The sequence below is a fragment of the Caretta caretta genome, chromosome 3, assembly GCF_965140235.1.
Source record: "Caretta caretta isolate rCarCar2 chromosome 3, rCarCar1.hap1, whole genome shotgun sequence".
NCBI lineage: Eukaryota > Metazoa > Chordata > Testudines > Cheloniidae > Caretta > Caretta caretta.
In genome coordinates this window covers 168,342,000-168,630,357 of record NC_134208.1, presented here as the reverse complement: position 1 = coordinate 168,630,357, position 288,358 = coordinate 168,342,000, and the positions used below count along the sequence as shown (strand labels likewise).

The 288,358-nt window shown below is 43.8% G+C and overlaps 2 protein-coding genes across 8 annotated transcripts; both read right to left on the bottom strand.

Annotated features, from left to right (window-relative positions):
- Positions 1 to 31,065: 31,065 nt before the first annotated feature.
- NEK2 (NIMA related kinase 2) lies at positions 31,066 to 44,282 on the bottom strand. Of its 2 annotated transcripts, none has more exons than XM_048843106.2 (9): positions 44,094 to 44,282; positions 43,461 to 43,570; positions 40,671 to 40,911; positions 38,993 to 39,075; positions 38,587 to 38,713; positions 38,189 to 38,408; positions 37,045 to 37,099; positions 36,894 to 36,964; positions 31,066 to 32,008 (listed from the first exon to the last, which is right to left on the bottom strand). In XM_048843106.2, the coding sequence occupies exons 1-9, from the start codon at positions 44,187 to 44,189 to the stop codon at positions 31,791 to 31,793; spliced, it is 1,221 nt and encodes a 406-aa protein (XP_048699063.1). In that variant the 5' UTR covers positions 44,190 to 44,282; the 3' UTR covers positions 31,066 to 31,790. The 2 variants fall into 2 exon arrangements, with proteins under 2 accessions (XP_048699063.1, XP_048699062.1); XM_048843105.2 differs by having other exon boundaries at positions 43,353 to 43,570; positions 44,094 to 44,280.
- A 65,901-nt stretch (positions 44,283 to 110,183) lies between these two features.
- LPGAT1 (lysophosphatidylglycerol acyltransferase 1) lies at positions 110,184 to 282,515 on the bottom strand. Of its 6 annotated transcripts, XM_048843116.2 has the most exons (11): positions 278,209 to 282,515; positions 277,283 to 277,596; positions 274,277 to 274,419; positions 270,130 to 270,255; positions 253,802 to 254,069; positions 191,990 to 192,108; positions 178,972 to 179,067; positions 171,299 to 171,572; positions 150,132 to 150,258; positions 126,248 to 126,354; positions 117,481 to 121,793 (listed from the first exon to the last, which is right to left on the bottom strand). In XM_048843116.2, the coding sequence occupies exons 4-11, from the start codon at positions 270,166 to 270,168 to the stop codon at positions 121,642 to 121,644; spliced, it is 1,182 nt and encodes a 393-aa protein (XP_048699073.2). In that variant the 5' UTR covers positions 270,169 to 270,255; positions 274,277 to 274,419; positions 277,283 to 277,596; positions 278,209 to 282,515; the 3' UTR covers positions 117,481 to 121,641. The 6 variants fall into 6 exon arrangements, 5 of the variants coding, with proteins under 5 accessions (XP_048699077.2, XP_048699073.2, XP_048699072.2 ...); XM_048843115.2 differs by lacking the exons at positions 270,130 to 270,255; positions 274,277 to 274,419; positions 277,283 to 277,596; positions 278,209 to 282,515 and adding exons at positions 255,497 to 255,673; positions 256,342 to 256,568; XR_007355673.2 differs by lacking the exons at positions 117,481 to 121,793; positions 270,130 to 270,255; positions 274,277 to 274,419; positions 277,283 to 277,596; positions 278,209 to 282,515 and adding exons at positions 143,269 to 143,446; positions 255,497 to 255,673; positions 256,342 to 256,571 and having other exon boundaries at positions 126,286 to 126,354.
- Between the last annotated feature and the right edge of the window lie 5,843 nt (positions 282,516 to 288,358).

Genomic DNA, 288,358 nt, shown 5'->3' with positions numbered 1-288,358 from the left:
TCTCCATGACCCTTGGGCGTATTCAGTGACAGCTCCACTATTAATGGCTACAACCCCCCATGAGTAATAATAATTTTATTGGGTGTTAAGCCAGAAATCCCACCCATTTGCATATTAATGCCGAGACTCATCAAGCCCTCGGATCGCTACCCCTTCCTGCTTCTCCACGTGGGCACCAATGATACTGCCAAGAATGACCTTGAGCGGATCACTGCGGACTACGTGGCTCTGGGAAGAAGGATAAAGGAGTTGGAGGCGCAAGTGGTGTTCTCGTCCATCCTCCCCGTGGAAGGAAAAGGCCTGGGTAGGGACCGTCGAATCGTGGAAGTCAACGAATGGCTACGCAGGTGGTGTCGGAGAGAAGGCTTTGGATTCTTTGACCATGGGATGGTGTTCCATGAAGGAGGAGTGCTGGGCAGAGACGGGCTCCATCTTACGAAGAGAGGGAAGAGCATCTTTGCCAGCAGGCTGGCTAACCTAGTGAGGAGGGCTTTAAACTAGGTTCACCGGGGGAAGGAGACCAAAGCCCTGAGGTAAGTGGGAAAGCGGGATACCGGGAGGAAGCACAGGCAGGAATGTCTGTGAGGGGAGGGCTCCTGCCTCATACTGGGAATGAGGGGCGATCAACAGGTTATCTCAAGTGCTTATGTACAAATTCACAAAGCCTTGGTAACAAGCAGGGAGAACTGGAGGTCCTGGTGATGTCAAAGAACTATGACGTGATTGGAATAACAGAGACTTGGTGGGATAACTCACATGACTGGAGTACTGTCATGGATGGTTATAAACTGTTCAGGAAGGACAGGCAGGGCAGAAAAGGTGGGGGAGTAGCACTGTATGTAAGGGAGCAGTATGACTGCTCAGAGCTCCGGTACGAAACTGTAGAAAAACCTGAGTGTCTCTGGATTAAGTTTAGAAGTGTGTGCAACAAGAGTGATGTAGTGGTGGGAGTCTGCTATAGACCACCGGACCAGGGGGATGAGGTAGATGAGGCTTTCTTCCGGCAGCTCACGGAAGCTACTAGATCGCATGCCCTGATTCTCATGGGTGACTTTAATTTTCCTGATATCTGCTGGGAGAGCAATACAGCGGTGCATAGACAATCCAGGAAGTTTTTGGAAAGCGTAGGGGACAATTTCCTGGCGCAAGTGCTAGAGGAGCCAACTAGGGGGGGCGCTTTTCTTGATCTGCTGCTCACAAACCGGGTAGAATTAGTGGGGGAAGCAAAAGTGGATGGGAATCTGGGAGGCAGTGACCATGAGTTGGTTGAGTTCAGGATCCTGACGCAGGGAAGAAAGGTAAGCAGCAGGATACGGACCCTGGACTTCAGGAAAGCAGACTTCGACTCCCTCAGGGAACGGATGGCCAGGATCCCCTGGGGGACTAACTTGAAGGGGAAAGGAGTCCAGGAGAGCTGGCTGTATTTCAAGGAATCCCTGTTGAGGTTACAGGGACAAACCATCCCAATGAGTCGATAGAATAGTAAATATGGCAGGCGACCAGCTTGGCTTAATGGTGAAATCCTAGCAGATCTTAAACATAAAAAAGAAGCTTACAAGAAGTGGAAGATTGGACAAATGACCAGGGAAGAGTATAAAAATATTGCTCGGACATGTAGGAATGATATCAGGAGGGCCAAATCGCACCTGGAGCTGCAGCTAGCAAGAGATGTCAAGAGTAACAAGAAGGGTTTCTTCAGGTATGTTGGCAACAAGAAGAAAGCCAAGGAAAGTGTGGGCCCCTTACTGAATGAGGGAGGCAACCTAGTGACAGAGAATGTGGAAAAAGCTAATGTACTCAATGCTTTTTTTGCCTCTGTCTTCACGAACAAGGTCAGCTCCCAGACTGCTGCGCTGGGCATCACAAAATGGGGAAGAGATGGCCAGCCCTCTGTGGAGATAGAGGTGGTTAGGGACTATTTAGAAAAGCTGGACGTGCACAAGTCCATGGGGCCGGACGAGTTGCATCCGAGAGTGCTGAAGGAATTGGCAGCTGTGATTGCAGAGCCATTGGCCATTATCTTTGAAAACTCGTGGCGAACGGGGGAAGTCCCGGATGACTGGAAAAAGGCTAATGTAGTGCCAATCTTTAAAAAAGGGAAGAAGGAGGATCCAGGGAACTACAGGCCAGTCAGCCTCACCTCACTCCCTGGAAAAATCATGGAGCAGGTCCTCAAAGAATCAATCCTGAAGCACTTGCATGAGAGGAAAGTGATCAGGAACAGCCAGCATGGATTCACCAAGGGAAGGTCATGCCTGACTAATCTAATTGCCTTTTATGATGAGATTACTGGTTCTGTGGATGAAGGGAAAGCAGTGGATGTATTGTTTCTTGACTTTAGCAAAGCTTTTGACACGGTCTCCCACAGTATTCTTGTCAGCAAGTTAAGGAAGTATGGGCTGGATCAATGCACTATAAGGTGGGTAGAAAGCTGGCTAGATTGTCGGGCTCAATGGGTAGTGATCAATGGCTCCATGTCTAGTTAGCAGCCGGTATCAAGTGGAGTGCCCCAAGGGTCGGTCCTGGGGCCGGTTTTGTTCAATATCTTCATAAATGATCTGGAGGATGGTGTGGATTGCACTCTCAGCAAATTTGCGGATGATACTAAACTGGGAGGAGTGGTAGATACGCTGGAGGGGAGGGATAGGATACAGAAGGACCTAGACAAATTGGAGGATTGGGCCAAAAGAAATCTGATGAGGTTCAATAAGGATAAGTGCAGAGTCCTGCACTTAGGATGGAAGAATCCAATGCACCGCTACAGACTAGGGACCGAATGGCTAGGCAGCAGTTCTGCGGAAAAGGACCTAGGGGTGACAGTGGACAAGAAGCTGGATATGAGTCAGCAGTGTGCCCTTGTTGCCAAGAAGGCCAATGGCATTTTGGGATGTATAAGTAGGGGCATAGCGAGCAGATCGAGGGACGTGATCGTCCCCCTCTATTCGACATTGGTGAGGCCTCATCTGGAGTACTGTGTCCAGTTTTGGGCCCCACACTACAAGAAGGATGTGGATAAATTGGAGAGAGTCCAGCGAAGGGCAACAAAAATGATTAGGGGTCTAGAACACATGACTTATGAGGAAAGGCTGAGGGAGCTGGGATTGTTTAGCCTGCAGAAGAGAAGAATGAGGGGGGATTTGATAGCTGCTTTCAACTACCTGAAAGGGGGTTCCAAAGAGGATGGCTCTAGACTGTTCTCAATGGTAGCAGATGACAGAACGAGGAGTAATGGTCTCAAGTTGCAGTGGGGGAGGTTTAGATTGGATATTAGGAAAAACTTTTTCACTAAGAGGGTGGTGAAACACTGGAATGCGTTACCTAGGGAGGTGGTAGAATCTCCTTCCTTAGAGGTTTTTAAGGTCAGGCTTGACAAAGCCCTGGCTGGGATGATTTAACTGGGAATTGGTCCTGCTTCGAGCAGGGGGTTGGACTAGATGACCTTCAGGGGTCCCTTCCAACCCTGATATTCTATGATTCTATGATTCTATGATTCTAATAACCAAACATATGGAGGTAGCAGAATACCTGGCTCCAGCTCCAGCTCTAGATTCCACTGTTATCTCTGTTTCTCCCGCCAGTTCCAGCGCAGCTACCCCCTCCCAGACAGCTCCTCCAACTGTGGACTAGGACGTGCTGTAGTAGCTCTGGGACATCACCTCCTCAGTGACCAGTATGAGAGCCAGGGCCACTTCCTCACTTTCATCCATGCGGGGTCTCCTCTGGTGATGCCTGTGTCTCAGGGTTATAAAGGTGCCATCCCTGCTCAGCAGATTTTCATGCATCACTGTGGGCTCAGTGCTCACTGAAGCCCCCAGCACCTGGTCAAATTGTTCATAGAAGTGGCAGGTAGACAGGGAGTTCTGAGAGGTGTCATTACTCTCCCTGACCTTCGGGTAGTTGGTCTTCAGGCACTTGACTCAATCTTTGCACTGATTGATAGGTGATCTGATGGCACCCAAACACTGCAAGTTTCTTCTCCATTTCTTTGTAGACATGATCATTCCTTGCACTCTTACCAAAGCTGAGTTACTTGCTTGCCTCACAGCAGAGATTAACCAGAATTGAGCTGTGTTCCTCTAGCCAGCTAAGCAGCACTCTGTGGGTAGGGCTTCTTCCCACTGGTGGCCATAGCTGTCATTGGAGACTGTCAAATGTCTTTCCAGGTGAGCAGTCAGCATGGAAAGGAAGAGTTAAATGCTGAGCAGCTGTACTCAGACAAGTGGGGTTGTTTCTAGTTCCTGGGAATTGAATGGGAGCTCTGGGGATTCCAGGGTCAAGAAACACAGACCCAGGGGATTGTTGGATAGTGTTGGCAAACTCTCCAGACATGGGGACCCAGGCTTGAACTGTATCCACACTGCAGAATGATGGGATTTGGACCTGGGCTCAAACACATATACCCCTGGAGTGTTCCTAGGACCCAGATCCTGAGATCTTGCTGACCTGAGCCAGAAAGATTTGTGTGTGGACAGCTTGGTCTCAAACCTGGGTCTAATCCCAGGCTTACAATACAGTTTACCCTCCAAGGCCTTACTCCTGTAATTGATAGATACAACTGGGCTGTTGTGCAGGTGTGAGTGTCCACCTATAGATATCAGTTGCAAAAATGGGCCCCAAACACCAAATTAAGACAGACATGGGTTACACAAAATACCTAGATATGGCTTCCAAGTAAGATTATATAATGTTATACAATAGGGAATGAGAGCTTTGACTCATTACTAAGGGAAATTCGGTAACACTGTACACATTCTTGGTTACAGAACAGGGATTCTGGTCATGATTCTAATCCACTTACAGGAGTAACACCACTGAAGGTAATTGAATTAAAATTGGTGTAAGACTATCAAGCACAATTAGAATCAGGCACTGCTACCTGTCTCAGAGCATGGCTGATATGCTCAGAGCCTCAAACAGCATTAGCTTTGCCTTTCTAACCACACCTGTCTCTAATGATAGTGACAACATATTTTTAACCTTTCAGTTCCTATAAGGAAAAACATTTTTCTCTTCTTTGGGGGAAGCTATGTAATAACCCTCCTAAATATAGATTGATGTTTAATTAAAGTGCACCCTGCCTTGATAATGCCATTTTCCTTCAGAGACACCCCAACATGTCCTCCTTCCACTTCTAGTTTTAACAACAAAGTACTTATGTCTGAGGTCTAGCTAATTACCGAGGTCACTGCCATATGATGTCTTCGTTTCACCCCTCAGGAAATCATTATCTGTAATGATCTACCATCTTTATGGACTTGTTTATATTACTGTTTGAGCCTCAGAAGCCTATATCCTCTTTCCCTAATGGTATCGAAATATTGAGTAAGACTGTTCAGACAAGATTTTTAATAGCAATTAGCACACAAGTAGGCCAGTGACTCTGACACGTGTGTCTGTGTCAGGATTTGCCAGACTTCACAGATGAACTGAGATCCCAAACCACAAAAGTATTTAGGTATTTAGTTTAGGCACCTAAGTCCCTGTTTTAGGCTCCACTGCAATCCACAAAACTCCCACCATACCCTTATGCACCTAAACTCAGTGCCTACATTTTCAGGGTAAAAAAATTCCTAGTCATCTATGTCTGCCTCATGTTTCCCAAACCTCAGCCATCCCTTTTAGGTGACAAAGCTGAGGAACTGTCCCAGACTGATGTGTCATTAGAGGAGGTTTTGGAACAAATTGATAAACTAAACAGTAATAAGTCACCAGGACTAGATGGTATTCAGCCAAGAGTTCTGAAGGAACTCAAATGTGGAATTGCAGAACTACTAACTGTAGTTTGTAACCTATCATTTAAATCAGCTTCTGTACCAAGTGACTGCAGGATAGCTAATGTGATGACAATTTTAAAAAAGGGCTTCAGAATTGAGCCCGGTAATTACAGATCAATATGCCTGACTTCAGTACTGGGCAAACTGGTTAACACTATAGTAAAGAACAACACTGTCAGACACATAGATGAACGTAATTTGAGGAAGAGTCAACATGGTTTTTGTAAAGGGAAAATCATGCCTCACCAATCTACTAGAATTTTTTGAGAGGGTCAACAAGTATGTGGATATGGGAGATCCAGTGGATACAGTGTACTTAGATTTTCAGAAAGCCTTTGACAAGGTCCCTCACCAAAGGCTCTTAAGCAAAGTAAGTTGTCATGGGATAAGAGGGAAGATCCTCTTGTGGACTGATAACTGGTTAAAAGATAGGAAACAAAGGGTGGGAATAAATGGTCAGTTTTCAAAACGGCGAGACGTAAATAGTGGTGTGTGTCCCCCGCAGGAGTCTGCACTGAGACCAGTGCTGTTCAACATATTCATAAATGATTTGGGAAAAGGGTAAACAGTGAGGTGGCAAAATTTGCAGATGATACAAAAATACTCAAGATAGTTCAGTCCCAAGCAGACTGTGAAGAGCTACAAAAGGATCTCACCAAACTGGGTGACTGGGCAACAAAATGGCAGATGAAATTCAATGTTGATAAATGGAAAGTAATGCACACTAGAAAACATAATCCCAACTATACATCTAAAATGATGGGGTCTAAATTAGCTGTTACCACTCAAAAAAGAGATCTTGGAGTCATTGTGGATAGTTCTCTGAAAATATCCACTCAATGTGCAGCGGCAGTCAAAAAAGCAAACAGAATGTAGGGAATCATTAAGAAAGGGATAAATAATAAGACAGAAAATATCATATTGCCTCTATATAAGCCCACATCTTGAATACTGCGTGCAGATGTAGTTGCCCTATCTCAAAAAAGAGATATTGGAATTGGAAAAGATTCAGCAAAGGGCAACAAGAATGATTAGGGGTATGGAACAGTTTCCATATGAGGAGAGATTAAGAAGACTGGGACTTTTCATCTTGGAAATTGTAGGACTAAGTGGGGATATGACTGAGGTCTATAAAATCATGACTGGTGTAGAGAAAATAAATAAGGAACTGTTATTTACTCCTCCTCATAACACAAGAACTAGGGGTCATCAAATGAAATGAATAGGCAGCAGGTTTAAAACAAACAAAAGGAAGTATTTTTTCACACAATGCAGTCAACCTGTGGAACTCCTTGCCAGAGGATGTTGTGAAGACCAAGACTATTCAACAAAGAACTAGGTAAGTTCACAGAGGATAGGTCCATCAATGGCTGTTAGCCAGGATGGGTAATGGTGCTGTCCCTTGCCTCTGTTTTTTAGAAGCTGGGAATGAGCGACTGTGGATGGATCACCTGATGATTATGTGTTCTGTTCATTCCCTCTGGGGCACCAGGCATTGGCCACTGTCGGAAGACAGGATACTGGGCTAGATGGACCTTTGGTCTGACCCAGTACGGCCGTTCTTATGGGCATGTGCATTGCTGCCTCACTTATTCCCTGCCTAGGCCCCAGAGTGACCCACAATCCAGGGGAAAATAGGCGTTTGCCTGCCTATCTTGCATGCTTAGAGACAGCCAACCAGAAGATGGGTCACATTCAAAATCAGGAGTGGTGGTGCCCACCTTCTAACTTTTATCCCAGTGGTTAGAGCACTCACTTGGAAGACCCACATTCCATTACCCCCTCTCTGCCAGAGTTGGAGAAAGGATTTGAAGGGGGATCTCCCACCTCTCAGGAGGCTGCTCTATCCACTCAGCTATGGGATATTCTGACATGGGGGTCCCTCAGTCTCCCCTGTTGAAGCTAATCTATTCAGGATCAATGAAGAGTCATTGGAGAAGGAGGACTGGACCCTGTTTCTCCCATATGGGTGCTGTAAACACTGGACTGTTCACTTGCCCTTTCTCTCTACACCAGTGACTCATTAATTATTTATACATAAGGCTACAATTTAGTCATGGGTAGTTTCAGTAAAAGTCGTGGACAGGTCACGAGTAATAAACAAAAACTCACGGCCTTGACCTGTCCATGTCTTTCACTATAAATACCCCTGACTAAATCTTAGGTTCTCCAGGGACCCCGGGCACTGTTGCTGCTGCTGGGGGTGAGGACCCCGGAGGTAGGCAGTCTGGGGGGGAGAGGGAGACCTGGAGCCCCACTGCTGCTCTGGAGGGGGAGGGTGGCCTGTGGCCCCGCTGCTGCTCCTGGGAGGCCCTGGGGTCAACCGCATTGGCCGCTGCAGAAGTCCAGGAGATCCCGGAAAGTCCCGGAATCCATAACTTCTGTGACCTCCATGACAGACTTGCAGCCTTATTTATGAACAGTGGAACAGTTTCCACATGAGAGCAATTCCATTGCCTTTACAGTACCCAGACCGTAGTTACCTGCTGGAAGAACAGGTGAAATAATAAAAAAAAACTGATTAGCAGATATTTTTGCAAGTAAAAATATTGAGTTCAGGTCACTGCAAATCATGGAATCATATTATTAGTTGTTCCTAATTATTCAGACAGCTGTTGAATATTTATGAAATGCGCAAAAGTACCAAAAATTTCATGTGTTTTAGGACAAATACATGTGTGACAATTCATGCTGGAAACTGCATTATTCACTATTCATCATCTCCCCTTCAAAGTTTTCCACTCAGGAACAGAAACAATAGCATGTGACTTAAATAACCAGCCAATATTAATAGTGAATAGTTTATTTTATTCATTTATTTAGATTTTAATTACTTTAAAATAAAAGAAGAATATGCTAATAAACAAACAGATCTGTCAATTACCTAAGCTCAAACCAAATAAACCAGCATCACTCAACTTCCCTACACAATCCTCACAAGTGCTCCAGAGTTGCAGTGAACAGTTGGAGAACTGCCGACAGGCTGAAAATTAATTATCCAAACTATTCAGTGAATATTTACAAGTGACAAACACCTCTGAAGAAAATCAGGATCCATTTACGAATGATTCTTTAACCAAGAAAGAGATTGAATTCAGAACTAGTGCTATTCACCCCCAATGGCTCTGTTAACTCCTCTAGGAATTTCTGTGGTGTTTCTCTTATGGTTCTATCATGGAACTATATGACCCTGTACATTCCATATCAGAGAGGAGAGCGAGTCACTCACTTTCATTCTGAAAATATATAAATTGCTCATTATGTATCTGCTCAGTGTCCCCTTATCTTCACAACAGGACAAACCAAAATTTTAGATCTGAATTATCGAACCTTTGAGGTGTTTGAAATCTAGATCCAAATTTAGTGGCATGAGCTCATTTCTAAAGACTGCAGCGTTTTCTTCGAAAAAATATTACCTTCCTGTGATGCACTAATTCCCATGTGTGCACTTCGCTTTCAGTGTGATATAATCTTAGATAAAGGCATCTTTATGTCTGGTTTAGTAACTTTTTAGCATTGCTGATCAGACTAAAAAGAAGATTAATTGAAAAAGCAGTGTAACAATACATATTAGTAAGATTCCAAAGCCTGGCAGGCTGATTAGTTGTAAAGATTAATCTTGGCCTAGGTTTTTAAGATGGCCCAAACGACCTTTTAAAGTACATAAATAACTATTTCCAACCCCAAATGAGGGTTATAGTGTATGTAAACTTAGCCAGCGCATATGTAAGGCCAAATTATTCCTCCCTGCAGAAATGCCTGCCAACTAGGTCCCATATGGAGTTCGATTTTTCACTCCATTACAGCAGTTTTCTGGTGCTAGACCTCCATTGGCTTCAGAGGACTTACATGGGGTAACAGCAGCATACCCAGAGTGGAGAATCAGGCCCACACTGTAAAAAACAACATCATTAAGTCCCTTATTATTCTGGCTGAACAGGCCCTGCCTCCCACTAATTTATGAGTTCTAGGAGAATAACCTGCATGGGCAGGGTCATAGTTCCTACCCACTGGTGCATTAGGAAACAGACAATCGTGCAGGCTGTGCTTGGGCCCTGAATTCCAATGCTCCTTCTGCAATGGGCTTTATGGAAGGAACAGCCTCCATTCATGGTTTACGGCAGCCAAAATGGTGGCAGGAAGCATCTGCTCTGCTTTGCCCTGCCTTTTGTACCTGCAGGGTATTTTTCTGGTGGGCTCCCATGTACAGCATCTGCCAGAATTTGGCACCTCTTGAAAATTATTTCCTCGCTTACTCGCCAAGATGTAGGCAGGGCTGTGTATTTCACCATGGTAGAGAATTAGATGATTAGCTACCCTCTAAGGATTTTACTCCAGTACTGGCTACAATCAGGGATGGGATTCAGATGAAGTGGCCCGTAGGTCTTTTCTAGTCTGGCAGGCTTTATGTTTAGAAAGGGAATTAATGGCCCTGCATTTTTAGCTCAGTATTTTGTAGCCTTTTGTTTTATTTAAAGTGAATTTAGTAATTTAGTAATTCGTGGGTTTGGCTCTGGCAGCTACAGTTTCAAGCTTAATAGAGTGAAAGTCACCTCTGCTACGTGCTTCAGAGTTAGCGTCGCTGCAACACATAAAGACCAACACATACAGATATTCACAAGTACAAGGTCTAGACTGTTTTACAAGTTTTATTAAAGTTACAATTAAAGTTATGATTACCCAAGCATATAGAAATTCTATACAGACCTATGCGCAAATTACAAATATAGTTATACTCCCATCCTTAACAACAGTGTTAGGGTCTGATGGGTCTCCCATGGCTTGATCATCAGTGGAGGGATGGTTTCTGCTGGAGTCTCCCACAGGGAGTTCAATTTTCCTGTTCTGGGCATCCCCTTTTCATAATGTGATTCTGTGTGTACCTACATTCTGCGCATGTCTGTAAAAGTATCAACCCTCTTTTCTCTTATTGATCTGTGTCCCCAGGAAACTTAAGGGACCCCAATTTTACCTAGGTTGTATAAGTTCCCTTTATTCTCATTAGCATTGATGCATAACCTGTATCCTGTGGTTAAGACACGTCGGAGACAAATGTGCCTTTACAGTATTTTTATGATCTAATATTAATCTCCTGGGTAATTTTGCACAATATTACCACTTGTTACCTCTTTTCCCATAATCTTAGTGCATCGGGTTATTTTCCAATCACTTATGTCATCATTTTTTGTCTCCAAGGCCTAAAATACCTAAGCTAAAGTCTTGCAGGCCTCAACCCACAGATTCTTGCATTTCAGCTTGTCTTACTCATGTCTAATACTTGGTTCCTCTAAATACTGATCAGTCTTATACTTTTATAATCCTACAAATTAACTCTAATGACCATACAATTAATATATGTAATATAACATATTGATTAATCATAATATCACACAATAAATGGATAATAAACTAAAACCATTGGCTACAATTTAGATTCCTTTACAGGTCAAATTCCTCCAGATACAAAATGCCTGCATAAGGCCTGTGAAGAGACTGACAATATCCTGTAATATCCTGGATAAATCTTATGGAATTAAAATAAACTTTACTGAATTATTTAAACCTTATTCAATTAGGTTTAATACATTTGGGGTATGTTGTATTAAAAATGCAGTTGTGTGTGTCTTATTGTATTGTATGTGCCTCATATCGTGGAAGGGCGATGCTAATGTAATTCGTCCATTATCAGCCCTTTGAAGCCTCCCTACTAGAGAAGTCCCCATATACGACTTCAGAACTCGATTCTCCAGGTTCCAATAGACAAAGAAAGGATTTTAGGGTAAGTAGCCTACTTAAAAACTCTCAGGGCTTTCTTCCTGATCTGGCAAATGAACAGGCCCCCTGGTCCACAGCAGGCCCCAATCCTTAGGGAAAGATTGGAAGGACTTGGCTACTGAGGTCCATGAGATTGGGTGCAAGCTCTGAGCTGAGGCTGTTTTGAACTTGTGACCATAGAAGAGAACGCCCTTTGTGGAGTTTTGAAGGGCTGCTTCTGCCAGAGTCCATGTTAGAGCTGGGGTGACGTCTGATAAGCTTATTAGCAAGTGTGTAGGTTCTCTGATTGTTTTAATGTTTTCTCTGTGGTGCTTTAACCTTAACAATCAAATAAGCTAGCAGAAAAAGAACTGTGTGCTATCTATAGATGTGGGCATTCACACTGTTAACCATCTCTGAAGGGGAAATAAGCAGCTGCACTTGGGCAGTCTGTCTGTGCTGGGAATAACACAGGGAAGGTAGGGAACTGTTCAGCCTGGAAATACCCCTGTCAGAAGGGAGGGAGGAAGCCTGAGAGTGGGTGCCTTTGCTGGCCTGCTGAGGGGAAATACAGGTGCAGCTTTCCTGAACTGTGACAAGGTCTTCCATGCCATATAAACCCTGTGGTCAGATGGAATGGCCTCTCCAACATGGCTGCAGAGGGGTTGTCCATACTGCTCACAAGTAGGCCTTAAATAGCCCTACAGCCCACCCATAGGCTGGGAGTGAATTCCATAGCCACCTGGTCTCTGCACAGTCCTCCACCCAAAGCCCAAGTAGCCTCACTAAGGTCCCCATTACTACTGTATCTGAGCACCTCACAGTTTTTAATGTATGTATCTTCCCAACACCTCATGAGGTAAGAAAGTACTATGGTCCCTGTTTTACAAATAGCAACAGAGACATCAAGAAGATAAGTGTCCAAGGTCTGTGATGACGCAGGGACATGAACCAATTAATTTGCAAAGTAACCTAAACACTGGACCATCCTTCCTCTCAGCTAATCAGGCTTTGTGCAAAGAGGGTGACCTTCACCCCTGTATAAATAAGGGCAGCAGAGGGATCTTACTGCCAACAAAACAAAAAAACATTAAGATCTTCTGTCTTCAAGCCAAATTCTGCTATAAGTATGTGCAAGTTCCATGATGTCCAGTGGGAGATTATATAGATAGACAGATATATAGATATAGATAATTAAAGTGCGTGGTACCCAGGACTCTTAAGCCATTTTATAAACATTAGTGAATTTATCCTCACTACTAGTTATAAGGTACATCACTATTATTATCCCCATTTTACAGATGCAGAAAACGAAGTGATCGGAGAATAAGTGACTTAGCTCAGGGTTACACAGCAAATAAATGACAAAACTAGAATCTTGTCGACTGACTCACAGGCTAATTAGTTTAGCCTCAAAAACAACCTTCCCTTCTGTGGGCTGACCACTAACTTTTATAAATGCAGTATGTGGGGAAAGCACTCCGTTACCACTTCCTTGGGCAGGAGAGTGTATGTATACACTCTCCCATACACACATCAGTACCCACGTATGATGATGTTATGCTACAAGCACCTTGTAAGCAGTTACTATTGTCTATGAACACTCAGTCTCATTTGCCAAAAATATTTGAAAGCGAGGACCTGAATGTTATCCTCAGTGCTGTGTGTGAGATCTAAAAAAATCACTTATGTTTAGCCTTTGTAGGAAAATGCAAAGTTCAGCAGAATTCCAAAGCCAAAGACCTGCAGGATAATGTAGCTCAGCTCCCTACCCTTGATTATTCATTGCTGTGCAGTTAGCATTCTAAAAATATCCTCAAGACCATTCTGGTTAGTGTATTAAAATAGCAGTGCCTCAAGTGGGCACCTTGGGTAATGCAACTGAAACAGCTGGACTCAACCTTTGTCTAGGCCAGTGGTTTTCAATCAGGGGTCTGGAGACCTCTGGGGGTCTGCAGACTATGTCTAAGGGGTCTGCAGATGGTTGTCATTACCATAGAAGAGTAGCTTCCAACCTGTGGTCCGTGGATCCTGGGGGTCCACAGACTATGTCTGAGATTTCCAAAGGGGTCTGCAACTCCATTCGAAAAATCGTAGGGATCTGCACATGAAAAAAGGTTGAAAACCACTGGTCTGCACCACAGACACTATAGCAGCAGAGCTACGTCACTGAAGCTATGCTACTGTACCACCAAGGGTAGCAGTACTGTCAATCCACATCTTCCCGTCTGAATGCAATTGTTAATTAGGGTTTCAAGTTGACTTTCATTGTAACTAGGGTTGCCAACTTTCCGAATGCAGAAAATGGAACACCCTTGCCCTGACCGGACCTGGCAGGATCCCTTTTCGACCAGGCGTTCCAGTCGAAAACTGGACGCCTCGCAACACAAATCACAGGCCCCAAACCAGAAACTAGTGTTTGTGCCCATTGAAATCAATTGCGAAACTCACATTGATTTCTATGGGATCTGTATCCTAGAAAAAATAAAACTAGCAAGTTGCAACACTATGTGTTTATACTTTTCTAAAGGGACACATGAGAAAGAAAAGATACAGTTTAACCAACTCTTGAACTCTGTATTTATTAGCAAATATCAAGACAGAGAGCATTAACAACACTCAAAGAACAGCAGCACCATCTTGAGGCCAGCAGAGAATTAAAGAAATGGGTAAAAATTTGGTTTGGCCTACAAACCAATGACGTTTTATCTTTGACAGCAAAGAGAGATTTGTTTTATCCCTGTATTTCAAGAGAAAACTGATTGTCCATTTGTGTTCTTATTTTGCCTTTGGTTAAAACACACATTTATAAACAGCTATCACTTTTCAGTACAGTTCTTGGTGGGTTCTTCTGATTTCTAATTTCATTTTTTTTATTATTTGTAATTTCCTGATTTCTTCCTTTGATTAATTAGTGCTCAGAGTCTGCATTGGTGATATCTGGAGACATCTAGCAAAATTCTCCCCGTTCATTCACATCTGGTGAGTCTTTTCAGAACTGTGGAATGTTATTGCATATTCTATACTTGAGGTTACGTTTATGTCTCAGAGGTCATGGAAGTCACGAAATCCATGAGTTCCAGTGACCTTCATGACTTCAGTCTGCAGTGGTCGGGAGCTGCAGGGTCCCTCGCCACCTGCAAGGGCAGGGAGCTGTGGGGTACCCCTGCTGTTTCTGGCAGCCCCCGGAGCTCCAAGCTGCCACAGGTAGCAGGGTACCCTGCCGCTCCCCGCTGCTGTGGGCAATGGGGGCCCCCAGAGCTGCTGGTGGTGGGGGAGCCCCCAAGCTCCCAGCTGCTGCTGGACCCCAGAGCTGCGGGTGGCAGGGGTACCCTGCAGCTCCCAGCCCCCGTGGGTGGTAGGGGCACCCCACAAAGTTCCCAGGCACTGGGGCCATGGGGGAACACCCAAGCTCGCCACAGTTGCAGTCCCCTGGAGCTGTGGGTGACAGGAGTACCTCGCAGCTCTTGGTTGACACAGGAGGTGGGGGCACCCCACAGCTCCCAGCCCCCATGGACAGCAGGGGACCCCCAGAGCTGCAGGCAGCAGGGGTATCCCGCAGCCCCCAGCTGCTGCAGGAAGCTCCTACCCCCTGCGGGGATGCCCCATTTCAGGCCATGTGGGGACCTGCAGATCAATATTTTGTCACGGATATTTTTAGTAAAAGTCACGGACAGGTCACGGCTTCCATGAATTTTTCTTTTTTGCCCATGACCTGTCCGTGACTTTTACTAAAAATATCCATGACAAAATCCTATCCTTATCTCTGCTTGTGTTGTATTTTTGCTATATGCAGTGAAGATCCGGGTAAAGGGTAATAGATCTGCACTGCAGATCAGAGAGGAGAATTTTTGCCCTAGTTAGGAGCAGAGGCTGTGTAACTGAAAAATGTGAACACAAAAATATAGGGAGCAAAGGGAAGATTTCATGTTCAGGGTAAATATGGAAACCTTAAATAATCATTTTAAAAGGTCCTAGATTTACAGCTCTGGAGCCCCATATATTGTATTTATTCTCAGCACAAATATTGACATTGCAAACTCCCCCTTTCTACCCTGCATCCAGGCCTGCTGACAGCAATTCTGGGCCACAGGGTCAGGGCCGTCCCTGGGGAGGGGCAGGGGGGAAGCCCAAGGCAGAAGTGATGAATCCGTCACTTTCGGGACCGCCCATCACTTCCGGGGCTGACCGCGCTGACCAATTGTGCTGGCCCACAAGGCCCCCCAAAGCGTGGGGTCCAGAGCAGTTGTGCATGCCTAGGAGCCCTGCGGCCTGCCCGGGTGATTTTAAAGGGCTGCAGGGCTCCTAGGCATGCAAAACTGGGCCCCTGGGCAATTGCCGCCTTTGCCCCCCCATCGGCAGGCCTGTCTGCATCCCCTGCCAATGTTTCAACCCTGACCTTGACTAGGATGACCAGATGTCCCAACATTATGAGGACCATCCTGATATTCGGGGTTTTGTCTTATATATGCATCTATACCCCTCTTCCCATCCTGCCCCCCCAAAAAACAAGTGTCCTGATTTTTCACACTTTCTATCTGATCACTCTAATCTTGACACAACTCTTGTTCATTTTCTATTGTCCATTCAAGCCAGGGTCCAACTCAGTGATTCTCAACCGAATATACCCCTGTGGGCCGCATATGCAGCTCTCTGTGTGTTATGTGGACCACATCCATACAATATATACACTACCTGCATGGCCCTGAGAATGTCACATGGGCTGCAGCAGTGTGCTGATTGGGCTGCAAGCAGCCGTGGGCTGAGAACCACTGGTCTAGCTTCTGGATGAAAATAAGTCTCCATTTCAATGTCAATATTTGTGACAGGATTTATTGACCACTGGGAACTGAGCTAACACCAAATTGTGTTTCGACTGATGCTCTCCCTTCAAGACTTAGCATTCTAGCAGATAATATTAAACAAAAGGCAATTGCAAAGGAATTATTTTGAAGACCAGCTGCTTTTCATTGGTATGTGAAGTGATCACCGGTGATGGTATTTTGAATTCCAGCCGTTAGCTAGGGAACCTTTACGGGTAACATCACAGCATCACTTAGAAATACCAGTTCCAAAGGCCTTTTTAACTAACTTAAGTGACTGAGTTAATTTGGGAGCTTGACATCACACCAAGCGTTCCATCTCTGGGCTGGTCTTCACTATAGGGAGATTGACTCTGCTGCGATTGATGCAGCAGAAATCAATTTAGCAGGTCTAGTGAAGACCTGCTAAATCGATGGCAGAGAGCTCTCCAATTGACCCCAGTACTCCAGCTCTCCGAAAAGGGTAAGGGAAGTTGACCAGGAAAGGAACTGGAGAGTATAACCCTGCTCCACTGTGCTGAGGAAGTATTAGCCATCCATACAGGGAGGAAAGGGGAAAGGCAGTTGGAGAACACTGGGAAAGATGGATCGGGGGAATAGTCTAGTCGGTCACCATCTGGCACACCCTCTGAGGGACTGTTTGGCCCCTTGTTTGGTACAGATTGAGCCCAGGGCAGAGGATGGAGGCAGGTAGCTCGGGCAGTGCTTGTAGCCCTTGGTTTGTTTGTGGGGCTGGTCATGCCAAGGCTGGCTCCCCAGGCCCTGAGGCTGCTGTGGCCCAGCCATCGAAGCACAAGTCCTGCATTGACTGCTGGGCCTCAGTGGACAAGCCAGAGAGGAGCAGCCAGGAGGCTTGCTGCATGGAGATAGCGGAAGCCATGGTGCAGGCAGCAGCAGCAGCAACATCTGATGCCACGTGGAGGGCTGCCCTGGCTGCGTTCGTGCCCTCATTGAGGATTGCTCTGAATTCCTTCTTGGAAGCCTTGGGAAGTGACCCTTCGAACTTGGCCATGGCTTGCCACATATTGAAGTCATACTGGCCAAGAAGGGCTTGGTGGTTGGCCACTCTCAGCTGAAGGCTGGAAGACAAATAAATCTTACGTCCAAAGAGATCCAGCCTCCTCAAGTCTTTATTTTTGGGGGTGGCCCTGGGTTGTCCCTGCCTCTCCTTGTGGTTAACCACCTCTACTACAAGGGAATTGGGGGCTGGGTGGGAGTATAAGTACTCATGCCCCTTGGTTGGCATGAAGTACTTGCATTCAGCCCTCTTAGAGATAGGGGCCAGGGAAGAAGGGGTCTGCCACAGGGCATTAGTGATTTTGGAAACCCCTTCATGAACGAGTAGGGCCACCCTGGCAGGAGCCGAGGCACAGAGGATGTCAAACAGAGAGTCCGAGGGCTCTTCCAATTCCTCTGCCTGAAGCCCCAGGTTGAAAGCAACCCTCTTCAAAAGTTCCTGGTGTGCTTTGGTGTCATCCATTTGGTGTTTTTGGTGAGGGGGCCCCGTGATAGCCTCATCTGGCGACAACAAGGATAATACTGGTGCCGCGGGAACCCCCACATCCATTGGTGGCCCAGCAGCTTGCTTCCCTTGATCCTCAAGCACCGGAGCAGGATGGGACACTGATACCACTGGCCTCTCTGAGGCTCCCAATACCAACTGAGCAGCCTGGGAAGGTTGCCATGGCACCGGCCACTGCACCTGGGGCCATGGGACAGGCGTCGGTGCTGATGATGTAGGTGGCACCATAGGTACCAGGGCTTGTCCTGCAGTCAGGGAGCCTCGTTCCATGCAGGAGCTATAAGCGGAGCAGTCGGTACCAGGCAACCAGTCTCGGGTGGAGCGACGGCTCTTGTCTGACTGGTGCCAGTCACTGCGTCCTGAAGCCAACTTGTCCAAGTGAGGCTGGCGTCTTAGTCAGGGTCTTGGGGACTGATGGCATTCAGCAGATCTGCGTCGGACACCCAGCGAGCCACGCCTCAAGCTATTCGACCACTACTGGGATGTCGAACTGGAAGCTACTATGGGCCAGTTGCCAGAAAGACCTTCCTGAGTAGGGCAACCTACTTCTTGGAGATGGGCGACGACGGCCTGGTGATCAGTGGTCTCTGATCCCTGATCAGTCCCGTGAACAGCACTGGGCCTTTAGAGATGGTCAGGGCCAGTCCCAGTGTTCTTGCCAGGTGGCACATGCCTCAGAGGGTCTGCGCCAGTCCACCGGCGAGGTATACCTCAGGTCCCTCGATTGGTGCCCCTGCTGCAGAGACTGAAGTGGGCTCCACTGAGCATGCCTGTCCAGTCCTGAGGCTTGACAGCTTTGGACTGGCGAGCGATGAGAGGACGTCCCCCTCAATGGGGAACGGTGCCACTGAGGCGGGGACATATGCATGGGTCCCAATGCAGGTTTTCCCCAAGACCAGGGTACCGCTGGACCCGGTGCGGGTGCCACTGGGAATATCAGGATCTCCTGAGCTGCTTGAAAGGCTTCCCGCATTGACGGCACCTGAAGCTGGCTGGGGCCAGCACCGCTATCTAGAGTTGCAGGCAAAGTATGGGATGGGCTGCATTGCTCGACCTGAGCTGGGGCCCTACTTCCCAAAGAGGGCGTTGAGCTTTCTGGTACGGATCTTGGCTTTCTCCCAGCCCTCTCCTTCTGGGAGGCAGATCTTCCCCTCACAGTCTTTTTTGGCTTCTTGACTGGAGCTGTGGAGGGGGACTGGTGCCAGCTCGTGGATGGTGCCACCAGAGCACTGCGCACGGAGGCCACAGTGCTCAGTGCGGAGTTGGACCGCTGCTCCGGTGCTGGAGTGCCGATTCCATTAGGAGCACTTTTAGAGGGATATCGCACTCCTTCTTCATCCTAGGTTTGAAGGACTTGAAGATAGGACACTTGTCGCTTATTTGCCCCTCGCCTAAGCACCTTAGGCAGCTGGTATGTAGATCGCTGACAGGCATAGGCCATTTGCAGTGGTCGCAGGGTTTAAAGCGTGGGGATTAGGGCACACCCCATCCCCCAGCTGAGTCCCACTTGGGACTATGAGAACTTCAAAGCTACTACTGAGGGTAACTAACTTGTAACAACAACTATCTACAACTATACTACAAGTTCTACAGAGTTCGTACGAACAAAGAACAAGACAACGCTAGCCGAAGCAGCACATGTTCCAGCACCATCACTAGCGGCAAGAAGGAACTGAGGGTGGGGAGAGCTGGCAGTGCCCCTTATACCACACCATGTGGACACCACTCCAGAGGATACTGCTGAGGGAAAAACTTCTGGCACTGGTGTATGTGGTGAGCACACCCACCCAATATGGAATGGACATGAGCAAGCACTAGAAGAAGAACCAGTGCTTGTAGCTTTACTGCTCTTGAAAAAAAATGGTTACTTACTTTCTCATAACTGTTGTTCTTTGAGATGTGTTGTTTACATCCATTCCACATTAGGTGTGTGCGCGCCGCATGCACGAGCGTGGGAAACTTTTTCCCTTAGTGGCTCCCAGCGGGCCGGCGGGCCCCCCGAGTGGCGCCACTGCACCCTGCATATATACCCCCGCCGGCCTGACCCCCTCCAGTTCCTTCTTGCCGGCGACTCCAACAGAGGGTTGGGGGGGGGTGGAATGGACGTGAACAACACATCTCAAAGAACAACAGTTATGAGAAAGTAAGTAACCGTTTTTTTCTTCGAGTGCTTGTTCACGTCCATTCCACATTAGGTGAATTACAAGCTTACCTCTGGAGGAGGGTAGGAGTCACGGAACAACTGCTCAGAGGACCGCTCTGCCAACTGCCGCATCCTCTCTGGCCTGCTGGTTGACCGCATAGTGGGTCGTGAAGGTGTGCACCAAGGACCAGGTGGCTGCTCTGCAGATCTCCTGGATCAGGACCTGTGCCAGGAACGCCGTGGAAGTCGCCTGCGCCCTGGTCTAGTGGGCCGTGACCACCGGGGCTGGAACACCTGTGAGCTCATAGCACACCCAGATGCAGCTTGTAATCCAAGACAAAATCCGCTGCACCGACACTGGGAGGCCTTTTAACCTCTCAGCCACAACCACAAACAGCTGCGCGGATTTGCGAAAGGGCTTGGTGCGCTCCAAATAGAATGCCAGCGCTCGACGCACATCCAGGGTGCGCAAGCTGCGGTGACTCGGGTCGTATGGGGTTTTGGGAAGAACACCGGAAGACAAGTGTCCTGTCCCAGATGGAATTGGGACACCACCTTAGGGAGGAACTTGGGGTGCGGCTGGAGCTGCACCTTGTCCTTGTGAAACACTATTTGGTGGCTCAGAGGTGAGAGCCTTCAGCTCAGACATCCTTCTGGCCGAGGTAATGACAACCAGAAACGCCACCTTCCAGGAAAGGTGGAGGAGACAACGGGTAGTGAGGGGCTCGAAAGGGAGTCCCATGAGTTTAGAAAGGACCAGGTTAAGGTTCCATGGAGGGACTGGGGAGCAGGAGTTTGGGAACACCCTCTCCAACCCTTTAAGGAACCGCCTCACCATTGGGTGGGAAAACACCGAGCCTCCTGAGAACCCCGGATGGAAGGCGGAGATGGCCGCCAGGTGCGCTCTGAGTGCGGACGGGGCTAGCCCTTGCTGCTTGAGGTGCAGGAGGTACTCCAGAATGGCCTGCACCAGGGCCTGGCCCAGCCGCACCTGTCGGGGTTCACACAAACACGAGAACCTTTTTCACTTGGCCATATAGGCCACCCTGGTAGAGGGCTTTCCACTGCCAAGCAGAATCTGCTGCACAGGAAGGGAGCACTGGCTCTCCAGGGCATTTAGCCACACAGCCTCCAAGCCATCAGGTGCAGTGACTGCAGGACGGGGTGGAGAAGCCACCTGCCATCCTCTGTAATGAGGTCCCTGTGTAGGGGCAGGACTACTGGGGCCTCCACCGACAGCTCTAGGAGTGATGTGTACCAGTGTTGGCTGGCCCAGGCTGGGACGATGAGGATCACTGCCGCCCTGTCCCTGTGCACCTTGAGCAGGACCTTGTGCAGCAAGGGGAGCGGGGGGAAGGCATACATCAAGCCCCCTCTCCATGGGATCGCAAACGCATCCCCGATGGGCCCGGGCTGCAGCCCTGGAATGAGCAGAACCGCGGGCACTGGGCATTGGCCCTGGTGGCAAACAGATCTACCCAGGGAAACACCCACCTGCAGAAGAGCGAAAGTACGACGTCCACCCTGAGCATCCACTCATGCATGTGGTACAACCTGCTGAGGGAGTCCCCCAGCTCTTTCCGCACCCCCGGGAGATAGAACACCTCGAGGTGAATCACATGGGCTATGTAAAGGTCCCAGAGGAGGAGAGCCTCGCGACAGAGTGGCAAGGAATGAGCCCCGCCCTGCTTGTTTATATAAAACATGGCAGTAGTGTTCTCTGTCAGAACTGTCACGCTGTGACCACTCAGAGTGGCGTGAAAGGTCTGGCAGGCGAGATGAACTGCCCTGAGCTCCTTCACGTTGATATGGAGTGACCGCTCTGCTCTGGACCACAACCCCTGTGTCATGAGGTCCCCCAGGTGAGCCCCCCCATCCGTGGTCTGACACGTCCGTCACCAGCGTCAGGTCTGGAAGTGGGGCAGCAAAAGGGATGCCTTCGCAAACCACAGGCTGGGACTGCCACCACAGCAGGGAGTCCAGCACAGCCCTTGGGGCTGTCACTACCAAGTCCAGGAGGTCCCTGCCTAGGCAGTACACCTGAGCGAGCCACGTCTGCAGAATCCTGAGTCTCAGTCTGGCATGCCTGACCACATGCATGCATGCTACCATGTGGCCCAGCAGCCGCAGGCAGCACCTGGCCGTTGTTGTTGAAAACTGGCGCAGGGAGGCCACTGCTTGTTGGATAGCCCGGAATTGGGATACCAGAAGGCTTGCCCTGGCCTGCACCGCGTCCAGGACCGCCCCTATGAATTCCACTCTCTGCGTGGGTATGAGTGTGGACTTGGGGACGTTGACCAGGAGCCCCAGCTCGCAGAACAATCTCAGGGCCACCTCCAAATGGACCTGCACCTCCGCCTCGGATTGGCCCGCCAGGAGCCAGTTGTCAAGGTACGGGTACACTTGGATTCTCTGCCTCCATAAGAAGGCCACCAGCACCACCATGCACTTCATGAACTTCCTTGGGGCCATGGCTAGACCGAACAGGAGAACCGCAAACTGATAATGTTCTCACCCCAGGGTGAAGCGTAGGAACCACCGATGTGCTGGGAAAATGGCGATATGAAAGTATGCGTCCTTCATGTCAAGGGCAGCGTACCAGTCCCCCAGATCCAGGGAAGGGATGATGGTGCCCAGAGAGACCATGCGGAACTGGGTCTTGACCAGGAATTTGTTGAGCCTGGACAGGTCTAGGATTGGGCGAAGGCCCCCTTTGGCCTTGGGGATGAGGAAGTACCAGAAGTAGAACCCTTTTCCCCTTAGGCCGTGAGGCAGCGCCTTTACTGCCCCCGCCTGTAGCAGCAAGCCGACTTCCTCCTCTAGGAGATGCTCGTGAGAGGGGTCCCTGAAGAGGGACGGGGAAGAGGGAGTAAGATGGGGGGAGACGAACTGCAGCGAGTACCCATTCCGCACCGTGCGTAAAACCCAAAGGTCCGACGTAATGGTCGACCACGCACAGGAGAAACGGGACGGGAGGTTCAGGAAACAAAGGGACAGATCTGGTGGCTGGTCTGGTATGCTGTCCTCGAGCGCACCTTCAAAAGCCTGGCTTAGTGCATGGCTGGGGTTTGTGCTGGCCTTGGTTCTGGCCCAGTGCATTATTGTTATTATTGTTGTTGCACCGTCACCTGTTATCCCTGCCTCGCCTACAGTAAGGCTCATGCCTATGGCGAGGCTGGTACTGGCGTTGAGGGGGAGGCTGCGGCTTAGAGGGCTTCTTCTGGGTCACCAGGATGTGCTTACCCAGCAACTTGAGCGTAGCCCGTGAATCCTTGAGGCTATGCAGCCTCGCTTCTGTATGGTCCGAGAAGAGCCCGGACCCTTCGAAGGGTCTGGAGCGTATTCTGTACCTCGGGGGGCAGGCCTGACTCCTGGAGCCAGGCCGAGAGCCTCATGACCACCCCAACATGATTGTTCTAGCTGCAGCGTCTGCCGAATCCAGGGAGGCCTGGAGAGAGGTCTTGGCTACTGCCTTGCCCTCGTCCACCAAGGCCGTGAACTCCTGTTGGGAACCTTGTGGGAGGTTGTCCTTAAACTTCCCCACCGCTGCCCAGGAGTTGAAATTGTTCCTGTTGAAGATGACCTGCTGGTTTGCAATCCTCAGCTGAAGACCCCTGGATGAGTACACCTTTCTACCAAAAAGGTTCAGGTGTTTCGCCTCCTTGGCCTTAGGGGCCAGGGCCTGCTGTCCATGGCACACCCTTTCGTTCAGCGCCGAAACCACTAGGGAGCATGGACTCGGGTGGAAGAATAGGAACTCATAGCCCTTAGATGGGGCAAAGTATTTACACTCCACTCCTTTAGCCATTGGAGCGCTGGAGGCTGGGGTCTGCCATATAGTCTTATAGTTAGACTGAATGGTCTTAATGAGCGGGAGCACTATTCTGGATGGACCTTTGGGGCTCAAAATGTTCACCATGGGGTCCTCCTACTCAACTGTCTCTTCGGCCTGCAACCCCAAATTTTGGGCAACTCTACGCAGCAGTTCCTGGTGGGCTCTATGGTCTATTGGTGGAGGGCCGGATACCTCTGTACCCGCCATCGCCTCATCGGGGGAAGACTAGGAGGTTAGCTGCTGCTTGACCCCCTCTGGTTGGTCCTCCTGCTCCCCATCTCCCCTAGTTGGGGCCCCCGGCTCAGGCCGGGGCGGGAGTCCATGGGACAGCACCGGGCTCGGTGCCGGACTCTCCGGTCTATGCTGGGGGGATGCTGGAAGCCTGGATACTGTTGCCTCCGGCACCGTCTGGTGTGGGTGCGGGGACCAGGACCGCTGCACTGAGTAACTTGCCCTAGACGGGGCCCCTTCGCGCTCCTGATAGGCCTAAGGGTTCCAGAAGGGCCAATGACCTGGTGGCCCCCACGGAGGTTGCCAGTTCCCCTGAGGGTCCCTGCTGTCCGGGCCCTGGTGCGGGTAGCTATAGCCGGCGCGGACTGCGGCGACGCCGATTGCAAAGGCCATGGCAGTGCCAATGATCTGCACCGGTTGGAGAACAAGCAGCTCCTGGCTGAGCGGGACCGGGATCTTGACCGGGACTGAGACCAGGAGCTGTGCCAGCATTCCCTGGACTGGGACCGTCTGCGGGAGACCTCTGGCGAGGGCTGTCTCAAGTCCTCCCGGTGCCGGTCTCTGGGCGGTGCTGGAGAGCGGTGTGCCCTTTCTGGCGCTTCTTCGCGTCAACCCGCTGCCGGTGCCGCAAACTCCTTGGGCCGCTGGCAAGTGTGAGTCTGCGGAGTCGGAGCTCAACCGGGACCAACTCCGGGAGAGGTGCCGGGACAGTGTCTTCGAGCGGCACACCATTGCCAGCTTACCCCTCGATGGCGCCTGAGGCATGGGTGCCGGAGGGTTCTCCCCATACAGGAGGGGCTCGCCACTGACAGCTCGATGAGGTCCTTTGCAGCCTCAAAGGTGCCAGGCGTAGAGGGATGATCCGTTATGCTCTCGAGCCCATCGTCCGCACTGAGCTCATTTAGGTCTGGGCTCGGTGGGGCTTGTGCCGCTGGGCCCGCCTGTGTCAGCGCCGTGGCCTTTTTGCTCTTGTCGGTGCTCGGTGCCTTGGGAGGCGCCAGCCTCCTTTGTGGGGAATGACCATGCCTTCCTTTAGGCTGCGCCGGGGGCAGCACTGGGGAGGACGATCGGTGCCGGGGCCTAGCCTGACGCTCTGGGGCTGACAGTTTACGGTGCTTCGCCGGTGCCGGGTCTCCTGACGGCTCCGGGGCACTACGCACAGAGGAAGCCTGAGCCGGCATCGGGTGCTCTGGTCCCGGCAGCTGCAATTCAATGCAGCCTCCATCAACAGTTGCTTTAGGCGAAAGTCTCTTTCTTTCCTTGTCCTTGGGTTGAACACCTTGCAAATCCTACACCTTTCAGTTTGATGTCCGTCCCCCAGGCAACATAGATCATGAGTCGTGGGGGTCACTAACTGGCATAGGTTTGCGGCATGTGGCGCAAGCCTTGAAGCCGTGGACCTGCAGCATGCCCTGCAGCCCGGGGCCGGTGCTGGAGGCCTCCAAGCACCTAATCACTTAAGTGTTCATAATCTATATGTAAACAACTCATAACAGCTACTGTAAAGGCTAAGGGACTGCTCTTCTACAAGAGAGAGAGATTGTTCCAACATCACCACGGACGGTAAGAAGGAACTGGAGGGTGTTGGGCCGGCAGGGGTATATATGCGGGGTGCAGTGGCGCCACCTGGGGGGCCCACCAGCCCAATGGGAGCCGCTAAGGGAAAAAGTTTCCGACGCTCATGCATGTGGCGCGTGCACACCTAATGTGGAATGGACATGAACAAGCACTCGAAGAAGAACATTTATACTGGATCACCACTTTTTCTTACCTCAGCAGTTCATAGATATGACCTTATTGAGACAGATATTCCAGTTGTGCACAGTATCTTTGGGGACTATATTTTATTGTCTCTGTATCATTCTGGGCTAAGGATTGTATGCAACTCCAGGGGGTGGGAAAGGGTTACTATAGCTCCTCCAGGAACTAAAAACAATGGGGTAAGGGGCGGATCAAGGCAAATCACTCAGGCTGTAAACACCTTCAGAGATGATTGCATATGCTGGTTCAAAATGGGTTTCATGAGACCAACAAAGAAAAGACTCTTGATATAACCAGCTAAGTTTACACACTCTTGTGGTCTTCCTTTTGATTTAACAAGCTTACAGGATCTTCTGTCCAAGGGGGATCCCGAACCATTGTGGAAGGATTGGAAAGACTTCGGTTTACTAGAGCACCATAAGACTGATGGATGACCTCTAGTAAGGTTTTTGCATGCATATAGGAATGTTTTTTGTTTTTTATGCTTTCTCTGAAATGCATTTGCCCTAAGAATAAATATGTTTTGCTTTGTGAAGGTTGGTTGGCAACTAGTGTATACTGTTGTAGTCCCTGGAGAAACTTAACCACGCGTGCTGAACCTTAGTGAGACCTGCTTGGGAAATCAGTGAGGCGTGGAAGGACTATTAGCCTAAAACCCCAGTCTGGAGGGAAAGAGGTATAGGTATCCAGTGAAGAGAGGCGATGGCTAGGAGCTAGAAACCTTAAATGAATGCTCTCAAGGGACCACTCAGAGAATACTGGAACAGCTAGCCCTGAAACTCTGACACTTGCAGTATATCATTATTACGCTCTTGCATCCACTCTCCTTTCAATTCCAAGTTCAGTTTAATGGTTGGAATTTCATATACCACTAAGGAGTGATAAATGTACTATTCAATCCAGATTTCCAGACCTAATGGCTCTCAAGATTACAGACTGCTAAAATCCTCTCAAGTGAGACAGGGAAAATGTGAATCCTAGCCTCAATCTCATCTGATTGACATGAATAGTAGTATTAACTACAGTAAAATCACTTACATATAAACAGATGTGAGCTTAAAGACAATGGATCCAAGCCTGATTTCACTTACAACAACAGTAGCTCCATTCAAGTCAATGAAGTTACATCTGTGTGAGATCAGCCTTGGGCCCATATAGAGGCAGAACAAACTGAGAACACGGAGAATTTGTATTCTTTATGCTAGGCTTGTCATTTCAAAATTGAGAGGAGAGGAAGCACATTTCCAACTCCACACAAAAGGTTCTTGAAACTTCTCTCTTATTCCCACATGGGAAGAAAGCAGCAGAGCTCAACACTATTAAAATCACCACCTCTGGCCAAATAGCAAATTACCATCACATATAGCTGTTTTAAATCTATAAGAGGCAGGGTGGATTTGATTTAAATCAAATTGATTTAAATAATTATTTAAATCACTAGTCAGGAAGACTATTTAATCATAGATTTCTACATAAAAGTGCATTCTTGTTGGTTGTTATAACCTTAATACATATTCTTCAAAACTCAGAGATAGATGTAGGTTTCATTTTTAGAAGGTACCCACTATACATTTTTAAAGTGATTTATTTTGAAAACTTTTCAGATTAGTTTTACAGCTATATCAGAAAATGAATGATGATTTGATTATTTCATTTACCAAAGGTAATTGAAGCAGATATGTATGAAGTCATTGGGAGGTGAACTATCTCCAATGCAACAGGTTAATCGTTAATATTTGGAGGGTTTTCTTGCCATGCTGTATTAGGAGGAGAACATCACCAAACAGACATTTAAATTATTTTATTTAACTAAAACAACAACATTATGTATTCTGAATTTTTTTCTTCAACAGCAAACATAATATTTTAACAAAACAAGCATATGAACTTTTGATTTTAAACATTCAAGTTTTTTAAAATCAGTTTGTTTTTGTTAACATTGTGTTAACTAAAATAGTTAAATGAAATTTAAAAAACAAAACAAAAATTAAATAGACTATGTCAGCCAGGTCAACATGAGAAACTTAAAATATTGGCTTCTGCAGCTAACTCAGTCATCTTCACCTTCAGTTTCTGTTTGTTCATAATCTGGAAAAGAAAAACAAGCTTTTCTGCTTTTTCAGGTCCCAAACGATTTCTCAATTTGGAATGAATTAGTCCAAAGGAAGAAAATATTCTTTCTACACCATCAGAAGTGAGATTATCACTTCAACAGTCTCTGAATCCAAGTGCTTAAGTGACTTCCACCAGTGAACTGGTGGGACTTTCTTTAAATCATCATCAGTAAACATATATTTCTTGAATGGTTCACCCTTAGCTCTGAAGTTTCTTATAGTTGGCATTATGGAGGGATGATTGCTGGATGTCCATGTCATAGCCAACTCTTCTTCTTCAGCAGTTAAGGTTTGACCCTGGTACCGAGTATTGAGAATATTTGCAAGAAAATGAGCTGGAGATGGTACTCGTCCCATTTGCTTTTTTAATGCTTGTAATTTATCTCTGTCATTGCACATTTCTCTTTTTAAGATCTCTCAGTTCCTTCCAAATTTCAACAGCGTCAGCAATAAAACAGCTATTTCCCTGCATTTTGTTCAAGGCTACAGAAATAGGCTTCAGGGTACTCAGCATGTGTTCAACATTTCTCTTAAGCCCAATGTTGAGAACTTTGGTTGGGACAGTGCCATCTATTTTTTCACAATTTTGTTCACAAACTGTCATCAGATTAGGCCAGTTCTCGATATAGTGCTCAAAACAGTCCACTACTGAGTTCCATCGCATGTCTTGTGGGAGAGTTAGCTTGGTTCCTCCCACTTTTTTCAGAGCAGCTGCTGCAAAGTGGTTGTTACGGAAGTATTTTGCAATTTCAACAACATTAGCCTTTATTTCTGGAACACTGAAGTCTTTGGCTAGGAGGTGCATCATATGAGCACTGCAACCATATGTTATTAGCTTGGGATGCTCTTCACTCCCTTCTAAATTTCTTCTCATCAGGGATACATTTGCAGCATTGTCTGTGACCAAGCTGCGTACAAGACATTTGAATTCCCCCCCACCCTGTTGTTATAGCTTTTACTGCTAGTTCTTGTAAATATTCTGCTGTGTGTGCATTTCCTGATGTATCAATTGTTTCTGTAAGGAAGACATTCCCTTCTTCTGTTGTCACACAAGCACATACAACAGGATCATTTTGGACATTGCTCCACCCATCAAGACTCAGGTTAACAATTTCACCCTCTAGACCTTTTGCACACTGCTCAATTTCTCTTTCATACACTTTATCCAGAAATTTGCCTGCGATATCTGCTCTGTTGAGTGGACTGTATCCTGGTCTTAATGACTGAACCATGTTAATAAAGTGTGGGCTCTCAATCATTCGGAAAGGAGAGTTTGTTGCATAAACAAACCAGGCAATTTTTTCATCAATTACCTCTTTTTGTAATCTGCTGGTTCTTATCACAAATCTCTCTCTGGTTGTTTCTGGATGGAGATTTTTTTTTCCTTTTTGCTACAGGTAATAATATACTGTGGCTATGTGACACACATGTGACTGAAACACTAATTGGCAGATAACTCTGAAACTATAGAAACTGATGGTGATCTTGAAGGTGGATAGTCTTCAGAATCTTGTCTGTTGAGGATGGATTCTCCTAAACAAAATAAGTCAATGCAGTTATTTAATTATTATTACCATATTGCTCATTTAATATTACTCATTGCATTCACTGACACTCAGTACCACTTTTAAAGATGAAATTGTAAAAAGGAAAATCTGCCTATTTTAGCTATTTTTTTATCACAACTGCATCTAAAATGATAGTACCACAGAATAACTATATTTTTTTCTGCAAACATGACAATTCAAGAATAGTCCAGAAGGAATACAGGCAGTCCTTAAGAAAGAAATATGAAATTAAAAAGTTTACCAACCTGAAGATCCTGCATATTCAGACATGTTCCTTTCATCATCTTCAATGCAGCTTCCTCCCGAGAAGGAACACTTCTCACTATGTTGTTTCATTTGGGCAACCAGGCCTTGCATTTCTTTGTTGCACTGTTTGCATTTTGCACACATGTGTTCTGACCCACACGTAGAGGAACTTCATTAAAATATTCCCAAACTGGGTCTCTTTTACAGCCTGCTGCCATTATAGGTTTTCCCTTCTAGTAAGAGAATGGTATGGTAGATTTCAAATCAATGAAGGCTACACTCAGAAAGGCCTCAAGACTTCTGGAATATGCTGCTCAAACAGTTTCACTTTTGTTTCTACTGCCTGTCCCTCCCTTCTCACATTTATCTCCAGACTTCTGCTTGTCCAGGTCTATGCTGCCCCTAACAATCTTCTATTCATTGAACTTTCTGAAACTTTGCACTTTCAGAGAGAGGTAAGGGATTGATTCTGTATACACAGATTTGCAGAGGGACAATAGGGTTGAAGTCTGTTATTTCTCACCTCTGTTTATTTAAAAACATTTTTGCTGTTAACAAGCATGTTATCGCTGGAGAGAGAAATTCACAGTTTGAAAACTTCAAAACTAGGCATCTCTGATGGTATCTTCTAGACTGAGCACCGAGTCCCATTGGGTAGATAGAAAGATTAATCTAAATCTATACAGAAGCCCCTGGAACTGCATAAAATTGGGTCCCTAATCCATGAACTATTGGAACTCATTTACAAAACTTTTCTTAAACATTACATGAATATATTCTCATACTACAGAATTAATAATCCCTATTCCATGATGAGATCTCTTTAAGCTATAATGTATCTTTAGATAGATTTTTTTGTGAGGAAAAAGCATTTGATCAAAAAAATCCAATTTCATTGATTTTTATCCACCCTGATAAGACGTACTTCCTTAGTTATAAACAACGCTAAGGGAGGTCAGATTATGAGCCTAACCTACTTCAGGCTGAGAATCTACACCCCCCCCCCCCGCCCAAAAAAATCCTATAGTATTAATTAAAAAACACTTAGGTGGGATTTAATTATGATATTTCACTCTAAAATTATTAGGCCTTTCCTTACACATCACCACTGTCAAGCTATAAATAGCTGTTACACCTGCACAGCTTCAAATCTAGGTTAGAATTGTGAGTCTTTGGTAAATATATGGATATCTACCTACTCTCCCTTCTTGCCCCCCGCCTACCCCCAGATTTGGGATGAATCAGCCACACAAGAGAAAACACACAGCTCCATTATTAGGAACCTGCAAATGGATGCTGGAAAATAGATTTTTATTTTAGTACATTATGTCTACCTTCAGTTATGGGTAGATCAGTTAATTGGTGAAAGGGGGTAGAATAGCAACCTTTTCACATCTTTGCTCTTGCTGTCATATGAAACAAGAATAGCTACAAGCAGTTGTATGTTTACAATATTACAGAAAATACTTTTAAAATTAAAAAGTATAAGGTGGCAACAAAAGGATACAAGATTTCTTTGATCTAAAAAAGGAAATGGTGTAAAATAATTGTACAACAGGTAAATTTACACACTAATTTTTTTAAAGGTTTTCATAGAACTTTTCAACTGAAAGAAAAATACATCTATCACATCAAGACACTTTTTTAAATTAAAAAAGCTACCTACATCACTTATGTAGTTTCAGAATTAATTCTTAATTTATAGACATCCTTCATTCTCTCAACTTAGCCACTTTCTCTCTCTACGTCAAACAAGTATTTTCATGTTTGACTATTTATCAAAGCTATCCTTCTGTTCCACTGAAGTGTCCTTTCAAGCATGGACAGTCTATGATGGAAAATTCATAGAAAAGGGAAACACATACATAACTTCTTTTATGTAAAAAAGTTAAAATGGTAGCATCTCTGCTAAAACAAAACAGGATTGAGATGGTAAAAAAATAAAATCAAGACAAAAGGAGCGCAATAGTTGTACCTATACATTAAGTGACATTAAAATGTTAAATACTGTACACAGTTTCAGCGCATGCCCAGAATTTGCCTGCTTTTTAGTTGATAATTTTTTTCCAGTTCGCACAATGCTTGAGCCCGCAGGTTAGCGGCATAAAGGCGTTTCTTCAGCTCAGAGCATTTTTCTTTTGGGAGAGGATAATTCTCCAAATCACTGGATATAGCATTCTCTTTGCTTGCACCAAAGTGAACCTTCTTTCTTGCTGAAGAGGGAAGTAGCACTTCATCTTAAAGACAGAAACAGTGAAGAAAAGGGCTTTTGACTTTCATTGAATGAGTGTTCCTCAATATTAGTTTACTCATTCATATCAGTGCCAGTCACTTTGCAGAGGGGAACCTAAACTGGATCTAAGTTAACACATGTATTAAGTAGAGTAACTGCCAAACAGCTTTATTTGAATCAATAGAGTCAAATGCTGTTCATATGTAATTCACACTTTTGAGTTTCCAACTAATGCCATCCTTTGCCTCCCCACCCACCCAGCTTATTTAGGGGACAGTTATATAGGATACAAAAGCTCTGTTTAACATGACAGTGCTATAGGTTACTGGAGGTTGTAATTTTACTTAAGACCTAAGATAGAAAGGGCTGTAGAGACTTACTTGTTTGGTTTAGTCATCTCTTTACAACGAGCACACAAGAGGAGAGTACCTTTATTTTGCAGAAGAGCAAGGATACAGATAGCAGTGATACAATGAGTCAAAATAAAGGTGGAGGGTGCTGGATAGTGAAAGATGTTTAGTTTCCAAGTTCAGCACTCGATTATAGAAACTCTTGATGGCTTGAGTGTTGCAGTGAAGTATAGGATAAAACACCTACATAACCCAGAGGCCTGACCTATGTACTGACACTAGTTGAATCAGGCCTAGTCAATATTAACGTACTGAGAACACTTTACCTACCCCTCTATGCCACAACAAATGACATGCTATTTCAGAAAAAAAAGTCACCGAGGAGTACTCAGTATCTTCTGAAAATGTAAGGGATGTTTTTCCCTGGTGTAGGTAAGCCATGTGTACCTGTACACATTTGTCTTTAAATGATAGCATAGCTTACAGACTTCCCGAGAACGAGGGCAGAGTTCACATTTGACCATTTTACACTAGCAGCAGTTTAGTTTTAATGCAGTGTTTCAAGAACTCAATTTTGCTCAGCCATGCTTCCATAATAAAGTCCCAGCTCTGTACAGTTTTTCAGAAAACTTGTTTGATTCTCAAACCACAGGGAGCGAGAAGGTCTTAGTAAGCAACCTGCCTAAACATGATGGATTCTGCAGGGAGCCTCTGCCAGTGCAGAAGCCTAGTGGTAATCGCAACAATTGAATTTAGTTCTGAAAGAAAATACTAGTGGACTTAATAGGGGAAAAACCTCCTAGTTAGCATTTTTCTTAAAGTTAAAACCCATGCAAGTTAGTAGAGCTATAAGAGAACAGTGATTGATTTATCTGGTAGTGTGAGGTAACTGGAACAGAGTTTCAGTGTTACTCTGATTTTTCTGTGATTGATGTAAAACTAGGCCCTTTGTAAGAGTAATAAAGCTGAGCTTAGTGAGATAGGGAAGGTAGAGACCTGGGTGCTGCCTTCTAGCTAGGTCTGTTCTACAGCAAGCAAACTCTTTATAAGAGAAAGTTAAAAACCATGAAAGATGCAGAGGATATTAAATTAGGAATTGTCACATTATAGCATAACTAAGTAAACCTGAATGATTACAAAGAGGAGGATGGGGGCGGCAAGGGGCCAAAAGAGAAGCAGGACACCTCTTGCAGACTTCTTCCACAGTTATATCAGGAAAGGGAGAGCGTCAGAAAGTAGTAATATTGCAAGAGGCAAGGGATTAATAGGCAGACAATTAGACATTAAAACAATGCTATTTTTAGTGATTAAGCTGAAGCAGCATATGACAGCTAGAACCAGGATTGTAGAAGACTACTTCATGTGGAATGATGATGAGGTGGGCATTGGATCAATGTCTCCTATATCCCAAGTGAATATTCTAAAGAACTTGGCTAGGAGTTTGAGGGAGGTAATCCTCCTCCTGCCCCTTCCACGCCCCCAGCTATTTTCTGTAAGCTTGCTTATGGGGACCCAATCTGGAGAGCAAACAGACCACAGTTAGGTTTCAGAGTAACAGCAGTGTTAGTCTGTATTTGCAAAAAGGAGTACTTGTGGCACCTTAGAGACTAACCAATTTGAGCATAAGCTTTCGTGAGCTACAGATCACTTCATGGGATGCATACTGTGGAAAGTGTAGAAGATCTTTTTATATACACACAAAGCATGAAAATATACCTCCTCCCACCCCACTCTCCTGCTGGTAATAGCTTATCTAAAGTGATCACTCTCCTTACAATGTGTATGATAATCAAGGTGGGCCATTTCCAGCACAAATCCAGGGTTTAACAAGAACGTCGGGGGGAGTAGGAAAAAACAGGGGGAAATAGGCTTGAATAGAGACTGGGAGTGGCTAAGTCATTATGCAAGGTAACCTAAGTTAATTGTATCCAAGTTGCAAATGAATTCCAATTCAACAGTTTCTTGCTGGAGTCTGGATTTGAAGTTTTTTTGTTGTAATATAGCAACTTTCATGTCTGTAATCGCATGACCAGAGAGATTGAAGTGTTCTCCGACGGGTTTATGAATGTTCTAATTCTTGACATCTGATTTGTGTCCATTTATTCTTTTACGTAGAGACTGTCCAGTTTGACCAATGTACATGGCAGAGGGGCATTGCTGGCACATGATGGCATATATCACATTGGTGGATGTGCAGGTGAACGAGCCTCTGATAGCGTGGCTGATGTTATTAGGCCCTGTGATGGTGTCCCCTGAATAGATGTGGGCACAGTTGGCAATGGGCTTTGTTGCAAGGATAGGTTCCTGGGTTGGTGGTTCTGTTGTATGGTATGTGGTTGCTGGTGAGTATTTGCTTCAGGTTGGGGGGGCTGTCTGTAGCCAAGGACTGGCCTGTCTCCCAAGATTTGTGAGAGTGTTGGGTCATCCTTCAGGATAGGTTGTAGATCCTTAATAATGCGTTGGAGGCTGAAGGTGACGGCTAGTGGCGTTCTGTTATTTTCTTTGTTAGGCCTGTCCTGTAGTAGGTGACTTCTGGGAACTCTTCTGGCTCTATCAATCTGTTTCTTCACTTCCACAGGTGGGTATTGTAGTTGTAAGAATGCTTGAGAGGAGATCTTGTAGGTGTTTGTCTCTGTCTGAGGGGTTGGAGCAAATGCAGTTGTATCGCAGAGCTTGGCTGTAGCCGATGGATCGTGTGGTGTGGTCAGGGTGAAAGCTGGAGGCATGTAGGTAGGAATAGCGGTCAGTAGGTTTCCGGCATAGGGTGGTGTTTATGTGACCATTGTTTATTTGCACTGTAGTGTCCAGGAAGTGGATCTCTTGTGTGGACTGGACCAGGCTGAGGTTGATGGTGGGATGGAAATTGTTGAAATCATGGTGGAATTCCTCAAGGGCTTCTTTTCCATGAGTCCAGATGATGAAGATGTCATCAATATAGCACAAGTAGAGTAGGAGGGTTAGGGGACAAGAGCTGAGGAAGCGTTGTTCTAAGTCAGCCATAAAAATGTTGGCATACTGTGGGGCCATGCAGGTACCCATAGCAGTGCCACTGATCACTATGGATGTAGAAGCCCTCTACACCAACATTCCACACAAAGATGGACTACAAGCCGTCAAGAACACTATCCCCGATAATGTCACGGCTAACCTGGTGGCTGAACTTTGTGACTTTGTCCTTACCCATAACTATTTTACATTTGGGGACAATGTATACCTTCAGATCAGTGGTACTGCTATGGGTACCCGCATGGCCCCACAGTATGCCAACATTTTTATGGCTGACTTAGAACAGAGAGACTGAAGAGAGACTGGGAGTGGCTAAGTCATTATGCAAGGTAATTTATTTCCCCTTGTTTTTTCCTCCCCCACGACGTTCTTGTTAAACCCTGGATTTGTGCTGGAAATGGCCCACCTTGATTATCATACACATTGTAAGGAGAGTGATCACTTTAGATAAGCTATTACCAGCAGGAGAGTGGGGTGGGAGGAGGTATTTTTTCATGGTGTGTCTGTGTATAAAAAGATCTTCTACACTTTCCACAGTATGCATCTAATTAAGTGATCTGTAGCTCACGAAAGCTTATGCTCAAATAAATTGGTTAGTCTCTAAGGTGCCACAAGTACTCCTTTTCTTTAGGCCATAGTTAGAGGATCAGGCCCTGCATAAGTGACTTAGGTGGAAGAATACCTATCTTTTCCTGGTTTGTGCACCACACACTGGGGCTTAGGCATCCAGGTACTTGGTATGCTGCTGCAAAGCACATGCCCAGAGACAGAACATAGGCACCTAGGGAACTTATGGCAAAAAATTTAGGTGCCTACAGAATGAAGGGGGAGCTTACAGGTCTCTGAACCACAACAGTGCCTGATTCAGAAAATTGATTTAGGTGCCTAAATTCCACAATCTAGCTTTAAGTTGTTATGCAAGGTATTGTACCATGTCTGTTTTTTAGATTGGATTTGGAAAATTACTGCTTTTTGTTCTAAATCAGCTGAGGTTTCTACCAAGTATAATTTGACTCATTTGGTTGCAAGTTCAGTGTATGTTAGACTATGTGAACTATGAGCCACCCTTAAGATCAGTGGAAAAAAGGTAGTGTAAATCTGCCTTTTCTTTTAAAGCCATCCATGAAGTGAAGGCTGAGTGGTCATAAGACATGCCTTATGTTTTATTGAAGACTAAAATTTTAAAGCTAGATCATAATTACATGGATCTGATTTCACAAGTTACTAATGTTCTGAAACCTAGAACTAGCTAGAGAAAGTAAATTCATACTAACACCCTTCCCTTATTTCTGATGTTCAGGTTCAATAAATATTGACAGCAGCAGATGTGATCTCCTTGTACAGCAGTTTTTCTTCATTCCATATGACACTTTAAAAAAAGTGGTCAAGTTTCTGTTCAAAACCATTACAGAAGTTTATGTAGTTTGTTTGGTAAGATGGGACTTTTCATGGCATGCAGAATGTCAAGGGCATCCTCATGGCTGTGCCAATCTGTGTTTACTAGTTCAAGTGGCTGTCTGTTTATTCTCATACCTGGGCTTTTTGCACCTGCCAATATCCTCTGTTCCTTGAATAGGTTGTAGTTTTTCATCAAGTTCTCAGCCCTGTTTTGAAATGAGATAAGTTAATAAACCATTTCTACAGCAAACAATCTTAAAGTTTAACCTAGGTTACACTGTAATACCTAGCAAGTTTATCTTCTGCCAGTCTCTCACGAACACATAGCTCCCGCTCCCTCTCTGGAAGTAAGCATATGAAGAAAGTTAACACAGATTTCTGGTGTTTTCCAAACAGGAGAGGCCTGGTCCCAAGACAGATTTTCATGTAGAAAAGCAGGTAATCACTGAAGTGTCAAGTCCCTAAATTTCTGCTTTGTTGCTCTAGGTAGCAAAGTAGTACATTGCTGCGTAGAGAGACAGGTTCTCTCAGCCCATGCTCTTCATGGGATATGGCAATGACTGGACACGAAGGAGTTTAAGTGATGCATAATGTTCTTCCATCATGGAATCCTCATACTGCTTTAAAATATCAATCATGCTCTGAGAGAGTCTTGTTTTCTAGTCTAATCATGCATGGCTGGCTGAAGCTATACTAGTGTTCAGTCCTGCCATTTTGCACAGACACTTTATTTTAGCTGTGCCATATGCAGAGCTTGATTTTCAAAATAGATGTTCCCATTGTGGCACAATATAAGTTAACTGCATGCAGCTAAAGATGGCAAGTACAACTCAAGTGTTATCCATTACATAAATCCAATTAGTTAAAGAACTGACCATATAGCTTCACTGCTATGAGCTCTATTGACAATTGCTGTTTTGTAACAGTTTTGGATATTCCTCCAATGGACAGTCTCCAAAGACACACACACCCCTTTTTAAGTTGTGCCACATCACAACCTCCAATAATTTTCATAGATTGTAGCTAACACTAATTGTGCATTTATACAGAGTAAGGATCCAAATCTGTTGGGCAACTGCATATTCACAGTATAGAGCCAGTACAGAGTAAAATGCTACCATTTTGATTTGGTAGCATTCCATGCATTTTACCCTGTATGGCTACACATTGTTCAGGACAGCAGATTCAGGCCCCACGTTCTGTAGGTTTTGGTAACCTTTGCTTGCTATGAACAGCCTTCTCCATCCCCCACAATCCCAACCTAGGTTTCTGCTCCTGGATTAGACCACCAGGTAAGGTTTAATTAAATTCAAAAGAGAAAATGGTAGTTTTAAAAATCTGACAGGCTGCATCTACAATCTGGACTACCCCCTCATAGGCTTTCAGACCAGTCTGATTAACCTCCCCACTCCCAGAATGGAATTTCATACGTTCCAGTTGTTGCTCTCTCTCTTTTATGGCTCGTTCTCTCTCCTGCAACTGTTGTTCCTTCAGTTTTAGCTCATTTACTGCAGTGCCTGAATGCTGCAGCCTTTCTGGCTCTGTTGACCTTCGTCCTCTCCTCTCAGAGAGGTTTCTCTGCTCTTCTACCACCAAGTCAGCTATCAAGGGATTCTGTAGAATTTCTTCAACAGAGGGTCGACAGTAGTCCTTAAAAGAAACAAGCCAAGGAAAGAGTGTGACAGTGTCAGTTTAAGAAGTTTAGGACACCAATTCCCTTCTTAATGGAGGAAAAGCTGTACAAGTTCCATCCTACAGCAAAATTAAAGCTCTGAAATGCTTTAAGTATCAGATTGAAGTATTAGTGAAAACAGCAGTCAATTCCTACCTTTAAATTCAGCATCTTTTTAAGAAGTTCATTCAACTGATCTGAATAACGATAGGGTATTCGTCTGAACTTCCCTTCTTTTATCTTCTCTGCCAACTCCTTTTGGTTATAAGCTGTAAATGGAGGCCTGAAGAAGAGATGTATTTTCTTAAAGGCTCTTTTCACTGTTTAACTGGAAAGGTGTTAAAGGGTTTTCATTGTGTTTGAGGAAAATCTCCATTTACCACTTCAATCAAGGTTCTTCTAGTGTCTAGAAGAGAGCTGGTTTTTGATTTTTAAAATATTTTGAAAACACAGTTTGTCGGATTAAGATTTTAGACAAACTTTGGTCTTCACCTGTTTATAGTTTAGTCACATACTATAACTGAAGTGTAAGTAGTCTCACATCATTTATCTTTATACTTACGAGAGTGCACATAGCTCGTATAGCAAGCATCCTAGAGACCAGATGTCTGATTTTTCGTTATATGACATGCGGTTCATTTGTTCCTAAGAAAGAGAAGCCTTTATTTAAAATGTGTTATCAGGAAGGTGTACAGCAATTCATTTACAATAATGCAGCAGAACCAAGTTCTCCATGAAGGATCAGCTAATAGTTGTGCAACCTACTAAATTATCACTGGTGAGTTTGCAGTTTAATTCACAATAGCTACTTCAAGCTAGTACAATTCAGAATATAGAAGATATTACAGCAATAACTGAGCTGGAGCAAAGCTTTATTCAAACTGCATCAGTTTTTTGATCAGTACAAATGCAAGACATTATACAGGGAAAACAAACTTCCATTAGAGTCTGCACATAGAGCACAGAAGCAAAAGAGAAGTAGTGAGCTTTGACATGACCTTGCAGGATTTTCACTCCCAAGTCTATGCGCCACAGAGGACGAGAACCCTTGTAGATCAATCATTTGAAGAAGGTAGAGTACCCTACTCCATCACTGCAGCACTACTATGCAGATGTGAGAAGACAAGAATCAAGTAAAAGTCAGTGCCAAGATACCAAGGCAGATACTTCAGAAATGTGACTTGCAGGGGGTAGACCTAACAAGACAAGGATGGTACTAACAAACAATACCTCGTAAGAGGTCTGTTCTCCCAGGGAGAAGAGCTGGAGCAGTAGCCATGATGGAGGTTCTTAAGAGCTTCACATCAACTGTAGTCAAGAACTAAGAATGCTGTCTTTGAAAGGATCTACTTAGGATGGTGAGCGATGACTAGTGCACAGGTCTAATTTGTGCTGGACTCAGGAACAGCAGCCTTCAAAAGTAAAATATCAGGAGGCAAGGGAGCTATTCCAGCCTCATTCTGAGAAAGAAATAGGAACAAGAATTCTACAGATGTTCTCTTTGAACACATGGATTTGAGAGAAAGGTGTTGTGGATTTATTAAGTATGCACAATAGTCTGATGGCAGTGGTCCTCAACTTGTTCTATACCACAAAAAGAACAGGAGTACTTGTGGCACCTTAGACTAACAAATTTATTAGAGCATAAGCTTTTGTGGGCTATAGTCCACTTCATCAGATGCACAGACTGGAACATATCACAAGATTACACACACACGGTGGAAGTTGCCATACAAACTGTAAGAGGTTAATTAATTATACCATGACTCCATGTAACTTCAAACAGTTTTGGAACTCCCTATCATTACCCTCCCTACACAGAGGGGAGACAGAGAGAACGAACACAGATCCTGAGCATATTTTCAACCCAGTTCAGATGGCGGGTAAGTCCACAACCCCCAGGTTGAGAACCCATCCTATAGCTAACACACCAGAAACAGTACAACACTTAATTTATGAAATTTTACAGTCCAAAAAACTTGATGCTTAAGTCATATCAAACCCGAAAGTCAGTCATATACAAGACCATTCTGATATATGATGCAGAATTGTTGCAGGCAAGTTCCCCCCTCCCTCCCCCAAACACAAGTTTTAAAGGTCTGTCCCTAGTTAAAAAGGAGTTGGCTACAGGAATTAAGATTTAGTTATAGGTTTCATTAACTAAAAACTTTTAAAGATGTTGAGGAATTCTGTTAAAAAGCCAGGTGTTGCAGAAGAAACCAGGATCTTGGAACACTTACTGGAGACATGTAATATGGAGTGCCAACAAATGTTTTAGCAAAACTGGTATCATGGTGCAATATCCTAGCCAATCCAAAGTCTCCAAGTTTCACATTGTGCTTGCTATCTAGAAAAATATTTGCTGGTTTTAGGTCACGGTGCAACACAGTGTGGCCACCATCACTCCGTCTATGACATTCTTTCAAGGCCAGGGTCAACTGAGTCAACATGCGGAGAACAAAGTCTTCCTCTAAGTAGTGTCTAGGAAAGGAGAAGAAGTTAATTTAGAGTAATATAGATCTTGTAAGGTTTCAGAGTAGCAGCTGCGTAAGGCTGTATCCACAAAAAGAAAAGGAGTACTAGTGGCACCTTCGAGACTAACAAATTTATTTGAGCATAAGCTTTCATGAGCTACAGCTCACTTCATCGGATGCATGCAGTGGAAAATACAGTGGGGAGATTTTATATACACAGAACATGAAACAATGGGTATTACCATACACACTGTAACCAGAGTGATGGTGAAAGCTTAGGCTCAAATAAATTTGTTAGTCTCTAATGTACCACAAGTACTCCTTTTCTTTTTATAGGACTTGTAAATACAGTAAATAGAGAAAGTATACAAGTCACCCTCTAATTAACTATTTGTTCCCATCTTAGGGTTTTGTACTACCACCCATGGCAATAGTATCCTAACATCTACCATGCAAAGCAAATAGCAGTAACACAGAGGGCTAGATCCACAAAGTAATGCGAGTATTGCAACAGTGCTAACTTTTATGTACATTCCCATCCAGTGGAATCCACAACCTCAAGTTAGGCACCTAGGCTCCCACTGCATGGAGAGAGTTAGATACCCAAGAATAGGATTTACAAAAAAAAGCCAGCACACTGGGCAGAGATAGCATTACCTGTTGGAACTGCTTAAGCTGAGGAGAGGGGTGAGTCTTAATCCACACTCCTCAAAGGGATTTAGGTGTCTAACTCTATCCAAGAGGGAAATGTCCATCTCTGCTTGGGATTCTCAGCAGTGAGCTCTCTTCTGGAGTTTTTTTTTTTTTTTTTAAAAAACACACACCCAAGAAATGCCAGGGAAAGGGGAGTGAACTTCCCTTATAGTATTTAGCCCACTCGTTAGAGCATTCACCTGGGATGTGGGAGACCTTGCATTATGTGAAGAGGAAGTTTGAACTCCCACCTCTCAGGTGAGTGTCCAAACCACTGGGCTATGCTGGTGTGAGTTGCTCTCTCTCCTATTGAAGCAGTCCACCGTATATAAACAATTAAATATTCATTGGGCCAGAGAGAATGACTAGTCCAGTGGTTAGGGCACTCCCCTGAGAGGTGGGAAACCCAAGTTCAAATCCCTTCTCCACATCAGGCAGAGGGGGAATTGAACCCAAATCTCATCCCTGGGTTAATGGAGGCCACCTCTCAACTATGGTGTGGGAGTTTAAGCAACCTCAGAGCACACCTATGAATTAGGTGCTGCCGACAAGATATGCAGGGCAATGCTTCAGGGCTTGGCACTTAAACACTGGTCTTATACCTTAGAACAATACAACTGTGAGCATGCTGACTGGCAGAAAAACTTAGATGTCTTGGGGCTTTAAGCAGCAGCTGAATAGGGGTTTTGAAGACCTCAGTAGCACCAAAATATTGGCCTTGGGGATTAAACTCAGAGCAACTAGTGGACTTCATGATATTTGGGCACCTTTTGGGAATTAAAAATGCCACACAGTGTACAGGGATTTTGTTTTAAGGCATTAATTTCCTTTTTTTTTTTAGTGGTATATACTGGACACAAGAGAATCAGTGTTGATAGCCATTCTTATGATGGAAAGGCCTTTTCAAAGATGACAGTTGGGCAGCATTTCCCATAGAGGGTCAGACTCTGGGGTCACCTAATCCCATATGGAAGTGGGCCCCACAGCCACCCCATTTTTGGATCAGAAAATCCATTCTTTTCTCCCCCCTTTGTAAGTATCACACAGCAAAACCTAGAAGATAATTGGCCCAGAGCATTGTTATGTAGAACAATTCAAGTGATTTATCTCAAAGGCTCAATTTGTGATTTTAGTTTTGCATCCTGGGACATTTAACAGACAGCATGGAGGAGCTGTCAAGGTCATCCACTCTAAAGTGCTCTGGGACTTGTATGGTTAGAGCCAAGTCAGACAAAATTATATTAGAATGCTGTTTGAGCTGAAGCAGTAAGTTCTGTTAGGATAGTTTCACCACTTCTCTTATAGATAGTTCTCACATCTAGGGGCAAGTGGACTCAAGAGAAAAAAATTAAAGCACATTCTAAAACCCACAAGACAGGAAAGGGGCTTTGAGGCAGGTTTAATATATTTGAACTTGCTTTTAAGACAGTTTACCAAATTTCTTCTTAGTTTTACTTTAAATCCCTGCAATAGTGACTATTCCAGTGTGCGTGTGGTACCTCAGTTTTTCTGTATTTTATCAACAGAAGTCAGTTTAACACAACTTCTACTAAATTATACCTTTTAAAAAAGTATACCTTCTTATACTTTAAGGAGAGACTTGAGAGTATTTGTAAGTCTGAGGTGATTAAATGTATCAAACCCAAGTTTCTAATGGATTACAAAGAGACGCATTTTGATTTAGCTTAATTCTGGTAAATGCTCCGGTTATTTAGATGGGAGAGCATGAGATCCCCATAAACAGATTTCACATGCCTTTCCTTTGTACATCTTGCAATTAGACTAGCCAGGTCACCTCCTTCACAATACTCCATCACGATGTACAGGGTTGTGTTAGTTCTGTCAATGATGCGATCATAATACCGGACAATGTTTGGGTGTTTCAGCTCCCGGAGTAAATTCACTTCCGAAACAAGCATTTGTTTCTCGGCTTCGGTCATAGAGCCATAGTCAAGCTCTTTCCAAACTAAGACCTGAAAGACAGTGCACACCGCGACTAGCGGACAAAACACGAATGCTCCCACTAGGGCAGCTGGTCAAGCCGAGACACAAGCTAACTGTCCAGCTAGCAGCGCTTGACGAGCCGGCGGAGACGAACACGGGGCGGCCCCTGTCCCAGGCCGGCCGAGCGACGGGCAGCTTCACATTGCAGAGCAGCCGCCCCGACTCACCTCCCACGAGCCGACCCGTGGGGTGCTAAGTGTCCCCGCTCCAGCGGATCCGCCTCACCCCAAACCCACGGGGGGCCAGCAGCGAGCCCCCGAACCCGCAGGGGCCGAGCTCGGGGAGCGCAGCCCCAGCCAGCCCTCCAGAGCCCGCCCGTGGGGGAAGCGCCGCTGCCGGGCGCCGCCAGAGGCAGCAGGGGGCTGGCCCGCCGTCAGACAGCGACCAGCCGGAGCCGCCGACGAGGCGAGATAACCGCCCCGGGCAGCAGAAAGGTGCGGGGCCATCGGAGCCCGCAGCGCCGGGGCCCGCGCGCGGCCCCAGACCGCTCACCTTGCCGTCCGCCCGGCGCCGCACCTTCTGGCACTTGCCGTAGGAGCCGGCGCCGATGGTGAGCAGCACCTCGTAGTCCTCGGGCCGGCTCGGCATGGCGCCGCGACACGTTGAAGCACAGCCAACAGAACAGCGACTACGCAGCTACCTGTCGCCGTCGTTTAAACGCGCCGCCCCCGCCGCCCATTGGCCCGGCGCCGCAGCCCCACCTGCCCTCCCATTGGCTACTCTCCTGTAAACAATGCACGCCGCGTAACGGCCGTTACCACTGCTAGGCAACCAGGGCGGCGCGAGGCGTGGCGCGACGCCAGGAGGGATCCGAAGACTTAGCTCCACCCCCTTTTCGCGTCTCTCCGCGGGCATCGCCCCCTCCTCTTCGGGGCAGGCGGACAAGGCCCATCCACGGAGTGTAGGGCAGGAACCTGCGCCCTGGAGCAATGTGCTGCCTGTAGCAGTTACTGATGCGTTACCGATTGTAGAAAACTGCTGCCTGATGAAGCAAATTCCTACAGATAGCAGTTTGTCCCCTGCACTCTTGTAGTGTCCCCGGCACTCATGGCAGAACTAAGTATTATCTAAATAATCCCTGACAGGTGTTTGTCTAACCTGCTCTTAAAAATCGCCAATGATGGAGATTCCACAACCTCCCTAGGCAATTTACTCTGGTGATTCGCAGGGGTATTGCATAGAATCATAGAATATCAGGGTTGGTAGGGACCTCAGAAGGTCATCTAGTCCAACCCCCTGCTCAAAGCAGGACCAATCCCCAACTAAATCGTCCCAGCCAGGGCTTTGTCAAGCCTGACTTTAAAAACTTCTAAAGAAGGAGATTCCACCACCTCCCTAAGTAACGCATGCCAGTGTTTCACCACCCTCCTAGTGAAAAAGTTTTTTCTAATATCCAACCTAAACCTCCCCCACTGCAACTTGAGACCATTACTCCTTGTTCTGTCATCTACTACCACTGAGAACAGTCTAGATCCATCCTCTTTGGAACCCCTTTTCAGGTAGTTGAAAGCAGCTATCAAATCCCCTCTCATTCTTCTCTTCCGCAGACTAAACAATCCCAGTTCCCTCAGCCTCTCCTCATAAGTCATGTGTTCCAGGCCCCTAATCATTTTTGTGGCCCTCCGCTGGACTCTTTCCAATTTTTCCACATCCTTCTTCTAGTCTGGGGCTCAAAACTGGACACAGTACTCCAGATGCGGCCTCACCAATGTCAAATAGAGGGGAACGATCATGTCCCTCGATCTGCTGGCAATGCCCCTACGTATACATCCCAAAATGCCATTGGCCTTCTTGGCAACAACAGCGCATTGTTGACTCATATCCAGCTTCTCGTCCACTGTAATCCCTAGGTCCTTTTCTGCAGAACTGCTGCCGAGCCATTCTGTCCCTAGTCTGTAGCGGTGCATGGGGTTCTTCCATCCTAAGTGCAGGACTCTGCACTTGTCCTTGTTGAACCTCATCAGATTTCTTTTGGCCCAATCCTCTAATTTGTCTAGGTCCCTCTGTATCCTATCCCTACCTTCCAGCGTATCTACCTCTCCTCCCAGTTTAGTGTCATCTGCAAACTTGCTGAGAGTGCAATCCACACCATCCTCCAGATCATTTATGAAGATATTGAACAAAACCGGCCCAAGGACCAACCCTTGGGGCACTCCACTTGATACCGGCTGCCAACTAGACATGGAGCCATTGATCACTACCCGTTGAGCCCGACAATCTGGCCAACTTTCTATCCACGGTATCGTCCATTCGTCCAGCCCATACTTCTTTAACTTGCTGGCAAGAATACTGTGGGAAACCGTGTCAAAAGCTTTGCTAAAGTCAAGGAACAACACGTCCACCGCTTTCCCCTCATCCACAGAGCCAGTTATCTCGTCATAGAAGGCAATTAGATTAGTCAGGCATGACTTGCCCTTGGTGAATCCATGCTGACTGTTCCTGATCACTTTCCTCTCCTCTAAGTGCTTCAGTATTGATTCCTTGAGGACCTGCTCCATGATTTTTCCAGGGACTGAGGTGAGGCTGACTGGCCTGTAGTTCCCAGGATCCTCCTTCTTCCCTTTTTTAAAGATGGGCACTACATTAGCCTTTTTCCAGTCGTCCGGGACTTCCCCGGATCGCCATGAGTTTTCAAAGATAATGGCCAATGGCTCTGCAATCACATCCGCCAACTCCTTTAGCACTCTCGGATGCAGCGCATCCAGCCCCATGGACTTGTGCTCGTCCAGCTTTTCTAAATAGTCCCGAACCACTTCTTTCTCCACAGAGGGCTGGTCACCTCCTCCCCATGCTGTGCATGCAAACACATCGGGATGGTTTGTCCCTGTAACCTCAATAAAGATTCTTTAAAATACAGCCAGCTCTCCTGGACTCCTTTCCCCCTCATGTTATTCTCCCGGGGGATCCTGCCCATTAGTTCCCTGAGGGAGTCAAAGTCTGCTTTTCTGAAGTCTCGGGTCTGTATTCTGCTGCTCTCCTTTCTTCCCTGTGTCAGGATCCTGAACTCAACCATCTCATGGTCACTGCCTCCCAGGTTCCCATCCACTTTAGCTTCCCCTACTAATTCTTCCCGGTTTGTGAGCAGCAGGTCAAGAAGAGCTCTGCCCCTAGTTGGTTCCTCCAGCACTTGTACCAGGAAATTGTCTCCTACCCTTTCCAAAAACTTCTTGGATTGTCTGTGCACCGCTGTATTGCTCTCCCAGCAGATATCAGGAAAATTAAAGTCACCCATGAGAATCAGGGTCTGCGATCTAGTAACTTCCGTGAGTTGCCGGAAGAAAGCCTCGTCCACTTCATCCCCCTGGTCCGGTGGTCTATAGCAGACTCCCACCACGACATCACCCTTGTTGCTCACACTTCTAAACTTAATCCAGAGACACTCAGGTTTTCCTGCAGTTTCATACTTGAGCTCTGAGCAGTCATACTGCTCTCTTACATACAATGCAACTCTCCCACCTTTTCTGCCCTGCCTGTCCTTCCTGAACAGTTTATATCCATCCATGACAGTACTCCAGTGATGTGAGTTATCCCACCAAGTCTCTGTTATTCCAATCACATCATAATTCCTTGACTGTGCCAGGACTTCCAGTTCTCCCTGCTTGTTTCCCAGGCTTCTTGCATTTGTGTATAGCCACTTGAGATAACTCGCTGATCGTCCCTCCTAATGTCCAACCTAAAGCTCCCTTGCTGCTATTTAAGCCCATTGCTTCTTGTCCTATCCTCAGACGTTAAGAACAATTTTTCTTCCTACTCCTTCTAACAACCTTTTATGTACTTGAAAACTGTTACCGTGTTTAACCTTCCCTCACAGGTCATGATTTCTAGACCTTTAATCATTTTTGTTGCTCGTCTCCAGACCTTCTTTAATTTGTCCACATCTTTCCTGAAATGTGGCCCCCAGAACTGGACACAATACTCCAGTTGAGGCCTAATCAGCATGGAGTAGAGCAGAAGACTTACTTCTTGTGTCTTGCTTACAACACTCCTGCTAATACATTCCAGAATGATGTTTGCTTTTTTTGCAGCAGAGTTATACTGTTGACTCATACTTGGCTTGTGATCCACTATAACCCCCAGATTCCTTTCTGCAGTACTCCTTTCTAGGAAGTCATTTCCTATTTTGTATGTGTGCAACTGATTGTTCCTTCCTAAGTGGAATACTTTGCATTTGTCTTTATTGAATTTCATCCTACTTACTTCAGATAATTTCTCCAGTTTGTCCAGATCATTTTGAATTTTAATCCTATCCTCCAAACCACTTGCAACCCCTCCCAGCTTGGTATCGTCCGCAAACTTTATAAGTGTACTGTCTATGCCATTATCTAAATCATTGATGAAGATATTGAACAGAACCGGACCCAGAACAGATCCCTGTGGGACCCCTCTTGTTATGCCCTTCCAGCATGACTGTGGAGTGATAACTACTCTCTGGGGATGGTTTTCCAATCACTTTTGCACCCACTTTATTGTAGCTCCATCTAGGTTGCATTTCCCTAGTTTGTTTATGAGAAGGTCATGCGAGACAGTATCAAAAACTTTACTAAAGTCAAGATATACCACATCTACCACTTTCCCCACATCCACAAGGCTTGTTACCCTGTCAAAGAAAGCTATCAGGTTGGTTTGACACTATTTGTTCTTGAAAAATCCATGCTGACTGTTATTCATCACCTTATTTTCTTCTAGATGTTTACAATCTGATTGCTTAATTATTTGCTCCATTATCTTTCTGGGTACAAAAGTTAAGCTGACTGGTCTGTAATTTCCCGGGTTGTCCTTATTTCCATTTTTGTAGATTGGCACTATAATTGCCCTTTTCCAGTCTTCTGGAATCTCTCCCATCTTCCATGACTTTTTAAAGATAATTGCTAATGGCCCAGATATCTCCTCAGTCAGCTCCTTAAGTATCCTAGGATGCATTTCGTCAGACCCTGGTGACGTGAAGACATCTAATTTGTCTAAATAATTTTTAACTTGTTCTTTTCCTATTTTTGCCTCTAATCCTACCTCATTTTTACTGGCATGCACTACATTAGACATCCAATCACCACCAACTGAAATGAAGAAGTCATTAAGCACCCCTGCCATTTCCACATTTTCTGTTATTGTTTTCCCCCCGACCCCCTCATTGCGTAAGAGGCCTACCCTGTCCTTGGTCTTCCTCTTGCTTCTAATGTATTTGTAGAATGTTTTCTTGTTACCCTTTATGTCTCTAGCTAGTTTGATCTCGTTTTGTGCCTTGGCCTTTCTAATTTTGTCCCTACATACCTGTGTTATTTGTTTATAGTCATCCTTGTAACTTGACCTAGTTTCCACTTTTTGTAGGACTCTTCTTTGATATTCAGATCACTGAAGATCTCATGGTTAAGTCAGGGTGGGCTCTTGCCATACTTCCTATCTTTCATATGCAGTGGGATAGTTTGCTCTTGCACCCTTAACAATGTCTCTTTGAAAAACTACCAACTGTCTTCAATTGTTTTTCCCCTTAGACTTGCTTCCCCTGAGACCTTACCTACCAACTCCCTAAGTTTGCTGAAGTCTGCCTTCTTGAAATCCATTATCTTTATTTTGCTGTTCTCCCTCCTACCATTCCTCAGAATCACAAACTCTATCATTTTATGATCACTTCCAGCAAAGCTGCTTTACACTTTCAAATTCTCAACCAGTTCCTCCCTATTTGTCAAAATGAAATCTAGAACAGCCTCTCCCTTAATAGCTTTCTCCACCTTCTGCAATAAAAAATGGTCTCCAATACATTCCAAGAACTTGTTGGATAATCTGTGCCCTGCTGTGTTATTTTCCCAACAGATGGCTGAGTAGCTGAAGTCCCCCATCACCACCAAGAACATAAGGTTGTTCTTATCTGCTGACTTGTCCTAATTTGCTAAAAACTGCTATCTGATGTAGCTGGGGAACGTTTGTACCTTTTCTCGGCCCTGGAGCTGCTCTTGGATGTTCTAGAGAGCAGCCTCCTCTGTGGCCACATCCACCCATTCCTCCTCCTCCTCCTCCTCCTCCTCCTCCTCTGAGTCCCTGGGGGTCCCTGCACCAGGGAGAGAAGGGGACAGGATTACGCCTGCTGCCACTCGGGGAAAGGACGGAGGCATGGTGGGGCAATGTGTCCCCTTCCCAACTCTAGGACCCAGGCAGATGAGGCGCCACACTCCCCCCTCTCTCTCAGTGATGCCTTCAACCCCCAACTCCTTCAGGAGCCCATAGGAAGGCGACCCCCCGACACTGTCCTGGACTCCCTGGGAGGTGCCTGCCCCCCTACCCCACAACTGGAGCACCAAGGACCAAAGTGCCAGCATCTAGTGTCAGTGGGGTTCACGTGGCTCAGGCCAGACACCTGGGCTGGGGACCCACCCCCATAGCACTGGTCGAGGGCCTGGACCCAGGGTGTTCACAGCCCCCTCCTCACCCCTCCCTGAGCCCAGCCTGGCTCCTCACCTGGAACAAAGCAGCGGCACCCATCGGCCTCGCTGCTGCCCGAGTCATAGGTCCTGCTGCTGTCCCATGGGGAGCAGACCGAGCTGCTGGTGCTGGGACAGGGACCCTCCACCTCCTGCCCTGGGGAGGCTGGAAGGTCCTCAGTGACCGGGCAGGGCGATGCCTCCTGCTGGGAATCAGGGCTGGGTTCCTGGGGCCAGTGCTTCCCACACAACAAGTCCCAGAGCCACCCTGCCCGGTTCCCCTCCTGGGCTGGGTCCTGCCTGCCCAGTCGCATCCTGGGCCAGCTCCATTTCGGCCTGGCCGGTGGCTCTCCCACCTTGGCGCCTGCGCCGGGAGTGGGTTTCCTCTGCCAAAAGGCTGGGCACCTCCACTTCCTGGCCCGGCCAGGGGCTCCTTCCACACCAGCAGGGAGGGAGGGGCCGCTCTGCTCCTGGGGAAGATGGCAGCTGCTTCCCTCAGGCTCTGGGGCCACCTTCTTCCTGAACATCCTCAGGATCCTGGCCATCCTGGAACCGAGCGGGGAGCAGGCGTGAGTCTGGGGTCAAGGCAGCCTCTCACTAACCAGCCCTTTTGGTCCCTGCTCATCCCTGCCCCAGCCAGAGCAGCTCCTCCTCCCCCCACAGGGGTGCAGGGAGTGTAATCTCCACACGCTGGCAGGAGCTCATTGCATGATCTGCTCCCAACGTTCCCCCTCGTCATCCCTGGTGCTGCAACACCCGGGGAGTCTCCTCCTTTTCGAGCACTGGGGTCAGTCACAAAGACCATCGGTCACTTTGGACAAGCAGCTCACTCCTGCCATCCCAGGGCACATTCCCCCCCAGGCTAGAGAAGGAACAGAACCCAGGAGTGTGGACTTCTCCTGGGAAACCATTCCCCACGTCAAAGTCCCTAGGCATAGCAAGCCCAGGGCCCCCTCGTTTCCCATTGATTTCCATGCTCAGCCGCTCACAGGGTCTGGCCCAGCCTGACTCTCAGCCTGGGGAACAGTCTCCCACAAAGGAAGGGCTGTGAGCCCCATTGCTGGGACCTTTCCAAACACACTGGAGACAGCTCTGGAGAAGCCCCTCCCCGGTCTGAGAGCAAGGGGCTCCTGGGGGCGGTTTGCAAATCCAATCTCCTTTGGGAGAGATTCTCTCCTCCTCTTTCTGCCTCTCCCCAAACAGACAGGAGACGCCACAGAGGAACCCTAATGCCACTCACTTGCTCTAGGTGATGGAGCGATGGATGGCGGATGTTCAGGGTCACCTGCTGTCGCTCGCCCTCCTCCTCGCTCTCCAAGCCCAAGGCAGGCTGGAGAGGGTGGTGACCTGAGGAGTTACCCTGCCCAGCCAGCAGGCAGGGTGAAAACACTGGGCAATCGACTGGCTGTGAAAAGAAGAGTCTGTCTTATTGCCAAGGGACGGAGAAACTCAGCCAGCGGCAGGGGTGCAGAACACTGCCCTCATGCGGGGTGACAGCGCCTCCCAGCTCCTGACATCCCGGCACTTTACACACCTTCCTGGAGCCTCCCAACTCCCCTGGGCTGCAGGGACTGTGACCCCCAACCCTACTGATGAGAAACAGGCCTGGCGAGGGGAAGCTACTGGCTCAGGGTCACACCAAGTGTCAGAGCCATGGATGGGACCCAGCAGTCCTTATTTCCAGGCCCCTTCACTAACCACTGCTGCACACTCCCTCCCACAGCTGGCAATTACAACCAGGCCCTCATGTCCAGTCCCCCTGCCTTTGAGGGGGAGTGTGCTCTGTTGTAGAGACTGGACCAGGGGGTTGGGAGTCAGGACTCCTGGGTTCCATTGCTGGTTTTCCTATTGACCTGTGGGACTTTGGGCAAGTTGCTCCCCACTCTATGACTCTGTCCCCAGCAGTCAAATGGGGATTTCCTACTTTCCCACTATGGGAAAGTGCTGGGAGAAAAAAGCTGCTCTGACAGTGCTAAGCAGCATCTGACCAATAAAGGTCAGTGTGCACTGCCCAGGAGGAGGAGTGTTTGGCTCTGGGGTTTCACTTCGGCCCAGTCTCTAGCCAGGGGCCCAGCCATGGAGTTTGGCTCAAGTAGACCAATTCTCCAATTTGTTAAGGGCGTTTGGAATTCCAACCCTGTGCTCCCAAGTGCTTGGTGTCATCTGCAAATTTTAGAAGCATACTCTCCACTCCATTTTCCAAATCATTAATGAAAATATTGAATAGTTCCGGACCCCAGACTGATCCCTGCTGGACCCACTAGGTACACCCTCTCAGCTGGACAGCCAAACATGGAGAAGGACTCTTGGAGTATGGGCTTTCAACCAGCTGTGCACCCACATTATACTAATTGCATCGAGACCACATTTCCCTAGTTTGCTTGTGAGACTGTCCGATGGGACTGTGTCAAAAGCCTTCTTAACACCAAGACAGATCACAACTCCTGTTTACCCACCTCCACTAGGCCCATAACCCTGTCAAAGAAGGAAATAGGATTGGTTTGGAATGATTTGTTCTTGACAAATCCATGTTCACTAGTCCTAAGACCCAAATTATCCTGTAGGTGCTGACAAACTGATTATTTAATAATGTGTTTCAGTATCTTTCCAGGGATGGAAGTGAGGCTGGCTAGTCTGTAAGTCCCAGGGTTCTCTTTGTTCCCCTTTTAAAGATAGGTACTGGCTTGTTAATGGATGGGAAGATGTTCTTTTTCAGGGATCTCAGAAGAGAACTGGGACACAGCACCTGGTTTGTTAAGACCACAAAAATGGAGACAGGAACCTCTTCTCTCCTCCTAGCAAAGAACCCCAGGTACCTAAAAGAGTGGGACTCACATCCCTGAATGGGCTTTAAAAAAGACAATGGTTAACATTTGGCCCCAACCATTTCTTGTTTCCACAGATGAGTCATTTTAGCAAAGTTTAGAATTCCTTGGTGCTCAACACCGTAAAACTCCCCTTTCTCCTTCACAAAGGGCTTTAACGGCCCTTATCTCACCCAGGATGATGGCTGCCCAGAGTTCGAGAATTTTCCCTCTTCCCATTGGACAGATGGGGAGCCTGAGGTTCAGAGAAGGGAAGTGACCTACCCAAGGGCCTACACAGCAAGGTGGTGGCAGAGCCAGAAAGAGAAGCCACCAGTCCTGACTCCTGTTCTAACAGACAACAAACCCCCCAGAGGCAGGGATAGAGCCCAGCAATCGAGATGGCCGGGAAATTACATTGAAACCGTTTCTGTCAGAAAATTCCTTTCAGACTAAACCAGTTTGTTTCTTGAAATCATAACAAGTGGGATGAAAATGCTTTGCAAAAATATTTTGTTGCAAAACAAAAGCATCTCCTGTTTGTCACACTGTGTTAAATTGTCTCATCGCACACAAAGAGGAGACACTTCGATCTCGAAAATTAGATAAAACGCTTCAATCTGAGCTAAGTAGTTGCTGCTCTTAACAATTTCAAAATAATAACATACAAATAAAATAGAATACTTCAGCTATTCTATGATGTCATAATCTGATCTGAGGAAACGTGATAGGACCTCATATTCTGCACTCCTCCTAGTGCACTCTCCAATGGGTCCCCATCCTCCACCCACCGTGAGGTAGGTAGGAGCGGATTGTTATCCCTACTTGAAAAAGGGAGACGCTAAGGCTGAGAAAGGAGAATTGACTTGTTTTAGGTCTCTCAGCCAGTCAGTGGCAGAGTTGGGAAATGGACCCAAGAGCCCTGACTTTCAAACTAACCATCGGATCTTGAATTTCATACTTTGAATGATGTGATTAAAGTGCTCTCAAATGAGCTCCAGACCATCAACAGTTCATAGCAATTATTCAGCAAGTGTTTTAGGAGAACTGGAATGTTAGAGAGAATCATGAACTGCTCAGAGACAATTAATGCAGAGAAGCAGCAAAATTCGTCAAACATATGACCGGTTATGACTTATTTACTTGGTCTTAAAAGAGAGCAACAAGGACCTGAGTCTCCTCCCTGTCAATAACCCCCCTGCTCAGCCAGCCAGGGTAGAGACTGAGGGGCAGGAAGGTGTGGGTTCTCACCAGAGAGCCCAAAAGATGGTCCAGGTCACAGGTGGAGATCACTGTCCAAGCACTATTTCAGCCCCACATTTTTGGGTGGACCTCCCACAATGGGAGCTGCAGAGAACCCCCCATGACACACACATACGCACACACACGCCTCCTGGTGGTGGGAGGGGAACAGGGGAAAGGACAAAAGAAGTAAGAGATGAAGCGAAAGGAGGGAGAGATGGAGGAAAAGGTAAAACAAAAAGGACAAACCCCAATGTCCCCAGTGATGCTAAGGGACAAAATCAAAGCTGGGGTATAAAATTCTGCCACCTTAAGCTTTTATTTTCCATTCCTAGAATTCAGCTGGCACCAGATGGATCAGACTGAACAGGTTCCAAACCTCTTGGGGGCTCTTACTTTGTAAACAGGGACATCGGTTTTCTAGTAAAATCAGGAAAAGGAAAGGAGAAAACTCGGAAGAGGTTCCTCCTCGCGCTCACGTACGTGAACCCTAATACTCTCTCAGTCCTCAAAGAGAAACCTCGAGAAAGAGACTTGCTGAAGCAAAGCCACAGGGGTCTCTGAGGTTTCCCTGGCCCTGCGCCCCTGTCCTGCCTGGCTGATGTCCGCATCTCTCTGTGAGGTCACCGCCTCCCCACCACCTTTGAACAATAGGCTGAGGTCCTGCAAAAGGCCTTTGTGATGCCACTGCCACACCACCCCTCACCTGCAGTGCTAATGTCCTTCCACTGGCCAGACCCATTGGAGGTTTGAGCTACCACTGTGGATCATTCCACTCAATGAGTGTTCATTCTAGGAAGCAAGCCGGCTAGACAGTAAAACATCAGAGGCTGCTCCCAATGCTACACTCAGTTTTTCAGAAATTAGTAGACTTTATGGCCAGAAGAGACCATTAGAGCATCTAAGCTGACCTCCTGCATATCACAGGCCTCCTGTATACCACAATAGCTACTTTTTGGGCAAACACATTCCAGAAAGGCATCTAGTCTTCATTAAATGACATCAAGAGATGGAGAATCCACCATTTTCCTTGATAGCTTGTTCCTGTGATGAATCATCCTCGCTGTTGAATATTTGTGCCTTATTTCTAATAAGAATTTGTCTCTTTTCACCTTCCTGCCATTGGGTCTTGTTATGACTTTCTGATAGATTAAAGAGCCGTTAATACCCAAGATTTTCTCTCCATTAAGCCACTTCAACACTTCAATGAAGTTGCCTTTCAATCTTCTTTTGAAAAGCTAAACAGGTTGACCTCTTTCAATAGCTCACTAGAAGGCATTTTTCTTCAGCCCTCAGAACATCTTGTCTTTGCTGCCCCACCTCCAATTTCTCAACATCTTTTTCAAATGAGGACACCAAAACTGGAGGCCATATTCCAATATCAGTCTCGCTGATGCTGTGTCATCTCCCTATCCTACTCATGGCTCTGCTCCTACGTCTAAGGATGGCTTTAGCTCTGTTCACCACAGCATCACACAGGGAGCTCATGTTGAGTGGCTTCTCCACTATGGCCCCTAAATCCTTTTCATAATCACTGTTTTTGTTGGATCATATTAAAGAAGTTCTGTTTTAAAATCACAAATGAGTTTGATTCCCAATAGTTTAAATTCCAGGGTATTACTAATTAAGAGGTCTCTTGGTTTTTTGTACTGTTTCTCTCCCTCTATGTGTGAAATTTGCAAGCTGCTAATTGTGTTAGTACATTCTAAGACATAGTCTGTTCTCAAAGCAATTCTTTGTAACAACAACGACTCACAGAGAGAGAGACTCAAAGCAATACTCTGTAACAACAGACTCAGCAGCCAGAGACTCCCCGCCCTTTTGTTGTATTCATCTCGCTTTGTTAACAATTGTGATTAAAATAGAGATAGAGGATGTATATGGATGGATGCTTGGTGTGGATAATAACTGAATGATCAGGGAGGTGCCAGTCTAAGAATCCCGTGTCCATCGGCTGAAGAAGGCATCAAGTGGAAATAACCAGAGGACCCCCAGAGGGCGGACTGGAATTCACCCAACAGCCTCAAGGATGGGAGAACCAAAGAACAAGATAACATCTGGCAGCATGGAGCCATCAGGAATGTGCTATTTGCTGACTGATTCGGCAGCAGCATGATGAAGCAATTCCCATAGACTGGCATAGGAAGAAATTCCTATAAAAATGGAGTTTAGAAAGTGAGAACTTTGGGGTCTGATTCTGCAAACCAACTTCCAGGAGCATCAGATGAGCATCTGACAAGGCCCTGCTCCCTCCTCATGTCCAGGCCACCTGGCCAGTGGCTTGGTATGAGCAACTCTAAGGCTGGTAACTATGATAACAACCTTGCAGAACCTGTGTGTGTGTGTGTATGAATGAATGTGTGAATAAATATGAAATTGAATGGAATGTTATAGCTATAACTAACTGCTTACTATGATTCTTTCTGTATTCACAATAAATGTGGCATTTTGCCTTTTCCCCTTTAATAAGATCCTGCTGGTTTTTATTTTATTGGTATAACATTTTCCTGGATACACTTCCCCAATCTGAGGTGTGGATGGCATGCTTGTTGCTAGGTATAGGACCTTGCATTTGGCTCTGGTCAAACTTGTTTTCTTTGAATGGGTCCAGCTTGCCGAATAAGCCAGCTCACTCTGTATCACTGCCCTCTCCTCATCAGTAATTACCACGTTGCCACTATTTTGTCACTCACCAATCTTATCAGCAGTGATTGTATGTTTGCTCCCAATTCATTGATAAAAAATTATTTAAAAAAATTAGTCCTTGAGAGCTTCGTCAGACCTTTAGTACCCAGGATCTGCCCCCCACAGAACAGTGAGAAAAGGCCATCCAGCCCTGCTGGTACATAGGGGTAAGCACAGAACAAACACACCTTGAGGAGCTGTGTTGTCCATAGGCTCTGAACAACATGTGGGGGTCAGAAGCTTACAAATGCACTACAGACCTGTAGTGTAGACAAGTCCCAACTGTGTCTCAGTTTCCCACCCTGTTAAATGGGGAGAACAAACAAACCCTTGATTAGCTCTATTTGATAGTTGGGGAAACTGAGGCACGCAGCAGTGAAGAGACTTGCTCATGGTCCCAAAGCCAGGAATAGAAAACAGCAGGTCTTCTGATAGCCCATGGCAGCGGTGGCTCTCCACAGGGGCAGGGCCCAACTCCCTGCTCCAAGCATTGCGACCTGTCACACGGGGTGAAAACACTGCTCAGGTTTGGCCTGGTCAGGCCAAATTTGACTGAGTGGTGTTGCAACCTGGTGCAACACCTGGAGCTGGGAGTTGGGCCCAGCTGCACAGGATAGGAACCACTACAGCCGGGTGACTGTGGGGCAGGCCTAGCTCTCCAACACACCATGACCCCTACCACTGTTCCCTCTAAGCTGTGCGTGTGCACACAGATCTTAAACCCCGCACACACGGCGAAATCCCGCAAGCACTCCGGCTTCGGCAACGGCTTTTTTTTCCGCGTCGGCAGCGGCACTCTGGCTTTTTTGTTTGTTTGTTTGCTTCGGTGGTGGCACAGAAGAAATTTTTTGCACACACGGACTGTTAAAAATTAGAGGGAACATTGACCCCCACCTCAGGGTCTCCCATGTAGGCTGAATGAGGTGTATGTTTACTTGTTTGTGCACCCTTGGTTTTATGATTTTTGTGGGTGCAGATGAACCCAGGCATCCATGCTAAAGCTGCCCCAGGACCAGACCAACCACTAACACCCACACACACACATACATACACACACAGCTTTGTCCCCAGGATCACACCCATCTCTGTCCCAATGGTCACAGCCCACCACTGACCTTTCCCCCCTACCACCTTTCTTACACCAGTATAACTCCAGTGATTGCAGTGGAGTACTTCCTGACTTACACCCATGTCAATGAGAGGAGATTCAGATCCAATATACAGTAAACAGAACAACCCAAGAGCTTGACCAATCACCTTTTGCCCCCTTGTTCTGCCAACTCTGCTGTCACACTGTCTCCAGGAATTGATGGCACTCTCATGCACACCTATGGCACTATAGAAATAACAACAGAAAGTTCAGTTGTTGGCTAATTACAATTTGTTTACCTTATTCTTGATGAGTTTGGAGCAGTTAGGTGATACATGTTAATATGTATGTGCTATTTTCATTACAAGGCCAGATGGCTATAGGAAAGTAGTAAGGAACAGACTAAACAAATCCCTGTTACCATGGTAACCAAATGGCATTTGCTCCAGGTTAATCAAGTCACCTGGGGCCAATTAAGATCCTTTTTTTTTTTTAAACAGAAAGCAGTGGAGATAGCTAGGTTGATTGGGACAACTGAAGCCAATCAAGGGCTGGCTGGAACTGGTTAAAAGCCTCCCAGGTAGTCAGTGAGATGCATGTATAAGGAGCTGTAGAAGGAAGCTCTGTTGCTGGAGAAACTGGACAATACCAACCCTATTAGGCACAAGGAAGGAGGCCTTGAGGTAAGGGTGAAGTAGGTATTAAGTAAGTGGGGGCTGCTGGGGAGAAGTGGCCCAGGGAATTGTACTTGTCCTGTTTCAAAAGGTCAGCTACCAATAGCTGTTAAGGGTCTCTGGGCTGGAGCCTGGAGTAGAGGGTGGGCTTGGGTTCCCCCCACCCTCCTCCACTCTCCATGATTAATCAGACTGTGAGACAACAGAGACTGTGTGAGAGAGGGTTGCTTCTTCCTACCTCCCTTGCTGGTTTATGATGAAAATGGCTGTGGCCCTTCTCTCTAGAGAGAAGGGCTATGTGGATGGTCCTAGTGAGCCTCTGAGGCTAGGGTAATCTGCCTGGAAGTGTGGGACCCACTGAGACAAGGTTAGAGCTTTGTCACAAAAGTCATTCAGCCCTGCAAGCCTATTACACAAAGGGTCTGATACTGCAAACTTCTGACCACCTGCAACTTCTACAGACTCAAAGAGGAATTTCAGGTACTCAGTATATCCAACAATTAGGCCTTAAGCTGTAACAAAATACCTAGACTTAGTGCAGAATGATAAGCCACAACAAGCACTTTTATTTTATACCCAGATAGGTCTTTGAAAGTCAGAATATTCTTTAAATATTTCTAAGTTGTCAGCTGCTTAGTGTCTAAGCTTCTATCTTACTTTGGTCCCCACTATAAATATTATTTAAATTTAGAATATAAAGTTTAATAAAATCTAATTACTGAAACAATATCTATAACATAGATCCCATATAGACACTAAGGTCAGAAGGGACCATTATGATCATCTAGTCTGACCTCCTGCACAACGCAGGCCACAGAATCTCATCCACCCACTCCTGCGAAAAACCTCATCTATGTCTGAGCTAATGAAGTTCTCGAATCATGGTTTAAAGACTTCAAGGAGCAGAGAATCCTCCAGCAAGTGACCTGTGCCCCATGCTACAGAGGAAGGCGAAAAACCTCCAGGGCCTCTTCCAATCTGCCCTGGAGGAAAATTCCTTCCCGACCCCAAATATGGCGATCAGCTAAACCCTGAGCATATGGGCAAGATTCACCAGCCAGATACTACAGAAAATTCTTTTCTGGGTAACTCAGATCCCACCCCATCTAACATCCCATCAAAGGCCATTAGGCCTATTTACCATGAATATTTAAAGATCAATTAATTACCAAAATCATGTTATCCCATCATACCATCTTTCCATAAACTTATCGAGTTTAATCTTAAAGCCAGATAGATCTTTTGCCCCCACTGCTTCCCTTGGAAGGCTATTCCATATACATCTATATCTACCATATAGATGTATAGCACATGACAAAGCACTGCTCAGTGCTCAAAATGCTCCATGGAGCAGAACTCCCACACTTTGCCTCCACAGGAGCTGTCTCAGATCTTCTGAATTTATATTCAGGAAGAAAAGTTCCTTTTTCACTTGAAGCAGAAATTAAACAAAGGAAAAAGCAAAACCACATTTGAAAGAAAGGAGGAATAGAACAATTATTTGATGGCTTCAGTGGATCTGTTCTGCTCCGGTTGATCATCTCCTAATGCGCTCTGCACTGCCCCATCATTGCAGTTCCACCTTCCTCTTTTCTACATTGGGCACCAAAAATAAAGAATGCCCAAAGTTATAGGCGATTGCAAGTGGCTTTAAAGGGACACTGCTAGATCAACTATTACTGAGAGCAGAACTTGGCCAAATATTTTTCATAGAAGTATATGTATGTTAAAAATAATGCCTTTGATTATTAAAAGTGAAAGATTTCTTTCAGTCTGATTTGTTTAACATGGGGATAATGATATTGACCTCCTTTGTAAAGCTCTCTGAGATCTATTGATGAAAAGACTATGAGAGCCAGGTATTATAATTGTTAAAAACTGGCTTCATTGTATTTTTTAAAAATTAATGGAAACATTCATATTGATCTTAGGCTTCATAAATAGGAGGACAAATTTGGCCTGACAGTGTCTCTTTAAATTGTACAAATGCAACTGGGGGCAGAATTTGGAGACTTATCCAATGTCAGCTGAAGGCAATGGAATGACTCCAATTAACTTCGGTTGGTATTGTACTAGGCCATTGGTCATTAAAGTTAAATACCAAGATTTTAAAAAATGAGTGCCTAAAATCAGGTGCCTAAACCATGTTTAGTCACCTTAAGTGGCCCTGCTTTTAAAAGCATTGAGCACCCAGCAGTTGCCATGACTTCAAGGGTGCTCCATTCTTTTGAAAATCAGACCATTTAAGAGCCTAACTTAAGACATTTATTTCAGAACATCTTAGCCACAGGTGCTAAACACAATGGCTTGAAGCAGATTCTCAAAGCTTACCCAGGCAGTACAACGTTGTGTTGCAGCTATACCAAATTTCCACTGGATGGCACTTGACTATCACTCCTCAAGTTGAGTCAGATAGAAAGTATTCACCTTCTTTCAGTCAAAATGTTGACAAACCCTGCGATATACCACAGTAGTCAAATAGCAGGACATCAACCGTAGTTCTACTCTGGGTGTTGTCAAGCAGAAAGTCTAGATGCTCATCTTGGATATCACATTAGTGTTTTTGTCCAGTGCTCCCAACACTGTCTAGGGATTTTTAAGACATGCGATACCTGTGAGTTTCAGATTAAAATTAAATCATGTACATGTTAGAATTGATGTAAGGCAGAAATAATGTTAATATTTAGATGAGAGCTATAACAGACCCATATCCTCTGTGGATTGGACACACAAGGCGACACGTATCTCGGACTGACTGGATTGCATCAGCACTGTGGGGATTTTTATGCTGCAATCAAAGATGTGACTGCAGCACATGTAGACATACCAGAGCTAGCTTATTGGAGCTTGCTAGATCAAATGATAGCAGTGAAGCTGTGGCTATGTCAGGTTATAGCTACCTGTGTCGCAGTCACACATGTGATTGCAGTGTGGATAGACCCACCTATTCTGGCCTAGAGATTGTCTCTAGAGACAAGAGTAGTTTCTCAAATGTCATTATAATTTCTCCACTCAGCATTGTCCCATTAATCATTTTGTCAGGGATCTTCAAACAGGCTTGGGTGCCCGAATGTTACTGACTTTCAACGGCAGTTGGGTGCTTAACGCCCTTACTCTCCTTTGAAAAGCTTAGCCTTTAACTTCATTTTCACAGTGAGGAGAAAGCAAGGCACAAACCACTTATCTCTGCACCCATAAGAAAAAAATGAGCAAATGAATAATACCATGTAAAGAGGCAAGCTGCATGAGGTAATCTTTTATTGGACCAACTTCTGTTGGTGAGGGAGACAAGCTTACACAGAGCTCTTCAGGTCCTAATATCACAAGACAAACCTGGCTACAACACCACTAATACCATGTAAAAACATTGTGGTTTTGCTGTTACTAAATAACCAAGATGAATCATTGGTGATTCTGATTTTAATGACTTTAATACAATTAAGATCCTCTTGCTGTACAGTAAATTAGCATCATAAATAGGTAATGACATGAGGCAATAAAAATACCAAAGCTACAATATGAACTAGGAGGGCTCTAAACTAAACTTTTTAGGTTCAAAAATATCTGTTCCACACTTCTCATCTCAAACTAGCAGTAGGTCACAATCCTTTCTATTTATAATTCAATAGCAATTAGATCAGCCTTTTAGTATTGTGTAGGATCTGGGGACTGATTTTTGCAGCTTTCTTAAGTGGTGCAGGTTGAGACAAAGTACATATAAAATGTCATCCTCCAAAAGCTAGCTTTAGCTCTGATAACATTTAGAGATTTTTAGTAGCTCTGCAATTTGAGGGGAAAAATTCTAACAACGATCATTAAAGAATTGAATATCTACTCCATTTTTCTCTATCTGACCCTTATCAATATAGTGTCTGAGCACCCAAATCTTCCACTGATCAGAAGTTTGAAATGGCTCGCTCTAGGTATAGATTTTTTTCCTTTCTGATCACTAATCCACAGCCAATCCTTAGAAAATTTCCTAGTTGTGAGAAGACTTGTACTGACCTGCCTTAGTATTTCAAGTCCTGGAAAACTGCTAAGCAGTATTAAGAGCCTGTTTTATTAACAGTTTTCTGATATTATTGTGCGTCAGTGTTCGTCACATTTCCCAATAGTTTTGCAAAATTTAAAGAGAAGTTAATATTTGCACTTCCCCTGCTCTGTGCATTTCTCGCCCACCAAATCTGTAAGGTGATTTGACTCTCACGTGCCACTGATGTCCTAAGGTATTCCTGTTTCTATAGTCAAGGGCCTAGTGACAAAATTTCAGACTCAGGGGAAAAAATAAAGAGAGGAGTCCACTATATTCACCAGTTAATCAGGTTCTTTTGAACATGGAAACAGATAACATGACAGACCCAATAACATACAGCTCAAACAACCAATTGGATTAGACTTTGCTGAGAGAGTCCAGCCCAGCACACTTACTTAGTTAATATATAATAATACAGCAACAAATAGTTTAAAAATACTATTTAAGAAATTAATGTGTTGTGGGGTGACCACCTGATACAGAACTGAAAGAGGTAAAAGTGGCTGGGCAGGCCAATTCACTTCACATGCTGCACCTAGAGGAAGAGCAAGTGATCAGGGGACTAATTAGAAGCAGGTTCAGCTGTGCAGTAACAAGCAGGGCTACTGGAAAAGGCTGTAGGAAGTAGTCACTCCCTGGGAAGAGGGCTTTGGCGCTGGTACACCCTGAGAGAAGGGGAACAAGGTGTGGTAGGAAGCAGGCCAGGGAAAGAGCAGTAAGGGCTGAGAGAGGAAGGCCCAGAACTGCTGGGCTGAAGGTCCTTGGACTAGAACCTAGAGTAGAGGGTGGGTCTGGGTTCCCATACAAGCCACAGAGAGTAGCACCATGGGGCAGCCAGAGGGAAGACTGCCTAGAACTGTTAGGGAGAAGGGACTTTGCTATCCCAGAAGGGGGGAACACTGAGTGATCTAGCCAGGGGGCTGAGCCATGAAGAGGAAGCTGCAGTTCCTGGGACCAGTGAGGGGCTGTAGACCTGTTTGTGAGACAGCTGGCCACAGCTGTGGAAGTGGGTGTTGCCCTCAAGAGCTAATCCCCACAGTGACCAGGAGGAGTTCCCCAGATGAGCAGTGTGCCCTCCGAAGGTTCAGTGTTTGCCAGCAATTCAGAGAGAATGGTGTGGAGAGTCTGGGTCAGAAGGAGGCATTCAGGACCTTGTATTTATAAGGTAAAAGTGAAGCAGACTTCTTTTAAAAGCACATTTAAAGTAATTTTTCTATGTCCAGAAGGATTGGTAAAGGGCCCAGGCATTTTATTTTGCTTCCATTTCAACAGATAAATGACTTGTGTCTGTACTAAGGTGTATATAGATTTTATGCTGTGTATTTAGGTCCTCACTGTTTTTCCCCTGTATTGTTTGTGTACAGTATCTCACGTTTCCCTAAAAGTACCATAAACAGATGTCATGATTTCTGTACCTAATTTTCTGGTGGCTGGCTCTATCCTTCAAAATCCACATCTAAAGATTTTATTACATTCTGTTTCAGGGCTCAAATTACCCCATACTACCCACTAGCATGGTAAACTGTTTAAAGCGGCTCAGCAGATTGTTCTGAAGGTCTTTGGTTAAGCAAAGATGAATAAGGTCTGGCAGGATGAGAACTTGAAACTGTGCTGTACAAATCCTAGAATAAGTAAATCTGGTCAGTCTTGGAATACAGGGTCCAGAACATTCAACATAGCTGCTTTAGACACTGATTTCTGAGCAGAGAAACTTTCTCCAAAGATCTTGCACACCCTATACCTGGCTTCCAGGAATATCCAGTTTCAATTCTATTGCTGCAGCTTAGAATAATCCAAAGAGGGAAGCCTAAATTTTGCCTGACCAAGAGCCTTGCTGAGAATTTGACAGGAGATAGGGGACTGCACTGAGTTTGTGTAAACCACACAACCACCTGGGTGTGATGGTCTCTCCCATCTAGTGGCAGAGAGAGGCAGATAGCTAAGGCTGTAGAGTAGACTTATTATATAGCTAACAGCCAGTTGGCTTTTAGTTCATGCGGTAGAAGCTCATGCACTGAGCTCCCAGGTTTGACCCTGATGACCGGAATCTATCAGCATTGCATTTGCATATATTGGAGCATATTGCCGCCAACCTTGTTTTGTTTTACTTATGGAGGTGTAGACAATAGTCCTAGTACACAATAAGAATGGACATACTGGGTCAGACCAAAGATCCATCTAGCCCAGTCTCCTGTTCCACAGTGGCCAAAGCCAAGTGCCCCAGAGGGAATGAGTAGAACAGTTAATCATCAAGTGATCCATCCCCTATCGCCCATTCCCAGCTTTTGGAAAACAGGCTAGGGACACCATCCCTGCCCATCCTGGCTAATAGCCATTGATGGACCTATCCTCCATGAATTTATCTAGTTCTTTTTTGAACCCTGATATAGTCTTGGCCTTCACAACATCCTCTGGCAAAGAGTTCCACACGTTGACTGTGCATTGTGTGAAGAAATACTTCCTTTTGTTTGTTTTTTTAAACCTGCTGCCTATTTTCATTTGGTGTCCCCTAGCTCTTGTTACGAGAGAGTAAATGACACTTCCTTATTTACTTTCTCCACACCAGTCATGATTTTATAGACCATATCCCCCCTTATTCGTCTCTCTTTTTCCAAGCGGAAAAGTCCAATCTTATAATACAGAAGCTGTTCCATTGCCCTTTTCTGAACCTTTTCCAATTCCAATATCCCTTTTTTGAGATAGGGCGACCACAGCTGCATGCAGTATTCAAGATGTGGGCATACCATGGGTTTACATAAAGGCAATATGATATTTTCTGTCTTATCTATCCCATTCTTAATGATTCCCAACATTCTGTTTGTTTTGACAGCCAATACACATTGAGTGCATGTTTTCAGAGAACTATCCACAATGACTCAAGATCTCTGAGTGGTAATGGCTAATTTAGACCCCCCCCTCGTTTTATATGTAGAGTTGGGATTATGTTTTCCAATGTGCATTATTTTCCATTTATCAACATTGAATTTCATCTGCCATTTTGTTGTCTAGTCACCCTGGTTTGTGAGATCCCTTTCTAGGTCTTCGCAGTCTGCTTTGGACTTACAAAACTACTCAAGATAGCTATCCACTGCAAATTTTATCACCTTACTGTTTACCCCTTTTTCCAGATTATTTATGAATATGTTGAATAGGACTGGTCCCAGTACAGACCCCTGGAGGACACCATTATTTACCTCTCTCCCTTCTGAAAACTGACCATTTATTCCTACGAATTGTTTCCTGTCTTTTAACCAGTTACCAGTCCATGAGAGGACCTTCCCTCTTATCCCATGACGGTGTACTTTGTTTAAGAGCCTTTGGTGAGGGACCTTGTCAAAAGCTTTCTGAAAATCGAAGTACGCTATATCCACTGGAAAAAGAAAAGGAGTACTTGTGGCACCTTAGAGGCTAAAAAATTTATTAGAGCATAAGCTTTCGTGAGCTACAGCTCCCTCCACTGGATTCCCCTTGTCCACACGCTTGTTGACCCCCTCAAAGATTTCTAGTAGATTGGTGAGGTATGATTTCCCTTTACAAAAACCATGTTGACTCTTCCCCAAATTATGTTCATCTGTGTCTGACAATTTTGTTGTTTAGTATAGTTTCAACCAGTTTACCTGATACTGAAGTAAAACATACTGGCCTGTAATTGCAGGGATCACCTCTGGAGCCCTTTTTTAAAAATTGGCATCACATTAGCCATCCTCCAGTCATTTGGTACAGAAGCTGATTTAAATGATAGGTTACAAACCACAGTAGTTCAATTTCACACTTGAGTTCCTTCAGAACTCTTGGGTGAATACCATCTGGTCCTGGTGATTTATCAATTTGTTCCAAAACTTGTGAGGAATTCATTTAGTTTCTCTGCCATGGCCTTATCGTATTTGAGTGCTCTTTTAGCATCTCAATGGTCCACTGGTTGTTTAGCAGGCTTCCTGCTTCTGGTGTACTTAGCACAATTTTTTATTACTTTTTGAGTTTTTGGCTAGCTGTTCTTCAAATTCTTTTTTGGCCCTTCCTAATTATATTTTTACACTTCACTTGCCAGAGTTTATGCTCCTTTCTGTCTTCCTCACTAGGATTTAACTTCTACTTTTTAAAGGATGCCTTTTTGCCTTACTGCTGCTTTTCTTTGTTTCACCACAGTGGCACCTTTTTGGTTCTCTTACTATATTTTTTTAATTTGGGGTGTACATTTAAGTTGAGTCTATTATAGTGTCTTTAAAAAATTTCCATGCAGCTTTCAGGGATTTCACTTTTGGCAGTGTACCTTTTAATAACTGTTTAACTTCCTCATTTTTTCTGTAGTCCCCCTTTCTGAAATTAAATGCTACCGTGTTGGGCTGCGGTTCCACCTTTATGTGTAAATCTCCCAGTTTAACTCCAGATGGAGCATTGCATGCTGGGACTCTTGTAGGCCAAGGATTTCTAAAATGATTGATTTGGAGTGCCTATGTTTTTTGGTGCCCAACTTGAGATACTTTAATGGGCTGTGATTTTCAGGAAGTGCTGACTACTGGCTCTCCAAAAATCAGACACTTGAAGGTATTTCAATTTGGGCCCACAAAAATCAAGATAATCAATCATTAGTTGCTTTAGAAAATCTACCGTCTACATGGGCTGCACATTCATTTTAAAGATGTGGACAGCAGTTTAGAATTCTGTGGGCCACATTTGGCATGCAGGATACACTGACATGCTGTTAAATACGACTGAATGCTCAAGTACCAGAGATTCAAACTTCCTAGTTGGTTTTTTCTGAAACACTTTATTGAAAAAAATCAAGATCAGCTTCATTGAAGGGATTTTTGCACAAGGCAGGACAGAGAAGAACTAAATTTAGAAGTATTAATTATGGGGATTAAAACACCTACATTTCATTTTCTTCAACACAGTCAGTTTTTAACTGTAATATGCCAAGCCAATTTGGAAACCGACAAACATGTGCAGCAAACATGAGCCTTGAAAGGGGAACTAGTTGTGGCAGCCACACCTTTAGCTTCAAAATACCAACCATTAGGAGTGAGGAAATACAGGATCACATGTATGAAAGCAAAGCTAGTGGCAGGCTAAGTTTCCATATGAGATTCTGAAAGAAGGAAACACAACTAAGGATACAGGAACTACTGAGAAAGATGTGAAAAATACAAGACCAATTTCTCTCTACAGGTATGGCAGCATGCAATTCTGAAGCCAAATTTGATCTTTCTATACTTGTATTTAGCTAGATAAATAATGTGTTTTAAATGTCCAGCTATCCACTCTGGAGTGTGCATGATTATTTACCCAATGAATCCCAGTGACCCTGTCTCTACATGTCCATGGTACACATGCTAATTCTGAAAATGAATATTTACCATACAGACTGAGGGCACCTTGAATTAACCATTGAGGGTACTTTTTAAAATATGGGGTTTTGGTCCCAACTGTAGTGGCGGAGAGCCTGAATTGCTGAGAGCTCTGATGCCAGATATCCTCAACTCCCAAAGTCAATAGGAGCTGAGGGAATTAACACCTTGTAGGATCAGGGCTTTAAACAAGAGACACTACATAAGAACTCATGGGTTCTTTCTTGGCTCTGCCTCTGACTCACTCCAGTAGGCAAGTCACTCTTTGCCTCAGTTTCACCACTGGTAAGATGGGCATAATAATGAACTCTCATCAGGGGTGTCATGAGATGCAACTAACTTGTCTGAAAGCATCTCAAGATCCTTGGCAGAAAGGTGCTTTAATTCAGTACATCTTATTGTTTATATGACTGACCTATATGTGCCACTTCTTTAACAAAAATTCTTTTTCATAATGTGAAAGTTTGATTTTATTTTTCATTCATTAATCTGTACTTGCAGTCACTTCAAACAAGTTAATAGAAATGTTACCAAAGGACAATGTCACAGGATCAAAATGCACTGCTGTTGCAGACACTTTCTTCATCAGGCCATTCATTCATTTGCTAACATGTGGATGTTCATTCACTCACTTCCTGAAAACCAGTGGAGAGTTTCCCTCTCTTGCTTTCTGAATGCAAGAAAACCATATTGGAAAATGACTAATGTAGTAATCACAAATAATATCTATAATGTTTATACAAAGTCTTTTCCCAATCACTCCACGATCTATGCACCTAAGAACTGTCTGGCAGCTCAGTCTTACAATGAGTCCGTTCGTATCTGTGTACAAAGGGAGGAAGCAGAAATCTGCCAACTGTCTCCTGGTTTACAAGCAATCCCGTCTGAAAAGGCAGAACAGGATTTCAAATGGCAGGCCTGTTTTGTACATTTTGGGGTAGTCTCTGCTGCTTGCAGATCAGCAATAACATGCCAGCCTCGTGCCTCTGATAGCTACATGAGCATTCATAGGTCTGGAGGACAGCCATGCCCTCTCTACCCTCCCCACAGGCCATACCTTAGGTGGCTGACCATATTCAAATCCTAGCGCTCTTTGGAAATTGCATGCAGTGCTGTTTGTGCAGGATTTTGAGCCTGCCAACACCCTTCTGGCTCTACAAATGTAGAGGCAAGATTTAGCTCCCTGTGCTTTGCTTCTTCAGTGACAGAGAAGGATAAAAAGAACAGGAGTACTTGTGGCACCTTAGAGACTAATAAATTTATTGGTGCATAAGCTCACTTCATTGGATGCATAGAATGGAACATATAGTAAGAAGATATATAGAGAGAAGGTGGGAGTTGCCATACAAACTGGAAGAGGCTAATTAAGATGAGCTATTATCAGCAGAAGAAAAAAACTTTAGTAGTGATAATCAAGATGGCCCATTTAGACAGTTCACAAGAAGGTGTGAGGATACTTAACATAGGGAAATAGATTCAACATGTGTAATGACCCAGCCTCTCCCAGTCTCTATTCAAACCCAAGTTAATGGTATCTAACTTGCATATTAATCCAAGCTCAGCAGTTTCTCACTGGAGTCTGTTTTTGAAGCTTTTCTGTTGCAAAATTGCCACCTTTAAATCTTTTACCGAGTGGCCAGAGAGGTTGAAGTGTTCTCCTACCAGTTTTTGAATGTATTGATTCCTGATGTCAGATTTGTGTCCATTTATTCTTTTGCGTAGAGACTGTCCGGTTTGGCCAATGAACATGGCAGAGGGGCATTGCTGGCACATGATGGCATATATCACATTGGTAGATGTGCAGGTGAATGAGCCCCTGATGGTGTGGCTAATGTGATTAGGTCCTATGATGGTGTCACTTGAATAAATATGTGGACAGAGTTTGCATCAGGCTTTGTTGCAAGGATAGATTCCTGGGTTAATGGTTTTTGTTGTGTGGTTGCTGGAGAGTACGTACTTCAGGTTGGGGGGCTGCCTGTCTCCCAAGATCTGTGAGTGAGATTCTTTCTCAGGATAAAGAAAAGGAGTACTTGTGGCACCTTAGAGACTAACCAATTTATCATCTGATGAAGTGAGCTGTAGCTCACGAAAGCTTTTGCGCAAATAAATTGGTTAGTCTCTAAGGTGCCACAAGTACTCCTTTTCTTTTCGCAAATACAGACTAACATGGCTGTTACTCTGAAACCTGTCATTTTCAGGATAGGTTGTAAATCTTTGATGCGCTGGAGAGGTTTTAGTTGGGGGGCTGAAGGTGACGGCTAGTGGCATTCTGTTATTTTCTTTGTTGGGCCTGTCCTGTAGTAGGTGACTTCTGCGTACTCTTCTGGCTCTGTCTTTTTTTTTTCACTTCAGCAGGTGGGTATTGTAGTTTTAAGAATGCTTGATAGAGATCTTGTAGGTGTTTGTCTCTGTCTCAGGGGTTGGAGCAAATGCAGTTGTATCTTAGAGTTTGGCTGTAGACAATGGATCGTGTGGTGTCCTGGATGGAAGCTGGAGGCATGTAGGTAAGTATAGCGGTCAGTAGGTTTCCAGTATAGGATGGTGTTTGTGATCATTGCTTATTAGCACAGTAGTGTCCAGGAAATGGACCGCTTGTGTGGATCGGTCTAGGCTGAGGTTGGTGGGATGGAAATTGTTGAAATCATGGTGGAATTCCTCAAGGGCTTCTTTTCCATGGGTCCAGATGATGATGATGTCAATATAGCGCAAATAGAGTAGGGGCATTAGGGGACAAGAGTGAAGGAAGCATTCTAAGTCAGCCATAAAAATGTTTGCATACTGTGGGACCATGTGGGTACCCATAGCAGTGCCACTGACTTGAAGGTGTATATATTGTCCCCAAATGTGAAATAGTTGTGGGTGAGGACAGTCACAAGGGTCAGCCATCAGGTTTGCCATGACATTATTGGGGATACTGTTCCTGATGGCTTGTAGTCCATCTTTGTGTGGAATGTTGGTGTAGAGGGCTTCTACATTCATAGTGGCCAGGATGGTGTTTTCTGGAAGATGAGCAATGGATTGCAGCTTCCTCAGGAAGTCAGTGGTGTCTCAAAGATAGCTGAGAGTGCTGGTAGCATAGGGCCTGAGGAGAGAGTCTACATAGCCAGACAATCCTGCTGTTAGGGTGCCAATGTGTGAGATGATGGGTCATCCAGGATTTCCAGGTTTATGGGTCTTGGGTAGCAAATAGAATACCCCTGGACAGGGTTCTAGGCATGTATCTGCACAGATCTGTTCCTGTGCTTTTTCAGGGAGTTTTTTGAGCGGATGGTGTAGTTTCTTTTGGTAATCCTTAGTGGGATCAGAGGATAATGGTCTGTAGAATGTGGAGTTAGAGACCTGCCTAGCAGCCTCTTGTTCATATTCTAACTTATTCATGATGACAACAGCACCTCCTTTGTCAGCCTTTTTGATTATAATGTCAAAGTTGTTCCTGAGGCTGTTGATGGCATTGTGTTCAGCACAGCTGAGGTTATGGGGCAAGTGATGCTGCTTTTCCACAATTTCAGCCCATGCATGTCGACAGAACCAATCTATGTAGAAGTCCAGTCTGTTTTGATAAGTTTTCCTGCATTTAGCTATTTCCCTATACATAGAGTACCTATTCCCAAGACTTTTGCATGGAATGTTAGAGTTTGTGTAACCCCCACACCTTCTGGGTGCAGTGTTCAGTCCCACTAGTGACACAAAGACCACTTAAAAAGAAAAGGAGTACTTGTGGCACCTTAGACTTGGTTAGTCTAAGGTGCCACAAGTCCTCCTTTTCTTTTTGCGAATACAGACTAACACGGCTGCTACTCTAAAGACCACTTAGAGTTACTAAGGCTGTAAAGCAGACTCATTTAAGAGACAGTTGGCTTCTGGCTCATGTACTAAGTTCCAGAGGCCCCAGGGCAATGCCCTGATAGGCCCTCAGATACTATGATAACCCTAATTTAGGAAATCTATTGATCCTCTTTAAATTAGAGGATTTCCTGATAAACTGGGTCCTCTGTGGATAGTCGCCACCAGTTGGAAAGACAATTACTGCACCAGGCACTGCTCTGAATCTCAGGGCTTGGCTACATGGCACAGCAATGCATACTAGAGGGGTGTGATTTCTAAAGTGCATCAATATGTTTCACATTAAATGGCCCAAGTATACCCTTCTGGCACACACTAAAGTGCCATACTGTGCGTCAACATAGCGCTATTTCAATGGCACTATGTTAACACCCACTGAACTTTTAGTGTATGCCAGGAGGGTCTACACAGACCAGTTAGTGCACAGCACATTGGTGTGCTTGAGAAATCCTGTCTCTAGTGCATATTGCTGTACCATGTAGACAAACCCTCAGTCTCCAATCGGCTCTTATAGCAGTACATCCTATTTTCCAGCAGAGGCCTTACATGCCCTTGGAGTCTTAAAGGTGAATTCAAGGGCAGATTAAGACAGGGTTGTTGGGCTCCAAGCTTTACAATCTGAGGAGGCCTGGTCTGAGCAGGGACCAACAGGCCAACCTGCAGAGAGGAAAGATGCAGACTAGCTGCTGGAGTGGACATCCTCGCTCATCAGGAAGATCAAGGATTTAGGAGTGAGAGGACGAGAACAGTCCTGGGGGCTGGACAGGTGTGAGGGGTTGTCTTTGCATGAGTGGGGTGGTTAGGAGGAAAACAAGAGTTAGTCCTGGGAGAAACACCATCTGGGGAGAATCTAGGCTTTGTTTTGCCTTAATCGAAACTGAGCGAAGCCTGGTTTCTGTGCTTCACATTCCCATGGTCAGGCTGTGAAGAGCCTTTACAACAAAAATCTAGCTAACCCTTTCTGGCATTTGCTTTCCTCTCTGAAATTCCCCTGCTCTGCTGTATATGCTAAACTGCCTCAGAATGCATTATTCTGGGATATCCTAGTCTATAGCTGATGTTTTCATAACAAAAGTATGATCCTGAGAAATCTTAGCTAACTATTTCCTGCCTTTTTTTCCTACCATAACAAGTGACATCACAGCTACAATACCATAAGCAGAGGGAATGAAAACATGGGTTGAGCAGGGAATGGGCAGGTTTTTTCATTTATTTATGGCAGTTGGGGTTTCACTCATGCTGGCAGAGAAACAAGGGAGGCTGTAGCTCAAGTGACCCATGATCTTGGAGATTGTCTCAACACACAACACTAATCACTTTTTAAACCGTAATCAACCATTTTCTTGTTTTGGGATCCCATAGATGAGGACTAGTGGTTAGAGCACATGAATGGGATCCAGGTTTTATTCTCAGCTCTACCAGACTTGCTGGGTGACATTGGTCAAGTCACTTACCTTTCCAGATCTCATTTTACACACCTGAAAATAGCAAAAATAGCTCCTCACAAGGATGTGTGATCAGTGGACATCTGGAAAACACTCACGAGCTCCTTAGATAAAAGCTGCTAGTGTGCACAAAGTCCAAAGGTAGATTAATGACTTCTGGAAGAGCGTGGGGGGTGAGACATTTTGGGTTCTAGTCTTGACTCTACAACTCATTGGCTGTATAGCGAAGAAAAAGCCACTTCCTTCTGTGCATCAGTTACCTACCTGTATAATGAGGCTAATGTCACATACCAGTATCTAGCTTTGGAAAGTGCTTTGAGGTCTATGAATGCACAACAAGTGCAAAATTCTTATTACAAGAGTTCCTGGGGGATTTAAAATTAAAACTTTGCAGTTTACTTTGAACATCCACAGATTCAGTCATTGAACTCATTTGAGCAAACATAGTTGCATTTAGATCTTAAATCCTTTTGCAATAGAATCTAGGACTCCAAATACTGACATTTTGTACTATGTGTATTCACTTTCAGCTGCTTGCATTTTTCCCCTGGGTGTGTGGTTTGGTTTTGTTTTTAAGCTCCAGCAATACCAGCTTCCCAGGCCAGGGCTGTTTTCAAATGACATGTGCCTTTCCTCACCAAAACACTAAGCCTATCAGCAAATCCAAGGACTGTCCCCACGTATTGACATGACACCTTTAGAGTGAAGACTGCTGTTGGGAGCATTATTGTTGGCTTGCATTGACATTAATAGCAAAACACCCAATTGGAGCAGCATGGGGCCTACTCTCTAGAGTGAAGTTTCTTGCATCTGAAATGTGATCAAAATAGAAATCTTATTTGTTGCCCTTTTTGAAGGAGTTCAGCCCCGAGGGCAAATTATTGCAGTAATGGTGGAATAAGTTCTTTGGCCCAAATCTCTCTTGTATATGTACATCCAAAAAGCCATGACTGAGTGAAATTGGAAGGCAAAACTGGAAAGGGCTGGTCAAAGTTAAGGGTGGGCACTCTGTGGGTTGAGCCATTTAAGAGCATGTGTGGCATTCCTGGCACAGGCAACAGTATGTGATCTGTGCATTTTAACACATCCCCACTGTGCTTGTAGTCCCTATAGTCATCACTCCCCCTGACTCATATTACTCCTGACAGGAGCTGCAGTAATCTGCACACAGGTGATTTGTGATCCCTTCTGGACTGGGCAGAATATACAGGTAAAGCAGCCTTTAAATCTAAAGGGTGCCAGGATTTGGCCTGCACTTCACATTCATCACTGAGGCAGAGCAGATGGTGGTGTGTCAGTTGCAAATGAACCATGCCACTAATTACATTTTTGCATATATGGTACATTTGCAGTAACTGGGTCCTTTCCCCTCTCTTTGAATTAAGAGGGGAAAACCATGGCCACTTCCAGAAACTTGAAATGAGTAGAGGCTGAGAATAATAGTTGTCTGATGTAGCTGACTGATCAGGAAGGAAGGATGGTCATATGGATAAGGCACAGGCTCAGAACACCCAGCATCTAGACCAGATTCTGCCCCACACTTCCTGTGTGATCTTGACCAGAATTCCTGTGTCTTTTAGGCTGAAATATAACAGTGATCCCTGACGGTGGATGCCCAAAAACAGGGCCTTAATTTCAGAAGTGCTGAGCATCTGCAGCTCCCACTGATTCAGCTGGAGTTGCACATGCCGATTACCACATCATACGTCAGGTGTTTCAAGTGTGGCACCCAAAAGCTAAGCGCCCCCCCCCCCACTCCCCCAAATGCAAAGCCACTTTGTGGCTCAGTTTCACCATCTGTAAATGAGGATCATTCTACTTCCCTGCCTCACAGGTATGTTGGAAGGCTAAATCCATTGATACCTGTGAGGAAGGCATTATTGTTGTGCTCACAAAACAATTACAATCTCTCGGGGACAAGGGGGGTGTCTTATCTGTAAGATGCATAGTACCCTCAGCTCCCATTGAGGTGAATGGTAGTTAACCCTTTACAGGATCTGGCCTGAAAGAATGTAGACCCCTTGTGCAGAGTGAATGCTCAGATGTCATCTTTTTGCAGAATCAAGGCCTTAGCTTGCCCCATTCTTGGGGCAGGAACTTGTCCTTGTTATGCATGCTGCTTTACAGGTAGCTACCACAGGCATCATAGAAAGAATCAAACTCCTCCTAATGTAATTTTTTACAATTGACTTTTCACTTCGAAATCACCAGCGGAGTTAGTACATAGACACAAACCCCAAAAGTGCCAGCTGGCCACCCTACTTTCCTCTCTCTCTCCTTAAGTCTCATTAATGTAGGAGGCTTCCAGGAAGAGACATAATTAGATTAACATGACCTCCAGTCTAAGGAGCATGGAGTTTAATCATAACATTTCAGCAGAAATCATTAAGGGAAATGTTGGGCACAATGCAGTCAGGTTAATTAGTAGAATATGCCAATGACTGTTGATGGCAGCCATTGCAAGATTGAAACAGCCAATACAGGTGTGGAGTTCCGCCTCGGCCTTCAGATTTTGTTCAAAACATGAACATTTTGGGGGCATAACTTTTGAGCCTGATCCTGCATTCCTTGTGTCACGGAGTCCCTGGCCGATGCTCTGGAACTGCTCCCCATGAAGCCAGTCAGGACTCTGGGGCAGTCGCCTTTCTGTGAGCAGCCTGTCTTCAGGACACGCAGCTCACACAGCTTCCACCTTCCTGGGTCTGACCTCGGAGCATTCAGCATCCTCTGCCCCTCCGTGCGCTTCCCACAGCGAGTCCACTCAGGCGGGGCTCCTGGGGAAGCCAGAGGGTCCTGCCCCCCAACTTCGCAGTCAGACGTGACTCTCAGCCAGCCAGTAAAACAGAAGGTTTATTAGACGACAGGAACATGGTCTAAAACAGAGCTTGCAGGTGCAGAGAACGGGACCCCTCAGCTGGGTCCATTTTGGGGGGCAGTGAGCCAGACAACCACGTCTGCACTTCACTCCATGTCCCAGCCAGCCCCAAACTGAAAACCCCCTCCAGCCCCTCCTCCTCTGGGCTTTGTTCCTTTCCCGGGCCAGGTGGTCACCTGATTCCTTTGTTCTCCAACCCTTCAGCTCTCACCTTGCAGGGGGGAAAGGGCCCAGGCCATCAGTTGCCAGGAAACAGGGTGTCGGCCATTCTCTGTGTCCAGACTCCTGCACACACCTGCCCTCTAGGGCTCTGCAATGATCATACACCCTTACTCCACCCCCTAGATACTTAAGAACTGCCTAGGGGAAACTGAGGCACCCCCCCACTATTCAGAGGAAACATTAAGAACAGTCCCACTTCATCACACCTTGTACAACTAGAACATGGACTGCAGTCAATGGGAGGGTGAGAGGTAGGTCTGTTCCCTAGCTCTTAAATTCAGCTTGTGTGTATCTTCTGTTCCTGAGGTATTAACACAACCTAGAGATGGGGAAAGCCCCATTAGGTAATTTTGTCTGTACCCTGCTGATGCAGAATCATTCCAATAATTATAACCATAATTAAAACTTCCAGAGCCCTCTATATTTTAAGACATTTTCCAAATATCATCCAAGTGTAGTATAGTGAGTAGTTTATTCAGTGACTTCCTACTGCAGACCCAGGCTTAAGGAGACTGTGACAGCTGGGTAGCCAGGAAGAAATATACAGTAGGGTCTGTCTGTTTCCAGCAGCCTCAGTAACAACTCCCCTTTTATTCATTATTCCGTCCAGTCTCTCTGCTGCAAGACACTACACACTAACACATTATGATCTAGGTAACTCTAAGTGTACACAACAATTTACAGCAGGCAACCTGTGCAGGAATGTTAACATTTCCTGTCTGAAGAGCTTATGGCTATATTTTCTTAAATGCACTGTGCACTCTAGTTTGAAATTGCCCAAACAATGCAGTATCCATTGCTTCCTGTGGGAGATCATCCCAGTTTAATAGAGCTCAGTGTTTAGAAATAGTTTCAGATATTCAGCCAAAGATTTTTTCCTTTCCCAATATTATTCCATTCCACCCCACAAGATGATGCCCTTGAACCATGGTAAATTAGTCCTCTCTGCCCTTGGTACCTGCACCCTCCACTTACTCCCTGACACCACCATCCCAACCCCTGTGGTACTGGCACCATCTATGCCAGCCCCAGCGGTATCAGCACCAATGTCCTTGGTACTGACAGCCCCAACACCATCCGTTCCAGCTTCAACTTCAGCACCAGCGGCCTCGGCATCAACGTATACAGCTCCGGCACCGAGGGCCACAGCACCGTTCATGTCAGCTCCAGCCCAGGATCCCCAAGCGCTGCGGAACCCCTTGGGTGTGGAGGGAAGAGAGCAGCCACTCTTTGCAAGGCTCTCTTCCTCCTCCTCTTCCTCCTTCTCCTCCAGATGAAGCACTGGTGGGCACTACGATAGCCCCGGCCCTGGAGGACAACAGGGTCCTACAGCAATTGCTGAAGAGGGTTGCCCAGGGCATTCAGGCGGAGGAAGTAGTGGAGGACGCAGATCCAATGGTGGATATCCTCACCCCCTCTTGACCTACACATATCACTCTGCCTCTCATACAGGCCATTGCCGACACCACAGAAATCTTGTGGCAGACCTGGCTTTGTTGCCCCCTACGGCTAAGCGCAATGAAAGACGCTATTTTGTGCAGTCCCAGGGCTAAGAGCACTTGTATACCCGTCTTCCACCAGATTCCTTGGTTGTGGACGCTGCGAACCAAAGTGAGTGCCAGAGCTACCAAGGCCCTTTCCCAAAGAATCAGGAGGTGAAACAACTCAACCTTTTTTGGGAGAAAGGTTTACTCCACTGGCTGCTTGCAGCTCCACATTTCTCATCAGCAGGCCATTGTCAGCAGGTACCGCTACAATACATGCGGGACAATGGCAAAGTTCGCAGAGCTGCTGCCACAGGACTTCTGTGCTGAATTCTTGGCCCTGGTGGAAGAGCAAGCTCATTTCCTGAGCTTCATTACAGGCCACTCTGGATGGGGCTGTTACGGCCACTCGGGTGATGTCTACTGGGATTGCCATGAAAAGGGACTCCAGGTATCAGGTCTGCCATACGAGGTCCGGCAGACCATTCAGGATCTCCCCTTAGTTACCCCCTAAATTTTCCAAAAAGACTGATAAAAGACTACATAGTCTAAAAGACTCAAGCCACCCTCAAATCACTGGGCCTCCACACTCCCACCACACAGCAGAGGCATTTTAGGCCACAACCTCCTCCATGGTTCTACCAACCACAGGACAACTCACAGAGGAAAAAGAGGAGTGGCAGGAAGAGGCTGCATCTGTCCTCAAGCCAGGGCTCTGGCCCATCCAAACATTCATACGGCCAGAAGCAGGACAGTGCACCAGCACTTGGACTGAATCCAACCCACCTTACCTTCTCATCCCAAATATTCCCTTTCTACCCTGCATGGACCCGTATCACATCAGACCTCTGCATGATCTGCACGGTTGAAAGGGGATACTCCTTCCACCCCCCTTCCCCGTCCCTCTTCAGGGACCCTTCTCATGAACAACTCCTCATATATGAGGTGCAATCACGCCTCTCGCTGGGAGCAGTGGAAGAGGTTCCTCAGGAGCTGAAGGGCAAGGACTTCTATTCCCGGTATTTCCTAATACCGAAAGCCAAAGGTGGCCTCTGACCCATCCTAGACCTGCGAGAGCTCAACAGATTCATGAAGAAACTGAAGTTTCGCATGGTCTTCATCATCCCTTCCTTGGATCCAGAGGACTGGTATGCCGCCCTCGACTTGAAGGACGCATACTTTCATATAGCAATTACACCGTCCCACAGAAGGTACCTCAGGTTTGTGGTGAGCAACAAACACTACTAGTTCAGTCCCCCCCGTTCAGCTTGTCAGCAGTGCCTCGTGTGTTTACCAAGTGCATGGCAGTCGTGGCCACATTCCTACAGGTACCTCATTAAATATATAACCTTAGCATTTTATGATTATGATGCTACAGAGCATTTATATGGAGCATGCTAGCATTGGTGCTGGGTTGGGAGGTGAGCATGGGTCTCTCTCTAAGGGTCTGAACTATCCATCACCAGTTCCTAGCTCCATTCAAACAAGTTTAATAGCAAAGGTATTTTCCTGCCGAAGCTAGTGAAGAGAACAAGCAGCACCTAAAGCTACAGGTGGTATCAGAAAGCAATGGCACTGTTGAAAGGGTAATAATTATAAAGGTTATCCTCTCTTGGCTGCCACTCAGTGTCAGCATTTAATCATCTAGATAAGAGTGAAAGCATGGGGAGAGAAGGAGCACGTGTGGGCAGATGGTTTAATTCACCAGACGTTCACCTCAGGAAAACAAGACTGAGGGCACAAGTGAAAATGGGTTTAGAGGTCTCTCTCCAGGCCTTTGTGGATACAGGTCACCCTTGTATCTTTTCTGCGTTCATATCATTCTCTAGAATCTCTGCTAAGAGTCAAATTTCTTTACGTTGAGGCCTAACCTGTGCTCCTGAGAGTACTGCCAGGTGGTCTGATGGTGGTGGATTTCCCCCCCTTCCCAAACTGTATGAAAGGAACCTACAAATGCATTAATTTTCTTAATATTACTTTTCCAAGTAAACAGATGCTGAAGTTGTCATTGGACTATTATTCACTCTACTGAGATTAGGGTTGCCAACTTTCTAATTACACAAACCTGAACACCCTAGCCCCGCCCCTTCCCTAAAGCCCCTCTCCTGCTCACTACATTCCCACTGCCTCAGTGGCTCGCTCACCCCTACCTTCGGTCACTTTCACTGGGCTGGGGCAGACGGTTGTGGTGTGAGAGGGCGTGAGGGCTGTGGGGTGGGGCCAGAAAGGAGGAGTTCAGGGCATGGGAGGAGGCTCTGGGCTGGAGCAGGGAGTTGGGGTGCAGGCTCTGGCTGGGGCCAGGGATGAGGGATTTGGGGTACAGGATGGGGCTCCAGTCTGGGGAGTTGGACCAAGGGATTCAGAGTGCAGGCGAGGACTGTGGGTTGAGGCAGGGGACTGGGGTGCAGGAGGGGGTGAGAGCTCTGGGGTGGGGCCGGGGATGAGGGGTTCAGGGTGTGGGAGGGCCCTCTAGGCTGGGCTGCAGTGGGGTGAGCGCTCTGGGCTGGGGGTGTGGGCTCTAGGGTGGGGCCAGGGATGAGGGGTTGGGGTACAGGAGGGAGCTCCAGGGTTGGAGCTCAGGGTTGGGGCACAGGCTTACCTCAGGTGGCTCCCAGTCAGCAGTGCAGTGGGGATAAGGCAGGCTTCCTGCCTGTCCTAGCATCATGGTGTGCTCCAGAAGCAGTCAGCAGATCTGGGTCCTAGGTGGGACAGGATGAGGCTCTGCATGCTGCTCTCACCAGCTGGCACTGCCCCCCACCAGTGGTTCTCAGCCAATGGGAGTGCAGAGCTAGTGCTGAGGGCGGGGGCAGTGCACAGAGCCCTGTGGCCCCCCACCTAGGAGCCAGACCTGCTGCCTGCTTCCAGGGTGCAGCACGGTGCCAGGATAGGTAGGGACTAGCCTGACTTAGCCCCACAGTACTAAACCAACCAGACTTTTAATGGCCTAGTCAGCAGTGCTGACTGGAGCCACTAGGGTCCCTTTTCAACCAGGTGTTCCAGTTGAAAACCACACACTTGGTCACCCTAACAGATGGTGGTTCATAAGATATGCTCTCTGTTAAAATGTGAGCAAATACTTGGTAACTTCAGGTTCAAAGCATTAAGCTACTGTGGAAGTATAACATTGTATAAGGGGACATGCTGGATACATTGTATATGAGAGGGCATGCCAAAACATGTTACAGAGTATCTGAGGGAGCACATGTAGGGACAGTTAGCTTTTGAATGGAGAAGCAATTAAGATAGAGCCAGCACGTCTAAGAAGCAGGCATCAGAATGGAAGGTGTGAAGGGCAATTAGTTAAGTTAACTGGAAGCTGTTAAAGGAGATTGTTAGGGTGACACGTAATTGAAGATACGTGACTGGTCTCAGGGATCTTGAAGGGTGGTGACTAAAATCTTTTTCTTCTTTTGTCTGTAACTTCTCTGTAACTTGTTCTCCAAAAAACTGTATAAATTAAGACACAACCCTCAGGGGGGCTCACTTCTAAATGTATTAGCAGAGCAGCTTTGCTAATAAAACAGAGTGGTCTGATAAATTGTGAGTCTGACTCAAACTTTGACACTACCATATTACTTGGCATATTCTCAGACTCTCAGGAATGGTCAAGATAATACCTAGTCCTGCCATGACCTCTCAAGGTCCCTTCCAGTCCCATGATTCTAGGTTGGTACACTGAATTCTCCTCTCAACTTCAAAAATACCTGCACTTACTGTGTGTGCTGCACATTCTCCATTTTCAAGGCTAATGGAAACGTGAAGTGCGTCAAATAGTTTCTTCACTGGAAAGAAGCAATCTTCTTTATTGAGCTGGTATCTCCGCTTTCTGGGGCGATTACTCACTTACAGCAAGTTCTGGGAGATAGTTCATTGTAAACTGGTAGTAATAATCCATGAAACGTTTGCGCTTTCAGTGCATTAGTGAGGTTTATACAAATCCAGATTGCAGCCAGACGAGAGCAAGATGATTTCATACACTCCAGCAGCTCTGCCCTAACATGGTAGGCATGGAGTTTTTGGAAATGGATTTAATTAGTAACTTATTAGCTATACATATCATGTAAGGAGAGAATGGCTGTTCTGAAAGCTCCATTCTTGGAATTGTTTGGTGGTGGGGGGGAAGAGCCAGGGCCTGTGCTAAACAGGATTAAATGACCACAATGGTCCTTTCTGGCCTGGGAATCTCTGAAAATGGGAGTTGTCCTTTGAAAACACAGGGTGGGGGCAATTGGAGTCAGCCCTTCCAGGGGCCTGTGAGCTGCTATGTGAGGAGGCCACAGTGTACACATGGGTGTTGGGGAGGACTCTTCCTGCAGGAAGTGTGACATTCCCCTAGTGTTATCTGGAGCGGTGAGTTGCTAGGTCACTCCAATCCTTGACTCTGGGAGCCAGCCTTACCCTGCTCTGCTGTGAGAACCCTCACTCCTGAGCTGTTCACACACAACCTCTAGTATGTAAACTGCTCTTGGCCAGCCGCTGCTTGGATTGTGCAACTGAATGACACTAGCTGATATCTCCAGTCCCAGACACAACCCTAGGAACCTCTGTCTTTCAGTGTCTACTTATACCCACTGGACACTGCAAACTTATATGAGTTTGTCAATTTAACAAAGAAATTGATATGTACCAAGCTTGTTATTCCAAGCCCTGTTATCTGACATGCTTCAAACAAAATGCACTACTTAAGTAGAATAAACACACACATTTATTAGCTACAAAAGACAGATTTTAAGTGATAAGACAGATTTGGTGAAATGAAATAAAACCGAAACATTCTAAGCTGCTCTTAACACTTTCCATGCCCGTACAAACTTAGATGCTTCTCACCACAGGCTGGCTGGCTGCCCTTCAGCCAGGCTCTCCCCTTTGAGCAGTGCTTCAGTCACTTGGTGGTGATGTCTGTAGATGGAGGTGGAAGAGAGAGAGCATGGCAAACGTCTTTCCCGTTTATCATGTTCTTTCTTTCCTCTTAGCTTTGCCCTCCTCTTTCAGGGTCCGGTGAACATTACCTCATCATAGTCCCTGACTGACCCAGGGAAGGGGGGTGACTCACTCGAGAGTCCAACAGATCCTTTTTTGTTGCCTAGGCCAGTATCCTTTATTCCTGTGAGGCTGGGCTGGGATTGTCCCATACATGCCCTGATGAGGTGTGAACTGCCCCTTTGTTCCCAGAGAGTTTTGCCTGGACTTGTTCTAAGTGACAAGGACACATTTTCAGCCTCATAACTATATACATGAAATTACAACTTATAACATTACTAACAACAACCATGCTCAGTGCATCATGAGCCTTCTGAAGACACCCAACATGACAAACTTTGCATTGGATACCACACAATCATATTGTAAGGATGAACATGGGGGTGCAGGGAGTTCCCCTGAGATACAGAGTGTCCCAGGAAGGTCCCAAGAAAGGTGAGAATTCAATGAATAAATAGTTCTTCAAAAACTACATCTTGCCAGCGGAGGTGTACACAGACACCCCCGCATTGTGTGCCACCAGGGCAGCACAAGCAGGAGACTAGCAGTTTTTATTGACTATCCCATTCTTGCCCTTCCTCATGGGGCATTGCTTTTATATCTATTTTAGGCCCCAATTTAGCAAGGCACTTAAGCACATGCATATCTTTAAGCACAGGAATAGTCTCATTGACTTCAGGTCTGTTCCCTTTCTGATCTCCATACCTTTTCTTTCTTCCCTCTTCTTGCTACCTCTGAGGTCTTCATCTCTTCTCCCTCCAACTACCCACCAGGCCTTCCCCAATCTCTCAAAGCCTCTTCTCACTTCACTTTCTTTGCAGAGCCTTCTTGGCCTCTGGTATCTTGAAGCCTAGCCCTAGGCCATCTACTTATCCTACCCCTCTCCCACATGTTGAGGCTACAAGCGCTAATCTAAGATGGGCCATTTTGGGGCTTTTGCAGAAAATACGGAATTGATCCTTTCCCACAGAAAATATATGAATTCAAAACTTTTGAGCAGGGTTGCGTTGCCTGTGCAGAGCACTGCCTATGGAATGGAATGGAATGGAATGGAAATGCATGCTGGAATGCTCTCTCTTGCTGCCAGAAGGGTGGGTGAGAGTAAAAGAACAGGTGTGAGTAGGGAGTTCCCTGGAGCCAGATGGCTTGTTCTGGGGCTCCCACACTAAATCTGCAGACCCAGGCACAGAAACAGGGAGAAAACAGAGGAGCTTAGGAGAAAACAGGACAGATGCTGCTAAAGAAATAGGACTGTTTTCTCAAGGGAAGGGGAGCCCTAGATCTGCACAAGCTCTTTGCTTTCTTCTCCTTCTCCTGGGGCTGCTCTCTACTTCAGTCTACTGTTTCAGCTGCCCAAGTTGGGTAGAGAGGATGGAACCATTCAGAAGTAGGGAAGAGTTTTTTTTAATTAAGAATTTAAGCAGTAAGATTTCATAAAACTTCATCTCAGTCCCCAGAGCAAACATGCCCATTAGCAAGTCAAAGTGCTTTCTCAGGGATTCGGTGCGGGACCACCATTCTCCAACATACTTGACAATCTTGCCCTCCCCGACTTCTGCAGGATTCATTCACCTTCAAGAGCAGGCCAGCTCTAGCTGCCCTGCTTACCCAGCAGGATCTGCTGCTTTTACCAGTGTTTCTGATGGACTTTAAAGTGTGAGAACCTAGAGACAGAGTGGGAAAGGTTGGGACAAAAAAAAAAACAAAAACAAAAAACAGATTCTCAACATTATATTAAGGTAATTATTAATACGAAACAATATTAATCTTTAGAATATTGTTAAATCTGCCAAAGTTGTGTCTTTACACTATGAAAGAAGCAGTGTTCATGTTTCTGGTCATAAGTTTTATACTACTTGTATGTTCCAGCTGATCAGCAAAGAGCTATGTGCATCTATGATTTAGAAATCCCCTCACATATTAAAGCAATACAATTTGGTTCTGCTTTAGCCTTCTATGGAGATAACAAGTTACCATGAATGAAGTGCTTTGCATGCAAAACACTGCACTAAGAAGAGTAGCCCTCTTTAATCTACAGGCACTATTTACATCTGCCGATGTGCCACTCAGTGTTCTGGATGATACCACAGGGCTCCTGGCAAACAAACCTGACATCTAGGACTCACATTCCAGCTCAGTGTTTGCATAGGGAACAGCTCCCTAAAGGCTTTGATCCCTTAAGTAAAAACAAACTTAGCTGAAGCAGTTTCTGTGTCAGCTGTCTGATGAAACCACCAGTGGCAGAGAGCCCTTTGTCCTCACGTACTTGCCAAGCTACTTGAGGAGACTTTTTTTAAAAGAAACAAACCAAATGAAAGTGCATTGTAAAATTTCTGCTTTCCCCGTGGGAGAAATCCACTCTGCTTAGGGAATGTTCTATGGAACCTGAGAAGGATGGGAAAAACCAACAAAAAACCTTACCCAAGTAAAAAATCTCACATTGAAAATATTAAAACCCCCCCATTCTTAGTGATGGAGGTCCCTTCGTGGAGATCCACAGAACACAGCTCTGCATTGCAACAGCATCACCCCATGATGACCCAGTGCTAATCAAAGCATGGCAGCTCTGTGGAAAGTGAGCACAAGGCCCTGCCCCCACTCCTTTAGCACCCTCAACTCCCACTAAAGTCAGAGGGAGTCAAGGGCTCCTCAGCATCTGGCAGGATTAGGTCAATACCAAGGAGATAGAAACAGATCTCCAAACAGAGGATATGTGATGGGACAAACCCTAAATGAAGGACACGGGAGAAATAGTGCAGCAATCAGACAGTGTCTGAAGGCTTGTCTGTGCTTGAAAGTTGCATGAATTTAAAATCATTTTAAACTGAGTTTATTTCAGTTAATTTTAAATTGATTAGGAATTGGTTTAAACTAACCTAAAATAAACCACTCAAATTGAACTACGAGGGTCCATGCAGACACCCACACCAGTCTCATTAAATCCCAGTTAACTTAAACCCATGAAGCTGGTGTGCGTAGACAAGGCCTGAAATATAACTAACATTTCCTAGTGAACAACTTCAGGTGATGCGGTGACATTTTGGATGTAAGTAAAGGTGTTTAAAGGTGGGTTTAAAAGGAAGGACAGTTCATCTGTGTTTGACAAGCGAGAGGTGAATTTGCAGCAAAGGAAGAGTGTGTGTTGGAAGGAAACAGCTTGTGATTTAGGTGAGATGGGTGTGGCACAGGGACAATCATTAAATTTTTTTTTTAAAGCTCGGGACCCTAATTTCAAAAAGGAGTAAGGCAGCAGGAGGGTATAAGACCACAGTGTAGGGCGGAGAGAACAAAAGGAAACAGAGGTTTATCTATGGGGAGAAGAGAAAGTTCTTTGCTTCTCCTGAGAGTTTAAACCTAAGTCCCAGATTCAGCAAGGTATTTAAGCACATTAATTAATACCTAGTTCTTGCATGTTTCAGAGTAGCAGCCGTGTTAGTCTGTATCCGCAAAAAGAACAGGAGGACTTGTGGCACCTTAGAGACTAACAAATTTATTTGAGTATAAGCTTTCGTGGCGGTTTTTCATCCATAGATCTCAAAGCACTTTACAAGGGAGCTCAGTATCATTTTTATAGGAAAGGGAAACCGGCACAGAACAGCAAAATGACTTGCCCCGTCACCCAGAAGCAGCAACAGAACCCACGTCTCCTGAGTCCCAGTGTAGTGCTCTATCCACTAGGCCTCACATGTAACTGTAAGCATGTGAGTAGTCTCTGTGATTTCAAAGTCAAGATCAATAGTAGCCTGATGACCCGGATGAATTCTCATTATGTGTCACATTTTCAGTCTCTCTCAGCAGGGATATTTAATAAGTTTGAGGCTTCAGAAAAATGAAAGCACTTTAATTTTTAATTAGTAGACATCAGGGGACATGACCCTTTTAAAAAACACAGCAGGGAGGTTTGGGTAATTGAGGTCTGAATATTCAAAGTTGCAGTATATTGTATAAATATGGCTGTAGCTGTCCAATACTGACCTTAAGTTACAGATCATTGGGCTTGAAGCTTTGGTAGTTTCAGATGTCCTTTTTTTTCTTTTTTTTTTTTTCTTTTTAAAAACACACACAAGTTACAGGACTTAAAATAATAAAAAATAACCCGCTGTGGCATAACATTTCCTGGAGCAACAATGCCTCAGCTGTGCTCACGTTGACTATGATACTTAGGACAAAGCTGCTTCCTTCTTTAATACAGGATGTTATATCATGAGGGTCTAAGATTTCACTGGCCGTAACATAAGCACGATTAAATTACAATGCTTCATCAACAATAACCATTAGTGTGCAGTGGTCAGGGAAGGAGCAAGAGACATTTCAGGGATGGGCTTTCCTATTTATACACAGAAAAATGCAATATGCTGATGGCGTGAAAAAGGTCTCTCTGAGACAATGGGTGCAAGGTGGCTGGTTTTATTTAGAATCAGCTGACCTCCCTTTCTTGAGAAACAATTCAGATTGACTTCAGGTAAAAAGGGATCCTCCCTATCTCCTTGTGCTAAGCAAATTTCAAAGCACAATACAACTTGTCAGAGGAAGCATTCCTCTTTGTGTTGCTGCTGCACTACTAAGGAGGGCCGGGGAGGGGAAGTGGATGCTGGTCTACATGCAGAGTTGCACCAGTTGAACTGAAAGGTGTGATTTTAAACCACTGTAGTTAAACTGGTGCAAAGGGCTACATTTTAAACCAGGCTTATTTCAGTTTTGCTTCAGTCAGTAAGAAACAGTTTGTTAAACTCAAATGGGCCTCTCAAAGCAAATCCCCAGTGTCTACACCAGGGCTTTGCAGCAGTTTAGTTCAACTTGTGTGTAGACAACCCCTAAGCAGCAGCTTCCCAAACTCTAACATCTACAGGCTTGTCAACCTTTGAAATGCTACAGCAGCACTGCTGTGCGGGGCTATAGTGATTCAATGTAGACACTACCTGTGCTGACAGGAGGGGGTTCTCCCATCGGGGCAGGTAACCCACCTTCCTGAGAGTTGGTAGCTAACACTGTTTACAGAGGGGGTTAGGTTGGCTTAACTACATCGCTCATGGGTATGAATTTTTCACACCCTTGAGCAACATGGCTGAGTTGACCTAACTTTTTTGCCTAAACTAAGCCTGAGTAAATTACACCAGTGAAGACAGACGGGTTTTCTTGGAATCCCTGGCAAAGAGAACCCAGAAGTGAAGAGTGAGCGTTGAACGCAACAACAATAATAATGCTGAGGTAACACTCGCTACCAGTACTGCATGTCCCATGATAAAGAAGAGCATGCAAGAGGGTAGGGCAGAGGAATTGGCTGAATGCTTGATACCAGCACCGCCAAGTTTGGATCGCTGTTTAAATCATTCACCTCAGTTATCCATGGGCACTTGCCTATGCCTGGAATTCTAGGTCCTCCTCAAAGATACATGGTGTGTCCATACTATAGCATTTGCTCAAGCACATCAACCTTCAGTCACTTCCTCGCATGAGAGAATGCACCCATGCTGCACAAAAACACTTGAGTTGCATGGCGGTTGCTGTAACATGCTCAGTCATGTGACACACGATGGGGTGGGGTGCTAGAGGATTGTGGGAAGGTATAATAGGGTATGAGATCACAGTTCTTTTCTCACCTCTGGTGCCCCCTGCAAGCTGCCAACTGACCTTGGTGGATCTTCTCCAGTTAGATGTTTATTGTAAGAGCTTTCAGTCATCAGCAGCAAATGCAAAGGCCTTGTCTGCATCCCACACACTTGTACAAACTCTTGTCTTATAGGTTTCCATCTGGGCTGTTGGAAACGCAGATTACAGCAAGCACTAGCAGTGTTACACCAATAACACAGAAGATAAGGACTCCGTATCACATCCAGTTTGGCCCTCCGGCCAAATCACAGAATCCAAATGCACCGTTCAATGAGAACTCTTGTGCCATAACTCAGGTGAATTTACTAGTGAAGAGAAGCCATTAGAGAGCTTATCATGGCCTTGCATCCCTAACATTTCCCACTGATGCTAATGCTGACCCAACTCCATTTGTGGTAGCAATGAGAAGAGCACGGGTGCAGACAAGGCAGTGGGCGCTTTACTCACCTATTTGTCTAGATCTGCTCTGAGCTGGGTTGGATGGCAAGGTGTCAAACACAGATGTACAATGTGCCCACTAGTGGGCAACTTTGGTGGGGGTGGGGAAAGCTAGCACAATACAGTCTAAAGGAGCATTGTCACTTCAGGGACTGTTCTTTACATCAGCTGTGCCCAATTGGGAAGGGGTGTGTGTGCGCGTGCTGATTTCAAGCTGGTTTTTAATGCCTTAGTTGTAGAAACCCTGGCTGCCTGTAGATATGCTGCTCGAAGGCCAGCTGAGTTCATGCAGCATCTCTCCATGAGGGGTTCCACCGGAGGGAGGCAGCCAGTTATCCCACCAGCTTGTACTCTGCAATTCATTCCCTGGCCACCCTTCTCAGTCACTCCTACCCCACTTTTAACCATCATGTAACAACTTCTATTTTCAGAGAGCGTTTGGTTTTAAGTATGGCCACCCCTGCACTGATGATAGTCCCCCTCCTCTTTTTTTCTTGCTCTCTTTTATTGTCGCTAACCCCTTACATTTGTTTTAATATTTTATAACCTCAGGTGTTTTTGTTGTGTTTCTAGCCATGCCGCACATCGCTGGTGAGGAAAATCCTCCCCTCTCACCCTCCCTCTTCACTGTATGGTTCCCCTGTGATCTGGGCAACAACCAATGATAAAAACTAGCTGTAGCCAATGACTGCTGGTCTAGGACAACTGCACTCCCGAACTCCCACATGGCCTCAGGGTGTTCCTGCAAGTGTCCCCTGCTTCAATTTCCAAACAGTACATTCACTACCTTTCCAGTCCCAATATTCTGTCAACACACCAAGTCCAACTCCAGGGTCTCTCTTTAGATGCTCAGAAAGGGCTCCAGCATCTCTCATTCACACTTCCCCTCTAGCTGGAGGGCTTCTCTGCCCTGTTTCATTCTCAGGTATGGTTCTCGCTCTTGCCCAGAGACATTAGTGAGCTCACCCCTTCATCACTTCCCAGCTTCAGCTCTCTGGCTCAGAGAGCCAGCCGGTGTCTCCCTGCTGTTCTCAGCCTTCAGCCCTCTCTGGCCCGGAGAAGTTTACATGTGACCCCCAAATACCTTCTGCTTTCAGCAGCCTGGTCTCGCTCCATGGCTCATTAGGGAACTCTCACTGCTCCTCCTCTGGGACATCTCCTCCCTGAAGCTCTCAGCCCAGCTCTCCTCTTCCTCTTTACTTCCCTAGAAACCACCAGCTCTTCCCCTTCTCTGTTGCCCTGGACATCTGCACACCTTTGGGCTCTCTCTCATTTATAGCTCCTGGGGCCACCCTACTCTTCTCATTGCACCAAACTAGGGCACACCTGGTCTGGAACAGGCACCTTGGGTCCAATTTCATTTAAGGGGCAACTGTCCTGTTACAGCCACTACTGACTAAAATCCTGGTGAATAAGATTTTAGAAACAGCGTCCTCCCACAGCACTGGGAAAGTACAGACACAGGAGCGGAGCTGGGATAGTGAAAAAGCAGTTTTCCCTTGGCCACTTAGCAGGAAAGGTTAGATGTTTATTCAGTCATCATCAGCAAATACAAAGGCCTTGTCTATATCCCATACACTTGTACCAACCCTTGTCTTAGAGGTTTCCATCTGGGCTGTTAGAAACGCAGATGACAGCAAGCACTAGTGGTGCTAAGACAATAATACAGAAGATAAGGACTCCATATCACAGCCAGCTTTCAGAGTAACAGCCGTGTTAGTCTGTATTCGCAAAAAGAAAAGGAGTACTTGTGGCACCTTACAGACTAACCAATTTATCTGAGCATAAGCTTTCGTGAGCTACAGCTCACTTCAGCGGATGCATACTGTGGAAAGTATAGAAGATCTTTTTATACACACAAAGCATGAAAAAATGGGTGTTTACCACTACAAAAGGTTTTCTCTCCCCCCACCCACTCTCCTGCTGGTAATAGCTTATCTAAAGTGATCACTCTCCTTACAATGTGTATGATAATCGAGTTGGGCCATTTCCAGCACAAATCCAGGTTTTCTCCCCTTATACTTTCCACAGTATGCATCCGATGAAGTGAGCTGTAGCTCACGAAAGCTTATGCTCAAATAAATTGGTTAGTCTCTAAGGTGCCACAAGTACTCCTTTTCTTATATCACATCCAGTTGATAGCTTAGGAGTAGGTAAATTAGCTGTGATGCAGAGTCCACCGATTACCAGAGGAAAATCAATGGAAGCAATTTGGTATAACTCTAAAACCCTCCAGATTTTCAAACATCAAAACTAGTCAATCTGAAATCCCAGCATGGGTATTATAACCCCCCTCCTATCCCCGCCACACAGCGTGGCCCACTGCTGCAGTGGCCCAGTACTACAAGCTCCTAAGCATTCTCAACTTCAATGGAAGTGAAAGGTGCTCAGCCCCTTGCAGGGTTGAGGCAATAGATGCCCAGTCGCATTAGAGCAGCCCAAACGCTGGTTTTATGCACCGCGCTACATGATTCTGCAGTAGCTGAAGGACAAGGTGTTAAGTGATCTAGACACACGGTGTCAAGGTTCCTCCCCCACTCTGAACTCTAGGGTACAGATGTGGGGACCTGCATGAAAAACCTCCTAAGCTTATCTTTACCAGCTTAGGTCAAAACTTCCCCAAGGTACAAAATATTACACCCGTTATCCTTGGAATGGCCGCTACCACCACCAAACAATTACTGGTTACTGGGGAAGAGCTGTTTGGACGCGTCTGTCCCCCCAAAATACTTCCCAAAACCTTGCACCCCACTTCCTGGACAAGGTTTGGTAAAAAGCCTCACCAAGTTGCCTAGGTGACTACAGACCCAGACCCTTGGATCTTAAGAACAATGAACAATCCTCCCAACACTTGCACCCCCCCTTTCCTGGGAAATGTTGGATAAAAAGCCTCACCAATTTGCATAGGTGACCACAGACCCAAACCCTTGGATCTGAGAACAATGAAAAAGCATTCAGTTTTTACCAGAAGACTTTTAATAAAAAATAGACGTAAATAGAAATAAAGAAATCCCCCCTGTAAAATCAGGATGGTAGATATCTTACAGGGTAATTAGATTCAAAACATAGAGAACCCCTCTAGGCAAAACCTTAAGTTACAAAAAAGACACACAGACAGAAATAGTTATTCTATTCAGCACAATTCTTTTCTCAGCCATTTAAAGAAATCATAATCTAACACATACCTAGCTAGATTACTTACTAAAAGTTCTAAGACTCCATTCCTGTTCTGTCTCTGGCAAGAGCAGCACACAGACAGACCCTTTGTTCCTCTCCCTCCTCCCAGCTTTTGAAAGTATCTTGTCTCCTCATTGGTCATTTTGGTCAGGTGCCAGCGAGGTTACCTTTAGCTTCTTAACCCTTTACAGGTGAGAGGAGCTTTCCCCTGGCCAGGAGGGATTTCAAAGGGGTTTACCCTTCCCTTTATATTTATGACACGCCCCCCAAATCTCAGCTAGGGTGAAACACTGGCTGGGATTTCTTCCTGGAGCTCTAGGAAAACAGAGTTAATAAGACACATGCATCTCTAAATATACTACCAAGTACATAAAGACTAACAATATTTTCCACATCTCAAGGACGATTTTAACCAGTTGATTCTGGGAAACTTTCACGGGAGAGTGCATCAGCCACTTTGTTAGAAGCTCCTGAGATGTGTTGGATGTCGAAATCAAAATCTTGGAGAGCTATACTCCACCGAAGAAGTTTTTTGTTAGTTTCTTTGACGGTGTGAAGCCACTTTAGTGCAGCATGGTCGGTTTGCAGGTGGAAACGCCGTCCCCAAACATATGGGCGTAGCTTTTCCAGAGCGTAGCCAATGGCATAACATTCTTTTTCAGTGACTGACCAGTTGCTTTCCCTCTCAGACAGTTTTTTGCTGAGAAACACTACAGGGTGGAATTCTTGATCCGGTCCTTTCTGCATTAAAACTGCTCCCACACCATGCTCGGACGCATCTGTGGTTACTAGGAACGGTTTGTCAAAGTCTGGGGCCCTTAGTACAGGGTCAGACATGAGTGTCGCTTTAAGCTTGTTAAAGGCCTTCTGACACTTTCCGGTCCACTGAACAGCATTTGGCTGTTTCTTTTTGGTTAGGTCTGTCAGTGGGGCAGCGATTTGGCTGTAGTGCGGTACAAATCGTCTGTAATAACCGGCCAAGCCTAAGAAGGATTGAACCTGTTTCTTTGACTTTGGGACAGGCCACTTTTGGATAGCATCCACTTTGGCCTGTAGGGGGCTGATAGTTCCTTGACCCACCTGGTGTCCAAGGTAAGTCACTCTGTTTAGGCCTATTTGACACTTCTTAGCCTTACCAGTTAGTCCTGCCTCCCTTATGCGCTCAAGGACTTTTTGTAGATGTTCCAGGTGGTCTGCCCAGGAATCCGAAAATATGGCCACATCGTCAAGGTAGGCGACTGCATATTCTCCTAATCCCGCTAGGAGACCATCTACAAGTCTTTGGAAAGTGGCGGGTGCATTTCGCAGCCCGAAAGGGAGTACATTAAATTCATACAGCCCGAGATGTGTGATGAAGGCTGACCTTTCCTTGGCAGATTCATCTAGCGGTACCTGCCAGTACCCCTTGGTTAAGTCCAAGGTAGAGATGAACTGGGCCCGTCCCAGTTTCTCTAATAGTTCATCTGTGCGTGGCATGGGATAGTTGTCTGGGCGAGTTACAGCATTTAGCTTACGGTAGTCCACGCAAAAACGTATTTCCCCATCTGGTTTGGGAACTAGAACCACTGGAGATGCCCATGCACTTTCAGAGGGGCGGATTACACCCATCTGTAACATATCCTGGATCTCCCGTTCTATAGCAGTTTTAGCTTGAGGAGACACCCGGTAAGGTTGAACCCTAATTGGGTGAGCATTACCTGTGTCAATGGAGTGGTATGCCCGTTCAGTCAGTCCTGGGGTGGCTGAGAACGTTGGCGCGTAGCTAGTGCACAGCTCCTGGATCTGCTGTCGCTGCATACGCCCAAGGGTCATGGAGAGGTTCACCTCTTCCACACCACCACCACATTTCCCTTCGTAGTAGACACCTTTGGGCCACTCAGCGTCGTCTCCTCCCTGGGCTGTAAACTGACAAACCTTTAATTCTCTGGAATAAAAGGGCTTTAGAGAATTAATATGGTACACCTTAGGCTTTCGGTTGGAGGTGGGGAATGCTATGAGATAATTAACAGCTCCCAGGCGCTCCTGGACCGTGAATGGCCCTTCCCACGATGCTTCCATTTTATGGGCCTGGAGCGCCTTTAAGACCATGACCTGGTCTCCTACTTTGAAGGAACGCTCTCTGGCATGTTTATCATACCAGGCTTTTTGTTCTTTTTGAGCATCCTGTAAGTTTTCTCTAGCAAGGGCTAAAGAGGTTCGGAGGCTGTTTTGTAGGTTGGTTACAAAGTCCAGAATGTTAGTTCCTGGAGAAGGTGTAAATCCCTCCCATTGCTGCTTCACCAACTGCAATGGCCCCTTAACCTCACGGCCATATACAAGTTCAAATGGGGAAAACCCTAAACTGGGATGTGGTACAGCTCTGTAGGCAAAGAGCAACTGCTGCAACACTAGGTCCCAATCATTGGAGTGCTCATTTACAAATTTACGTATCATGGCCCCCAAAGTTCCATTAAACTTCTCCACCATGCCATTTGTTTGATGGTGGTAAGGAGTGGCAACCAAGTGATTTACCCCATGAGCTTCCCAAAGGTTTTTCATAGTTCCTGCCAGGAAATTAGTCCCTGCATCTGTGAGGATGTCGGAGGGCCAACCTACCCTGGCAAAAATGTCTGCTAGTGCCTGGCACACACTTATAGCCCTGGTGTTGCTCAGAGCTACTGCTTCCGGCCATCGGGTGGCAAAATCCATGAAAGTCAGTATGTACTGCTTTCCTCTGGGTGTCTTTTTCGGAAAAGGACCCAGAATATCCACAGCTACTCGCTGAAATGGAACTTCAATGATGGGGAGTGGCTGGAGAGGGGCTTTGACCTGGTCTTGGGGTTTTCCCACTCTTTGGCACACCTCACAAGACTGGACATAGGTAGAAACATCCTTGCCCATTCCCTCCCAGTGGAATGACCCCCCCAACCGGTCTTTGGTCCTGTTCACCCCAGCATGGCCACTAGGGTGATCATGGGCTAAGCTCAAGAGCTTGGCCCGGTATTTAGTTGGAACTACCAACTGTCTCTGAGGATGCCAGTCTTCCTGGTGTCCACCAGAAAGAGTTTCCTTGTATAAAAGTCCTCTTTCTACGACAAACCTGGATCGATTAGAAGAGCTGAGAGGCGGTGGGTTGCTCCGTGCCGCCGTCCAAGCTCTCTGGAGGCTTTCATCTGCTTCCTGTTCGGTCTGGAACTGTTCCCTTGATGCTGGAGACATCAGTTCCTCATGGGATTGTGGACTTAGGCTTGGTCCCTCTGGAAGCGATATAGGGGATGGAGCTGTTTCTGTTGACTGTGAACCGCTCTCCGCTGGTGCACTATGTTGGGATTCAGGCTCCGGCTGAGCCTCTTGGGTCGGGTTATCGGCTGCTGCCAGTTCAGGTTCGGTGGGGCCCTCTGTTGTTGAGGTTGCAAGTACTGGATTCAGTGCTGACACGGGGTCTGGTGTTGGTTGTTCGGCTGGTTCCGGTTCTGGGACTGGTTCCGTCTGGGTCTCTGGGACTGGATCCACTACTGCTGTTGCAGACATTGGCCTGGGGTCCAGGTCCATCACCTCTGACTGGGTCCTGATAGAAGTTTCCGGAACAGAGCTAGGCCTCACGGCTTGTTTAGCCTGGCTGCGGGTGACCATTCCCACCCTCTTGGCCTGCTTCACATGATTGGCCAAGTCTTCCCCCAACAGCATGGGGATGGGATAATCATCATAGACTGCAAAAGTCCACATTCCTGACCAGCCCTTGTACTGGACAGGCAACTTGGCTGTAGGCAAATTGAAAGAGTTGGACTTGAAGGGTTGAATCGTCACTTGGATCTCTGGGTTGATTAAATTGGGGTCCACTAAGGAAGCATGGATAGCTGACACTTGTGCTCCGGTGTCCCTCCACGCGGTGACCTTCTTCCCGCCCACACTCACAGTTTCCCTCCGCTCCAAGGGTATCTGGGAGGTATCTGGGCCTGTGGACCTCTGGTGTGATTCCGGTGCAATGAACTGTAATCTGTTGGGGTTCTTGGGGCAGTTGGCCTTTACATGCCCCAGCTCGTTACACTTAAAACATCGTCCAGCTGACGGGTCACTGGGGCGAGGAGGGTTGCTGGAGAACGGGGTGGTGGGACGATAAGGGGTCTGGAGGGTTCTTTGGGAGGTAGGTGGGGCTTTGGGCGGCCCCCGGTAATAAGGTGTGGTCTGGGGTGGTCCCTTCTGGTCTCCGCTCCAACTGCGACCAGTTTTCTTCTTCTCTGCCACCTCCACCCATCTGGCTCCAATCTCTCCTGCCTCAATTACAGTTTTGGGTTTCCCATCTAGGATGTATCTTTCTATTTCCTCAGGAACACCCTCTAAGAATTGTTCCATTTGCATTAGGAAGGGCAAATTTACTGGAGATTCAACACTTGCTCCTGATATCCAGGCATCCCAATGTTTCACAATGTGGTAGGCATGTCGGGTAAATGACACGTCTGGTTTCCACCTTAGGGCTCTGAACCTCCGACGAGACTGCTCGGGTGTTATCCCCATTCTGACTCTTGCCTTGGATTTAAACAGTTCATACTTGTTCATGTGTTCTTTAGGCATTTCAGCTGCCACCTCAGCTAAGGGTCCACTGAGCTGCGGCCTCAGCTCTACCATGTATTGGTCAGTAGAGATGTTGTACCCAAGGCAGGCCCTTTCGAAGTTTTCTAAGAAGGCCTCAGTATCATCACCTGCCTTGTAGGTGGGGAACTTTCTGGGATGGGAAGTGGTACCTGGAGAAGGATTGCTAGGGTTTGTTGGTATATTCTGCTGAGCCTTTATCTTCTCCATCTCCTCCACATACTTCCTCTCTTTTTCCTTCTCCTCCAGTTCTTTGTCCCTTGCTTCCATAGCTCTCCTGTGAGCAGCCGCTTGGTGTTGTTCTGCTTCTCTCGCTGCCTCCCTTTCTTGTTCCTTCTTCAGCCGCATGAGTTCTATCTGTCTTTCATGTTCCCTTTGTCTTTCCTCAGCCTGAAATTTGGCTAATTCCAGCTGTAGTCGAGCTGAGGATTTGGTCATTCTAACCTCTCTGTTTTTAACTAACTTTACACCCGAGGTTTAGAAATAAACAAACAAAACTTGGCTGTAAAATTTTGCTGTGCTGCAATAGAATACCTATTCTCTGATAGTGATTGTCAGCCTACAGAAAAAGACAATTCCCTTGTCTCTGCTCTGGGCCCAAATTAAAGCAAAAAACCTCCAACTGCTTGGAAACCTGCTTACCCAGCCCAAAGAAAAAGCAAATGGGTAGAACACACACCCCCTATTTACTTTTAGGAAGAAAAGAAAAAAAAAAAAAAAAAAAACAATGGGTTGGAAGACTGTGAATTTCCCTGCAGGAGTTAAGTACCCTGCCTCCAGGCAAAAAAACCTGCAATTCACAAGATAATCCCCTTTTGTCTCTGCTTGGCCAAAGTTTCAAAGCTGCTTTCTGGACTTTCTTTCCAAAGAAAAAAAAAATTCCTTTTTAAAATCTGTATTTCTAGTTCAAAAAATCTCAACTGGATCTCAGATGATTTCAGGTTAATCCCACCACTGTGCCACCATGTCAAGGTTCCTCCCCCACTCTGAACTCTAGGGTACAGATGTGGGGACCTGCATGAAAAACCTCCTAAGCTTATCTTTACCAGCTTAGGTCAAAACTTCCCCAAGGTACAAAATATTACACCCGTTATCCTTGGAATGGCCGCTACCACCACCAAACAATTACTGGTTACTGGGGAAGAGCTGTTTGGACGCGTCTGTCCCCCCAAAATACTTCCCAAAACCTTGCACCCCACTTCCTGGACAAGGTTTGGTAAAAAGCCTCACCAAGTTGCCTAGGTGACTACAGACCCAGACCCTTGGATCTTAAGAACAATGAACAATCCTCCCAACACTTGCACCCCCCCTTTCCTGGGAAATGTTGGATAAAAAGCCTCACCAATTTGCATAGGTGACCACAGACCCAAACCCTTGGATCTGAGAACAATGAAAAAGCATTCAGTTTTTACCAGAAGACTTTTAATAAAAAATAGACGTAAATAGAAATAAAGAAATCCCCCCTGTAAAATCAGGATGGTAGATATCTTACAGGGTAATTAGATTCAAAACATAGAGAACCCCTCTAGGCAAAACCTTAAGTTACAAAAAAGACACACAGACAGAAATAGTTATTCTATTCAGCACAATTCTTTTCTCAGCCATTTAAAGAAATCATAATCTAACACATACCTAGCTAGATTACTTACTAAAAGTTCTAAGACTCCATTCCTGTTCTGTCTCTGGCAAGAGCAGCACACAGACAGACCCTTTGTTCCTCTCCCTCCTCCCAGCTTTTGAAAGTATCTTGTCTCCTCATTGGTCATTTTGGTCAGGTGCCAGCGAGGTTACCTTTAGCTTCTTAACCCTTTACAGGTGAGAGGAGCTTTCCCCTGGCCAGGAGGGATTTCAAAGGGGTTTACCCTTCCCTTTATATTTATGACACACGGCAACAGAGTTTTCATTTCCGAGCCAGTCCCTGACCCTTAGTGAAGAATGGGGAGATATGGCAGGTGATTTTCAGAAGGACTTGACCTTTGGAAAGTGCTCAGCTGAGACCATTAGCATCTTAAAGGAATTCTAAAAAGAGTTTGCCAGAAGTCAGAGGCCCTCCCACGGTCTGGCCTGTACAATTATGTTTGTGTCAACTGTGTTTGGAATATGAAGAACAAACAAGAGGCAGTGGGTGCACCAGAACCTCAAGTGCAGCCAAAACAAAGCAGGTTTTTCTTTAACATTCAGTTTCTGACTAAGCTACCGGGCTGCTTACATCAAAGGGTACAGATGAGCCTGAGCTATGAAGCTGGGATCCGGATATTAAATCCGACAGTGTTTGGATCTGGGGTTTTAGTTCAAACCACTATATGGATAGGGGTGAGCAGCACAATTCAGCTCAGATCCAGATCCATCTTAGATCCTCATGCCACCAATGCCAGAGTTCAGATGGAAGGGGTTGCAATTTTTGTTTGGGCCCCATCTATATAAAAGAGGTCAATGAAGTAATTGAGCAGGATTTCACTATATGCATGATCTAGACACATATTAACCAATGCTTTAGAAAACCCTCCAATCTGATGTGCACTAGGCAATAACTGGTAGAACTACAGTGAACCACCTTTAAAGAAGGCCTGCCCTGAAGAGGTGAAAACAATGGGTTTCTGCTATTTTTGCTGCTTTACAGTATACAGCGAAGGCCGGGTTGGTTAAAAAACAGGCAGATTCCACACTCCCTCCCCATTAACCTTAGAAATATCAAGTCTGGTCTTTCCTGTTTTGCCAGAGCATTTTTTACTGAGAATGCAGCACTGAGAACTGGGAGCACTCTCGGCCCTTAATTGAAGGGACAGGACTGTTTAAAGATTTAGCAAGAGTTCTTCTTTCTCCCACTGATTGCCAGTACCCAGATTAAAAATCCCCTCCCTCTCTCTTAAACTTCACTCCCCCATAAACCAAGGCATTTCAATCTGGGGGTTGCATCCCAAAAGATGCCAGGGGATTGTGACCGCATTGCCCTTCCAACATTACTAAATGGGAGGGAGTTTCTGGTATAGAAAAGGATGTGAGAACCACTGTCATAACTTGGGGTTCTCCAGGGACCCACAGAGTCCGCTAGAGAAAAAAACAAATGCAGACAAGATCTAGATTTCTTTAAAAGAATCTGCTTACTTTTTAAAAGAGAAAAAGCTCATCTTTCAAGGCCTACCTCCTGCACCCCAATGGACCAAACAAGGCACAAACCCTGTTTTCTTTCCCTGGCAGATCATTTTTAAAACTGGTGGGTAAAAGCTCAGTCCTCATGATAACAAAGTCTTCCCCTCAGCCCATCTCATTCAAACCAGTTTAGCACATGCTGCTGGTGACAGTGGAAGACAAATGAGCAGTTGTTTTGTTCCAGTAGTTTTGTTGTCCATCTAACTAGGACTTTTGCCGTGCTAACTTCACAGCTTCGTATTTGCTCCTCTTCTGAGCTTACAAAACACAGAAGAGAAAAATGGACAATTGTTCTATTTAAATCCCTGTAAGCCTTGTGCTCATTAAAGGTAAAGAAGTAGAACTGTAGTCTTAGCTAAGATTGCACTAATTAGTGTGATTGGCCCCTCTGACATCTACCTTGCTACGTTTGGGTTTCCCTGCATTGCCTGATGAAGTGTGTACAGTATCTTCTTACACAGCAAAGTGTCCTTGAGAGAGTGGCATGTGGGCTGGAAAATAGGGCAGTAGCCTTTTGCAATACTTACCTGCAATTTTCTGCATTCTTCTACTGTTGCTTAACAGATAAAGATTTCAGACATGTTATTTGAATTACAGCAATGCCCAGAGGCGCCTCACTGTGCTGGTTGTTGTACAAACACAGTAAGAAACAGAGCCTGCCCCAAAGAGCTTTCAGTCAATGGCCTTGCTTCACTGTTAGCACTCAAACATATATTTAATTCTAAACATGTGGTTATGGCCCATTGACTTCAATGGGCTACAAGCACAAGCTTAAAGTTAAACGTATTTAAGTGCTCTGCTATATCAGCTTCTAAATAGATAAGAAAGGGTAAGGAGAAAGGAAGCAATTTTCTGCTTACTCAGACATTTCTCCCTTTGACTATCTTCTTTTCTTTGATCATGCAGTGAAGTCATAACCGTGTGTGTGTGAGAGCATTATTGAACTACTGCCATAAAGAAGACTATGATATCAATAACTCAGTAATAGGACTTCACTTGTGGGGGGAGATGTATAGAGGAGTGGGGGAGGGAGGGAAGAAAGAGAAGAACATAGTTATTGCATATTGCAGAAGGAAACCACTAATGAAGTAAAATATTTTTGATAGCTGGCAATAATGGAAAGAAACTGTATGAATGATGCATGAAAGACAAATGGATTAGTGCTTAAATGAGATCTCAGATCACGGAAAACCCTCTGCCCTCCTGTAGGGTTATTTTTATAATTTGATTTATTAAAGATTTGGCAGAAGAAAAATGCTTTTGAACAAAATGCATTACAGGAGTTCTCCTGTCCCTCCCACAGTATACACCACTCATTGTCAGATACTGGGAAGCACTATACGTGATTAAATAATGATGGTTAATAGTTGTTAATCTATTTCTACACCATCAGGCATTTGCTTAAAGTGCTGTAAAAGTTGTCTAGTGTTACTCTCACACTTGACATTTATGTTGTTTCAGCAGGACTCAAGAGATGTGCTTTTCTGTTTTTTAACTGTCAGTGGGATTTTTGCTTTATCCATTAAATATATATTTACCATTTTATTCATACCTGTTTAGTCAGAGCCAAGACATCACTCATGACGGAGGCCAAGGATAACCTTTAACATTAAATTGGAGGCTTGCCACAGGCTGTATTCTAGCTGTACAGTTTATTTCCTTAGCAAGTTACTCATTTTCTTTGGGATTTGAATGTAATGCCGATACAGCAGAAGTAGAGGGGTTAAGCTATGGGTGATGCAAGTGATTAGAGGCATGAAGAGAGAGTGAAACAATTAGGATTGGTGAATTCAGGGGAAGCCTAGAAAGGCTGGAAACGATAGGGGTATGTAAAGCAATGAAAGGTTAAACAGGAGCTCCTTCTCTGTGCCAGTCTCATAATACAAGAACAAAGAAACAGCCAATGAAACTGAAAGGCAGTGCATTTAAAACTGAGCAAATTTAAAAAAAAAAAAAAAACATAGGGCATGACTAGCACATGAACTCACAAGGTATCCTTGAGGCCAAAAGCTTGTTGGATTCATAAAAAGACTGTAAATTTATATTGATAATGAGAATATTCCTAGTTACATCAAATAGAATAAAAAACACAAGGACTATAAACCCTCAGACGTCAGGACATAGGCCAACCTCTAATAGAAGGGATTAGGAACTTCCTCTGTAAGCATGTTATTGTGTAGTTTCTCACTTCAGGACTCCTTGCACTTTTCTCTGAAGCATCTGATTCAGGCCATTGTTAGTGACTGGATGCCTGACAACAAGAACCAAACAGGTGTGATTCAGTCTGGCAGTTCCTATGTCTACATAATGGAGCCGATCTATTGTTAAGAGTTATTCCCAAAGTCTAATGCATCCAATATCAAATGAATAATTTTTATAACTATTTAATATTTTATCTGCTGCTGCCTGTTCCAGTGCACATAAGAACCTTACTCTCCTTCAAATCCTTCTGCTCCCGCCCCCACTTTGCGTCTCGTTTCTCCATCCAGTCTGCTCAGGAGTGTTCAAGTACTGCTGCAGCAGCTTGCCGTGACTGGATTGTACAGCTCCTAAAAATCCTCCCCTAACCAGGGAGAAACCGTCACATCCCTAGATAAGCTGTGCCCTTATTTCTAGTCTGAACATGTCTAGCTTCAGCTTCCAACCATTGGATCTCGTTAGGTCTTTTTCTAATAGGTTCAAGAGCTGTCTACTCCAGGAACTCTCGTCCCCAAGCAGGAACTTGTAGACCATGATCAAGTTACCTCTTAACTTGCTCTTTGATTAAACAGATTGAGCTTCTTTAGTCTAACTGGAAGGGATGTTTTCCAGACCCCTGTTATTCTTGTAACTCTTTTCTGTGCTCTTTCCAGTTTGGTCAACATTCTTCCTCTTGTGAGAATTAGAGTATAAATTAAATCCTAGAAATTAGAGTTCTGCTAATGGAATTTATCCCTTTAAATTAATACAAAACTAAAAAAAAATAGCTAGCAACCTTAACAAAGCAGAGTTCAGTTTGCCCATATTTTACCTTTAAGGTGTTCACTAATACCTGCCTTGCAGAATGGAGTGGGGCCTAGGTCAAATTTAAAACCTTGTTGGAAATGTAGCTAAGTCACCTTGCCAATGACAGAAGGGGCAACCTCTCAACTCCTCCTGCTGCAGGAGTATGCATCCGACCATTCATCTGCTCAGAACATCCAAATGATTTACGCAGTATAGTGGCTAGTAACAGCTCCAAAATACCAGGTTTATTTTTGTGTAAGTTCTCCACAGCCCTTCTTGCCCCATGACATCATGGCCATGACTAAGGAGTTTAAAATAGCTCTCTGTAATGCCAAGCACTGTCCCATTTATACAATTTACATGTCCTGGCTTCTCCCAGCAGTCTGAGCTGTCCTGCCCTTTCTGATCTGCTCTCAGATTTCTAATGTGTTTCTAAGCTGCTGTTTGGAAGGTATTGAGATTCAAAACAAAAGGGGAAATATTTTGAAGGTCACTTATATCAAGAGTATGATACATTCAACCTTCAAAAGAAAAGGCTGATTTTGAAGTTGGACGAGTAACAGATAAAAATAACGTAATGTATCATTTATGTTATATGGGTGTTTATTAAAAAAATTCATTGCCATAAGCACCTCCAGAAAACCAAAGAATCAGAGTATGGCTGTAAACAAGAAAGGGGCTCTATGAATTCCATAATTTGGGCCTTATTCTGCCACAGGATACACACCCTAGCCCAGGGGTCCCCAACTTTTTAATCTCGTGCCACCCCCCCTCGGGCCCCGAGCTGGGACTGGGCCTCTAGTTCCGCAGGATGCGGACGGGGTAAAGGGGCCAAGGCTGGGGAAAGGGGCAGGGGAAGAACTAGGAGCGGACCAGAAGCTGGGGGCCGAGGCCAGCAGCCGGGGCCCAGGGCCCTGTAGCTGGGACCAGGAGGGGAGCTGGGTGACGATCTCTCCCCAACCCCTGTGGGGGCAAGCCCAGGCTCCCCCCGAATGGTCCTCTGCATTCCCCTAAGGGAGCGCACCCCACTGTTTGGGGACCTCTAACCTAGCCTCTTATTGAGCAGGCCCCTCATTCTCCCCAGATGGTTTTGTAATAGGGTGGTCGCTATCCAAGTCCCCCTTGTGGCCATGGCTTGCTTTGCAGGCACCCTGGCCATTAGCCTCCTTGTGTGGGCTCCTTAGCACTCCACAGTCTCTGTTGTAGATCACAGCACCACTACCTATGGCTGGTTTAATATCAAATAAGTTCATACAACCCTCAGAGGCCTTAATCACTAAACAATCCAAAAAATCCTCAGGTGACAAAGTCCATAATTCTACTCCAACAGCTCATACTTTACTCCAGTTCTTCTGCCACACCCAGAGCTCCTTCTCTGCCCTGGTCTACACTAGGACTTTAGGTCGAATTTAGCAGCGTTAAATCGATTTAAACCTGCACCCGTCCACACAATGAAGCCCTTTATTTCGACTTAAAGGGCTCTTAAAATCGATTTCCTTACTCCACCCCTGACAAATGGATTAGCGCTTAAATCGACGTTGCCGGCTCGAATTTGGGGTACTGTGGACACAATTCGATGGTATTGGCCTCCGGGAGCTATCCCAGAGTGCTCCATTCTGACCGCTCTGGACAGCGCTCTCAACTCAGATGCACTGGCCAGGTAGACAGGAAAAGAACCGCGAACTTTTGAATCTCATTTCCTGTTTGGCCAGCGTGGCAAGCTGCAGGTGACCATGCAGAGCTCATCAGCACAGGTGACCATGATGGAGTCCCAGAATCGCAAAAGAGCTCCAGCATGGACCGAACGGGAGGTACGGGATCTGATCGCTGTTTGGGGAGAGGAATCCGTGCTATCAGAACTCCGTTCCAGTTTTCGAAATGCCAAAACCTTTCTGAAAATCTCCCAGGGCATGAAGGACAGAGGCCATAACAGGGACCCGAAGCAGTGCCGCGTGAAACTGAAGGAGCTGAGGCAAGCCTACCAGAAAACCAGAGAGGCGAACAGCCGCTCTGGGTCAGAGCCCCAAACATGCCGCTTCTATGATGAGCTGCATGCCATTTTAGGGGGTTCAGCCACCACTACCCCAGCCGTGTTGTTTGACTCCTTCAATGGAGATGGAGGCAATACGGAAGTAGGTTTTGGGGACGAAGAAGATGATGATGAGGAGGTTGTAGATAGCTCACAGCAAGCAAGCGGAGAAACCGGTTTTCCCGACAGCCAGGAACTGTTTCTCACCCTAGACCTGGGGCCAGTACCCCCCGAACCCACCCAAGGCTGCCTCCTGGACTCAGCAGGCGGAGAAGGGACCTCTGGTGAGTGTACCTTTTAAAATACTATACATGGTTTAAAAGCAAGCATGTGAAAGGATTACTTTGCCCTGGCATTTGCGGTTCTGCCTTTGCAAAAGGTTTCTGGGGAGGGCAGCCTTATTTCGTCCTTCATGGTAGGACACTTTACCACTCCAGGCCAGTAACACGTACTCGGGAATCACTGTAGAACAAAGCATTGCAGTGTATGTTTGTTGGCATTCAACCAAAATCCGTTCACGCGGTGGGAGGAGGCAAAATGCGACCTTGTAATGAAAGCACATGTGCTATGTATGTAATGTTAACAGCAAGGTTTACCCTGAAAGAGTGTAGCGACTGTTTTATAAAATGTGTCTTTTTAAATACCGCTGTCCCTTTCTTTTTCTCCACCAGCTGCATGTGTTTCAATGATCACAGGATCTTCTCCTTCCCAGAGGCTAGTGAAGCTTAGAAAGAAAAAAAAACGCACTCGCGATGAAATGTTCTCCGAGCTCATGCTGTCCTCCCACACTGACAGAGCACAGACGAATGCGTGGAGGCAAATAATGTCAGAGTGCAGGAAAGCACAAAATGACCGGGAGGAGAGGTGGCGGGCTGAAGACAGGGCTGAAGCTCAAATGTGGCGGCAGCGTGATGAGAGGAGGCAGGATTCAATGCTGAGGCTGCTGCAGGACCAAACCAGTATGCTCCAGTGTATGGTTGAGCTGCAGCAAAGGCAGCTGGAGCACAGACTGCCACTGCAGCCCCTCTGTAACCAACCGCCCTCCTCCCCAAGTTCCATAGCCTCCACACCCAGACGCCCAAGAACGCGGTGGGGGGGCCTCCGGCCAACCAGCCACTCCACCACAGAGGATTGCCCAAAAAAAAGAAGGCTGTCATTCAATAAATTTTAAAGTTGTAAACTTTTAAAGTGCTGTGCTTAAAGTGCTGTGTGGCATTTTCCTTCCCTCCTCCACCACCCCTCCTGGGATACCTTGGTAGTCATCCCCCTATTTGTGTGATGAATGAATAACGAATGCATGAATGTGAAGCAACAATGACTTTATTGGCTCTGCAAGCAATGATTAAAGGGAGGAGGGGAGGGTGGTTAGCTTACAGGGAAGTAGAGTGAACCAAGGGGCGGGGGGTTTCATCAAGGAGAAACAAACAGAACTTTCACACCGTAGCCTGGCCAGTCATGAAACTGTTTTTCAAAGCTTCTCTGATGCGTACCGCGCCCTCCTGTGCTCTTCTAACCGCCCTGGTGTCTGGCTGCGCGTAACCAGCAGCCAGGCGATTTGCCTCAACCTCCCACCCCGCCATAAACGTCTCCCCCTTACTCTCACAGATATTGTGGAGCACACAGCAAGCAGTAATAACAATGGGAATATTGGTTTCGCTGAGGTCTAAGCGAGTCAATAAACTGCGCCAGCGCGCCTTTAAACGTCCAAATGCACATTCTACCACCATTCTGCACTTGCTCAGCCTGTAGTTGAACAGCTCCTGACCACTGTCCAGGCTGCCTGTGTATGGCTTCATGAGCCATGGCATTAAGGGGTAGGCTGGGTCCCCAAGGATACATATAGGCATTTCAACATCCCCAACAGTTATTTTCTGGTCTGGGAATAAAGTCCCTTCCTGCAGCTTTTGAAACAGACCAGAGTTCCTGAAGATGCGAGCATCATGCACCTTTCCCGGCCATCCCACGTTGATGTTGGTGAAACGTCCCTTGTGATCCACCAGAGCTTGCAGCACTATCGAAAAGTACCCCTTGCGGTTTATGTACTCGGCGGCTTGGTGCTCCGGTGCCAAGATAGGGATATGGGTTCCGTCTATAGCCCCACCACAGTTAGGGAATCCCATTGCAGCAAAGCCATCCACTATGACCTGCACATTTCCCAGGGTCACTACCCTTGATATCAGCAGATCTTTGATTGCGTGGGCTACTTGCATCACAGCAGCCCCCACAGTAGATTTGCCCACTCCAAATTGATTCCCAACTGACCGGTAGCTGTCTGGCGTTGCAAGCTTCCACAGGGCTATCGCCACTCGCTTCTCAACTGTGAGGGCTGCTCTCATCTTGGTATTCATGCGCTTCAGGGCAGGGGAAAGCAAGTCACAAAGTTCCATGAAAGTGCCCTTACGCATGCGAAAGTTTCGTAGCCACTGGGAATCGTCCCAGACCTGCAACACTATGCGGTCCCACCAGTCTGTGCTTGTTTCCCGAGCCCAGAATCGGCGTTCCACAGCATGAACCTGCCCCATTAGCACCATGATGCATGCATTGGCAGGGCCCATGCTTTCAGAGAAATCTGTGTCCATGTCCTGATCACTCACGGGACCGCGCTGACGTCGCCTCCTCGCCCGGTATCGCGTTGCCATGTTCTGGTGCTGCATATACTGCTGAATAATGCGTGTGGTGGTTAATGTGCTCCTAATTGCCAAAGTGAGCTGAGCGGGCTCCATGCTTGCCGTGGTACGGCGTCTGCACAGAAAAAAGGCGCGGAACGATTGTCTGCCGTTGCTCTGATGGAGGGAGGGGCGACTGACGACACGGCTTACAGGGTTGGCTTCAGGGAGCTAAAATCAACAAAGGGGGTGCCTGTACATCAAGGAGTATTTCAGGCAGGACTGCACGGAGGGTTCCAATAAGAAATGGTGCACCTAAGTTATCGTTGTTATTGGAACAAGGAGGTTAGCCTGGCCTCTGATTGATACATGGTTAGATTTACCTCGCTGCACCTTCTCTGTGAGTGACTGCAGTGTGACCTAGAGGAATGAGTCCCCTAGACAGGGGAGGAGGCAAATGAGTACAAAACAAATCTGGTCTATTTCTTGTTTTGACCCACTCCATCTATCTTTTACATCTTTGGCTGGCAGCAGACGGTGCAGAAGGACTGCATGCCATCCACATCTCATGGCTGCTCGGCAGAAGATGGTACAGTACGACTGCTAGCCATCCCCATCTCTTGCCTGCCTGGCAGAAGATGGTGCAATACGACTGCTAGCAATCCTCATCTCTTGCCTGCCTGGCAGAAGATGGTACAGTACGACTGCTAGCAGTCCGTATCGCCTGCCCGCTCACCATAAGACGGTTCAATAGGACTGACTGCAGGACTAAAGAGAATGACCTGGTCAAGTCACTCCAAATTTAGTCCCTGCGACCATGTCTGCCCAGGCGCTCCCAGCCGACGCGGCCAGGAGCACCTCGGACACGAGGAGGACGACTACCAATCGTATTGCACCGTCTGCTGCCAGAAGGCAATGGGTTGCTGCTACTGTGCAGCAAAGCCGTACCGCGTCTGCCAGCACCCAGGAGACATAGGGTGACGGTTACCTGAGCGGGCTCCATGCTTGCTGTGGTATGGCGTCTGCACGGGTAACTCAGGAAAAAAGGCGCGAAATGATTGTCTGCCCTTGCTTTCACGGGGGGAGGGAGGGAATGGGGGGCTGACGATATGTACCCAGAACCACCCGCGACAATGTTTTAGCCCCATCAGGCATTGGGATCTCAACCCAGAATTCCAATGGGCAGCGGAGACTGCGGGAACTGTGGGATAGCTACCCACAGTGCAACGCTCCGGAAGTCGACGCTTGCCTCGGTACTGTGGAAGCGCTCCGCCGAGTTAATGCACTTAATGCACTTAGAGCATTTTCTGTGGGGACACACACACTCGAATTTATAAAACTGATTTCTAAAAAACCGACTTCTATAAATTCGACCTTATTCCGTAGTGTAGACATACCCTCTGTCAGTGTGCTCCACCCGAAGCCTCCAGTCCCAGACCTTTCTGACAGGAGCTCAGCCCTCTAGCCCTGGCTTCCTTCACTTTCAGGGTCTCTCTTGTGCTGAGGGAGAAGGCAGTCTATCCGCTGCTCTCCTCCAGAGAGCTCCTGCCAATTGGCTGGAAGAGAGGGGAGCCCTGATCCACCACAGCGTTCCTAATCCTGGGCCCTTAAAAGAACGGTCCTGACGTTTTCCCCCCCTATCCAGCTCCTAATTCTATAGGGTGGCTTCCTCTCTTCTGCTACCAAGCCATTTCCTTGGCCTTTGTTCTGTCCAACTCCCTGGAACAGTGTCTTCTGGCCCCTCTACGCTTACAGGGCCAGTACATCCTGTTGAAGACTTTCATATTAACTATTCTCAGTGTACAAGTCAAAGAGATTCTTCCAACTGCAGCTGGTGTTAGAAAACCAAGGTGAGCTCTGTCTGCCTCCGAAGCTGATTCTGCCATCAGGACCTAGCTGACTGCTGTCTGCAATGCACAAGGCAAAATAGAATTGTGGTCACAATCCCACAGTTATATTGAATTGGCAGTGCTAACAAAATTAAATAACTTGTTTTATTCACTGAAGCATGCAGATTTGACTCAAAGATATAGGGACTCGGTGTTAAATTGCATTTTAGGTAGCTCCCTTTTTCACCATGATCACACTTACTGGAGGGCTTTCCCGTCTTGGCTCCAGATGCCATAACAACCATTTGTAGCCTAGGGACACCCCTTCCTAAGCATTGTTTTGGCTGGCAGTCTGAAAAAAAGGTGAGTGAAAAATGAAAACTGCAACTTATATTTTTACGATCTCTTCCTTTACAATAATGGCGAGAACATACCAATGCCTTTTAAATTAATATAACAAGAATGGCTAGAGACAGGAAACCCAGGAGTCTGTGACAAGGAAGCAGTGCTCCACATTTGAATCAGTGAGAGAAGCTGGGTCAAGTTCTATTGGAAAATGCTGCTTCTTAATCCAACATTGGTTTAGCTATGAATATGGTAGATCATTTACTGCATGTTTTGTCAAGTACTATTAGAACTTTCCTTTAAACAGTTGTGACAGCCTCCAGCTGTGCCCCATTTGCTCTCCCACTCAGTTGCTAATTAGTTTTTTCTTTATCACCAGTGGTGGCCCAGACTGTCTGCTTCCTCATGGGAGGGGATGTGCCAATTATGGTACGTCTACACTGCAGCTGGGAGCATAGGCGCCGATTCCACGGATCCTCTGGGGCTCAAGCACCCACTGGAAAAAAAAAAAAAGGAAGTGCTCCACGCCCACAGGGCTGGATTAATCTTTTGTGGGTCCTGCGTGCCCAGACCATGGCCCCGCCCCCTGCCCTGCCCCGAGGACCTGCCCCCACTCAACCTCTTCCCCTGGAGGCTCCGCCTGCCGCTTGCATTGGGGTCAGGGGGTGGAGAGTGTTGTACTAATAAAATAAAAACCAGCAGGATCTTAAAGGGAAAAAGGCAAAATACCACGTTTATTGTGAATACAGAAAGAATCATAGTAAGCAGTTAGTTACAGCTGTAACATTCCATTCAATCTCTTATTTATTCACACATTCATTCATACACACACACACACGGGTTCTGCAAGGTTGTTATCATAGTAAGCAGTTAGTTATAGCTATAACATTCCATTCAATCTCATATTTATTCACACACTCATTCATACACACACACACAGAGGTTCTGCAAGGTTGTCATCATAGTTACCAGCCTTAGAGTTGTTCATGCCAAGCCACTGGCCAGGTGGCCTGGACATGAGGAGGGAGCAGGGCCTTGTCAGATGCTCATCTGATGCTCCTGGAAGTTGGTTTGCAGAATCAGACCTCGAAGTTCTCACTTTTTAGAGTCTATTTTTATAGGAATTTCTTCCTATGCTAGTCTATGGGAATTGCTTCATCATGCTGTTGCTGAATCAATCAGCAGATAGCACATTCCTGACGGCTCCGTGCTGCTAGATGTTATCTTGTTCTTTGGTTCTCCCATTCTTGAGGCTGTTGGGTGGATTCCAGTCTGCCCTCCGGGGGCGTGGGGGGCTCCTCTGGTTATTTCCACTTGACGCCTTCTTGACGTCCTTCAGCCGATGGACACTGGATTCTTAGGCTGGCACCTCCCTGATCATTCAGTTATTATCCACACCAAGCATCCATCCTCTATCTCTATTTTAATCACAATTGTTAATACAACAAAAGGGCGGGGAGTCTCTGGGTGCTGTTTCTGTTGTTAGAGTATTGCTTTGAGTCTCTCTCTCTGTGAATTGCTTTGAGAACAGACTCTGTCTTAGAATGTACTAACACAATTAGCAGCTTGCAAGTTTCACACACAGAGGGAGAGAAACAGTACCAAAAACCAAGAGACCTCTTAATTAGTAATACCCTGGAATTTAAACTATGGGGAATCAAACTCATTTGTGATTTTAATACAGAACTTCTTTCATATGATCCAACAAAGGAGCACCCACCAGCAAAAACAAAGGTCATCGCCTGGGTAGACAGAATGGTGCTAGCAGAGCTTGAGCTAGTGTGATAAAAATAGCAGGGTGGACGTTGGAAGTCGAGTGGGGACTTGGGCTAGCCATCCCACTTCAGGCTGTCAAGCCCACCCCACCCCCAGGTCTAAACTGCCACCCAAGACACAATGTCCACACTGCTGTTTTTAGCATGCTAATGCAACAAGTGTGTCTACCAGGGCTGGGAAGCTCACTCCCAGCTGCAGTGTAGACTTAGCCCTAAGGGTATGTCTGCACTACAGTCTGAGGTGTGGCCGCGGTATGAGACCCAAGCTACTTGTATCTGCACTAACACAGCTAAAAAGAGCAGTGTAGCTGCAGGGCTATGGGATTCAGGGTGGGCTATCAATGCACATGTGTACCCAGGGTCCCCAGACTGACTGTCTAGTCCACATTGAAGTTTGTGCTGCCATGTCTACACTGCTATTTTAGCCATGCTAGGACTATCCTTGCTGCAATCATGCCTTGGACTGCATTGTAAACATTCCCTTAGGAAGTTCCATGAGGTTCAGCTCTGAGCTCTGGAGGGTCGGGCCTACCCTGGCAAAATTTAAGATCCGTGATTTACGATCACTGCAGCTTCACCAGTGGTGGCAGCAGTGCAGACTCAGCATATTCAAGGCTCAAGTGCTTTAACCAGCCTCCGAGTAGTTATGAGGTGGTCTGAATATCCAAGCCCTGCTACCCCCAGTGAAGGTGCATCAGTGGTGAAAGAGAGGTTCTAAACTGGCCAGGGTGGCTGCATGTGAGCCATCACCCCATCCAGGGGGAAGGGTTCTCTGTCTCATGCAAAAGCCAGGGGCACAGCCCCAAGATCGCATGCATCTCAGGAAGTCTGTGCAGCAGGGCAGCTTTGCTATAATTTGGGCTCTTACCACTGAGTGCTTGTTGACTAGCCACACCTGTGTCAGCAAATTTGGAGGAGATGATGATATGTAGAGCAGTCACACTACAGCCCGTATCCTCAAAAAGCAGCATTTGCAGGATCTGGGGAAGGATGATGCCATTTGGGCTCCTCCTTTGTGTATCTGTCACCCCCTCAATACAAAGGAGCACATGTGCATGGAACGGACAATAATATGTCTATTGACTGAACTTGCTGCTGGGATGTAACAATGAAATGGGAGCCCAAGGGTTAATTGCCCTCACTGTTAAAAGTGTGCCTTATTTCTATTCAATTTGTTTAGGGTCAGCTTCCAACCATTGAATCTAGTTATGCCATTTCCTGCTAGATTACAGAGCTGTCTAGTATCAGCAATCTCTTCTCCCTGTAGCCTGTGGTCATGTCACCTCTTAACCTTCTCTTGGAGAAACTAGATTGAGATTTTAGTCTCACTGTAAGGCAGGTTTTGGAGATCTGGAATTATTCTTGTGGGTCTTTTTACTGATCCCTTTCCAATTTGTCAACATCCTTTTTGAAGCAAGGACCACAGAACTGGAGACAGTAGTGCAGTAAAAGTTTCTCTAATACCACCACCCTACCCCAACTTGTTATATACCCTTGTATGCATTCAAGGATCATGTTCTCACTCTTAGCCACAGTACGGCCCTGGGAGCTCCTGTTCAACAGATTACCTACCATGACCCCTAAATCCTTGTCAGAGTAACTGCTTGTAAATGTAGTCCCTCATTTTTTAATTGTGACCTCAATTCTGTGTTCCTAGATGGAGGACCTTGCATTTGGCTGAATTATGTTGTTCAAATGAGCCTATCTTAACAAGTGATCCAGGTTGGTCTACATAACTGACCTGTCCCCGTCATTTACCCTGTACCAGTTGTGTGTGTCATCTGCAAATTTTACCAGCAGGGATTTCATATTTTCTTCCAGATAATTGATAATTATCTGGAATAGCATTGGGCTTAGAAGAGATCCATGGAGGTACCTCACAAGATGATGATTCTTTATTTAAAATTAGTTTTTAAGATTTATCAGTTAACCAGTTTTTAATCCATTTCATATGTGCTACATCGATTTTTGTATAGTGCTTTTTTTAAAAAAAAATCAGACCATACAGAAATAAGGCAAATACGTACAGAAGCCTAGGTATATTATCATCAACATAGTTACCTTTGTCAGCCAAACTTGTAATCCCATCAAAACACAGTATCAAGGTGGTTTGACAAGACTTTTTTCCTCCCCCACATAGCACTATGTTGGTTGGCCTTAATTATGCTACCATCTTCTAATTATTTAGTGATGGCTTAGACTAACTGGTGTATAATTATCTGAGTTGTCCCATTTACTCTTTTTAAATATTGGCACAATATTAACTTTTTTCCAGTCCTTTCAAATTTCCCTAGTATTCCAAAATTTATCAAAAATCAATATTAATGATTCAGTGAGCACCTCTGCCAATTCTTTCAATACTCTTGGGTGCAAGTTGGCTGTTCCTGCCAATTTAAAAATGTTTAATATTCAAATAATATCCACGGGTCCTACAAATGCCTATCACAACATGTGGTGTACTTCATCCATTGCACTAAATGCCCCAATAACTATGTGGGTGAAGTGAGACAATCACTATATTATTGAATTAATTCACACAGGAAAATGATAAAAGACAAAAACACCACATCACCTGTGGGTGAACATTTTTCACAAAGTGATCTCTCCATTTCTGACCTCTCGGTCCTCATCCTAAAAGGAAAACAGCAAAACACCTTCAAAAGATGAGCCTGGGAGCTGAAATTCATAATTTTGCTAGACACTAAAAATCATGGACTGGATTTATGGCTTATTACAACAATCTATAACCCACTAACAACCCCCCAACAGCTGCCTTCTCCCCTTTTTCCCCCCCAGAAGGTGTTAACAAGGCACTTCAACTTGAATGGTCCCTTGAAATATGTTGTTTACTTATGCGAAACAATCTGTTCCACTTGTATTTAGACGTGACATTCCGAGTACGTCTCCCATCCCGGTCCTAAAGAAGAGCTCTGTGTAAGCTCAAAAGCTTGTCTCTCTCACTAACAAAAATTGGTCCACTAAAGATATTACCTCATCCACCTTGTCTGTCTAATATTCAAACTGACAGGTATTTCCAAGGAGTGTTTCAAAAATTCAGTTAATAATGTTTAAGAATGTTATTAAATAAGCATTTTCTAGTGATCTCTTAAGATATTAGAGCCAGTTATTTTTGAGGTTCCATGGATCATCACAGCCCCACTCTCATGAGCAGGTCTTAATCACATCAGCCAGCTAGCTAGGTATGAAAATAGAGATGAAACAGAAATGCATGAAGAACCAGAATGGATTCAGTTGTCAATTTATGCAGGGTTGGGGCTGAAGACCCCTAAAGGGGTGCATCTACACAGGGATATTAGTAACAGGGCCCCTTCCCAGGAACAGCGAGTAGCGTGTTCTCTCCTTTGAACCTGCAATGGTTGAAGCCATGCTGACCTTTTCAGGGTCACACATTTTCCCTACAATTGGGCTCTGTGAAGGAGCGCCTGCCCCACACTGGACTCAAAGGGGTTAAGAGAGCCCTTGGGTGGCTTCTCCCGAGAGGGGCTGCAAGGAGCAGCCAATCAGGGCTGGGCTGGCCTCGCCCATATAAAAAAGGGCTGCAGAGCAGAGCAGCTTCAGTCACTCCCTGGAGCTTGAGGAGGGAAGACCAGCTGCCTTGCAGGCTGAAGGCAGCAAACACCATGGACAGAGCAGTGCTGCAGGCAGAGACCCAGGGGGCTAAAGACAGCTCCTGGAGGGCTGCAGGCTGAGGCCCTGAGGCAAGGGCAAAGAGGGTGCTGGGGCCTCAGGGAAGTGGCCCAGGGAGATATACTGAGGAGTCGGAGGGGAAGCAGCAAGTGGTGGCCACGCACAGGGTCCCTGGGCAGGCCTGGATCTCTCTCCTCCCTCACCACTGAGGAAGTGGCCAGACATTGGGCTGCAGTTGCCACTGAGGGCAGTGGCTGGACCATTGGACTGCAGTACATTCCTCCAGAACGGGGGGAGCACAGAGTGCAACAAAGCTGGAGGGCTGTGTCATGAAGAGGATGTCACGGTCCTTGGAGGGACGTGGTTCCAGGAATGGAGGAGGTGACGGGCAGAGCACCACCAGGGCAAGGCACACTGGTTACCAGAGCTTATTCCCATATTGGCCGTGAGGAGGCGCTGGAGTGGTGAGTGGATCCCGTTACAAGCTCTCAGTGTTTGTCAGGCTCTTACAGGTATTCGTTTTTACCTCCAACTCATGGTCCCGGCATTGTGGCCACCAGGCTTAAGATGGACATGAAGCCATGGCTCCCTTTAAAAGAAGCCTACACTCAATGAGATGGAGAGGTAGCAATTAAGAAATGCATTGCTGGGCACTGACTTTGTCTCTCCTATAAATGGGTTAAATGCACTATATTTACAGCATTCTGAGCCCTCATCAGCTTGGGGTGGCAGATGAAAAGAACCAGGGAGTGAGAGAGAGAGAAACAAACTTGGGACTGGAAATTGAATCCCGTGTCTCTTGCATCCCAGTATCACCACTGAACCAGCCGCAGAAAGGACTATGTTTTTGAGTCAGTTTCACACTGTACATGATTTGTTGCCATATTCCTTTATAAGCTTAACGTGTGTGTGTGTGTGCACATGTGTCACTCAAGTCACCTTTGTTGTTTTCTGCCTCAGCTGAAATTCTTGGTGTTTGCTAAGCCAGGAATCCACCAGACAAATTAATAGATCACCAGAAAAGCGAAGTACAAGATTATCAGAGTCCTGAGAGGTAAAAATTTATTTATATCTGATCAGCATGTTATGATATGGTCACACCTGCTCATACAGCTGACATTCTCATAGCCAAAGAGGGATTTTTTTTGTCCTTTTTAAAATACATTTTTTTCCAGCAGGAAGGAACTTTGTTTTTTTGGTTTAAACCCCAAACATTTTCATAGTAAGCAGGAATTAAAAACAATGGCTTTTTTCAACACATTAGAACAGGGCTGGTCAGCACTGGATCTCATAGTGCTTTAAATTCAGCTTTCACGTTTCCGCTCACCCCCTTTTTTCTATACACTTTTTTCACAGAAAAACACAAACAAAACCCAGAAGGGAAATGAAGAGGTAGCCATAACTACAACCATTGCACTGTTCTACCGATTATGCAAGATGCCTCAGTGTACTCCAAAGAGTTCCATTTTTCTGTTACCTATTACTGTGTACAATATTATTTGTTAAAACGTTAACTTAACACTAAAAATGACACTTGGTAAGTGCTACTGTTAAGAGATATAGTCCAGGGCCACGGAATGTATGGTGCAGCTTATACTGCTTTGCCTAGCTGAAGTTGTTTAAAATTAGAGCGCTTCACACATCAGAAACATACAAAATGGCAACACTTTCTAGGAAAAAACTGAATTCCCATCTTTCTAGCTTGAAGGCAGTCCATGGCTTACTTAGGGCCCAGATTCTGTATTCTTTACATGCTCTGAACTTCCATCACCTTCAAGGAGGATTTTAGATGTAGAAAGAATGCATGGCTTGGCTCTACAATCTTTGGGCCAAATTCTGCAGTCCTTAGTCCAGCAAAGCTTCCAATGAATGTAAAGAAAGTTCTGCTGGAGAAAGGAGTTGCAGAAGTTGCTCTTCCTCTTCCCACCTTTTTATTTTGTTAGTTCAAAAATCAGTTCTGACCCAGGAAGACAAGTCTCCAGAAACAGCAACGATCTATAATTTTAAATTAATACTGAAATACAGTAATAACATATATGCACTAACTAAAACCCAAACTGCACTGGGAGCAGAAACACAATTTTGCTACTTGATGTTTCCATGGTAACCACAGTGGACATTTAGTACTACCTTACCCTTCCACATCAAACAAAAATACATCAACGATGAAGGGTTAAAATCATGGAATCGTGAAAAATCAACTTTATTTTGTCACACTTAAACAAAAAGAGTCACCTGTTAGTCTCTGTAAAGAAACATCTCTTTTGGTATCTGTATCTAAATTACTGAAAAATGTCTTGGTTGTTGCAAAGATTTGATAAAAATATCCAAGGAAGAAATAAGTAAAATAAATCCAAGTGTGACCAGCCCTTTGCAAAATCACTTTTAGTAACTAACTACAAGTGTTTCCATTCACTCTGACCATACACAACAAAACGCAGATACACAACAGGGAGAGGGAAAATTCAGAGAGACTAACGTTAACAATATGTCATCAAGAAAACTAAATTTCGTTGTACAAAATAAACACCTTTTTGTTATAAGTTTAAAGGAAATCAACTCACTTTAACACAACAGATGTTCAATGTATAATTGTTTTATTACCCAATGGTAAAATAAAAAGTTTAACTGTAAAATGCATAGACTCCTTACTTTTAAAGATTTTTCTCTGTATCACAGCCATGTAGCCTACATTTGTACACAATAAAAATAAGACAATTCAGAAATGTTAATAATGTGTGCAGACCTTGCAACTCAAGTACAGGTGGTTTTTTTTTTTAATTTTGCTTTTCCAACTGTTTTAAAAACAATTAAATGTAAAAATTAACACACATGCAATTTTGCAAAATACCACATTTTCTTTCATATGGCTGCATTATTTCCAAACAGTACAGTACCTTCATTCGTACAGTTACTTTATTCCATCTGATTTTGTTATATCAGCACAAAATAGTTCAGGCCAACTACCAAAAAACCAAACCCCAAACCTTAACCCCCAAACAGTTTTGCAATTTGGAAATCCCAGATTTAAGTAGCTTTGGTCCCAAGGTAAATTTTATGCCAAGGTAAAGTGGACCAGTCTAATACCTGCCACACACAGTATTCGGTATTTTTATTGTTTTCTACAAACAGATGTAAAGGTTCACAGCACTTGTGGCAATGAGGGGAGGGAAAAAACAAAAAAAAGACAGTTCGCTCCATCTTTTTGTGAATAATGAATACCACCCCAACAGTAGTTATATTTTAGATGCAGTAAGTTGCACCTTATTTCTGATGACTTCTAGAAGAGAAAGATTTATTTATTTATTTTAACTGAGAAACACAAATAAAAGCCTGGCTTTTTAAATATGACTAAAGCAGCTTAAAAAAACCCTCTTTCAAGACAAATCATGACTGAAAGAGTTGGTCGAACGGTTTGTAAGTTACAAGAGGACCTATACGGAAAGGATAGTCACAAAAGGGAAAAAAAACAGCGGTTCCATAATTTGTGAATGGTACAATGTTAATCTTTTATGGGATCCAAAAAGCAGCAACTCTGAACTACTAAGGCTATATTGTTTGTTCACAAAGTGGTTATTAACCAATTTAAAAAGATGTACGATCTAAAACATGGAACCAACATTTGCAATTTTTAAAAAATTCTCTTTAGTTCTCCCTCATGTTCTAAAGTAGTAGAGAAATTAACAGTTCCACAATCTGTATAATTAAATGTCCTGCAGATATTTTCACCCTGCATTGTTTTAGATATTCCCCCACAATACTGCTCCTTACACCATCAATTCAAAGTTGTATTAATTATACTGCAACTTGGCAGGTACTTTTACCATTAAATTAATTTTCTACTAGATGCATTTTTCTCTCCAGAGAAAACTGTTCTAAACAGAAACCCCCTGGGTAGCTTGCAGCAAAGTGTCCACTACTGCTATGATCACAAACCAGGTGCAGGTAACTGAACTATCACTCAAAGGAGTTGCATATTTTACAAGATAGCCTGCTAATCTCCAAACAGTCTAGACCAGCAGGGTATTTAATTACCATATTTCCTATATATTACCTATATTTTATATGTTTTTTCCCTTAATAAAAAAAATCCTTTTAACACTCCTGTTTTATTCTCCTTCATAAACTAGCATCTAAGTCCACGATGGGATGGTACTTCTACTCAGAATTCCTAACAGCAGTGTCTTTCCAATGTCACCTAATTCAACCATGCACGACACACTCTCTTCACATCTTCCAGTGCAGATAGGAGAGAACCAATCTAATGTGACTTAATCTCCCCATTGAAACTACAATCAGTGCCTTAAAACAAAAATATTTTGCAATATTAAAAAAAAGGGAACAGGTTGAATAATAAACAAACGAACTGGGTAAATCATATGCCCATCTCAGCACACTACTGCTCACTCCTACTATTTCATTAGGCAGCATGTGAGTACTTAGTGTGTCACGCTAGGTCACTGGAAACAACATACTGCATTAGAAAAGCAATATACTCTTTGCATGCAGTATCAGGTTCATAATGAACAGTAGTTTGATGCATGCTACTGTTGTGCAACTTGCTTAGTCACAATCTTCCCTTTCTATATCAACCCCTTCAACTTATTTTGTTTTGAATTGGGAACGTTGGAATGTGGGTAACAACCACATAGTTCCAACCAAATCATATGTTAGTAAGACAAATAAAAACAGTCTGCCACTTGCACTCTGCAGATCATTTCCAGTACACTCTTGTTCAGACCTGGCCTGCTATTTACGGCCACATTTATGATGGTTGGTATTGAACTTCCCTCCTGAAATATGGCAGATGAAATGCATTGCTTACTTCAGTTATAGTTTAACAAGAATGGATTGAAGCGTAAAGGAAAATTCTCATGTTCCAAACTGGCCTCCCTGTGCAGTATTTTGTTTGATTTTGTTCTTACACTACAATTCAGCTCACTGTGTAGGGGGGGTGTGGGTGTTAGTTATCAGGAAGTTTGAGTTTGAAAACTGCAGCTTATACTGAACACTAAGCTAAACGTTAACACTGTCTTCTGCATTTCACCTGTAGTGGTATCGTAATAGTCCATGAGGTATTTCAGTTGATCTTCTATAATGCATCATTTTGTTATCAGCCACGAAAATTCACATCTTTCCCTTTTTTTGGTTTTCCCCCAAAAGCAAAAGGAAAAATATGAAGCTATGTTTTGTATTTTTATTCTGTACATTACTTATCAAAACTGGTTCTCATGAGCTTAAGGAAAAACAGGGAATCTATACCACAAACTCAACATATACAACTACTGTTGGCTTACTTTGCTCTCAGTAAAGTTACAATCCATGAAAGATAATACACCATAGTAACTCTAAGTTCTGACTACATGTTCTGTACTTATAAAGAGTAATGGTATTCTAGGAATAGTTCTTTTTTATCTCTGTAATCACATGAACATGATGCCAACTAAACCTGTCAGAAGTGAGAACCCACAGCGCTGACTTCCCATCAAAAGATTTGTAAGCCAGACATAGGAAAATCTGTTTTGTGCCAGGCTGCCTTTTAATTCTTCTTTTAGTCAGACTGACACTTTCAGCATGGTGGCAGGTTAATACTGCTCTCTGTATAGTTATTCCTTCCCCCCCCACCCCCCCCAACAAATAGGTTGAACATTTTCCTATAGCTTTAGGCCAGCACTTATACCCACTTTTTTTAAAAGACACCAGCTTCCTAATATTCTTCCTAAGCAAAATATTGATGATTTGGCATTGATTTGCTTAAACCCTGCCACAAATGTATTTAGTGCTGTTGCAACAAATGGAAAAAAGGTCTCTAAGCTATAACACCGTCATATTGGCTAAAGTTTGGTATCCAACACAGAAGGGCAGCAGGAAGAGTTAATGCCTCTTAAAATTCCAAGTTGCTATAGATAAAGCTTGCTTTTTCCTGTAAGGTATATACCTTTCCTTCACTGTATTTTCATCTTTAAAAGTGCATTTTGCAAAAAGACAATCATCAATTTATGGAACACATTTTAAACACAAAAGGGAACTAATCAAGTTATGTGACTTTTTAAAGTTCCCTCACAAGAAGGAATACACTGGAACATGGAACTCAATGGTAATGGGCTGATTTATCAGGTGCACATCATTTTTAAACACATTAGGATACTGAAACACCTTTCTGAGCGCTGTTTTCTCCCAAAAAACATTGCCGACACTGGCTGTCACTTGGGTGTTGTCCTTAGGAATGGTGTGTCTAATACAACAATGGCTGATCAAGGAGCAGTTAAGATACAGTAACCAGCTCTGCAGAATGTTTAACTGATCCCAGCAGTAAAACTTGAGTTTTTGCAAATGAAGGATCTCTAACCACACAACTTGTAGTGCAGACTACTGGAGAAACAAAATTGATGAATTTTCTGAGCTTTAACTACAATGCCGAGAAATACCTGCGGTGTTAGAACTTTTTTGTTGCAGACTTTTTTCTACAGTGGTTGTACAATTGCACCTCTTGTGCAAATGCTGAATTTGCTTAAGAGTGTGGGGGGTATCCACCTTTTAAAAATATGGACAGTTCTTAAAATACATCAGGTCACGATATTACTGATCCTCACTTTTAGTGGAGTTTAAAATCTCCCCTAAGAGGGGTTAAAATCCATCCAGCATTTTCCTTTATTCTTGTATATTCACATTTGCACACAAACATGATGCAGATTTGCAAGAGCCTGGCTTCTCAAAGTGTCCTCAGGTCCCTTTCAACTTCTAAAATAGGCAATGATAAAAATACTGAAGGATGCAGTACCACATAACGCCCGACAAAAATGCAAGGGACTGTATGACAATTAGCCACAAGTTGTTGAGGGTCATCTCTCGGGAAATAGCCTTTGCTTGACCCTGAAGAGGAGGAAAAGCTCCTAGAAGACAAGAAATAGCATTGTTAATCCTTCTGCAATAGGAGCTATAGTTTACGAGTGCACTATTCTTTAGCAGCATTGCCTGTGCTGACAGTGACGGGGGTTGCAAGGAATTCGTTGGTTGTCTGCCTTAGGGTGGTAATTTTTCAGAATATAATTTCCTACAGTACAATTTCTGTCTTTACAGAGTGGGAAAAAATGTTAAATTAGTGTTCCTTCCATAGTGGTAAAAACAAATACAATTAGGTGGCCCAACATGGATTTTCCTAGCTGTTATTTGTCAAAATGCTTTCCCCCAACCTGATCATTATCTCAAACACATCTCTTTAAGTCTTTGAATTTAAGACTTTGCTTTAGTTTCACTCAGTGTGAACGTTCTCCAGCCAGAGTGGCTGCGAAGTGTCATCTCACGTGACAATCATGCATTTGGCATCCTGTGTCTGCCCACATCTCAGCCAGAATCTCACTCACTGAGTTGGGCTTGTGCTGCAAACAAGAGTTGCAAATATGCCTATGGCCACTAGAGGCTACGATGACCAGATGTCCTGATTTTAGGGACAGTCCCGATATTTGGAAATTTTTCCTATATAGGCACCTATTACTCCCGATATTTCACACTTTCTATCTGATCACCCTACTAGAGGCTGCTATGGAGCCTGAATTCAGGCCAGCAAGTGGTCTGCTGGTCTTTCCTCTGGCTACTCCCAGTGCTGGATCTGAGTAGGGACAGAACATCAGCAGGTGTTGGCTGACCAGTAGGGACAGAAGATGAGAGGACTCAGTACTACCCTCAGGTTCTTCCAACCAGACACTCAGAGACACCTCAGACCCCAGGCCTCCCAGTGAGACCCTAGCCAGATCTCTTGCTCTCCCAGACAGCATCTGTCCACCTATCCCAGATACCGCCACACCAAACTATAACTCAGCAATCCTAGACTCCAGACTGCAGCCTATCCCAGAACCCCTAGACTCCAGTCCCACTTGCCCACCCTATGCATGCCTAAAGCCTTATAACTGCCAAGTTTTGCACAGCTGTGTGTCCTACCCCTGCCACAACTTGGGGCAGGATAAAGTTGACCATAAACTGAACTTTATGGTCATATGCAAAGTATTTGCAAATATGCAAGTTACTACATTAAATAATTTGCATAAAATGTCAAAGCTGCACAAAACTTGGCAGTTGTGAAGCAGTTTTTTCCATTTTTCATGTGCAAAGCTGGTATTAAAAACCCTCCTCATGATACTACAAATTAGAAGTGCTTGCAGGGGCATTATGGGAGCACCACTAAGTTTCCTCTACCATCCATCCACTTCTTTTAGACGAAAGTCATACCAGTACAACTTTACCTTTGCACATTAGAATTTACAAACAGCATAGATTTAGACATAGCAGTGAGTTTATACATACATATTATTGCTTCCACATTTGTTATCTCTGGTGAACTGCACCCATAGAAATGTTTAAGAAAAAAAACAGTGTAGACAAGGCTTTTCTCTCTCTCCCTACGAACACATTACGTCGTATATAAACTTTGACAAATTACCTCCCACCAGCCAGGAGAGAATCTCTCTTTCTCTCTCAGAAGACAGCCTCTCCACCCCATTTATTCACCAACAACTCAGACTTGGTTACGCACACACAATTCACCCTTTGCACATCTATCTATCCCGTCACTACTGCATTCGCTCATTCTTATTCATCCCCACCCAAATAATCAATTCTCTCTCCTGCCCCAGTTCTCAGCAAAGTCTTTTTAAAAGTGCTCCAGGGTTATATGATAGAGAGTTTCTCCAGTCTAATTTGGGAGTTCTTGATATCTAGTCAGCAAAAAGGAAAGTTTTGCAAAAAAGTGAGTGCTTTCAATTATTTTTAAGATTAATTTCACCTGCTCTCTCCAAATAAAAACATTCTAACAGAGAGCAGATATTGTAGATTGTTTGTCTCTTTATTTTTAAAAACTTTTTGAATTATATTACTGCAGTTAAAAACAAAACTACATACAAACCCCAAACTAAGTTTTTTTTTTAAACAAACACTGATCATTCACTGGGCTACTATGTTTTTAATACTGCACAGTAACTTGCTTCTGAGTAAAGTTACTGCATGCCACAATTCAGTCTGGGGAAAGCTTTACAAGCTGAGACATGAATCACTAAAATAGTATTTATGAAGTAAGTGAAAGTGATGAAACAACTGTAGTGGTTGCAGCAGGCACAGTGATATATAATGTGGCAGCAAAACAAAAAAAAAGCAAGTGCTTCACCAAAGCGCTGACATTCCCTTCACATTTAGCCTGAGGACCTACTGGCAGTATTGTCACTGAATTGAGAGCAGCTCTTCTGCAATAAGATATCACAGGGTAAAATTATAGGAGCAAATCCTCCACTTGTGTTAACTGTCATAACTAAACTAAGCTAATTTAGACGAGCTAAGGGTCTGCTCCAGGGTGTATTAATTTATGACTACTTCCATTGACAATATACTAAGCATCAATTAAACTATAATCTAGCTCTTAGAAAAACAGATGTTTACATACATGAATGTACCTAGAACTAGTAGTTTTTGAGCAAGGAATTAGGAGGTTTTCATTTTGCTGCTTGGAATTCTTAGCTAATCAAATCATTTAGGTTTTTCACTGCCACAATTTTAAAGCACTGTCTATATAGCTGGTTTTAGAACACCAGCATGAGCCCTGCTACCCTGAGTCTGTTAACCTGGGCTGGGAGACTCGCTCCCCTTCACTACAAAATGCTGTGCAGACATCCCTAAGGCCCCAATCTTGCAATGTACTTCACCCACATGGGGCTCCAATGAAGTCAGAGACTTTGTAATTGTGCAAGGTCTGCCCACATGCAACACATTACAGGATCTGACCCAATAAAGATGTTTTTGGATATAAAGACCCATTGTATTTGAGTATTTTGATGAGTGAGATGAGTCTGATATGGCAAAAGGCTAGTTATTCTTCTCAAAGTGAGGTGCACATGACATATTGTAGTTGGATGTTGAGATTTTATTAATATTTCAAGCACCCACCATATTCACAAATTATAATAATATCTCTAAAGTTTTATGAAATGATCAACCATTAGTATTAACAATGAATAATCCAATCTCTTTTTACCATTGAGACACTTTGGAATGTTGAACTTAACCGAGTGGGCTGACTGGATGACTGTTTTAGGCAACTGCATAAGAAATTTAATAAAGAAGCTTTGTTTTCCTATAAAAAGGCAAATAGTTTGCGGTATTTCAAACCCAGTCACTCTAATCAGGTAACATCACCGTCTAATAAATTTCCTTTCCTACATATAAACGTCTAAATGAAAAACTCAATGTTTTTCACTCATCCAGTTTTGTAAAGGAAAAACCAAAAAGCCCCCCAAAATAAAAACTAACAAAACTGTTGTTTTTTTCTTATGGTTAATTTATCTTTTCTCTATATGGTACAAAACCACAGGGCTATTAGAGGACAGCTGGTAAACTTCAATGTTGGTCAAATGCAAAAGGATAAAAACCTTGAGGAAATGTATCCCCAGCTTTATTTTCAAAGAAGAGTGCATATAAAAATGAAATTACAAAATGTGTGATACTTGCCAGTGTCCCTTCAGCAATATACCAGCGTCCCATAATTTGTTTAGAACTCTGTGATCTGTCTTCGTTTAGGACACTTTATTGTATGCTGTGTTGTATTTACAATATTCCTTCATGTTTTGAGGGAGTGTGTGGGGTCTGGTGCTTGGACTAGGACTCCTGAGTTCTATGACACTGATTTGCTGTGAATCCTTGGGAAAGTCACAACCTCTTTGTGCTTCAGTTTAATAGGCACAGTGATCCAATATGGCATTTTCTGACTCACTGTCCATCTAGTTCATTATCCTGTCCCTAACAGTAGACAGTTACCGGATACATCAGAGGAAGGTGTACGAACCAACAGTGGACAGATGTGGTTTAATCTGTCCCCCAGAGAAGCCTCATCTTAATCCCTATTCATTAAAAATTTTAAGCTCTGAAGCATGAAGTTTTATATCACTTCCAAAACTTGTAAGCATTAACTCTTAGTATTTTTGGTATACATATAAAGATCCAGTCGCTCTTTGAATCTTGAGCTAAATTCTTGCTCTTAGTGACATCTTAGGGCAATGAGTTCCACAGTCTAAGTATATGGTGAGTGAAAATGGGATTTTCTTTCAACAGCTTTGCATTTGTCACCTTTTGATTTCACCTCTGCTCTGAGGCAGGAAGAACAGAAGCTCCTGATCTCTCCTCTGTATATGATTCATTATTTTATATACTTTCCCCAGACAAAACATGGATAACAAATGTCTATTTCATGATGGTGTTATGACTAGTAATTAAATGTTCTTAAAATTATTCTGAGATCCTTGCATGAAAGCCAGTATGGAAATGCAAACCATTATTAAGTGTTCTCTTAGGGGAGACAACATGCTACCTGTTTTGTAAAAATGTGACAAGAGATCCTCTTTTTCAATGAATCGTTGATATAGCCAATCAGTGAGGGCTTCAGGTTGTGCAGGTACATCTTTAATTGGAAAAATCCTACCAAAAGAAAGAACAGAACAATGTGACTGGATCTATTAAAGTCATTCTACATGTAAGAAAGCCCCCCACTTTTCCCTCAAAAATACACGAGAACAGAATAAAACTATTAAATTGGTCTGTGTTCCCTCTCATTTACAGCTCAAATAATACTTAACCTTCAAAACAGTGGAATATTTCAGATCACCGGTCAAATGAATGCTAAGGACATAGGAATCATCAGTACCTAGCAACTGCAGACCATCATCAAGGCTGCACAGAGCCCACACACCTCTGCAGTGTACAAAGGCTTTAATAAAAAAAAAGTGTAGTGTGATATGCATGCCTATTTTTCCTATAAAAATGATCCATGGACAATAGAATTGGTGGATAAAAAAAACAAAAACTCACCCACCCCAACACCATACACTCTGAGAAGATTCTTCTACCCTCTTTGGGAAGGAAATTCTTTGGGATTTGAGGATTTGTGAAGGATGTAGTTAGCATTAATAGCTCTTCTGTGTCTCAGAACAAATCACCCTTTATGCCCAACAATGAAGCTGCTCTATCTGTCTGGAATTTATAAAGCAGGTTACACAAATGCTAAATCTTCAGTGTATAAGCATACTGAAATATTGCTACAAGATTTTAACAAGCAACAATATAAGCTAAATCTGATTAATATTTATATATAAATAAAATAGCTCACTGTATAAAGAGATCTAAAGATGAGCCTATCACATGACAGCAGGGATAGATAGAGGGGAGGGCAAGAAGATATTACCCAGTGATACCATTAAAACCATTTGTTTTGTTTTATGATATAAGCCAAATCCTGCCCACCTGAGCAGGGTTAGATAGTTGCATATGTGGGTGTGCTTTAGAATATCCATACCTGCACCCAGAAATGAAGGACAATTTTAAGATTATAGTAGGCTAGCCATTTAAAAAGCACTGCTTTTTACAATTTTTTTTTGTGGGGGAGAGGGGCAAAATCAGAGAACTTTATGGCACAACTGTTTACAAAGTTAAAGTTGTGCTGGAAATGGCCCAACTTGATTATCATACACATTGTAAGGAGAGTGATCACTTTAGATAAGCTATTACCAGCAGGAGAGTGGGGTGGGAGGAGGTATTGTTTCATGGTCTCTGTGTATATAATGTCTTCTGCAGTTTCCACAGTATGCATCCGATGAAGTGAGCGGTAGCTCACGAAAGCTTATGCTCAAATAAATTGGTTAGTCTCTAAGGTGCCACAAGTACTCCTTTTCTTTTTGCGCAAGTTAACCAGTGATTCTTATGATAATTATGGGACACCACATGCAACAATTCTACATAAAGCAATAAAGTTGGATTTTTTACCAGACTGTTATACCAGTATTGAAAGCAATATAATCTGATTTCCCAAACTGCCACAAACGATCTAACTATTTTAAGCCAGAATGCCGGCAGTATATTCAGAAACATCAATTAAAATTTAAAACTATTTCCATATAGCCTACATTGTTTACTCCTCGGGAGGCACACTTCTTGCCTTCTGAACTTTCAGGATGCCAAGGTAAGTGGATTGGTAGTTTTCTTTATATTTTCTAAGGGAGTGACAATTACAATGTCTTTGTAACCTTGTTACAGGGTTTCAAGCTTGGCCTCCCGATTTTGGTACTTTTGTCAGAATATCGAGGTTGGATTCTAGATGTTCCAGTAATTTTTTTTAACATTTAACTACAGAAGTGGGTCCACAGAACCAATCTCATGTCAAAGTGTCAAAATGAGGTGGCTTATTATGAGGTGGCTTATTATGAAGCGCTTCTTAGAAACATTTTCCCCAATGTATGAAGAGGATCACTAACTTTTAAACTATGGCCTAAAGGGCAGTGAAGCTCCATAGTGAATGCATATTTCCCCATAAATCTGGCCTCTTATCTAACTAATTTGCTCATTAAACATCTTGCGAATAAAAAAAAGCCACCCTTTTCACTATACCAATTACCATCCCCATTATATCACTTTCCATTTCTCAGAGAGCATGTTTTAGCCTCAGCAAGCCTGGGGAAAAAAAGAAAAGAAAGGTCAGGGAACAAATGCTCTCCACTCTCATTACTGGACTCTCTAATATAAGTGCCTTTCGGCTTCTCTTATATAAGACTGCTTCGTGTGCCTTGGTCTCCCAAATAAATGCAAGAGACAACTGTATCTATGTGGCCTGAAAAAGGCAGTCTGAAGTGAAATTATTTTTTATAATAGATTGTGTTTTCTGCTGCACCTTCCATTTGTCGTTCTCACGCTTTGCTATGCATTTATTTTCTTCAGTGGACTTTTCACTGCTATTTAAACATGGAATTCATTAGGCTGAAAAGGATTTGAGATAACAGAACAACCTAAGGCTAATTGTGTAATGTTTTAAACAACATAGCCCTCTGGGGAAGGTTGGAAGGTGTCCTAATAGCATTATGAAATGCTAGGCAACGAATCTTTAAAAATGACCTTTTTTCATTCTTGTATTTTCTCTTGTTCCTTTGCTATGTCACTCATGCCTCTCTCTCTCCTCAATTCTCCCTGCTTAATAGCTCCTCATTGTCACAAAACCAACATGAAGTTTCCCAGACCCTGAATGCACTGCTGCTGCATTTTGTTCCTCTCATTATTCCAAACCACTTTTTTTGGATGCTACATTTCCATATCTGAGACATTCTAAACTGAAGCTATTAGTAGCAGTGTATCCCTTCTGTCCCCTTTCCTAATAGCCATAACAGTCTCTCTTGCAACGTCTCCTCATAATATCAAAACACTAGTGAGTATCTCTAACAAAACACTGCCAAACAGACACTCCTCTCTGCTGTCTCAGTGGTATCAGGTTGATAAGGATTTCTTTGGTTTCCTTCTTTCCCACAGTGCCAAAACTCCAGTGAACTGAAATCTACACTATCCAACCTGATAGGAAATGAAGTATAGTACATTCTCAGCAACTTGTTTTAGAATCTACCAGCTGCAACATTTAATTCTCTTTAGTACTTAGTTAAATGAATTTTACCAAGTAATTATAGCACAAACAAAAGTCAATATATTTAGAAAAAGCACTGCATGTCAATCAGCCAGCATATATTTAAATTGCTTCATAATTCTTCATGGGTTTTCTCTTCACAACTGCTATTAATGCAAATCTGATATCATCTAGTTTGTTAACTATCAGGTATAGAAGGCTCAAAAGAAATAGTTTGCTCTGATAAAACTATTGATGCTGTTCTATTGAGAGCAGACTCAGATAAAGTGTTAAAAAAAATAATCAGAAACACCCAGAGGTGGCTACATTTCAGTAGTACCTTATGCTTACACAGTACAGCAGCACAGTCTTCTAATTCAAGCACAGGGCTGGGAGTCAGGAGATCTAAGTTCTAGTCTCAGTTCTTCCACAGACTATATTTGACCTTGGGCAAGTCACGTTAGGGCCTGCTATTTCTCTACTTCAACCAGAGGAGGCGGTGTTCAGTACTTCTGAAAATAAGGTCTTTAACCTCTCTGTGTATCTGTTTCTCATCCTGTAAAACTGGGATAATATTTACCCTGGCTAACAGGTAATTGCAGGATTAATGTTTGCAATGTACCCAGAGATCCTCAGATGAACTATGCTATACAACTGTAATATTAAAGACTGCTCTTAGATGATTTAAAATGGTATTATGATATTATATGAGAATCAAAAAGTGAGACATGAAACTAATCATTAAGATCACAGACAGAAAAAGTAAAAAGCATTAACAGTGGAAGTTATATATTAAATTGTTCCCACGATAATAAAACTATGTTTTTTGTAACACAAGAGTTTTTAAAATAGGATTTTTAACCTGACATGGCTTCCATTGTCAGTCAGCAGCAGGTGTGAGCAATTCTGCTGTAATATAACAAAATCACCAAGGTAGAAGAACAGTATGAGAAGACTCCCTTTAGCTTCAAGTGCTAAAGTCCTAGATTTTGGGTGTAATAAAGCTTTTCTGTGAGGGAGCAACAGGAAGCATTAAGGTTATGCCTACACTACAGAGACTATACTGGGACAGCTCCTTAGCATAGATGCAACTTACACTGATAGAATGAATGTTTCTGTGTCAGAATGCCATCTCCCTGAACTAAATTACGTGTGTTGATGGAAGCTCTTTTCTGTTCACACAGCTGCATCTACACTGGGAGTTTTGTCAGCATAGCTACGTTGATTGTGGGGGTGTTTTTTTTCCACAGCCATGTAACTTGTCCACGTAGACTAGACCTAACTCTCTTACTAGATTATCCTTCTGTGGTGCTACAGGGGAGAGTAATTTAAGCCAGTCTACAGAACAAATAAAAATATAAGAAAGTAAGTTGCAGTATGGTTGTCTGCTGTTCTGATTACAACAGTTCCATTTTACAGTTAAATGGAACATTATCTGGGTCCTTGAATAATGTTAAGGACTTGGACAATGCAAATGCAGCCCCGGTGTAACTACATCCCATTACATAATTCTACTTTTAGTGTAGGGAAGTCCTTTAGAGAGACCTGGGATGAAATCCTTGTCCTACTGAAGTCAACACCAAAATACCCATTGACTTCAGTAGGGCCAGAATTTTACCCCTGCTTACAACATGGTTAAATTTATTTGGAGTTTGTCTGTCTGCTGTGCTCTACCTGTGCCTCTACATTTTAAGACCACTCACTCCAGACAATATTTCTAAGGAAGGTGTTTTCTCTTTGAAAAAACATGGTATCACTATTAAAAGTATAATAAAAGCTACCCGGAAAAAGAAAATACAACTGACCCCCGTATTTGCAGAAATATTAAGAAAGCTAAAATGGATCAATAAGCATGAAATTAGTTATTCAAACAGTTTCCAGTAAAGCTGGCGGGACAAGGTGAGTGAGGTAATATTTTTATTAGACCAACTTCTGTTGATGAAAGAGACAAGCTTTCAAGCTTACACAGAGCTCTCTTCAAGCTGGTAGGTTCTCTGCTATATTTGCATAAGACTATATTTTGCAGATGAAAACGGAGATCTGGAAAATATGTAGGCACTAATAACCTAGGCTTACAAGAACATTTTATGGAAAAGAAGTTACTTAAGGTATTGTTAATGAGCCTAGCTGAAAAGTCTGAATACAGACTGCAGGTCTAACCTACATTAAAAAGAGAAGGCCATTAGTAAGAAGCCTTATGTTTAAGTATTGCTCTCACTGGCATGGTTTCCCTGGTCAACATTGACAGAGATGCCCTCTATCTTAAACCATTTTACATGCCCCTTTCTTGGCTATGGCCCTATTAACCTGCTCTATTTGACACCTAATGACAAATATGACAGCATCACCTGGCTCTCCCCCAAAGTGAATATTAAATGATTGTTCCATTAGGGTGTATGGGAGTCAGAGTTCAATACTCATCATAGCAAAGTACAACAGACATGGCAAAATTAGTTGATTGGCACACTTTGCCACAATGAATTTTGAAATCTGTTCACCACATCCACACTAACAGGACTATTTAATACCATCTTAGGGACGAGAAGGGTTGTGGCAGCTCGCGTCTAACCCAATACCAAATTCAGCTATTTCTCAAATGTAGGTACCTTCCTAGTCCATTAGCACTGTTCTATAAAGCAGTCGAGCTTTAACTGATTCTGGCTAACAAACTTTCAGGACAATAGCGGACAGGGCACCTTTTTCTTCAGAGAAAACTTTCTAAACCATACCTCCAGGAAAGTTTCAAAGTAATACACTCCCAGCTCAAGAAAAACAGCTGTAAGAGTGATAGGAATCAGTACTGATAGGATATACATGAATGCCTGCAAGGTGTGTAATGAAAGTTTTATCAGCATGAGTTTGGGGTTGTGGCCGCACCATTCGTAAATTATGCAGGTCATTCCAATGAATGCTGATAAAAAAATTTACACCACAGAACCATATATTCTGTATATGCCACATATTGTCAATGTGTTTTAGTCGGTTTTAAAAACATTTGAGGTTTTTTTATGCCTCTGCTATAAAACCTCTGCTTTATTACTAGAACCCTGTGAAAATTTTTTAAATAATTTTCATGTGCTATTTTTGGGGAATTTTGAATTGTTTTGTTTTCCAATTTTATCCACACGGAATAACTATTTTATCCCCCAGGGGGTGTGGGGGGTTGCAGAGCAAGCCCACCCCGCAGTGGCAGATCCTGTCCTGCAGGATGGGTCTGGCTCCCTGCTCTGGGCATTACAATCTGGTGCACAGGGTGGCAGCACCACTAGGTTTGGCTTGGCCACCCCTCCACCGTGATGATGCAGAGGTGGCTGAGCCAAATTTGAGTGAGGGGCCATGTGCTAGGTTGCAATGCCATTCACTTAAATTTCCCCACTCATCCCATCACCATGACAGCGAAGTGGCTAGCCCAAACCTGAGCAGTTCTGCGACCACATATGCTAGGATGCAACACCCAGAGCAGGGAGTCAGGCCCAGGCCGGCAGGACAGGAGCCACTGCTGCAGGGTGAATTTTATTGTTTTTAGTTTTATTTTGTGTTTCATACTTATGAAAAACATGGGGCTCTACTTATTACCATGAGTCCAATTGTAGAGGACTCAGAAAGAGCCATAAACATCTCTAAAATAAGGTTAAACCAATTTTTCTATACTAAAAAGGTCAAAACTTTAAATCTCCCTTTTCCAATGGTATAAAACGTTCCATTTCTACCTATGCAGGGTTGAGAGACACCAGATCTCAAACCCATCACTGGCACAGAACTAAATACTGCCAATTCTTGGCTTGGAGTGAACGTAGTTTGGGGAGCAGAGCGGGACAATTCTATACTTGAAGGGGAAGAAAAGAAGGAAAAACCATCTCTGTAACAGGCTGACTTAAAAATAATGGCAACTTTATGAAGCTGTTTTGAGATTTGTAATCTAGGATGGGTAAAATGAATTAGTGAGCAAGGGTAAGGTGAAGTGGTCAAAGATGCTTGATAAATGCATCATAGGTTTTGCAAATTATCACAAGGATGCAAAATTTATTGCATGTTGAGCACCATCACATTATATTGATACATAGTTAATAATCATTCCACACATACCCAACCTTGCATGATGGTTAATATTAGTTCTCTCTACACACGAATTACTAGACCTACCCCTCCTACCTACATAGGATTTACAATTCTGTTTATTCCACTCAGCACTTTTCAGGAGCCTTTGCTATAATCTTCCTGCATCCACAATGCCGAGTGTACGTTTTTCTGCATTGTATCAGTGCCAGTCACAATAAAAAGGTAACTAATGTCCCTCACTTTATTTAAGCTATGATTTTCTTATAGCTGCCATTTCTGAAGAAAAAGGATCTTTGGCCCGAAGCAATGATTATAGATTATTTGTTAGTCAAATAAAATGTGTACACTAGGCAGTGATTGTCCAATCAAGCCATGAAAAACAAAGCAAAACAGAACTGTAGGCAGCATGGCAGGGGGTTAGGTCAGACTTCAGTTAAATTCAGATGTAGTACACAGATCAAAGTAGAACGGTATAGAAAGAAATCAGCTCTAGGTATAAGCGGTATGGGGGCAGTGATTGTCTTGTGTGAGATGTCTAGAACAATAGGGCCCCAACCATGATTGGGGCTCTAAGACCCTATTTTCATTCTCTTTTTTTAAGTTGGTCTCAGGATATGAGCACTCAACACATAAGCCACGAGCAAAGAGAGTGATGATTCTTATGTTTCTTAGGCAATACATTTTTTAAAAGACAACATGCTTTGCTGGCTCAAATTTGAAAGGGGCTCAGTTTTCAAAGAGAAAAATCAACTTTCATGTGTTCGATAACACATTCCTTTGCTGAATGTCCTGCACAGCCTGGTTATTGAGGGGATCAACTACAGAGACCCAGGCATACCTCACTATTAATTTCTACTTCAAGACATTCTTTATCACCACCCTCACTCCTCATGGTTACCTGAGGGTTCTAGCTCAATAACCCAGTTAAGCATGGTATATTCAGAGCATGTACCTAGTTCCTCTTGTTAAAAGGTTTTCAGAACAACAAGAAAATAGCTTGTGAATAGAGGGGGCGTTTTATCTGGTGTTCCCCTCTGGTGTTATCTGGACTGGTGATCAGCTAGGTCACACCAATCCTTGACTCTGGGAGCCAGCCTTACCCTGCTCTGCTGTGAGAACCCCCACTCCTGGGCTGTTCACACACAGCCTCTGGCATGTAAGCTGCTCCCAGCTACTTGCAACCGAATGACACTAGCCAGTATCTCCGGTCCCAGACACAACCCTAGGAACCTCCGTCTTGCAGTATCCAGTTACTGGATGCTGCAAGCTTATATGAGATTGTCAATTTAACCAAGAAATTGATATGTACTAGGCTTGTTATCCCAAGGGGAGCCTCTGACACACTTCAAACCAAATACACTGCTTCAGGTAGAATAAACAAACAGATTTATTAATGATAAAGATGGATTTAAAATCACTTAAAATCTAAGCATAACAAGCCAGATATAGTCAAATGAAATAAAAGCAAAATGCATTCTAAGCCGATTTTAACACTTTCAATTATAACCTGTAACATTACTGTAACAATTACTAAAACATCACTATAACAACCATGCTCAGTGCATCATGAGCTTTCTGAAGACACCCAACATGACAAACTTTGCATTGGATACCACACAATAATTTTATAAAGATGAACATGGGGGAGTAGGGTGTTCCCCCGACATACAGATCACAGTGTTTTTGAGCCTACATTTTGTTGGTGATGTCCAAAGAATGTATCATCTATCACACTAGTATTATGGGAGGCCTAGGGAAGGCTGTATTATCAATTTCCTGCTTTAATCTATCTAGATTATGTGGACCCTATCACCACAGTACCCGACTTTCTTAATCACTGGACACAATCCAATAAATGTTACAGTTTAATAATTTATCAGTTAAACAATCAAAGTAATTTTGAATCAATATTAAATCAGGCAAGAGAAGAACTAAGGCTCTGTAAACCAGGGACTCGGTGCCAACTGAAAAATGGCACAGGGGCGCACAGCGATTTACAGGGGCTGCCTGGGTCTGATATATGCATCTAGTTCACCAAAGAGTGACGTGCGGTTTCTACCAAGGTTGTCATAATCTTCATGAAATGTGTATACATATAATATTTAATGAGTAATAACTATTAGGGCTGTCAAACGATTAAAAAAATTAATCCTGAGAGATTAAAAATAATCACGATTAATTGTCGTTTTAATCGCACTGTTAAACAATAGAATACCATTTATTTAAATATATTTGGACGTTTTCAAATATATTGATTTCAATTACAACACAGAATACAAAGTGTACAGTGCTTACTTTATAGTTTTGATTACAAATATTTGCACTGTAAAAAAGAAACAAAAGAAATAGTATTTTTCAGTTCACCTCATACAAGTATTGTAGTGTAATCTCTGAATCATGAAAGTGCAATTTATAAATGTAGAATTATTTGTTTTACATAACTGGACTGAAAAATAAAAACGTAAAATTTTAGAGCCTACAAGTCATTTGTAAACTGCACTTACGTGATAGAGATTGCACTACAGTACTTGTATGAGGTGAACTGAAGTGAGCTGTAGCTCACGAAAGCTTATGCTCAAATAAATTTGTTAGTCTCTAAGGTGCCACAAGTACTCCTTTTCTTTTTGCGGATACACACTAACACGGCTGCGACTCTGAAACCTGAAAAAATACTATTTCTTTTGTTTATCTTTTTTACAGGGCAAATATTTGTAACCAAAACTATAAAGTGAGCCCTGTATTCTTTGTATTCTGTGTCGTAATTGAAATCAATATATTTGAAAATGTAGAAAAAATCCAAAATATTTATAATAAATTTAAATTGGTATTCTAGTATTGTTTAACAGTGCGATTAAAACTGCAAGTAATTGCAAATAATTTTTTTAATTGAGTTAATTTGTTTTGAGTTAATTGCTATAATAAAAATTATGTACTTAAATTCTGGGAGTTAAGGCAGGTCACCAGGAGGTAACATATCTCAGATGTGTTCCTTTCAGTCAGGAGGTAACAAGATGCTTATCTCTGGCCATGAGAGTATTGTGTATTGTATGCCTCACAGTGGATGCCTATTTGCATACTGGGCCAGATACCAGTTGAAAGATTTGTGAAATCTACAAGAGAAAAAAAATCTACAGAGAAAAAACCCGAACGATCAGCATCAGGATGTCCTGTTTACAACTAAGATCAAATGCAAAGAAACACACTGGATCCTTCATGAGGGACACAAACTGACAGCATGTTGTGTGTCATGGAAGAGGGGTCACAGCCAAACTAGCTGTAAACCACTGGTGAGCAATACTTTATTAGATAGGATAGTACCTTGTTAATTAAGTCTAGGCTCTAGAATGCATGTTATGATTTTTATTTGTAACAATTTGTTTCCATACTTCTACCTGCTATTACTTGAATCTCTATTCTTTGTTAAAATAAACCTATTCTTGATTTCACTCTAAAACACATCTAAGTGCTGTATGTGAAACAGAGCAGAATTCTGAGGAGGAACTGGTAAGCTGGGTGTTCCGTTTATACTCCAGGGAGATGCTCAGAGGACACAGGGGTTGGACCATGCCTATTGCTAAACTGTAAAGACAGTGGGACCAGCGTAGGCCTCTAAGGGTGGGGGTGCGGTGCTTGTGGTGCCCATGTAGATTTACCAACTTCTTAACCGCTGACAATCAGATGCTCCTGCCCCACACTCCACTTCTTCCCCAAAGGCCCCATCCCCGACTCGCTCCTGTCCCCCTTCCTCACAGCTGGATCCTCTCCACCTCCCTCCTCACTGAGCTCTCTCTGCTCCGGAGCTGCAGCCTGATGCAAAGCCTGCCCGCCCATGAGATGCGGGTAGGAGGCAGCTCTGGCTGAGCAGGGGCTGCTGAACGTTGATTACCCAGCGCCTCCCACAGCTCCCCACCCATGGTAACCGGACTTTTGGTGTCTGGTGAGTGAATCTGACCAGATACTGCCTGGTACCCTTTTTGATCAGACTTGCTGGTCGAAAACTGGGCACCCGGCAACTTTATGCCCCTGGCCAGTGAAGTTGGAGAGCTGATCCTCAGCAGGCACAGACAAGGCTTCCTCGGGGTTAGCAACGTGCCTCACATCCCCGGGAAACGTCACAGGCTCCAACAACATAGGATGTCATTGTTTGGTATCGTAGCAACCATCCATTCTAGTATATTTTGACATTTTCAAATATCTTCTAGATAAAAGTTATTCTTACTATTTCAGATTAATGGGTGTGATCTAATAAAGACACAATATTAGTTATTAAGTTTTTTTTTTTAAAGCTGGAACAAACTCCGCAATGTGTCTTGTGAGCTGCAGCTCAAATTGGTTATTTATTTATTTTTTTAAAAAAATCACATGCTGCCACAAATATCTTTTTTGTCCACAAGGTGGCTCCCCTAGAATTTATACTTCTAAAACTGTTACCTTTTTTGGATTCTATGGGCTCATTCTGTTTCAGTAGGGTGGTCCTTCAACTGTAAAAGTCTTCAGAATCTATTGTTACAGGAACCCAAAGATGGTCTTTTCCCTGCACTCCAGTAGGTCTTATCTGAACACTGCTCATTTTTTGTGGCATCTCTAGTTAGTGCAGCACTGATGTTAAACTGGATTTACTTTCTTGTGCTACTCTCCTGTCTATTTGCAAAACCTGCCGTTATCCCCATTAATCAGGTTGGCTCTTACTCATATTTCTATAACCAGCATTGAGACTGCCAACTAAAATAAGCTATTACCAGCAGGACAGTGGGGTGGGAGGAGGTATTGTTTCATATTCTCTGTGTGTATATAAAGTCTGCCGCAGTTTCCACGGTATGCATCCGATGAAGTGAGCTGTAGCTCACGAAAGCTCATGCTCAAATAAATTGGTTAGTCTCTAAGGTGCCACAAGTACTCCTTTTCTTTTTGCGAATACAGACTAACACGGCTGTTACTCTGAAACCTGCCAACTAAAATTGAACTTCTGTTGAATTCCTCATGAAGTCAAATGTAGTGAGCTGTCATGACTGGAAACAAAGGGAGATTTAACAGCTCACATTTTTTGAGTCTTACCTAGCAATGGCATCCTTCTAGTTTTGTTTTGTTTTTAAACTGTCCTTATCTTGTTTTACCTGATTGGCATCTCTCTTCCCAGGACTGCAATTTCCTGATTAATAGGTTTCGATAGAAGGAAACAAACAAGACTAAAAAGCTCAAGCAGAATGGAATTTAATTCTCTTTCTTGATTTCTTTTTTATCAGGGGGAAAAACTGCTCTGCTATAAAACCCTACCCCTCTTTTTACATCATTATTTATCAGTAATCAGCTGAGAGAAACTAGAGACTCACAATTAACTAAAGGTTTCAGAGTAACAGCCGTGTTAGTCTGTATTCGCAAAAAGAAAAGGAGTACTTGTGGCACCTTAGAGACTAACCAATTTATCTGAGCATAAGCTTTCGTGAGCTACAGCTCGCTTGAACTTCACTCCGATGAAGTGAGCTGTAGCTCACGAAAGCTTATGCTCACATAAATTGGTTAGTCTCTAAGGTGCCACAAGTACTCCTCTTCTTTTTACAATTAACTAAGGTTCAACTTCCTTCATTTTCGTAAAGAAATATCAAAGTCCATCTCACTAATTGCAGCAAGAACCTTGTCACACAATTTTGCCTTCCTGGGAGTTTGGCTGCAATCATGAAATAAGAGTCCAGTGAAGTTGTCTTTATGTAATTATATAATCAATCTCATTTTATCACACAGATGGTCACTTATGCCAGATCAAACAATTATTTTCACTTTGGCTGCCAGAAGAATAAAACGTTAAACACACACTTATCCATTACACATACAGAACATGAATGAAATGCAGCTAATTGCCCAATGCCGAATAGTGTTCTTACGCCCAAATAGGAAAAGCTGGGGGAAGAGGGAGAAAGCTAGAGATTCTTATGAACAGTCCTATTTTAGAATGTTATAGTCTTAATGGCAGCATGCTCTGTCAACAACCGTGGATTCAAGAAAGTCAGCTATGTCAAGTGGAAAGCACTTATACTTTTCACAGATTTGGATAGACTTCCCCCACCCCCAAAAACCACAGTTTAAGCACGCATATGCACATATTAAGTGCCAAATGCTCTTCCACACCCATAAGTAAAGTTTTCTTCCACTCCTCCCCACAACCTCCATTTCAGAATCAAGATGTACAGCAAATGCCAATGCTCAGCCATTCTGTGGAGGCTGAAACAGTGGATGCATCTTGCTACCCACTCCCTACACAAGTTTTGGCCTGTGTATCTACACAGTTCAGAGAACCTACTGGCCAGGCCTCCAACACTTAGAACATTTGCTGTGTAGCAGGGAACTCATAGTTGGTTAAATGGCTCTGGTGTGACTGCACCTGGAATACAGCAGTAATTTCTAGACAGCACTTTATCCACAGGATGGTGATGTATTGCACGTAAGGAAGTTCAGGGGAAAACAACAAAAATGGTAAGACCAGGAGATAGTGGGCCAAATTCACAAAGGTTACATGTGTAAGTTACATGCATGCAAATTAGCATAAATTGATATAAGTTACATGCTAAGGGGAAGGAAGCAAAACATTTTAACAGGGAAAAGTAACCAATAGGAGGATGTGAGAAGATGTAAAATGATAAATCAATATAAATTCAATAAAGTCAAGTGCAAGGTACTACACTTAGGAAGGAAAAATTAAATACAAATACAAAATGGGGGACAGCAAGGCAGAAGTACTGCAGACAAGGATCTGGGGGTTAAAGTGGTTCACAAATTGATTATGACTCAGCGTGATGCTGTTCCAAAAAAGGGAAATATTCTGGGATGTATTAGCACGAATATCTTATGTAAGACATGGGAGATAGTTCTGCTCTACTGAGCACTGGTGAGGCCTCCGCTGGAATACTGAGTCCAGATTTTGGCACCACACTAAAAGTTGTGGACAAACTGGAGGCAGTTCAGAGGAGAGCAACAAAAATAAGAGGGTTAGAAGATATGACCTATGAAGAAAGATTGAAAGAATTGGTCATTTTTAGTCTAAAGATTAGGATTGCGGGAGGGTGGGGGGGCAAGTGGGGAGCGGAAGACAACCATGGTAACAGGAATTAAAACTATCCAGAATCACATCAGTGTCAGAATTTGTGGCTTTACCCAAAAACCTCCCAGGGGTTCCTCTTTCTCAAGTCAAAATCATTAAGTGGAAACAGACCAATTCTCTTATTGTCACAGATTTATTGGCCATCAGTGGGTTTAGTCCTTATGCAGGCTGTGTTCCCAGTGAAGGCCTCTTCTGTGTTACTCAGTGAGAGTTTTGTCTGCATTAACAGTGAAGTCACTTCCATTAAGTTTAGTGGTCATTGATTCAAGTTTTAAGATGGCAAGAATAGGCCAAATGTATTAAATGGGTTGCAAGTAAAATGATAATCAAAATTCTCTTTGTAAAGCACTTTGAGATCTACTGATGAAAAGCACTATATAAGAGCTATGCATTAGTAGTAGTAGTAACATTTAAAACTACCATCTGTTACAAAAGAAGCATGGAAAGGATAAATGAAAAACTTGGTTTCAAAGTAGTTTTTATAAAAGTTTGAAGTTGTCAAACCATGAAAACAATCACTTTCACAAGCATAGTAAAAAAAATTGCATATGAAAATCTTTATAGGCTTTCACCAAATTTTGACATCCCCCTTCTCCACATAGTTGCCTAAACTAATGATACATTCTCCCTGGGCCTAAACAATTGTTCATATTATTGAGAATATGCAATTGTATATTCACATGAAATAAGATTTCCTAATGTTAAAGTAGAATGAATTATACTGAAATTATAATTCATTAAAGAAATGCATCTGGTGGGTTTGTTGAAATATAGTTGTCAGGAAGAGAAACATTAAGGACAATGGGTTCTCAAACTAATTAACTTAGAGCTTCTACTGAGCTAGGAGAAGTTAGTAAATGTTAGTATGCAAATAAGATATGTATGTATATTTGTCAGTTTCTGCTTCCTTTTGTCTCTTATGTTAAATTGGCTTTGGCTTATCAGTATAAATAAGTTAGCTTGAGCTTTTGAATCTGACTTTGACACTAGGAACAATATGAGAGATGACCAGAATTAAGCAGGATTCTAATAATTCAAGCTCAGTAATCAAACCAAGATACATAATTTGAGGATATTTTATGTTGCTGAAGATTTACTTCTTATCAACATATAATTTCCTTGGATACATGAAAGCTGGGGCGGAAGGGGTTATCTAGTCACATCCCATAAGAAATGGTAAGTAGACATTCCGCCCATGACATAGAATCCTTACTCACCAAACTACTTCTGCTTTTGATGTAGAGAGACTATGCCATCCCTACAAGTATGTTCTGTAAAGCTTGGATTTGAACAACCTCAAGTTTCTAAACAAAGTTTTAATTCTGAGAAGTGTCAGTAACAAGTTTTTCTTCCTCCAAGATGACCCACTGAACCTAGATATAGAGAGTACCTGACATCTTTAATAAATGAACACGACAAATACATACTACAGTAATGGAAGCATGAGAAATTCTTAGAGAGAACTGGCTTCCTTGATCTGCTCACTGATTCTACTATATATTGATTCAAAGGATATGTATACACTTGGGACTGTGATAGAACCCTGCCATGAGATACTAAGCTTAACTGGAAACAGCAGCTTTTAGTTCCATCTCAGTCTTGTCTTTTTCACTTCCAGAACAGTTTCTCTTTTTAACCAGTTCTTAATCTGGATAGACCTTCACTAATTTTTGGTATAAAATTTCTTCTAGAGTTTGATGCTCTTGGAATTATTTCTCAGATTAAGGGTTGCCGGGAAATAAGAATGGTTTTGATGCATTTTTGTCCTTATACTGGGATAAATGGTAAAGTGTCACCCATTGCAAGTGCAAAAGTTTAGGGAAATTCAATAATCCTAATACTTCAGGTACCCATTTAAAAAAAGTGTAGTTCAGGATTTTTGCCCAAATACAAACTAAGGTCATTAAATCAACACAACATTTCTGATGTATTAACTGTGTCCTGTTTTTAAAGGATTAATTTGCCCGGGGAACTCTGAACAATAAATACAATCCTTAAGATAACACTTAAGGCACTGAACCTTCACCCTGTTGTTGCCGCAGCCAATGTGTGAGATTATTGTATACTGTTACCTAAGCTTTTGTTGATAGCTTCATTGTTGGCAGTAAAAACAACGAGGAGTCCTTGTGGCAATTTAGAGACTAACGAATTTATTTGGGCATAAGCTTTCGTGGGCTAAAACCCACTTCATCAGATGCATGGAGTGGAACATACAGTTGGCAGTGAAGATGTCAGACAAGGCCTGACATGGGAGTGGATTCAACACAACCTATGTTTTCTGTCTCATAGTGTCCTCCGTGAAGAGATAGGCAAATCCTTGCTGGCTGGGGGATTTGAGTTATTCTGGGACATTTTCCTTCTCTGCCATATTCCTGGTAGTTGAAACCACAAAGTCTAAAAAGCATCCCAATAAATAATAAAATAATTGACTATAAGCTCTTTGGGGCAAGGACTATCTTTTTGTTCTGTGTTTGTACAGCTCCTACTACAGTGGGGTCATAGTCCACAACACTATGGTAATACAAAAGTATTACCCAAAAAAAAAAGGGAATACAAACCACCTAAAACTATGCTATAAGAATACAATTACACAAATGTATTGACCTACACATCTTTATTTCACTGCCCTCCCTCCCCACACTTCAACCTGTTTTCAGCTTACTATAATTTGTGACATCATATTCCTTTGCTAACAATGGCTCTCTTGGGCTCTTTACATACTACAGGGGGAGATCGATTTAAGTTACGCAACTTCAGCTATGTGAATAATGTAGCTGAAGTCGACGTACTTAGATCTACTTACCACGGGGTCCACACTATGCGACGTCGACTGGAGACTCTCTCCCATCGACTCCCCTTGCATTTCTTGTTCAGGTGGAGTACAGGAGTCGACGGGAGAGCGATCTGCGGTTGATTTAGCGGGTCTTCACTAGACCCACTAAATCACCTGCTGACTCATCGATCGCCGGACATCAAACCCCCTGTAAGTTTAGATAAGGCCTTAGTTTACATTCATTTACACAAACAAATAACCTCTCAAAATAATTAAAAGACAAACAAACATTCATTCTGCAAACAGCATCAGAAGAGCAGAATTTATAAAGCTGATTCTGAGTTTTGCACAGCAGACCTTGTTAGTAATATAAAGCTTAAGGAACGAATGCCATAATGAAGACTAGATACCTTAACAAAACTGGGATTCTTTTTGCTATCTTAATTAGGATTCCTAGATTAATCCTTACTTTGTTACTAGTTAAATTCCTGTTGGATGCACAGTGAATTAAAATCTGATTAGAACTGTCCTTAGTTTTGAGCAATACAAATAATCTGCAAAGGCAACTCCATCACACCAAACTATGCAGCAGCTGGCCTTTAATAATGATCCCATTCCTAGCTAGCAGGACTGGCAAAAAGGCTCTTATCATGGTCTCTTGAATAATGAAGCCCATAAAGATTGTTTGGGAGAGAAGTGGAAGGAACAGTTGTGAAATAGATGCATCTGAAACAAACTGCACCACCACCACACTTTTCCTCCTACCACCCAAGAAAATATGAAAATTAACTTTTTTACATCTCACTATTCACCCCCTCTTCTACAGCATTAAAATACTTACCACACCACTCTAAGTCTTCATAAAATGGAGATATTTTTTAAATCTTACAAATTGGAAAAAAGAAAAATAATGCTGGACTTCATATTTTATTGCACCTTGTGGCATAAAGGAAAAAGGGCAGGAAAATTCAAATTAAAAAAAAAATTTGTGAAAAACGTAGGTAAGTTGTTCCATTTCCAACCCTTCAAAATGGTAACTTTTATTGAAACTTTTTTTTTTTTTTTTTTTTTTTTTTTTACCAGCTCTATTGAAGATTAAGCAAATTCTATCCACTGCTTCTCTTTATCCACCATGGTGGTTGTTTCAGAGTAGCAGCCGTGCTAGTCTGTATTCGCAAAAAGAAAAGGAGTACTTGTGGCACCTTAGAGACTAACCAATTTATTTGAGCATAAGCTTTCGTGAGCTACAGCTCACTTCATCGGATGCATTCAGTGGAAAATACAGTGGGGAGATTCATCTAGTACAATAGAAAGTAATATTTCCCCTTTCCAACCAGGGATGGAATAATGTGACAGCGTTCAGGCTGGCTGTTAAAGGGTGGGCAGAAATGGGCAAAATAAAGTAGTGTGAGTGGGTCTAAATCTGTTTCAGAACAGTTTCTGGTTAAGAACTGACACAGTGAACACAAGACAGCTGTAACCTTTGTATTTTTGGACAAGTAAGGCTGCTAGAAGAATATATGTATGAAACACTCCACAGGCATACAATCTGGCAACAGTCTAAATGGTCCAGCTGCCTATCTCAAAACAAGTACACAAAATCAAAAGAAACCGATGCAAATTCACTGGGCTTCAATTAACCTGAATTGTCATTTCTGGAACAGTTCCAATATTGTGACAGTAGAACTAAGATTTTCATTAACACTGCAAACTGCCTCAATGACAACCGTTTTTCTAAACTGTGATCTATTGTTCTATTACACACACCTCTCTCTCTGTCTCCACAGGTTCTCAACAATTCTGACAATTGCAGTTCCAGAAAAGATTTCAAGCGGTCAAAAAAAGAGTTGTCATTGAAATGCAGCTGTGCAACATCCAGCCAAAAACCATGCTAGGCTGATAGGGGCTGAGAGGTTGCATACTCTAATTCTGAGGAGAAAGAAGAAGGTACCAGTCCCTCATTTTGACCATGCAGTCAATTATGTAACAATATTGTCTGACTCCATGGAACCACTATGGTAGAGTGAGGTAAATAAGAAGTGGAGAGACAGTTCTCTGATCAGAGGATGCCCCAGGGGAAAAAGACACTGACTAAAATGGATGAAATTGGTGTTCCCTCAGACTGGAAATAAGGTGTACATTTTTGGCAGTGAGGGTAATTAACCACTGGAACAATTTACTAGGGGTCATGGTGGGTTCTCCATCACTGGCAATTTTTAAATCAAGATGGGATGTTTTTTTAAAAGACCTGCTTTAAGATCTATGAGGGCAGAGAGAGTCCTATGGGCTGTGTGATAAAGGAGATCAAACTAGATGATCACAGTTGTCCTTCTGGCCCTGGAATCTCTGAATCTGTAACTAATTTGTTCTTATGTGTGTATTTATGATTCAGAAAAGTTAATAGTTAATATTATTAACCTGATATCATTGTGCAGAACAAATGCATTTTAAATCAGTGCTGAAAGTGAGAAGGAAAGTTGGGGGCATTTCTGAAGTGCTACAGCTCCCTATAATGCCATTACTCACATTACAAGAAGATATATGGGACAGTGGCTCCTGGGCCAGCCACACAGGCTGCTGCTTAGGCGGCCCTAGGTAGCTGGCCCCAGGGCCCACCCAAGCAGCAGCCGATGCGGCAGGCCCTGGGGACCGCCTAAGTAGTGGTCCTGGGGTGGCCGGAGCAGCCGTTGGCAGCTCCCTCACCCCAGGCTCCGCTCCCCTCCAGCAGGGGTCTCCCCCCCCCAAGATTTAGTCAGGGGTATTTATGGTGTAAGTCATGGACAGATCACAGGCCATGAATTTTTCTTTATTGCCCGTGACCTATATATGACTTTTACTAAAAATACCCATGACTAAACTGTAGCCTTAACTATAGTATTATTGGTATTTCTAGTGGGTTAGTTAACCAGTGTTCCAGGTTAGATAACTAACTACTGCATGAAATGCAGTCAGATTGTATGAGGTAATTTTCAAAATCAAATGTTACTTTAAATATTGTCAGGTTTCAGAGGAACAGCCGTGTTAGTCTGTATTCGCAAAAAGAAAAGGAGTACTTGTGGCACCTTAGAGACTAACCAATTTATTTGAGCATGAGCTTTCGTGAGCTATAAAGTGAGCTGTAGCTCACGAAAGCTCATGCTCAAATAAATTGGTTAGTCTCTAAGGTGCCACAAGTACTCCTTTTCTTTTTTAAATATTGTGTTCTTGAAAGTGAGATGCTGACAGCATAAACATAGTCAAGGCCTTGTGTATTGTGTGGCAGGCTGGATCTAAATTCTGTGGCAAGGTCCCCTAGTTAAGAACGACCCTACTGGGTCAGATCAACAGTCCATCTAGCCCATTACCCTGTCTTCCAAGTATGTTACATGCTTCAGAGGGAATGAACAGAACAGGCACTCATCAAGTAATCCCTGTTGTCTCTTCCTAGCTTCTGGCAGTCAGAGGGTAGGGACAACCAGAGCATGGGGCTGCATCCCTGACCATCTTGGCTAATAAGTTTATGGAGGATAGGTCCATAAATGGCTAATTCTTTTTGGAACCTTGTTATAGTTTTGGTCTTCGAAACATCTCCTGGCAACGAATTCCACAGGCTGACTGAGCTGTGTGAAGAAGTACTTCCTTTTGTTTGTTTTAAGCCTGCTGCCTATTAATTTCATTGGGTGACCCCTAGTTCTTGTGCTATATGAAGGAGTAAATAACACTTTCTCTTTCCAGTATGGCAAACTGGAAAATCTCAAGCAACTTCAGGTTAACTAGGAAATGGAAGTTTTTACTGATAAATATAATCTATATAGGAGACTTTGGATTATTATTTTGATGTTAAATACAATTCTACACATCCCCAAATTTTCAGTATGCTGTGGAATTTTATATTTAAACATGCAAGTACATTATGGAAGTTATCAAGTGGGAATAAAGAGGGTTAGATAGCTGGATAGGAGACACCTGGAGCCTTTGGCATTTGTGGAGGAGTGGGATGTAGAGGCTTTTGGCACCGAGGATGGGATTCATTCCCTCTCTCTCCTGTTGTGGACAGGGACACAGGTGACTAGATATTTTTGGGAGAAGGGACCTGTATTCCTACGGCCAGATCCTCTGCCCTGCTATAGCAGCTTCATATTTGCTGCTCAAAGCAGGCTTAAACCCATCTTTTAACAAAACAAAACAAAAGCATGAGAGGAGTTCCCCGAGGTAGAGAAATCCTCTGGTTGCATAGTGCAGCTGTAAAGTTCCTATGCCAATATCTCCTGGGCCCTGGTATAGGAGGAATGAGCCACGAGAAAATGGGACCTAGTTAGGGCACCCCCAAACCCTGGCCAATTACTAGCTGCTAACAATAGCCTAACATGACTGTACATTATCTGCGGCCGGGGGGGCGAGAGGCAGAGTCAGGCCTGACATTCCCAAGAACAAGGGAGAGCAAAGGTGATATAACGCCACTTTTTGTGCCAAATATAGCTCAGAGTTATGCAAATGTCCAGAACCCAGGAACTGGAAACAATGGTTTCCTGCCCCAGCAACACTTAATTAACTGATTTCCCTCTGCAACCGCATCCAAGGAAGATGGTTAAATTGAACGTTTCTGATAATATAATTACAAGCAAAATAATCAACAATTTTGATATTTAAACTCACTCTCTCTCTCTCTGTAGGTACTTTGTATGGACCCTTCCTCATAACCTTTGAGCACCTCCCGGTAATAAACTTCATAACCTCAGAGTATAATGAGACCAAAGGAATACAGTCAAGATCAGAAGAATAACTGCTTGACTGTTTTTCAACCCAAAATATAGAGCACAGAGAAATTATTATTATAGTGCAATCAGTGTTCGTGCCAACCATAATTTTATGTCTCCTTACAATCTAGTTTCATGGTATGAAAATTAAGAACATAAAATGAATGTTCAAGATTAACTAAATTTAACTACAATGAGACTAATGTAGCTCATTTCTAAATTTCAATTCTATTGCTTATGGGGTCTTCAAAAGCAACTAGTTTGCCTCATTCTGCTAATGTAGCTTTTATTTAACAGTTTATATTAAGTGCTTTGTTTTTCAAGTCTATATTTATTTAAAATGTCCTGAATATGCATTAACATTGAACATATTGTTAGAATAGTACATGAAAGACCACCACAAGCAACAATGATACTTTTCTTGTTATAAAAATATCTGCCCCACCTCTCCTTTCCTTGGGCCTGTGAGTTGCTCCACACTGCCACAATAGCTACATGTGTATTTTCAGTACAGAGGGCATGCCCAGTGACAGCATTTAACTGAATACATAACACAGTTAATAAATGCCAATTTAATTTTTCAGGAAACCTATTCCACTGATTAGAACAAACAGTAAACAAAAGGCATCCCCTTTCCGCTTTTTAATTTGAAGGATCATTTCAAGGCTGGTGCCAACCTGGTCTGTAGTCAACTGTTTACCCAATGATACGTATGCAACCTGTTTTCTGGGAAACAGGGATTAATAGCTTTTTCACAGCCAACATTAAGTCACAACACTATTGACAGTTTCCTTCCAATGAACCCATTCACAGAAAAATTGTGCCCCCTTTTTCCCCCACACCAAGCATTAGTGAAATTCCCTGCTTTGCTTCATTGATTTAGAAGTCGGAGAATCATTATGTGCTTCCAAAGTCAATGGTTTCATTTTGTGCGTGAGTGTACATGCATGCGCCTGATCAGGGGATGGAAGTGCACTGCAAAACTTTTAGGGGGAAGGTTTCTTTTCTGAGCTATCCAACCAAGAGCCTCACATGACAAACAGACCAAGTGAACAACCTTAAAATAAAACTATTCAATCTTCCTCTTTCATGTGCACCCCCTTAAAATTGAACTATATCACTTCTCTCTCTTGGGGAAAAAAAAAATCCAGACAAGTCACCAGCAGATAGACTTCCTCCCTCATTCACTGAGCTGGTCCCTTCAAGAAGGGGCTAGCATAGGAGGAATTCTCTTTTACCAATGTCCCTACCTAGGTTCGTCTGGGATGCTGTCATTTCCCTAATGCTACTCTGCTAGCTCCCTTAGCACCAGCTTTTATCCAAAAAAGGGTTGTCTTGGTTAAAAGATTAAATGGAAACTGAACTCAGCTTTCAGCAGCGAGGTTAACAATCACAATGTTGACTGTGTGAGCAGTTCGCATATACAGACACAAGCTGTGTTCAACACCATGTCAGCTGGTTCTGGGTAAACCCTGAGATTTATCGATGGTCCAGCTAGCAGAATATTGAATGTGATTTTTCCCTGTCTACCCTCACTGCAAGGTCATGGTCCACATCTAGTTAGTTAACACTATTTCTCAAGACTGTTTCAACTACATACTTTTCTAACAAAGACAAATGCTCCCTGGCCGAAAGCACCTGCTGTGAGCATTGAGTAGCATTGTGGGTTTCACAGTGTGGAGGAGGGGGGGCGGAAAAATTCAGAGTATGACCATAAACTATTAATTTTCAAGCAAAATTAACCCAGATTCAAGTTTACTTAATGGAAGAATCGTATACTTAAAAAACAAATTGACTGGTTATAACCTCCTTTAAGACGACAATTCAGTTTAGGTGACACTTAATGAGCAACATAGAAGGGAAGCCAGTTATAATGCAACTGCAAACAAACCTACACAGTGAGGTAAAACCCATATCCTGTAGAACACTGTTTTAATAGTTGTTGAGTGTAATCAGTCAATGAGCACAATACATCACACTATTCAGAAACCTATAACAGCTTCCCAAGTCCTGTGTCTAACCAACTAGACAAACCACTTCTAAATACAGAAAGTAAAGATTTTACTACATCTCTCCAATATTCTGAAATGTGCTGTGCAAAACTCAAACTGATTTTTAGGCCTTACTTCAGCTGTGTACTAAAACTTTATTTCCTACCTGTAATGTACATGTGTGACAGTCGGTCGTCTGTAGCCAAGAATCCAGGTCTGGATGTCTATAGGTTCTTCATTAGGGTAAGCAATGGTTGTATCTATCACCCACTGAAGACCTTTTGATTTGCTCTCTACGAATAAAGTGGAAGAAAGAAGATGGGGTGTTAAAAATTAGATCAAATTATATTCCATTGGCTTGACATCCATTCTAGTGTTACATTTCCTTAATATTATATCACTTAATTTGTACAAACATTACTTAAATCCCCCAAAAAATCAGGTAGATCAAGAGAAAGACTAAAGACATGGTGAATATCATTCTACGTAAAACCTCAGAAATATGGTCAAAATCTCAATGTAATAACTAAACTGTCTAACAATTAGTGTAATTTTTATTGACATGATCTATGGCAGGGGTCAGCAACTTTTCAGAAGTGATGTGCCGAGTCTTCATTTATTCTCTTTAATTTAAGGTTTCGCATGCCAGTAATGCATTTTAACATTTTTTAGAAGGTCTCTCTCTATAAGTCTATATATTATATAACTAAACTATTGTCATATGTAAAGTAAACAAGGTTTTCAAAATGTTTAAGAAGCTTCATTTAAAATTAAATTAAAATGCTGATCTTACACCGCCGGCCCGCTCAGCACGCTGCCAGCCTGGGGTTCCGTTCACCTAGGCCGGCAGCAGGCTGAGCGGGGCCTGCGGCTGGAACCCCAGCTGGCAAGGGGTTGGCAGCCAGAACCCTAGACCGGAAGCAGGCTGAGCAGGGCCAGCGGCCGGGACCCCAGACCGGCAGTGGGCCGAGTGGCTCAGCCCACTGCCAGTCTGGGATCTCGGCCCTGCCCACATAGAGTGGGTACCTACCTTCTCCCTGGTTCTAGCCCATTCTCTTCCTCTCTCTCTCTCTGCACTGAGCTGAGGGTGGGAGTGCACTGAGCACAGGGCTGGGGGTGAAGGAGTAGGCTGGGGGTTGGGGTGTAGGGCCTGGCCAAGAGCTAGAATGAGGGAGGGGACTCAGGGTTGGGGCAGGAGGTTTGGGTGTGGAGTGCTTACCTGAGCAGCTCCCATTTGGTGCAAGGGGGAAGGTGGGTGTGTGTGTGCAGGAGCTCCCGTTTGGTGCTCAGGGTGGGGGTGGGAATGTGGGGGGTGCAAGAGTCCGGGCATAGGGTGTGGGGGGTGCAGGAGTCAGGACATGGGGGGGCTGGAGTCATGGCAGAGGACTGGGTGTGTGTGAGGGGGGTGCAGGGGTCAGGGCAGGGGGGCTGGGGGTGTGGGCTAGGGTCATGGGGGTGCTCCCAGCCCCCTGCCCAGAGCCGCTCACGGCAGGGAGCTGGAGGGAATATGCCCTGATTCCACCCCCCTTCCCCAAGGCCCCGTCCCCACCTCTTCTCCGCCTCCTCCCCGGAGCAGTGAGCTGCTCGGCTTCTCCCCCTCCCACTCAAGGGCCATCAGCTGATTGGTGGCAGTGAGGGAGAGGAGGAGAGGCGAGGCAGGAACCCAGCACGCTGGGGGAAGAGGTGGGGGGGGGGAACCTTGTCTGCCTTGCAGCAGCAGCCAGCAGGACCAAGTTTCTTCACCCTGCCCCCGCGGTGGGGGCGGCGGCAAAGAGCAGGCCAGGGTGGGCAGGATTTTTAATGGCATGCTGCTGCCTGCCGGGGTCCTGGCCTGGGTTTGGCAGAGGGCTGAGTGGGGCCGGCGGCTGGGACCCAGCAGGCAGCAGCATGCCATTAAAAATCGGCTCGCTTGCCGTGTTTGGCACGCATGCCATAGGTTGCCAACCCCTGATCTATGACTTGTGTCCCAGCATGCTCACTGTTTCACTTTGTTTTGATACACTGCTTTTTATATGTATTTATACAGAAAGCCACAATATTTTTAAAAAAATGTTAAAAGTCCCCTTTCCTACATTATTAAAGAACGCCACCATAGATTATAAAAACTGATAGATTTTTAGAAACCTCAAGTCACATTTAACCATTTCTGCAGTTTACTTTTTCATTCAGTTCATTCTGTATTTCATTCAGTTTGGGCAGTTTAATTTGCTGCTCTCTCATGCATGAGCACAAAGTTGCAACATTTGGTTTGTAAACAATGCAGACAAAAACATACAAAAAGTTTTTAAAAATTAATCTCTTTTAAAACATGTCAGGGGAAATATTTCTGTTAGCATTAGTTTTTGTAAAAGCGCTCCTTCCCCTACACTACTCCAAAAGACGGGGAAAAAACACCGAAACCTAAATTATTTTTTAGATTAATATATTTATTGGCTTTCCTACCGCATTCACCACTGTATTATCTGAACATACATAAATAAATAATTTACCCTCAAGACACCCTTTTTAGGTAGGGAAGTATTACTGTCCTCTTTGTACAGAGAGAGAAACGGAACAACAGAGATTAAGAGACCTGCCTAAAATCACACGGAAATTTGTGGCAGGCCTCAGAATAGCACATTCCCAATCCAGCATTTTAAGCAAAAAAGACCAAGAGAAAGATCATTCCCTTCTCCAAGTGTCTTGGAGTGAACAAAATTTTTAAATTAAAACCCTTTTTCTTTCCAGAAAACAGATAACTCAAAAACACAATAAAAAAAAGCACAATAAAAAAGCAGGTGTTATCATCATACTAATGAGATAATAGGAAACTTGGTTCAAAACCTAAAAACATTTTCATGAAACAATTTTTATATTTTTGAATTTTCAAAACATTTCATCCACACTATAAAACTAGTAAAAAAGCCCAGCAAACATCTACTGCAAAACAATTCAGTTTTTTAAAAAGGAATTTCAGAGTTTCAACCAGCGTCAGTAAATATTGATTTTAATTCTGACCAAAATATCAAACAGTGGCCACTATAATTAGCTGAATAACATGAAGAAATAATTTAGAAAGATGAGAAGAATGACTCAAGTCATATTTTTAATGTTAGCAGTGTTAAATTCAATCTAATGCTAAAGTAATTCATAGCAAAGACAAAGCAGTTCTCTCTTTTTACATATATATACACACATTTACCTGAAAAATACAAAGATAATTAATTTTTTATTTTCCATAGTGTGAAATAAAAATGAACTATTAACATTAGTCTTATTATGGGGTGGGAAGCACAAATCACTAGTAAGATGTGCCAGAAGAATACAAAATAATATTTTAACCAAAATCTTTGTATTTTACAATAAAAATTGTTCTAAGTTACTTAAAAAAAAGAGTAGTGGTTTAAAACTGCTGTCTCAACACCTGATGGTTCGGACTCCATCACTGCAGGAAGGCCACTGCTGCCTCCCTCCCTCTTATGTGTTCCTTTCCTACTTGCTTGCCCTAACTTAGTAGCAATTGCAGTGCAGTGCTGTGTGGATGCCTCCAATCAGCTCCACCTCAACACAAAGAGAAACCACAGATCTGAGTCCTGCGACAAACCACTAGCCCTAACTATAAAAGGTCTTGCACTCTTTCAGCCTTTCACAGACCTCAGCTTTTAACATGGCAGCTCTTAACTAAATTAGTTACTATCGCATCCTACCACAAAGATACCAACTTGTCAAAGTCATAGATACACTTTAAATCAGGAATGTGAAGGAATCCATGACTTCAACCTTGTTCTTTCATTTGAAAACTTACAGACGCTGTCAACTTGAATTTTCTAATAGTTTTCTAACAGAAACAGTTTTCTAATAAAGCATTAATTTATTAGTTAAAGAGGAGTTAAACATTGCTTCTTGATGAAATGTTATTTACTGGCATATCTAAAATTATATAAGAAAATTTTTTTTTTAAATGCCTTAGTAAACAAAAAAAATCACAAGTACGATGTTAATAAATGTGATTAACTAAAACTATCTACTATCAAAAAAGCCAGAAATTTAAGGAGAATAGCAAGGGCAGTAGACACTTTGTACGGTTGCTGGCAAAGTCAAATACTTGACGCAATATTCTGGTCATTAAAATGTATTGTCGCATAAGACAGGAGTTCACAACAAATGTAAACCAACACAAAGGTCAGCATTTTCACCAAGTAATCATATTTTTGTCTCAACATTTTATTCCTACTAATGTTTACAATGTTACAATTAACCCCTACAATTGCTAGAATGGAAAAAAGATTTATCTTTTGGTACATTTCTGGATGTATAGTCAGTTTCACTGGTTTTGTTGAATTGCATTATTTATGTTCTCCCTGAGAAAGTGTTTCCAATAACAGGAAAGCTAGAGCGAATACTGAAACTCAAGAGGAAGCAGGCTGTTGCACAAAGACAGAGCAGGCTATGCCCGCCTGAGCATGTTTGATGGCGCTGCTCTCAGGTCCATCCAAAAAGACTTCTGAACCCAAGAAATGATTTAAAAAAAAAATCAGGGCATGCTATTTGCTACATCAGCAAACTGATCTTTTTGAAATAAAAAAATAAAAATAAAAATTCAAGCTTACCGTGCCCCTCTTGGTTTTGTTATGAATTTGAATTGAAAAATCATTCTTAGATAGCACTGAATGTTCATCATACATAAGGGAGAGTATGGTTCTGTTTTGCTTAAAAAGGTCTTGGCAATTTTCACTACAATTTAAAATCCTGATCGTTGAAGGACAATTGGACTTCCTAACACATAGATAAGGCATATCTACACAATAAATGCACAGCCCCACTTTTATGATGGGCATAACCAGGCTATAATTTTAATTCCGTTTTAACCTAGTTCAAAGTTACACACCCATTTGGACGTAAAAAACATGGGGCACTGTTGTAATTGGAGTCCTGACAATTTGTAGTGTAAACATGCTTTACATGCGTCTGTTCAAGAAGCCCTCCCTCCAGCTCTGGTGTGACCAGGGCAACCACAACCATCCCTGGCAGCCAAGCTAGTTTGAACTTTCAATTTCTATTAAAAGACTCTCTCAATCTGCCTTTTTGGTAGAAGCGGAAATATCAAACAGCCTGACTACCAGAGAGCTCTCTGAAGCAGCAGCTAGCTACAACAACTTTGAAACTGACTTCACTGGGGTCTTGTGTTTTCTCCTTATGAGATTTCACCTGGGCTGCTACTTTCCAAACACTTTACTGTAAGCCATATTATTTTAATCTTTTAGTTTCTCTTTGAATAATTCAGAAACATTCACCCCCCTGATCCTTCTCTTTTAATAGAGGATGAATGTTCAAAATAGCCTGCAGGGATCCCATTCACATACAGTTCTACACAAACCATGTAGAAGTAGGCTACCTTGTGAGAGGTACATACCATGCACTATTGTTTCTTCCGAGTACTTGGACACACACACAAAAATAAGAATAATCAACAATCAAGGGAATATTTGTTTGGCCAGGAAAGCAAATCAAAGGAGAAACTAAGTAGTCTCTTAGTGTACTTTTTCTTCTGAAATAATGGTAGTGGTGAATTTTCATAATTATTTCTTCCCTGTTCTCATTCTATCAGGGTGGGCGGGTCCTTTGATCTTCATATCAGTGCTGAGTAGTACCCAAAACTTGGCCTGCGACAGTGGCTCCCCTTAAGATCCTCCTTTATTGCTCTATCTTCCTCCCATAGAGGACACTGACTGGCTACTATGAGACAGATTCAGTGGGGTTCAAAATTCTCCCTGCTGGCCAAATCCAAATGCTTATTAGTTGAGTTTTAAAGCTTATTAGACTCAGGCTGACCATCTGGATCCACCGAATTTTGGGCCCTCCTTTTTCCTTTGAGTCATTTGGCCTTAACCAGGAGTGGGAATTTTGAACCCCTTGGAATGCGTGTGCACCAGTAGATGATCAGCATCAGCCATGGGAACAGGGTAAAGCAACAAAGCAGAATGTGAAGGGGAGGGACTGCCTCTGACAGAGTTCGGTGACATGCTACCACTGGGCTCTGATCTGAAAAGCAAAGAGTCCACCATCCATGTACAGAGACAAGTTTCAGTGTGTTGTTGATGGTTAATTGTACTTCCCGTCTTATGCACTAGTATGTCGACAACATGTCCAGTTCTGAGGGAGCTAATGTGCACACTCATCCCCAGGCCTGATAAGAGGTTGTTTACCAGCAATTGTGGTTGTGACAGCAGCACAAATGAAAAACAGATGTGTGAACATAGAGGAAGATAGGGGGATGGAGGGATGGGCCCAAGGTTTGGTGTTTTTGCTCTCTGGCTTGCTGAAAAGACCCCCTTTTAATCATCAAGAGAAAAGCCCATAAAAATGCTTTTCTTTCCAATGATTTTTTAAAAAAATAGATCATATTATTTAAAAGATATGCATCAGAAAATTATATTTTAAAAAATTAGTGAATTAAAGAACAGTGCAACAGTGTCTATCTCCTCAAAAGAGAAAAGTGAATTTATGCAGTTCTCTAATAAAGCCATTTCTGAAAGTTAAGTAATAAAGATGAACTGGACTACATTTGAAGGCCCTAAGATCTGACTTCAACAAAGATAGAATCAAATGCATAAAAAAAGCCTGTTATCAGAGTCTGCTATACAGTGGATTCTAACACGGTCTTATTTTACCAAAGTAAAGTTGGTTGAATTAAACTCTGGAATGTATATCTTCAGTGACCAATGGGATCCAAGTCACCATGACTTGCCAGCTTTTGCTTAGTAATATTCAAATGCAGAGACTTCTAAACCAAACAAAGTAACAAACCTGAATTCTACCAGAACATTTTTCTGTTTTTAAAACCCGTCAGAGAATCAAGTCCAGTTACTTGGAGAAATATAGCTTTGCAAACAGTTCAGAGACACAATCTGAAAGGGACTTTTATAGGCCCTTTGAGCATACATTTAAGCACTTGTTTCCTCTGAAAGAAAATCAGTCCATGGAGAATTAGATTACTGGTGTATGTGCAGCATGTATTTTACCTATTATTCTCTACAGATTCCTCTCTCTGGGCAGAGAGCTCCAAGTACAGCATCCTGATGTAGGACACTCTGGATTCCTCAGCAGGGTTACTTTTATCAGGTGCCAAAATGAACATTTAAATCTTTCTGTATGCAGACAGATAGATGGCACTTCCTTTCTGGCATCAAGGGCTCTCACTCTTAAGGACAACAAGCCATCAAGCCTTGGCAGCAATTTCACTGAACATTTTTCCTTTTCACTCCTGGGAGAGAAGTCCTGTACTTTCAATGTGGTTCATTTAAAAAAAAAAAAAAAAAAGTTTCTCCAAAGAGTGCAGTACAAGAGGAACAACTCACTTGTACTTACATAATTTAGTACTTAAAGAAACTAAGATACATTTCTACATAGATGTCAGCTATAGGATTAAGGTTCTTGGATCAGGCTGAAGAAGAAGTATGATCAGAGACCTAGAAAAATTCTGTTCACGTGAAGAGAAATTGAAAATAAAAAAAGTGAGATTCCTTACCTTGGCAAGAAGATAAATAAAAGGGGATATGATAAAAGTATATAAAATAATGAATGGTAGAGAGAGGATAGATCAGGAACTTCTATTCTCCCTGTCTCATAACACAACAAAACGAGGGCACTCAAATTAAAAAGTAGGAAATTCAAACCTTACAAAAAGGAAATATAAAGTATAACAACACTGTGGAACTCATTGCCATAGGATGTCATTGAAGCCAAGAACTTAACAAGGCTCAAAAAAAGGGATTGGATATTTACATAGATACTAAGAATATCCAGAATTGTTATAATTAACGACAATAAACATTTTGGAAGGAGTATTGAAACCTTGAGTTTCAGGGTTTAAGCCAATCTCGAACTATTAGAGACCAGATGAGACCTACATGTGGGGCAGATTATGCCACATCTGCCCACTGTGGGTTCTTACACCTTTCTCTGAAGCATCTGGTTCCAACTGCTGTCATAGACAGGATACTTGACTACAGGCAAAATAATGGAGTTTTAAAGAAGAGCAAAATTAATGCCAATCAACATGGGCTTATGGAAAAATAGATGGCAAACTAACTTGATAACTTTATGGTATTACAAGTTTGGTTGATAAAGATAATAGTGTTGATGTAAATAGATGTCTGTGACACATCTGACTTAGTACCATAAAACATTTGAATTGAAAAATTAGAATGATGCAATCAACACTGCCCACAATGAATTGATTAAAACTGGCTGATTATTAGGTCTTAAAATGTAATTGTGAACAGGGAATCATCATCAGACAGGATGTTTCTCTACTGGGGTCCTGCAGGGATAGGTTCTTAACCCTACACTATTTATCATTTTTATAAGTGACCTGAAAGAAAAACAAAATCATTAGTAATCAAGTTTGCAGATGACAAACATTGAGGGTGTGGTAAATGATACTGATAAAGAGCAATATGGATTGCTTAGTAAACTGAGCACAAGCAAACAACATGCATTTTAATATGCCAAAATATAAAGTCATACATCTAGGAACAAAGAATGTAGCCCATACTTACAGAATGGGAGGGAGTCTATCCTGGGAAGCAGAGTCTCTGACAAGGACTTGGAAGGTCATAGTGGATAATCAGCCAAACATGTGTTCCCAGTGCTACTTCTAGTGTGGCCAGAAGGGTTAACGTGATCCCCTTGGATGAATAAACGGGGGAATATCAAATAAGAGTAGAGAGGTTATATTACCTCTGCATTTAGGATGGGTGTGGCCACTACTGAAATATGTCCAGTTCTGGTGTCCACAATTCAAGAAGGATGTTGATTAATTGGAGAGAGTTCAAAGGAGAGCCTTGAGGATAATTAAAGGATTAGAAAAGACATGCCTTATACTGAAAGGCACAAGGAGTTCAATCTACTCATCTTAACAAAGAGAAAGCTAAAGGCATGTCCTCACTAGCACCGTTAAAGAGCTGGCCTCGGCAGTGCTTTAACATGGTTGTGTAGTCGCGGCATAGTGCTGGGAGAGCTCTCTCCCAGCACTATAAAACCAAAAAACCCCACGCACCTCCACAAGGGGAATAGCTATCAGCGTGCTACACTGGCACTTTACAGCGCTGAAACTTGTAGCATTCAGGGGTGTGCTTTTTCATACCCCTGAGCGAGAAAGCTGCAGCGCTGTAAGTGCCAGTGTACACAATCCCTAAGGGTTGACCTGATCACAGTCTATAAGGAGAAGAAAAATTTCATAAGGGCTTTCCATCTAGCAGACTTGAGGAGATCAGACTTGATCACAATCATTCCTTCTGAATGTATAATCTATGACTAGACAGACTGCTGGTCTGATCCTGTATAGCAATTCCTATACTCGTAAATAAGCAGGTGACCTAAACTTATTGAAGAGAGATAACTAACTTATCAAAATTTTGACACACTACATAAACATCCAAAGTTTTCAGGGTAATTAATGCTTCATTTCCCCTAATAAATCCATTAATTCCTTAACAAATTGAGACTATCCTATGGATTCAGTATCTGAATTACTATAACATTGTACCCTATTCCATCACAAAAAAAAAAATCTCAGAACACAAAATTATAACTAAATCTAGATTTCTAGCAAGCATATCTGATTCAATGTATAATTCACACAATTATTTACATCTATCATTAGTCTATTTAATGTGAATTGAGATATAATTTTACTGAATGTGAACATACTCAGTGTTTGCCACTGTTTTTTCCACTATGAAAATTGCTTTCCTGTAGTTCTTTTTCCCTGATATATATTTCATCAGATTAACACTCTTGGATCCATGCTGCTAGACCAAGACTAGCCAGGGACTTCAATAGCTCTAAGGTTTTTGAGCATGTCAAGTAATTGGGGTGTACCTCACCAGATACCAGTACCTATACTGTCCTCAGGCTCCACAGGGGTTATTTTTCAAATGGGAGGCAAACTCCCAATGACAACCACTTGAACTATAAAAATCAAGAAAAATCCTCCCAAAATCTGAGAGGTCAGTGAGTGAGTGGTAATCTTGGTTTGTTTTCTGGTAAGATGCACAAGATATTTTCTTTTCTCAAAGATACAAATCCTGCTAGGGCTCCCATGATGTTCTCAAGAGTGGAAATCCATGTCTCAATCTCTACCCACCCTGGAGTCAGGAAGGATTCCAGATGTACAGATGTAGAGCGGTACCTGGTTTGGAATGATCATTTCATGGTCAAAAAAAAGCCAAACATACCTGTCTCAGCCAATACAGGGCTTTTAGTATCACTGACATTTGCCTGTCCAGAGATTTGCCTGTCCAAGACTGGTCAGAAAGCTTTCTACCAGAGATACTGGTGGGAAGGCATATGGGAGCTTCCTTCCTGACAGGGTCAAGTCTTTTATATTAAAGCAATGTGAATAAAAAAAACAACAAACACTTTTCAAAAGGCTGCCGTACTACATTAAAAATTCCTGTAAGCTTTTGTTTAATTTAGGTGACCTTTATCCCTTAACATGGGAAGGCCAACAAAGGGGCAGGTTGCAAGACAGGAAATTATCAGGTGTGGACTAGAGTATGAGCAATAAGGATTGAAAGGAAGGGACAGATTTCAGAGATGCTGTAGAGAAAGCAGTGAAGGCTTCGGTAACTGCTTGGGTGTAAGGATAAAAAAGGGGGTGGGGGCAAAAAGGAGTCAGGTCTATTTACGTAATCTAAGTATTTCTACAGTGCCCATCATTAAAGTGCAAGATGAAACTATAATTGTGACCTTGAATGATGGGAAAGACAGTGACAGAGCAGGGGACTGAGGAAAGATCAACTCTGTTTTAGCCATATTGAGTCTGAAATGGAATGAAGACATTCAAGAAAGAGGGAAACTGTACTTGTTAATGAGGTAGTCTCTCCTATGTTAACAAAGCCACTTCTGTCTTAGAGCCTCATCCAAAATTAATTGCAGTCAGTGTAATGGCTCCTATGGACTTCAGTGGGTTTACGATCAGACCCTCAGTGAATCTTGAGTCAGACAAACCTGAGCAATATTACTGTCAGGTGGGTACGATTCCTTTATTCCTCTTAATGGGGTCCTTCCAAGTCTAGCTGTGACTGTCAAATGCCTACGCAGCAGTAGGTAATGTTTTCTTCGATGTAGGTAGGTACATTTATCCAATTAATGTCCAGGCTTAGCAGTCTGTGAAATTTTACTGCAAAAACTTGGGTAGAGCTAGCTGCCTTTATTCCAGATCTGGACTACATTTACTAGGCCACATCTATTAGAGACTGTTAATTACAAAATATGACAAGCTGTGACAAATTCAGGAGACAGCATGTAGATACTAATTAGAACAGAATTCCCTGGACTCTTCCTTTTACACGATCTTTGCCAAATCAGTAACCTCTCTAACTTCATTTCATACTGTAACAATGGAAAGAACACCTACTTCCCTTTACTTTAGGCTGATACCTGTACATGATGACATAGCAACATTTGAAAAGTCACATGCAGTTTAAAACAACAAATCTGACACTTGGATTACTGCCCAGGTAATTAAGCATGTCTTCCTTAAAAACAGAGAAAGTATGCTGCCCTAAGGCAGCCCTTTGGATTTGGCAAAGCCATGTCAAGCTTTAATTTTAATTAAAAACGAAGTGTTACTTCAGTGTTGGTTGTTAAAGTATTATACTGAATGTTGTGCATATTTTCTTTGTTAACCAAGGCCAGCTTGTCTGAGCTACCAAATCTTAATTGCAAAGGGAAAAGTTTAAAAACTAGGTAACTGTGGCCTGTTAGTAGCAACTTGTTGCCTGCACATGATCAGACAATGCGAGAGGCACAGGGAACACTTGTTGTCCCAGTAGAAACCAGGATACTGACGCAGTTTTGAAGTTTCTGGCTTGTTCCCATTTAAAATTCATCTCTTAATAGCATTTTAACATATTTGGGTGTACTAGTCTCCCCCATCCTTGTTAGTTTATAAAAAAATACATTCACTAGAGAAAGCTTAGGAGTGTTCTGATCTTGAACCTAAAACTTATCAGGTCACATTTCATCCCAAAGAAATATTTCCAGAAAGAACGAACAGCTGTGTTCTTTAAATATAAGTATGCCAGTACAAAAGACTTCCTTAAAAAGTATTTGGTTTCTTACCTGATTAACTGTATAAAAAGGAACTCAACATACAGACTTATTAGACAGTGCATAATATTTCCTAACAAGTGTCTATAATATTAATGTGACTACAAAGTCCAGAGTCTTCATAGAAAGAAAGGAATAAAGATATAGTAGGAAGAAAACACTGCAAGAAATAACTACTTTCATTGTAAGTAATGTGTATATTTTAGGGCTAGTCTACACTGGCAATGTTAAAGTGGTGCCATGTGACTTGTGTGGTCACAGCGCAGCACTGGGAGAGAGCTCTCCCAGCGCTCTAAAAAACCCACCTCCATGAGGGGCGTAGCTCCCAGCACCACTGGCGCTTTACAGTGCTGAAAGTTTGCTGCGCTCAGGAGGGTGTAAAGCGCTGCCAGTGTAGACAAGCCCTTAGTAGTTTCCACTTTCACTCCCTCAAATTCCAAAAGATGAGAGGTGTCCACAATACCTGAAGATATGCTGGACTATCGCCTAAAAATATATGCCTGTGCTGAATTTGACACAAGGTCCACCATATGCCTGTGGCAGGTCTGGTTCTCTAATGTTAGAAACATGTTTAGATTGTCCCATAGGATCCATTGTCTTCAATCTGAATTTGCACCATTAAAAAAAAAAAAAAAAAAAAAAAAAGAGAGGTTGCATTTTCTGAGTGGAAACAACCCCCCTTTTCGATGGACCAGGGCCAGGTTCAACTGCCCAACCCTGTGGCCGTACCTGAACTAAAATCATCCTATAATGCACCACCTGGTGCTGTTTGTCCATCTTTCTTTCAACCTAGTGTTCCTGTAGCCAGTCTGCCTGTCCCAAAGTGTCACAAAAATCCCATTTGTTTTATCACCAGACAACTGGTAAGGCTCACTGCGTACCTCATGCACTGTTTATAATTTAACATATATTAGGTTTACACTATATTCCTGTACACTAACACATGACTAATTGCATGATAGTTATTGGCCAGGCATACAGGGGCAGCTGCTCAATAATTCCACAATTAATCAATTTCTTGTAAGCTGTGTACAACATACATTAAGGACTGGATAGCTTCCTTGGTGCTCCACTCATATTAAAATTTCTGAGAACATTTACTCTGTACACACAAGCAGATTATACCACCACTTAATATATCTATTTTTTTATATTTCCTCTAAAATCTACCAAAAAAAAATCTAGACAGTGTTTAGACTAATTCCTTATTAAACAACTGGATTGTAAATTATTTATATTTTATCTAATTTTGAGTTATGCCATTATTACGTTGTCACATTATCAGATGACCCTGCATGAATAGCTAGCCTAACATGGGTGAAATTCCATTAGGGTCACTGGAAAGTCAGTTTTCCCTCTAGATTTGATCTGCAACCTCAATATTACACAAGACCATTGATCTCTAGGCAAGAAAGCAAAGAAGATTTTTGTTTACTTGTAAGAGTAATATTTATGTACAAGAACACATTAAGAATGTAATGTTAAATGTTCACTTTTTAACTAAATATTCTCCATTCTTCAGAAGGATAGCTCCTGCCAGTTAATAGGATAACTCAAATGGGCAGATATTTAGACGACAATAATGTGAACCAGACAATAGCCTCTCATACTGGATATAGTTTAGGGGAAATTTCACCCCAACCCACATACTTCTTTCATAAAGATAAAATGAGCCCTTTTCTCTTTTTTTTATTTTTAAACAAATACCTAATGTATAATCTTCTAAAATATGAAATTCAGATATTGCTTCTGTTCTCCCCTCCTTTATTTCTGTCTTTTCCTCTCTCCACATATCCTTTTCCTCTGCCACTCATTCTCCTTCACGCTGAAACAAATAGGGAAATCAATGTAAAAAATATTCTTCACCTCCCACTGTCCTTCACTTAAAAAGTTTCCAGAGGCAGTTGAGGGGGGTACAGGGATGTTGTTCAAGGATTCCTCCAACTAGTTTGTCCCTATTACTCTGCTCTTCTCCCCAAAAAGGACACACACACACACCCCTTCCTCTGACCTTCATGTCTCTGGAGCTCTATTGATGCTGCTCTTAAAGGGACAGGTTTCAGAGTAGCAGCCGTGTTAGTCTGTATTCGCAAAAAGAACAGGAAGACTTGTGGCACCTTAGAGACTAACCAATTTATTTGAGCATAAGCTTTTGTAAGCTACAGCTCACTTCATCGGATGCATTCAGTGGAAAATACAGTGAGATTAAATGGGTTAGTCTCAATGGTGCCACTAGTACTCCTTTTCTTTTTTCTTAAAGGGACAGATTTAGTTTTCCAATTAAGTTAATTGCAAAACTTTTATTAACATCAAGAGGAGAAAATTTAAGCCCTCAAGTGTCCTGAGTTGGCTACTCTATGTACATCTTCCCCCAGAAAAAGGGAGAACACTAACTATGTCATACAAGAAGCCCCTGCAGGCATAAGCGAGAAGTCTGGTTCTGAACTGAGGTATGTTGCCACTGGACCAGACCAGCCCATTTGTTCAAGTTTCATCTCATACATCTCTCCAGTTCACATGCAGGAATAACAGAGACATAGCACACTGTGGCTACCACACTTGAATGGGGATGCAAAGTGGGAAGGATGAAGGAAAATCTTAATCTCCACTTCACATCCTAACCTCCACCCAGTTCCCCAGCAGTGGGAAATTATGGCTGTGATTCACTGCACATGTCATTTCACCAGTAACTCAGGTCAGCAGAAGGGAATCTGGGAATACCTGGATGGCTGATTAACAGCCTCCCCGCCCCCAACCATCCTACTCTATAAACAGAACATTACATAATTGGCAAGTGGCCTTATTCTCAGACGTGTGAGCAGTAACCACTAGTCAATGGGAGCTGCAGGTGCTCAACCACTCTGAATGTAAGACCTTATATACATTATATTTCAATCCATGTTCCCCTAAACATCTAGTACTGGCTAGTGGTAAGATGTTTACTTGACAGATCAGCAGTTTGAGTAGTTATATCAAATCCTACAGTGTTCCAAATAAAAAGTAAAGTACAGTTTAGCTGAACTATTAAGAATGTTTGTAGGAATTACAGAAAGGGTTAAATTTACAAATACAAAACTGTTCATTTAACGTTTTCAGAGACCTCCTCTCAGAGACAGATAACAGACCTAAATATTAGCAATCATACTTCAGAGTGAGAAGTAAATCAGTGTTCCTGTTTACAGGGTTTTCTATATTCTTTGTTTTATGTTAATTAAAAGTATAATACAAACATAAGCTTACACAAGTACTCTGCTGCAGAACTAGAAAAGAAGTTTGAGAACAAAAGTCTTCCTCCTCCTTATTAACAACTTATCTGCTTAACAACTACTAGCACTAAGCAGTCTACGAAAATAACCTAAGAACAGAGTAAGCAATGGATAATAGCACTCTTCAAATACAAAGTCAGAAAAGTAAAGACTGAAATAAGTTAGCTGGCAATGTTACATTCAATAAAGTAATCTACAGAATCATAGAAATGTGGGACTGGACCGGACGCAATAGCTCATTTTGTCCAGTCCTCCGCACTGAGGCAGGACTAAGTATTATCTAGACATGGGGTTCTCAAACTTCATTGCACCACAACCCCTTTCTGACAACAAAAATTACTACATGACCCCAGGAGCAGGGACCGAAGCCTGAGCCTGCCCAAGCCCCGCGAGACGGGGCCAAAGCCAAAGCCCCACCACCCTGGGCGGAGGGGAGGCAAAGCCAAAGCTCAAGGGCTTCAGCCCCAGGCAGAGGGCCTGTAACCTGAGCCCTGCCGCCCAGGGCTAAAGTGCTTGGGCATCAGTCCCGGGTGGTGGGGTTCTGACTTTGGCCCAGGGCCCCAGCAAGTCTAGGCCAGCCCCAGCAACCCCACAAAAACGGGGTTGCGACCCACTTTGGGGTCCCAACCCACAGTTTGAGAACCCCTAATCTAGACCATCCCTGACAGTTGTTTGTCTAACCTGTTCTTAATAACTTCCAATGGTCAAACCCTCCCTACGTAATTTGTTCCAGTGCTTAGCTACCCTTACAATTAGGAAGTTTTCCCTAAGGTCTGACCTAAAATCTCCCTGGCTGCACTTTAAGCCCATTACTTCTTGTCCTGTCCTCAATGGATAAAGAGAACAATTTATCACCCTCCTTTTTTTACAACCATTTATGTACTTGACAACAGTTATACCCCCGCCTCAGTCTTCTCTAGACTAAACAAACAGAATTTTTTCCGTCTTTTCTTGTAGGTCATGATTTCTAGACCTTTAATCATTTTTACTGCTCTCCACTGAACTTTCCCCAATTTGTCCACATTTTTGCCAAACTGTTGTGCCCAGAACTGGACACAGTACTCTAGCTGATGCCTCATGACTGTGGAGTAGAGCGGAAGAATTACTTCTCACATCTTGCTTAAAACACTCCTGCTAATACATCCCAGAATGATGTTCCCCCCCCCACACACACACCTTTTTTTTTTTTGAAACAGTATTACATAGTTGACTAATTTAGTTTGTGATCCACTATAATCCCCAGATCCTTTTTATGCAGTACTCCTTCCTAGAAAGTAATTTCCAATTTTGTATTTGTGAAATGGATTTGCCCTTCCTAAATACAGCATTTTACATTTGTCCTTATTGAACTTCAGCTAGTTATTTCAGACCATTTCTCCAATTTATCAAGATCCCTTTTAATTCTAATCCTGCCCTCCAAAGCACTTGTGATTCCACCCCACACCAGCTTGATAACATCCACAAACTTTATACTTGTACACTCTATGCCATTTTCTTAATCGTTTATTAAGGTATCAAATAGAACAGGACCCAGTACAGATTCCTCTGGGACCCCATTCAATATGCCTTTCCAGCTGGACTCAACCATTAATAACTACTCTCTGAGTAGTTTTCCAACCAGTTGTGCACCCACCTTATAGTAACAGAGGAAAGAGTACCAGGTAACTCATGAAGTGAGAATCTGCAAAGCTTCCCCTAACAACTGGCAATTTAATCTAAGAACTCACTATTTAGGGAGTAAGCTAATGAATAGATTTACAGCATCAGCGAGCCATCTCCAAGTCTGAAAGGTCATAAAATAAAGACATTCCCAACAGTGAAGCTTCCCGAGACAAAACCCCTGACCAGATCCAAGAAGGAAGCAAGCAAAGACATCATGCCTGATAGAACAGGAAGACTAACCATCATCACCAAGAACAGAGGTAGAAGACGACCCTCACAGTTCAGCTGGAGTACCTGTCACTATCCCCAACGAATCCCATTTAGTAACAAAGAGCTGCAAAATCAGACTAGAAATAGGCTTTCACCTGACACACACACATAAATACTTATCTATAAATGTCTTAAAAAAAACAAAAAAAACCCCAAAACGCTAGATGCATGCCTTGCTGAAGTTTAATTCAGCTGAGACCCATGATATTAGCATTGAAGCTCCAGTTATGTGATTCTACTGTTAAGAGTAACTTGCCTGCAAATCGAAGTGTGTATTAAAAGCACTTCATAGAAATTGCAAGTGATGAACTTAAATTAAGGCAAACATTTGCTGATATATAATTGTTTCCTTTAATAACCGTATTCAAAATTAACAGCTGATCATTTTTGTTATGCTCAGAGTTGTCTGAAATATTTCATAAGAAGCAGTAGAAACAATCAAAAGTGATGTGGATGGTTATTTTAGAAAGCAAGTACTGAGCTGTTTTTTAGCCATGGGATGATGAGTTATGTGTGGTCTTTTTTGGTTCAGCTAGCTGTAATAAAATAGATATGTTTACTTAAAGTCAAAACTTTTAATTTAAAGAGCATGAGTGAAAAGACTGTTTCAATGTAGTGAAACAGCCTTCTGATAAATTCCTCTACTATTTTGTTTAGTCTCAATTTTAGGGATCTTAACCCTTATATGTTAGTAAGATGGCGACTGAAAGTTTATCCATTTTTGTGGTATTGCCCTTACTGCACAAGTGATTTTCCAGTCCACTGTTATACATTATTTTAGTTGTAATGTATGTGATTGTAAAGCTGTAAGAAACATGAACGTATTAAAAAATCCTAGTAAGATCTTTAACCTTGTATCACAACTTATAAGAGGCCAGAATGAGCAGTGAATTATCTGCCAAGTCTCTAGGGAGACAAGTGAGTTCAAATGTATAACAGCAGAAGCAAAACTATGAAGTCTTTTCTAAAAAGCTGGGTAGAAAGGACAACAGCACATTGTCCTTCTCAAATGGCTCTCAACAAAGGAAATGGATATACACTCATTTTTCTTAAAAGAAAGCTTACATTCTAAAGACAACATTAGAATGTTTTTCTGCATTCATGATTATTTTTAAGCATCACACAAGGGAGCCTTGAAGGTGTCTTATCTTCTTGTTTATTTTGATGCATAGCAGCAGGTGGGGAAATGTACCAATACAAGGATTTTTGCTTTTCATAACTGTGTCTGTGGCCAAGGAGTGAGGGTGAAATCAGCCGCCACCGGGGGGGGGGGGGGGGGAGGAGGAGGGGGAAATCATACTAATTACATATACCACAAAACACGGTTCTAAAAAAGCATATCTCATTGGTAAGCAAAGTTATAAAGCAGCACTTACTAGCTTTTATTCACAGAATCTAGAAATAGAGTGCACCTAACAGGTCATTTAGTCCACGCTCCTGCCACTAGTGGATTATTCTCTGTTGCTTATTTATTAGCATTTGGTCAGTTGTAGTTTTACACTTTCCAAAGAAGAGAGTTTGTAATTTCTTTTAGGAAAGTTTAGCATAGGCGAATGCTCTTTCCCCCCATAACATTGTTTGTTAAATAAAAATTGGTTTTCCTTTAGATCATCTCAGAGAATTGATTCTGTCTCCATTCTGTACGTAGTTGGAGAGAAGAACGCCAAGTATTAAGGGATGCAATTCACACAGCTCAACTTGCAATTCATTTTAATCAGAACACTTCTACTATCTCCAAAATAAAAATCAACCCCTATCAGTAGGCCATCTCTTCCCATTTCCTAGGTAGGCAAGGTTACTTTCATCAATAGGGTTTGCTCCCAGTCTTCTCTATCTATTTCAATATATCCTTTTGCATATATACTTGAAGACCAATCCCCACACTGTTTTGAAAACAAAACAAAACAAAAACAAACAAAAAACAATAACTGATGTGCCGGGTTTTCATAAAGCAAAGGATGAATCCCTACTCTCAAATTTAGTTATGATGTATAATTCTTTAGGTACAGTTACACATAACACTAGTTTCAATATGGAAAAAACCACTGCCTCTACTATGAGTGATGGAAATCCCATAATTATAGTCAAGATAGATCTAAACCCACTGACTGTTTGCAAATGCCAAAAAGCAAAAAAAACTTAAGTGACTAGACAGATTTAAAGCCACAACTATCAACCCCCACCACTAGGGCCCTGGGTTACACGGTCACATTATTCCCTCTCCAATGCAAACACTTCAGGACAAAAAGTAGTAGTATTATTGATTTCTTAGAACTGCTCCATCATAAAAGAGATATGAAACAACCCTTCACATCTCAAGACTGAAAATGAAAAGTTTAATCACAAAAGTGTACGGGATACAGTAAAAGCTGTAGAGCTAAAGCAGAAAACATTGAACGAAGATCAAAATGAAACAAACATGACATGATAAGATAATAAATTTTGCAATAAAAAGTTATAAAAGCCAGGAGAGAAAATTGGAAAGTATAATAATATAAATTTCCTGGGAATACTTGGAGGAGAAGAAAGCACAGTTTCAGTGGGAAAAGGAAAATTCTTAACTCATGAACACACACTGACGAAGGAAAAATAGACTGCCTACATTGCATGTTGCAATAAAATTCCCATAATGCATCTCCCTATCGGAATGGGGGAAATTGCAAGTATGACATCTGTGGTATTATCAGAAATAGGAGGAAAAAAAGCCAGACTCTTAAAAGGCAGCCAGTGGAGGGAAGGAGAAAGGGATTGGGGGAGAGGTGTTTGAGATCTTTTATATAAGAGGGGTGGAGAGAAGAGAGATTATTTTTTCTATTACTCAGTTCCCCGACACAAAGTCGAAGGAAGGAAACTACTCCAATAAATCAGTTATTAACAGAGGGAACCAATGAAGCAGTCTCATTTATAAGGGTCAGATCCATGTATTCTGGAACAAAAGCTCTGCATTCAAGTTTCTGAATACAGCACAGAGAGGAAATAGACAGGTGGTATCAGAAGAGGAATCTTAAGGCAGAAAGATTATTTCAACCTAGAAAGTCTCTTTTTTTAGAAGATGGTTGTTGATGGCTATTCAAAACATAGCCATTTACAGGCCTGTCTCTCTTATCTAGTTTTCTTTTTCTAGGGATAAGGAAGATGCCATGTTTTTGATAAATGTAAACAGTAAAAGTGTGATGTTTATGGATCCTATATCTCCGTGTTTGCAGAGTATAGGCTTCCTCTATAATCACCTCTAGGTATGCATGATGTTCGCTATGAAAATTAAAAGCCGCTAGGTGATTCTAGAATCGTGTGATACTTGGTATGAGAGTTAAACATGCATGATTCACTATGGAAGGATTTGAAGCAATTTTGCTGCAGAAGTGCTACTATTATCCTACTTAAAGTTATATATGAAGAGAGAACCATGACTATACAGAGAAGTCCTGATTCCCAGTCACCTCCTGATCGCTATATTGAGCAGGCTTCCATCATGAATACTGAGTGTCAGAGCTGCTGCATCTTGGTTCTTCAATCTGTTAAAGCCCCTTGTAAACTCCCTACTTAACAATATTTTAAATTGGCCACTTGCATACAACATACCAAAGATGTTATGTACTATTATCTATGACACACATGAACCCACTAGTCTGCGTATTCCAAACCAGACTCTATAGTTTCATCTCTGAGTAAGGAATTAGTGGAGTGAATCTCCATACATCCGGTTGGTCATTCAATACCACTATGATGGGTGCAGAGTATAAAAATCTAAATAGAACAGAAAGTCAGAGAATACAACCAAAAATATCTTTCAAGTTCCAAAAATAAAGGACTGAAACCAAAGTGCAAATGCTAAGAAATTTTGAAAAATATTATAGTCAACCAATACTTACGATAATTAGAATTTTCAGCATATTTTGAACAAGATTTCACACATTCAGGTAGTGATCTGGCTGGAAAAAGACCTCTAACTCAAAGCATCATGAAGTTTTATTTAGTAACTATGTATTCATGTTGAACAATAGCTATTTTGAAATTTCATAACAAAAATTCCTACCTGCTACCATCGCATCTCCACCTGCTGGGGTTCCATTTTCTTGCTGAGCTACAAGTGATTTCAGAATAACTTGTGTTGCTCCCAGTCTTGGCAGGGTGACATGTGTAAGAAATGGCAAATTGTTTTTCTTGGCAAATGCCTGGCTTGTTTCCCTCCTTTTCCTAAGAAAGCCGCCCTCTGGAAACAGTACAATCCACTTCCGGTCACGGCTCCTGTAATGTTTGTCTAGATGCTCCTTTAGGAGCACAAGCTGCTGGTCACGGTGAGCTTTTCCCTGGGAGGGGGAGGAGAGAAAGGTTAGCGATATTTTAAGTAGTCTTAAAATCTAAGCAGATTTTTAAAAATCCTAAAAACTGATCAATTAAAATAATGTTTAAACTCTGTTTTTTCTCAGAATGCTACATAATAAACCTTCAATGCCAACATAAATACTATTTTCCCAAAGGCAACCACGGATGGTCAACTCAATGCCATCCTCATAATGGACGAAGAGAGGTTTTCAAAAGTGAGCGCAAAACTGCCATTCTGACCAGTTCTCTTTAAGTGTAATCTTTAAAGTGCAGTTATACCGTTAAAAAGGATTCCGTATGACATAATAAATATGGAACCCCAGACCACTATCTGTTAACGGTCCTCTGATCAAATTTGCCCACGTTTACATGTTAAAAAAAAAGTTTTTATTGCAACTGCAAACCCAACGGGAATCCAAAGTCAAGATGGTTTACACAACACCACTCATAATAAAGTGGTTGCAAGACAAAACTCTGCTCTCACTGCATTCACCCTTGTGCAATCCCATTATCTTCAATACAAAGGAATGGGACAAGTTCTTCAGTACTGGTCTCTTTCCTTCAGTAGGGTTGCAAAGGTTTAACTGAGACTAGAATTTAATTCTGTTGATAGCATACAAGCCAAACACAGAACTCTTCCCATTCTCCCATAGTTGGGCTACCTGAACGTATTACTTATTTGTTTGCCAAAGCTAGCAGTTATGACAATGAATACACCAGGGAAAGATCTTCTCTGTAAGACGACACTATTTTTAAATAGGGTTAGAACTGCACTGTAAAATGAGGGCATTTCCCCCTTGGTCATGGTTTTAAAGAGTAGGTTTGCAATATGTACCAGCATTCAGCATTTATAAAGTAGGTTTTTGATAACTGAAAGAAGAAATAAGACAAAAACTAGAGGTATTCATTTTAAGTAAAGTAAAAGTTTGCCAAGAAAAAAGAGTTCGTTTCTTAAAAAGAATCATCATAAGTAATCTGAAATTAATTTATATAATATAAAATATGGCGATTATATGAGAAATTTCAATTAGGAGGAATTCCCTAAAAGCATTCAGGCTAGCAAGCATAAACATTCATATTATTGTTTCTAAACAAAACTGCTGTTAGATGAGAGAGAGGCACCACAAGCTACATTCTGGCATTCTATAGAGGTAGGCAGCTACTGGCACAGATTAATTTTTTGGTGTGTGATTCTGAAATTATGTTTTGTTATCTCTTCTATTTAGAGGACAAGAGTCTGATTTGTAAACAGCTCTAAATAAATTCCTTGCTAACCTTTGCAGCTATCTAAGAAGAGTCATTCCTTTTGTGCCAAAAAAAGACAATACCATTAACACAAAGCATTACTCAGAACAACAAGATATTAGAAGGGTAAAAAGTTGGCACTAAGGTAGCTAGTCTGGGGACTCTGGTAGTTATTAAACCTTAAGTGGTAAATAAAAAATGACTGTGCTTCTTCCCTTTACTACTACTTTTTGATATATTAATACAGTCTCAATACTATACACACACACACACACACACACCAAATATGTTTGTTCCTGGGGTAACACCCACCAGGTACACTCAAGCCAGACAGCTGTGTGTTCATGGCCCATTAAAGGCAATTAACTCTCACAATGAGGCCATAAAAGAAACTCATTCCATCCAGATGGCTCTTCCTGCAGACATCTTAGCCTCCAAGTGGCCAATGGCTGGTCCCTGTGAGTCAGCAAGCCATGGAAGGGCATGTGATGTGCTCATGTGACCCTGGACTTCATCTTGTTGCCTGTACTTTTCCTGTGCTGTGTATTTTGTTTGGGACAGTAAAATTCCATCCAAATGGCAGAGGGTATAAAAAAAACCTTGAATCATCTCCATGCTGCCTCTTTCCTGCTTTGATTCTCTGGACTGTGGATTTACAACTGAAAGGAACATATTGACTATGGACTGAGGACCTTCCAATCTTTTGGAAGTTACCTGAGACTTTACAAGCCAGCAGTTTGTTCCATCACTGCTACAAACCTAAGATAAGAAATTTGCAATGATTGTATGTTCATGATCTATTAACCATTTTAATTCTCTTCCTCTTTTCCCTTATAAATAAACCTTTATGTTTTAGTTACTAAAGGACTGGCAACTGCGTATTTATTGGGTAAGAGCCGAGTTATATATTGACCTGGCTATGTGGCTGTCCTCTTGAGATCAGAAGAATCCTTTGTTTGATAACATTGGTTTTCAATAATAAAGTCTAGTGTTTGGGTGATGAAATAAGGCATAGGCGCAGACTTCCCCTCTGCCCAGTGGGTGCTCAACTCCCCCCCCACCCCACCCCAGCTACGCCTCTTCCCACCCCTACACCGCCCTCACCCCACCCCCATTCCACTTGTTCCCCAAAAGTCCCCACCCCTATTCCACCATCTACCTCCAAGTCCCAACCCCTGCCCTGCCTCTTCCCCTAAGCGTGCCACGTCCCCACTCCTCCCCTTCCCTCCGGGAAAGTCCTAAGTGCTGCCAAACAGCTGTTAGGCATGCGAGAGGAGGGGGGGGGCGGGAAGCGCTGGGAGGGAGGGGGAGGAGAGGGGACACGGTGCTATGGGGGGGGAGAGGAGGAGAGGAGGGGGGAGCTTGGCTGCCGGTGGGTGCAGAGCACCTGCTAATTTTTCCCCAGGGGTGCTCCAGCCCCGGAGCACCCACGGAGTTGGCACCTATGAAATAAGGGCTGGAATGCCTTAGGCGACAGCATTTTTAACTTGTTGTTAACCAGTGTGGTAAGACAGAAATTTACTTTTGTTACTGTCTTGGTACATCGTATGATAGAATAACCACCAGTTTTGGGGTGAATCTGCCCTATTTCTCAGCAGTTTGTCTTGAATCTGATGTCCTCAGCTGTGACCCACTGAGGCATGGTGACAGGGCGGGATGGAGAAAGGTGACTTATTATAAAGACATTTCTGCACAGATTTTGAAATCACAAGCTTCCAAACTTGTCTGTACTTTAAAGATACACTCACCAGATTGCTTCTTAAATACTGCATTGGTCAGGAAGTATGCAGCAGTTGATTATCTCCTAATTTGCCAAGCCCCTACACACACTCCATAAAGTTTACATGGGCCCATATGAGTCTGGTAACAAAAGTGAATTGCATTCAAGGAACTTCATATTTTAGAAGTCAGATCTTTCCAACCCCTCAAGGATATGGATGAAACAACACCCTGCAAGCACTGGATGCTCTCAGATACCATCATACTAGAAAGCCTGAAAAAGTTGTGATTTGGGGAGGACCATTTGAAAGAGTTAAGGAGTGGCTAAGAAGAAGAGGAAAGTAAACAGATGGTAGGGCCACCAAAGCAGCAAAAGTCCTTGAAACACACCCTTCTTTTTCTGATAGGCCATTAAAATGACAGCTGAACCATGATTAGACAAAAAGAAAAGGAGTACTTGTGGCACCTTAGAGACTAACAAATTTATTTGAGCATAAGCTTTTGTGGGCTAAAACCCAATTCATGGGATGCATGCAGTGGAAAATACAGTAGGAAGATACACATACATACATACATACATACACACACACACACCCCATGAAAAAATGGGTGTTGCCATACACACTATAAAGAGAGTGATCCTTTAAGGTGAGCTATTATCAGCAGGAGAAAAAAAACTTTTTGTAGTGATAATCAAGATGGCCCATTTCCAACAGTTGACAAGAAGGTGAAAGTAACAGTAAGGGGGGGAATAAGCATGAGGAAATAGTTTTACTTTGTGTAATGACCCATCCACTTCCACTCTTTACTGAAGCCTAATTTAATGGTGTCCAGTTTGCAAATTAATTCCAATTCAGCAGTCTCTCGTTGGAGTCTGACTTTTTTTGTTGTAATATTGCGACTTTTAGGTCTGTAATTCAGTGACCAGGAAGATTGAAGTGTTCTCCAACTGGTTTTTGAATGTTATAATTCTTGATGCTTGATTACAGTTACTACAATCCATTGGTGATCTCCCAGAAAACACCATCCTGGCCACTATGGATGTAGAAGCCCTCTATACCAACATTCCACACAAAGATGGACTACAAGCCATCAGGAACAGTATCCCCAATAATGTCACGGCAAACCTGGTGGCTGAACTTTGTGACTTTGTCCTCACCCACATGTATTTCACATTTGGGGACAATGTATACCTTCAAGTCAGCAGCATTGCTATGGGTACCTGCATGGCCCCACAGTATGCCAACATTTTTATGGCTGACTTAGAACAACGCTTCCTTAGCTCTCGTCCCTTAACGCCCCTACTCTACTTGCTCTATATTGATGACATCTTCATCATCTGGACCCATGGAAAAGAAGCCCTGGAGGAATTCCACCATGATTTCAACAATTTCCATCCCACCATCAACCTCAGCCTGGACCAGTCCACACAAGAGATCCACTTCCTGGACACTACAGTACTAATAAGCGATGGTCACATATACACCACCCTATACCGGAAACCTACTGACCACTATGCTTACCTACATGCCTCCAGCTTTCATCCAGACCACACCACACGATCCATTGTCTACAGCCAAGTTCTATGACATAACCGCATTTGCTCCAACCCCTCAGACAAACACCTATAAAATCTCTATCAAGCATTCTTACAACTACAATACCCACCTGCTGAAGCGAAGAAACAGATTGACAGAGCAGAGGAGTACCCAGAAGTCACCTACTACAGGACGGCCCAACAAAGAAAACAACAGAACGCTACTAGCCGTCACCTTCAGCCCCCAACTAAAACCTCTCCAGCGCATCATCAAGGATCTACAACTTATTCTGAAGGACAATCCCTCACTCTCACAGACCTTGGGAGACAGGCCACTCCTTGCTTACACACAGCCCCCAACCTGAAGCAAATACTCTCCAGCAACCACACACTACACAACAAAAACACTAACCCAGGAAACTATCCGTGCAACAAAGCCCATTGCCAACTCTGTCCACATATCTATTCAGGGGACACCATCACAGGGCCTAATAACATCACCCACACTATCAGAGGCTCATTCACCTGCACATCTACCAATGTGATATATGCCATCATGTGCCAGCAATGCCCCTCTGCCATGTACACTGGCCAAACCGGACAGTCTCTACGTAAAAGAATAAATGGACACAAATCAGATGTCAAGAATTAGAACATTCAAAAACCAGTCTGAGAACACTTCAATCTCCCTGGTCGCTCGATTACAGACCTAAAAGTCACAATACTACAACAAAAAAAGTCAAAAAACATACTCCAACGAGAGACTGCTGAATTGGAATTAATTTGCAAACTGGACACCATTAAATTAGGCTTCAATAAAGACTAGGAGTGGATGTCTCATTACACAAAGTAAAACTATTTCCCCTTGCTTATTTCTCCCTCCCGCCCCATAACTCTCACCTTCTTGTCTACTGTTGGAAATTGGCCATCCTGATCATCACTACAAAAGGTTTTTTTCTCCTGCTGATAATAGCTCACCTTAATTGATCACTCTCATTAGTGTATGGCAACACCCATTTTTTCATGTTCTCTGTGTGTGTATATATCTTCCTACTGTATTTTCCACTGCATGCATCCCATGAAGTGGGTTTTAGCCCACGAAAGCTTACGCTCAAATAAATTTGTTAGTCTCTAAGGTGCCACAAGTATTCCTCATTCTTTTTGCTGATACAGACTAACACAGCTACCACTCTGAAACCGAAGATTAGACAGTTGCTTTAGGATCTGCATTCTTCTAGCTGGTGACTAGTAGTTCTGTAGCACAAGCAATAGTCTTGATCTTTTGTGGAGGGAGAGCATGGGAGTAACAGAAACCCATTGGGTCACAGTTCCTTGAGGGCACCATGCATCTTCCTATCCCAGGAGCAGACAAGTTAGAAAATGAAATTTACACTAATAGCAGGCCAGTTATTAGGTGAAAAAAGAGCACTAGTCACCCCCTTTGAAAAAAACAAATACTCTAGTTACTGCAAGTAAACCTGTTCATGAGAGGGAGGGAGGGGAGTTCATTTTTATTATGATACCATGATCAATGCTCAAAGAAGACTATAGGGGTTTTTGTAGCTACTTTTGCAATGAAAAATATTGTATGCCAGTGATGTATATGCCCATCAGAAAAACAATTACAGAAGAAAAAGATACATTTCTCTTTCACTGTTTGTACTCAGATTCCAGATAGCATACTTCTCTAATTAATGAAAATTTGAGGTCTGCAGTACCATAACCTTTTACAAGGGTAAACATTGTTTTTGCAGCTTAATAATTTTTCAATTTAATTTCAGATATACATTGGTTACATTAGGTAGATGGAAGAGCAACAAAAACATCCAAAAATATCCTAAAATGTATAACCTATTAGCAAATCTGCCTCTGCCCTCTAGCATACATAACTCAGTATTTGTCTTGTATGTGTGCTAAATGTAAGTAAATACGATAGAAAGAAAGATCGATATTTTAAAACGTGTCAGGTTCAGTTCTTCTCTCAGATGCACAAAGAGTACTATCATGTAACCAAAGGTCATCCACAAAGCACTGTAGGCCCACCACTGGAGGTTATTTTATTATGTAATCTTGCCTGTAATTTGATAGGCACCCCTGTAATCTCCTAACTGAAAATCTGATCTGAAATTTATATTTTTTCAAACAGATCCTCAGTCACTCCATTTTAAATACAGATTAGCCTCTTTCCTCAAAGTTACAATATCCCAGTTACCCTACACCTGCCTGCCCCCTTCCTAACCCAGACAAATAAATAAGGCGGGTGGAGGGGAAGAAGTGTGTATATTGAATGTCATACTTTGCATAACTGGAATCAGATCAATGTTAGCTACCAAACCTTTTTTACATTTTCTTATTCTTGGAGGATGGTTTGCTCTGCATTTAACAAACAAAAAAGTAATACAGAAAATCTCAGTAAGCATTTATCTGTCAGCTTTTAGGATAATATAGCCAACAAACAAGAGTCACTGATGTTTACACATTATCAGTATTCCAGGCCTGATTCAGCACTATATTATTCTACATTTATGGCAATGTACCTCTGTTAGATTGTCAACTCTGAAGTAAAGACTGTAATAGACTGTCTAATTGTACCGTGGCCTAGCACAATGGGACTCCTCCTGGTTGAGGCCTCTATCATCATATAAATGTTAAGTAATACAATTACTAAAAACGAATTAAAATATTTTAATTTATTTTATATTAGATCTATCTCTAGCAAGTACATTTCAGCACAAGGATTTCACCTTGTAATCCCCACTACAGAAATTACACAAATAAACCCTAGAAGACCACACTGAAATTCTGGATCTAGAAAACTTAACAGAAAACAGAGCACTGACTACAAGGATAAATCAAGGCACTACCATACGTCTATTGTTTACCTGTTTTATAAAGAAGTCTCCGTGGATCAGCGATACAATCCCAAAGTTTGTATACTTAAAAATATGATCCATCAGCCACATCATCTGACGGACAACCTGAAAGTTTAGGAAAGGACTTGTAAGTATATACTGTATGCAAAGAATCAGACAGAGAGATCGTCTTTTCAAAAACCAACAACAAACCCACAAGCTAACGCATAAACAGTATTAGCTCTTCAAAAGTGAAAAGTGGATCAGGTGCCATTTTGTTTTCTAGGAACAAATATGACCCCTCTCGTTAGAGTCAGCGAACAATTTTACCTTGCTACTCAAATGGTGTAACTTTACACAGACACACTGTATGCCCCTATGACACTCTATACATTGGGGGAGCGCCCTGTAAACCCCATATTCACCACATATATAATTGTGATATTTCATATGAAGCACGCCATGTCAGGTATCAACCCTTGCAAACGTTATGATCTGCTGAAAGCCATTGTTCTATCTAAATATGTGTATCATTAATGCATATAAAATTATAAGAATGGTCTTGTATGGTTTTCACTAAAATATGCTGTGGGTTTGGGAAGTGCACAGATACTAGCTCTCCAGAGACAACGACAAGGGAGGTAACCAATGCCCAGGTGGGTACTGAACGTATATCACCAGTCATTGTCCAGCAGAGGAGTTACAATACAATAAAAAGAAAAGGAGTACTTGTGGCACCTTAGAGACTAACCAAGTTATTTGAGCATAAGCTTTCGTGAGCTACAGCTCACTTCATCGGATGCATTCAGTGGAAAATACAGTGAGGAGATTTATATACACACAGAACATGAAGAAAATCACTTAAGCGATCACTTTCCTTACAGTGTGCATGATAAACACCCATTTTTTCATGTTCGGTGTGTATATAAATCTTCTCACTGTATTTTCCACTGAATGCATCCGATGAAGTGAGCTGTAGCTCACGAAAGCTCATGCTCAAATAAATTGGTTAGTCTCTAAGGTGCCACAAGTACTCCTTTTCTTTTTGTGAATACAGACTAACACGGCTGTTACTCTGAAACCTTACAATACAATGACTCCCTCACAGGAGACACACAGGGGGTACTGCTTCACCTTGTGACTCAGCAATGCCCACCAGACATGCCTGGACTTGTATTCTCCAAGCACATGGACTAAGGGTATAAAACAGAACAGGGTGGCCACATGTTTGGCCTTTCTCCTTCCCCCACTTATGCTGCAAGCAACAAAGGCACTGAGAAGACTGAAGACTAACAGAGGAGTCTGGCCCAGGTTTCAAGGGTGAAACTGCAATATCCAGTAGGGTGAGAAAAACTGCTTAACCTAGATGTTGCCCAGTCTAATAGGGTTGAGAGTCTAGCCTGCATGCATATATTTTATTTTATTTTTTGCCTATCACTTATAATCACTTAAAAATACATATTTTGTAATCAAAAATTTGTTTTACTGTTTTTCTTCACCAGTGAGTTTGCCTGAAGAGCTTGGTAAATCTGCTCAAGTTTGCAAAGGCAGGTGTATATCCACTTTCCACTGATGAAGTGGTGAACCAATTAATAAACTTGCTTTGCTCAAGAAAGGGTCTTGAGCAGTGCAAGACGGGTATATTCCTGAAGTACAAGGCTGGGAGCGGCAGCCCGGGGCGGGGGTAGGGGAGGAAGAGAATTTGCCTTACTCTGCGGGATTCATGAGCGGCTCTGGGGGCATTCATGCCATCTAGCTGGGTGTGGGGCTCCACATGCAGGTGTGCTGCGTGGTAGAGCCTGGAGGAGTTTGCTGCTTGTCACTAGCAAAGCATTGTGAGAGACAACCCAGAATAGTGAGTTAAGGGGACACAGTGGTCCCACAGTCCAAGGTTGCACCCCAAGGATCCCATCAGAGCCCCCTTCTGACATGCCACCCCCATTTTAAATCAGACAGCTTCATCCACAAACTGTACTCAGTTTAAATTTTAGAGAAACTATCTGATTTTAAATCTTCAGCAACTTTGTGTCTCCCATAAAAAAATACCCACCACTTGCATTTTATTTTTGATGTTAACAGACTTTAAAAGTTATTTGACATAAAATAGACTATCTCCAGGTGAAGAACAATTACCTACCTGTAAATATGGTTCTTCGAGATGTTGTAATCCATGCGGATCCCACTTTAGATGTGGATACATCCATGTCCATGAGATCAAAGCTTTTGAACAACAGTGTCAGTTGAGCCATACCTGTGCCACATATGCCCTGTGCCCTCCCGCCGAGGGCATAACAGGCAGAGCAGGCATAACCATACCTTCGTTCCCTGACTAATTCAGAATCCCAGAGGACTCTGAAAAAGCAGGGTAAAGGGAAGGTCAGGGGATCCATATGGACGACAACATCCCAAAAAAAAAAAATCACACTTACTATAAAGATTAAATAACTGTTCTTTCTTCAAGTATGTGCACATGTGGATCCCACTCTAGGTAACTAACAAGCAGTGTCCAGTCTGGAAAGTCAGAGTGAGAAGACCTGATTGACATTGACTGGATAGCGACTAACACTGCTTGATGAAATCTGACATCTGATCTTGCAGCCACGCCAAGAGCATAGTGTTTGACAAAGTAAGGGAATTAACTTCACAGAGCTGCCTTGCAAATTTCAGACAGAGCGATGTTCCTAAAGTATACAGAAAAGGCAGCCTGTGCTCTAGTGGAGTGAGCTTTAATATTTGGAGGAAGAGATGTAGCTGACAGATGACAGCAGATTGAAATACACTATGAAATCAATTTTACTCTTCTGTGGGAGGAAACGGCTTGACCCTTTGAAGCACCAGAGGTGGCAACCAAAAGATGGAGTGTGTCTGAAAGGCTTTAGTTATATCTATACAGCAAAAACTGTGCACAGGCTAGCCAACCTGAGCTAGCGTGAATCCAGCTGACATGGGTAACAGCAGCAGCAAAGTCAGCACAGTACAGACTAGTGAGCCGAGAATGTACTCGAGGTTCATGCTAGACTTATACTATCCATGCTGAAGCCTGCGCTGTCTTCACTGCTAGCATTACTTGTGCTAGCTTGAGTCAAGCTACTTTGGATAGGCTAGCCAACGCACAGCTTTTGCTGCATAGACATAGGCTATGTCTAAGGCAAAGATTTAGTCATGGGCATTTTTAGTAAAAGTCCTGGACAATAAACAAAAATTCACGGCCCCATGACCTGTCCATGACTTGTACTATATACCCAACTAAATTTCTGGTGTTCTAGGGGGCTCCAGGTGCACAGCTGCTGCTTTCGAGAGGAGCCCCCAGGGCCGCAGATGCTGCTCTGAAGAGGGGCCTCCAGGGGGCAGGCCCTCTGGGGTGCCTGCTGATGCTGGAGGGGCGGCATGGGACCGCTACCGACGCTGCTGGCAGGGGATGGCCCCAACTGCGGCCACTGCTGCTACAGGGAGGGGCCGGTGCAGTCCCCCGCAAACTGCTCTGGTGGCCCTGGGGTCAGTCGCACCTGCTGGTTGCAAGTCTGGCACGGAGGTCCTGGAAAGTCACAGAATCCATGACTTCTGTGACAGACTCGCAACCTTACCTATGTCCTATTGAGATAACATACCAAGACCCTTGAAGCAAGGGTCCACGGTGGGGAATTTCTTCGCTCCCAAAGAGAACTGGGGTTGGGGAGGGTGGAAGGGGATAAACTAATAGACTGTGCCAGATTTTCGTTTGAATCAATATAAGGAATAAACTTGGGTAAAGTTTTAACACCCCCTTATCTCTATGGAATGTTATGGTAAAGAGGTTGGAGTTCACTGATCCTTCTGGATGATGTAATGGCAACTAAGGCAGCCACTTTGAGAATAAAGTGGTATAGAGAGCATTCAGAGAGGTCCAAAGGGGGTTCCAGGTGGCTTGTAAGGGCAATATTAAGATTGCACATAAGAAGGGCTTCTCTGATCGGTGAGCATTTATTATTGCTGAGATTGCTGCAAGGTGGACTTAGGCAGAACTAAGAAGTCCAGAGTGTTTTAAATCTAGAATGTGGTAGGGGATCTTTTGGTATAATGGGCCTTCAGTGTGTCATGGTTGTGTTAGGCTGACCAAGTTGAAAATCATTTCTATTTAGAGGTACAATGGAGAGTTTTTGCCTTTGCAGGAAGTTCTCTTGTATTTTTAAGCAGCAGTCCATCAGTAACGCTCAATCAGCCAACATCCACAGTCAGCTACCATGACCTTGGGTCTGGATGAAACATCTGACCCTCATTCTGTGATAGTATCCCTGTAAAATCTGGAAGTGGTATGGAAGGATCAATAGACATCTTGAGGAGATGTGTTAGCCAGAATTGTGTCTGCTAATATGGAGTTGTCAGAATGAGTAATGGCTGCATCCTGTCCAATTTTTGCAAATTGATCTGAGAAAAAAAGGAATTGGTAGAAATGCATACACAAGAAACTTGTCTTGAGCTTGAAAAGAAAGAGATGATGGAAGCAAGTATTACCATCCTGAATGGGAGACGGCATATACATTTGTTAAGTCTTCCTTATCCTGGAGAAAAAGGGGATCTTCATCCTATCTCAGATCTAGGAACTATCAGTAGAAGCATCTTCCCTGTTACTCCAAGAGGTATCCACTCTATAGCTCCTAGGCAAAGCACAGAAGCTACTTCTTCCTTAGCTGAAGGGACCCTGAAGAGGGACAGGGAATGGGAGTGGGGAAAAGAACTGAAATTGCAAGACTTAGCCATGGCAGACAATGTCCAGCACTCATCTGTCAGTTATAGAAGTCCAAGCCTAATTGGGGGTGGAGGGCGGGATTCAAGCTGGTCTCCAAAGGGAGGGTATGGGCTGGCACTTGAGTGGTTAAACATGGATCTTGACCCATCCATCAAGCCTGTTGTCTGGAAGCAGATGACGGGTGATGAGCAACTGACGCAGACGATGGCCACCTCCAAGAGAACCGTGTCTTTTTCTTGGGTACTTAGAAGACCATGGTTGAAAGTAGGTATCTTTTGTCTGGAGTACCTCTGATATTTAGAGGGTTCACCCATTTGGGGCTGTGGCTTGGATGCCAAATGAATAGAATGTGGACCGGGAGTTCTTCACAGAGTATGGTGGGTCAACCGTGTGTGCACTAAGTCAGTCTGCCCTAGAAGGGCAAATCATCATTTTGACACTGCACTTCTCCCAGAATGCCAGAGGCCTGCAGCCACGAAGCTCTGTGCATTGTGACTGTGGTAGACATCGCTCATTGTGTCTCATGATCACAGGCTGTAAGAAGGAACCAAGGGAGAGCTACGGCTGCTCTGGGCTTTATGCCCTTTGGTGGGAACACACATGAGTACTCATGGTGCAGCAGATACTAATATTCAAAAGATTCCAATATCACAGGGGTGGCCAACCTGAGCCTGAAAAGGAGCCAGAATTTACCAATGTACATTGCTAAAGAGCCACAGTAATACATCAGCAGCCCCCCCCTCCCCCCATCAGCTCCCGCCCTCCAGCAGCCCCACCAGTCAGCGCCTCCCACCTGCCACAATCAGCTGTTTCGCATGTGCAGGAGGCTCTGGGGGGGAAGGGAGGAGGAGTGAGGGCATGGCAGGCTCAGGGGAAGGGATGGAGGGGGGGCAGGGCGTGGGGCAGAGCAGGGGGTTGAGCAGTGAGCACCCCCACGGCACACTGGAAAGTTAACATCTGTAGCTCCAGCCCCAGAGTCAGCGCCTATGCAAGGAGCCGCATATTAACCTCTGAAGAGCCACATGCGGCTCTGGAGCCGCAGGTTGGCCACCCCTGCAATATCTCATGCATAAGACACATGCACACTCAGGGATCCACACTGACACATACACAAGGAATTTATTTTTTCTGATTCAGTTTCAGGAGGTGCACTGCTTTTTGCTTTCTATCCTACCCACTTAAAAGTGAATGGTTTCAGAGTAGCAGCCGTGTTAGTCTGTATCCACAAAAAGAAATGGAGGACTTGTGGTACCTTAGAGACTAACAAATTTATTTGAACATAAGCTTTCGTGAGCTACAGCTCACTTCATCGGATGCATTTAGCGGAAAATCCACTGAATGCATCCGATGAAGTGAGCTGTTGCTCACGAAAGCTTATGCTCAAATAAATTTGTTAGTCTCTGAGGTGCCACAAGTACTCCTTTTCTTTTTAAAAGTGAATGAGGATAAAGTGTGAAGAAAAGTATTTCCCAGGATAAACTACAAGCCCAGATGCTTCCTATTCCACAGTGCTGACTTCATCTCACTCTGAGCAGCTCTTGAATCGTGCAATCTGGTTAGATGGACTTTGATCTTGTAGCAGCTGCTGTAATTGCACAGTGAAACTGGGAAAAGCAAGTCTTGAAACTTGCAGTGCAAGGCAGCGGCGTATTAACATCTAGGCCGAGGGCAGAAAATTTGCAGGGGCAGCAAATTTATAATAGCAGCCAGAAGCTGCTTCCCCCAGTGCTGGTTCATGCCCTCCCCCCCTGGCCCCGCCCCAACTCCACCCCTTCTCCACCCCCCCTCCCTACCCCTATTGGTCCCCTTCCCCAAATCCCTGCCCCAGCCCCTCCTCCTCTCCTGAGCAAGCCACGTTCCCCTCCTTTCCCCCCCTCCTTTGCAAAGCTGTTTCGCGCACAAGCACTGGCAGGGAGAAGCAGGACCCGGCAGCGCACTCAAGGGAGGAGGCGGAGGGGGAGTGGAGGTGAGCTTGGGGGGGGGGGGGGGCGCAATTATTTCTGGGCCTAGGGGCAGCGAAATCATTAATCCACCACTGGTGCAAGATAAAAAGCAGTCTCGCTTCCCAACTGCATTCTCTCAAACAGTGCTCTTTGGAATCCTTGTTTTACACAAGGAAGTATAACCAAACATATGGATACCACTCTGGTAACACTACCACTGAGGCATTTTAACTTATCCTTCTTGGCTGAACAGATAATATACTTCATAGTTGACACCAATTCAACTTCTCAAAACTATATAAAAAGGACAGTGAACTTGAACAGATCACCTCAGATCCAATTTCCAACAAGCAGAAACCCTGCTCTGTAAAACTTGTCTTTAAAGAGAAAAACTTGCAGACCTTACATTATATGGAATAAAGTTTAATTTCAACTGACAGGAATATTTCCTTCACAGGAGACCCATGTTTCCCCAATTCAAGCAAGCAAATCCGGAACAATGTTTTCAGAAAGTGTTATAGTTAATTAGCATTTCTATTTAAATTTGAGAAGGCTAACATCGATGGGGGTTTTTTGAATATTTTGTTTATAAACAAACATTCCAGTATGTCATAGATTCTAAAACACTGTCATTTTGCTAATATGTGCCCCTCAAGAATCTGCTGGTGAATTTTCAGAGCACTGCAGCACACCCCCTTGCTATGTGCAGAACCTGACCTTCAGCAGTAAGTCAGACAGTTCAGAATTCTGAATTTACCTCCTCTTTTTTAAAAAGTGTTGTGAATGGATAGTGACCACCAAATCTATTTGATTTAAAAAATGATTGGGACTCGGAAGACCTGGGTTCTATTCCTAGCTCAGCCACTAGCCTGCTGGGTGACCTTGGAAAAGTCACTTCACCTTTGTGCCTCAGTTTCCTCATCTGTGAAATGTGGATACTGATATTTACCTCCTTTGGGAAGTGCTTTGAGATCTACTGATGAAAAGCACTATAAGAGTTAGATTAATAATAAATAATAATAACAACAAACAATAATACCTAAAAACCTTTCTGGGACACCACCAATTTGTTAAGAACAGAAATACCAATGGTATGAAAGTTCTCAAAGCCCAGAGAAAGAGGGGGGGGAAAAAAAAAAAAAGACTATTTCAATGGTATATTTAAAACCTAAGCTCACTTTAACAGTAGTAGTTATGCAATGATTTCTTTTGGCCATATCAATTTGTTTTACCTTTCCAGTATTCCAGATTTCTGCTCAAAAGAAATGACCAATGTCATACTGTACTCTCACAGTGATTAGAGATCTGATTTAAGCAATTCAAAGCATTTGATTTAGCAACTCTATTATGAATAAGCTAGACTGATTTTCCAAATAATTATTATAATTACTTATATGAATCATGCAATATTTCAACACATACTAAGATTTTACATTTTTAAAAAATGCAAACTAAAAAAGGCAATTCAATACTTAAGCTCTGGACCTATGCATATCTAAGAGTGAAGGATTGTAGCTTGCTGTAGTTTTCTCAAAACCCACAGACTTGAGAAAGCTTAGAAATTCAGACTTAAGGTTAAAAAGAAAACAATAACCAATATCAGCAAGAATGGAAACAAATACTGAAGGACTTCTAAAAAATCTTTAATTCTGCCTCTGTTCTGTAGCATTCTGTGCACTCATCACACCTTGTGGGTAAGATGGAGATATTCTGATGGAAGATTTTATAGGAACCTAAAGAAGTTTGAAGCCTGTGGATATCTTTAATCCATAAAATCTACTTTATTTATAAAGGATGTCTATGGAGTCAAAGAACGTGGACGTATGAAACTTTGGTTTTCTTTATATGTTATCAAGGATACTAAAGAGATTTCTCAAAAATGTAAACTATCTAAGTCTTGGTCTGATCTTTAAGAGGTTTGAAACAAGACACTGTAGTTACATGTCTACGCTTAGTCTCATATCTCTTATTTACACAACATTTACACTTTTACAGAGTGCCTCTAGGGAACTGTCCCAAATGAACAGCCCTAAATGTGGTCACAGTTGGTGACCCAAAGGTCTTAAAGAAAGCAGGAAGCGTTCACTCTATCATTGTAAAGACAGGTACAATGCAGTTTAAATGTTACAGCAGAGTACAAACAAAATTAAAATAGTCCAAATATATCACTTCCTCAATTTTCAGAGTAATTGGTGCATTAAATGTGCTTTGTTTGTGAATGATGTAGTCTATGGTTTTTCACTTGTTTTCTGGCCTGTGACACAGAGGTGGGGTTGAAGTTATTCTGTAAATCTTGATTGGTCATTTCCATATTTTATAATGCTGTGGGAGAGAGGGAAGGCATACCATGTAATCGTAACTTTGAATATCCAGGGCAATGTTGCTGTCGTCAGAGGATGACGAAAGTCTCTGAAAAGCTTTTCCCATTAAGTCACTGATTTTTTTATTTTCTCTTTCTCTCTCTGGTTATAGATTAGGGCTGTCGATTAATCGCAGTTAACTCACGCGATTAACTCAAAAAATTAACTGCAATTAATCGTGGCTTTAATAGCCCTGTTAAACAATAGAATACCAATTGAAATTTATTAAATATTTTTGGATATTTTTCTACATTTTCAAATATATGGATTTCAGTTACAACATAGAATACAAAGTGTACAGTGCTCACTTTATATTAATTTTTATTACAAATGTTTGCACACTAAAAATGTTAAAAAATAGTATTTTTCAATTCACCTCATACAAGTACTGTAGTGCATTCTTTTTATTGTGAAATTGCAACTTACAAATGCAGATTTTTTTGTGTTACATAACTGCACCCAAAAACAAAGTAAAACTTTAGAGTCTACAAGTCCACTCAGTTCTACTTCTTGTTCAGCTAATCGCTAACACAAACAAGTGTGTTCACATTTGCAGGAGATAATGCTGCCCGCTTGTTATTTACAATGTCACCTGAAAGTGAGAATAGGGGTCCACAGGGTACTTTTGTAGCAGACATTGCAAGGTATTTATGAGCCAGATATGCTAAGCATTTGTATGCTTCGGCCACTACTCCAGAGGACATGCTTCCGTGCTGATGACACTCGTTAAAAAATGTGTTAATTAAATTTGTGACAAACTCCTTGGGGGAGAATTGTACAACCCCTGCTCTGTTTTACCAGCATTCTGCCATATATTTCATGTTATGGCAGTCTGTGATGACGACCCAGCACACGTTCATTTTCAGAACACTTTCACAGCAGATTTGACAAAATGCAAAGAAGGTACCAATGTGAAATTTTTAAAGATAGAGACATCACTCAACTGAAGGTTTAAGAATCTGAAGTGCCTTCCAAAATCTGAGAGGGACAAAGTGTGGAGCATGCTTTCAGAAGTATTAAAAGAGTAACACTCTGACGGGGAAGCTACAGAATCTGAACCACCAAAAAAGAACATCAATCGTATCCTGGTGGCATGTGACTCAAATGATGAAAACGAACATGCATCAGTCCGTACTGCTTTGGATCATTACTGAACAGAACCTGTCATCAGCATGGACACATGTCCTCTGGAATGGTGGTTGAAGCATGAAGGGACATATGAATCTGGCACATAAATATCTTGCTACGTCAGCTACAACAGTGCCATGCAAAGGCCTGTTCTCACTTTCAGGTGACGTAAATTAGAGGCAGGCAGCATTATCTCCCGCAAATGTGAACACGCTTGTTTGTCTGAGTGATTGACTGAACAAGGAGTAGGACTGAATGGACTTGAAGGCTCTATAGTTTTACAATTTTTTTAATGCAGTTATTTTTGTACATAATTCTACATTTGTGAGTTCACCTTTCATGATAAAGAGATTGCACTAATGTACTTGTAATATGAGAATTGAAAAATACTATTTCTTTTGTTTTTACAGTGCAAATATTTGTAATCAAAAATATAAAGTGAGCACTATACACTTTGTATTCTGTGTTGTAATTGAAATCAATATATTTGAAAATGTAGAAAACATCCAAAAATATTTAAATAAATGGTATTCTATTATTGTTTATGAGCACAATTAATTGTTTTAATTGCTTGACACCCCTATTTTTATAGATACGTGTGTGTGTATACGTAACATCTTAACTCCATCTTAATCAAATTTAAATGCTTGTGAATTTCCCTACATTATTTGGGGGAAAAAAAAATATATAAGAATGGCTCAGTGTCAGTGTTTCCTGTGAAGGTACAAGGTGTGCAGAGACTTTGGGGAAAGACTGCAAGGTGTTTCTCATGCCTCCTCCTTCCCTCCATTGTGAAAGCTTCATTAGGATGGCGGGGACAGAAGAGAATGTAGAGTGGATTCAATATATTTGGACTACTCGTCTCTTGAAACTGCTATGTACATCTCGTTTTCTTCCTAGCCTACCCATGTATGGCACTCTCTCCTGCTTACCCCTCAGAATACTCCTTCCTCATAGGACTCCCCACATTGTGATCACCAACATCTGAGCCATGTAGACTTCTATGAACTCTACATAGCCCATAATTAAGGCTGCATGTCTGTCATGGAAGTCACGGATTCCGTGACTTTCCGTGACCTTTGCAGCAGCTGGTGTGTCTGGCTGAGGGGCTACCCGAACACTCTGGCAACTCCTGGGCCCGCAGCAGTTTGGGTGTGGGAGGGGGCTCAGGGCAGGGGGTTGGGGTGCAGGGCAGCACTTACCTGGGCAGGCAGGGGAAGGCTCCCTGGAAGCAGCCGGCATGACCCAGCAACTCCTGACATACACAGAGCAGCCAGGGGGCTTTGCACGCTGTCCCTGCTTGCAGGCACCGCCCCCGCAGCTCCCATAGTCTGCGGTTCCTGGCCAATGGGAGCTGCAGAACCAGAGCTTGGCAGGGGCAGTGTGCGGAGCCCACCTGGCCTTCCTTCCCCCTAGGAGTTGCAGGGACACGCAGAGCTGGGTAGTGAGCCTACCAGCCCCACCAACCGTGCCCCCCAGCACCAGCTGGGATCCCTATCTGTGTGTCACTGGTGGGCACCCCCTCAACCCCCAAGAGCCAGCCATGGTCTCACACTGCCATCCCCCACCTCCTCCCCAGCACCAGCAGGGGTCCCAGGCCACCCTCCCCAGCACCCACGGCACCCCCCAGACCACCACCACCACCCCCGAGCACCCCGGGGCCCTGACCCAAGTTTTAGTTATGGGTAAATAGTACAAATCATGGACAGGCCATGGGCTGTGAATTTATATTTTCTGCGTGACTTTTACTAAAAATACCAGTGGCTAAAACGTAGCCTTACCCATAATGCATGTGAAAACTTTGCAATGACAACTATTACTAACAAAACTGCCAAAAAGGTACCAGCCCTTGCCAAGTCCAACATATTAAGCCTAATTTAGAATGAGGCTAAGTAATTTTGACAACTTAAACAGGATCAATAAAGTGGTCACAAGAGATCACTTTCAATTTCTGAACTCTCATCTCTCTGAAATGCCTCATCCAATTTATTTCTCACTTTTTGGGGAAAAAATTCTCTCCTGGCATAAAAACATATCTGTGAAATTTCACATGTATTGGTTTATTTTGGGAAAAGTTGGAATGAGTTTAGTGTGGTGGCGTGAAAGAGAAAAAGAAAAAAAAAGTCATTTATGACAGACTGTTTGCTTCAATATTAACTATATGAAGACTTGCCTCTTCACAATTCATGTACATTAGGCCTCATACCTTTGTCTTGTAACTCACTTCTAAAGAAGTCCATATTTAAAATCTCAGAAATTTGCTCTAAACTACTGGCTGTCACATAAAAAACCAAAACCTAATACAGGGTTGGGTGGGGTTTTGTTGTGGGGTTGTTGGGGTGTTTTTTTTGAGGGGGGGGCACGGGGAAGAGGAGAGGGGAAAATCATCTGGGGAAAGGAGAGTAACATACTAAAGGAAAAAAGTTATTAATGGCAGATTTATACATAAAACATAAGAATGCCCATATTGGGTCAGACCAGTGGTCCATATAGCCCAGAATCCTGTCTTCCAACAGTGGCCAACAGTAGATGCTTCAGGTGAATGAACAGAACAGGCAATTATCAAGTGATCCATCCCCTTGCTGTCCAGTCCCAGAAACTAGCAATCAGAGGCTTAGGGGACACCCTGAGCATGGTGTTGCATCCCTGACCATCTTGGCTAACAGCAAATGATGGACCTGTCCTCCATGAACTTATCTAATTATTTTTGAACCCCGTTATATTTTTGGCCTTTATAACTTCTCCTGGCCTGGAGTTCCACAGGTTGACTATGCATTGTGTGAAGTACTTCCTTTTGTTTTAAACCTGCTGCCTATCAGTTTCATTGTTACATACACCTCACCAACAACTGCATACACAAAGAATAGCCCATTTCCCTGATGATAGCCTACCGTGCCTTTATCCTGAAGGCACATCATTAGCGTGCAGACATCTCCTGTTGCTTGATGGTTCACCAACATCATGGCTTCATCTTCTGAAACCACTTTAACATCATCTCCCCATTCGACTACTGTTAAAAGAAAAAAAAGGAAAGAGTAAAGCTTTAAATCTGATCAAATTTTTAAAGCTACGAGAAGTCTTACAAATAGAAACCTACAAGCTCCAGGCCAATTTAAACTAGCACATAACACTGGACAATCATTAGATTAGCAATGCCATTTCCCCGAGCAAAACAGGAACCCAGTTTGTAACTTTTAATCAGCAAGCACTGTAAAAACAACTGAAATAATCTACCAGAACATATATACACACAAAATAAATCTCTTTTCTTATATCAGTCACCACACTATATTTGGGCCTTCAAAACCCACTATAAAACTTTTGACCCATCTTTCAAGTTGAGCCGTCTCCCCTCATTAGATGCAGAAGTGGCCCAAAACGTCAAATTTTAGTCTCCACATTTGTTTCACCTCCACGTTTATTCGTAAGAAACTGTTCTGGTTAAACAAAATAAGCCCTGTAAATTTAATATGCTTAATATCCTAAGATACATAAGCTTACCTACAATTTCTCCAAACTTAAGAAAATTATTTGTAGGAGAAAAAGTGTTGGTTCAGAGAATGAGTTGCTCAAAGAACAGGAACAATTAGTCATTATTTAGTATAGCTGAGACCAAAAATGTGCGTGGCAAGAGTGGTGAGAGGATGTTAGTCAGCAGCTGTGGTATCCAAACTTTACAAGAACAAGCAAAACTACCAGAAGAGGTCAGAAGGCAGACATTAACATTCTTGACTTGATGGTCACAATGTGACTAAACTCAGAAATGAAAAAGAGACAACCTCCTACAGGAGAACAGACAATGAAATTTTGGTAAAAACTTAGTTCAAATGAGAGACCTTTAAACACAAACACACACAAGCCTGTTGCCTGAGCAATGAAAGACTCGAGTGAGGAGAATCCCTCCTCAGCTGAACGGATGGTCACTTAGATGCAAGGACTACAAGGAGAGGAAAGGCAGTAAAGTAGTTCTATTATATTCAGAAGGAAAATACTGGATAACGTGTTTGTTTGGTGGGTTTTTTGGTTTGTTTGGGGTTTTTTTTTTTCCTGCACCTTTATCCACTACCTCATGAAGTTCTTACTTGGCTGACCAACATACCAGTTTTTTACATCACAAGAGAGAGAGACATATTCTATCACTCTGTCCTACAGAAGTTAACACCATATCTTTAATACAGTAATCCTTGACTGCCATCAGCAACAGCTCTCTCAGCCAGCCAGAGAAGGGCTCACCACACAGGAGTCTCAGTAAATTGCACTCTTATTACTCTCCCCCATCCATCATCTGTACAGTAACTGAACTAAGCACAGCAACAGGATACCCGCAGAAGACAGGAAGCAGTACTCAGTGCATAACATGGATTTCCAAGCCCTACCAAAAGGACACCTTTTGACGTTTATTTTCTCCTCCTTTGGTTGATAAAGATCATAACGTTGATGCAATATACTTGACTTCTATAAAACTGGAACAGATGTAAAATTAACATGGCTCACATGAAATAGATAAAAAGCTGGCTAAGTGACAGATCTCAAAATGTAATTTTAAATAAAGAATCAAACAGGTGTGATTCTAGTGGGGGTCAGCAGAGATTGGCTCTTGGTCCTATGCTATTTAACACTTTATCAATGACTTAGAAGAAAGCAAAAATCACTGATAGTTTGCAGAGGACACAAAAATTGGGGGAGTGGTAAATAATTAAGAGGAAAGGTCACTAATATAGAGAGTCATCTGGACTGCTTGATAAGCAGTCAATATGCAAACAATATGCATTTTAATACGGTTAAATGTAAACATACACATCTAGGAACAAAGAATGCAGGCCATATTTACGGAATGGGGAACTCAATCCCGGGAAGCAGTGACCCTGAAAAAGATTTGGGAGTCGTGGTGGAGAATCAGCTGGACATGAGCTTTCGAGTGCAATGCTGTCACCAAAAGGGCTAACGGGATCCTTGGATGTACAAACAGGGGAATGTATAGCCGGAGTAGAGAGGTTATATTACCGCTGTATTGGGCACTGGTGTGACTGCTGCTGGAATACTGTATCCAGTTCTGGTGCCAACAATTCAAGAATGATGTTTATAAATTGGAGAGGGTTCAGAGAACAGTCCTGAAAATGATTAAAGGATTAGAAAACATGTCTTACAGGGATAGACTCAAGGAGCTCAATCTTAATTGATCACAGTCAAAAACCTATATGGGGAATAAATATTTTAATGGGCTCTTCAGTGGCTGTAAGTCAAAGCTAGACAAATTCAGAGTGGCAATAAGGTGTGTGTGTGTATTTTTTTTTTTTTAAACAGTGAGGGATATTAACTATTGGAACAATTTACCAGGGGGGGTCATGGTGGACTCTCCATCACTGGCAATTTTTAAATCAAGATAAGGTGTTTTTCTAAAAGATCCCCAAAAAAATTCCTAGAGGGTAAGTTCTATGGCCTATGTTATTCAGGAGGTCAGAATAAAATCACCACAATGGTCCCTTCTGGTCTTGGAATCTATGAATCCTCAGAAATCCAGACAGCACTGCACTCTCAGATTTCAGAAGACATGCAGAGCTTTTGGCCATATCTGACAGCTACAATATAGTGTGAATTGAGCCTTAATACAAAAAGTTAAATTCTACATCTGGACCGCAACTCAACAAATCAGATGACTGATATTGGGAGATATATTTCTGGTACCATACAACCTGCCCTTTCTCTCCACAGTGAGAGAAGCAACAGACCCTCCTCAATTTGCTTAACACACACCTGGAAGATTCTATCTGTCCCTAACCGGCTCCTTGACCATTTGCAAATCCTCTTTCTCAAGAAAGTTTGGTCCCTCCCTGAATGAATCGTTTAAATTATAAACTGAATCCTACTTGGAGCAGATTACCTGAACATACAATCAGTTTACAGAGCATCTGTCATGTACCTATATAGACAAACTAACACACAGTACTGAGAGATACTATCCATATATCTGAGGTTATAGGGAAAAGATTATGGTTTTAAGTTTCACATGAGAAATACCATAGTATATGATCCTTTATGAAAGCATAATTTCAATATGCTTTCACTATGCAGCTAAATTGACAACTCACCAATGCATAACACTGCCTCAATGCTGTGCTTCTGAAGCCTGGCCTCTCTCCCTCCCCGAAAAAATACATTATGCATATATAAAGTGCAATTTCACAGCACCTAACTCTTACTGTGTCAAACCACTTTTTCACCAGATTGCTCAAAAAGGGGACTGCTCAACGAGGGTCTTTTCCTTGCCAAGAATGACCTTGAGCGGATCACTGCGGACTACGTGGCTCTAGGAAGAAGGATAAAGGAGTTGGAGGTGCAAGTGGTGTTCTCGTCCATCCTCCCCGTGGAAGGAAAAGGCCTAGGTAGGGAGCGTCGAATCGTGGAAGTCAACGAATGGCTACGCAGGTGGTGTCGGAGAGAAGGCTTTGGATTCTTCGACCATGGGATGGTGTTCCAAGAAGGAGTGCTAGGCAGAGACGGGCTCCACTTAACGAAGAGAGGGAAGAGCATCTTCGCGAGCAGGCTGGCTAACCTAGTGAGGAGGGCTTTAAACTAGGTTCACCGGGGGAAGGAGACCAAAGCCCTGAGGTAAGTGGGAAAGCGGGATACCGGGAGGAAGCACAGGCAGGAATGTCTGTGAGGGGAGGGCTCCTGCCTCATACTGGGAATGAGGGGCGATCAACAGGTTATCTCAAGTGCTTATATACAAATGCACAAAGCCTTGGAAACAAGCAGGGAGAACTGGAGGTCCTGGTGATGTCAAGGAACTATGACGTGATTGGAATAACAGAGACTTGGTGGGATAACTCACATGACTGGAGTACTGTCATGGATGGTTACAAACTGTTCAGGAAGGACAGGCAGGGCAGAAAAGGTGGGGGAGTAGCACTGTATGTAAGGGAGCAGTATGACTGCTCAGAGCTCCGGTACGAAACTGCAGAAAAACCTGAGTGTCTCTGGATTAAGTTTAGAAGTGTGTGCAACAAGAGTGATGTAGTGGTGGGAGTCTGCTATAGACCACCGGACCAGGGGGATGAGGTAGATGAGGCTTTCTTCCGGCAGCTCACGGAAGCTACTGGATCGCATGCCCTGATTCTCATGGGTGACTTTAATTTTCCTGATATCTGCTGGGAGAGCAATACAGCGGTGCATAGACAATCCAGGAAGTTTTTGGAAAGCGTAGGGGACAATTTCCTGGCGCAAGTGCTCGAGGAGCCAACTAGGGGGGGCGCTTTTCTTGACCTGCTGCTCACAAACCGGGTAGAATTAGTGGGGGAAGCAAAAGTGGATGGGAATCTGGGAGGCAGTGACCATGAGTTGGTTGAGTTCAGGATCCTGACACAGGGAAGAAAGGTAAGCAGCACGATACGGACCCTGGACTTCAGGAAAGCAGACTTCGACTCCCTCAGGGAACGGATGGCCAGGATCCCCTGGGGGACTAACTTGAAGGGGAAAGGAGTCCAGGAGAGCTGGCTGTATTTCAAGGAATCCCTGTTGAGGTTACAGGGACAAACCATCCCGATGAGTCGAAAGAATAGTAAATATGGCAGGCGACCAGCTTGGCTTAATGGTGAAATCTTAGCGGATCTTAAACATAAAAAAGAAGCTTACAAGAAGTGGAAGGTTGGACATATGACCAGGGAAGAGTATAAAAATATTGCTAGGGCATGTAGGAATGTTATCAGGAGGGCCAAATCGCACCTGGAGCTGCAGCTAGCCAGAGATGTCAAGAGTAACAAGAAGGGTTTCTTCAGGTATGTTGGCAACAAGAAGAAAGCCAAGGAATGTGTGGGCCCCTTACTGAATGAGGGAGGCAAACTAGTGACAGAGGATGTGGAAAAAGCTAATGTACTCAATGCTTTTTTTGCCTCTGTCTTCACTAATAAGGTCAGCTCCCAGACTGCTACGCTGGGCATCACAAAATGGGGAAGAGATGGCCAGCCCTCTGTGGAGATAGAGGTGGTTAGGGACTTTTTAGAAAAGCTGGACGTGCACAAGTCCATGGGGCCGGACGAGTTGCATCCGAGAGTGCTGAAGGAACTGGCGGCTGTGATTGCAGAGCCATTGGCCATTATCTTTGAAAACTCGTGGCGAACGGGGGAAGTCCCGGATGACTGGAAAAAGGCTAATGTAGTGCCAATCTTTAAAAAAGGGAAGAAGGAGGATCCTGGGAACTACAGGCCAGTCAGCCTCACTTCAGTCCCTGGAAAAATCATGGAGCAGGTCCTCAAAGAATCAATCCTGAAGCACTTGCATGAGAGGAAAGTGATCAGGAACAGCCAGCATGGATTCACCAAGGGAAGGTCATGCCTGACTAATCTAATCGCCTTCTATGATGAGATTACTGGTTCTGTGGATGAAGGGAAAGCAGTGGATGTATTGTTTCTTGACTTTAGCAAAGCTTTTGACACGGTCTCCCACAGTATTCTTGTCAGCAAGTTAAGGAAGTATGGGCTGGATGAATGCACTACAAGGTGGGTAGAAAGCTGGCTAGATTGTCGGGCTCAACGGGTAGTGATCAATGGCTCCATGTCTAGTTGGCAGCCGGTATCAAGTGGAGTGCCCCAAGGGTCGGTCCTGGGGCCGGTTTTGTTCAATATCTTCATAAATGATCTGGAGGATGGTGTGGATTGCACTCTCAGCAAATTTGCGGATGATACTAAACTGGGAGGAGTGGTAGATACGCTGGAGGGGAGGGATAGGATACAGAAGGACCTAGACAAATTGGAGGATTGGGCCAAAAGAAATCTGATGAGGTTCAATAAGGATAAGTGCAGGGTCCTGCACTTAGGACGGAAGAACCCAATGCACAGCTACAGACTAGGGACCGAATGGCTAGGCAGCAGTTCTGCGGAAAAGGACCTAGGGGTGACAGTGGACGAGAAGCTGGATATGAGCCAGCAGTGTGCCCTTGTTGCCAAGAAGGCCAATGGCATTTTGGGATGTATAAGTAGGGGCATAGCGAGCAGATCGAGGGACGTGATCGTTCCCCTCTATTCGACATTGGTGAGGCCTCATCTGGAGTACTGTGTCCAGTTTTGGGCCCCACACTTCAAGAAGGATGTGGATAAATTGGAGAGAGTCCAGCGAAGGGCAACAAAAATGATTAGGGGTCTGGAACACATGAGTTATGAGGAGAGGCTGAGGGAGCTGGGATTGTTTAGCCTGCAGAAGAGAAGAATGAGGGGGGATTTGATAGCTGTTTTCAACTACCTGAAAGGGGGTTCCAAAGAGGATGGCTCTAGACTGTTCTCAATGGTATCAGATGACAGAACGAGGAGTAATGGTCTCAAGCTGCAGTGGGGGAGGTTTAGATTGGATATTAGGAAAAACTTTTTCACTATGAGGGTGGTGAAACACTGGAATGCGTTACCTAGGGAGGTGGTAGAATCTCCTTCCTTAGAGGTTTTTAAGGTCAGGCTTGACAAAGCCCTGGCTGGGATGATTTAACTGGGAATTGGTCCTGCTTTGAGCAGGGGGTTGGACTAGATGACCTTCTGGGGTCCCTTCCAACCCTTATATTCTATGATTCTATGATTCTATGATTCTAAATGTCATTTCCACTGTCCAAAAAGTTGCAAGATTTATTTAATTTATTTATTTTCAGGAAATGTATAAATATGACTGGTTCTGAATGCCTATAGGGGAACACTCCTTCTGCGCAAGCTGAACTACACACCGCATGAGAAGTACTTCCTGGGAGGAGTGGTATGTATGCCTCCTTTTCATACTGTACTACTTGATCTTTACACAGTAAATTGCCTAAGTTTGGTAACCTGGTCTCAAAAACATTTTCATTATTGAATTACAAGGACAGTCAACCAATTGGCTACACTTTAGACAGATTCCAGAGTTGTTCACATGGGTCTTGCATGCAGCATCAGGTGAGTTTGTTTTTGCAATTTTTTTTTAAAAAGGAAAATATAATGGTAAACCCTCCCAAAATTGGTAGGGACACCAATCAATGAGGGAGGTGTGGTACAGACAATACTTATAACTTTTTTTTAAAAGTTTAATTTCAAGTTTGTGGTGTCCCTTTAAACTTCAGTGTAATACGTACATAGTTCTATCATGGCAGGCACTCCCGCCCTTGTAAACTTTCAGACTGTTAGAACAAGGAAAATGAGTGCATTTTTTCTTTAAGGGATATTTGTGGTATTGCATTCACTTCTGCAAGTGGAAAAACACAGCTCAAACATCAGGTGTGTGGCAGCAAAACAAGGGGACACTGCTGTTCTTCACTATGGAAAGGCAACAGTTCAGTGACAAACATTTGTCACTTGGGGTTCTTGAACAGCAGCAAATGCTCCTCTCCTAATTTCCTCCCATTGCCAAGACACATTGCATGTCACAGTGATTCTGAATTTAGCAGCTCCAAAATAAATCATGTTTCTGCAAATACCAGTTCAGCACACAAGAGGGAATACACTTGGGTAAAGTTTTAACAGGTTTTGAAATCTGTGCATAGGGTTTCACCAGCCACGAGCATAGAACTCCAAAGCCATCTGGCTGGCTCCCCTGCTTATGAACAGCCAGCTCAGGACAGAGATTCCTGAAAGCGTACATACCTGGGACAAAGGAGATGGGAGTTGTCCCGGGGCTTAATCCTGCACCATTCAAGTCTATGGGAAATTTTCCTACTTATTTGAATGGAACCGGATCAAGCCCCATAATCCATAAGTAAGGCTAAGATTTTTTTCACTGATATTTTTTTAGTAAAAGTCACTGACAGGTGAAGGGCAATAAAGAAAAATTCCTGGAAGCTAGTGACCGGTCCCTGACTTTTACTAAAAATACCCATCAAAAAATGGGAGCCACTAGGCAGTTGCAGGGGCCTGGCTGGGAGCTCCAGAGATCTTTGGAAGTCATGAATTCCATGATTTCCAAAACCTCTGTGACAAAATTCTAGCCTTACAAGCACAGCTTCAGGCAGCTTTTGAAGCCTCTCTGCTGCTCCTTCTCCCAAGCATTATGTCTTTATTATCTGAAACCGAATTATGTCAGCAGTAAGGGGGACCTGGCCCTGTTTCAGTTAAATGAGATTATACTAATTTACAGATAGCAATTCTAAACTCATGGTGAATTTAGTGCTGATGAAACTTGCCAGATTAAGACTTTTGGATACTGAAATCTTCTACACACAAAAAATACACACAAGCAACATGCTTACAAGCAGAAAAAGCTTTACCTACAGCTACCTCAATTCTGACCTGGAAGGGCCACATCAGGGAACGGAAGGGTTGTTGAGCCTCCATGTACAGGACCCAGAGCTCCAAATTCAGATTTTGGATATCTCAGTTTTGGACCAGAGTTTGCAAGAACAACTAGTAGGTACAACTGTAGGGAAGTGATCCTCAAGAGAAAGAATGAAGCCTCAGAGACAGCATGCCAGTAAGAAAAGAATTAAGTATAAGAAAGGAAGAAGCAAATCTATCTAAGATTCATAAGGCAAAAAGGGTCAATATTCATCCATGTCCTTAGCATCAGTAATAGCACTTTCATAATCACAGTCCAAAATTAGACCACATTTTCTCAAAATCCTGCAGATTACTGAGCTTTCTATGAACAACTCTGTTTAGAGCCACTAGCATGAGGGCAATAAAAATAAATACTTTTTTTCCAAATTTGTGGCTGAAATATTGTGCTTTGCTCTCCATTTCTGCGACCAGAGTAGCAGCTGACATTTCTGAGAACACTTTGCAACTTTATAAATCATGATTAAACACATCTGGGGGGCGGCAGGGGGAGAGAGAGACAATTAAAAAGCTTTGAGAAGTACCCAATATATTCACATGTAGTGAACTTCATATCAACATAAAGATGGTTTATTCATTTTATACACTCTGGCATACCTCTTCAGACAGGAGATTCAGAAATCTAGAGATTGTTAGCAAGGGATCAACTATGCGAATTAAGACACTGCACCATTAACCAATATGTATGAACTCATTTACATATTGGCTTTTATTTGTAACTGAACATTTGTTTAATTTTCTACGCCTGCTTTCTCACTACAGTATTAGGCTATGTCTACACTGCACAGCTTACAGTGGCAGTGGCAAGGCTTTAGTGGCACAGCTGTAAGGCACACAACGTAGCCGCTCTTTGTCGGCAGGAGGGAGCTCTCCTGCTGACAAAAATAAAACCACCCTCGATGAGGGGCAGTAGCTTTGTCAGCAGGAGCATGCCTGCCACCGATAAAGCACTGTCCACACCAGCACTTTTCATTGGTAAAATTTCAGCCCTGAGGAAACATCTAAGATTATTATTTTTAAACCGACACACACAGATTTGCAGATGAGGGAAGTCTCCTAACCAGAAGCCACTACAAGACACACAGAGAGGAACCCAGATACAGTGCATTTCTCCCTCTTGACTGCAGCTGCACTCAGATCACAAACATTGCCTTACTCAGTCCACAAACAAAGTTACAGAGCCCAACATAAATAGTTCTAGGGTAGAAGGACCTTCGAAGCTCCTGCTTCCTTCAGAGGAGGGCTCTCTGTTTTGGAAGGGCGACATGTTGCCACCCCCAAGAATTCAAAAAGCATGAATTAGGCCACAAAATCATGTGATTGGCTTGAGTTATGAGATACTTAAATAATAAATTTGGGGTTCAGTTTATCTGCCTCCTGCATTTTGAACCTCTAGGGCACATTCAGGTCATGCTGTCAAGCTCGCAAACATGAGGGCTAAGACACTTCGCTTTAAGTGAATATCTCATGTAGTCACACAAATCCAGTAGTTGGTGCTTTAAGACAAAAAAAAAAGTATTTCAAGACTTGTAACAACAAAAAGTTGTGAGTTGGCAACACTGAAAACAAAACAATATTGTGCATTTTTTTATGATCAAGGTCCTGTAAATACACTCAATAACCTATGCAAATTTTCAGCCATAAAAATCAACAGCATAAAACACAAAGTATACTCTGCTTCCCTTCTGACCTCAGCAAATTGTTCTAAGCCTCAAAACACCAAAGTTGAAGTGAATTACTAAATTTAATACATTCTTCTCTGAATTCTAACAATATGTTTTCTTATAATGAAGTATTACATACAGTCTAGTGATGTTCAGAGTGGCTGATCAAACCTTGTTTCAGCTATGCCAGCGAGATACAGATGTTAAAAAGTTATTTGCCCTTTGTTGTTGAGGCCTCTGAGAGACAGCATTAGGAAATTCTGGGAATGGTGGCAGAGATTAGTTAGAAATAAAACAAATGAGACGCTTGATAAGCAACTATGACATGCCAGGGTACAATCCAGCCTGTTGAGCAGCTGCGTCACCCCTGCCCCGCAACCTTAGGTGTCTTACAATGACTTGCTGTAGTAGCTCCCACCTGGGATGCTCACAAACAGCCTTCCAGCCTGCAAGCCACAGCCTGAGTGTCTGTGTAACTGCAACCTGCCAGCCACACACAGGTTACACTCTGGCTCTCACCTGCCTTGGGTATACTGTAGAGTGACCCCAGTCTTAGATTTTCCCCCAGAAATGTATGTCTTGTACTGCCCAGCCCTTTCCTGGACAATACATTTTTATTATATCCTTTATTTCTTTAAAAGATTAACTTGCACACAACTTGTCACACTAAATGGAGTTCCCCAGACACTTCAATTTTAACACACTGGATTAGATAAAACAATAAAACAAGTTTATAAACTACAAAGAGATTACTTGTACTCGTTTACAATCTAAGAGGCATAAAAGTCAGAAATGGTTACAAGAAAAATAAAGAAGACTTTCCGAACACCTGACTTAAACTGTATCAGAATTCAAGCAAAATTTCTCACTACATGCTTTGAGCAGTCTTACTAACCAAATCCTGTGGGTCAGGAACTCTTCTCCCAGAGTCAAACAAATGCTTCCTTATCACTACAGGTGCAGCGAAAGCAATTGGCTGGGGAGGTGGGATGTCCCTTAGGGTATTTGTCATTCCCTTATTACAGTTTCAGTCCGCCTCTTGAAAAACATTTCTAGCTGGGCACCAGTAGACAAAAAGTCTATGTGGAAAGATGTTCCCTGCTGCTTTTTTCTCAACTGTTTGAGCTTCCTTTGTTTTCCTTCCTGCTTGATTACTCTGTTCACTGCTTAAATGCAAATTAAGGCAAGCCCACATTCCTTTGTTTAGGACAGATCTGTTTGCTAACCTCAGTTTGAGCAAGGCCGTGGTGTTTGGAAGATGTGTTATCATCCTCATTCAGGCAAATCTTGTACATTGCCACACAGTTTAATCAGGACAATACTCACCAGCGAATTATGAGTTTTCGAATGATATCCTACAAGGCATGTCTTGTACAAAGATTATTACAACAGTGTTTAGACTGTGAATACAGGGTTCACAGCAGCTCATTGATTTCAAGGTTTCCATAATCACTGTGTAAGACCTGGTCAGTTTGGACCCTCACTAATCCTCCCCCATCCTCACCTCTACATACATATCTATATTTTCAGGAACTCTGAAAGGCAATTGGCTGTAGTCTGGGCTACACAATATGCCTAGACCTTGTAAAAACATGTGTAAACGTATGAGAGAGAGTTGTTAATTTTAAAAAATACATTTGTTTGTGCAAATTAATAGACTAGTTCGGTGTTGTGAAAACAGAAAAAAACTGATTATATCCTGTTTTAGATAACAGTGTTTCACAGTAATTAAGAAAACATTTCCACATTAAAAGCATTAAAAATATTAACTGAGAGAAAAGCAATAGCCTTTTCTGTCACACCCCTACCCTCCAGTTGTCTTTGAGGTTACAGGAATTCCTAGCTAATAGCACAGAAAGCAGCACATAGAGTCAAGCTATAGGCAAGGCAAACATACATTGACTGAAAGGAAAATGAACATAATCCTGAGAGGAAAGAGAGGAGCAAGAAGTGAGGTTTATAAAATGTAGCTTCACATTTTTTTTATTTATTTAAATAAAGTTTATTATTTTACTTATGCTTTTAAGAACATACCTCGGGCCCCACCAAATTTCCCAGGCATGAAAAATGTGTCACAGAATGTGAAATAAGCCCTTCCCTGTGAAATCCAATGTCCCTGTGATCCTAGGAGCACTCCAGCAAAGGGGGCTCCTAGCTCTGGCTGTGCTGGGGAGGGACAGGACTTGCTCTTTCCCTGAAATGCTGCTCTTGGGTATCTCTCCTGGCCTCAGATAGCTCTGCAACACCCTCCTTCCCACTCTGTTCAGTTCTGAAGGCAGCATAGACGTGAGGGTGGCAATTCCACGACCCCCTACAACAGGTTTGCGACACACTCTCCCACAAACCCCTTTTGAGTCAGGACCCCCATGGTTACATCACCGAAATTTCACATTTAAAAATATCTGCAAATGTGAAATATATCAAATTTCAAATCCTATGGCTGTGAAATTGACCATAATGGACTGTGAATTTGGTAGGGCCCTAAATATAAATTTTTAATAAGAACTTAAGACACTGAGTACCTCTGCCATTCATTCCAGCATCTGCAACCTAAAGATCATTCTGGAGACATTGGAGAGACAAGGTGGATGACAAAATATCTTTATTGGACCAACTTCTGGTGGCAAGAGAGACAAGCTTTTGAGCTTACACAGACCTGAAGAAGAACTCCGTGTAAGCTCAAAAGCTTGTCTCTCTCGCCACCAGAAGTTGGTCCAATAAAAAAATATTGCCTCACCAACCTTGCCTCTCTAATATCCTGGGATCAACACGACTACAAACACTGCATAAAATTCTAAGGACATGACATACAAAGCAAAGATTTCAACTACTAAAGAACATGTTTATAACTAACTCAATTCAGTATTATTGCAACAACTCTAAATTACACTTGTGGTTAATTTTCCCTCCCTCAATACCCTATTAAGTCTCTGTCTTCATAGAATCACAGAAGAGAGACACGGTCTCCTCAGCAATGAAGGCCTGTTTACCACTATACATTTTCTTAGCGACTTAAATCAAGTTTGGTTTTCAGATGTCCCACTGAACTTCCATCACTTCCCCAGGAAGACTACTCCATACGATTAAACATCTAATTTTCCTGATATTCAACTTACATTTTCTTTCTATTTTCATCCCATTACTCCTAGTTATAGCTTCCCTTCACCTCCATTGTTGGAGTTATAAAGTCAGTCAGTCTTAAAATTACTCCGCCACTGCCTTCGGTGGTTGTGATGGGATCCCCAGGGTACAACCTGGAACTGGGGTACCGCTGTGTCCCCTTAACTCTCCAGCTTGGGCTGTCTCTCACAATGCTTTGCTAGGGACAAGTAGCAAACCTCTCTGGGCACCGTTATCACTTAGTACAACAGCAAATGGAGCCCCACACCAAGCTAAATTGCATGAACCACTCACGAATCTCACAGAGAAAGGCACCAGCAAATCTCCCATGTCCCCAGCCTCAGACCCTGGAATATGCCATCTTGCACTGCTCCAGACCCTTTCTTCAGCAATGCAAGTTTATTAATTGGTTCACCACTTTGTCAAAGGAAAGTGGACATGCACCAGCCTTTGTAACTTGAGCAGATTTCCCAAACACTTCAGACAATCTCACCAGTAACAATAAAACATTAAAATAAGTTTACTGATTACAGAAAGATAGATTTTAAGTGATTGTAGTGGTAGGCACAAAAGGTCAGAGATAGTTCCCGAAGAAAATAAAAGGTAAGTATGCAGTGTAAATCCTGAACCTTATTAGACTAATCAGTATTTGGATGAAGCAGTTTCTCTCACCCCATGGGAAGTTGCAGGTAGGTTACTATCCTTAATACATGGGCTTTCCCTTCAAGCCTGGGACCAGTCTCCTCAGTTCAAGTCTTTTTCTTCCCAGCATTCTTATTGCTTCCAGCATAGGAGGGGGAGGAGAAAGGGAGGGGGAGGAGAAAGGTAAAGGTACGATGCCACTGTCCCTTACTTTATACTCTCAGCCCTGGTCTACACTAGGACTTTAGATCGAATTTAGCAGCGTTAAATCGATTTAAACCTGCACCCGTCCACACAATGAAGCCCTTTATTTCGACTTAAAGGGCTCTTAAAATCGATTTCCTTACTCCACCCCTGACAAGTGGATTAGCGCTTAAATCGACGTTGCCGGCTCGAATTTGGGGTACTGTGGACACAATTCGATGGTATTGGCCTCCGGGAGCTATCCCAGAGTGCTCCATTCTGACCGCTCTGGACAGCGCTCTCAACTCAGATGCACTGGCCAGGTAGACAGGAAAAGAACCGCGAACTTTTGAATCTCATTTCCTGTTTGGCCAGCGTGGCAAGCTGCAGGTGACCATGCAGAGCTCATCAGCAGAGGTGACCATGATGGAGTCCCAGAATCGCAAAAGAGCTCCAGCATGGACTGAACGGGAGGTACGGGATCTGATCGCTGTTTGGGGAGAGGAATCTGTGCTATCAGAACTCCGTTCCAGTTTTCGAAATGCCAAAACCTTTCTGAAAATCTCCCAGGGCATGAAGGACAGAGGCCATAACAGGGACCCGAAGCAGTGCCGCGTGAAACTGAAGGAGCTGAGGCAAGCCTACCAGAAAACCAGAGAGGCGAACGGCCGCTCTGGGTCAGAGCCCCAAACATGCCGCTTCTATGATGAGCTAAATGCCATTTTAGGGGGTTCAGCCACCACTACCCCAGCCGTGTTGTTTGACTCCTTCAATGGAGATGGAGGCAATACAGAAGTAGGTTTTGGGGACGAAGAAGATGATGAGGAGGAGGTTGTAGATAGCTCACAGCAAGCAAGCGGAGAAACCGGTTTTCCCGACAGCCAGGAACTGTTTCTCACCCTAGACCTGGAGCCAGTACCCCCCGAACCCACCCAAGGCTGCCTCCTGGACTCAGCAGGCGGAGAAGGGACCTCTGGTGAGTGTACCTTTTAAAATGCTATACATGGTTTAAAAGCAAGCATGTGAAAGGATTACTTTGCCCTGGCATTTGCGGTTCTGCCTTTGCAAAAGGTTTCTGGGGAGGGCAGCCTTATTTCGTCCTTCATGGTAGGACACTTTACCACTCCAGGCCAGCAACACGTACTGGGGAATCACTGTAGAACAAAGCATTGCAGTGTATGTTTGCTGGCATTCAACCAAAATCCGTTCACGCGGTGGGAGGAGGCAAAATGCGACCTTGTAACGAAAGCACATGTGCTATGTATGTAATGTTAACTTTCAAGGTTTACCCTGAAAGAGTGTAGCCACTGTTTTATAAAATGTGTCTTTTTAAATACCGCTGTCCCTTTTTTTTTCTCCACCAGCTGCATGTGTTTCAATGATCACAGGATCTTCTCCTTCCCAGAGGCTAGTGAAGCTTAGAAAGAAAAAAAAACGCACTCGCGATGAAATGTTCTCCGAGCTCATGCTGTCCTCCCACACTGACAGAGCACAGACGAATGCGTGGAGGCAAATAATGTCAGAGTGCAGGAAAGCACAAAATGACCGGGAGGAGAGGTGGAGGGCTGAAGAGAGTAAGTGGCGGGCTGAAGAGAGTAAGTGGCGGGCTGAAGACAGGGCTGAAGCTCAAAGGTGGCGGCAGCGTGATGAGAGGAGGCAGGATTCAATGCTGAGGCTGCTGCAGGACCAAACCAGTATGCTCCAGTGTATGGTTGAGCTGCAGCAAAGGCAGCTGGAGCACAGACTGCCACTGCAGCCCCTCTGTAACCAACCGCCCTCCTCCCCAAGTTCCATAGCCTCCACACCCAGACGCCCAAGAACACGGTGGGGAGGCCTCCGGCCAACCAGCCACTCCCCCACAGAGGATTGCCCAAAAAAAAGAAGGCTGTCATTCAATAAATTTTAAAGTTGTAAACTTTTAAAGTGCTGTGCTTAAAGTGCTGTGTGGCATTTTCCTTCCCTCCTCCACCACCCCTCCTGGGATACCTTGGTAGTCATCCCCCTATTTGTGTGATGAATGAATAACGAATGCATGACTGTGAAGCAGCAATGACTTTATTGGCTCTGCAAGCAATGATTAAAGGGAGGAGGGGAGGGTGGTTAGCTTACAGGGAAGTAGAGTGAACCAAGGGGCGGGGGGGTTCATCAAGGAGAAACAAACAGAACTTTTACACCGTAGCCTGGCCAGTCATGAAACTGTTTTTCAAAGCTTCTCTGATGCGTACCGCGCCCTCCTGTGCTCTTCTAACCGCCCTGGTGTCTGGCTGCGCGTAACCAGCAGCCAGGCGATTTGCCTCAACCTCCCACCCCGCCATAAACGTCTCCCCCTTACTCTCACAGATATTGTGGAGCACACAGCAAGCAGTAATAACAGTGGGAATATTGGTTTCGCTGAGGTCTAAGCGAGTCAATAAACTGCGCCAGCGCGCCTTTAAACGTCCAAATGCACATTCTACCACCATTCTGCACTTGCTCAGCCTGTAGTTGAACAGCTCCTGACCACTGTCCAGGCTGCCTGTGTACGGCTTCATGAGCCATGGCATTAAGGGGTAGGCTGGGTCCCCAAGGATACATATAGGCATTTCAACATCCCCAACAGTTATTTTCTGGTCTGGGAATAAAGTCCCTTCCTGCAGCTTTTGAAACAGACCAGAGTTCCTGAAGATGCGAGCATCATGCACCTTTCCCGGCCATCCCACGTTGATGTTGGTGAAACGTCCCTTGTGATCCACCAGAGCTTGCAGCACTATTGAAAAGTACCCCTTGCGGTTTATGTACTCGGCGGCTTGGTGCTCCGGTGCCAAGATAGGGATATGGGTTCCATCTATAGCCCCACCACAGTTAGGGAATCCCATTGCAGCAAAGCCATCCACTATGACCTGCACATTTCCCAGGGTCACTACCCTTGATATCAGCAGATCTTTGATTGCGTGGGCTACTTGCATCACAGCAGCCCCCACAGTAGATTTGCCCACTCCAAATTGATTCCCAACTGACCGGTAGCTGTCTGGCGTTGCAAGCTTCCACAGGGCTATCGCCACTCGCTTCTCAACTGTGAGGGCTGCTCTCATCTTGGTATTCATGCGCTTCAGGACAGGGGAAAGCAAGTCACAAAGTTCCATGAAAGTGCCCTTACGCATGCGAAAGTTTCGTAGCCACTGGGAATCGTCCCAGACCTGCAACACTATGCGGTCCCACCAGTCTGTGCTTGTTTCCCGAGCCCAGAATCGGCGTTCCACAGCATGAACCTGCCCCATTAGCACCATGATGCATGCATTGTCAGGGCCCATGCTTTCAGAGAAATCTGTGTCCATGTCCTGATCACTCACGGGACCGCGCTGACGTCGCCTCCTCGCCCGGTATCGCGTTGCCATGTTCTGGTGCTGCATATACTGCTGAATAATGCGTGTGGTGGTTAATGTGCTCCTAATTGCCAAAGTGAGCTGAGCGGGCTCCATGCTTGCCTTGGTATGGCGTCCGCACAGAAAAAAGGCGCGGAACGATTGTCTGCCGTTGCTCTGACGGAGGGAGGGGCGACTGACGACACGGCTTACAGGGTTGGCTTCAGGGAGCTAAAATCAACAAAGGGGGTGCCTGTACATCAAGGAGTATTTCAGGCAGGACTGCACGGAGGGTTCCAATAAGAAATGGTGCACCTAAGTTATCGTTGTTATTGGAACAAGGAGGTTAGCCTGGCCTCTGATTGATACATGGCTAGATTTACCTCGCTGCACCTTCTCTGTGAGTGACTGCAGTGTGACCTAGAGGAATGAGTCCCCTAGACAGGGGAGGAGGCAAATGAGTACAAAACAAATCTGGTCTATTTCTTGTTTTGACCCACTCCATCTATCTTTTACATCTTTGGCTGGCAGCAGACGGTGCAGAAGGACTGCATGCCATCCACATCTCATGGCTGCTTGGCAGAAGATGGTACAGTACGCCTGCTAGCCATCCCCATCTCTTGCCTGCCTGGCAGAAGATGGTGCAATACGACTGCTAGCAATCCTCATCTCTTGCCTGCCTGGCAGAAGATGGTACAGTACGACTGCTAGCAGTCCGTATCGCCTGCCTGCTCACCATAAGACGGTTCAATAGGACTGACTGCAGGACTAAAGAGAATGACCTGGTCAAGTCACTCCAAATTTAGTCCCTGCGCCCATGTCTGCCCAGGCGCTCCCAGCCGACGCGGCCAGGAGCACCTCGGACACGATGAGGACGACTACCAATCGTATTGCACCGTCTGCTGCCAGAAGGCAAGGGGTTGCTGCTACTGTGCAGCAAAGCCGTACCGCGTCTGCCAGCACCCAGGAGACATAGGGTGACGGTTACCTGAGCGGGCTCCATGCTTGCTGTGGTATGGCGTCTGCACAGGTAACTCAGGAAAAAAGGCGCGAAATGATTGTCTGCCCTTGCTTTCGCGGAGGGAGGGAGGGAACGGGGGCCTGACGACACGTACCCAGAACCACCCGCGACAATGTTTTAGCCCCATCAGAGCGCTCCATTGTGACTGCTCTGGACAGCACTCTCAGATGCCCGATTGTTTGCCATTGCTCTGACGCTGGGAGGGGCGCTTACAGGGTTGGCTTCAGGGAGCTAAAATCAACAAAGGGGGTGGCTTTACATCAAGGAGTATTTCAGGCAGGACTTCACAGAGGGTTCCAATAAGAAATGGTGCACCTAAGTTATTGTCCTTATTGGAGCAAGAAGGTTAGCCTGGCCTCTGATTGATACATGGCTAGATTTACCTCGCTGCATCTTGACTGCAGTGTGATCTAGAAGAATGAGTCCCCTAGACAGGGGAGGGGGGGGAAGCAAATGAGTACAAAACAAATCTGGTCTATTTCTTGTTTTGACCCACTCCATCTATCTTTTACATCTTTGGCTGGCAGCAGACGGACTGCATGCCATCCACATCTCATGACTGCTCGGCAGAAGATGGTACAGCACGACTGCTAGCAGTCCGTATCGCCTGCCCGCTCACCATAAGACGGTTCAATAGGACTGACTGCAGGACTAAAGAGAATGACCTGGTCAAGTCACTCCAAATTTAGTCCCTGTGCCCATGTCTGCCCAGGCGCTCCTGATCGACCTCACAGAGGCGACCAGGAGCACCTCAGACATGACGATGACGGCTACCAGTCGTACTGTACCGTCTGCTGCCACAAGGCAAGGGGTTGCTGCTACTGTGTAGCAATGCCGTACCGCGTCTGCCAGCACCCAGGAGACATAGGGTGACGGTTACCTGAGCGGGCTCCATGCTTGCCATGGTATGGCGTCTGCACAGGTAACTCAGGAAAAAAGGCGCGAAATGATTGTCTGCCCTTGCTTTCACGGGGGGAGGGAGGGAACGGGAGGCTGACGATATGTACCCAGAACCACCCGCGACAATGTTTTAGCCCCATCAGGCATTGGGATCTCAACCCAGAATTCCAATGGGCAGCGGAGACTGCGGGAACTGTGGGATAGCTACCCACAGTGCAACGCTCCGGAAGTCGACGCTTGCCTCGGTACTGTGGAAGCGCTCCGCCGAGTTAATGCACTTAATGCACTTAGAGCATTTACTGTGGGGACACACACACTCGAATTTATAAAACCGATTTCTAAAAAACCGACTTCTATAAATTCGACCTTATTCCGTAGTGTAGACATACCCTCAGTCCATGTCCCTGGACAAAAACTAGTCTTGCCATGCCTGATTGGCCTTGCTGAGTCACAGGGTTGAGCAATCCCTATTGTGTGGTGCTTGTCTTACAAAATTGTACATCCCTTATTTACAGCTCCCCTGCTGATTAATGGTCATCTAACATCCACCTGGGTGTGGATTACCTCCTTTGTTGTCACTGAGAACTAGCAGAGAACAACTCGAAAATTGACAACATATTTCAATAACAACCATACATATTTTGACAGAACAATGGGTTTCAGCAGATCGTGGTCTTTCATATGATATCTTACGTGGCATGCTTTGTATGAAATATCACAGCCAAATCTGAACAATGAATATGGGGATTATAGGGTGCTACTTGGAGGTACGGTGTGTCACAGTGGTCACTTGCAAAACTATCACAATACTCAGCCCCTTAATCACTCAAACTTCCTCTTTAGATTATTTTTTAAGTCTCTTCTTATAAGAGAATTAAAATAGATGGCAATTAAATTAGATCTGTATTTGACTCTCCCACCTCTCTCATCAAGCCAATGATGAAACTAAGTATAGTAGTTTATTTTGGAAAGACACTATTTCAAACATTAAGAGTGCTGATTACTTCTGAACACAGACTCCTTCATATGTGGATGCACCCAAGGATCTATATGTGCAGCTTTTCTTGTGTACTGTGCCCACTAGTTCCCAAAATAACAGAATGTGACCTAACAGCGGGCTAGACGTTCTTTTGACACTAGCCTTAACAGCTCCAAATACCATGACTAGTAAGGGCAGGCCTAGGATAGATTAAAGCAATGCAGCTGACGATGTGCTTTGTCAGTCTGATTTTTCAGAGAATGTGACCAATGAATGGAGGAGGGAAAAAGCATATAGCAGAGAAGGTCTCTATGAAGTGCAGAATCATGGAAGCTTGCTACTGTTTACCATCGTGAACAGATCCATTAATGAGGTACTCCAGTGAGTGCAAACTTACTGAGATAGTTCTGCGTTTAAAAGACCATTTCCCAGGTGAAGTTTCTAGCGGCTCAGCCAATCCAACTAAATGTGGCAAGATTTTACAAGATTTACCATCCTGATGGCCAGTAAATGCTACTCTGCCCAAGCCAGCGGAACAGCAGAAAACTGGTCTGCCAAAAGCTGCTTCCAGCACTATCTTGCTTGTTCATATACAATAGGTCAGGTGTAGTCAATTATTTTTTGTCAAAGTCCAGATTTCTTGGTCAATGTATTATAGTCAAGGTCCAGACACCAGAGAAAATAATAAAGTAAATCTCAACTGTAAATCTACCTTATAGTAGTTTTTTGTCTCGGAGTTAGAAAGGTAGAAGCCTCTCCATAGCTAAGATGCCAATCAGGATCTCATCACAAGACTGATTTTGCCCCAGTCCATTTTGTAACTTAAAATTTGATTAAGCATTTGAGTTAAAAGTCTTTACATAAATGGATAACTACTACTTTAAAGAAAAAATTGCAATGTATTTTTGGGCCCTTCTTTCTGCTCAATGTAATCATATTACATCACAAAATCTAAGTACTGGCAGATTTTGACACTGAGACCTGCATCTGCATGGGCTGAAGGCAGGAATAATATGATGTTTGAAGAAAATTATCCAAAACAGGAGAACAGAAACAAAACAAAAAAGAATCTGGGAAAACTCCTCCTCCATTCCCCATAAAAATCGGTCCTTGGGTATAAAAGTGCGCACAGGCTCATTTTCCAAATGGAGAAACAGAGGTTAAATGACTTGCCACTGTCTGTGACAAAGCTAGCAAAGGAATCCTGATCTCAGATGTGGCAGATCCATGCCTTCATCTCTACACCATCATAATACATAACAGCCAAATTTATGCTGCAAGAAATTGAAGTCCAAGACCTCCATACTAGCATTCTCTGAAATGATTCCAGTTCCACACACAGGGTCAGTTAGACAGGCAGAACTGCAATGTGCGGATGAGACAACGGTGTTCGGAGAAGGGATTTAGATTTATCAGGAACTGGGAAACCTTTTGGGAAAGGAGGAGTCTAGATACAATGGATAGGCTCCATCTAAACCAAAACAGAACTAGACTGCTGGCATGTACAATTAAAAAGGTCAGAGTTTTTAAACTAAGGGCTGGGGGAAAGCCGACAGGTCTCTGTCCAAACCATGTGCTCCTCTGTACCTTAAAGGGGATACTCTATATCCTAGTAAGGAAGACAGGATAGAAGTTGATAAAGTACAAGTAGGAAATAAAGAAAAATAGTCAAACAAAAACAAACAAAAAATTCCCATTCAATTACATCACATGAAGGCAGACAACTAAATAGTGACATTTTAGAAGTGCTTGTATACAAATGCTGGAAGTTTACGTATTAAAATGAGCAAACTCCAGTTCCTGGTATTAAAGAGGATATTGATAAAACAGGCATCACAGAAACTTGGTGGAACGATGATAATCTATCAATGTGACACGGTATTACCAAGATGCCAAATATATACGAATGACAGTGTAGGTTGCCCTGGTTGGCGATTGGCACTATATGTGAAAGAAACCATACAGTCAAATAAAGTAAAAATCTTAAATGAATCGAACTGTACACAGAACCTCTATGGATAGGGATTCTATGCTCGAAAATTATCAGCATAGTAGTTGGAATATACTACCGACCATCTGACCAGGATGGCATCGGTAACTGAAATGCCCTGGGAGATTAAAGAAGCTACAAAACCAGAAAACCCAATAATAATGGGGGATTTCAACTATCCCCATTCTGACTGGGTACCTGTCACCTCAGGATGGGATGCAGAGATAAAATTTCTAGACACCACTTATGATTGCTTCTTGGAGCAGCCAGTCCAGGAATCCACAAGGGGAGATGCAATTCTTGATTTAGTCCTAAGCAAAGCACAGGATTTGGTCCAATAGGTGAATATAGCTGAACTGCTTGGAAATAGTGACCATAATGTAATTAAATGTAACCTCCATGTAGGGGGAAAAATGCCAAAAGAAGCCCACTACAGTAGCATTTAACTTCAGAAAAAGGAAACTACACAAACAAGGAAGCTAGTTAAACAGAAATTAAAAGGAACAGTCAAAAGGATGAAATGATTGCACGCTGCATGGAAACTATTTAAAATCATCATAAATAGAGGCTCAAACTAAATATATACCCCAAATAAAAGTAAGAGGACCAACAAAATGCCACCACAGCTAAACAGCAAAGTAAGAGAGGAGGTTACAGGGAAAAAGGCATCCTTTGAAAACTGGAGGTCAAATCCTACTGAGGAAAATAGAAAGGAGCATAAACCCCAGCAAGTCAAGTATAATTAGGCAGGCTAAAAAAGAATTTGAAGACCAGTTTGGGAGGGGGGAAGGTAACTATCCACAATGACTCCAAGACCTCTTTCTTGAGTGGCAACAGCTAATTTAGACTATCATTTTAGATGTAGAGTTGGGATTATGTTTTCCAGTGTGCATTACTTTGCATTCATCAATACTGAATTTCATCTGCCATTTTGTTGCCCAGTCATCCAGTTTTGAGAGATCCCGTTGTAGCTCTTTGCAGTCTGCCTGGGACTTAACTATCTTGAGTAGTTTTACATCATCTGCAAATTTTGCCTCCTCACCATTTGCCACTTTTTCCAGATCATTTATGAATATGTTGAATAGGACTGGTCCCAGTACAGACGCCTGGGAGACACCACTAATTACCTCTCCCCATTCTGAGTACTGACCATTTATTCCTACCCTTTGTTTCCTATCTTTTAACCAGTTACTAATCCATGAGAGGACCTTCCCTCTTATCCCAGAACAGCTTACTTTGCTTAAGAGTCTTTGGTGAGGGACCTTGTGAAAGGCTTTCAGAAAAGTCCAAGTAAATTATACCAAATGACTCACCCTTGTTCAAATCTTGTTGACTCTCTCAAAGAATTCTAATAAATTGGTGAGGCATGATTTCTCTTCACAAAAGCCTTGTTGATTCTTCCCCAACATATCATGTTCATCTGTGTCTGATAATTCTCTTCTTTACCATAGTTTCATCCAATATGCCTGGTACTGAAGTTAGGCTTTCTGGCCTCCAATTGCCAGGATTGTCTCTGGAGCCTTTTTAAAAAGTTAGCTTTACATTACTTTGATTACATTGCATCAATTTTAAAAAGGGCTCTAGAGGTGATCCTGGCAACTGACTTCAGTACTGGGCAAACTGGTTGAAACTATAGTAAAGAACAACATGGTTTTTGTAAAGTGAAATCATGCCTCACCAATCTACTAGAATTCTTTGAGGGGATCAACAAGCATGTGGACAAGGGGGATGCAGTGAATATGGTTGTGACATTGTATACCCTGGAGGAGTGTCCTGGTATCCCAAAATTCTTCATTTTTATATAATCGTGACCTTACATATAAAGCATGCTATGCAAGGTATCGGGGGAAAGGCTATGATCTGCTGAAGGTAATTTCTCTATCCATATATGTATATCATCAATGCATATGAAGTTATGAGAATTGTGCTGTATGGTTGTCACTAAAACCTGCTGTTAAGTTGGGGACTCAGCCAGATATTAGCTCCCCAGAGGCAACAGCCAGGAAAGTAACCAACACCCAGGTGGGGTATCAATGAACCCATCAATGACCATTGTCCAGAAAGGGAGCTGCAATGCAATGACTCACCTCCATGAGGCTACACCAGGGGAATTGCTCAACCTTGCCTGGAGACTCAGCAATGCCCCCAGACATGTCTGGACTTGTGTAGGCGCTCCAGAGCTAGAGCACCCACGGGGAAAAAGTGTGTGCTCTTCACGCACCAGCAGCCAGCTCCCCCGCTCCCCCTGCGCCCCACCTCCTCCTCTGAGTGTGTGCATCTCCGCTCCTCTGCCTACCTCCCAGCACTTCCCGCCCTGCTGTTTGGCGACATGCTGGGAGGGAGGGGGAGGAGCGGGAATCCAGCACGCTTAGGGGAGGAGATGGGGAAGGAGTTGGAATGGGGCAGGGAGCGGCGGAAACTTTGGGGAAGCGGTTGGAATAGGGGCGGAACATGGACGGGAGGGAGCGGGGAAGGGGTGGAGTCGAGTCAGGGTGGGGCCGGGGACAGAGAAGGGTCGAGCACCCAGCAGCAGGAGCAGAAATCAGCGCCTATGGGTGTATGTCCACTTTTCATTGCTGAATTAATAAACCTGCATTGCTCGTCTTGAGCAGTGCTAGGTGGTATATTCCTGAGTGCTAGGAGGCTTTAGCTCTGGTGCATTTTGCGGTGTGATTCATGAGTGGCTCTGGGAGCATTCATGCAATATAGCTGGGTGTGGGGCGCCACATGTGGTTGTGCTGAGTGATCACAGCGCCCGAAGGGGTTTATTGCTGGTCACAATTAAGGCACTTTGAGAGAGAGCCCAGGCTGGAGAGAGTTCAGGGGGCACAGTGGTCCCACGGTCCCAGGCTGCACCCCGGGGGAATCCCGTCACAATAGTGTACGAAGAGTTTCAGAAAGCCTTTGACAAGGTCCCTCACCAAAGGCTCTTAAGCAAAGTATGTAGCCATGGGATAAGCGGGAAGGTGCTCTCATGGATCAGTAACTGGTTAAAAGAAGAAGCAAAGGACAGGAAAAAATGGTCAATTTTCACAGTGGAGAGTGGTAAATAGTGATGTCCCCCAAGGATCTATATTAAGACTAGTGCTGTTCAACATATTCATAAGTTATTTGAGAGAGGAAGTGAAGAGTGAAATGGCAAAATTGGCAGACAATACTAAATTACTCAAGATACATAAGTTCAAAGCTGACTGCAAAGAGTTACAAAAAGATTCCACCAAACAGGGGAATGAACAGCAAAACAGCAGGTGAAACTCAATGCATTAGAAAACGTAATCACTATACATACAAAATGATGGGGTCTAAATTAACTGTTCCACTCAAAAGAGATCTTGGAGTCAACATGGACAGTTCTCTGAAAATATCCACTCAGTGTGCAGCAGCAGTCAAAAAAGCTAACAAAATGTTGGAAAGCATTAGGAAACAGACAATAAGATAGAAAATAGAATGACACTACACAAATCCATGGTACACCCACACCTGGAATACTGCATTCATCTAAAAAAAAGATATATTAGACTTGGAAAAGGTGCAGAGAAGGGCAATAAAAATGACTATGGAATAGCTGGGTATGGAACAGCTGCCATAGGAGGAGAGATTAAAAGGACTGGGATTGTTCATCTTAGAAAAAGACATGACGGGGGGGAGGAGTGGCGATATACAAATCACAAATGATGTGGAATAAGCGAACAGAAGTGTTATTTACCCCTTTACATAAACACAAGAATTAAGTATCACCCAATGAAATTAATAGGCAGCAGGTTTAAAACAAACATAAGGAAGTACTTTTTCACACAATGCACAGTCAACCTGTGGAACTCATTGCCAGGGGATGTTGTGAAGGCCAAAAAAGTGTAACAGGGTTCAAAAAAAAAAAAAAAAAAAAAGAGTTAAATAAGTTACCAGAGGATAGGTCCATCAATGGTTATTAGCCAAGATGATCAGGGATGCAACCCCCACACTCTGGGTGTTCCTAAGCCTCTGATTGCCAGAATCTAGGACTGGATGACAGGGATGAATCATTCAACTTGCCCTGTTCTGTTCACTCCCTCTGAAGTATCTGGCACTGGCCACTGAGAGAAGACAAGATACTGGGCTAGATGGACCACTGGTCCAGCCCAGTAAGGCAATTCTTATACAAAATGCTTCGAACCCTCTACTTCAATAGGCCAACTGTCAAATTTGGTTAATAATGTTGAGGAAACAAATCTGGAAAAAAAATCTTTGAAATCTACAGATGAAAAAGTATTTTTAACCACACCTTTCATGTGTGACAAATACGGCACAGAGGTTCAGTGACTTGACCTGTGGCCTAGAGAACTGGGCATTAATTGATAAACACAAAAGTTGGAGGTCTAGTCTTGATTCTGCTACTTTGCCAAATATTCTTTACACTTTTTACCAATATTTAGTTACAGTGAGCTCACTAAGCACACATGCATGACAATGCAGGTAGACAGGGAACGTGCCTCTAAACGTCAGGTGCATCTCGCATGAAACAGGACTCTGCAGAAGCCATTTTTAACCTACATTCATGCCTAAAATGTAACTGATAACCACTGTATAGCATTTCATATTTTTAAAACTGTTGTCACTTACCTACTTAAAAAGATATAGCAAAAGATGTAGAGAAAAAATACTGGGAAATTCAAGAAACAAAAACTTTGCTTTAAATATCAATTAAAATTACTAAGTGACAAAAAGGTACTTAACACATCACTTACCAGAGCTAAGCATGTAAGCAAGCACTACCCACATAACACACACTGTCACCAACTATAAAGAAATGCATGTTTTACAACAAATGCCTTGAATCTGACTCTACATAAATATTATTGTAAAAATAAAAATGTCCTTTTCAGAAGCATTGTGTGCTGTATGTGGAGATTACTAGACTCTGAGGGTCAAGACCTTATCTTCCTATATATTTGTACAGCTATCAAAATGGCACCCTGTACCCGACTAGAGCAATATAAATTAGTAACCCTAATATTATAAGTATTTTAATAGGAAAAAGTGTATAGCATTACTTTCAAGAAACAGTAGTAATGGAATACTTGACTTCAAAATTCTTATTTTCAATTGATAAATAAAGTAACTGATTATTTCCCACTAAATATTATCCCTTAAGGAAAAAAATGCATTAAAAAGCCACACGACGATCAATAGGTCAGAACTAAGGTTGCTTTGTGAAAAAATATGTATTTCTTTAAACTCGAAAAGAATACAGCACTTATGTAGACAATGAGAGATTTGTGTTATCCTTCACCAGTCATCTCCTTTTTAAAAAGTGTTTGAGGGCTAGTCTACACTGGCAATGCTAAAGTGCTGGCACGGCAGCACTTTAACATGGCTTGTTAGTGCTGGCTCCCAGCGCTCTAAAAAAACAAAAAACAAAACAAAAAACCCTCAAGAGGCGCGGCTCCCAGCACTGGTGCACGGTTTACACTGGCGCTTTACAGTGCTGAAACTTGCTGCGCTCAGGGGGGGTGTTTTTTCACACCCCTGAGCGAGAAAGTTGCAGCGCTGTAAAGTGCCAGTGTAGACAAGCCTTAAGTTTTATAAAATGATGTGATAGGCAAATACACTTTCTCACTTAGCCCTGGTCTACACTAGGATTTTAGGTCGAATTTAGCAACGTTAAATCGATGTAAACCTGCACCCATCCACACGATGAAGCCCTTTTTTTCGACTTAAAGGGCTCTTAAAATCGATTTCCTTACTCCACCCTTGACAAGTGGGTTAGCGCTTAAAATCGGCCTTGCCGGGTCGAATTTGGGGTACTATGGACACAATTTGAAGGTACTGGCCTCCAGAAGCTATCCCAGAGTGCTCCATTGTTCTCTGAGCTCATGCTGTCCTCCCACACTGACAGAGCACAGACGAATGCGTGGAGGCAAATAATGTCAGAGTGCAGAAAAGCACAAAATGACCAGGAGGAGAGGTGGCGGGCTGAAGACAGGGCTGAAGCTCAAATGTGGCGGCAGCATGATGAGAGGAGGCAGGATTCAATGCTGAGGCTGCTGGAGGACCAAACCAGTATGCTCCAGTGTATGGTTGAGCTGCAGCAAAGGCAGCTGGAGCACAGACTGCCACTACAGCCCCTGTGTAACCAACCGCCCTCCTCCCCAAGTTCCATAGCCTCCACACCCAGACGCCCAAGAACGCGGTGGGGGGAACTCCAGCCAACCAGCCGCTCCACCACAGAGGATTGCCCAAACAACAGAAGGCTGGCATTCAATAAATTTTAAAGTTGTAAACTTTTAAAGTGCTGTGTGGCATTTTCCTTCCCTCCTCCACCACCCCTCCTGGGCTACCTTGGTAGTCATCCCCCTATTTGTGTGATGAATGAATAAAGAATGCATGAATGTGAAGCAACAATGACTTTATTGCCTCTGCAAGCAATGATCGAAGGGAGGAGGGGAGGGTGGTTAGCTTTCAGGGAAGTAGAGTGAACCAAGGGGCGGGGGGTTTCATCAAGGAGAAACAAAGAACTTTCACACCGTAGCCTGGCCAGTCATGAAACTGGTTTTCAAAGCTTCTCTGATGTGTACCGTGCCCTCCTGTGCTCTAACCACCCTGGTGTCTGGCTGCGTGTAACCAGCAGCCAGGCAATTTGCCTCAACCTCCCACCCCGCCATAAACGTCTCCCCCTTACTCTCACAGATATTGTGGAGCACACAGCAAGCAGTAATAACAGTGGGAATATTGGTTTTGCTGAGGTGTAACGGTGTCAGTAAAGTGCACCAGCGCACCTTTAAACGTCCAAATGCACATTCTACCACCTTCCTGCAGCTTTTGAAACAGACCAGAGTTCCTGAAGATGCGAGCATCATGTACCTTTCCCGGCCATCCCATGTTGATGTTGGTGAAACGTCCCTTGTGATCCACCAGAGCTTGCAGCACTACTGAAAAGTACCCCTTGCGGTTTATGTACTCGGCGGCTTGGTGCTCCGGTGCCAAGATAGGGATATGGGTTCCGTCTATGGCCCCACCACAGTTAGGGAATCCCATTGCAGCAAAGCCATCCACTATGACCTGCACATTTCCCAGGGTCACTACCCTTGATATCAGCAGATCTTTGATTGCGTGGGCTACTTGCATCACAGCAGCCCCAACAGTAGATTTGCCCACTCCAAATTGATTCCCAACTGACCGGTAGCTGTCTGGTGTTGCAAGCTTCCACAAGGCTATCGCCACTCGCTTCTCAACTGTGAGGGCTGCTCTCATCTTGGTATTCATACGCTTCAGGGCAGGGGAAAGCAAGTCACAAAGTCCATGAAAGTGCCCTTACGCATGCGAAAGTTTCGCAGCTACTGGGAATCGTCCCAGACCTGCAACACTATGCGGTCCCACCAGTCTGTGCTTGTTTCCCGAGCCCAGAATCGGCGTTCCACAGCATGAACCTGCCCCATTAGCACCATGATGCATGCATTGGCAGGGCCCATGCTTTCAGAGAAATCTGTGTCCATGTCCTGATCACTCACGTGACCGCGCTGACGTTGCCTCCTCGCCCGGTATCGCTCTGCCAGGTTCTGGTGCTGCATATACTGCTGGATAATGCGTGTGGTGTTTAATGTGCTCCTAATTGCCAAAGTGAGCTGAGCGGCCTTCATGCTTGCCTTGGTATGGTGTGGCACAGAAAAAAGGCGCGGAACGATTGTCTGCCGTTGCTCTGACGGAGGGAGGGGCGACTGACGACATGGCTTACAGGGAATTAAAATCAACAAAGGGGGTGGCTTCACATCAATGAGTATTTCAGGCAGGACTTCATGGAGGGTTCCAATAAGAAATGGTGCACCTAAGTTATTGTTCTTATTGAAACAAGCAGGTTGGTCTGGCCTCTGATTGATACATGGCTAGATTTACCTCGCTGCACCTTCTCTGTGAGTGACTGCAGTGTGACCTAGAGGAATGAGTCCCCTAGACTGGGGAGGGGAGGAAGCAAATGAGTACAAAACAAATCTGGTCTATTTCTTGTTTTGATACACTCCATCTGATTTTACATCTTTGGCTGGCAGCAGACGGTGCAGAAGGACTGCAAGCCATCCACATCTCATGGCTGCTCGGCAGAAGATGGTGCAGTAGGACTGCTAGCAATCCATGTCACCTGCCTGCTCACCATAAGATGGTTCAATAGGACTGACTGCAGGACTAAAGAGAATGACCTGGTCAAGTCACTCCAAATTTAGTCCCTGCGCCCATGTCTGCCCAGGCGCTCCTGATCGACCTCACAGAGGCGACCAGGAGCACCTCGGACATGACAATGATGGCTACCAGTCCTACTGTACCGTCTGCTGCCACAAGGCAATGGGTTGATGCTGCTGTGTAGCAATGCAGTACCACGTCTGCCAGCACTCAGGAGACATACAGTGATGGTTTCCTGAGCGGGCTCCATGCTTGCCGTGGTACGGTGTCTGCACAGGTAACTCAACAAAAAAGGCGCAAAACGATTGTCTGCTGCTGCTTTCACGGAGGGAGGGAACGGGGGCCTGATGATATGTACCCAGAACCACCGACGACAATGTGTTCGCCCCATCAGGCATTGGGATCTCAACCCAGAATTCCAATGGGCAGCAGAGACTGCGGGAACTGTGGGATAGCTACCCACAGTGCAATGCTCCGGAAGTCGACGCTTGCCTCGGTACTGTGGAAGCACTCCACCGAGTTAATGCACTTAAAGCATTTTCTGTGGGGACACACACTCGAATATATAAAAACGATTTCTAAAAAACAACTTCTATAAATTCGACCTAATTTCGTAGTGTAGACATACCCTTAGCAACCTTAGATGGGGTTTGAAGTGAAGTTTATTTTTGGAATACACAGAGTATATAAAGTTTCTACTCTTATGCGCTTAACTTTATTACAAACCTACTTTTATGACTAGTTTGGAATTAACTAAACTAGATATAAAATTTAAGCATCTACTACCGTTAAGTCAAAACCCTATCATTTCTGCTCTGAAAGCTTTCTTTGCTGTACTCGTAGACATTACGAAAAGCATCAGTCCGAGAAAGATAGAATATCTTAATCCTCAAGGTTCAGCTTTTTAACAGCTAGCATTACCAAAATCAGGTCAAATTAACATATGTCCAGCTTTGGTTACACCCATCAATTTATTTCAGAGAATTCCATCATTGGCAGCCCTGTTCCAAACCTCATTTTAGCCATCAGCATCCCTGAGAATGGATTATGTCCTTTTGTCTGGGTAAGTGAAGATTGATACTGGCAGAAACTGAACGAGAAATCCAGAACAGAAAGGTTACTTCAGGAACAAAACAACAAAAAAAATAATATATTAAGTGATTAAAACAAAAAGCGTGCAGAACATATAACTACAGTATTTTCTGTGCTATTTCATGTTGATTTTGGCAGTGATTTAGCCTAAAAACAGTTGAACTGGCTAAAGTTAGCTAATATTACAACCACAAGAGTTTAGAAAGTTTTTTCAAATATTATGAACGTACTTGTTACCCACTGGGTCATTTGAAAATGATCCAATACATTTTGAGAGACTTAGGCCCTCATTTTTTCTGTATCCTGGAGATATAGTTTAAACTATACTAGACATTTCACTTTAGATGCTAGTAGTCTTGGCCACAAAAAGTATGGAAGTGAAGTGACTTTTGGAAAATATCAAATAGCAAGATAAAAATCAACTTTTTAATCAGCTGGGGTATTTTTCAGTAGCCTGAATGCCAGAGTAAAATAGCCTGAATGTCAGAGTAGACAAAATAGTCTTAGCTCAATTTCTAGCCAAAAGACACACAAGGGCAACAGAAATTCCTGAAAAATTGCTCTACATGGTGGAGAGGTAGAATTTAGTCATCTGAAAAGGGCAGTACATGAGCAATCACAATCAATTTCTCTCTCTTTCTAAGTCTGTAAGTGCATCCATGTGTCCACACATGACTGCAAAACACCAAGGATGAAGTATTCCCCCTTTCCAACATATGGTACACAACCAGCATATACTGTCCGAAAACTGTTCAGGCTTACATGTTTTGCGTGGACAGTTTGTATTTATACTTGAACACTGCATAAAACTAAAACCACTGATGAGGCAAGCCATCCCAGCCCAAACCACTTAAACAATAATCTGAACACAGTTTAGTACTCATTATAGGTAGACAGATGGACACACACACTGCTCCGATTAAGTCCTACCAGAATCCAGTATCAGGTCACGCATTTCAGTAATGCAAAAGATCCAGTTAAAGGCCTACAATAGATGCCAAGAGCAGCTCTCAAAGCATTCTTGACTTACACAGACATCAAAATTATAATATTTGCTCAGTGAAGCAGCAAGCTTGCCAGAACACACACTGTTCTCCCCATTAACAAGTCTGCACGATGCAAAAACTACCCAGCGAAGCATTACCACATCCATCAAGTAACGTGATAACATTCCTAGTGCCCTAAAATGCCAGTAGATGTTCTAATAGTCAGAATGCTATAGTTTATTTATGACTTAAATGGGCGAGGAGAGAATAATCATGTTACTAGTACAAAAGCATTGATGGAACTGTCTACCAAACTTCTTCCACTGAAAAAGAGATTAAAAGAAACTACAGTAGAGTCCAATTTTAAATCTGCGGCTTTTTTTGTGAAATGAAATATCAGAACAAAAGGGTCAGTTTAATTAAGTGAAATTAACTAGACTAAGCAAAATAAAGGCTAAATTTAGGAGAAAAAGTCCAGGAGCAGTTTTTCAGTATCTGCAAAAATAAGATAGCTGGTTTAGTAAAAAAGGAAGTGCATCACTCAGATGCCTGAAAGAGAAGGGGTTGGGAAGCAATTAGAGAAACATAAGAGTCACTGTGATCAGGTCAGTTCATATTTAAAAAGGCAGATAACTGCTGCTGGTCACCCCTAGTGAACTCAAAAGAACAGAACAGTGTCAATCCACAAACAAAAATGTCAGAGAGAAGCAAGACAATTTCCAGCATCGTTGAATGGAGATATACAGTACAAGGGCTTGCCTTTGATTCCTGCACACCAAAGGAAGCAGATGTGCAAGGCTAGAACAGTGCCTTTTGCTGGTTGATGTTGCAAGTTGTTAATCCTTATTAGACATGCCCAAAAGAACACTGCTTTTTTTTATACTGCCCTTCCGGGTGCTGTCATGTAATACAAGCATATAGAGTTTCCACAGAGGCGGATGGCAGCCAAGTTCTTTAAATGGAGTGATGACAAGATTACTAGCTTGCTAATGGTTGTATTCCACAATGTGCAAGTGACAGATATCAAAACAAAAATCCCAAAAGGTATGTCTTTCTACATCAGGGGTGGGCAAACTTCTTGGCCTGAGGGCCACATCTGGGAATAGAAATTGTATGGCAGGCCATGAATGCTCACAAAATTGGTGTTGGGGTGAGGGAGGGGGTAACAGGTTCTGGCTGGGAGTGCAGACTCTGGGGTGGGTCTGGGGCTGCGGGCTCTGGAGTGCAGGAAGGTGCTCCGGGCTGGGATCAAGGGGTTCGGAGGATGGGAGGGGAGATCAGGGCTGGGGCAGGAGGTTGGGGCGTGGGAAAAGGCTCAGGGGTGCAGCTCTGCGCAGTGCTTACCTCAAGCGGCTCCCAGAAGCAGAGGCATGTTCCTTCTCCAGTTCCTATGTTGAGGCGTGGCCAGGCAGCTCTGCACACTGCCCCATCCACAGACACCACCCCTGCAGCTCCCATTGGCCATGGTTCCCAGCCTATGGAAGCTGCGGGGGAGACACTTGGGGCAGGATGCAGAGTGGAGCCCCCTGGCTGCCCCTATACGTAGGAACCAGAGAGGGGCCATGCCGCTGTTTCCGGGAGTCACGTAGAGCAGCCCCCGACCCTGGAGAGCTGGAATCGGGCAAGCCCCACACCCCACTCCCAAGTGGAAGCTCGAGGGCCGGATCAAAACGGCCTGCAGGCCAGATCTGGCCCACGGGCCGTAGTTTACCCACCCCTGTTCTACACTGCAAAAAACCTAAACCCACAGCAGCAAGCCTCAGAGCCTGGGTCACGCTTGACTGACTCAGGCTTGAGTTACAGCACTAAAAATAGCAGCGTAGACATTCCCATTCAGGCTGGAGCCCAGGCACTGAGACCTAGTGAGCAGGGTGGGTCTCAGACCCAAGGCTCCAGCCTGAACGGGAACATCTACGCTGCTATTTTTAGTGCTGTAGCTCAAGCCCAAGTTAATTGACCCAGACTCTGAGACTCACTGCTGTGGGGAGGTTGTAATTTGTTTTTCCAGTGTAGAAATATCCAGAAGAATCAGTCCACTGGCCCAATGACAGTTCTCTGCAGTGCCACATGAGGAATTCTGGTTCAAATCCTGTTGTTGCTACCTGGGCTGCTATGGGCTAGAATGATGAAGAGGCAACATAATCAACCCTTATCATATGAACTGGCACTTAGGTATGAACAGGCCATCTCCCATTCAACATCAACCTTATAGCTAATCCTTATTTGCACAAAAAGAGTCCCATCTTGTCCTTTGGCTAGAAGGCCAGTGGCTGCGATGAAAAGCCCTTCTGAGTAGGAAAAAAGCCTTCTTGACCCTCAGACAGAGGATCTCAGATAAAATTTGGGGGGTTGGTATTTCTGATGGGTTTTTTTGATGCAGTGGGTAAGTGTTCAATCATTCACGGTTGACACTGGCTAGTTAGCTTCTAGCAAAAATACCCCTACAGCCTACAATTTGCATATGTTGAGATTATAAGCTCCAGTCACATGTACAGTTTTGAGAGATTATATAAAAATAACAGTTTAATACAGTATACAATACAGTAAGACTATACACTGAGCACATTTAAAAGTCTGTATTACCATTTTACCAAGAATTGCCTGAAGGTTGTCTTACAGTAAATATGAAATAACTCATCCTGAAGACTTGGACACTTAGGAGTCAAAAATATAATTAAATTGCAACAATTCTGGAACATCTTTCTGACCTAAAAACAGTTAAATAAGAATCTCTCATTCAATAAGGTAGAACGAATCTATGGGGAGGAGAGGGAAATAGTTTCCTTCTCAGTCTATAAAAGCATACCAATGGCTGCTAGAAAATTCAGAATGTCATAAATGCAAGGATTGGTTACAAGTACAGGTGGTTTTAAGTGAAAAATAAATAGATAGCACCTTGAATTCACAGCAACTTTCATCCTTAAGATTCCTAACATACTTTACAAAACTATACAGCATCACGGATATGCAGTCACATCAGGGATGAAAAGCAGCCAATGATCCGTGCCCACCATATTTCATAGGAGAGGCAGATTGTGCTTTTTAAAAAGTCCTCTCAATCTTACAAAAAACTGCCACTGGATCCTTACTATATACAGAGAGCAGACAAGAACTATGTTTTTTAAAAACAACAAGGAGTCCAGTGGCACCTTAAAGACTAACAGATTTATTTGGGCATAAGCTTTCGTGGGTAAAATACCCACTTCTTCAGATGCATGGAGTGAAAATTACAGATACAGGCATAAATATATATATTGGCACATGAAGAGAAGGGAGTTACCTTACAAGTGGAGAACCAACGTTGACGGCCAATTCAGTCAGGAAGTTTGCATCTGAAGAAGTGGGATTTTTTACCCACAAAAGCCCATGACCAAATAAATCTGTTAGTCTTTAAAGTGCCACCAGACTCCTCATTGCTCATGACTGGGGCTCCTATGGGCCTCCACAATACTAAGATAATTTATGTCAAAACCTAAGGCAGATTTTTCTTTTTAAATTAGACTTACTTGTCTGATTGGAAAGTGACTTGACACATAGGGTATAATGTCTACATTGCAATTAAAAATCCAACACTGGCCAAAGCCAGCTGGCTTGGGCTTGGGCTACGGGGCAGTTTAATTGCAATGTAGACTTTGGGTGAGGCTAGAGCCAGGGCTCTAGGACCTGCGAGGCAGGAGGTTCCCCATGCTCAGGCCGCAGCCTGAACCTGAAAATCTAAAGCACAATTAAAACAGACCCTTAGCCAGAGCCCCCCACGATCTTACCATGGGTTTTTAACTGCAGTGTAGATTTACCCATAGTCTCATGAGACGTATTCAGGACTATGTCTTATCAACACTGAATGAAGATTATACATCAAAGATTTAGTAGTTGGATTTTATGTTTGTATTTTGGATAATTTAGAATGAAGGATATAATAATTAGCATGTATTAAATGTACTGATGAATGATTTAACCATATCCTGCCACCCACCCTTTTTGAAAAGCAGAAAGGAATGGCCTAAGGGGCCATTGGTAGAAACGCATCAGGCAGGCTGCCTGTGTCTGAACTGATGTTAAGGCAGGAACAGTCCTTTGTTTTAGGATAAGTTTTCATTACAGTATTTGCTATAAGGTCGTGTTTTTTATCTACATTGCAAACAAAGTTGTGTAAGATTCTTTTGTAACCCCTTTAGTCACCATATAACCCTTTCTAAAATGTAATCCTGTCTAAGATTCACTGTAAAAATGTTTGGTGTGAGTAAAGGATGTGTGCATGATTAAGGATGAGTGTGAAAGCCACCACAAATGTCCAGATGGTCAAGAAGAAGTGAGAGACTTGGAGAGACAGCAGGAAAATCAGAAAACATCCATTGTATCGGATGCTAAATGAGTTAACAGCATTGACAACCTCAGAGGTGAGGCAAACACCCCTGAAGGTGAGACAACAAATAAGAGAGAACAGTGAAAAACCCCAAAATTAACACCACTTAAGGACAAAAGGACATTGCAAAATCCATAGACTAAAGTGGGAATTTACAAGTATAAAGCTGGGGTCTTTTGCCATAAGACTCTGGGTTCAGTCCTGCAAAGCCTCGGAGCATCAGATCACAACCGACAGAGCCCAGCTTCTCACTCCTGCTCAGACTAACTGGCCATTAGATTGACTCAAGCTACAACAGACTGATAACTATAAAACCATCTGCATGACCTGTGTGTGTGTGTGTGTGACTGAATGCATATGCTTACTCTCGTATTTTCAATAAACACCGAGTGTTATCTTTTTCAGGGGAAAAGATCCCATGTGGTTTTTATAAGCATAACAAAGATGCTTATCTGTGGACCCGCAGAGTAGGTCTACACTGCACACTAAGCACAGCTCTGTGGGAGGTTTCAGAGTAACAGCCGTGTTAGTCTGTATTCACAAAAAGAAAAGGAGTACTTGTGGCACCTTAAAGACTAACCAATTTACTTGAGCATAAGCCTTCGTGAGCTACGGCTCACTTCATCGGATGTATACTGTGGAAAGTGTAGAAGATCTTTTTATACACACAAAGCATGAAAAATACCTCCCCCCACCCCACTCTCCTGCTGGTAATAGCTTATCTAAAGTGATCACTCTCCTTACACTGCATATGATAATCAAGGTGGGCCATTTCCAGCACAAATCCAGGGTTTAACAAGAACGTCGGGGGAGAGGGAGAGGGGGGATAGGAAAAAACAAGGGGAAATAGGTTACCTTGCATAATGACTTAGCCACTCCCAGTCTCTATTCAAGCTTAAGTTAATTGCATCCAATTTGCAAATGAATTCCAATTCAACAGTTTCTCGCTGGAGTCTGGATTTGAAGTTTTTTTGTTGTAATATCGCAACTTTCATGTCTGTAATCGCGTGACCAGAGAGATTGAAGTGTTCTCCGACTGCTTTATGAATGTTATGTAACCCTTCTGCCCATCAGAGTCGGCAGCAACAAGGGCCGGGTTCAATATCTAGGGGATTCATTCCAATAACACAATGCAAACCGGCTCGAGCCCCCACCCAGTGACCTGGGACAAATATATAATCACCCTCGCTGGGTGCCTCCAAGAGGCAATACTTCCCCTCTCGCAAGCACATAGTCTGAGTGTAGCAAAAAAGCCTGTTTCTCTCTGTTACTAAAAATGTGGCATTATGTTGGGGAAATACCACCAACAGGATTCGTAGCACAACCCATGAGCAAAAAAAAAAACCACCACCCCAAGCAAATTAGGGCGTGTCCTTTCCCTTTGGTTCTTGAGTCCAGCAACCCCAAATCACCCAAAGTCCCAAAAGTCCAATGACCCAAAAGTCTCTGTCCCTGGTCAGGGCAGCCCCAGAGTTTGAAAGTTTATCTGCAGAGCTTTACCTCCCAACCTGGGTGGAGATGGGGGGGGGAGAAGGGGTAAGGGGCACCTTACATGATCTGAAGCTGACCGCCCCACAGCTCCATAGGCCTTCACTCCGCCAGCCGCCCCACGAACTGCTTCACTCCACGTCCCACAAGCAGCTCCCGCCATTCAATGAACTCCTCCACCAGCCTGTCCACAAGGCACTCCAACTGTCCCACGAATTGCTCCACAATATATCTTCAGGCTCCCCCACTACTTAACACAACGTTCAGTGATTTCAGCTCTTAGTCAGTTCAGCTCTTCGGTGAATTCAGCTTGTAGTAGGGTAGCCTCAATGCTGGTGCACCATTAGCCCAAAGTGAGCTCAGCAGCATGTAACTAGACTCCTAATGGAATCAAAATTAACTCTGATATGCCACAGTGGAAAGAGGAGGAAGTGCAATTAGCATGTAAGGCCATCACCAAGGGGCCCATGCCACCAAGTATTAATACTTGTCCCCAGCCTCTCTCAATTCACAGTTTTGGAACCCATGACCCTTGCCTAGCGACTGCTACTTAGTTGATGGCGAGTCCCTCCATCATAACAAAAGGCCAAGTACAGTTCCAAGCACAGTTCCCATAATCAGGGTAATAACAAATTTATTCTTCCTGCCCCAATAACAGAGACACTGGGGATCCCACAGCAGCCAAAGTGACCATTTGGGCAGCTATGGCCTCATTCTAGATGGAGTGGGTGTGCCTATGCAAATGAGATCGGCCCCTAAAGTTCTTTTCCACAACTTGCCACACCTCACCACCAGATGTCAGGGTGGAGCTCATCCTGACACCGCTTACAGTTATAATTCTTGACATCTGATTTGTGTCCATTTATTCTTTTACGTAGAGACTGCCATGTACATTGGTCAAACTGGACAGAGGGGCATTGCTGGCACATGATGGCATATATCACATTGGTGGATGTGCAGGTGAACGAGCCTCTGATAGCGTGGCTGATGTTATTAGGCCCTGTGATGGTGTCCCCTGAATAGATGTGGGCACAGTTGGCAACGGGCTTTGTTGCAAGGATAGGTTCCTGGGTTAGTGGTTCTGTTGTGTGGTATGTGGTTGCTGGTGAGTATTTGCTTCAGGTTGGGGGGCTGTCTGTAGGCAAGGACTGGCCTGTCTCCCAAGATTTGTGAGAGTGTTGGGTCATCCTTCAGGATAGGTTGTAGATCCTTAATAATGCGTTGGAGGCTGAAGGCGACGGCTAGTGGCGTTCTGTTATTTTCTTTGTTAGGCCTGTCCTGTAGTAGGTGACTTCTGGGAACTCTTCTGGCTCTATCAATCTGTTTCTTCACTTCCGCAGGTGGGTATTGTAGTTGTAAGAATGCTTGAGAGAGGAGATCTTGTAGGTGTTTGTCTCTGTCTGAGGGGTTGGAGCAAATGCAGTTGTATCGCAGAGCTTGGCTGTAGACGATGGATCGTGTGGTGTGGTCAGGGTGAAAGTTGGAGGCATGTAGGTAGGAATAGTGGTCAGTAGGTTTCCGGTATAGGGTGGCGTTTATGTGACCATTGTTTATTAGCACTGTAGTGTCCAGGAAGTGGATCTCTTGTGCGGACTGGTCCAGGCCGAGGTTGATGGTGAGATGGAAATTGTTGAAATCATGGTGGAATTCCTCCAGGGCTTCTTTTCCATGGGTCCAGATGAAGAGGTCATCAATATAGCGCAAGTAGAGTGGGGGCGTTAGGGGACAAGAGCTGAGGAAGCGTTGTTCTAAGTCAGCCATAAAAATGTTGGCATACTATGGGGCCATGCGGGTACCCATAGCAGTGCCGCTGATCTGAAGGTATACATTGTCCCTAAATGTAAAATAGTTATGGGTAAGGACAAAGTCAAAGTTCAGCCACCAGGTTAGCCATGACATTATCGGGGATCATGTTCTTGACGGCTTGTAGTCCATCTTTGTGGTGGAATGTTGGTATAGAGGGCTTCTACATCCATAGTGGCCAGGATGGTGTTATCAGGAAGATCACCGATGGATTGTAGTTTCCTCAGGAAGTCAGTGGTGTCTCGAAGGTAGCTGGGAGTGCTGGTAGCGTAGGGCCTGAGGAGGGAGTCTACATACCCAGACAATCCTGCTGTCAGGGTGCCAATGCCCGAGATGATGGGGCGCCCAGGATTTCCAGGTTTATCGATCTTGGGTAGTAGATAGAATATCCCAGGTCGGGGTTCCAGGGGTGTGTCTGTGCGGATTTGATCTTGTGCTTTTTCAGGGAGTTTCTTGAGCAAATGCTGTAGTTTCTTTTGGTAACTCTCAGTGGGATCAGAGGGTAATTGCTTGTAGAAAGTGGTGTTGGAGAGCTGCCAAGCAGCCTCTTGTTCATATTCCGACCTATTCATGATGACAACAGCACCTCCTTTGTCAGCCTTTTTGATTATGTCAGAGTTGTTTCTGAGGCTGTGGATGGCATTGTGTTCCGCATGGCTGAGGTTATGGGGCAAGTGATGCTGCCTTTCCACAATTTCAGCCCATGTACGTCGGCGGAAGCACTCCATGTAGAAGTCCAGTCTGCTGTTTCGACCTTCAGGAGGAGTCCACCTAGAATCCTTCTTTTTGTAGTGTTGGTAGGGAGGTCTCTGTGGATTAGTATGTTGTTCAGAGGTATTTTGGAAATATTCCTTGAGTCGGAGACGTCGAAAATAGGATTCTAGGTCACCACAGAACTGTATCATGTTCGTGGGGGTGGAGGGGCAGAAGGAGAGGCCCCGAGATAGGACAGCTGCTTCTGCTGGGCTGAGAGTATAGTTGGATAGGTTAACAATATTGCTGGGTGGGTTGAGGGAACCATTGCTGTGGCCCCTTGTGGCATGTAGTAGTTTAGAAAGTTTAGTGTCCTTTTTCTTTTGTAGAGAAGCAAAGTGTGTGTTGTAAATGGCTTGTCTAGTTTTAGTAAAGTCCAGCCACGAGGAAGTTTGCGTGGAAGGTTGTTTTTTTTATGAGAGTATCCATTTTTGAGAGCTCATTCTTAATCTTTCCCCGTTTGCTGTAGAGGATGCTGATCAGGTGGTTCTGCAGTTTCTTTGAGAGCGTGTGGCACAAGCTGTCAGCATAGTCTGTGTGGTATGTAGATTGTAATGGATTTTTTACCTTCAGACCTTTTGGTACGATGTCCATCTGTTTCATTTGGAAAGGAAGATGATGTCTGTCAGTATCTGTACAAGTTTTTTCATGCAGTTGACAGATTTCCAGTCGGGCTTGTGGACCCAGAGTTTCCAAGCCCACATTTGAGTGTCCACACAGCACTGTAAACCAAGGTTTAAAATTGCTGGACCTGGGTCTCACGTGCTAACGTGTCCACACTGCACTATACAAACCTTCTAACTCGGGTCTGAAGCTTGAACTATGTCCGAAACTACACTGCTTGGACTCAAGTCACAGTAGGACTCAGGCTCTGACCCTCCATTCCAGCAGAATCCTAGGACCCGAGTCAAACTGACGTTTGTGTGGACAGAAGGGGGACATGGACTCAAACCTAAGTCGGAGCCTAGACTTAGTGTGCAGTGTAGATGTATCTTTAGGTGCATCATCTGAAAAGGAAGTTGCTTGACTGCATTTCTACACTAGTGATTTCAACACCAATAGTCAGTTTACATTTTTTAAATGGTTTCAGAGTAACAGCCGTGTTAGTCTGTATTCGCAAAAAGAAAAGGAGTACTTGTGGCACCTAAGAGACTAACCAATTTATCTGAGCATTTTATTTGAGCATAAGCTTATGCTCAAATAAATTGGTTAGCCCTGGTCTACACTAGGACTTTAGATCGAATTTAGCAGCGTTAAATCGATTTAAACCTGCACCCGTCCACACAATGAAGCCCTTTATTTCGACTTAAAGGGCTCTTAAAATCGATTTCCTTACTCCACCCCTGACAAGTGGATTAGCGCTTAAATCGACGTTGCCGGCTCGAATTTGGGGTACTGTGGACACAATTCGATGGTATTGGCCTCCGGGAGCTATCCCAGAGTGCTCCATTCTGACCGCTCTGGACAGCGCTCTCAACTCAGATGCACTGGCCAGGTAGACAGGAAAAGAACCGCGAACTTTTGAATCTCATTTCCTGTTTGGCCAGCGTGGCAAGCTGCAGGTGACCATGCAGAGCTCATCAGCAGAGGTGACCATGATGGAGTCCCAGAATCGCAAAAGAGCTCCAGCATGGACTGAACGGGAGGTACGGGATCTGATCGCTGTTTGGGGAGAGGAATCCGTGCTATCAGAACTCCGTTCCAGTTTTCGAAATGCCAAAACCTTTCTGAAAATCTCCCAGGGCATGAAGGACAGAGGCCATAACAGGGACCCGAAGCAGTGCCGCGTGAAACTGAAGGAGCTGAGGCAAGCCTACCAGAAAACCAGAGAGGCGAACGGCCGCTCTGGGTCAGAGCCCCAAACATGCCGCTTCTATGATGAGCTGCATGCCATTTTAGGGGGTTCAGCCACCACTACCCCAGCCGTGTTGTTTGACTCCTTCAATGGAGATGGAGGCAATACAGAAGTAGGTTTTGGGGACGAAGAAGATGATGAGGAGGAGGTTGTTGATAGCTCACAGCAAGCAAGCGGAGAAACCGGTTTTCCCGACAGCCAGGAACTGTTTCTCACCCTAGACCTGGAGCCAGTACCCCCCGAACCCACCCAAGGCTGCCTCCTGGACTCAGCAGGCGGAGAAGGGACCTCTGGTGAGTGTACCTTTTAAAATGCTATACATGGTTTAAAAGCAAGCATGTGAAAGGATTACTTTGCCCTGGCATTTGCGGTTCTGCCTTTGCAAAAGGTTTCTGGGGAGGGCAGCCTTATTTCGTCCTTCATGGTAGGACACTTTACCACTCCAGGCCAGCAACACGTACTGGGGAATCACTGTAGAACAAAGCATTGCAGTGTATGTTTGCTGGCATTCAACCAAAATCCGTTCACGCGGTGGGAGGAGGCAAAATGCGACCTTGTAACGAAAGCACATGTGCTATGTATGTAATGTTAACTTTCAAGGTTTACCCTGAAAGAGTGTAGCCACTGTTTTATAAAATGTGTCTTTTTAAATACCGCTGTCCCTTTTTTTTTCTCCACCAGCTGCATGTGTTTCAATGATCACAGGATCTTCTCCTTCCCAGAGGCTAGTGAAGCTTAGAAAGAAAAAAAAACGCACTCGCGATGAAATGTTCTCCGAGCTCATGCTGTCCTCCCACACTGACAGAGCACAGACGAATGCGTGGAGGCAAATAATGTCAGAGTGCAGGAAAGCACAAAATGACCGGGAGGAGAGGTGGAGGGCTGAAGAGAGTAAGTGGCGGGCTGAAGAGAGTAAGTGGCGGGCTGAAGACAGGGCTGAAGCTCAAAGGTGGCGGCAGCGTGATGAGAGGAGGCAGGATTCAATGCTGAGGCTGCTGCAGGACCAAACCAGTATGCTCCAGTGTATGGTTGAGCTGCAGCAAAGGCAGCTGGAGCACAGACTGCCACTGCAGCCCCTCTGTAACCAACCGCCCTCCTCCCCAAGTTCCATAGCCTCCTCACCCAGACGCCCAAGAACACGGTGGGGAGGCCTCCGGCCAACCAGCCACTCCCCCACAGAGGATTGCCCAAAAAAAAGAAGGCTGTCATTCAATAAATTTTAAAGTTGTAAACTTTTAAAGTGCTGTGCTTAAAGTGCTGTGTGGCATTTTCCTTCCCTCCTCCACCACCCCTCCTGGGATACCTTGGTAGTCATCCCCCTATTTGTGTGATGAATGAATAACGAATGCATGACTGTGAAGCAGCAATGACTTTATTGGCTCTGCAAGCAATGATTAAAGGGAGGAGGGGAGGGTGGTTAGCTTACAGGGAAGTAGAGTGAACCAAGGGGCGGGGGGGTTCATCAAGGAGAAACAAACAGAACTTTTACACCGTAGCCTGGCCAGTCATGAAACTGTTTTTCAAAGCTTCTCTGATGCGTACCGCGCCCTCCTGTGCTCTTCTAACCGCCCTGGTGTCTGGCTGCGCGTAACCAGCAGCCAGGCGATTTGCCTCAACCTCCCACCCCGCCATAAACGTCTCCCCCTTACTCTCACAGATATTGTGGAGCACACAGCAAGCAGTAATAACAGTGGGAATATTGGTTTCGCTGAGGTCTAAGCGAGTCAATAAACTGCGCCAGCGCGCCTTTAAACGTCCAAATGCACATTCTACCACCATTCTGCACTTGCTCAGCCTGTAGTTGAACAGCTCCTGACCACTGTCCAGGCTGCCTGTGTACGGCTTCATGAGCCATGGCATTAAGGGGTAGGCTGGGTCCCCAAGGATACATATAGGCATTTCAACATCCCCAACAGTTATTTTCTGGTCTGGGAATAAAGTCCCTTCCTGCAGCTTTTGAAACAGACCAGAGTTCCTGAAGATGCGAGCATCATGCACCTTTCCCGGCCATCCCACGTTGATGTTGGTGAAACGTCCCTTGTGATCCACCAGAGCTTGCAGCACTATTGAAAAGTACCCCTTGCGGTTTATGTACTCGGCGGCTTGGTGCTCCGGTGCCAAGATAGGGATATGGGTTCCGTCTATGGCCCCACCACAGTTAGGGAATCCCATTGCAGCAAAGCCATCCACTATGACCTGCACATTTCCCAGGGTCACTACCCTTGATATCAGCAGATCTTTGATTGCGTGGGCTACTTGCATCACAGCAGCCCCCACAGTAGATTTGCCCACTCCAAATTGATTCCCAACTGACCGGTAGCTGTCTGGCGTTGCAAGCTTCCACAGGGCTATCGCCACTCGCTTCTCAACTGTGAGGGCTGCTCTCATCTTGGTATTCATGCGCTTCAGGACAGGGGAAAGCAAGTCACAAAGTTCCATGAAAGTGCCCTTACGCATGCGAAAGTTTCGCAGCCACTGGGAATCGTCCCAGACCTGCAACACTATGCGGTCCCACCAGTCTGTGCTTGTTTCCCGAGCCCAGAATCGGCGTTCCACAGCATGAACCTGCCCCATTAGCACCATGATGCATGCATTGTCAGGGCCCATGCTTTCAGAGAAATCTGTGTCCATGTCCTGATCACTCACGGGACCGCGCTGACGTCGCCTCCTCGCCCGGTATCGCGTTGCCATGTTCTGGTGCTGCATATACTGCTGAATAATGCGTGTGGTGGTTAATGTGCTCCTAATTGCCAAAGTGAGCTGAGCGGGCTCCATGCTTGCCGTGGTATGGCGTCCGCACAGAAAAAAGGCGCGGAACGATTGTCTGCCGTTGCTCTGACGGAGGGAGGGGCGACTGACGACACGGCTTACAGGGTTGGCTTCAGGGAGCTAAAATCAACAAAGGGGGTGCCTGTACATCAAGGAGTATTTCAGGCAGGACTGCACGGAGGGTTCCAATAAGAAATGGTGCACCTAAGTTATCGTTGTTATTGGAACAAGGAGGTTAGCCTGGCCTCTGATTGATACATGGCTAGATTTACCTCGCTGCACCTTCTCTGTGAGTGACTGCAGTGTGACCTAGAGGAATGAGTCCCCTAGACAGGGGAGGAGGCAAATGAGTACAAAACAAATCTGGTCTATTTCTTGTTTTGACCCACTCCATTTATCTTTTACATCTTTGGCTGGCAGCAGACGGTGCAGAAGGACTGCATGCCATCCACATCTCATGGCTGCTTGGCAGAAGATGGTACAGTACGCCTGCTAGCCATCCCCATCTCTTGCCTGCCTGGCAGAAGATGGTGCAATACGACTGCTAGCAATCCTCATCTCTTGCCTGCCTGGCAGAAGATGGTACAGTACGACTGCTAGCAGTCCGTATCGCCTGCCTGCTCACCATAAGACAGTTCAATAGGACTGACTGCAGGACTAAAGAGAATGACCTGGTCAAGTCACTCCAAATTTAGTCCCTGCGCCCATGTCTGCCCAGGCGCTCCCAGCCGACGCGGCCAGGAGCACCTCGGACACGATGAGGACGACTACCAATCGTATTGCACCGTCTGCTGCCAGAAGGCAAGGGGTTGCTGCTACTGTGCAGCAAAGCCGTACCGCGTCTGCCAGCACCCAGGAGACATAGGGTGACGGTTACCTGAGCGGGCTCCATGCTTACTGTGGTATGGCGTCTGCACAGGTAACTCAGGAAAAAAGGCGCGAAATGATTGTCTGCCCTTGCTTTCACGGAGGGAGGGAGGGAACGGGGGCCTGACGACACGTACCCAGAACCACCCGCGACAATGTTTTAGCCCCATCAGAGCGCTCCATTGTGACTGCTCTGGACAGCACTCTCAGATGCCCGATTGTTTGCCATTGCTCTGACGCTGGGAGGGGCGCTTACAGGGTTGGCTTCAGGGAGCTAAAATCAACAAAGGGGGTGGCTTTACATCAAGGAGTATTTCAGGCAGGACTTCACAGAGGGTTCCAATAAGAAATGGTGCACCTAAGTTATTGTCCTTATTGGAGCAAGAAGGTTAGCCTGGCCTCTGATTGATACATGGCTAGATTTACCTCGCTGCACCTTGACTGCAGTGTGATCTAGAAGAATGAGTCCCCTAGACAGGGGAGGGGGGGGAAGCAAATGAGTACAAAACAAATCTGGTCTATTTCTTGTTTTGACCCACTCCATCTATCTTTTACATCTTTGGCTGGCAGCAGACGGACTGCATGCCATCCACATCTCATGACTGCTCGGCAGAAGATGGTACAGCACGACTGCTAGCAGTCCGTATCGCCTGCCCGCTCACCATAAGACGGTTCAATAGGACTGACTGCAGGACTAAAGAGAATGACCTGGTCAAGTCACTCCAAATTTAGTCCCTGTGCCCATGTCTGCCCAGGCGCTCCTGATCGACCTCACAGAGGCGACCAGGAGCACCTCAGACATGACGATGACGGCTACCAGTCGTACTGTACCGTCTGCTGCCACAAGGCAAGGGGTTGCTGCTACTGTGTAGCAATGCCGTACCGCGTCTGCCAGCACCCAGGAGACATAGGGTGACGGTTACCTGAGCGGGCTCCATGCTTGCCATGGTATGGCGTCTGCACAGGTAACTCAGGAAAAAAGGCGCGAAATGATTGTCTGCCCTTGCTTTCACGGGGGGAGGGAGGGAACGGGAGGCTGACGATATGTACCCAGAACCACCCGCGACAATGTTTTAGCCCCATCAGGCATTGGGATCTCAACCCAGAATTCCAATGGGCAGCGGAGACTGCGGGAACTGTGGGATAGCTACCCACAGTGCAACGCTCCGGAAGTCGACGCTTGCCTCGGTACTGTGGAAGCGCTCCGCCGAGTTAATGCACTTAATGCACTTAGAGCATTTACTGTGGGGACACACACACTCGAATTTATAAAACCGATTTCTAAAAAACCGACTTCTATAAATTCGACCTTATTCCGTAGTGTAGACATACCCTCAGTCTCTAAGGTGCCACAAGTACTCCTTTTCTTTTTGCATTTTTTAAATGAAAGCTTAAGTCCTCAAACAGTTTAGCTGTTCTTTTAAAAGTGCACCAAAGCACAATACACCACCAACACTCATTTGCCACAGATTGTTTCATAAATATGCCTTTCCCCATCTCAAAAGTGGTCCTATGCACAAGACCTCCCCTAGCTCTCTTCTGAGGAAAGCCTCATTTGAAGTTTCTAGGACATGCCCTTTCTGAGATAAAACATAGCACCAAACTACAACAAAGATGCATTATCTGGCCACACACACCATCTGAAGTGTCAGGTTTCAAAGTAACAGCCGTGTTAGTCTGTATTCGCAAAAAGAAAAGGACGACTTGTGGCACCTTAGAGACTAACCAATTTATTTGAGCATAAGCTTTCGTGAGCTACAGCTCACTTCATCGGAATGCATCCGATGAAGTGAGCTGTAGCTCACGAAAGCTTATGCTCAAATAAATTGGTTAGTCTCTAAGGTGCCATCTGAAATGTAAGGATCATGGGGGGGGGGTTCTGGCAGAGAAACTGGGTGGATAGGCAGACTGTGGGGCACAAGTTTATAACAGCAAGTCAACTTTTGAGATATGGTTTTCCATAGCTTTTCAATTTCTTGCAGTTTCCTTGGGGGAAGGAAGGCTATTCAAAAATATTGTAAAAAAATTATGACAACCTCCTTAAACATAAGTCCACGAAGCAGTGTATGACCTGTAAGCAACAGCTTTTTCTTTTTTTCCCTTTTTTTGGTGGGGTCGGAATTGTTTGGGTATTTTTAAATAAGAAAGAGCAAGCTTCTCTCCTACTACAATAGAGCACTCTAACGGAGCACCCTCTGTCATGCCTACAGGATCCAGAATCAGCAAGAACCAGCACTGTCTTTGTAGAGTCAATTATTCAATTAGCAGAACACAGGTGGGGCAGTTACAGGAATTACCATATGCTTACTGCAGTTTCCATTTGAGTCACCAGCAACTATATGTCTCATGACTGATTCTGCAGTCTTTCTAAACGTGTAATTTCCACTGAAGTTAATGGGAGTGATACAGAGAAGGGGACTATATCCCTCCCTAAGTATTTAATTCATGTCATCACTCTAGCTCCATTAAAAACGTAACCTACTAAACTAGTAACTTTATATCAAATCTAATCTGTACTTTTCTGGACTCAAAGATTCAAATATCCAGTACCACAACCCAATAAGACAAAAAGGTTGTGTGTTTTTTTTAAATACATTAAAATGAAAGGTGATCTGCAAGTGTTTTCTCTGCAGCCACACCACCTTCGTACTGTAATAGGGTTGCACCTGATCAGTATATAAATATAAATGGGACACCTTCAAAGAACGCCAACTGCTGCAAAAAGTAATGTTAGTGATTCCTAGAGGATGCGACCCTCTTCCCTTTGAAGCAATGCCACAGTACGGCCAACGGACAATGGCTCAAGCATAAGTTATTAGACCCAATACACTAATAAGGTAAGAAATAGGGTATCCAAAACTGAACCACCTGATTAGTCTCAAATTAAGATAGTGACTGGAGAACATGTGCCTGTCCAAAAATGTGGAAAATAGGGTTTCAAAAATTGGACCTCTGGAATACAAGCAAAAAATCTGGATACCAAGATAGTGAATGAGGTAATCATCAGTGTGGATTTCATGATGGCTCATAACTGTAATAAATGCCAGGAAAGGTGTCTTATAAATTCAGTCTGTGGAAATTCCCTTTAAAGATGATCCGCAGGTGAGACAAATGATTTGGTAAGCAACTGGTTTGTTGCAAACAAACTGTCCTGACACCAGGGGCAGACCCCATAACAGCTGTATGCTGTGGTAATTTTCCAGCAAAAGGAAAGAAGGGGAGTAGTTAAAACTTGCTCCAAGACCTGGAGTCCCAGAGGGAATCTTGGCTGTTTAAAGTTCTTGTGGATTTGAAGCAGAAATGGATTCCTGTTTGCTTGCCTCACATCTGTCACAAAACAGCAAATGGTGTACAAAACGTGAACCAGAGGATCTAGAAGATGCTCGTATAAAAGAAAACTATAGGGGAAAAGAAGTTGAAGGTGACCTGCCAGAGTTTTTATTGGACTTATTCCAGCACCGTGTTGTACCCTTAAATGAGGTACAGCAGAACAGTCTAAGAGACTTTCTGGTTAGAAATCTGGGAACGTTCTTCTGATCCAACCAAGAAATACATCATGCTGCAGTGGTCCAGCACAAGACTGATCTGGAGATGGGGAGGAAACTGCCAATTAAACAGCCCTGTCACTGTTTACTAGTAGCAAAGAGGGAAGGGGCATTATAGGCCATGGAGGAAAAGCTCAATTTTACCCTCCTGACAACAGTCCTTGAACCTTATCCATAGTTCCGGTTAAGATAAAAAGGTGGCAATACCAGATTGTGTGAACTATATAAAACTAAATTTCATCCCTTTAAAGGATCCTATCCGTTACCACAAATGGACGATATCCTAAATGCAAGTTCAATGTGATTTTCCCCACTGGATGTTAGAAGTGGGTACTGGCAAGTAGAAGCAGATCCAAAGGACAGCAAAAAGATTGCTTGCACAGCAAAACAAGGCATGTGGCAATTTAGGACGACGACTTTTGGCTTGTGCAATGCACCTGCCATATTGGAGAGGGGACTTACTCCATGCACACTCAGCCTGCCTGTTATGATGTCTTGGTGTATGCTAAAAACCTTTGACCAGGAAATGTTACATTTAGATGTAATAAGCAGAAGTCTGTCAACTGGAAACTGAACCCAAAGAAACATGAGGCATTATTAAAATAAAAACGGTAAATTTGTTTTGGGTACAAGTGACGGGGACATTTCCACTCAAAAAAACAAAATAGACGCTGTACGGAACTGGCCAACTCGCCAGACACAGATACAGAGTTTTGTAGGACTCTGATCCTATTACAGAAGGTGTATTTGTGGGTTTGCCAATATTGCAAAACCACTGCACAGGTTGGTTCAAAAAGGGAAGCTATTTCAGTGGTCAGCAGAGTGTGATTTAGCATTTTTTAAGTTGAAAAAGGCCTTACACACCCAATAAAGGGCTGCACCTGCCTTAGCCCACCTGATTTTCAAAAAAACATTCATATTGGGTACACATGCTAGCGCTTACAGTTTGGAAGCGGTATTGACACAAGAACACAAAGGACTTGAGAGGGTCATTGCTTATCACAGCAAAACTAAGTTCTTCGCAGAAAAAAATTCAGAAAAAAGTCATTCCCCAAAAGAACTCTATATATAGATGGGTCTAGAATTCTAAACAACCTTAACAATTTAGAGAATTGGTCTGAAATTCAATAGAGACAAGTGCAAAGTTCTACACTTAGGAAGGGGGAAAAAATCAAATGCACAACTACAAAAAATGGGAATAACTGACTAAATGGCAGTGCTGCTGAGAAGGATCTGGGGGGCTTATAGTGGGTCACAAATTAAATGAATCAACAATGTGATGCAGTTGCAAAAAAGGCTAACATAATTCTGGGGTACATTAATAGAAGTGTCACCCGTAAGACATGGGAGATAATTGTTCCATGCTAAGCAGCTACAGATGAGGCTTCAGCTGGAGTACTGTGTTCAATTCTGGGTGCCACAGTTAAGGAAAGATGTGCATAAATTGGAGAGAGTCCAAAGAAGAGCAACAAAAATGGTTAAACGTTTAGAAAACCTGACCTATCCAGAAAGGGTAAAGAAAACTTGAGAAAGTGGGTCTTGAGAAGAGAAGACTGAGGGCAGATCTGATAGGTCTGAAAATGTGTTAAGGACAGTTATACATAGGACAGTGGTCAATTGTTCTCCTTTGTCCACTGAAGATATGACAACAAGTAATGGGCTTAATCTGTAGCAAGGGAAATTTACACCATGTCTACACTAGTGAGCACACAGCGGCACAACTGTACCGATGCAGCTGCACCACTAAGACTGCTCGTGTAGCCACTCTATGCCAATGGGGGAGAACTCTCCCGTCCACATAATTAAACCACCTCCAATAAGTGGCAGTAGCTATGTCAGCAACATAGCATGTCCATATTGGTGTTTCTGTAAGTGTAACTTACGTCACTCAGAGTTGTGTTTTTTCACACCCGAGCAACATAATTTGCACTCACAAAAGTGCTAGTGTAAAGACAGCCCTCCTAGTTAGAAAGTTACATTCTGGAGTAATAGGCTTCCAAGAGAGGTTGTGGAATCTCCTTCATTGGAGGTTTTTATGAACCTTTAATCCTGCTCCCTGAAAGAGGAAGTTACAGCAAACTAAGGCCACAACTCCTAAAAGACAGCATCTACACAAGAATTTAAATGAACTTTAACTTCACATCTTTGGTTGATTTCCTGAGTGTCCCTCTGTAGACAAGCTCTAAGAGTGGAAGAAAAATCAGATTCCACCCCAAGACAGATAAGGGAAAGAGGTCAAACTTCTGGGGTGGGTGCACTACACTGCAGCCTATGTCGGCAAAACTTACGTTGCTCAGGGGTGTAAATATTCCACCCTGGAGCGACATTAGTTACACCAACATAAGCAGTTGTGTGCACAGCGCTATGTTGGTGGAAGAGCTTCTCTCACTGACATAGCTTATGCCGCTCGCAGAGGTGGGAGGGGTGGGGTTTATGCCAATGGGAGAGCTCTCTCCTATCAACAAAGAACATCTGCACCAGATGCACTGCAGCAATGCAGCTGTACCGCTTGTATCAGTGCAGCTGTGCCGCTGTAGCTCTGTATGTATGGACGTACCCTAACAGAGGCCAGAAAGAGGAACAAGGCTCAGTTGGTCCTGTAACCATGACTCATACATACAGGAATGAGAGACATGGGAGCTTTAGGAAAGGGACTGAGGCTTGAAATGTTAGCAGCATCCCGGTGAAGATTAATTAGCACTCTAAATTCAGGCAAATTACCCAATTTGCAATCACAGTATGGTAACTGCAATTACAGGTTAGAGACACAATTACATGCCTAAGGCCTGGTCTAGAGTACAAAGATTGTAGGCATAGCTTTGGCAGCTAGGGGTGTAAAAATAAGATTAAAAAACCCATCTCCTAGCTGACACAGCTCTGCTGTCAAACCTAGGTGTAGACGCAACTATGCCAACAGAAGAGTGCTTCTGTCAGGATAGCTAGTACAGTTCAGGGAGGTGGTGTAGCTGTGCTGACCGAAGAACTCCTTCTGCAGGCTGCACCTTACCCTACAAGGCTCTGCCAGCATAGCTATCCCAAGTAAGGCTCTGTAGCAGAAACAAGCCTTAAGTTACCTGAAACTTGAAAGGTCCACATTAGACTCAGAACTTTCACTCCATTGTGACATACAGGAGCAATCCACACATCTTTGAACTGTTTTAGGCTATGAAAGCCATGCTACACTTCACATTTGGAAGGTTACACAAGGTTTATATTATAGGTATCACAGCTAGCGAAGCATATTTGGTTAAGGTTGTCCCACACTTTCCATTATAAGACTCTGTTTTCAGTTGTTTATAATTCTGCCACACTAACATTTCACAAATTTTTTCATGCCTGGTGTTTTGCCTCAGGCTTAACGTTTTTTGGCAAATTTCAGCAAAAGTTGTTCAGATGTTTCTCAAAATGAACATAGGGAAACACTGATTCTTGCCCATGTTAAAAATTCTTATAATTGTCTTCTTGAGAACCTCTATCTCCTAAATGCTTTGGAGCAGAGACTTAAAGTTGTCTTGATCAAGTTATGTCTCTGAAAATCTTCCTTTATACATGCTAAGTAGAGAGTTGTTAGAGTTCGGCAACTAAATTCTCTGAAGTTCTGTCTGAAAGCAGAGAGAGTTCTTGTTGAGAGACTTCCCTCCTACGCTCCCAATGCTTCCTCCTGCTCATGCACCAAAGCAACAACAAAGAAGCAACAATGAAGAGAGGTGATGAACCAGGCCTGGGTGTGGTAGTGAAGGTTGAGAAGAAAAGATTGATAACGGACCAGGCTGAAAGGGACAGGGGAAGAAGGGTCTGTAACCACTTGAATATACTCCTCTCGGAATCTGGAATAGAACCTAGAATCTCACAAATCTCAATATTCCTCTGCAGCCAGCAAAACCCACTGGCAAAATGTATCATCTCCATTTAGTGACTGGTCCACAGAGGATGACAACCTATTACTGCTATCAGCTGCTGTTAGCTCAAATGACACAGGTCTGTAGTTGGTCTAAGGGTATGCCTACACTACAAAATTAGGTCAAATTTATAGAAGTCGATTTTTTAGGAAGCGATTTTATACAGTCGATTATGTCCTACCACTAAGCGCATTAAATCGGCCGAGTGCGTCCACAGTACCGTGGCTAGCGTCAACTTTTGGAGCGTTGCACTGTGGGTAGCTATCCCACAGTTCCCGCAGTCTCCGCCACCCATTGGAATTCTGGATTAAACTCCCAATGCCTGATGGGGTAAAAACATTGTCGCAGGTGGTTTTGGGTATATGCTGTCAGTCGCCCCTTCCTCCGTGAAAGCAACGGCAGACAATCATTTTGTGCCTTTTTTCCATGCAGACGCCATACTGCTTTCAGCAGACAGTGCAGTAGGACTGCTAACTGTCATCATTGAACCACCGCTTCCGCTGCAACTCTGCTCTCCTGCTTTTGTCTTGATAGCAAATTTCTCCATGTTGGCTGTCATGGGCTCCCGCTTCAACTCTGCTCTCCTGAATCCACCTTGCAGGTCCTCTAGTCATTCTCTAAAAATATCTATTCTCATGGCATTCATTGTCAGCCACTGCTGCAACTCTGCTCTCCTGCAGACGCCATACCATGGTAAGCATGGAGCCCGCTCAGATCAGCGCGGCAGCTATGTGCATTGTAAACACCTCACCCATTATCCTGCAGTATGTTCAGAACCAGAACCTGCAAAAGCAGGTAATGAGGCGACAGCAGCATGATGACAAGAGTGATGAGGACATGGACACAGACTTCTCTCAAAGTATGGGCCCCGGCAATTTGGACATCCTGGTGGCAATGGGACAGGTTCATGCTGTGGAACGCTGATTCTGGGCCCAGGAAACAAGCACAGACTGGTGGGACCACATAGAGTTGCGGGTCTGGGATGATTCCCAGTGGCTGCGAAACTTTCACATGCATAAGGGCACTTTCATGGAACTTTATGACTTGCTTTCCCCTGCCCTGAAGCACAGGAATACCAAGATGAGAGTAGCCCTCACAGTTCACTCGCCACAAGCGAGTGGCGATAGCCCTCTGGAAGCTTGCAATGTCAGACAGCTACCAGTCAGTTGGGAATCAATTTGGAGCGAGCAAATCTATTGTGGGGGCTACTTGCATCACAGCAGCCAACGCAATCACTGAGCTGCTGCTATCAAGGGTAGTAACTCTGGGAAACGTGCAGGTCATAGTGGATGGCTTTGCAATGGGATTCCCTAACTGTGGTGAGGCGATAGACAGAATGCATATCCCTATCTTGGGACCGGACCACCTTGGCAGCCAGTACATAAACCAAAAGGGGTACTTTTCAATGGTGCTGCAAGCACTGGTGGATCACAAGGGACTTTTCACCAATATCAACGTGGGATGGCCGGGAAAGGTACATGACGCTCGCATCTTCAGGAACTCTGGTCTGTTTCAAAAGCTGCAGGAAGGGACTTTATTCCCAGACCAGAAAATAACCGTTGGGATGTTGAAATGCCTATATGTATCCTTGGGGACCCAGCCTACCCCTTAATGCCATGGCTCATGAAGCCGTACACAGGCAGCCTGGACAGTAGTCAGGAGCTGTTCAACTACAGGCTGAGCAAGTGCAGAATGGTGGTAGAATGTGCATTTGGACGTTTAAAGGTGCGCTGGTGCACTTTACTGACACCGTTACACCTCAGCAAAACCAATATTCCCACTGTTATTACTGCTTGCTGTGTGCTCCACAATATCTGTGAGAGTAAGGGGGAGACGTTTATGGCGGGGTGGGAGGTTGAGGCAAATTGCCTGGCTGCTGGTTACACGCAGCCAGACACCAGGGTGGTTAGAGCACAGGAGGGCACGGTACACATCAGAGAAGCTTTGAAAACCAGTTTCATGACTGGCCAGGCTATGGTATGAAAGTTGTTTGTTTCTCCTTGATGAAAACCCCCACCCCCTGGTTCACTCCACTTCCCTGTAAGCGAACCACCTTCCCCTCCCGCCCTTCAATGACCACTTGCAGAGGCAATAAAGTCATTCTTGTTTCAAATTCTCATGCATTCAAGTGACATAAGACCTCTTTCCACATGTCCAAGCAACTGACCACAGACCAAATACATTCCTCACTGTTTTATTTGGAAAGAGGAAGGCATATGTATTTTTCAAAATTCAGTATTTCATGCTATTTAAAATATTAAGTGTTTTTACTAGAAAACTGACAAAGTGCTTGTCCATTTATGAACATTAAATACAAAATGAATGCTAATCCTCAAAGATTTGTTTTTAAAAGAAAATATCAAACTAATATTGTGTGGCAAAATCGGATGTCTGACAATTTCTTTTTAGTTTATGGCAGTGACTGTTGCTTAGGACACCGTGAAATATTCCTAATTAAAAATAAAAATAAATGGTCAGGGAGAAGTAGGGGAACAGGAAATGGTGGCAAGGAGGGAAGAGGTTAGGTCATGTAAATTGGTGAGCAAAACATTTACTTTTAGATCTTATCAGCTATTTTCCAACCCCTGTTCTACTTCCTGGCTGACAGTCATGTAACACCATAAGAGAAAGATTCCACCTGCTTCTCCAGTCCTATGCATCTAAAAGAAAACTTCCAACAACTGATTTTAGTGTTGGTGGAGAAAAGTCAACAAAATCTGCTGGCTGAGTATATGGGTGATTTGGAGGAACTAGGGTGGCCACTGAGACCATGCCGATGGCCAGACACAGACTGACACTGCTACCAAAAGCTAGCTCCTTTCTACAAGGTGAACATCATCATACCTTTACTGGCTAAACTTATTTATATTATAGTAGTTCCAAGAGTCCCCAAATAAGAATCCAGGTCCCACTGTGCTAGGTGCTGTTCAAACAAGACAATCCCACAGAGCTTAAAAATCTAAATACGGTTCTTTCACTTTTGCCCCTACAGTGGAAGCATTCATTCACTTTCACCTATCCAGAAGGCTTTTTCCCCTCTATTGCCTTAAATAACTCCTAGATGCAGTTCCAGCCTGCAGTCACTCAAGACATGTCTACCTGTAGCTAGGAGTGTGCCTCCCAGCACGGGTAGACAGATACATGCTAGCTCTGCTCAAGCCATCACACTAAAAATAGCTGTGGTCATGGTGGCGGCTCAGGCTAGCTGACCAAGTACAAACTCACTCAACCATCTGGGTATGTACTTGGGCTCCTAGTCTGATCCACAATCATGGCCAGGGAGCCGTGGTCGAGAGGGGCGCCACCCAAGTGCAGCAAGCTGACAGGCCTGGGCTGCCAGAACGAAGTGAGTGCAGACAAGCCCAGGGCTGAAGCCGCCGGGCAGGGGGGGCAAGCAATGCCGCCCAGAGCTGCCAGCCTGGCGGGGACAAACAGAAAGCAGGACTCATCCCTGTGGAGCCAGCGCACCAGGCCCAGGGTCCCCACAGGCCTGGTGGTCAGGGAGCATATGGTCAGGGGGAGCCCCTGGGCTCAGAAACTCCTCCCTGTGCAGTTCTACTTTTAATCTAAACCAACCCAGTGCTGTGTTTGATTTAAAGTGAAGGTTAACTCCAGTTAATGTGGCAAGCTACTGGGTATTTAAAGAACAAACAAACCTTAATCTCTCTCTGAATGGCCCAGGAGAAGGCTGGATGTTGCAGAGCACATGGTTTGGGGAAAATTCGGGACTGGAGGATGTTGGGGTCATCTTGACAAGTGTAAGTAAGGCCGGTGGAGGAGAGAGCATGACAGTGGTATAACAAGCAGGCTGCTGGAATCAGAGTTGCCGAGTCAATTGCTTAATACACAAGACACTCCATGTACGCTGGCTGTAAGCATCCAGACTAGGGAGCTACAGCAGCAGAGCATTTTGAGGCACTCAGGGATACAGAACAGGCAGTGACAACCCCTCACTGGTCTGGACTGCACTCCAGAATGTTATAATGACCAATATACAAAGTGAACAACAGATTCAGAACCCCATCACAGGCATAGTAAGGTAAAGAAACATTGGCCCCTGGACTAGCTCAGAATCTCAGATTTATTTGGGGTTTTTTTGAGTAACAAAATCAATATTACCCCTCTGGTCAGCTTACAACTAGTACAGTAGAACAGTTAGAAGTGTTACTTTTGAAAGCCCCCACTTTCAACTGTAAGTATCTTTAGAGAAAGGTGTCTAGACTGAGAACAATAAAATGGCTTAAAGCTAGTTTATGAAAACTTGAAAATGGGATCTACAAAGCTACACTAAACTCCTTTGACAGTACTAGATCAGTACTGCTTTAATAAAGCACGGGACATACTGCATGAAAAATGGATTATTCCATTTTCTGTTTTTATGAATAGTGTTAAAAAGCAGAGCATAAAGAAACCTTTGTAATACCAAGTAAGGGCAAGTGGTTATGACCAAGAACTATTACTTAATCCTTTTTTTTTTTTAATTCTTCTTTAAACCTCCTTCCCCTTTTCAGCTTGCCCAGTTATACTCTTCCACTTTACATAACCCATATCCAAACAATATCAGGAATGGGGCAAATGGGGGGACTAGAAAATACAGAAGCCAAAGGAAGGAGGCAAAGAGAGACACTTGAGGTCTTTCCCTCATTTGTTCCTGGACCCTATTATACTCATTTTCCTAAAATAAAAAAGCAGCCAGACTCTAGGCCATTAATTATTAATATATACTTACTTGCATGTGTGTCACTGACTATCTGATAGCCTGAGTTTACAAACATTAGCAAAGCTTCAAACACTAGAGAAGTAGAGTACTACTCATGTTACAGATAGGGTAACTGATGGACAAAGGGTAAATGCTTTTACCCATAGTTACATAGCAATTAAGTGGCAGAGCTGAAAGCCAGAACCTATTAATCCTGACTTCCAGTTCCTTGTTCTAACTACTAGGTATATTAGTATATTTTAAATATATATAATTTGTTTGATCTTCAAACTCATAGCTCTTAAAACCAAATTTAGTTATCTTTATGACTATGAAACCAATATCCAAGTTGTGGTTGCCACGGTGGGCAGAAAGAAATCACCTTTCACCTGAAGCAGAACATTCTCAGGTCAAAAAATCACCCACCTTATTTCTTTCTACCCCACTGCCATCATTCTTAATTAATCTAGTTTACATAAAATTAGCCAAAAGAGGGCATATTAGTGTTCTTTATCCTCCACATCAAATATAGGTGGCATCTTGCATACCCTTTAATTCAGAAGAAAAGTATTACTCAAAGATATCCAATAGCTAGCTTTTCTCCTGGTCAGAAAAGTGAAAAATCCTTCATATAGTCAGTACATGCAACTTAATTTACAGGTGTACATTCAGCTACCATCACTACTTATCTCTAATTTTAATGCATGCGAACAAAAGATATATTGGAACTAGTATGCACTGAGTAACTAACCTTAGTCCTAGTTTTGGACACTGAAAAAAAATAGATGTATTCTATACCACATTCTATCCCTCCACATTATCAGCTAATACCCAATGCCAATCGCTTCACATGTGCAATAGTAAGAGTAGCACTTGAATTCTGAATGAAAGTGGTACATCTCTCTATCTTAAAAAACAGACGGACCCCATATAACTACATTACATGTACTCCAGATGAGGAGATTTTATACATACAATTAAATCATTTTATACACATTTTCCAAAACTATATGTAACCCACACACCTCCTGGATGTGGTGTTCTGTCCCATCTAGTGGCATAGAGAGAGGCAGAAAGAGAGATTAATGAGTCTGCTCTACAGCCTTAGCCAACAGCCAGTTAGCTTTTAGCTCATGCAGTAGAGGCTCCGACACTAAGCTCCAGAGATCCCAGGTTCGATCCCGCTCTCTGACAACCAGAGTCTGTCGGTGTTACATATACAATATGCTGCACCCTCACCAGAGAGAAGGAAAGAAGAGCTAAGAAAAGAGAGGAAATGCACCCTTTATCTCTTTTGTAGGTGAGCCTACAGAATATTATTGTTCTATTAGCACCTACTTAAGTGTATTCTCTTATTTGATAAGGAGGGCTCAGTATCAGATTTAAGACTTCCTTCCACAAGTGACAAATGCCTTAATTCATAGTAGAAAGCAAGGAATAGGGTTCCCTTGCCCTAAAATCATCCAAGAGAATACTTCCACCCTGGTGTCAATTCTCCTATTCAAATTAACTTTAACACAAACAAATATACTAAGGAGTTCTTCAATAATAAAACAAAGCTGTTCAAATTGTCAAAATGCAACAGCACGCCAATTAGCAGATGTATGCAGATCATGTCGAAACCACTTTCCATGCAAGAGGCAAAAGAAACCACACAGTTCTGCAGTCAGCAGGGAATAGATCCCAAAGAAATTAACTTCAGCATTCACTGAATGTCATATATTAATGGGACAATGGCTTGAATTTTAACTAGCCTTTTTCAATCTGCACATACCAGAGTCATATGCTGAATTAATTTTACCTTACCATTATGCTGATAACTTTCACATATCCAATTAACACACACACACACTCAACAGCATAAAGGTCCCTCTTTTCCTGTTGGAAGAGCTTTCCTTTATTGTGGTTAGAGACTGAAGTGGACATCTAAAAAGCACCTGTTACTGCAAATACCATGTGGACTTCTTTTAATGAGCAAATGTAAACATAAAAGATTAAAAGACTAGCACATCTGGAAAAGCTCAGGCTGTACCAGGCAAGACAATTCTGAAGCAGTGCAATGTTTGTGACAGTTCCAGCTCCACAGACTGGAAACTAATTTTGCTGCCGCCGCCACCTCCTCAAGAAGAACCAGAAGCTCACCTAGAATATCCACAGAACATGTGCATCTTGAAAAGACGCATGACAAGGTACCAAAAGGCCCATTAGCACAGGGACTTCAGCTCTTGTAGCCTAATCAATGCTTTTTCTGGGAAGTGAGAAAGATCCTTCTGGGTCAACACTTAGAATCCTGACTAATTAGGAGTCTGACCAGACTCCATCAGAGCTGTAGGCTGTCATTCCTTTAATGCATGGAAAAGGCCTGTAGATGCATCCTGGGCAGGAAAGGGGGAGATAGACAATTTTAGGAGAGGTGTTCACATACTGCTCTCTCTAGAAACGTTTACTCTACCCACCTCCCCCTTTCCAAAGTGTTGATGGTTGTTTCCTTGCACAGCGTGCAGCTGGCAAGATGAAAGTCAGTGTCTCCAAGGACAAGTCTAGAACCTTCCTTAATATTTCTGCTCAGTCTACTACCCTGATGACCCTACAAAGTCTAAGAGGCAAAAAGAAGTTCAATAATGATTACAAAGTAATGCACGCAAGATATAAAACCATATAGTCAAAACTTTAGCTCTACTAAAAGTAAACAAAGACCTACACGCTCTAGAGTGTTGTCTCTATTTTTCATCTACATCCATGACCGAAGCAGCAAAAAAGAAAATTCCAGTTGCAACTCATATGGATTATAAGAGCTACTCTTCAGAGATGAACTTGATTCAAACCGCTTACTCTTGTGAGTTGATCGCTCTAAGTAGAAATGATCTGGAGATATGTACTGTATGCATATTTAAAGGAGGTTTATACAAAGTGTGTATATTTCACCCTCATACACAACAGAAATAACTCTTTTCAGAGGTGCTACTACTCCACAGAACATCAGAACAAGATAATCTAGGGCCTTGAAAAAACAGCACTCCTAAAGCCATGGATCTTACTAACAAAGTAGAATACTGATTGAGAGCTAAGAACCTCTATTGCTTAATATGTTCTTTTGAATCCAAACATGTTATGCATTATGTTAAGATATTTTTGAAAGATCAGTTTTCATATAATAGATATTAGATTCAATTATGTTACCATCCAGAAATATAGTGCAGGTTTGTATAAAAATCATCCCACTGTATTAATATACATCACTATTAATGCCTGTGTTTCAAAGTTTATTTTAATTATTATACTTATACTTTTTTTTTTTTTAAGTATTAAAACAGTCTTACCTGTATATCCTGCCCACCAGCCCCAGGAAGCCACCATAGCTAAAAGCCATTTAAATAACACTCCTTCGATATACCAAAACCGCTTACTATCCAACAGTCGAAGAGGCTGCAGTATAATTAAATACAAGATGTAGGATGGAATAGCAACCAGGTTATTGGCAACCATGAAGCTGAACCTCAGGAGTCCTTTCAGAAGTGTATAGCCCACCCTCTGGGCCTGTTCTAAAGTCACAGCCATTCTCTTCACACCAGAGTATGTGGGCTCTTCCTACAGTAAAAGAAGAACAAGATACAGCCATTACTTATAGAATAAAAAGAAAAGAAAAAAACAAAAACACCTCTCTACAGAGCCAAAATGCTAGTGAGATAGATATTGTCCCCTTAACAAAGCTGCCTACTTCAGCCCCAATCCATTTTCATAAGCATCTGCAGCCCTTATTTACCTCTACGATACCTCAAAATTGGATTGGAGGATGAAAATAAAGTACATTGAACATTTCCACGTCCCACAGAAACAAATAAAGAAGTCAAGAATACCATACACCATCAAGGTGATACTCGCCTGCATTAAAAAGCTGTGATTTGAGAAGTTTCTGGGAGTCACACAAAAAACCTGCAGCTATGAACTAAGGTAAGTGGCATATCAATAGACTTGGAAGGATTACGTTTTATCAGTAGACATTGGTTTCACTGTACACACACAAACCAAGGAACAAATATTTCCATTGATAACTGAAGTTTACAGATAGGCAAAGTAAGAAAAATGCTGCAAGAACTTTTATTAGAGATTGATTTAAGCATATTTACTTTTTGCTTTAATATGTTATGTTGGTAATTTGTATTTTAATGGTTATAAAGCTTTAACTTTCTGAATCTCAATATCTATCATCAGTAAATAATTACTGTCTGACCACACAGTTACCATAAATTTTCCACACCTGTAAAAATTTAAATGGATAAAAAATAGAAAAGATACTTAAAAACAAACAGCTCTATGACAAAAAAATATATATATAAAATAATAATTCTGCCAAGCCTACATATCAAACTGGACATTAGGCAAGTCATCATATAAATTACATAAACATACCCTGGAGAACACATTCCCTGGGCAGCAAGTGATCACTGAAAACCAAACAACAGAACTAGGGAGGGATGGGGTAGTAGTCCCTTCCCTTTCAAACTCAGTGACTTGCCATGGCTCACACCAAAAGGGGTAGGAACGCTCAGAAATTTTCCTCCTCCCGCTCGGAAAAAGGGGGAGAAAATACATGGTTTGCAACAGGGTTTTACCGGGACAACGGGAAGGGGAAATAATGACACACACTCCTCGTTTCAGAGTAACAGCCGTGTTAGTCTGTATTCGCAAAAAGAAACGGAGAACTTGTGGCACCTTAGAGACTAACCAATTTATTAGAGCATGAGCTTTCGTGAGCTACAGCTCACTTCATCGGTCTCTCCAAAGTCAAGAGCTAGCACCGAGGAAGCAAGGTCTCCCTCACCCTTCACGCGGCGAAGCCTGGCTGAGGAGGAGCGGGGCGAGCTCCCGCAGCTGCGCTAGACCCGCCGAGGGGGAGCCAGGCAGCGAGCGAGGAGTAGGGGAGGACACCAGGGCAGCCAAGGGGGGACGTGAGGAGGGGAAAGCGGGGGCTAGGGCCGTTCGCCGGGTGACTGACCCCGGCCGGCGGGACTCACCTCCTGCGGCGCAGGGGAACTGAGGAGGCCGCGGCGGGAGGCGGCGGCGGCGCGTGTCGCGGTTGGCGGCGGCGGGAGGCGACTCGGCGGGCTCATGGACCCGGAGGTGGCTGGCCGGGCCCTGAGTAACGGGCCGGGAGCGCTTCGCTCCCGCCGCTCTACTCCCCTTGCAGCGGCCTGCGGAGAGAGGGGCGGGGTCACGGTCCGCGCCGGCAGGCAGCAGGGACCGGCCGGGCCCCGTCCCGCTTTTCGGCTACAGCTGCCGCGGGGCTCGGGCCTATCGCGCCCTCCCGGCACCGCCCCCGCCCGGCGCCCCTCCTCCCCGCGCCCGGCAGCAGCCCTCAGTGCCCGGGAGAGCCGGCCTGACAGCCGCGGGCGGCGGAGCGCGTCTGCCCGGGGCGGCATCCTGCACCGTCCCCAGGGTCAGCCGGGCACCCCCCGGCCCCCCCCATGCAGGGGGCTCTCTTAAGAGCAGCAATCGGGTGTCCTTGCTCGGCCCCCCCACCGCATCCCCATCCCCCGAGAAGGGGATGTCCGGGGAGCGATGGGGGAGGCTGGGGGGACCCTGCCCCCCATTCCCGAGAAGGAGATCTCGGGGGAGCGATGGGGGGGTCCCTAGAGGTATCCCGGCCCCATCCCCGAGAAGGGGATCCCGGGGGACCAAGGAGGAGGACCGTGCCCCCTATCCCCGAGAAGGGGATCTCTGGGGAGGAGCGATGGGGGGGACCGTGCCCCCCCAGCTCTAGGTGCTTCTCTCGGGGAGCAGCAGGGGTCCGGGCCCCTTCCCGCACACCCATCGGGCTGGGTCTCCCTTCCCAGGCAGAGGCCGTGCCGGGGCTCCCTACCTCCGCCTCGCTGGCTCTGTCCCCGGGGTAGGCGCTCGGGGGCCCGAGGGATTCATGCCGCCGGCGGCTCGCGCTGCCTAACCACCCCCGCAGCCGGGCTGGGTCTCCGCCGTGACGGCTCGCCCCTCGCGCTCGCTCCCGAGGAAGCGGCGGCTGCAAGAGGCAGGAGCGGGGCTCACACTGCACCAAGCGCGGCTCCCTCCGGCCGACAGCTCCCTCTAATGAGCACAGGCTGGTTGCGCCCCCGGCGGGCAGGCCAGCACCAGGCGGCTCCTCCCCTTCCCCACGCCCAGCCCTTTGGCATCCTTTTCCCCATTGCCACCGGCGCTCGTGTCACCTGGCGCTCGCACGCCCATTGCTAGGGGCAAGAGCAGCCCTGGCGCAGCACCCAGCAGGAGGCGCTCCAGTTTCCCCAAATACTCTCCCCTTGGCCCAGGAGAGCCAGCCCCAGGCTATGCCGTAGAGCAACCGGAGGCAGAGCTCAGGGCGAGTGGAGATTTGCATATGACAATTGCATTACACGCTGTTTACATAAGAAATTAACAATTTATTTGAGCATCAGCTTTTGTGAGCTATAGCTCACTCGATGGAGTGAGCTGTAGCTCAGGAAAGCTTATGCTCAAATAAATTTGTTAGTCTCTAAGGTGCCACAAGTCCTTTTCTTTTTGCAGATACAGACTAACAGGGCTGCTACTCTGAAACTGTACATAACAAACACATCTCCACTTCCATCCAGCACTTGCTCTGAGGACATAGGAATGATCTGAAAAACTACAGATCTTTAAGTAGTTCACATTATAAACATTTTTAAATGGCCCCATTCTGAGACTTTTGTGTTTGGTTGGAGCATATTCTTTTTTGCCCCAGATCTCACTACCAAAGAAATGGCAGGTTTAAGAAATAAATGTTGATTCACTTCTAGAATGTAACAAAATCAAAGCTGTACATTCCTTTAAAGTTTAGGGTTAGGTTTTATTAATAAATCATGACCATATCTATCTATGGTGCAGTGATAGGAGTATTTTAATTGACAAATATTATTTTAGAAATATGTATTCAAGTAGACATTCCACAGTCTCAGGCCTCTGCTTTGCAAACACAGGAACTGTGATCTGGGTCAGAAGGGGGAAAATCCATCTAATCTAATCCAGTATCTTGTCTCAGAGCGGCCCATACTAGATGCTTCAATAGAAGGTGTAAGAAGCTTGTCATAGGCAGATGTGGGATAAACTGCCACCCATGATAGGCTTCATCATGAACTTTAATTGTTAGAGATTGGCTTAAAGTCAGAGGCACTAGGTTTACTATCCCTTACAAGAATTATCAATAATAATTTTGGATAATCTTGAGATCCATGTAAATGTCTGATTTTTTTTTTTTTTTATAATCATGCTAAGTTCTTGGCATCAGTAACTCTTAGGCACCATGAGTGTCACAGTTCAAATTCCATGTTCTTTTTATCAGTTTTTAATTTCCTACCTTTTAGTAAATAGCTCTTTGTTTAAGTAACAAAGGGAGAATAGTAATTCCTAATCTATCTTCTCTATACCATTCATAATTTTGTGTACTTTTATGTCCCCTCTTATTCATCTCCTTTCTAAAGTAAAAATCCCTATTGTATGGAAAAACTTCAATGTAGAGCAACATTTTACACAAATCAATGCCGAAATTAAAACACTATATCCCAACAGATCAGCTTTGCAATCTGATTTATATCAAAAAGAAAGAATGCCCTCTTGGCCCAGCAGCCTTTTTTTTTGTAAAAAATAAACAGGAATTGAAATCAGTGGTGATGGTTGCATAAGAAATACTTCTAGTTTGTCAGAAAAAGTGTTTTTCAGAGGGCAAGAAATTAGTGAAGGAGAGTGTAAATTTCTGCTGCGCATTGTGGTGACCTAAAAACCCAGAAAGTAGTTGATGGGATTGCACTTTCACATAACACAGTAATGAGAAGACATCCTATGATGTGTTAGCACAGATTAAACTTTTTAACGGTTGCACAGAAATTTTTTTCACTTGCAGCTTATGACAGTGGTGATGCTACTAATACTGCATAGTTAAGTGTTTTTGTTGTGTGTGAATGAAAATTTTGATATAATTGAGGAACTGTTGGTCTCTGCCCACTTTGCTCTACAACCAGCATCTCAGACTTGTTTGAAGAACCAAGAACATGTATTACAAGAGCATGCAGTGTTGTCGTAGCAGTGCTGGTTCCAGTATATTAGAGAGACAAGGTAAGTGAAGTCATCTCTCTTACGGGACCAACTTCTGTTGGAGAGGGAGACAAGCTTTTGATCTTACACAGGGCTATTCTTCATAATAAGAGTTAGTGAAAATATTAAGCTTGATTGGTCCAAATTAGACAGTATTTGTACAGATAAGGCACCTGCGAGGACTGTCCAGAAGAATGGTTGTGATGTTTTGCTAGAAAAGTTTCTGGGTTCTTTATCAGACTGATTGTCCTACACTTTAGGAAGTGATGTGGTTGAGCATTTTACTGAATGAGCTAATCTCAAGGACCCACTCTTACTGCTCATTTCCTAGACTTCCTGTAGCTCTGAGACCAATCAGCACCTCCAGAATCCACCCATATCCACATAATTTTACTCCAGAACAAAAGGGTTAAATCCGGCACATAAATGAAATGTGCCTGTAACTTCTGTATACTTCAGAATGAACTACATGGATCTGAGGGTATAATTTGGCCTGAAACTTTTATTTAAAAATAGTGTGCCTAGACAGAGCCCTTAAAATTGTAAAGGAAATGTTCCAAATGTGAACCAAATGTAAACTCATACACAGTTGTCTTTCTGTGACAATAAACAAAGAGCCTAAAATAAAAACATTAAACCTCTCCCATTCATATCAATAAACATTCATGGAGCATGTTGGCAATCCTCATGATTGTATTGAGACTTGCAATATTAGATGTTTTTCTTAAACTCCAGCTCCTGGAGGCGAGTGATCACAAAATAATCTCTGCTTTCTTTTTTTAAAAAGTTTCTAGCTCTCATGGTTAAGGTGAAAAGCCTGAGAACATGAGCAGAGTACTCCCTGAAGGCTCAGAAACTAGATGGCAAAAAAGAACTTCCACGTTTTTTTTTTTTTTAAATCTCATGATTTGTTAATGTTTGGAGCTGGCTATACTGATGAGGAGACTGTCACTACTATTTTACCAAAAATCATCTGCTACTATCCTTATCCATTGTTAGATGCAGACACTATTGGTCAAGGAGTTCTAGGTTAGTTGGTTGGTGTAAAAGATTGCTGGGGTGGAGAATTATATGTTGGAATTCACAGCTCTCCCACCCTTTTCCCCAAAGAAAAAAAATTAAGTCACCCCTACTCCTGCTTACAAAGAGAGGGGAAAAGACATCTCCTTCCCAATCTCCAATGGCTTTGGGGGTATCAGGTGTCAAAAACTTCTGTGACATCTTCTACATAAAAGTATGATATTCTCACAACAAAAATATAGCATGTAGAAAATATGGAGAAAGTATAAATTTAATATAAAAATAGGGAATACAAGGATTGTCGTGTTCATATTTAACTCATTAAAAACTTACATGTTTGAATTTACTTGAAGCTGCTGTCCAAAAGTGTAGAAGAAGAACATACAGAATTTATGTCCATCTTGCTGCAGAGTACAAAAGACCTTGACTATTTAAAATAATTGACACTAAGAAGTAAACCATATAAGCCCATTCCTTCACCCACTGAAAGAAAAGGGAAAGACTTCAATGGGAGCCACATCCTGGACCTATGTGGTTACTCTTGGATATTATTCAATCTACCAATCTATTGCAAAGGTAAGCAGTAAACAATTTATCAAATTCGGTCCTGAGCCACAGTGCACTTGTAGCAGCCGTGTTAGTCTGTATTCCCAAAAAGAAAAGGAGTATTCGTGGCACCTTAGAGACTAACAAATTTATTTGAGCATAAGCTTTCATGGGCTACAGCTCACTTCATCGGATGCTTATGCTCAAATAAATTTGTTAGTCTCTAAGGTGCCACAAGTACTCCTGTTCTTTTAGTGCACTTGTAAAATCCCCAGGCAGTAACTATGACAGATTCCAAATACTTCACCAGAGGCTGGATCTGATTACTCCAGCTGACCACAGGATGACAGTTGGTCTCTCAGTTATCAACAAAACTGTAAAGGATTTTATAGAACATAAAATTCCTTGAATTGTACCCAGAAGCACATAGGCAGCTAGTATAGCCATTGAAGAACTGATAACCCCATAAATTACCATCCAACAGTAGATCGCTGCGTTATGTACTCGGAGTAGCTTCTGAGTAGCCTGCAAGCATAGACCGAAGTAGAGGGGATTCCAAACATGCAAGTAATCTACAAATCACAAAGGTGTACATTGCTATGGTGGAGTCCTGATGCAAGAGTAAAGGCTACAAATGCCTACCCAGATATAAAGAGGAGGAGGGGTGTTTTTGGAATTCCAGAAGTGGTTAGGAGGTTTAAAAGCACTCCCAAATTGTGTCTGTCTAGGGCAAAGGCTGGACAAAACCCTCTCACAAAGGGCTACAGAAACTACACAATACCTTAAAGATTATCCACCTGTACTAATGATGTCATTTTGTCGAGACTGAGCTTCAGTCAACTCTTCCAATTCCATTTCAGTTAGACACAAAGAAAGCACAAATACTGGGCCTGATGAAAATGAGACACAAAGGTACATATTATCCATGTACTGATGGCACTGCAGCCCAAATTGCCTTGCATACAGTGAACCAGGAGGGCAAGAAAACAGACTAGGAAATCTCACAGAGGAGATTACTCAGGGCAGACAAGTGATTGCACAAAACCACCCCTGGCACCTCTCAGAAAGGAAAGAGCTAGAGCTCTAAAGAGCTTGGTGTTGACTAATTGGGAGGCTTTGAGGGAGGCACTAAAGGGGACAGCATGAAAGATTGCAGAGTTGGGAGTGTACAAGACTGTCACAGGGAACAATCAGGACAGAAGTGTGAGTGGAGTATACAAAGCTGAAGGGCAGGGTAACTCAATAGGCAGACCTGGGGCCAAATCTGAACCGCCAAACACTTTTGAACGGACTGCAAAAATCTTTATTTATTATTATTTGTATTATTTTCTCTGGAGTCTGGACCTTGACTACACCTTGACTAAGAAATTTGGACCTTGACAAAAATAATTGTTTACCCCTGCTGTAGGGCGTGTAGGATGAGAAGGGTCAGACACATAGGCAGGGGCAGTGGAGCTGGAGAGAGCTCTGTAAATTAAGAGAATAGCTAAAACAATGTGGAAGAGGAAAGGAAGCCAGTCTAAAGAAACAAAGAGGGAAGCATGGGCAGAAGGACAGGAAAGGAAGAGGATCTGAACTACTACATTTTGTAGGGACTGCAGCAAGGACAGATGTGAAAGGAAGGGGCAAAGGAGGAAGAAGTTGTAGATCCCATTCTTCTTTACCAGTTAATCAGCTATTCTCAGACTTAGTCCCTTATTCTTAGCAACAGGGTATGTCTACATTGTATCTTTATATTTGTGGATAATCCAAGAACCATACCTAGATGTACAGACACTCTTGCCCCAACCTATGTACTATATAATTTTTTTAATATTACCTTTAATAACATTTTTAAAGACCTGAGGCATGGCCATGGCTGGGCCAAGCCAGTTGACTCAAGTTTGCAGGGCTCAGGCTGCAGGGCTAAAAATTGTTGTGTAGACATTTGGACTCAGGCCTTGTCTACACTGGCAAGTTTCTGCGCAGTAAAGCAGCTTTCTGCACTGTAACTCCTGAGGTGTACACACTGCCAAGCCACATACTGCGCAGAAACTGCACAGTTGCAGCACTGTAAAGAAACCACCCCAAGAGGCATACAGCTTTCTGCACTGGGGCTACAGCACCATGGTGCCAGTGTAGACACCCTGGTCCATTTCAGCGCTGCAATTGGCTTCCGGGCGGTGTCCCACAATGCCTGTTCTTGCCTCTCTGGTCATCCGTTTGAACTTTACTGCCCTGCCCTCAAGTGACCAACCATCATCTCCACCCCTGAAACTCCTTTGGAATTTTGAAAGTCCCCTTCCTGTTTGCTCGGTGATGTGTGCAGTTATCTTAGCGCATCTTTCCAGGTGGCCATGCCTGCTTCATACACCAGGCGATCCCCCACTTGGAGCAATGCCGAGCTGCTGGACCTCATCAGCATTTGGGGAGAGGAGGCTGCCCAGTCCCAGCTGTGCTCCAGCCATAGGAATTATGATACCTATAGTCAGATTTCATGTTGCATGACAGAAAGGGGCCATGACCAGGACACATTGCAGTGAAGGGTCAAAGTGATGGAGCTGCAGAACACAAGGCACGGGAGGCAAACCACCACTCCAGTGCTGCGCCCACAAGCTACCAGTTCTACAAAGAGCTGGACACTATACTTGGTGGTGACCCCAGCTCCACTGCAAAGGCCACTGTGGATACTTCAGTGGTTCATGTGCCAGTTGAGAGTGGACAGAGCCAGGAGGAGGAAATCTTGGACGAGGATGTGGAGGGGGAGGGGGACCCAGAGGCAGAGGATGACTCGGAGGTCAGAGATGCATGCAGCCAGGAGCTCTTTTCTACCCCGGAGGAGGCTAGCCAGTCACAGCTGTTGGATCTTGGCGAAGCACAAACAGGAGAGGAGGCCCCTGGTAAGTTGATTTGATTCTGGGAATTGCTGAAGAGAGTTACTGGGGGCAGGAGAGTTGCAGAAAGCAGGCTTGTGTCTGTATGATGCACATACCACCACATGCCTAGTTTGAGTGGCAGAACAGGCTGTTGATAGACTCCCTCTGCCTCAGATCTCCACGAAACTCTTGTGGAGATACTGGGCAATCCACTGCTGCAGGTTCTTTGGCAGAGCTGCTTTGTTTCTTGCCCCATTAACGGTAATTTTCCCGCATCACTCTGCCATTACTGGAGGGGAGAGGGGGAATAACCGTTGCTGCACACAGGCGAGCCTCATAAGGGCCAAGGAAGAAGCCGCAGTCTTGGTGAGCAGGGAATCAAGGGAGGGTCTTCTCCCTCAGCAAAGAGATATCTTCCATAATGAACATAGCCTGTGGAAAAAGTGGGGACAGGAGTGATTATCAGGCCCCCCCTGCTGGCTGTCCCCAAGAGCCACATGCCCAGTGTACAGTAGGGTCCAGAAACACGGATTTACCCTGCCCTTGCAGCTACTCACCTTTTTGTGACTCATGTGTGCTTGCCTGCGGTCAGTCACTTAGTGACAGGTATGGGAATAGCAGCTGTGTTTTAAATCACTGAATCAATGTTCTGTGTGTTGCAAACAATACTGCTTCTGTAAAATGTTGTGTTTTGGCTTCACAGAGATGACCTTGGGAGTCCAGCTTCCCTCTTTGTTATTGCCAGCTGAACAGCTGCGCAGAATTAGAAAGTGGCCACGAAGAACTAAGGAAGACTTTCTGCGTGAGGTTATGATGCACTCCGCGGCCTAAAACAGGAATTGAAGAAGTGGCGGGACAGCGAGAAGAGGGACCGAAAGGAGAATGCGGCACTCCAGAATGAAGCCACGGAGCAGCTCTTAAACATTATGGCGCGCCAACCGGACACACTCCAGGTGATACTAATGCTGCAAACCAAGCAGCTCCGCACTCACCCACCCCTGCAGTCGCTATCACAAAAAACTCTTTCCCATGCGCCCCTCAGACACCACCACCACACTTTTATCAAACTCCTGGCTCCAGTCTGGACCCACATTATTCCACTCCTCCCCCTCACAGTCCAGCACTGCGGACTCCCAGTACTCACTGCACTCAACACCCATCCCTCTGCAGTTTAGCCCTGTTGAAGTACAGTATCAGCTGCATTGTACTCTAAAGGAGAAGGTTGGATATGATCGCTGGACATACACAAATCTTTAACTGTCCAAGGACCCCACCTCCTCCTGGTACCTTCCCTTCCCCTCAGTGGTGATGTGTTTTTTTGTTTGTCTCTCTCCTCCAGTTGTTGTTTTTTAATACAAGAATTGTGTTGGTTTGAAAGCAATCTTTATTCTATTAATTGAAAGCAAACAGAGCCCTGCAAAGCAACAGACAATTATCTTAAACCCTCATATTGCCTCATCTGCACCAATCACAATCACCTCCTATCATTACGAGCACTGCACTCCCGAGCACAGCAACAAATATTAGTGGCTTTCTGTTTCAAATTGCTGCCTCAAGGCATACCTGATCCTTATGGCCCCATGCTGCACACCTCTAATAGCCCTGGTCTCTGGCTGTTCAAATTCAGCCTCCAGGCACTGAGCCTCAGCGGTCCATCCCGAGTGAAGCTTTCACCCTTCCCTTCACAAATATTATGGAGTGTACAACATGCAGCTACAAGTAGAGGAATATTGTCATCAGCCAGGTCCAGTTTCCCATATAGGCAGCACCAGCGGGCCTTTAAGTATCCAAAAGCACACTCAACAGTCATTCTGCACTTGCTCAGCCTGTTGTTGAACTGCTCCTTGCTGCTGTCAAGTTGCCCCACGTATGGCTTCATAAGCCACGGCATTAAAGGGTAGGCGAGGTCTCCCAGGATCACAATGGGCATTTCAACTTCCCTAACTGTGACCTTCTGGTTCAGAAAGAAAGTCCCTGCTTGCAGCTTCCTGAACAGGCCAGTGTTCCAAAAGATGTGTGTCATGCACCTTTCCAAACCAGCCTGCGTTAATGCCTCTGAAACGCCCACAGTGATCCACAAGCACCTGGAGAACCATAGAGAAATACCCCTTCCGATTAATGTACACAGTGGCTAGGTTGTCTGGTGCCAGAATTGGAATATGCATGCCATCTATCGCCCCTCCACAGTTAGGGAAGCCCATTTGTGCAAAGCCATCCACAACGTCATGCACGTTGCCCAGAGTCACGGTCTTTTGGAGCAGAATGCGATTAATGGCCCTGCACACTTCCGTCAACGGTCCAACAGTCAATTTTCCCACTCCAAACTGGTTAGTGACCGATTGGTAGTCGTCTGGAGTAGCCAGCTTCCATAGTACAATCACCAAACACGTCTCCAACTGCAGGGCAGCTCTCATTCTCGTGTCCTTGTGCCACAGGGCTGGGGCAAGCTCATTACAGAATCCCATGAATGTGGCTTTCCTCATGCGAAAGTTCTGTAGCCACTGCTCATCATCCCAGACGTGCATGACAATGTGATCCCACCACTCACTGCTTGTTTCCTGAGCCCAAAAGCAGCATTCCACTGTGGTCAGCATCTCTGTGCATGTCACAAGCAATCTCGTGTCGTACCTAGTACGCATGGTGAGATCAATGTCGCACTCCTCTTTCCTTTGTAGTTTAAGAAATAACTCCACCGTCACTATTGACATGTTACTCAGAGTGAGCAGCACACTGGTCAACAGTTCGGGATCCATTCCTGCAGACCAAAGAGGCAGAGTGCGCAGTACACAAACCGTTGAAAGATGGCGCCAAATGAGGACGGAAGCACAGGGATTGCTGGGATGCGAAGCAATGCATCATGGGGCATTGGGACAGGACCCAGGATGCCCGTGACCCTCTCTGCCTTCCCACAACTCTTAGCGGCAGAAGAGGATGAGATGCTCTGTGGGATAGCTGCCCAGAGTGCACCACTCCGAATACCGCTGCAAATGCCACAAGTGTGAACACGCTATTGCGCGGGTAGCTGACAGTGTGAACACAACAGTGGTTTCCCTTCAGCGCTCTCTGAGCAGCGCTGTAACTCCTGGTGCTGTAACTGTGCCAGTGTAGACATACCCTCATGCTAGAGTCGGGCTCTGGGGCCCTCCCGCACTTATAGAGTCCCAGAGCTCAGGCTCCCCGACTGACCCCGGCCAGCCACAGGTGTTTAATTGTTGTGTAAACATACCCTGTATGTTATAAAACAGGTTCCTTGTTTTATCCTCTTTGTATGTAGAGAGCACTAAGTGCAGTTCTCATTCCTTTAATTTGCTACAATAATACTTCTTGAAGAACTAAGCCTTTTCTAATATTTACATATTGGCCTCATACTGCTTAAAGTAACCAGAAGAGCTAACTCTGTGTCCCCTGATTGCTTTCTGAACCTCCAGTGATAGTTTTGTTGCCAATCTCGAAATGGAAATCAGTTTTGCCTAAGAAAGAATAAAGGGAATGGGCTGGCCCATGAAAGCATATGGGTGCGTGTTAAACTCCATTGATCTTGAGACTGGCAAAGTCTTACTGCAGCTCTTGACATGCTTATGTTTTGTCTCCTCTCCATCCCTTAAATAGGGGCACGCGCTCACGTGAAGAATCCCTTCAAAGTATTTTCTAATGTACCATGGAGGCCTGTTCTTTGCATATTATTATTTTCTCTCTCTCCCTCTTTTTCTCTAGAAGGAAAATACTTCAACTTCTGTCCAAATAGACAGGGTCTTGGACACAGAGGACCTGATTCTTAGTCAAATCAAGCTCACTTAACAAAACTCTGGTAGTGTAAAGTCACCATAAAGCAGGAGTAAAGTATAGTTATACCCACTGTAAGGCCTTTTTACAATGCCATATCAGTGTAAAGAGGATGTAGCATAAATGAGAATTTGGCCCAAACATCATAACACCATACAGGTTTGGGGATAGGATTTCAGGAACCTGCACTGAGGGTGTACAGCCTTTGTATACAATGAAGTCCAATTCCATGGGATGAGATGCACATCTCTGGGCAGTGGCTCTTCAGAGTAAAAGACAGCGTCACTGCTACACTGATCCATCTGCCATTGCACCCCTTGAAACAGGGTTGCAAGGATGACAGGCCACTCCAGCCCTGTGGCTCATCCTAATCCTTCATTTAACCTGACAGTTTTTGATTCATACATTTACTTTTGCTTTCCATTTTTTCTGGTTGAATGCCCAAAATTCCTGCCATGGTGGCAGTTACAAAATCTATTGTTTTGCTGGGCATCTTTGCCACTTTCATATTTGCTTTTCTCGGCCTCATTGCCCAAGCATAGCTGTATGCTCAGTTTCCCACTTTTCACTTCCTTTTCCATACCTGAGCTGAGCAGGTAGGAAATGGTATAATCATGTCAAACTCCATTCACAATCCAAGAACAGCTGCATAAGTGTCAGCACCAACTGCAAAGCACTTCAGTTGTCAATTAGGATCCTTCTTTTACAAAGCACTTTGAGATCCATGTATGGAAACCTCTAGATAAGAGCTAAGTATTAGTATTATTAAATCGGATTGTCTGAATATGCTTGTACAGCTAGTTAAGTGTGTGATGCTTGGTTCAAGGAACTTACAAGCTCCCCTGATAAAAACTGTAATGTTTACAAGCTCTAGCAAGCTAAGTAGCACCATTGCAAGGAGTCTACAAGCTTCACAAGACCAATAGCTTCAGGTTTTGTTTAGCTTTCCCCACCTACCTTAAACAAAAACTCTAAGAAATATAGTTCATTGCATTATGCCCATGTAATATCATAGTTGCACAGTAAGATAAGAACATAAGAACAGCCACACTGGGTCAGACCAATGGTCCATCTAGCCCAGTATCTGGTCTTCCGATAGTGGCCAATGCCAGGTGCTTCAGTGGGAATGAGCAGAACAGGTAATTATCAAGTGAATCATCCCCTGTCCTCCACTCCCATTTTCTGGCAGACAGAGGCTAGGGACACTAAGAACACAGTGTTGCATCCCTGTCCAGCGTGGATAATACCCATTGATGGACCTATCCTCCATTAACATATCTAGTTCTTTTTTGAACTCTGTTAGAGTCTTGGCCTTCACAACATCCTCTGGCAAAGAGTTCCACAGGTTGACTGTGCACTGTGTGCAGAAATACTTCCTTTTGTTTGTTTTAAACCTGCTGCCTATTAATTTCATTGGGTGACCCCTAATTCTTGTGTTGAGAAGGCGTAAATAACACTTCCTTATTCACTTTTTCCACACCAGTCTAGATTTTATAGGCCTCTACCATATCCCCTGTTAGTCACCTCTTTTCCAAGCTGAAAAATCAGTCCTTTAAATTTCTCTTCAGATGGAAGCTGTTCGATACCCCTAATCATTTTTGTTGCCCTTCGCTGTACCTTTTCCAATTCCAATATATCTTTTTTGAGATGGGGCTACCAGATCTGCACACAGTATGCAAAAGGTGGGCATACCATGGATTTATAGAGAAGCATGATTATATTTTCTGTCTTGTTATCTATTCCCTTTCCCTTCCTAATAGTTCCTTATGTTCTGTTCACTTTTTTGGCTGCCGCTGCACACGGAGCAGATGTTTTCAGAGAACTATCCGCAATGACTCCATTATCTCTTTCTGGAGTGGTAACATCTAATTTAGATGCCATCATTTTGCATGGACAGTTGAGAATGTTTCCCAGTGCTAGATCTGTACAAGTTCAGGCTTGAACAGTATTGTAAGAACAATGTTGCATGCTCTACCTCGGAGTTCCTGCAGCCCAGCACAAGGGATTTGCTCCTGTTACACGGAGAATCTGTTCAAGGATCTACCATATTGACTGGTATAAACCGTCATTTCCTGTGTTCAAAATTTTTAAAGTCAATACATAGAAAATTTAAATAGTCAGGTAACAACTAGTGAGTTTGGGGGAAAATGAGTTTAAATGGAGTCAAATATAATATTTCACTTCTAAATGTTGAAATATAACACGCATTGCACATCCAGTAGTCAATATGTTTCCTAACAGTTAACTGTCAGGCACAAGACTGCAGTGCTGCAGTGTCTAAACCGGTGTTTAAAAATCATTGCATGGAACCAGAGATAGAAATGCTGGACCTAGGCAGTGGTCCCAGGAACTTCAGGCATGTATTCTTAAAAAAAGAGAGTCAGAGAGATACATAGACATGCAATGCTCTCACTGCACTTGATCGTCCAGGCCTGCTACAACGTCAAGTTGTCAGATTCTCATATTGTTGTGATGTCTGTGGAAATATCCCATAAAAGGATGTGTCATGATTTAAAAAGCCAAGAAATCAGAAATCAAAAGTTATGTTTAAGTAGTAAGGTCTTGATTTAACGGGTTTTTAAAAAGTAAATTGAAAATGAGAGTGAAGGCTACCACTCCATCCTTCATTCTGAAAGCATTAACGCATACTTGCATTTCAGTACTCTCATGCGTCTAAACAGACAGAGTAGTTGTCATGCAGGAGCAGAAAAGTGAGCCTGATCCTTTTCACTATGTGCAGATTTTAGCAGGTCCATTCAGGAAGCAGGAACAGATGACCTCTCCCCCGCCACGCTCTCCTCTGGATTACTTGGGATTCTTGTTGCCAAATCTGCAACTCTAAATCTGCATACCCCATTCGTTACCTAAATACCTCCATACAAGTAACCTCTCCCTGCTAAGTCCATGTACGATACCTCTGTCACTGGAGTCTAGTGTCTTGGGCTCAGGTTGCCAATTCTCTGTTTTATCGTAAGTCACGTGATAGCTGCAGTTTTTCTTAACTCTCCAGCTCCTTGAAACGTGATTGTGAGAATCTGAGCTTTCGCTGAAACAGATGTTCCTCTCTGTCATAGTTGCAGAGAAAAAGCTTTAAAATGTAACCCAAGTGCAATAAGGAGGATCAGGCCCATAGTTTTTAAGGTGCTTGGAGATCCTTTCATCTCCAAGGTCTTCTACTTCTATAAATGTCTAAATAACACTAGTCGGCTAATAGTTCTGCTTATCATTGTAAAGCTAAGAATCTGTTTGCACATACGTAGCAACACAAGTTAAGTTTTTACTTTTGTTGTCTTGGCTATTTGTGCTCTGCTAAGATCCAGAATTTAGGAGAGAGTTGCTTTTGAAGCAGTAAGAAAAACAAATTACTGTACCTTGCTGTTTAATGTCCAACAATTGCTGCCGGAAGTCATTTCATGTTGATCTGTTCAGTCTTCATACAATAGAGACATGATTTTCTGATGGTTTTGAGTTCCATCCCTTAAAAATTCATACTAATTCTGAAGAGGGGAAGTAGTGAGACAAGTTAAGGCTGCAGGATGTTGGGTTTTTCCCTTTTTTAAAATAACCTCAGATCTCCACAACAGACTCTGTCATAAATATAAAGGGAAGGGTAACAACCTTTATGTATGCAGTAATATAAAATCCCTCTTGGCCAAATATACAGAATCACTTACCTGTAAAGGGTTAATCAGTTCAATTAGCCTAGTTGGTACCTGACCAGAAGGACCAATGGGGAAAGAAGATACTTTCAAATCTGGGTTGGGGGGAGGGGGGGAGGAGTTTTTTTGTGCTCTCTTTGTGTGTGCCCTCTCAGACAGAGAGGGGGACCAGGGCAGGAAAAAACATCTCCTAAAAAGATCCTGAAATGATACATATAAAATTACAGAAATTGCAAGTAATAGCAAGAAAATGCATTAGATTATCTTTTGTTTTAGCATGTGAATTTTCCCTATGCTAAGAGGTAATTTTATTCCTGTTTTGTAACTGGGAAGCATAGTCAGAGGGGAATCCTCTGGGTTTTAACTCTTTTTATTTACCCTGTAAAGTTATCTTCCATCCTGATTTTGGAGGCATGATTCTTTCTTTTTTTTTTTTTTTTTTTTAATAAAATTCTTCTTTTAAGAACCTGATTGATTTTCAGTTCTAAAAACCAGGGATTTGGTCTGTGCTCACTTTGTTAACCTATCGGTTGGTATATTATTCTCAAGCCCACCCCCCCCCCCCCAGGAAAGGGGGTGAAAGCGCTTGGGGGGATATTTTGGGGGGAATAGGGCTCCAAGTGGCCCCTCCCTGAATGTTTGTTTAAATCACTTGGTGGTGGCAGCAACACCGTCCAAGGACAAGGAAAGGAATTTCTGCCTTGGGGAAGTTTTTAACCTAAACTGGTGAAATATAAGCTTAGGGGGTCTTTCATGCAGGTCCCCACATCTGTACCCCAGAGTTCAAAGTGGGGAGAGAACTCAGACTTAGTAGGCAGTTATCAACAGTGGAAATCTCCTCTGAAGAAATCATAACCACACTATTAAAGAGACGCTGTCAGCTTAAATTTGCACCCAATTTTAGGTTTTACCTAAAACAGGTCTCATTGGAATTATTCAAATCTATGGAAGAATCCAGTTTAGTTTGAACGGTTTGTAGTATTTCATTCCTAAATTTTAATCAGTCTAAATGGATTTATATAACTGGTTTGTAACACACTGTATGGAGTCTGTAGTTTTGCTTTAGAGAATTCATGCATAACATGGAAGAAATCCAGCCTCTGGTTCCAGAAACAAATCAAATGTGAATTCTTTTATGTTACCTTAAAGCATAATAATTACAATTCCGGCTGGCTAAGGTAGAGTAAAAGCTGTAGAAGCAAATTAGCCTGCATAACCGGCTCACATACTACTGTTCAATAAAGAGATTCCTTTCTTTTCAGATTTATTTTACTTGGAAAATTCTACCAAAGAGCAGACTCACTCGTGCTGGGGGATATGGGCTCTGGGCTGGGGGTGCAGGTTCCAGGTGGGGACAGATATGAGGGGTTCAGAGTGCAGGAGGGGGTGTGGGCTCCAGCTGTGGGTGTGGGCTCTGGGGTGGGCCTGGGGTGCAGGAGGGGGCTTAGGGCTGTGGCAGGGAGTTGGGGTGGTTGCAGAATGCGGGCTCCAGGAGGGAATTTGGGTGCAGGAGGAGACTCTAGACTGTGGCAGGAGATTGGGGGTGCAGGGTCCCAACAGTGCTTACCACAGCTCCCAGGAAGGGGCACTCAGGTCTCTGCAGTCCTAGACACATGGGCGGCCAGGGCTGCCCATGCACCTAGGGGCCGATGGGACCCAGCAGCCGCTTCCAGGAGCCACGTGGAGCCAGAGCAGGCAAGGAGCTTGCCTTAGCCCTGGGCCCCCACGTGCCACTGACCAGACTTTTAATGGCCTGGTTGGCAATGCCAACCAGTAGGGTTGCCAACTTTCTAACAGCACAAAACCAAACACCCTAGCTCCATCCCCTGCCCCTTCTCTGAGGCCCCAACCCCTGCACCATCCCTTCTCCGAGGCCGCACCCCCTGCTCACTCCATTCCCCCTCCCTCCATGGCTCATTCTACCCCACACTCACTCACTTTGCAGGGTCTTGAGGTGCAGTAGGGGGTGAGGGCTCCAGCTGGGAGTGCAGGCTCTGGGGTGGGGTGGGGGGTGAAGGGTTCAGGGTGCAGGAAGGGTTTCTAGGCTGGGGCAGGGGTGCAGGAGGGGGTGAGGGCTCCAGCTGGGAGTGCGAGCTCTGGGGTTGTGGATGAGGGGCTCAGAGTGCGGGAGGGGGCTCTAGGCTGCAGCAGGGGGTTGGGGTGGGGGAAGGGGTGAGGGCTCCAGCTGGGGGTGCAGGCTCTGGAGTGGGGTCAGGATGAGGAGTTTGGGGTATAGGAGGGGGCTCCAGGCTGGAGTTAAGTGGTGTGGAGTGCAGGGGGGAGCTCAGGCTCCAGCCACATGGTGCTTACCCCTCAGGCAGCTCTGGTTGGAGGCACTGCAGGGCTAAGGCAGGCTCCCTGCCTGCACTGGCTCCATGTGGCGCCCCGGAAGCAGCCGACATGTCCGGCTCCTAGGCATACAGAGCCAGGGAGGCTGCTTCTGCTCAGAGTGTCCAACTGCAAACACTATCCTTGTGTGAGACACCTAAGCCAGATCAGCTGTTTAGGTAGCCCGTGCAACCTCCATTTACTTTTTATTTGCCTGTTTCTGTATTATGGGAGGGGGGCCAAAATGTTCTGCTTAGGGCCCCCAATGGGCTAGCACTGGCTCCAAGTCCTGACTTGCAGTCTGCTGACCCAAATGCTGGAGCCCTTCCCCGGTGCTGTGATGTGCTCCAGCTGGCTGCAAGGAGACACTCAGTCAGAGTGGGGATCCCTGTGCATGGCCTGAGGGGAATCCAGTACCAGCCTCCAGTGCAGGAAGGCTCAGGCTGGTAAATCCCCAGCTGGGGGGGCACAAATGCTTCCCCCCGCATGCCCGGTGCTGTGCCTGGGCAGTGTTACTGCGGCCTGCGGTGCTGGGTCTCCCCAGGATCCTTGCTGCTGGGGTGGACCGGCTGCAGGGGGTGCTCTGCAGTGCTGGCCACCTCCCTCTGAGTTCCTCTTGGCTGCAGCGCCCGCCCTTCATTCTCCAGTGCCGGAAGTAGCGGCCTGGCTGGGAGTAGAAGCCAGAGACAGCAGTTGAACTGGAGGGTGAGTTTCTGCACAGGGGCCACCGGGCCTAAGCCGCCTAGCAGCCAGAGCTGCTGGCCGCTTGCAGAGCCAGCACAGACAGGGAACCTGCCTTAGCGCCACAGCACCGCCAACTGGACTTTTATCTGCCCAGTCGGTGGTGCTGACGACAGCTGCCAGGGTCCCTTTTCCATGGGGTGTTCCAGTCAAAAACCGGACACCTGGCAACCTTAGTTATAATTAGTAGCTGAAAGCTTGTGCTGTCACAGGGATGTAATTCGTAAAGTCATGTATGTAACAAAGCCAAAAATAGCTGAGCGGTGTTGATTGAACCTGGTGATATTCTGAACAAAAAGAGCTCTCAGCCATGCTTGTGACTGCTTCTATTGCTTCACACTGACTCAAGACATTCTAGGCTTCACAGTGAGACACAGAGTGACAGTCCTAAGAAGTCTATATAGACTAGAGGTGGACCCAAAGCAAAATTCCTGTGTAGATCAAAACTCCCCTGAATCCTCCAGGAATTTGTATGGATTCAGATCTGAACTTTGTGGCTAGCTGTGTCTAGCAGTGGGACAAATCATACCCTCAGGTTTGAATACCCCATTGGATGCCAAGAAAATTTGTCTCCAGGTGAGAACTTTGCAACTCACATGCATTTCTAGTTAGAACTTAAGCAGTTTGTTAACTTGCTTTACCTTTTGCAAGATTGTTGGGAAAGCAGAACACACGCCATATTTGAACATCACTTGCAGGTTGGCCAGGACTAATGGAATGCATGGCTAATAGCATCACTCACCCCTCTCCTCTTCATCTGCTTCATGAAGATTTGAGAATTTTAACTTACAGGCCTTTGTAACAATCCCGTCTGTGGCACCAAGATACACAGATGTCTCATATAGAAAGATATCCAATTCTCCAAAAGCTCCTCTGGCAATTGAGCTGATCTATCAGTCATATGGTCTCCTGTTTTCACTACATATTCTGTAACTGATATAAAGATTTGATAAGTTACCTGTTACAGAAACAACTTTGCTAGTACAAGTTAATGTCACCAAGAAGAGGAGAAAGGCTAAAAAATGATGGCCCTCCATTTAGAGGAGTAAAATTTAAAACATTTTGCCTTGGCCAACTCAGTAGACATTTCAGCCTTGTTAAACACATGCAAGTTAAATGATGTTTCTTTGTTCTAGGCTACCATTTACAGAGAAATGTTCACGGTAAAACTCTTACTAGTAAGCACTGAATTATTTTGATGTTTTACAGGTTTTAATTTCTCATTGAAACTACCAATCACAAGCTTTACTATAGACTATTATTAGAGGTGGATAAAGAATGCACCACAATGCAACCAGATAGTCAGTTATGGATGCATTAAAATGGTTATGACATTGCAGTGTGTGTTTATGCTGTACAGCATTTCCCAAAACAATAGGTAGAATAATGAGATTATAACAAAAGGCCAGCTTCTCATCTCAGTTACGTCAGTATTAGCCTGTCCCTGAGATCAGAATCTGAACTGTTACTTTTTACAAAGTGCATCAGTATAACTTGCCATTTCTAATTTACTGAACCTTTACATGCTATTTTTATATCAAATTGCATAACCAAATAATTGCTAGCTTGTTTAGTTTAGTCATCTCTTCACAGGCAACTGCAAGTTACAATATGACAGTCTCGCTATATACAAGATGCTTCATTTTGCAAGGCTTTCATGAAGCCTATAATACTCATTTGCATAAAGTACGGTATGAGTGAGGTGTTGTTGTGAGGTTTCCCTACACCTATGGAATTCCTCTAAATTTACTACTTATTGATTATTGTGCTCTTTTGCAATTAGTCATTTGTAAAACAAATTCATTGCGGCTAGTGAGAGGTAAGGGACTGACTGTAGAGGAGACTGGAGTCCCCTATTTATCCATAGAACAAGCAGAGTGGAGGCAGTAGCTCTGGGAGATTCTCTTTGGGGTGCGGGATGTTGCTAAACAGTTTACATTGGGTTTGCCTGATTTTGGTGGGCCTGTCCCTCATACTGCAAATTTGTTTGCTACTGAGTGTATGAATTAATCTCTCTGTGCCTCAGTCTTCCCAATGGTAAAATTACCCACTTCACAGGTGGGCTGCGGTCTTCATTAAAAAAATCACATGGTTTGAGCTCCTCCAATGGAAGATACTAGGATACTGCCAAGCATTAATTTTCTCCCAACCAGTTCACCCATTCCAGGTTCATTTAAAGTCAATATTTAGCCAGTTAGTCTAACTTATTTTTGACAAGCTCGTATCAACATCAAATCATACTTTTATAGCAATTTGCAAACATAACACTAAATATTTATTTCTGTTATTAAGAAATGTGCTCTCCACACTTCACCCCCAAATAATGGTTAGTTAAAAAGTGAGCAGCTCTCACCAATACTCTAGTCTCTTTCCCCTTCTTAGAATAATATACATAAATAACAAAAATCCTATATTTAGATAATTGCTGGAAAAACAACATTAAAGGAATCGAGAGAAATTAAGCTGTCACTCTGCCAGCAACCAGATCCACATTTGAAAGAGGAGGATATTTGCACCTGTGCGGAACTTAAATAACATCAGCAGAACTCTGTGCAAGGTGCAAAGGTCTACTAATGCTGATCTGATTGAAGGATTGGGACCTGAGGCCTGATCCAAAGTCCACGGAAGTCAACAGAAGGACTCCCATTGACTTCAGTGGGGTTTGGTAGGCCCACATCAGATGTTTAGCACACAATACATTTTTAAATGGTTACCAAAACAAAGGTAGTTAATAATCAACACATGCCTATACCCTGAGTTAGTTATAAAGTTCTGTAGAACAAGTTGCAGCTTGCTCATCGGTTAAATAAAGAATGTAGCCTGAAAAGCAGCAGTAGTAATTTGCATGTTTCAGCCTCATCTATGCCCTGTGCAATCCCTCTGTCATCACTTTATGGGTGAAAGACTAGTTTTTGTTTCTCTGCTAATTTTGACACTGGTAAGGTTTGTATTAAAGCAGCCATTGCTAACAGGTATTTCTGGAAAGAGTTGGGTTAGATCTTTGCCACTGGCATTGGTTAATCAGTAATCTCTTTCAGTTACACAGGACTAGACAGACCTTGATAGTAGAAAGAAAAGGAGTACTTGTGGCACCTTAGAGACTAACCAATTTATTTGAGCATGAGCTTTCGTGAGCTACAGCTCACTTCATCAGATGTATACCGTGGAAACTGCAGCAGACTTTATATACACACAGAGAATATGAAACAATACCTCCTCCCACCCCACTGTCCTGCTGGTAATAGGTATTGTTTCATATTCTCTGTGTGTATATAAAGTCTGCTGCAGTTTCCACGGTATACATCTGATGAAGTGAGCTGTAGCTCACGAAAGCTCATGCTCAAATAAATTGGTTAGTCTCTAAGGTGCCACAAGTACTCCTTTTCTTTTTGCGAATACAGACTAACACGGCTGTTCCTCTGAAACTTGATAGTGGAGGAAGTTTGCTTCTTTTTGGAGTAAAAGGTCTAGAAATGGGATGGGATCCATAAAAATCTGACTACAAATACGAGCTGCATCTTGACATACATATCATGCCAACTTGCCATGACCAAAACATGCTTACAGTATGCAACCAGCAACAGATGAGGCTAGAAAAGTCAGCTGAAGAGATTTGAGAGAGAGAGAGAGAGAGAGAGAGAGAGAGAGTTGTGAAAGGTGCAGATTATCCACTCTTCCTCCTATGAGCAGCCTTATCTGACTACAGAAACCAGGGCAACGTAAGTTGTTTTGCCAGTACAGCATACATCGCACTTTGGCTTGCCTTGACTCCTCCCACATCTCAGTTCACACTTACCTCTTCTGAGTTTGCAGACCTATCTGTGTTGAAAGTTGGAATGGCAGGCTCCCCAGGGGGATGGGCACACACAGGATTTTGAGGAAGGTTGTGTTGCAATCTGCCTCACTTTGTAAAATGCAAGCCATGAGAGCACATATCCTTAAGTGACAGCTTTTCGGAGTCTTAGCAAAACTTCTAGTTGCAATTGCACATTGCCATGTGGATAGAGCATAGAGATTATATATCAAAACACCAAAAGGGTTTTTAAGATGGTTCAAACTGTCCTTGCTTCTTTTAATTCTGGAATGTCTGAACTCACTGCATACAGTATGCTGTAGGATAAGGAAAATGCAAACTGGTCATGAGCGACACTGCCATGTCTATTTATGAATGAACATGTATGTGATAGTCCAGCAATTTAAAAGGAAAAATCTGAAATTATGTTTATACTATTTCTTATAGTAAAGCATTTACAAACAGAACTTTATAATTCCTAGGAGTTTTATTTCTTCAGGGTTATGTCACAGAATATGCCAAAAAAACACAACATTTGCAATAAATGTAAATTACAGGACACCTCCTATTTTCATGCTTGACAGTCATATGAACAGACACAAAACTTTTGGACAGGGTATGTGCATTAAAGACGTGCTAGAAATGGTCATACCTCAAATATCACAGTTATGTGTCATTGACATGACTGATGTATTAAAACTTCGTAAGACTTATCAAAGCTCTGTTACTATTGTTAACAGTGGCTAAAAAAAGAATCCTGATGGCCTGGATGAATCTAGCAAGACCACAAGGGACACGATGGCTCAATCTGATCAGAGTAAATCTCATAACACAAAGTCTTAGCAAGAGCACGAACAAAAATCAGGCCATTTTGAAATGAAATGAGGAAACAAAAACAAAATAAATGATTGCAAAATAAACAGACTTACTTGACAATACACAGCAGTAGTGCCACCTTGACTTTCTCCTCACCGATAAAACAGGCATATTCTTGTCTTTTTTTTTTTTTTTTTTTTTTAAATAGAAAGCTTGGCAAACAAGACTCTCTGTTCATGGAAGGGAAAGAGAATAGGAAAGGTTTTTAAACCAAATCTTTCCATCTATTCATACTCCAAATTCTCAAGTGTAACCCTTCTGCCAGTCAGTCAGAGTTGGCAGCAACAAGGGCTGGGTTCAGTATCTAGGGGTTCCTTTTCAATAACACAATGCAAAACCGACTCAAGCCCCCACCCAGTGACTTGGGACAATTACATACCACCACCTCTGGGCGCCTCTAAGAGGCGATACTTCCCTTCTCACAAGCACAGAGTCTGAGTGTAGCAAAAGCCTTTTAATAAAGGAGGGAAACAATGCAGCATTATGTTGGGGAAACACCACAAACAGGATTCATAAAACCAACAATGAGCAACAGAAGACCCACCCCCAAGTAGATTGGGCCATGTCCTTTTCCCTTTGGTTCTTGAGTCCAGCAACCCAAAAAAGTCACCCCACCCACAGTTTCTGCCCTTGGTCAGTGCAGCCCCAGAGTTCAGAAGTCCATCTGCAGAGTTTACCTCCCAGCCTGGGTGGAAGTGGGGGCGGTTTGGGTGGCACCTCACAGGCTCTGCTGCTCAGGTCAACAGCCAATTGCCATGCTTCTCCCTGGGGTTCTGCTACAGTCTTCACCGTCAGCCACCCCTCTCCACTAGCCATTCTGGCTAGCCGCTCACCAATATGTTTTCATCACCGCAACAGAGCTCTCAGTGATTTCAGCTCTGCAGCATGTAACAAGACTCCGAATGGAGTCAAAATTAGCTCTGTCATTCTACAGTGGCGAGAGGAGTCAAAGCAGGGTCAATACCTACACAACCAAGTACAGATACCTGTCCCCAACCTCTCTCAATTCATTGGAGTTTGGAACCCATGTCCCTTGCCTAGCGAGTGCCGTGTACTTGAGGGTGAGTCCCTCAGTCATAAAATGCCAAGAACAGTTGTTCTTGATTCACATAACCAGGATAACACCACTTTATTACTCCTGCCCCAATAACAAAGAGACTGGGGATCCCACAACAGCCAAAGTGACCACTTGGGCAAGCAGTTCCATTGTGCTAGGCAGGGTGGGTGTGCCCATGCAAATGAGATCAGCCCCTGAAGTCCTCTTCCACAGCTCACCATCAGATGTCAGGGGAGCGCTCATTCTGACTCTGCTTACACAAGATTTTGGCTAATAGCAGTAAAAGATGTTAAATCAGAGTGACACAAAATTCAGGCTAATGATGACTACAGAAAACACCATACAAAATGAATTGCCTAGACTTAAGGGATAGTGGTGCATATTAATGCTTTAATCCAGTTGCTGGTGATAAAACATGCTCTGGACTGTCCAAGAATCTTTTCAGGAAAGGTACGGAGTAAAATTAACAATATCACTGGACTACACTTGCCTAGCACACTAAAACTATGGGCATGATCCTGATCTTATTAAAAAAAATCAATGGGAGTTTTGCCATTGTCTTCAGTGGGGCTAATATTCTACTCCATGTGATGTTTTTGAATTGCAGGAGCTGTCAAAATAGAAATGTTGCCCAAGTTAATATTTTATACCATGGTTCTGAGTTTATCACACATACACTGGGAAATTGTTCCAATAGTTAATTGCCCACACAGTTAAAAATTTACACTTTTGAATCCTGCTAAGACCTTGGCTTCTAATATTCGGGCAAACACATGCATACCAATAGCAACGTCTCTTGGAAAATATTTTCTGCTCTGTGTAGGCAAATGATCAGTACAAGGCAGAGATCACTGAAACCCAATATCCTTGATATTTTTAGAAGGGTTTGGCACCACTGGAATTTAGTGATGATTAAAATACCTGAGTGGCCTAAGAATCAGATTTGGAAATAACTAGGCTCCCTGAATTCACAGCTGACTCAGCTTTTCTTCCTTCAAGGACAGATAATTGGCATACACACTGATTTTTAGGTGTAGATATTTTGGATGAAATCTTAAAAGCAGAGGTCCCAATTCTGGGCTACAGCCCAGAGCCAGAAACTCTCCCCTCATTAGGCAATCCCCCCAACGAAAGGGGGATTCCCGAGAGACAAAGAGATAGCAAAACACCATTACCAGTGTAGGGCTGTGACCAGGGGCAGAACAACAACATCGGTGAATGGCTAGAGTGCAGGCAACTCTCTTGGGCACTGCAGCAGCCAGGGTGTAAATGAGAGCAGTCCCTGATACCAGCCAGGTTTAAAATGCAATTAGTTGACAATACTGAATACTATTTGACCCAGTCTACACTGAGTGGTTGGTTATGGTCAGTGTCATGTCAGCTAACTCAACTCTTCGCAATCACATTCAAACAATATACAGTGTTCTACTGAAAACAAGCCCACAAAGATTAAGTACCCCAAGGCAACACAGATGAGTTAGTAGCACAGCAGGGATCAGAACACAGTTGATGCTAGCACAATGGTCGGTCTACCAGGGGTTCTCAAACATTTTCATATTGTGTGGACAACTTAATAGAGAGCCTGTCTCAGAGACCATGTCACCTCCCATTCACAAAAGAGCCCTGTGGCGACTTCAGCAATTGTTTATACTGAACAATAGTAATACTAGGAAATTAATAGTCATTTAGCTGTCTTTAATGCAATAAATATTTGTCCTTTTACAAAGAAAGGAATCACACTTTTGTTCTTCATTTCAACTCCTCTTCTCATCAGTTCTCTTGCTCTCTCTCCCTCTCCTCCCCTTATTCTTTTGCTGTCTGGTCCCTTTTTCCTCCTCTACCCTTGGACATACTACTTGATTCCCTCTTCCCCTGGGGATACTGCCCCTGGACAGCAGCCTCATTCTCTTCCCTCAAGGTCATGCCTCTCCTCTTGTAAAGCAGTAACCCCTGGCAGAGGCAGATAAATTGGCTTCTCCTCATTTCCAGCTGCTTTACAAGCCACCAGGCTCTTCTTTGAATTGAAGAAACTGGAGCACCATGTGTCCAGCCTTCTTTGAGCAGACCAACCAATAAGTGCTCCATGGGCTACAGACCACAGTTGCGGAACTGCTGAGCTTGCATATAGAGGTGGAACCCTACTGCCAATCTTTGAAGGTATCTTCAAATGAATGCACAGAGTTACTAAAAGCTAGCATTAGTGCAATACAAAGACAGACAAAAAGTGTCAACTGGGGGTGCCAGTAAAATCCTATAGCACCCATTGTTCTAGTTTTCACACTTTATGGCACCAAAATCTTTGTTTCCTTGTCCCATGATTTTGTGTGATAAGGCATTGGATTAGGATTCAAGAGATCTAGGTTTGCTCCCAGCTCTGCCACAAAATGCCTGAGTGACCTTGGGCAAGTGACTTAATTTTGCTGTGCCTCAGGTCTCTATCCACCTGTGCTATTTCACAGGGGGATGTGCATAATCGAATAATGCTCAGATAAGACAGAGACAGAAAACACAAACATCAGTTTCTATTTTATTGAAAGGTTTAGACATTGTTCTCTCTGCAATATTACTGTTCAGAAAAACTTCAAATTAAATCTGACCTTTTCATTCTATTAAACCTGTTTGTCCCCATCCTTAGACCTCTTCCTCCTACTCAAAAGTTGGCTGGAGAAGTGTATTGTGATCCTTCCTATCCATGCTTAATGTTAATTGAATGTTTGTGAAAATCCTGCAGGCTTCCCACGTCAAAGGTCATGCAAATTAATAAAGTCATGTTTTATGTTGTCATCATGCATTATAAGGGTGAACAGTATGAACTATTAACTGAAAAGAGTTCTCAGACTGAAAACTTTCTGCACAAAGATCTAGTATTAACGGATATGTAAGTTGAGCTCAATCTGCCAGCGACTTCATTATGTCGGAAACAGGAGCCGAAACGCATGGGGTCAAATTTTCAATGAATACCTCAATCTGGCTTAGTTTCACGTATACAATCGTCTGCATGCATTCAGTTCTGTGCACAGTCATATTCCTATGCAAGTGCAAGGACAGGCCAACAGAACTTTAACACAAAATTGGAGATCACATTTGAACATCTGCCCCCCTCCCCCTGTGTTTTTTGGGGCTGGCCTGGTGCTGGAGAAGTCTGACTGCTGACACCTAAGGTGTAAATATGACGCTGTGGTCATTATTCACTTAAAACCATGTTCAAAAACATTTACCATCTTAGCAATTCTAACAATATAGATTAAAAACCCAGACACTTCTGCAATAAAAGTATACGCAAAAAGAAAAGGAGTACTTGTGGCACCTTAGAGACTAACCAATTTATTTGAGCATAAGCTTTCGTGAGCTACAGCTCACTTCATCGGATGCATACTGTGGAAAAAGTGTAGAAGATCTTTTTATATACACACGAAGCATGAAAAAATACCTCCTCCCACCCCACTCTCCTGCTGCTAATAGCTTATCTAAAGTGATCACTCCTTACAATGTGTATGATAATCAAGTTGGGCCATTTCCAGCACAAATCCAGGTTTTCTCACCCTCTGGCCCCCTACACACAAACTCACTCTCCTGCTGGTAACAGCCCATCCAAAGTGACCACTCTCTTTACAGTACGTATGATAATCAAGGTGGGCCATTTCCAGCACAAATCCAGGTTTTCTCACCCCCCCACCCCCGCCAAACTCACTCTCCTGCTGGTAATAGCTCATCCAAACTGACCACTCTCCTTACAATGTGATCATACACATTGTAAGGAGAGTGGTCAGTTTGGATGAGCTATTACCAGCAGGAGAGTGAGTTTGGGGGGGGGGGGGGGAGAGTGAGAAAACCTGGATTTGTGCTGGAAATGGCCCACCTTGATTATCATGCACATTGTAAGGAGAGTGGTCAGTTTGGATGAGCTATTACCAGCAGGAGAATGAGTTTGTGTGTGTGGTTTTTGGAGGGGGGTGAGAGAACCTGGATTTGTGCAGGAAATGGCCCACCTTGATTATCATGCACATTGTGAAGAGAGTTGTCACTTTGGATGGGCTATTACCAGCAGGAGAGTGAGTTTGTGTGTAGGGGGGTGGAGGGTGAGAAAACCTGGATTTGTGCTGGAAATGGCCCAACTTGATGATCACTTCAGATAAGCTATTACCAGCAGGAGAGTGGGGTGGGAGGAGGTATTGTTTCATGGTCTCTGTGTATATAATGTCTTCTGCAGTTTCCACGGTATGCATCCGATGAAGTGAGCTGTAGCTCATGAAAGCTTATGCTCAAATAAATTGGTTAGTCTCTAAGGTGCCACAAGTACTCCTTTTCTTTTTGCGTATACAGACTAACACGGCTGTTACTCTCAAACCAATAAAAGTATGTATACATTTGTTCATTCTTCAAATCAAGATGATACTGATGAAGGGCATTCTGCCTCTCATACTCTGTCTCCTTACAAGGTCTCTCGCCATAGTTTGGTTTTCAGCAAAATGCTCTTGGTAAACCAGAGGATGCAGGCTGAGTCCTAGGCCTGACCTTTGTTCTCTCCTTGTTGAGAATATGTTTTCCATTCGCTGGAACAAGGAAATCTGAATCACTAACTCTGGTTTCTATTCCTGGCTATCACTGACCCAGAGATGAACTTGGCCAGCAAGTATTTACTGCAGGTACTGGGACGTTGGCCATCAAATTGTCCTGAGTCAAGTCACTGCCTAGCGTTGGGATTTCATTAGTTGATAACTAATATTAACACTGGGATAACATACTCAAATGGAATTTTCATGCCGAGTCACCAGCAACCTACTTTGAGTCCTCTTCCCCTTCCCCACAACCCTTCCAAGTCATGGCTGCAGCCCAATCCACTTTAAGCATTGACATCAGGCAAGTATCTTAACCTGTCTGGTTGGTTCCTCAGTTTCCCCAGACATCCCTACATCAGATCAGTACTTGCCTGCTGGATAAGGTGGGTCCTTAAGTTTCTCAGGTCATTGGGTGAAAGATGCAATAGAAGTGCAAAATTTGTATTGATCCAATTTTCTTTAACTAATGAGGCAGCCACCCTATAATAGCCTTCTGTACCCCATATATTAAAATAATCACACTATTATTCTCAATTGGGTAAGATTCTACATTCTTTGCAATGCAGTAAGGATTGCGAACACAGTATCATAGTTCAACATATCCGATTCTTGTGTCCTGCATGCCTGGTTTGTAACTGAAGTGGCTTGGAAGCTTTAATATTTCATAGTGGTATAAATGAGGCATTCCTGGTCCCCTACTGTTAGGATATAGATATTCAGGCCTGTCGGTAAAGGCCTGTACTCGAAGAATTTAGGTGTATTCTTACCACTTGGCTAGTTATAGAGGTATAAAAGAAAGAATCAAAATCACTGTCTGCCGGTGTAAGGTCCTTCTCTTACTGTCACAGTCTGAGGCCCTATTCTTAGGCTAAGGCCTTTGGATAAGCAGCAGAGGCAGCCATAAACTGGGAAGTGACGGGTCACATCCTCACATTCCAAACTAGTCACATTGAAATAAGGTGCTATTGGGCTGTTAGGAATACAATCCTGTCCTGATAGTGCCTATCACCTCCAGAGAAAGGGAAGTGCCTAGAAAATGTAAAAGGAAACTTAGTTTGATAGCATCCTGTCTGGCAAGAACTCACTTATCAATAGCTGGGATGTGAAATCCTCACTTCTGTATTGTTTTGTCATTATAGTTCCCACTTTGCTATTGTTTGTCTGTATAATCTCTGTCTGGTTCTGCGATTGTTCCTGTCTGCTGTACAATTAATTTTGCTGGGTGTAAACTAATTAAGGTGGTGGGATATAATTGGTTACATAATCATGTTACAATATGTTAGGATTGGTTAGTTAAATTTCAGGAAAATGATTGGTTAAGGTATAGCAAAGCAGAACTCAAGTTTTGCTATATAGTCTGCAGTCAATCAGGAAGTGGGAGGGTGTGTGGGTGGGGGAATTGGGAACAGGGAATGGGGGTGGGGGAATTGGAATCATGTTTGGCTAAGGGCAGGAATGGGAACAAGGGCACAGGTGTAAGGCTCTGTGGTGTCAGAGCTGGGAAGGGGGACACTAAGAAAGGAAACTGGAATCATGCTTGCTGGAAGTTCACCCCAATAAACATCGAATTGTTTGCACCTTTGGACTTCGGGTATTGTTGCTCTCTGTTCATGCGAGAAGGACCAGGGAAGTAAGTGGGTGAAGGAATAAGTCCCCTAACACCTACATTTAGCATAAATTATGTACATGTTTTTGAATAATGTTACAGTGAAACAGAAGTCAAGCTTGGAAATCTATCACAGAGTTTGCCATCAAGGTGCTGACACAAGGCAGGCACACAATTTATATCATTTATTCTCCACACAGGGAAAATTTAACTTTTACTTGGACATTTGATTCCTGTCAAGTTCCTCTGCCTCAGTCTAAGCTATTGGACAGTCTGCTAGCCCTGGCTAATGTATCTTTCAGCTCCTGCTCTCCACTACAACTAGCTCCTTCTCTCCACCTTTAAGGCCTACAATACACTAGGATAATTTCCTATTGCCCAAAGCAGGGATATGTAATGGGTGCAATTGAACCAGTGCTCAACTTGGTTAAACGGCCAAGACAAACTATGTTCTGCATGGTTTCAGAAAAACATGATGAACACTTTGAGGGTAAAGTGGAAGCAAGCCTCTTAAAGGCCAAAGAAATCTAGGTCACCCTTTGTTCCCTCTAGTCTCAATACCTGTTAGATCATATTTATTAGACAGATCATTTTCCTAGCCATAATTACTTCTGCTGTGGAGTCAACCGGAATTCTTTCCAAAAGGTGGAGACTGAGTTCCTCCTTAATGAGCCAATCATCACAACATATTTCTAATGCTCCCACTGTAGTGTCTGTTCTCCTCAGCCCAGCTAACATATTCCCCCTAATGCATATCTCACACAATGCTCTTCACTATAGGCTTCTTGGGCAAAAGGTCCAACAGCTCTTAACTGGAGTGGACAGAAGACTAACATCTCCACCCAGCTTTTTTAATTTGACTCCAATAACAGTTTCTGCTCTTCTCAAAAGGCCATGGCTAAGTGGCTGTCTGGTTGTATCCATGTGTGATGGGGTGTCCACCTGACAGGACTGGAAGGGGTTAAGGTGGCCAGGCTGGCCAATTAATTCCCTAGGCCGCACCTGGGATAGCCAGGGAGCTAGGAACTGATTGATTAGGAACAGGCTCACCAAGGCTGGATCTGGCAGAGCCTTTATAAAGCCAGGTAACAAGCTGCAGATAGGGGTTGCTGCTGGGACAGGACAGTCACTCCATTTGAAGAGGGAGTGGGTTGGCAGCTGGTACTTCTGGAGAAGGGGGGAGACTGGGAAGAGTAGGAAGCAGTCCAGGGAAGGAGCAATGCGGGCTGAGAGGGTAGAGCCCAGAACTGTTGAGCAGAGGGCCCCTGGACTGAAACCCAGAGTAGAGGGCAGGCCCAGGTTCCTCTATTGGCCACTGATGAAGTGGCACCATCAGGGCAGCACAGGAGAAGGCTGCCTGGGACTGTTTGTACAGAAGGACTTTGAGTAACCCCGAAAGGGGAAAAGATGGATGATGACCCAGCCAGAGGGCCAAGTCACGAAGAGGAGGTTGCGGTTCCTGGAGAGAGGCAGGTCTGCAGGGTGAGAGGAAGATGGGAGAGGCGCCACCTGAAGATGACACCCCAACTGGCAGAGCTAATCCCCAGGATGGCTATCAGGAGGCACTACTACAGCCAATCATAATCACAGTTGAAACCCAGAAAGTCTGTCATGCCAAGACAGTATTCACCGCATTGCCAACTGCTGTGATTTTGTCACAAATCTTACAATATTTGGTCTTTTACTTAAAGCTACGGCTCCTGGATTCAAATGATTTTCATTTAAAAAAGTTTCTCGCCCTCACGTTTGGAAAGGTAGGTTGGAAATGTGAAGACTCGAAGGCCAGAAAGAAAATATATTTGTAAGAAGTTATTTAAAAATCTCACGTTTAAGACCATCTAATGCTATCTGAATGGATAGGGGGTTGGCAATATTGGGATTTCCTCCTAGGCCTGATTTCAATAAGCCCCTAAAAACCACAGGAAGCAGTGATGGAAACAGCAGGAATTGGCCTTGAATCTCACAAGCTTTGGATCACAGCAGTAGCTATTTAAAGGATCTGTGCTCAGCCTTGTTGGTGGGAAGAGAGGAGGGGTTAGGTGAGAGCTCACATGAATTGGGGAAGGGATATTCTACTGTAGCTATGAAGTAGCTTAAGGACTAAAAATCCTGACCAGCTGCTCAGCATTACCATCAGTGGGTGTCAGCTGTAAATAAGGAAAAATGTGAGGGGAGGGCACTAGGATCCAGGAGAGGCAGCAAGGTAGGGAAAAGGGAGGGAGAGGTCACTGGGAGCTCTCACCCTCTTAAGTTTTGTCATCACAGAGAGAGGCTCAGTCTATTTATATTACAGGGCTGGTTCCCATTTAACAACACTTCCAAATGAGTTACCCCCTCCCTCCGACTCAGTCAGTTGTTCATTGGTGAGTCAGTAATTAATTTAATAAACTTTGTGCGCACACAGTCACCATTTAACACACTACTTTCACGAGAGCAATGACAAGGCCTAGTTCAGGGCAGGATAATGTAGCCTCCAAATCTTAAATTTAAGGATTTAACCAAAAACTACAGAAGACAACTTGTTTAAATAAAATGCTATTTTAAAATTTGAGTCATTCTATCAGCATTTAACTCAAAGCAGCAGAAAGGTAATAAAAACAGTGTCAGAAACACCCTTCTAATAATTATTTGTATTACTATTGCACTGAGGAGCCCAGTCACGGACCAAGATCCCACTGTGCTAGGTGCTGTACAAACACTGCCAGCCCCAAAGAGCTTACAATACTTTGCACTTAATAGCACCTGAGACACTCCAAGTGCTTTACAATGAATTCAGCCTCACAAAACCACTGCGAGGAGAAGTAGTATTCTCATTTTACAAATTGCAAAACTGAGGTTCACATTAGTTAAATGTCTTGCTTAATGTCAGAAAGCATGACAGAGAGCTGAGAACAAAACACAGATCCTCTGACTCCCGGTCCTATGTTTTAACCACTATGACATCCTGCCCCTCTGATGAATGAAAAATGGATTCTTACATG

Excerpts from the sequence above, each read along its gene's own strand:
- NEK2 (XM_048843105.2), bottom strand. The coding sequence starts at position 44,189 with ATGCCGAGCCGGCCCGAGGACTACGAGGTGCTGCTCACCATCGGCGCC. Across the intron at positions 43,571-44,093 it reads GGCGCCGGGCGGACGGCAAG|GTCTTAGTTTGGAAAGAGCT; the intron begins GTGAGCGGTCTG and ends ACTGTCTTTCAG. Across the intron at positions 40,912-43,352 it reads GCAAGATGTACAAAGGAAAG|ACACTACTTAGAGGAAGACT; the intron begins GCATGTGAAATC and ends CTCCTTTCCTAG.
- LPGAT1 (XM_048843115.2), bottom strand. The coding sequence starts at position 255,592 with ATGAGCCCGCCGAGTCGCCTCCCGCCGCCGCCAACCGCGACACGCGCC. Across the intron at positions 179,068-191,989 it reads GCCTTCAGGATAAAGGCACG|GTTGTCCGTCAGATGATGTG; the intron begins GTAGGCTATCAT and ends CTAAACTTTCAG. Across the intron at positions 171,573-178,971 it reads GAGACTTCTTTATAAAACAG|GGAAAAGCTCACCGTGACCA; the intron begins GTAAACAATAGA and ends TCCCCCTCCCAG.